This window comes from Lycorma delicatula, chromosome 5 (genome assembly GCF_047948215.1).
Source record: "Lycorma delicatula isolate Av1 chromosome 5, ASM4794821v1, whole genome shotgun sequence".
Classification (NCBI taxonomy): domain Eukaryota; kingdom Metazoa; phylum Arthropoda; class Insecta; order Hemiptera; family Fulgoridae; genus Lycorma; species Lycorma delicatula.
The window spans coordinates 64,157,480-64,401,272 of NC_134459.1; the positions used below are offsets into that span (position 1 = coordinate 64,157,480).

A 243,793-nucleotide genomic window follows, 5' to 3' on the forward strand; every position below is an offset into this window, starting at 1 on the left:
ACAAAATGAGAGCAGTAATTTTTTTTGAAAAAAATGAGAGCACTATCGATTCCATCGAAATTATGAAATTATTTCACAGCTTTTATGTACAAGGAAAGTAAAGCGATTACTTTATAATAATCGCGAAAAATTTCGGTTTTTAGATTTCAACGGAAATATCCATTTTGATATCCCTGAATTAATTTTGACTAGTTTCGGCGTGACGTCTGTATGTACGTACGTATGTCGTATAACTCAAAAATGATTAGCTGTAGAATGATGAAATTTTGGATTTAGGACTGTTGTAACATCTAGTTGTGTACCTTCCCTTTTGATTGCAATCGACAGGACCAAAAGTGACCAAAAAAGTCCAAAATCCAAAACATTTGGATTTTGGACTTTTTAACTGCAGTAATCAGCCCTCAACGATATATCGTAAGTGGTACTTATTTTCATTGGTTTCAGAGTTATAGCCCAATAAAATTTTAATTAATGAAATATTTGGATCTTACAAGGGGAAGGCACGTCGGTTCGAATCCGACTTCATTTCCTTTTTTTTTATTTTTTTTAATATAAATATATTGATTTATTAATAATTATTAATCTCTGATTGTAAAACATTTTTTACAATAAATAATAATTCAATAATAGCAAAAAAATTTTAAAAACTATGTAATATATATAACATATGTTATTATTTATATTATTGTAACAATAAATAAAAAAATACGATAGTTTTTATTTAATTTTATTATATACTAGCTGCATTGCGTACCTGCGGCACGCCTCCATAGCCAGGACCTCCGGGCGGGCGGTGTCTTGGAATTAGGAGTCCAGAATTGATACCTCTTACGAAACAGTTATCGTAATACGAGAATAACCTTCCGACAAAATATCAATGGATTCTAAATGGATAATCGATAATATTTTCAGTGTCGATTTATTTTTATCGAAAATAGTTGTGTTTTAAGATCTGCCACCATACTGAATGAATGAATTACAGTAGCAAAATTTATAAATTTATTTTATAATTATTATTACTGTTGTTATTTATTGTTTATAAACATTTAAGAAAAAATCTTATGATTTTTTGACGGGCAGTATGTTCAATCTTGTAAGCATGTTATTTTATTTTTACTCTTATTTGTTGGTGTTGCTTCTTCTTACTTATTGTTTATAAACATTTAAGAAAAAAAAAAAGATTTTTTGACGGACCGTATGTTCGATATGTAAGCATGTACTCAGCTAAGGCGGACGCACTTTTTTTGCATTTTTCACACGCTACAAAAATTATCCTATTTAACTCATCCTCTAAAGTAATATCTAACGGTTGTCCCGGAGGTTATAAAAAGGGGGAACGCACATACAGAAAAACACATACAAATGCCCTGTAGTAGGGTTAGGATGTGTACTATAATATAAATATATGTAAAATTATACAAATGTTATGTACAAGAAAGACATAATGAAAGAAAGTTAAATTTTTAAGATTCTGGAAAAGAGGATATATATTAGTTTTTTTTTAATCTTAAATATTTCGAATAATTTTTATGCAAAAATACTTTTAATATTAAAAGTATATGGAAGTATATGTCTCTATTTTACAAAAAAGTCAGTACTAAGCAAAAATGATCTAAATGGAATAAAGAATATTTTAAATCACTAATGTAGGCAATGTTACCTTCCCTTTAAACAATTTTGAAGGGACAACGCCTTCACCTGATACCCCAACAGCTGAGCTGATTCCCCCACGCAAAGTGCAAAGTGATTCAGATAAAATCACTTCAATACGTAACTCATACTGCCTGTATAGTTAAGAGTTTTTTTATTTTTATTTACTGATAAAGTTGTTGAATGTATTTAATGTTATTATTTCCAAGATTTGATGTAATAATATTTAATTAGGAAAATGATCGTGTTGCATAATTATTTCTTACTTCCAATTAAAAAATAAAAATTAAAAAATAATGAGGGAACTAATATTCGTGACAGTATTCCAAGCTGTTCTGTTAATAAAATCAATAAAAATGCGCATTTTAGCCTCCATCATTCCTTCGAGGTCAGACTTCATTAGTATGATCTGTATTTTAAATCTAATATTTTTACAATTTTTCACTGCTGTAAAAGCAATAAAAATTTCAAGTTCTCAAGACAAAATAAAAGAGTATCAGGTATGGAAATTTTTGCCAAAATAAAGTTATAGAAAAGGCTTATTTTTCCTTTGTTCTACCCTCATGTAAACAAACTGAACCCGTAGATGTTCAGCCTATATAATCTGACAAATGAAAAAAGGCGCCTGTAATAACTTCTCAGCTAACCAACATAAAAAATATACCAAATTTACGACTATGTAGCATACCAAATTCTGTTCTTTTCTACATGAGTTTATAAAGAACTTATTCAAATAAGAATCCTGTGCACGATTTTTACTGCGGATCTGCCAGCTTCGAACTGCCTTCGTCGCCTCGTTTGCTGACGATACAGCGATCCTGGCTGTTGAAGAGGACTCGAACTTGGGCTCAACGGTGTTAGATCTGATTAGTGAGTGGCTAAAAAAGATAAAAGTTAATCCGAATAAGTCAAGTCATATTACGTTTGCATTGAAGAGGAATGAATGACTGTACCGAAGTACACCTGAACGGGGTCACCATCCCGTATTCTGACAGGGTTCGGTACCTTGAGCTCCAACCTGATCGTCGTTTATCTTGGAAGTACCGCGTGAAAGAGAAAATAAAACAACTTAACACAAAGTATAAAAGGCTTTATTGGTTATTAGGTAGGAACTTACCTGTCGTTCTCCAATAAACTTTTGATATACAAAATGATTCTAAAACCTTTGGACATGACATACAGGAAACACGACTTGGAAAAGTAGCGTTTATTCTATAATGTTTTCAGAACAAGTTGGTGAGATCCATTGCAGAGGCACTGCAGTTGGTTTGGAATGAGGAAATTCATGACTTTCTTGGACTGCCTTATGTTCATGACGAGATGAAACGGTTCGGTTTAAGTTATAGGCAGCGATTAGACAGTCATGTGAACTTTCTAACGGTTAATTTCCTAGACAACAATGAAGATGTCCGGCGACTGAAACACCAATACGTGATGGATTTTTTTTTAATTTTTTTTAACCTCCGAGACCACCGTTGTTTCAGAGGATGAGGTGAATGACAATTTTTTTAGCGTGTGGAAATGCCATGTCTGACCGGGTGTGGCATTTTCACACGTGATGGACTTGTGATATCTGAGTGACAGGTTTGTAACTGGTTCGGTATCAGGCATGTGATAACGTCTTTACTAAGCCTTAGTGAGGAGCCTAGCGCCCTTCCATTTCTTTAACTGTTTATGCTAACTACAGTATCTTGTTTATCTCTATCTATTGTTTAATAATATTGTTGATTCTTTTATGGTTTACTTTTTCACTAGACTCTTGTGATCTCTTGAATCTTTGTGACTCCCAGTTAACGCAAGTGTGTTTATTTATATAATTTTTTTATGTATTTATAGTTTATTTATATATGTACGATTTATTGAGGGTTCGCTGGAAATCTCTTTTCACTTTCTTTCTGCAATGCAATTTACTTGTGGTTCCTTAATCGGAACCGATTATAAATACACGATTTGTGATACAATATAAAAAAAAGAACAGAATAAACGCATCATTCACATTTTCAAGGTAAACACGATGCAGTCTTTTCTTTGTATACGCTATTTCCGGCTTCTAAAGCATTGAAAAAAAAATTCTTGTAGAATCTAATGGCTTACGTATATTTAAATATGGACCACTATTTTGACCCTCATCAAGTTTTATACGGTTTCGTCCCATATTTTGCCAATGGCAGGCCTTACATTTACACACACGACGCACATCCACGTAAATATATACACACACACACACACACACAAAATACAAGAAAAAGACTAACTTACTGTAAAATTGTTATGCCTAATCGAATAGAGAAACAACTTTAATACAAGTACAAGTACAACACACGTACTGTAGTAACATTTTTATGCAGAAATTTGAACTTTGATTTGTTGAAAATCTTATCAAACATATACTATTACGTATTATTGTGACTGCCATATTCGTTTCTATTATAAGATGCACTATTTTGAAAAAAGTTTATTCTACTGTTGCTGCAACAGAATTATGAATGAGTCGTCGACCAGCTAATACAGTTAGTCGTGATGTAATGTAGTTGTAGTGTAACATATCCTTATATATATATATATATATATATATATATATATATTTCTTGTGTGCGTGTGTATTTCACTGAACTCCTCCTAACGGCTGGACCGATTTTGATGAAATTTTTTGTGTGTGTTCAAGGGGATTCGAGAATGATTTAGATTCACAATTTGGTCCACTGGAAAATGTTTTTTAATTTTTTATTTATATGTAGTTGTTGATTTTGGAATGTTTTACATTGGATCCGGCAGACTGCGCTACCATCGCAGTATCGAATATTCAATAATATTCTATTTTAATTTTAGTTTGTTCCGACAGTTGGTGCTGCGATCAAATTGAGAAAAATATTTCGTAATTTTGTGTTATTATTATGTTACAAAAAATCGCGAGAAAACAGTTTTTTAATAAATAAGGCTAATAAATCAGATAGAAATGTAAACAAAGGAAAACCAATCAGATCAATGCAAGATGACCGCTGTCAAACACAACGACCAGTCACAAAGAGCCTGTATGGCCGTTGCCAATGTAAACAAAATCACAACTGATTAAGTAACAAGTAGGCAGCACTGCGATCGCATTTAGAATTGTGCGCGTATTGAGAAATATATGATATTATTATTTATTGAAATAACGTTTTAAAGTGTAATTAAAAAATATACATTGTGCAAATTTGTAAGGTACAGTATTGAAGTGAAAATGTTTTTTTAATTTATTTATGTGTTGTTGATCTTTGGATGGTTAAGATTCACAATTGGGTCCGGTAGGCAGCGTGTGGGTCCGGTAGGCAGAGCTGCGATCGCGTTTTAGAAGTTTTTTTTTAATTTTTGGTTTATCAGTCAAACCCGATAGTTAGTGCTGCGATCGGATTCTAGGAAGTTTTTTTATTTTGTTGCTTTTTCGCATATCAGTTACTTGCGTCGTAGCTTAGTGTTGTTCTTACATTAAAATTCGTATTTTTAACGGACTACTGTGTTTAGAGAATAGTTTGAATTAAATCCGATAGGTAATGCTGTTCTGACAATTGGATTTATTTACATTCTGAATTTTATAAAGTGAAAGGTTAAGTTTTGTTAAATTGCTAATGTTCAGTTTTTTAAGGTTTTATGAAACTTTCAATTGTTGTCATTTAATCTGTATGTATACTCAGATCTAGCAATAGCGAAGCATTGCCGAGTCTGCTAGAATTGCGCGCTTATTGAGAATATTATATTATATTATTATTTATTGAAATAACGTTTTAAAGTTTAATTAAAAATTGTACATTGTGCAAATTTGTAAGATGCAGTATTGAAGTGAGTATTTCACATGATTTTTCATGAATTTTAATGATGTATACAGGTGCATTCAATAACAATCAACTTAACCTACAAATTTAAATTGTCAGTTCTCATTTGATTCTATGAAACTTATGAAGTATTGAACGGCTCTTTGAAAATAAAAATTTAAGTTTGTAAAATAAATTATAACATTTATAAAATTAAAATATAAGTTACTTATAATATAGTTTAAAGTATATTTAAAAAATTGAATTTTTAATGTTTTAGCTGATTAATTTTATAAAAAGTTTTCTAAAATTATTTTTAATTTGCAATTATCTAAAATTTGGTAAAATAGATGTTAAAATAAAGAATAATGATATAAATTTCTACTAAAATTTTAACTACGTTGCTTTTTTATAGTGCTTTAATTTTTTATTAATTGATTAATTAAGCTGTTACATGGTTATGAAACATCAAAATTATTAAATAAAAAATGTAGGAGGTACTTTTATAGAATGATGTTAAGTGAAAATTAGTAGTAATGTGGATGAAAATTTATTAATTACACTAATTATTAATTTTACGACGTTTCGATTTTTTAATTCAATTTTCATCGGACATCTCAGTATTTAGTGAAAATAAATATTAACCATACCACACATAATTAATCAATAAACCCATTACAATAATACAACAATCACAAACTGATAATAACATACTAATAGTCATTTTAATGAAATTTAGAACACATTCCTGCTAATTTTAACTTAATTAAGTTACTTATATTTATGTGTGTGCATTTATTACAGAATAATGCCGCGTCAGGACAACGTCTGTCGGGTCCGCTAGTATATATATATATATATATATATATAGTTATTTACTTATGCACTATATATAGAGTGCATAAGTTATTATAATTACATATTTCTTAAATAATTGTAATTCATAAAATTTAGTATGTACGAGTTCGTATATAAAATAGTAGTTTACAACCATTACACTATTTGAAATATTGTTATAAATAATACATACATTTTTCTTGCGTACGAATAAGCTTTTACATAACCTTAAATTAAATAATAAACATTTTATTTTCCTAATGTATACGTTGCAATCTGTTCGACTATACTATTTAGCATAGTTACTGAATTGCATTGCATAATAATTATTGCTATCTGAACAATGAATAACCTCCCCCACAACCCAATGAAATGAGAATGATGTGTATGACATGTAAATGAGGTGTAGTCTTGAACAGATTCAGGCCGCGATCATTCCTTAGACGTACACGGATATTATTCCAAAGTACACAGATATCCATTGCCTAGTATTCAAGTCCTTATAAAAGCAACTAACTTTTACTAGGATTTGCACCTCATAACCTACGACGTCGAAAATCAGCTGTTAAACAACTAACTTATGTCCCAATACTGTAAAAATATCCCAGTTTTATATCTTTAATGGTTAAGGAATTGTTTTTCTAGAAAAGCAGCACTAGAAAGTTGTGAAAAATATACTCCAGAAAAGGTTTCACATAACAAAAAAAATCATTAATACCAATCTGGTAAAACCCTATAAATTTCATTAAAAAATCTTAGCTTTTTTATATAATTAGCCTGATGTGAGTTATGATAAGGATCAATACTAAATATTGCCCAAGAACTAAAATAATCTCTCGACTGTTAAGTATTGTTTTGTTTCTATTAATATATGATGCTAATTGATGAAATGAATTTTTTATACAATTTAGATAATTTTAAATGGAAAAGATTTATGTTTCAATTAAACAGCATAATGAATTACTTCATAACACCCCATCATATACACATTGCAAATAGAAAACAGAAATAATAAACCTTGACTTACAAAATAATTTAGTTTTATAAGATATGAATTATTTAATAAAAATTAATTAAAATGATTTGTTTTAATACCTGTGCGCCCTAAAAAAGTTATTGTTCGTTTAAAATTCGGTAATAATATAGTGAAAGGTATTTACCTACGCGCAGTGACGGTACATTCACTAGAACAGGCCATTGAAGGAAAATTTTGAAGTGAATTTGGTTTTGAATTATCTTCACTCTTTATTTTTAATATGAAGTCTAGAAAGGAACGATTAATTTTTTTTCTATTGTAAAATGTGTAAAAAAAATCATTCTTTATTGTAATAGGGTACGTTAAAAAAAATTTTTTTTTTTTAACCCCCGTCTATCCAAAATATTGAACAAAACCAACTGAAATTTTACGAAACAAGGGATACATAAGGGATTACATTTTAACATAAGTAAACCGGATATTCTACCAAAATATTTTGTTAAAGTCTGAAATATCGTATACAAAAAGACCACAGATATCGTATTTTCCTGAAGAATCTAAACGTAGCGTTGTTGGAATAAATTCTTTATAAAGTGACGTAGAAAAGAAAGAACTTTTAATTTTCTACGTATTGAGTCTTTACTTCCTTGTACGAAGTGTAGGAAATATTGTTATCGCGAAGAATTTCGGTTTTCAGATTTCAACAGATATATCCATTTTGAACATACCTGAATCAATTTTGACTAGTCTCGGCGTGAAGTCTTACGTACGTATGTACACATTACTCACAAACTCACATAACTCAAAAACGATAAGCCATAGGATCTTGAAATTTTGGATTTAGCACTGTTGTAACATCTAGTTGTCCACACCTCCCCTTTTGATTGCAATCGACGGGACGAAAAGTGTCTAAAAAGCTCAAAATCAAAAAAAACTTGGATTTTGGACTTTTTCAACTGTAGTATTAAGCCCTAATCGAGAGCTTTTCAATGATATATCATAAGTAGTACTTATTTTCATTAGTTCCAGAGTTATCGCCAAATAAAGTTTTAATTAATGAAATATTTGGATCTTACAAGGAGAAGGCACATCGATTCGAATATGGCTTCATCTCTTTTTTTAACTTTTGTTTTTTTTTTTTTATTTTAAATATATTCATTTATTAATAATTATTAACATCTGATGGTAAAAAAGTTTTACAACAAATAATAATTCAACAATAACAATAAATTATATATGAAAAAAATATCAGAAGTTATTAATGAAATAAAATTTTATATACTTTTCAGTTTAAAAAAGTGTGTATATGTACATTAACAGGCGTACAAGGAAGTTATGTGGTGTCCACATCAGATTTTTTTATTACGGTTTATTGAGAAATTACTGCAGTCAAGTTAAAATGCATTCTTTCATTTGCCAGACTATAGTTGTATTAAAGTTAACTCTTCCCACTTGCATAAAATACACCAGTATACATTCGTTGTTCATGCTGCAGCCGTTTATGTAATTTGTTGGAAGTCCCAGAACGTGACTGTAGTGCACATACTGTTGTATATGCATATATGTTCTTGTCCATTAGCTAATGTTTAACGAACAAATTAAAAAACGTTTCATGATATTATTCTGTTTATATTAGAGTAATAAGTAATGTTATAATAAATAAATAATTTTTACAAATAAATCATTTTTTTTTTAATAAATTGAGCTTATTTAATATTTTTAGTGTATATAGTAAGTTTAATTTCACCAATTTTAAAAAAAGGCAATTTAAAATTTAAATGCCCATACATAAAATCTTGATATTTGGCGTGTAATCAGTATGAAGTGATAATTAATAAATATTAAAAACAGTAATACTCTTGTTTTTTACTGAATTTGATTATTTACATCTATATATCTCGTACATGTAATTTTTTAAAGCAGTTTTAAAAAACTTTTCCTACAATATTTATCGTATTCATTTCCGTTGAAAAAATAAAAATAAATCTTATAAGCTATGCCTTTTGCCACGTTAACTAAAAGCTATTAATTCGATTTCAATTCTAAATGAACTACAACTTATAAAAAATATTGCTATGATCAGTATAAATTATAAGTTACGCGCAGTTGTTTACACACATGTAAACAACTGTGACAGATATCAAAATAAATGGAAAGAGTCATAAAAACTAAGTTTATTATATTTTTTAAATTCTTAGATTAAGGATATAAGTTTTATTTATTAAATTTTTAGTGTATCACTGAAAAATAATTCGTAAAGGAACATGCTAAAATAAAAAATAAAGAAATTAGTTTCAAAATTATTTAATTACTTTAACAATAAATTTTGCGTCTTTTTTTGGAAATCTCGTATTTTTATATAAAAATTAAACGAGATAAAGAAAAATACTCATCAGTAACCTTAGATATAGAAAGGTTTCGCGAGTTCATGCTTTTCCCTGTTGTGTCTGAGATTCAGGAAAAAGGTTAGGAAAGGATTTTTGTTAGGAAAAGAGGGTGGATTTTTAAATGGAGCAGGAAGTTCTCTATGCTTCGCTGAGCTTAGATGTTGTACTATGCCGCAGCTACACCGTCTACGATTCAAATCATTCTAAGACAGTTTTACTATACTCTTTTATTACACTTTCCCCTTCACCATATATCTCTTTTTAATTTTTATCTTTCTCTCTCTTTTCAGTATCTACAGATCATTTATTACATTTGTATAAACAGTAATTATAGTTGCATCACGGACATGATTTAAGAATTACAATACTGTATAAGTTGTAGTAAAAATGTAGGATTATAAAAAGACTTAAAGTGATTATAAAATAAATCGTTTTAAAAATGTATTATCATATGCTATCTAAGTACACATTTCCTTGAACACGAACGAAATAGCAGTGACTATAATAAGTTGTAATAGAATCTTTAAATTTCACGCTAACTGCAACAACACCGTTTAAAAAGTATATCAGTTTCCATTTAAACATATTTTAGATATGGTAAAGAAATATAATTTAATTGAAATATTTTTTACTTAAAAATATAAATAAAAAATGAGTGTATGTAGATTGTTCACCTCTGCATGTTTAATAATCTTCACTATAAGTAATTTAATAATATTACGTTTTTAAGCCTACAATTATTAAACTTCTTGCGAATGGAATTTGAGTTATTTCACATCGATATAAAATTTATATAAGCAATCTTCAACTAAGTTGATTTAACCTATCTTAGCTGGAAGGTTCGACAGACTGCCTCCTCTCTTAATCTATATTATTTACGAATCACTACTTACTATTATTACAATACGAAAAAAAAAAAATATATATATATATATAAAATACTAGCCGGTCGGAGCTCCGCTTCCTGGACTCTGGGGCCAGGTCGGCCCAGGCGAATCCTGGAGCCGAGCCAGGGGTGAGCCTCCCAAGGCCACAGGGATACCCTATGGCCGCAGAGCTCGCCATTTCCGTCTGTCCAGGAGCTCCGCCCCCTGGACTTCCGCAGTGTTTGTTACCTTCATGGTTGTAAGGATAATACTTATAAATAACAATTAAAGTATTCAAGTTTTACAGAAATCTGAAAAAGAAATTAAATTTCAAAAAGCAGAATAGTAGAAACCTGGTAACTAAAGTACGTACACCTTGGACGACGAAAAATTCATAATTTATTTTTGTTGCCATGGTGACAGAAATATAATAATGAAATAAAAGGATTAATCTTTATTTTCTTTAATGAATATCTTTAATTCATAACTTCGCCCACAGCGGGGTTAGGGTCTCGGTTTATGGCTTAAATCTTCCCTGGTATAACACGAATCTATCCTGAAAATTTGAAAACCATTCGGTCCGTTTGTTCTTGCGTGATGCTGTTACAAACAAACAAACCCACAGCAAACAAACTTTCGGCTTTATGCATAAGATATATACCGATTCATGAATGAGTAGGTGGACTGCTACACGAACAAAAGGATAACCTTTGAGCTTTTATTTCATTTCCCGCTTCACTTAATCCATTCATTTGCCTAGATGAATCAAGGGAAACCCCTTGGAACAGAGAAAATTCCTTTGATAAATGTAAGAAAAACCCTTTTAAATCAGAGGAACTTTACAAAATGTACGAATAATTACAAAATATGAATATAATAACGTTTTATGAAGATAAAGAAAGTTCAGGGATTTTTTTATTTTTAAATATTTAAAAACTGATTGACAGAGTAATATCGTTTCTGTTAAAGAAATTTTTTTAATTTCATTTTAAATGAATTAATAGGAATACCTTTTTAATAAGACAGTAATTTATTAAAAATGGCAAAAGAGCCCTTTCTCATACGCTAAAGAATTTGTGTTGTTATATGAAAACATTCTGTTATCTGGTGTAGTAGAGGTAATATTTTTGTTTTTTAAGAATAAGAAAATATATTTTTCCAGCAAAGATTTCATATGAATAAGTTAACATTTTTAATTTATTCAATATCGATCTACATGACTTGTTTAAGGGCGATGCTAAATTTTAATCTAACAATCCAGTTTTGTATCTTGGAAACTCTTTCTGATTTTTGGACAGATTTCATAAGAAAGCTACCTATTGTAATGGGTATCATAATTCGACTTCCTGAAAATTTCGACATGTCTTCGCGTTTCACATCCCCCAGACCCCAAAACCACCGTCAGTTCAAAATTTTATATGTACATTTATATATATATATATATATATATTTCGCTTTCTTATGGACATGATAACTGCCGTAATTTTACGCCAATCACTTTCAAATTGAAACATAAAATATAGACCAAAAACCTCGGTAGAGTTCGTTAATGGGCAAAATCAGACCATGAGGGTGGAAATGCGGGGGCTTTTTCGAAAAAACAAGATATCGCTATAACTTTCTTATTAAGTAAAATACGTTTAAAATTCCTACTATTCTTTGGATAAGGGCCTAAAACGTATCTAAGTAAAGGTTTTTGACATCACCAAACATTGTTCCATAAAAAAAATGGGGTTTCGACAACAAAATAATCATACCTCCCTTAATAGGCACAGTATTGAATCGGTTTAAAGTGTTCGTTAGTCCACTAAACATTATCTATAACTTCTGCCTGAAACAATTTTTGATTTGAATAACCCTTACAGCAAGGGATGACCAAAATGTTGCTAGAATTGTAAAAAGATGGGGATTTTCGTATACTAAACATGTAAAACTTTTTTTCACATACAACCATTGTCGTATCGAGTAAATTTGAAGTTTTTCTTAACTTTAAGGTGGAAATCTTTTTTAATCCCTATTTAGCACCGGTGAAATCTACCTTCGTCTTCCGGCGTGTCGAAAGGGATCTTTTTTCTGGTTTTTGAAGGAATTACAATAATTTTAATAATATATAAAAGCTTAGTTTTCATTACGGTTAACACTATTATATTTCAAAATAAATATGTTTTTATACTTTACTAAGAGAATAAAAATTTAAAATTACGTCAATAACAAAAAAATTAATAAATTTAATACATTAAAATTAATTAAATTAAATACGTTAATGACAAAAAAGATTTAAAACTAACCCAGATTCTCAATTTTAATTACGAATAACAAGCTCCAGTTACATTTTTTTAATGATTAAATCTTTCTAGAACATGTCACTGATTATAAAAAAAATTAAAAGATTTAATAAGAACTTTATTTCATAAATTACTAGTAATATTATAGTGTAAAAATTAAATAATAAAATTGTTCTTAAATGAAAATACTATTCAAAGGCCATAAGAATAATTATTATAGTGTACTGTATCTCATTTCAAGAAGTATAAAAATGTTAACGTTAAAAATAAAATTGTTGTAAGTTTGCTTTAAAAAAAAAAAATAATCTATATTCTGTCATTAATTATTAAAACATATATGCATAATCTATTTAAAAGCTGTTGAAATTTTTCTGGAGTAATATTTGCTCAGTTTAGGAATTTTCAACACTTAAAACCAGCCTCAAAACAGATATTCAGAATTAAAATTGATTAATGTTTATATATCTGCTGAACCTGTATTGAGTGACAGAAGTTTGAAATTCAGCACAGAAGATAATTTCAGCATTTTATGGACAAAAAATCTGATGTGGACATCTCATGACTTCCTTGTACGCTTATTATATTACATATATACATTTTTTACTGCACTTTATTTAAACTTATTTTATTTGAATGTGAGATACGATCCTCTAATTCTTTAATAAAGTGGACTGTTACACAACTGCTGAAATACTAGTTTTTATTAACATCAATTATTTATACAATTATTAATTCAACAATCTTACATAAAATATTAGGATACAGTAAAAGTCCCTTTATTACTCGTATTACTAGATCAGTATTATTCGTATCTTCGTGAGTTGCTGATTAACGAAAGTTGCAGATTTCTGGTGTGTCGTATAAATTAAAGTTTATAATAATTAAACTATTCCGTTACACTGGTTACAAACATAATTTCAAACTTACAGTGTAAAATATTCAGTCTTCATTATTGGATTATTTGGCGAATAATCAAAAGTGAAAAAGAAACAATCATACAGGAAAAAAAGATAACATGATGAAATATATATCAAAGAAACGACAAGAAGATGAATATGAAAGGGAAGAAAATGATAAGAACAAAGAAGAATAAAAACGTTAAGAGAAGATGATAAATATAAAGAGAAAAAAATTTTTAAACTACACAAGGAATAAAAATATAAAGAGAAGATGATAAATGTAAAGAGTAAGAAAACGTTAAGACCAAGGAAAAAATAAAAAGATTAACAGAGGATGATGAATATAAAGAAAGAAAAAATGTGCAAACTAGAGAACGTGTACACAGATTAAGATCAGAAGAATTATATCAAACCAAAGAGCAATTCAGTGATTGGCAACAAAATACAAATAAACGAAGTGGTGATCAACTCCGACTTAGGGAGAATATTGTCCGACAGTAGAGGAGTAATGAACTAATAGATAAGAATTTTTTTTAAATTTATTAAAGATCGGACATGTATGCCTCAGTGTATATGTTGGTCTTCTGAAGTTCTATTTTTCAGTCACTGTATAGTGAACTTTAATATAGATAAAATTAAACAGAAATTCCAGTATAATTAAATAAAATTTAACATAAATTAAACTAGAAAATCAAAAATAATACGATTCTAAACTATAATTTTCAATTAATATTATTAAATAATCTGGTATTCACAAAATGTATTACACACAACATATGTAATAATGCCTATTAAATTACATATAAACATTTTTAAAAGTACATAAAATTTTATTTCACTAAAACTTCTGGTTATTTTTTTTTTTTTAAATTTTATTATTGAATTATTATTTATTGCAATTTTTTTACAATCACGGGTTAATAATTTATTAATAAATCAATATATTTAAATTAAAAAGTTTTTTAAATAAATTTAAAAAAATAAGTTGACGTCTGATTCGAACCGACGTGCCTTCCCTTGTAAGATCCAAATATTTAATTAATTAAAAATTCATTTGGCTACAACTCTGGAACCAATGAAAATAAGTACAACTTATGATATATCGTTGAAAAGCTCTCAATGAGGGCTTATTACTGCTGTTAAGAAAAAGTCCAAAATCCAAATTGTTTTGGATTTTGGGCTTTTTCGGACACTTTTGGTTTAGTTAATTGCAGTCAAAAAGGAAGGTGCATAACTAGATGTTACAACAGTTCTAAATCCAAAATTTGAATATCCTACGGCTAATCGTTTTTGAATTATGCGAGATACGTACATATATACGTACAGGCGTCACGCTGAAACTAGTCAAAATGGATTCAGGGATGGTCAAAATGGATATTTCTGTTGAAATCTGTAAACCAAAATTTTTTTCGATCACAATACTTCCTTTACTTCGTACAAGGAAGTAAAACATAATTCTAATTTCCCCTTTAAGCCGTACCAAAAAGAGTGATTAACTGATTGACTTCATTTTACGATTCAACTTGACTACGAAGTCACTTTAGCGATGTATAAAAACAAATTGGGCTTTCCGTTTCAATCTCCCCTTAGAGGTAAATAAGCATGGTATAAAGGTATAAGCTTGGAAAATCTTACTCCCATCGATATTTCTAACGTTTGAATGGAAAAACTTAGAATTCGGTTCAGAGGCTAATTACAAAATTCTGAGGAAACTTATTTTCGGATCTCCCTATAAATCTATAAACCAACTTTATAAAGGTGAATCAGATAACAGTTTCTTATGTAGAGTTTATATTCTGAAAGTCAAACTCCAAACTCCAAAATTTTGTATAGTTTGAATATTAGAGCTAATAATTTTATAAATGGGACTCCTCTCAGACTAATTCATGACGATATGTCTGTTAGTTATCATAATGATTGTAGGTGACCTGACATGATACATAATTCACACCCATAATCGGTACTCTATTATCGAAAATTACAAGCATTCTATGCCAGGTATTACAAAAAAAAAAAAAAACAGCAGTGAAGTAGGTTTAGTATATCAATATGAAAGGTAGATTATAATCGGCCCTAAAAGTGACACCTTCATTCTATTCATTATAGGAACTAATTGTAAACATAGTTACTCTCAAGAAACACAACTCTTTTTTTAACCCTAGGAAGGGTTTTTGTACCTCATTTACTTTAAAAAGCTCACGGCCATAATTAACACTGAGAAAGGTGATTTAAAGGAACAAATTAAGTCCTTTCTGTTGTGAAACATTGCGGTAGATATTCTATTTCAATTTACACAAGACTAATTTTAAAATAGTTATTCCTAAAGAATTCTTTAGCAATACCTGTTTGAAATAATAACTTGAAAATAGTATTCCAAAACATTAAAATACAATATTACCCTTGCAGATAAAGAATGCTTCAGATAATCTATTGTAAAATACTGTTTTGTTCAGATGATTTTAACTTAGATAATGAATTAACGATTTATATCATTATATTTTAAAGTTAATTTTCGGAACTTTTTTTGAAACCAATCGTAATACACATATTAAAAAAAAATCAAAATTATTAGTGCTGTTTAGTTAGTTTGTGTAAATACATAGTATTTACAATATAATGTAGGCAGTAATTATAGTTTAAATTTAATTAACTGTACGTTTACATAGGCAATAAATTGCATTTAAACAATAGCATATTGATTGATTAATTATTATTAATAATATTGTTCAGCTCTAATTTAATGATTTAATTTTTTTAATTTGAAATAAAAACATAAATAATTACATTTAAAGAAACAAATTTCTCAAAGAAATGATAAAGGTTATTTTTTTTTAATTAATGATAAAAATATAAAAATTATGCGCTCTTGGTATTAATAATACATTTTAAATAGTATTTATTATCAAGTACAAACAGGTACATTATTGTAAGAAAACCATTTAAATAACTTAAACTGTTAAACTACAACTTAGAAATAAACTATTTTCTAGACTAACTTATATGAATTTAACTCATATTTTTCTCTAACTCATATTTTTCTAGACTAACTCATATGATGTTATGTGTGAAGTATGCGGCGAGAGGTATGTTTTCTGAATGATGATTGGATGTTGTGGAATGTGTGGTGAGATTTAGTCAGATGTCTGGTATCTTGTGGGTGTGAGGTCCGTGTCTGTTGACTGTGGTGTCTGAATGTGTGTGAGGGCGTATTTCCCCTTACTGAAGTAACGCACACCTGGAAGGGTAGGTAGCCAGGAATGGAGGTTTAGTCAGTAGTGCGCAGGAACACACGCATTTAATAACATCTTGCGGAACCTGTTAGCGAGCCCGACACTGACAAGGCGCGTAAATGGGGTTCCTCCACCTCTTAAGAAGAAAAAAAAAAGACTGACTCATAGGGCAAACTGTCGGTTACATTGTTCAAATCATTCTATTGTGTTATTTTGAATAAGTTCAAAATGTTTGAAATAGATGTTTATCTCTTAGTATGTTTGAAATTGAGATTACTCTTATTTTCCACTTGAGAAAATTTTAAAATTTGAAGTTCTAATATCATTAGCGATAGAAATTTCAGTATTTTTTTGGCGTTTTTCAATAGAGTTCCTTTATATTAGACAATTCAACTAGATTATTTATTTATTACATTTTCCTAATTAATGAAAAATTAGACTTAATCAATCAGCTTACGACTAAGTATTCATAATAATATTTTCATTATGTTAATGAAAATATTATTATGAAAGTTTCCATTTTCTGTGTGGTTACCTTCTGCTATAGCTGCTTTTATCGACAATTCGGAACAAAAACATTAAGGATGTCTTAATTTCAAACATCCTATCCATTTTATACGTTTTAAATCAACGAGGACAGCGATGCATATTTGTATGGACTCCAGGGCATGCTGGTATTACAGGTAATGAGAGCGCAGACGAAGCAGCCAGAAAGGCAACTGTCTGCGATGATTTGGATGCATTTCCTGTAAGAGTGGCAGATGTTAAAAATTGTCTAACTAACGTAGTAAAAAACAAGTGGAATACTGAATGGAGGAGTTTAAATACAAAATTAAACTCAGTAAAAACTTCTCCATATAAATGGAAAAGCGACATGAAGTTGACTCGCCGAGAACAAGTAGCTGTGACCAGACTTAGAATTGGTCACATGCGATTAACAAATTCATATTTGTTAACCGGCGATGAGAGACCAATGTGCGGTGTTTGCAATAAAACACCTACAATTAAGCATCTAATAGAAGAGTGTACAATATATGAGGACCTCAGAAGGAGGTTCCGTCTAAGAAATGATATTACTGCTGATTTAGCTAATGGAAATGAAAGAAAAATAGTTGCATATTTACACGCTAGTGGACTTCTTAAAAGTCTATAAAACTGGAAATTTTAAAGCTGTGTTAAAGAGTCTCTAAGATGTAGTTTCATCCATATATGGGAGTCTCGAAGCGTGGCACGTATAGTGACGGGAGGTAGCCCTCTTGTTTAGGCCACCCTGGCTTGTCTGCATGCAAGAGCAGCGAGTCAGAGTGTGTCCAATGATGGCATGGGGGACCCTCAAGGGTGGACTGAAGGCGCGAGGCTATGGGTGGGCGCAATGCATGCCTGTAGCCTGTTTATATGGAGAGTCAACTGCCACGGCATCCTGGCGCGACTGATATTCTGCTTAACGGCGGTTCTGGTCGCCCCGAGGGTGCTAAAATAATCGAGACAGGTAGAAGAAGGTAATGGCACTGATAACTTGTATTTTTAATTTCATTGTTTTTTGAGAACCTTATCTCAAATTTTAATATCGGGGCCCTTTACACCCCGTAAGTGTTGTGCTTGTCTTTGTTATTTGTGTTTTAATGTTCTGTGTAGTAGCTTTTAAATAAAATGTAAGGGCCCTTTACATCCTTTCATATGACGATCCTGATGATACTAATTTCTTTCTAAGAACGTGACGAGAGCTAATGACCTTAGTAGTCGATGCCCGTAAAAATTTAAGAAAAAAAAAAGAAAGCCTTAAGAAATTGGTCGAAGAAAATGAAATTCGCCTATCGCCTAGCAGAATGCAACAACAACAAAATATATATATATATAAATATATATTTATAAATGCAAAATTAAGATATTTGAAAACATTAATTGGCACAAACGCGTTGTACCCTTCAGAATATTTGGCAATGATCAAAACGGGTCTTTTAACTGAAATCCAAAAGAAAAAATTTTAAGGAGAAGATTTGGAAAACATATAGGAAAAAATATATATGTAAACTTCGCCTGCACTAAATGCTTCACTAAAAATTTAAAGAAATAATGGAAATATGTATGAAAGGAGATTGGCTTTCCATAGATCATATCTTAAGGATGAGTGACAATAGAATTTCCAAGAAAATCTTCCACTTTTATCTAAGAAGAAAAACTAAATGCGCATATTGTTATAAAGTTAAGAAAGATTTTTAAAAACCAGGAGTATAAATTTCGGACTTGGAGAGTCGGGAATTAATGAAAAAAAAATTAAAATAATCTCAAGAAGATTTTTCTATAAAGAAGAAACTCCAAAAAAAAAGTAATAACAGAATAATTCAGGAAAAAAAGAACTTTAAAAAGGAAGCAAAGATAGAAGAGAAATAATAAGAAAGTATTAAACCTGATCCACAGTTGGCCGAAACGAAACAAAAAGAGAAATAAGTAATAATAACAAATAAAATGGAATTCCTGAAGAGGATATTGGCTCATGCTCGGTAATAGTATCTTTATATCATTTGTCTAGATTCCTTTTCTTATTTTTATCTATGCACAGGTTTCTCACCTTTAAAATTCTTGCAAACAGCTTTTTTCTATTAAGGAACTTCTTTTTAAGAACTAACCATATTTTAGATAAAATTAAAACTGGAGATTAAAATAAAATAAAACGATTTTAGATAAATGCTCTAAAATTTATAACAAATATTTTACTTTTTGAACTTTTTTGGCGCTATATTAAGCATTAATATATTGTTGGTGAAATCTGGTATCAAATTATATAACTTGAAATTTGAAGAATTGCAAACGTAAGATTTTTTTCAAGTCGGCTTTTATTATTTTATTTTTTGTTTTATTGTACATACGCACAATTTTTTTTACTTCCTTGTGCGAAGTAAAGGAAGTATTGTGATCGCGAAAAATGTCGGTTTTCACATTTCAATGGAAATATCCATTTTAAATATCCCTGAATCCATTTTGACTAGTTTCAGCGTGACGTTTGTACGTATCTATGTATGTCCGTTTCTCGTATAATTCAAAAACGATAAGCCGTAGTATGTTGAAATTTTGGATTTAGGAGTGTTGTAACATCTAGTTATGCACCTTCCTTTTTGACTTCCAATTAACTAAACCAAAAGTGTCCAAAAAAGCCCAAAATTGGATTTTGGACTTTTTCTTAACTGCAGTAATAAGCCCCATTGAGAGATTTTTAACGATATATCGAAAGTGGTAATTATTTTCATTGTTCCAGAGTTATAGCCAAATGAAATTTTAATTAATGAAGTATTTGGACCTATAAGAGAGGAAGGCATATCGTTTCGAATCAAGACTTCATCTCCTTTTTTTTAATTTTTTTTTAGATTAAATATATTGATTAATTAATAATTATTAACCCGTGATTGTAAAAAGGTTTTACCATAAATAATTATTCAATAATTACAATAAAAGAAATATGAAAAAAATCAGAAGTTATTGGTGAATAAAATTTTATGTTCTTTTAAAAATGTACATATTAAATTAATTTTTAACAAATTATCGTTAAACAAATTTTAAAATGTACATATTTAATTTAATGGGCATTATTACATATGTGTATAAGTAATAGATTTGGTGAAACATCTGATTATTTAATATTAATTGAAAATTATATTTTAGTATCGAATTATTTTTGGATTTTCTAATTTAATTTCTGTTTAATTTTGTTTAATTATTCTGGAATTTCTATTTATTTTTATGTAAATTAAAGTTAACTACAGAGTGACTGAAAAGTAACCCCTCTTTAAAACTTTTTACGGTAAATTAGAATTCAATAAGTAATTAATGAAATAAAATTTTATGTACTTTTCATTTTTTTAAATATGTATATGTAATTTAACAGTCGTACAAGGAAGTCATGTGGTGTCCACATAAGATTTTTTTAGATTATAAAACGTTAATTTTAAATTATAGAAATTTACAATTAATTAAAATAGACATTTTTCATTGTAAATTTTTTATATCGTCATTTGTACAGATAAACAGTTAAATCATACTAAATTTAACTAAATTTAATTTTTGAAAGTTTTGAACTTTACTAATAAGTGCAAAACTTTAATAAAAAATTTTTGTTTTCCAAAATTATACCCTTTTTCAAAACTTTAATACAATACCAGATAAAGGTGGCCTTTGTCAAGAGTACAAATGAAAATACTTTTAACGGGAGAACTCCCAATAAAAAGATATATATCTATATAAACTTGATATTTGTCGCAAGTTATATTTGTATGTTTCATATGATTTGTTTGATTTCCGAATTTTTTATCGGAATATTGTGTTTATTGAACGACATATTTTATAGATTGTATAAAATAAGAACCTTTTGCAATAAATTAACCAAACTTTACAAACTTCATATTTGCTGTTACACTTTTAGTTGTGATTTAAACTAATAAATTATTAATTCTGAAGCTTGATTTTCCCATAAAATATATATATATATATATATATGAATAACCAACACCTCTGCAATGACAAATTACAGACAAGCCTACATAAGAACGACCGTAAGCTCAAAATGGAATGGCTTTTGCAGACAATAATTGTGTCTAATCGTTGAAATATCTATTTTTTCTAGAAAATAAATAGCTTGTTGAAAATTAACAAACCTAATTATAAATACACCCAAGTTACTTTTTCAAGAAATTTGTCAACTTGAAGTCATTAGTCATTTGACTAGTTTAATGCTACTTTCCATTCTACTTTATTATTTAAATCTTTCAATCGTATCATATTTAATACATCTTACAACCTCAATTATCTCTAATATATTGGCCAATTTTTATCGTTTCTATAGCATTTACTCTCTTGTACTCCTGTAGGGAAACAAATAAATTTTTAAAAACTAGAGACACGTTAAACATTAATTAAAAAAAAAATTATTTTTATTATGATAGAAACAGAAGAAATTGTTTTGATCTTTTTACAGTAGAATCTCTACGCTGACGAAGACTATTGGGACTCCCAAAATAGTAAATAATATTTTTTAAATTTGAATAAAACATTTTTAATTGTAAAAGTCGCTGAAGGCTACGGATAGATCGGCTACAAAGAGTGCAAAATGGATGTTAAATGGAAATCAATATTCAAGTAACTTATAATTTAATTAAAAATATATGATCTTTCTTTTGATAATTTCCGTATAAATTTTGCGCGTTTTCTTTAAAAGATCTCCATTGACTTAATTTAAATTTTATAACATCATGTATTCACATAAATTTACGAATTTATTGCTTTTTCCTCTTATAGATTAGAATTAATGTACATATTATGTATTGATAAGTGCATTAATTTGTTGAATTACAATTTATAATAAAATCTTTGATATGGCTGTAACGTGTGTAAAATGTTCAAAAAAAAGAGTTGCTTTCTTTAAGAGTGATAATTTTCATTGTACAGTTCCTGTAATGAAAAAGATGAAAAGTGCCGTTTGTAGATGTAGATATCATCTGCATTTCTGACAGCTTGACATAGTGTTATATATCAATGTAGTCGGTTCTTAAAAGAAGATAATGAAAACCATTTAAATCGTCTTTATCTTAACAAGCGTGGTGTACCCTAATTATTCTCAAAAATAGCTATGTCAGTTTTGTCGATAACTAGTGTCTTAATTCACCTGTAGTGTTTAGATTATTCAATTTATTTTAATCATTCATGTTAATATGTTAAAGTTTTTTTACTATTTTCCATTCGCAAAATTGTTACAGGAAATTGGATTCTGTAACAATTTACATACACACACATGTATATATATCCTATATATCACCTATGTATCCTGAAAATTTGAAAGTAATCGGTCGGTTGGTTCTCGCGTGATGCTATAACAAAAAACAGACAAACTTTATAGAAACTCGTATATATACATATCCGAATAACCGTGATACGTAAGATCGAGAATGTACCTGATGCATTCAAACGTTAGCCTTCAACCTACTAACAAATACCCCGTTTGAATTTTGAAAATCGGACGATTTCTGCAGAGATATTATAAGAGCACCCCATTGAACCTCCCAAAACAGTGCCCCAGGGGCAACCCGTTTGTTTCCCGTTGATGGTGATTGGTCTAGCCTCTCACAAAGTGCTCGCATATCTCACCACTCTATCCTCACACGCAGTCCCCATGGGAAGCCCATTATTGTTGCATTTTTTTTTTTAAATTTGTTTAATATTATTTTATTTAAATTTAATTGTATTATTTTTTTAATACTATTCATTTGATTGATTGAAATCATTGAGTTCAAATCCAGCTCACAGTGATGCAGACTCACAGTTCACAGTTCATTAATTCAGTTCATTAAAGTTTGTACTTCAACCGGCAAATCTTCACTGCTGCTTATATACTACTAAATAAAGAGGAAGAAGGTTTATTTTTGTTCGGAATATATAAATAACTACTCTTATCAATCGTAACCAAATTTTTACCCATGTTTCTTGGTATATTATTTTTTTCGAGATTTGTAAGATGAAATATATCTAAAAACCTTTTCAGTTATGTATGTATAACTGAGAAGGTAATGTGTTACATTATATATTTATATGTATACAAATATATAAAATGTAACACATCCAACATTAATTTATTACTAATACAATTGTCTTAAATGACAAAGCATGGGTGTGTTTAAGGCACTGTTTTTAATTTTTTTATGTCTATTTTATATGTTTTAACTCGAAACAAATTCTCTGATGATGATGGCTAGCCATTGAAAACACTAACTATTTAAAAAAAAAAAAAAACGATCTGTTTAAACAACAATTTAATTTTTAATTTTACGATCCAGTATGTAATTATAAGCGATCAAATATTAAATTATAAAGAAATTGCAGGAATTGAAAAAAGACGAATCGGGTTTTTGAATATTGTGAAAACACAATATTCATTTTTTTTTAAAAAAAACTTGCTGGCCAAAAAAACACGCAGTAAAAAGAAATTACAGGTTGTAATCATTTACACAATGACGTTTACTTTAATTTTCAATTTTCGTGTGTTGAACCTCTGTAAAATAATTTTTATTCTTATATTTTTAATCTGTTTTTGATGAATTCAAGTGAATCAATTGATTTATCCTGAATAATACGTAGACACATATTTTTATGCATAATATTGTGGTACATTCTTAAGCAATATGGCTTTAGCGAACACTTGTTTGGAAAAACAGTAAAGGACAATTTTTGATGACTAGCTGTACTGAATTGTATTAAACATTATGCAAGAGTTGTAGACTTAGTTAATTTTTTAACTAGATTCTTGAAGTGTTTTAATAGTCAATCTCAAATCAAGAAATATAATTTTTTTTTATAAAGGATTTTAAAATTGCTTACGTTTAAAATGCTCTAAAATATACAAAAAGGATTTTTAGCCATTAAAGAAATGTTGGTCTTATACGATTAAAAATAAAAGAGAGGAACCCTCAGTTACTATTAGTAAGAGATGTTTAATTTTTCTTTTAATTGTAATTTTACCATTTTTGTTTTGTGATGATTCTTTTTATACACAAACATGGTCTAATTAAGGTCATTTTTAATGATATAATGATTAATACTCCACGCTTTTATTTTTAGTCACATGAGACCAACAATATCTTGATGGTTGAAAAAAGATTTTGTATTTACTTTTGAGTGCGTTTTAAGTAAGAGTCCTTTGAAACACGAAGGTTAATTAAGTTTTTTAAATTTTAAATTAAATGCGTTCTTTAAAAAAAAATTATACATTTTTTTTCTAAAATAGTAGCTATTATATTAGCACATTGTATCGTATTTTGTAAAAAGTACACGATCACGTGATATCACACATTTTTAGTGTTGCAAATATATTTGCAACACTAAAAATTTATTTAAAAAAGTTTATTGTTGCAAATATTTATATTTTATATTTGCAAATATTTTTTCAACTTCGAACATGCTACACATGTGTTTTTAAAGAGTAGGATGTAAAAATACGAAATCGTTGCTAGAAATTATCAAACCCGACACCAGCAGATCTGTAAACCAGCATGCTAACCATTACACCAATTGATTGGCCAGTTAAAATTTATTTCATTATTTATCACAACAATTAATTGATGTCACTAATGACTGATTACCATACTGTTACCGAAGTAAACCTACATTCAAAATTTCAAGTCAGTTGGATAATGAGTAGTAGATGAATAATTGATCTCTATGTCTGACCCAGAAGGACAGACGCTGAAAGCAAAACAAAAGCGTTTACTAAACTTTAAGGATCACTTTTTTGCGATAATAATTCTTTCTCTGTTTTAAGTACTTTTAATAGCGGGAAAAAAAATTAAAATATAAAATTAATAAAAAATAAATAAAAACATACAAGATTCCACATAATTAAAGACGGAACCATAAAAGGAAGGAAATAAGTTTTGAACAAAAAATAAGTAGATTTAAGCGATAAATAAATCAATACCTCTTACAAAAAAAAAATAATTAAATACAATCATCCATGTCGTTCTCTTAACCAATTAACTTTAATAGTATTGAAAACAAGATATTAGTTTTGTTATTTTTTTGTATAAAGAAACTTGTTAAATGCCTAACGCATAATAATATTTATGTTACCTTATTATTTAAATTAAATTCCTTATATGGAAAATTGATTTTACTTCCTTATTATTAAAGGAAGTATTGTGAAAAGTAAATTAAAAATATTTTAATTTTTCAAAGGTCTAAATTTACTGTACTAATAACAGCTATATTTTATTTTTACAAATTCTTTACATTTTTTGGTTAAAACACTTACAGCGCTAATCCCGTCATTTGACGGGACGGGTCAACTACCGAGAAATGCGGATCACGTCATTTGACGGACTTAATATTTTCACGTTATTAAATGTAATATCACGTCAAAAGACGGAATCGTTTTGTTGTAAAACATACTGTGTAGTTTTTAGTACCATAATTCGCCGTTAGATTGCATTTTTGTAATATCGATTTTCTTTTTATCGTTTCATTTTGAGTCGTAACCGAGATCGATATTTTCGTATTTGTTTACGTTTTATGATTCAGTGAATTACAGTGTTTGTTTACGTTTTGAAATAAAAGTTGAAATGGCTAATAGTGCTTATGATAATACCAATTGATGTTTTTTATGATCTTCAAAGTGATGATGAACATATTCCTTTTGATGATGATGATGATGATGTGGATTTTGTAAATGAAGACGGCAGAAATAGAACAGGTAAGAAAATTTTCGTAAGTAACCTAAATTAATTTTGTTTTTCTGGTTGTTACTAGATTTTTCTTTTACATATTATTTCTTTTTAACTTGAATTATTTTGTTTACATTCCATTTTTTGTAAATAACATGTAAAAGTCTTAGGCCCTCCTGTAGAAAAATAAGCAAATCTATGTACATATAAAAGAATAGTACATCTGTTTTATTTCTTTTTCTGCTTGTTTTTGTAATTTTTCTGTTTAGTAACATGTCAAACTGAGTATAGAGAATTAAATAGCCTACATTTATTAATGAATAAATTAACAATTAATATAATCCACCTTACCAGCACGTTGATACGTTCTCTAGATCTTTCGGCTTACTGGAAGCCTATATGATTTTTAAACTTTGATTTTAATGTATTAACTTTAACTCCTGATGATGGCTTCTAAGTAAGCCGAAATATCTAGAGAACGTATCAATGTGCTGGTAAGTTGGATTATATTAATTGTTAATTAATTTATTTAACATGGCTGCCATGTTTGAGAAATTAATTTATTAATGAATAGCCTGTATTTATTTGCACTTGTCTGAATTTATTTACTTATATTTTTTTAAGTTATGATTTTAGTAAGACAACTTGTTACAAACAAACAAATTATTAACCATTCATTTAAATTGTTTTGTTTTTATTCATAAAAAATATTATTGTCTTATTTTTACATATTATTGCCAGAAAAATACTATAGCCCTCATTCATAAAGTATTATTTATGGTTATTTTTCTTTTTTTCATAGATTCTGAAGAAAATGAAGTTGATCAGAACAGGATTCAAGTTGTTAGAAGTGATGTTGTTGGACAACTATAGATAAGATACCTGATATTGATATTTTTATGATAATTATGGAATGACGTGATGTGAGTTGGACAGTGACATTTCTGTTTTGGAATTTTTTCATTCTGATGTTGATAATGATTTTCTTCATCTTTTGAAGCAACAAACTAACTTCTATGCGCAGCAGAAATTAAGGCAGTTGACAGCTGCAGAAAAATTATTACTTGGTTGTAGGATGAATAGATGGAAGACAGTCACTGTAACTGAAATAAGTAAATTTTTATCTATAATATTACACATGTCAATCAGTAGAAAGCCACAGATATCTGACCACTAGTCCAAACATCCTGTGGTGTCGTGAAATTATTGCCTTATCTTTAGTAGGGACAGATTTTTATTGATTATGGTTAATTTTCACATAAATGGTAATAGTACTTTTGTGTCTTAAGGTGAGCCGGTCCATGATCCTTTACATAAAGTGTGTCCATTACTTGATGCCTTACAGAAAAAATTTCAAAAAGCTTACCTTCCCAGAAACAATTTAACCATAGATGAAGGGGTGTGTAAATTTCACGGTAGACTGTACTTTAAACAGTAGTGGCCCAAAAAGCTCAGAAAATATGGCATCAAACTGTTTATGTTATCATAGTCTACTAGTGGTTATATGTGGAATTTTGATGTGTACAGTGGATAAAGTAATTCCATAGTTGATTTGACTAAAAATCTGCTTGGCTTTTTGGTAAATAATGGAATCTATACACAGATAAATGTAACATTAGCTTCAGTGCTAGGAAAGCTAAAAACCGGTTTAGTAGGGACAACAATAAAAAACTGAAAAGGCATACCACTTGCTGTGAAACAAAACATTAGGCTGCAGCGTGAACAAGTGTTTCATAGAAAAGACAATATTCTTTCATTACGCTGAAAAGATAAGCGTGATTTGTTCTTGATTTCTACGAGACATAAGGCTGATATGCTTACATACAAAGACAGGTTTGGAATAGAGGTAACCAACTTGCTTATGTAATTAACTATAATAAACATAAGTTGGGATCGATTTATCAGACCAGAGGATGACATACGGGACTTATGAATACAGGCCCATCAAGTGGGGGTGGAAACTGACCTTCCGTATAATTCTCATGTCTTTAGTCAATTCTTGCATTTTGTATAACCATGTAACTAAGAAAAAACGTAGTACTTGCGTTCATAAAGAATTTGTGTTTGGGACTCGGTGTGTCCGAAGAAGAACCAAGTCGACCAAGCGCATCTGGAACTCAGTTGAGTAGACTTACTACAGGAAAACACTTTTTAGAAAAAATTCCTGTACCTCCAGGGAAAAAAAGGTCAAAGAATGTGCAAGGTCTGCTCTGAAAAGAATGTGGGAAGACAGTCTGAAAATAGAAATCATATCATTGCTGTGAATTTAAAGTGGCATTATGCAAAAAGCCTTGTTTCAAACTGTTTCATTTAAAAAAAATTATCTGTAAGTGCATTTTTGTTTTCAAAACCATGTTAGTATATTTTAGTGATAGTGTAGTTTTAAAATAAACGAATAAACATTAGTGACAGTGAAAGTGTAAAGAAAGTGAGCCGCATCCCTAAAACTTATTTTTTCATACTAAAAACATGCTTCGGAAAGTACATTATATTTTTTTTATTAATGGTATTACAACTGCATACTATACATACCATCTGAAACTAGAACTTGTAAGGATTCCAGTTATGTAACTACTAATTATATCTCTTTTTTAGATTTAATTTGACAAAATTTCAAATATTGACAAAAACAGGACATTATAAACGAGCTCTTTCTTATGCCCTAGCACCCTAAGTGAGTTTGTAATTAATAATAGTTGATTTTTTTTTTCATAGACTTTATTAAATCAATTTTCTCAAAATAAAATTTTCTACACGTTTTGATAATTAAATGTTAAGCATTTATTAGTCATTTAACTTAAAAAAATTCAACTCATTTAACTTCAAACTTAAAAAAAAATATTTTTATTCATCGAATTTTTCTTTTTTACGTTGGATATCATGAAAACTACGGGAAATACTGTTTTGGAGCCTGTTTTATTAGATTTTTCAGGTCGAAAAACATAAGAAAGCATTGAGTTTAACCCTTATACTGGAATTTCTTCGGGGGAACTGAAATTCGGATGAAATCTTTCGCTAGCTGTAACTCGATAACAAAGCGTTTAGGACATATGATTGTATGAACTTTTTTTCTTTACTTTTCTAAACTCTATAATCAGTTTTCAGATTATTTCCCCGTTCCTTTTTAATCACCTGCACACATATATGTATATATATAAACAGTATATATAGCCTGACACTCCCGGTAACGTAAGGATTCCAATGCGGAGTCATGTAAATCTATTCATCCATTGAGCTGCTACAGTGGAACAAACATACATACATACACCATCAATACATTACACTCCCTTTTGGTCAGTCGTGTAAAAATAAGGAAAGGGGATATAGAGAAACAACTAAGTGCTTCAACTAATACTTTCTCGAATGCAGGAATATGAACTATTTTTTGTCTTAGTTTTTCAAAATGCATATGTACATACATGTATATACAGAGTGATTAACTCAAAATGGCCACCAATGTGATCTCAGAAACTATATTTATGAGAAACTCTAAATGGGAATCCTTCTCTAGATTTTTCCCTACATTAAAGATACAGCATTACCATATTTTAAATATCTTCCCTCTTTCCTATATGGCGGTAAACTTCAGTTTGAATGGAATTCTCTTGTTTTTAATGCATTTTTGTAGAGGAAAAATTATGTTTATAAGACATTTTTATTTCTCAGTGTTTTTCTCTAAACGCAGTTACAGAGCTATGGGCTGACAATTGTAAATTTACAAAAATAATAAATACAGTTTTAATGTTAAAAATTATCAGCTGTTTTTTGCATTGCTGAAAAAAATTTTTTCTCAAGTTTCAACACAACACATTGTCAAAAGGTGTTGTTTTCAGGAGAGGGACTACCTGCACTTTTATTAATGGTGGCCATGTTGAAAATTTGTTATAATTAACACTGCAATTATGTTGTAATTCTTCCTTTCTAATAAATAAAAATAAAACCACACTGCACTGTTCAAGGTAAAGTTTTTTCATCTTACCTTTACTTTCTTTAGTTAATTTTCGAACTTTGAAAATATTATTTGGAAACAACGTAATTCCTTTTCATTTTAAAATAATACAGATGGTCACCGTATTTGATTTTACGATTGTTATACGCTGACAATGACAATCAAAAATGTAGGCATTCGCTTTCCTGAGAACATAATTAACAGCTTTCATCAATATGTTGTGATGCATGTTGTCAAAAATTTTCAGTAATACAAAAAACAGCTGGCATTTATTTAGCATTAAAATTTTATTTATTATTTTTGTAAGTTTAGAATTGTCAGCCCGTAGCACCGTAACGTCTGCGTTTACAGAAAAATAGATAAAAATGTCTCAAAATAATATTTTGTATCTAAAAATGCAATAAAAACATGAGATTTCCATTCAAAATAATGAAGTATACCACCATATGGGAAAAGGAAAGAATTTGAAAAATGATAATACTATATTTTTAATGTAGGGAAAAATCTAGGGAAGGTTCCCCATTTAAAATCTTTCCCATAAAAAAGGATGGTGCGTGGGTATGTTGTTGGTTTGATGTATATGGTACATTTTTATTTCAGCTACTATTAGCGCAGAGCAACCATGTGGTGCGCCGAACAGCTGCGCGCAGCGCACGAACGATTCATTCGTTCGATCGATTTATATTTCTCCAACGATTCATTCATTCGAAAGATTAATACTTCTTTATACAAACGATTTATCTTAAATTATATATATGTTTTGGGGATAAAAAAGGAAGATATCGGGGTTAGAGCTGTGTTAAAAAATCACAACTCGAGAAACAGCTAAAAATGTTGAGATTTTGAAGCTTTTCGTTGTAAAAATTTTTGTTATTGTTCATACCCTAAATTCATAAAAGTTATTTAGTTACAGTTGGCAAAAACGTTTAACATAATCATGTGTAATGAAACATAAACCATGTAACATTTTGGCGGCGAGCCCACATTTTTTCTAATTTCTCATAAAAGATGTAGTTTCTAAGATCCCAATCTTAGAATCTTGGTTTTTATATATATATACGCTGTAACAGTTCGACACTACTATTCATAATCGCTTAAAAAATGGCGTTTAAAGAAAAGTAAAAGTATCATAAAATTGTAATTTTAGTAAATAATTAAAGATATACTGTCTAATATTTTTCGATCTGTATCTCAGAGATAGAAGGAAGTTTAACAATTTAAAAATGCTTATTTAAAACAGATATTTATATTTAATAAAATTTACAATAATTATTTGTTATAGTAAATATTATAATTTTAATTTATCAAAACCTATTAATTAAATAAAATCTATTAAATTCTGTAATATATTAAGCAAAATAATAATAATAATCATAACGAAAGATAGAATTTTATTATATGTGATCAAAATAAAGGAAGGAAATGGGAATTCTCGTAAATGTCATTGAATGTAGTTTTTGTAAGAGGTACAGTATTATATAAGTGCTCTTATACCAGTCCCCTCACTTAATAAATCCCAAACCAACACTTCTATTCACTAACCTATTTCTCAAGAGTACCATATAATGATTGAAGACTATCATTAAATTGTCTAGTTTTGATTTAAAATTTTAGGTCTTACATTATTATTTCTTACACCATAAAATAAAATAAAATGAAATCTCTCAAACGAACTTCATTTCGTTATTCGCAAAGCCTATATATTATATTGACCTAAATGTAACATATTTATTTTACTGTAGGTATTCAGTATATAGGAGTATATATGCAGTATATAAAATTGTGCAACTTATATTATATATATATTGATTGATTTGTACTCTTTTTATTGGGTAATAAAGACTTAGTTCGCTATACGTCTAATCTACAAGGCCTTGTACATTTATTGAGAAAGGGTAAATAGAGTAGTAACAGAGATAACAATATCAAATTTTTCTACATCACACTCTCACTCCCCTCTGTGCAACACTCTATCTCTCTCTCTCTCTCGCACACACACGCGCGCGCGCGCGCGCACACACTTTCCGTAAAGTTTTTATCTACACTGAAAAGCAACTAACTACACTAAATATAAACCTATATTTTACAGTGAATCCATTGTTTCACGCCATAACCGAAATGGTTCTGTTAAAGCTGGCTTTGTAACATTCAGTTCTTTTAATGGTTGCCTATATACTCTATATTTGTTCAACTTTTCAAATAATTGGCTTAAAATTTACTCGATTTTTCCATTTTCTATTGCAACTAAAATAAACATTAATTGTTAATAATAAAATTCTAGTTTTTACAATAATTAGAATAATATTTTATATATCACTAGTATACCCATCACGGCATCGCCTGTGCTATGTGGTTATTTTCATTTCCCGACGCGGTGAATTTTTTTTTTATTTTACGTTTTTTAGTCAAGTAACCGGAGGCAGTTACAGCCAATCGTCTAGCTATTACAATAACGGTGGCAGTGGATGTGTTGGTTGACGCCGCGCAGTACGAAGTCGCATCCTTTAAAAAATCGAAATTCAAAAAATCTAAAAATGTTTTTTAGATATTTATCTGAAGAGTATTTGCAAGCCCAAATCTAGTGATTTTCTCGTTTTTTATAGTCTGAAACGAGTAAAATATGCAATCATTATTCAAAATATTTTTACCTTTCTTCCACCCCTTTCAAGGTCGTTATTGTTTAAATATTCACATGAAGATTACAAACACCAAAAATCAAGATTATATCTTCTTTTTTTTTTACCTAGAAATTAAGAAAAATAGGCAGTTTCACAAAAAAGTTCAAAAATTCATTTTAATCTTTTAAACTAGGATTTTCAAAAAATCTGCAAATTTTTTTAAAGCTTTTAGATATTCATTTGAAGATTACACACACCATAAATGAAATTGATATCTTCATTTGTTACCGAGAAATTCAAACAATAGTAAATTTCATTTTAACCCTTTAAACTTAGAATTTCAAAAAACCTTTCTTAGTGTACATATACTGAAAGAAGAGCATGTATACAAATTTTCATCAATTTATCTTCAGTAGTTTTTGCTGCGGGTTGATTATGAGTTGGCCACGACTTGTTTTATATATATATATATTATAGTTTGAAGATAATTTAATTACATACTCTGAAGTTTTTTTATATAAATTTATTCAAATGTGCATGGTGTAGCGAGGTGTCTTCGAAAAAGCATGAGATCTTACACGGCGCCCGTTTGGGCGCATAGGTAGGATATGAATAGAGCACTTGTTCAAAATTTAAGGAGTGCCCAGCGCAGAACCTTAATTGTATACACTGGTGTTTTTAAAACAACCTCCTACGAGGCTACCACCGTATTGGGAAAGGCTCTCCTAATCGATTTAGTGGTGAAAGTTTGGGCAGCCATGTGAAGACTGCGAAGAGGCTGGAAGGCCGATGTGTTTGTGATGCGGTTTCGGGCCGGGCCGGTATCGGAGCGGAACGGTGATTATAATGCATCGGATCTAAATTTCGTTGAGTTGCCCATCTCCCGCCTGCGAATGAGGCTGCAGACCCTCGCGATGGAAGCATGGCAGCTGGAATGGGACACCACGACTAAGGGAAGATCCTTGTATAAGTTTATACGGTATCTGAGGAGATGGTATGCCTCGAATTCGGTTTTAAGGGCAACGGGTGCCCATGTGCTCACCAACCACGTTAATTTGAACCAATATATGTTTCGGTTCCGCCTGGCAACTGATGAGCTGTGCGTCTGCGGGGAGGTCCAGTCAAATGAACACCTGATGTTTGACTGCCCTGTTCTTGAAGGGGCCAGAGACCGGGCCACCCTGGAACTTAGAGGTCAAGGGGAAAATTGGCCACTCACAAGCGGCGAGTCAATGTGGCGAGTGCCGCATTGTCGGACTGTGTGGGAGTTCCTTGAAGCAGTTGCTATGTTCAAACGACATCAGTAGTTTACTTAGGGAAAGACTCCTACCGCACTGCTGTCGGAAGCTAACCTAGAGATATATGGCTGACCACCAGCCAATTACGGCTCCAAGCGCTTTAATATGGTGGACAGGTACTTACTGGCATTCAGCGACCTTCGCGTGGCAGCGAATTTCTGTCTAGACGAAGTAAATTTTAATTTATGGATGTCATATATATTTTTAGTAGTTGACGGGGTGCGCCTACCCACTTTAGTAAATATATGACAAGTGAGCGGTTGGGACACGTAAGCCTGTGGTGTATGACACCGCGCTTAGTCTGTTCACGCTGTTAGGTAAGTTCTAGGAGCTATTTAGGACACTGGTCGCTAAACTGTTTCGTAGCTCAGTAGCTATTTGTGGCACAAACATTCGGTCTTATGCTTTAGGGCGACAGAATGGGGTGTTAGCGGGAGAAATGCCAAACAAACCAATTATATAAATTTATTAATAAAATAATATTTATTTTAATAAGTAAGGTAACTATAAAATTTGTTTTGTATAAAATGATTTATTGAAATAGCGGTTGAATGAAAGTATAAAAATATATACGAAGATATATTATCTTGTAACAGTTGTTTCGTATAGAAATTATTAGGACAAGGCATGTTTTTTAAGGAATATCGAAATATAGTCAGCTCGTTAACAGTAACGTAGAAGTACTGATACATTTTAAATTATCCTGAATTTCTTCCTTAATTTTATTCTTCCTTATTTTAAACAAATACATTTGAAAATTGTATTAAATAGTACAAGTTGCGGGCACGAAAATTTCCGTGTCCGAGCGCGCGCGGACGCGTGTGTCTGTGTGTAATACAAATGTGCTTTTGCGATTTTTATTGGTTGAAATTATTGGTTAAAAGAAAAAAGAAAATTAAATCTACCTAAAAAAAAGGTATTGCTTAATAATTTTCGAATTCAAATATATTTTGTAATATTTAAAACTCATTAAAAAAAAATAACACTATACCTTTTTCTTCAGAAAAGTAAATTATTTGCCAAAAATTTGACCCGAAACTATATGTGTTGAATCATTACGTTGTTTTCCGATTGGTCAAAAGTTTTCATACTTGTGATTAGATAAGATGTGGATATCTGTTTGGTTGGAAATCGACAATCTGAATTTCCTGGACGAATCAGAATTGGATTATTCGGAAGAGTTAAGTGAAATCTTTGATACAGTAAAATGAATGTAGATTGTCATCGATTGGTTTCGGTTTATCAGGATTAGGAACATTTGTTACGGTTGTATCACACTTCATTCTATTTACGCATAATTATCGAGTGTTATAAAGGAAAAAATATGATGTGGACACCACATGGCTTCCTTGTTCGCCTATTAAATTACATATACACATTTTTTTTAAATCAAAAGTACATAAAATTTTATTTCATTAATAACTTCTGATATTTCTTCATATAATTTTTTTTATTATTATTATTGAATTATTATTTACGTAATTTTTTTTACAGTCAGAGGTTAATAATTATTAACAAATCAATATATTTACATTAAAGAAAAAAGAGTTTAAAAAAAGGAGACGAACTCTGATTCGAACCGATGTGCCTTCTCCTTGTAAGATCCAGATACTTCATTAATTAATGTTTTATTTAGCTATAACTCTGAAACCAATGAAAGGAAGTACCACTTATGATATATCGTTGAAAACGTTTCAATGAGTGCTTATTACTGCAGTTAAGAAAAAGTCCAAAATCCAATTTTGAGCTTTTTTGAACACTTTTGGTCCAGTTGATTGCATTCAAAAGGGGAGTGTACAACTAGGTGTTACAACAGTCCTAAATCCAAAATTTCAACATCTTACGGCTAATTGTGTTTGAGTTATGCGACATACATACGTACAGACGTCACGCCGAAACTAGTCAAAAAGAATTCAGGATGATCAAAGTGGATATTTCCGTTGAAATCTGAAAACCAAAATTTTTCGCGATAACACTTCCTTTACTTCATACAAGGAAGTAAAAAGTTTCAATATATTTTCAATCAAATTTGCACGATTTTGAAAATAGTGACTTCCTATCTCAACTTTCTAATTAATTTATTCCCATATATTTATTATGTACGGCCAACGTAAATTTTCATCCATAGAGATTATTATGTTTTTACTTATGTATAATTTACATTTTTAGATGAAAATGTCCAAAAATAAAGTAACGTAAGTAAAATTAAAGTCACCTGTACGAATATTTAAGAAAGAATTAACGTTGATAATGAATTCTTATAGTCATTAAATCTGAATAACATTATTGTACTATATAAAAGAAAATTTGAAACTACAAACACCCTTGAATACAAACAACTTGTCTATGGCTTCAAAGCCAGCAGGAACATGTCTTTTTTTATAATAAATAATATTCTGCTAATGTGATTTATTGTTTCTAAATAGAAACTTTAGAAGATAGCTAGTTTTTTCTTATAGACTTATCCATATATGTTAATTTTTAAAAAATCAATATTATTCGTCCGAATTCATTATATAATTAAATCCAAACCTGAATGTGTATGTCTATTTTGTAAGTTTGCATACAATGCGGAGTTTGCTTAAAACTCAAGAACCAATCAATCAGGGTGGATCTGATTGGTTGCTTTACCAAAGTTCTAATTGAAATTTTATCCAGATATCTGCATTAATTACTGTGAATAAAGCTTAAGCTAAGAGCGACGTTATTTTACAGCATCAATTCTAATGTAGTAAATCTTTTAGTCGTTAAATAAATCTAATCGGTCAGAGATAATCAATTGTTCTTATCATTCCAGAGGTTTTAGGATAAATGTTGAATTTAGATATAAGTATTGATATATTTAGATCGGTTCTCTGCAGTCGAGGTATCAACTATTAAATTTAGAGTTTTTTATTATTTTTTTTTTTTTTTTTTTTATTAGAATGTTTTATTTTTTTTCATTTAGAATTATTTTGTACAACTCAGGCAAATGAAAAAAAAATAGAAAATAGAATTTGCAGTAGGCAAATGCGAATTAATTTTAGTGGCCGTTATCTATGAACTCTTTCAATTAATGTTACTTCTGTAAATAAATGCTAAATTGACTTTATTCACATTTTATTTGTTGGTTCAAAGCAAATACAATTCAAATACTTTATTTATTCAAACCTGTGCCGTCATCTCGAATTCTCCTTCATAGGTTTTTAGGTGTAATGAAAAAATTACGTGGTTTTTTCCTCGTACGAAGTAAAGTAAGTATTGTGATGGCGAAAAATTTCGGTTTTCAAATTTCAACGGAAATATTCATTTAAACCATCTCATCCATTTTGACTAGTTTCGGCGTGACGTTTTCTGTACGTACGTATGTATATACGAGGTGTGATCAAAAAATACGGTGAATGTAATTTTATAGCGGAAACTGCCGACGCTACATCCATATGCTGTAATTTGTCCAATAGCGTGATCAACTGAGACAGGCAGGGACAAGTTGTAACACGTTCGAACTTGCCAGTCAGCTGCCAGAGCCGCTAGAGTGAGGTTGTGTTTATCGTGTCTGTCGCGCAACATGGATTTTGAACAACGCATTAACATTAAGTTTTGTTTTAAGTTGCAAGAGAGTGCCAAAGAAGCTCACGAAATGTTAGAATCGGTGTACGGCGATAATGTGGTAACTTTTAAGACTGTGTACAAGTGGTATGACCGATTTAAAAACGGAAATGAGTCTGTTGAAGACGAGCAGCGTGCGAGACGTCCAGTAACCTCAAAAACAGTTGAAAATGTGCAAAAAGTGGAAACAATGGTTCGTTCAAACAGGCGAATGACTATTCGAGAGCTATCGGAAGACCTTAACATCTCGTACGGATCCGTTCAAAGCATTTTAACTAATGAATTGCAAATGAGACGAGTGAGTGCAAAATTTGTTCCCAGACTTTTGAGTGATGAACAGAAGGAAAATCGTGTGTCAATTTGCACGGAGTTGAAGGGTCGTCTTCATGCAGATCCGGACTTCATGGCCAAAATTGTAACTGGAGATGAAAGTTGGGTCTATGGCTATGACCCTGAGACCAAAATGCAGAGTTCCCAATGGAAAACCAGTTCATCTCCTCGCCCTAAAAAGGCACGTCAGTCAAAATCCAACATCAAGGTCATGCTCGTTTTTTCGATAGTGAGGGCATAGTGCGATCAGAGTTCGTTCCAAGGGGAACAACTGTAAACTCTGAATTTTATTAAGTGTACTGCAACGTTTGCGAAACGACGTACGAAGAAAGCGACCAGAAAAATGCACCAATGGCTTCCTTCTTCACCACGACAATGCGCCGTGTCACACCTCGCTTCTCATTCGCGAGTTTTTGGCCGAAAAAAGTGTTCCTGTCTATCCACATCCGCCATACTCACCGGATTTAGCACCATGCGACTTTTGGCTCTTCCCAAAAATTAAAACTGTGCTTAAAGGAAAACGTTTTGACACCATTGCTGATATTGAGAGGGCCACGACCGAGCAGCTGAAAGCCTTTCCGAAAGACGCCTTCCAGAAATGCCTCCAGTCATGGAGTCAACTTTGGGATAAGTGTATTGCTTACCAAGGACAGTACTTTGAAGGAGATTAAATCGAATTCTATGTAACCTTATTACTTTTTTTAATAAAAAATTATTCACCGTATTTTTTGATCACACCTCGTATGTACGTATGTATCTCGCATAACTCAAAAACTATTAGCCGTAGGATGTTGAAATTTTGGATTTAGGTCTGTTGTAACATCTAGTTGTGCATCTCCCGTTTTGATTGCAATCGACTGAACCAAAAGTGTTCAAAAAGCCCAAAATTTGGATTTCGGGTGTATTCTTAACTGCAGTAATAAGACCTCATTAAGGTTTTCAACGATATATCTATCATAAGTGGTACTTATTTTCACTGGTTCCAGAGTTAGAGTCAAATCAAATTTTAATTAATTAAATATTTGGATCTTATAAGGGGAAGGCTCGTCAGTTCGAATCATACTTCATATCCTTTTTTTAACTTTTTTTTTAAATATATTGATTTATTAATAATTATTAACCTCTGATTGTAAATAAAATTTTACGATAAATAATAATTCAATAATAATTTTTTTTAAAAAATGATTGAAGAAATATCAGAAGTTATTAGTGAAATAAAATTTTATGTACTTTTCATTTTAATAAAATGTGTATATGTAATTTAATAGGAGTACAAGGAAGTCATACGCTGTCCACATCAGATTTTTTAAATCATCTATAGACTTAACTTGAAAAAGTAATTGAAAATTTAACAATATCAGTTTTTTTTTTTACTTGAAATGTTTGCAATTACACTGCCCCTTTTTGATCGAAAATGTAATTAAATGTAAATCATGAAATATGTATTCTAATAAAGAAATTTTATTTACTTAAAACGAATAAAAACTAAGTATAAACAAATTGTTTAAACATTCAACATAAAATGAATAATATATTATCTTCTGTAGTCACTGTTAAAAACTAAGCTACTATTTTGATATAAATTGAAAACATAGAAATTCTGTTTATTCAAATTAATACATGAAATGTTTTACGTCCATCTGGATAAACCAATTTTTCAAAAACTACTCACCATTGTTGTTAGTAAAAAGGTTAACTAGTATTATTATCTCTAGACCATCTAGTAAGAATGTATACATCTTAATCCTTTTTGTTGTTGTTGATGAGTAGCGTAATCAGACAAGTGACCGTTCAATCGGATTGTGTTAGAGTCCGGTTCACAGTTTTTACACGTTCTAATTCCCACCTTTCTTGATTCATTAGTACTAACAAAAAAGAATTGAGACACAAGTATAAAATTACTTATGCCCCTTTTATCAAAAAGCAGTAAGATAAAGTTGTGCAATGACAACATTTTGAGATTGAGGCTAGTATGAATTTAAAAATTATTAAAATTCAACAAGGACCACTATTTTCCTTGTATATGTATCAAATGTGTAAAACTAAGTATGTAATTTCATTAATTTTTAAAGCTCACAAAAAATGCTGATAGTTTTTTTTTCATTAGTAACGTAAAACAGTAAAATAATTTAACCATTGTCATATTATATTTTTAGCATATGCATCTCTCTCTCTCTCTCTCTCTCTCTCTCTCTCTCTCTCTCTCTCTCTCTCTCTCTCTCTCTCTCTGTGTGTGTGTGTGTGTTTGTGTGTGTGTGTGTGTGTGTAATACAATATACATTGAAAATAAGATCATCTGATGAGTCCTTTCATTTGTCTTGTTGATCTAAAATATTTACCAAACGAGTAGATATTTTGAAAATCTGGGCCGGTTTTAATAAAATAAAGGTTGGTTTTCCACAGAATATTATGTAATAAAATATTTGTTCTAAAAATAAAATGACCATTGCTAATTATTTTATAATGGTTTTTATATATTACAGTAACAACTACATCCACAAACCGCCTTTTTAGATTTTTGAATTTTATACCTAGTACCAAGCTTCTTATTGCCGGCATATCTGTGGCGCAAGTGGTAGCGACTTGGTCTTTCATCCGGAGGTCCCAGGTTCGAATCCCATTCAGGCATGGCATTTTCACACATGCTACAAATCATTCATCTCATCCTCTGAAGCAATACCTAACGGTGGTCCCAGAGGTTAAACAAGGAAAAAAAAAGATGCATTGTTAAAACTCTGAAAGAAATACTATCCACAGAATTATCTTTATCAAACGATTTTTTTTTTTTTGTACCAACATACGCTCGGATTTATCAGATTTCAACTACTCTCTCACAAAAAGAAATGATAAAATAATTTTATTTACCGCAGGATAATATTGCCATCTTTCTTAGCAGTAGATTATGCTGTTACATATTATTTGAGGTTGGTTAAATGAAAGTTTTTAAGTGAATTTCAGTTTTAGTCTTCTTTTTCTTTTCAACAACACGTGAAATTTTTAAATTGTTATTTTTTTTAATTTCTTTTTGATAGTTTGTTATCATAAAAAAACTCATATGCTGATCCATTATCACTGAAAAAGTTTCAAATTGACAGTAAAAGTTTTTAAGTTTATATTTTAATGTATGTTAATTACATATTTTATAAAATTATTTTACTGAAGATACAGTGTTTGGGAAATTCAAATATCAATAAAGATCATACGAAGCACATATTTTATTCTGTTTCAATAAGGTTTTAAAAGAACAATGGAAAAATAAATTAAATTTGTTTTATATCATCTTTTTTTTTCTTTTTAATAAGGAAACAAAATGATAACTGCTCCAATTCAGGTATTTTCCTTCGTTAGCAATATTAAAGTAAACTAAATAAACGTAATGAAATAATGTAATAAATTAATAATTTAATGATTTAAGTTTATTATTATTACGCTACACTTATTAGTAGAACGATTACTGAATGTTTGAAGAGAAAAAATTCTTTTATACAAAGTGATTACAATGTAAAGAGCAACTAATATAGTTTTACAGAGAAATATTTGTTATTGTGTCACATATTCTGTGGCAAGATGACATCTACTCTTATGAAGAAAGCTTTTTTAAGCTCAAATTAATCAAACCAAATTCCGTCATTATGGTGCAACAATTTTGCTGAACAAAGTATGATAAACAACAAGGCAATCCACCTATAACTAGAAAAAGCAATTAGCAAACGCAAATTATGTGTTCAAAAAGAAAAGTTTAGAAGACTTCCTATGTCAGAACAAGTCAGTCGTGTTTGTGCCATAAACCTATCATTCACTCTGACCCCCGCATGGGAAGACACCCTCTGCCACCCCCTCCATTCCTAGCCCTTATGGGCTTTACCAGAGTTCATCTTTGAAACCTTGGCTTTTGACATATTCCAGTTTGCCTCAGCCAAGATGCCACCAATGCGAATGCCACGAGTAATATTCCCATCAGTGTTCTACTACATAATGAACTCAAAACAAACACATCTTACCGAGTCTTAAGTAAGACTGAAAGGACTTAACTAAACAAAGGAATTGAACTACCTACCCATAGAAGGTAAAAATGAGTTCAACACACAACACGAAACATAAAGATATTACATGGAACAATAACAACACAGTAACATTGAAACAAAACAAAGGACAAAAACATAATTTATAAAACAAAACATCAACAAAAACATAATACAAGATAAATCCAAGCAGGGCTTTTGATCCCCTCAACGATCCTTTCTTCTGCTAAGTACATTATAAAACTCTCTACTATTGCCCATTTGACCTGGCTCCTCCAGTTTACATGGAGATCCAATGCCGACCCGATAAGATCAAGGCTACAGATGCTCTCTGTGCACATTAAATAGTACTTTGAGCATTCGTAAAGAACATTGTAGGTGTCATCTATTTGTCTATACTGAGAACACATCCCAGAATCTAGCAGACTGAATTTCTACAGTCTGTCCCTGAAATCACTATGGCCGGAAAGAAATTGCATCTCATATTTATTAAGATGTACCCAAGAGCGTACCGCAAACCAACAATATTTGGAAAGCGATCATGTGTATGACGCCCACCCTCTGTCTCATTCCATCTGGCCTACCATAGGACATTGCCATGTTGTTCAATTTTTCTAACTTTATCCAGAGTCAACTCACCGGGCTTCTTAACAACATACCTCTGCTACTTCTCAGATGCAATCAAGCCTATCAATTTCACGCCTGCAAACACCAAGATTGCCTCCCGTGAAATAGTACGATAACCACTCATTACCATTAACAATATTAGGCGTTTAGCCCTAAATAAGTTCTAGACAGCTTTTATATTTTAGCCTAACCGCCCAAACAGCATGTTTATAGCATAATAGCCTCGCACATGACTTTATAAAGGATGCTCATGTGGTAAAATCTACTGGATCTGCAGAATTTGAACACAAATTCCGCAACCAATCTGTGAAACATTTTTCAAAAACGGTTGAATATGACGGCTTATAAATATCAGTTGACTACAAAGTTTAAATATCCTAAATTACAAACACCACCGCAAAGATATTTACAACATAAAAATCTTCCAAGGAGAAACCGGCTCAGATCACTATGTACCCAAAATTAAAATTAAATTCACTCCCCAAAGGAAACAACAAAACCAAGCCGCCAAAACTAAAAGAAAACCCTACCCAACTAATCAAAACTGAAAATTACTATAAATCAACCAAAAATATAACAGTCACCAATAAACTCAAAGACCTATTCAACAATCTTAAACAAATTGCAGAAGAATTAGCCCCAATAAAATCTCATAAAAAGCATCATCAATAGTGGTACAGCAAGTGCAACAAAACTGTGGAGAAGAGACATCAAAGCATGGCTATTACCAATCCAAAATATCAAAAAAATTCTTTCAAGATCTAGTAAAACAAATAAAAGAAACAGCCCAAACCCTAAGAAAAGTACAGACAACACCGTGAATATACACTAAAATCAATAGAAGAATTCAACAAAATGCAGTCAAGAGACAAAACCTTCAAAAAACAACTCCAAAAATAGGAACTCCCAACCCCACTAATGAAGGATGAAAACCATAATCTGGCCCATAACAAAGACGACGCAAAAATCTTAGCTGAATATTTCAAGAAACTACTAAATTGCAAAGAACTGACAGAACTCCTAAACTTCGACACCAGTACCTCCTAATAACAAAACCACCAAAAAGCATCAGCCACTCTTCAATAACACAACTTACCAAGCCCTGTATGAGATGATAAATTACAAAGCGGTGGGAGAAGATCAGATCTTTATAGAGATCTGGAAACATGCAGGAAGATCAGCAAAAATCACCCTTCATCAACATCTGGATCAAAGAAGATCAACCAGAACACTGGACAGCAGCCCTCATCTACCCACTACACGAAAAAGCAGACAAAACAGACCCTAAAAACTACAGAGGAATCTCACTTCTAGACGCAAAATACAAAATTCTTTCAAGAATCATCCTTAATAGAATCTGTTTACAACTCAAGAAAGACTAGGAGAATACCAGAGAGGTTTCAGTCCTTGGAGGAGCTGTCCAGACCAGATAATGAGTCTCAAGCTAATAATGGTTACAACAAAAAAAGAAGCAGAGACATGGTGATAATGATTGTAAACTTCAAGAAAACTTGCAGTTGTATCCACAGAGAATTCCTACTAAAAATTCTAAGATATCTCAGACTAAATCCCAAATTAATGAACATGATAAAACTGACCCTCACAAACACTAAGTCAAAAGTAAAATTCAGAGACAAACTCTTCGAACTGTTTGAGATCAAAGCAGGACTGCACCAGTGCAATGGACTCTCACAGCTAATATTTAACTAATGGTAATAAGAAAATGGCTCAAAAAGTGCCTTCTAAAAATAAAAATAGGCCAAAATATCAAAATAAACTGCCTTGGTTTTACTGACGACTTAGAACTGCTAGCAAATGATATCAATGAAGCTAAAACACAGATACTAGAAACATTGCAAATAAAATTGGCCTCAAAATATCATTTGAAAAGACAGAAATTATGCCCCAAAAACCAACACAATTAAAAGAAGTCAAAATAGTAACCCAATTTAAATACCTCAGAGATTAATAAAAAACAACCTAAACGAAAGAACCTCAATCCAAACAAGAACAAACAAACTAACTAAAGCACAAAAATTAACCTGGTACGCTTACAGTAAAAAAAAATCCATAAATGCAAAAATAAGACACCACAACACAGTTATAAAACTGGAAGCCATATATTCAGCAGAAACACTCCTCCACCTGATCGAACAATCAAAGACCAACAGACTCCAGAAAATCAGAAGAATTGGAAGAACCTGCATCAACAAAAAGTACCAGAAAGATAGACAACGGTGAATCATGCCCAACAAAGTCATGTACAAAGAGTTATAACCCATCACTGATATGCGTAAGAGGTGACTAGGATACTTTAGACCCATTATGAGGATGCAAGATTTGAGACTTCTGAAACAACTGGTACAGTACAATTTTGACTCAAAAAACACCTAGACAGGATGCAGATAGATCAGAGAAATGAGAGAGGATCTGAAGGAAATTGGCCTTACACCAGAAGGCACCCCAGACAAGGTAAAATTAAATGAAAAAATCAACAAATACACTTGTTTCACACTCTCAAGAAAAAACTCATAACATGAACACTTTCAACACCAGAAAGGGCATGGAAATCAGAATGTACAAAAAAGTAATGGGAGGACTCCAAGTCCCAAACATTCCCTTTGAAGAGACTTGGAGACTGACTAAAGTGATCCTATACAGTCATAAAAGATGAAAAAAAAATTTTAACGACAACAATAAAGTATGATGTAAAGATTTCTGTGCTGGATGTGCAGAACATATTAAAGAAGCATATGGTTTCTTTCTCCACCTAATTTTTAGTGATGAATGAACGTTGCACATTAGTGGAAAGATCAACAGATTCAATGTACAAAAATAGGGCACAGAAACCTGTATAGAAACCGTGCAACATATTCCCCTCCAAAGTGAACCTGTTTTATAATATTTCCTTCGAAAATGTATGCAGACCATTATTTTCTCACACTCGGTAACTAAAGATTTTATCTTTACTTGTTACAAGAACGGCTAGCATGTAAACTAGAGGAAGACACAGAGATTTCCTTTTTAATTCAATGTGGAGGTTCCACCTCGCTGCCACAGAGAGGTAAGAAATTATCCCGATGAACACTTTCGAAGATATTGGATTGACCATGCAACTTGCACAAACATGGTGTTGATATGTCGTGCATCAAGACCAGACTTGACACCTTGTGAAGACGTTCTGTGGGATTTTAAAATGGGCAAAGTTTTTATCCCTCTCTTTCCTGTTAATGTAGATGACCTAAAATGACATATCACAACTAACTGTTACTAGTATTGAATGGGATATGCACTCATGTGTATAGGATGAATTGGATTGCAGTACCAATATCAGTTTTATGATTTCTGGTACATACATGAACACTTACAGATTCAAATTTTAAGAATTTCCTGTAAAATTATCTAAGTAATAATTTCCATATTTGAAAAATAGATTTTTCAAACCATAAAGAGCGTTTATTTATTTGTAATTACCTTGTATTTTCTGAAAATTAAAAGACTCTTTGGTCATTAATCACCTAAGTATTTTTAACCAAACTATAATTCAAACACCATTTAGTAAAAAAAAATGATTAATTTATTTATAATCCTACTACAGTTGACTCTTGATTCATATTAAAACCTGATTCAAGATCTAAATTATTGTAGCATTAATTTGAGCTGCAGTATTAAAAATTACGGAATATTTACCTTTTTAGCTTATTTTCTTTTGTTATTATATCTATCTTGCATTAATTAAGGACAATATACATATCAAGAAAATAGTCATTAAATCTAATTATCGCTAATAAACATTTAATAGAAAATAATACAAATCAATTATTTAACAAATAATTGATCCCTTGGTTTCATAAAACAAGGGAAATTTTAACAGTAAAAGACATAAAATTTAATGCTTTTAAATTTAGTAAATGATGAGGAGTGTTTAGGGACCATTTGGCCCCATTTAAATTGTTACAAACATTAGGCATAGCCTATATATTAGATGTAATGTATTAATTCTTCTACTATATTGGCCTAATCACCAACCATTTAGTCTAGTATCATTGCTATTGTAAGTTTTAAAAGATAGATGTAATTTGTCGACATTTGTAGCAGTTGGCACAAAAGAAAATTATTATATACAATTAAATTTACAAGTAGTTTCTTTAGAGTACAAAAAGTTTTCAAACAAATATTATATTTTTTAAAAGTACTTTTAACTTTTACTTACTTTTATTTATTTATTTTTTGATTTCCAGGAATTTTAAAATGGGATAGAAAAGTTGTGCAGTTTAAATAATCTCAATAATAATAATAATAGTTCTATAATAATTATTATGAATAAAGAAAAGAAATTGAAGAGAGAAAGGTGGTATAATACACTACTTTTTCCTTTTTTATAACATAGACAACCAAGTCAGGTTATAATTTGCTTGAAATATCAAAAACAGAAATAACATGACAAAGATTCTCTCATAAAATCAGGTTATATTTTAGTAACAAAATCAAAAATATACAATAATTAAAAGTAAAACAAAAGCATAATCATATAAGAACAAAAAAGCACAATAAAGAAATTGAATTGTAAAGAGATCCTACAAAAAACTTACAATTCATGATTGGCATTAAATTTATTGAACCACAAAAAAAACTGAAAAAATCTACAAAATAACAATATTTATTCAAAATATGTGGAGAATCAAAAAATATAAGCAAGTAATATATATATATATATACATATATATATATATATATATATATATGTGTGTGTGTATATGTGTGTGTGTGTGTGTGTTTATACACATATATATATATATAAAGAGCAGTGCATGTATTTTTATCATGCAGAGGTTTTTTTATCTTTTTTCTCATAAATTATTAGATTAAAAATAAAAAAGTTATACAGATAAAAATTTTTATAGTATCATGTTGCTTTCAGGTCCATTGTAATATGTTAAGAGATGTATGTATTGTCTAATATCATTATTACATATAAGGTCGGTTAAGTTCACAATAACATCTAAACTTCACATAAAAAAAGTTATACTAATTGGTTTCATAATAAATTTGAAAAAAAATAAACTTTCAAAAGCTATTTGTGGAAAATTTTTAATTAAATGGCCATTTCAATTTTTTAAACAATTATTATCAGTAGATATTGTGGAAATAGTATATATATATAGTCTATTTATTTACATAGTAATAATAAGCTTATGCCCTCTATTAGTAACAATATGAGTGATAAATGAATTTTTAGTGTGTGAAAAATACCATATCTGACCGGGATTCAAACCCAGGACCTCTGGATGAAATACCAAAACTCTACCACTCTGCCACAGAGATCAACATAATAATAAACAAATAAAAAAATAATAAATATTAAATGAAAAATATACAATACTTACTAAACACTATAAAACAAGTATTTCTAACACTGTTTTTAGAATAAAGAGTAAAAAAAATATATACAAACAACTGTTGTTCAAGGCAGTCTCAATCAAAACTGAAATTTATCTTAAAAACATTTATATCAGTGAAACCTACAATTAAAAATGCCTGAATGCATTCATAAATATTGTTCAATTGTTCATTCTCAAATCTTATTACTGTTTCTTCATTATATTTATTTCTTTGTACAAAGTAAAGGAAATATTGCAATCGTAAAAAATGTTGGTATCCAGATTTCAACAGAAATATCCATTTTGACTAGTTTCAGCATGACATCTGTACATACATATGCATAACTCAAAAACGATTCGCCATAGGATGTTGAAATTTTGAATTTAGGACTGTTGTAACAGCTAGTTGTGCACTTCCCCTTTTGATTGCAATCGACTGAACCAAAAGTGTCCAAAAAATCAGAAAAATTTGGATTTTTGACTTTTTCTTAACTGCAGTAATAACCACTCATTGAGAGCTTTTCAACAATAAAGTGGTACTTAGTTTTATTGGTTCCAGAGTTATAGCCAAATAAAATTTTAATTAATGAAACATTTGAATCTTAGTTCAAATCAGTTCATCTCCTTTTTTTAATTTTTTTTTTTTTTTTTTTAAATGTATTGATTTATTAAAAATTATTAACCTCTCATTGTAAAAAGATCTTTACGATGAATAATAATTCAATAATAACAACAAAAAAAATATGAAAAATTATCAAAAGTTTTTAATGAAATAAAATTGTATGTATTTTTCATTTTAAATAAATATGAAAATGTAATTTAACAGGCGTACAAGGAATTCATGTATTGTGCACATCACATTTTTTGATTTAAAAAAAATATTTTTTAAATAGTAATGTAAAAATAATTAAATCAATAATGTTTAACTATTTTGATTGTGAAACATTCATGTTTAACTATGCCCATGTTCTAATTCGAGATTTTAAAATAAAAATAAGATAATAAAGCAAAAGTAAATTAAAAAATAACTAAATTAAGAAAAAATTAAAATTAGGTTTTAAACAGTAGAATATTTTTAAAAGGTCTCGGAGAGTTATTTGTTTTCAAATTGATCATCAAAAATAATTTTATTATAAAACCAATTTCTGTATTTACTAATTATATCATTTTTCTATATCTATTTTAATAAAGTGTCTTTGGAATTAGTTTTTTTTCTTTTTTAATTTCAGTTGGTTGCTCATGAAAGGCGTTTAAGTAGAAGTGCATCAAGAACAATGGCTGCAATGTCTCTTGGATTCATAGTAATGGTTACTCCATGGACAATTCAAGAAGTTGTAGTAGCTTGCACTGGGTCAAAGGTAAAGCATTATTTAGCAATTACAAAGAAAATCGTCCCAATCTATTTGATAAATGCTTTTAGGAAAGTAGAGAACTAACACAAACAATCAATAAAAAAGTCAGATTTTTAAGTTCTTTTTCAAGTTCATTTTAAGTTACCATAAAATGTACTTATTCCATATCAGAATATTATTATTAAAATCATCATAAGTTTTCTGCATTTCTGCAGATCCTTTTCCTGCCTCTTCCTTTTCCTTAACACAGTCCTACCTTGTGGTTTCTTATTTACCATTTCATATATGGCCTTAAAAATCATCTACCACCCAAAGTAATTTTTCTTCTTCTCTTTCTAGATATTTCTGCATTGCTGTTCAGAACTCCCTTCAATAAAAAGATTTAATCCTACCTAAACTTAGTTTAATTCTTCCAGTTTTATCATTAATTTTTTTTTTTCAATATTATCCTTTTATTATCTCTTTCTTATTTCTTTAATTTGTTTCTGTTTTCATTATAGTTTTCTTAGTTATTTTATTTTGTCAATCCTCAATTTTTTTCTTGAAATTTACAATTCAACAACTCACCCTATACCTGTTTAATGAGCAACCAAGTTTCAAATTTATACAGCTTTATTTTTAATATAACTTCCGTAGCTAGTATTTTTCCTGATCTCAACTTTCATGTTTCCATTCAGCAATTTCTTCCCTTTTTACTTAATTTTCTATCACAGTTTTTATCTATACCATTTTTCATTTTTAAACCTCATGTAGTATACAAGTAATTCTTACAATAAACATTTGTAATTTTATTTATTTTTTTTTTTTTTACTTTCAGTAGTCGGAATAAAAATTTATTAAATTCTGGGAATCATCAAATTGCATCCTTTATAAACTGATGATTACACGATATCTTAGGAAGTAGTATTACTGTAAAATCGAAGGATGCCAAATAAAAATTATATCTCAATGACCAAAACAAGTTTAACATGTTAGTTCACACACATCAAAAATTTTAACTTCTATAGAATTTTCCTTATATAAAACTAATTTTTATCATAAAAAATAATTCATTCTGTCATGTTAAAGTCTGATGAGTGGGTATGGATCTTATTAGTCAACTAATTTATAAATTTTAGATGTTGTATATATATTTATTTCTAATCATAAAGTTTGTCTGTATGAAAAATTGTTAATAATAATAAATACTCATGATTGTACTGAATTATAGTTCCTATAGCAAATAATTATAAGGTATATTTCATATTAAGGTGAATAAGTATATATAATAGTACTGCATTAATTTTCAGCCACCCTTCAAGTTAACCCAACAATAGGATGAGTAGATACAATTAAAACAAAATTGGTGGATTATATATTATGTTGCATCACCCTATTCATACCATTCAGTGTAACTGAGCACTACAAAATATTCTTATCTACCATAGGTACTGAAAAATATTACTGCACTTGTTAGCCTTCACTGAAAATATTAAAAAAATAAAACATCTAATATTAGAGTAAGTATAGAAATGAAAATCAAAATAGCTTGACATTAATCCCCTCTTGATGTATTAAAGTCAATAAGCTCAGTAAATCAAGTACATGAGACAATTAACTCGACAAGAAGAAAATCAAATAGCCCCAATGTTAGCATAGTAAGAGCTATAGGCTAGTAAAAGATTCCAAGAGCAAGTGCAGTTCATAAAAACATGTATTTAAGCCGATAGATAAGCAAGCCATGCTAGCTAATAAAAAAACATCTAAGTTTTTTACAAAAATTATTTCTATTTTTTTATGATAAATTTCTCTGATTTATCAAAATATAACAGCAATGAATATGAGTATAAATTTATTACATATTATATTGATATGTAAACTTAACTCTGCTGTGAAATGTTTTTGTAAATGAAAGACTTATATTCTTGTATTCTTTTGTAATCTTGTATTTATTGCACATACATTTATATAAAAAAAAGGAAAACTTTATCAAATGGGTTTTTAAATGCATTAGTATTAATTTATACTATGTAAGAATATTTATAAGAAATCAGACAATTGATTGATTCAATATTTATGTATTTTGTTTACAGATGCCTCCAGCACTAGATTTCATGATTACCTGGTTAGCTTTAAGCAATAGTTTTTGGAATCCGTTTCTATATTGGTTGTTAAACAATCATTTTAGAAGAATAAGTAGAGAACTTTTTGTATCTAAAGTAAGTAGTTTAGTTTAATAATAATAATAATTTATTCATAGACATTTTAATAAGGCAGATTTTTCAGCAGATCTGATACAACTTTTTCAGTTCACCTAGGTTAGTAGAATAGGAAATGTTGAAAAGAAATGAATAGATAATTATGTTTTCAAAACTATGTAGCAGCAGACTAGATATTTATGTCCGTTAGAAACAGTTATATGATCATTGTTTGAATAACTGGGCCTAAATGCAACTTCCATTATTCAGAATTTATGCCACTGGATCATTAATGTCTTTCAATAAATATCTTGTTAGTGTGATCAATTATATTTTTATTATATGTAATTTATAACAGATTTAGTTACATTTCGTTTACTTTAATATTGTATTATTAGTAACTTATTTCACATTGTTGAGGTTAATTATGATGTGCATGTACATTATTTATATTTTAGGAAGTATTGTATTGAAGTATTTTATTTAGATTCACATTTAAGTTACATCTTTAACAGAACTGAATTAACTTTAAATACATCTTTTATTGAACTGATGTAACTTTAAAGTCATCTTTAACTGAATTGAATTAACTATTAATACATCTTTAATTGAACTGAATTAATTAACAATAGTAATATAAAGACAAAATATATATTATAAAACAGCTGTTGAACTCAACTAGATTAATATATTTATATGCCTTACATTAGTAAGAAAAAAAGAGTTACATAGTTTGTTTATCATTAATAAGGAGCGCATGAAACTGAACAATCATAACTATTTATTTATTATTGTACTAGCATTTCCTATCATGACTTCACTTATAACCAGAGAAATCCCATTATGACTTCTCCGATTATGAATACATAAACAGAATTTGAACATGAATACAAAATGAATTTCTCAACACCAAGCTTATTTTATTTTTTAAATTACAAAAAATAAGTAATTATTCAAAAATATAAAGTATCTTAAAATGAAAGGAACATAAATAGTACAAAATGTGCATGAGTTAAAAAAAGATAGGAAGACACCCGGTCAGGGCTCTGCCCTCTACAGCCCCTGTGTTCATTAAGCTCTTGCTTGCAAGAATAATAATGATAAATAAAAATTAAAACCTGTTCAATTTATAAATACTATCAACGTACTGTTATTTCTTGAGAGTAACAGTTTGGTCAGTACAGAACCTGAAACTTTGAGTGATCTGGATAATGCAGGTTTCAAAATAGTTGATCTCCATCTTTTAAATAGTATTTATAAGTAGTAAAAATTTATAGTATAACAGTAATGTCCATATTTATACCAATACCAGTAAAAATTTATTTTGCCATATCTTAGCGTTACCCAACAAACAGCACTAGGGGTGAGGGACCGTACTTCATTTCTCTTTTTTTCTAATTCTATATTTTTTATTCAAGTAACCAACCAGTGGTAGGTGCATCCAATCACATACAGTAACAGTGGCAGTGGCTATGTTGGTTAAGGCACCATGCCGTAAACCGTCGCACTCCTTAAAAATCAAAATTCAAAATAACCCAAAATTGATTTTTAGATATTTATCTGAAGGGTATTTGCAAGCCCAAATCGAATGAATATCTCATTCAGTATTGTTGAAAATGGGGAAAATTTGCAATCATTGTTCAAAATGTTTTTAGTTTTATTCACCCCTTTCAAGTTCGAATTTTGAAAAATCTAGAAATTGGCTTTTAGATATTCACATAAAATTACACACACTAAAAAACAAATTGATATCTTCATTTGTTACCAAAAATTTAAAAATATATATATATTAAAATTCAATGTTACTCCATATTAACTCTTTAAACTCGGAATTTCAATAAATTCTTTCTCAGTCTGCTCTTATGCACACATAAACATATGAAGAACATGTATACAAATTTTCATCAACTTATCTTCAGTAGCTTTTGCTGGGTGTTAATTATGACTGAGTCAGGCAGGACATGTTGTTTTATATATGTATATTAGTGGGTTTGACTGAGAGTAGTGGGTGAGATTGAGATTAGTGGGTTTGATTTTATAATTTGAAAAGGGTTACACTATCATCAAATATTATTCAAAAAGTATTCAGTATTTATTAATAATAACCAGTAAATAAAAACCAACAAAGAATAACTCATTTTTTGTATTTGATGAAATTTGTTATTAATTTTTTTCTGCCAAAATGTAAGTAACTGAAACAATTTTCATAACATAAACAAATAGGCAATACATTATTCTGTAAGTAAACTGAGTACATGAAATCAAATGTTATTCATAATTAAATCCAATCATATGTTTATACCACATTCTGTAATATAAATATGGATGAGTCAGGACCAGGTCCTGATGAATGAAAACCCAAAATTGTCAAATGGATAATGTGAACTGTAAAATGCAAAATCTTATTTGAAAAAATGTTTGAGATAATACATTAGTAATAATAAATTCAAAATTTACTTACAATAAGAATAATTTTTGAAAAAAAGACCTACAGCACAATCCACTATTTACTCATTTAAGAATGAGTGAGTTTAATATGCTATTGTGTCTACAAAAATGTATGCTGTTATATATAAACTCTTGCATCTAACTAATAGGTCCAAATTTACATTCTTTAATTTACTTTCATATTTAATAAATACGAAAAATCTAAATTTTCTAATTTAAAAATAATAATAAATTAAATTCATTCTATTGTAAATATTTTATAACACTGTACCAACTTGAGATTAAAACAATAAAATCAGATCAAAAATCAAATTAATGAATTAATAGATCAAAGAATCATTGAACATCAAAATTATGAAAAAAAGCAATTTCAAAGAAAAGATTAATAACATATGTATTTAAAATGTTTTGATACCAAACTAGACTGGATAATCCAGATGTCCATATGAACAGAATCTGTTTTTTTCTTAAATAGGTTTATATTGTATTAATGTAAACAAACATAGTAAAGGTTCAGTTGAGCCCATCTATATAAAACATAGTTATAATGTTTATATATATATTTAATGTTTTTAACAAAAAATATTACATATACATATGTACACATACACCATGTGCATATATATATATATATATATATATATATATATTGTCAGTTAATATGAATTAATTTTAAATATTTAAAATAAAATATTCCATGTGGCCAGCTAGACATGGCTAGGTACAGTACCCTATGTGTGGCTGGCCACATGGAATATTTTATTTTTGACTACATAGTTTTATATTATGTTAACAATTTTATGTTTTGAGTTTGATGTGTAATCTTTAAGAAAATATTTTTTATTAACTGATGAAAAGGGAAACCCTCAAAAGCGCTATTAAATAATAAAACAATAAGCATAAGGTAAGAAGCATTATTGAATTCTATACTGTTGATGGAAAATTGTGTTGTGTGTTGTACTTTTGCCTTGGACATAATTAGTACAGAGATAAATATGGACTGATACAATAATAAAAAAAGAATTGATTTTGCCAAGTTAATATATACGAATATATATATATATATATATATTGGATTTATTAAATGAAGCAATAGAGCAAAGTATTCAAATCATATGTAGAAAAAAATTGTATTATTAAAACTCTTTTGAGAAATCTTTTATCACTAAAATGTATAGTTGTACCTTGCCTTAAAGATTTTTTTCATGGAAGGGACTATCTGTTTCTTCATTAATCTAAGGTTTATATTAATTTACTTTTCTTTAAATAAATTTTTATTTTCATCCAATCTTTAGAATTGCCTTCTTCTTATGGACAATGGAGATTCGTTCAAAACAAGTAAAAGGTTTAAGTTTTTTTAAGCTAAATATATATTTTCATTCCAAATTGTCTAAAACAAGAATTGTTGTTAATATTTTTTACACGATTGCTCAAAGTGGAGTGTAATGTTTTTAAGGTGTCTGTATGTATGTGTATTTGTTTCACCATAGAAGCTCAATGGCCGAACCAATTTTTTATAAATCGACCCCACATTGGAATCCTTATGTTACAGGGAGTGTGATAGGCTATATAAATATGTATATATGTATGTTTAATTTAACTAAAAGGCAAAAAAATAATAAATACGATTCTTAATCAATATTATTTTCAGGATCAATTTATTTGTATCAAGAATAGTTGTGTTTTAAAATCTGCTACATTATTGAATGAATGAATTACAGTAGTAAAATTTATTCATTTATTTTATAATTATTATATTTTTTTTATTTATTATATATATACATTTAAGAAAAGATCTTATGATTATTTGACAGGCAGTATGTTCGATCACACAAGCATATTCTTTTTACTGCTAAATATTAACTAATAATCCCTTTCTTTTATTAAATAATAATAAGTAAATTAAGATACAAATATAAATAAAAATAATCTACGCTTAGAAATTAAATTATATAATCTGTAAATTAATTGACAACCATCTGCTTCTAGTCGAGAGAGTCATGGAAGGAGCCATGTGCAACCACCCGGCACCCACCATTGATCTGCTTATTTTTCTGCATCAGAAAAAATTTTTTTTTAACCTTCGGGACCACCGTTATTACTTCAAGGATGAGATGAATGATAATTTTTGTAGCATGTGAAAATGCCATGCCTGACCGGGATTCGAATCCGAGACCTCTGGATAAAAGGCTGAGACACTACCAGTCACCCCACGGAGACCAGCATTGGTCTGCTTTGTGCCACAATTTTATTGCTAAATATTAACTAATAATCCCCTTCTTTTATTTACATGACACCCAAAAAGGAGTGTAATGTGTTTAGGTATGTATGTTCCACTGTAGCAGCTCAACAGCTGAACCAATTTAGATGTATGGCCACACAATGGAACCCTTACATTACTGGTAGTGTCACATAAGCTATAAAAATATGTATATATTGTTTAAATAGATTTAAAAAACTTTAAAAAAATATTTTAAAGTGCTTTAAAACATGTTTAAGCTTAATGGAAAAATTAATACGCATAACAATGTTTATTGGAGTATCACAAATCCACAAATAATTGAACACTATTCCTGCTTTGTACAACCTTTTTGTGGATGAAGAAGCATACTACTTTCAAAAAGATGAGGCTTCACCCCACTATCATCATGACATGATAAAATTTTTTGATAACACCTTTTCTGAGCAACAGACAGGACAAAGAGGAATTGCTTTGGATTTTCTGGCTCGATCTTCAGACTTAACACCCATTGGCATTTACAGGTGTTTTAAAAAAACTGTGTGTGCTACAAACTCAAGGACAGCGAATATTTCTGATTGAATACATCTTGATTGAAGTACATACAGAAGTGAAAGACCCACAAATTTTCTGTTAGATTTCCTGGTACAATGGTTCTTAATTGACATAGTGTAAGAGCATTAATTGAGAACTCTAGAGAGATGGAATCTGTATTGGATTATGACCAAAGTGGTAGACCAACAGTATTTGATAAAGAAAGACTGCAGGACATATCAGCTTCTATGCAATTAAATCCCATCAAGTCTTTGTGAAAGTTGGTCCAACAGAAAAATATTGTTGTTGAACTGACTGCACAAAAGGAACTCCGTAAGAAGCTCAGGCTCATATCTTACAAAGTGAAAGCAATTCAGAATTTATAGGCCACAAATGATGGAAAGCCAATTCAGTATTGAGAATGAATTCAACATTTTGTAGCACACAATCCTTGCAATATTTTAAACTATATGTTCTATACCAATGAGGGATGGTACCATTTAATTTTGTTGACACAAAATTTATGTTATGGTCTGCCAACAACCCACATGCTGTACATGAAATTCTCTCTTCAAGACCAGGAGATTGGAGCAAGGATTATCCAGAAGAAGAGTAGTCGGCCTGATATTCTTCACACAAACAATAAAATCAACTTCATGGCAGAGCTAACTAAGGACAAAATTAATATTAATGTTTGGATTCAACAAGATGGCACAACTGTGTATACAGCCTTACAGGCTGTATGCAGACCCTGCAAAACTTAACTTAACAACAGAAGGTTTTCAGAGGTTGAATCATTTTTAATGGGTTGTGGCCATCTTCTTCGCAGACTTAAGGCCACTAGGTTTTACTTCTGGGGTTAAGCAAAACGTAATGTCTCAGCCTCCAAGAACTTTAAACTACTATTCATGATTTCAGTACGAACACTCCACATGAACAGCTTGTCTTCAAGAACAAAAAGAAGCATGTACAGATATGTCTGGCTGTTCAAGGGGACCATTGCCAATAACACTGGTCAACATGATTTTTGTCTCACGAGTATGAATAGGTGTACTTAATGCAGTTTTTTATCCTATTTTCAAATATGTATTTGGAACTACTCCTTTCCCCACAGTTTTTTTGTTACTTTAATTTTTTAAATATTTTAAAACTTTTTTCATCCATTTGTCCAATGTCAAGAAAAAACTCCTACAGCATTGTAAATATGATGGAACCAAATGAACTAACTCAAAGGGTAGCGTTGCTACTGTTGTCCAGGTTCAGACATGTATAGACATGTGCAAACGTGATCTAGTGTAGCACACATTCATCAGAACAATGTAAGTTGTGAAATAGTAGTGAACCAGTAAACATGTTACTGTGAGCGCGTCTGTCTGAATTATTGTGTATGACATATTTATAACTTTACTTCTTTTAATTAGTCGTTAGTTAAAAAATGCCTAGAGTTTGTTTAAATCATCCTAACAATTTTTCTTATGTATGTGGTGAAGTGACACTCAAGTCCCAAAGGCAAAACCTTACTCCATTAGTAAAACATTATTATGTACTTTATGTTGGGTGTAAAGTCGGGTATCAATGGCCTAGGCCCCACATATCTGTTGTTTATTGTGTTCTAGGCTTCTCACTGCTTGGAAAAATGGCACACACCACATGCCATATGCTATCCCTATGATTTCTAGAGAACCCAAAGATCAATCTTCTACCGTTATTTCTGCTTAACAAACATCAAAGGGATTATATCAAATTCAAACCTTACAGTGGTGTACCCTTGCAATCTGCAATGAGACCATTTCCACACTGTGAAGAATTGCCCATACCAAAGCCTCCAGAACATTTGATATAAAATGAAGAGAGCTCAGAATCTGATGGAAGTAAAGAAAAAAAAGGAACTTTTAAACAAAATAGTTCATCTGAGCCTCATTTACTGACTCAAGAAAATCTTAACGATCTCATACGAGATTTAAAGTTATCCAAAAGACAGTCTGAAATGCTTGCTCCCTGACTAAAAGGATGGAATCTTCTTCAAAAGAATACAAAGATATATTCTTATCATAATTGTCATTTTGAATTTAAAGACTATTTTTCTGAAAAAAATGGCTTAGTGTTTTGTAATGACATTTCATTACAAAACATGCTTATGGAAAGCAGCTTTGCAAGCATTCAAAAGTGTTACTCAGAGTTTTTTGGGAAATCGAAAGGTGGAAAATTACCGTGATACTGTCAACAATCTTATAACATCTTATAAAAATTTGGTTGTAATATGTCCTTAAAAGTATAATTCCTGCACTCGCACCTAGATTTCGTCCTATAAAAACTTGATGCAGTGAGTGATGAGCACAAGGAACACTTTCATCAGGAGATTTCAGCTATGGAAAAGAGATATTAAAGCAAATGGAATCCTAATATGCTGGCCAATTATTGTTGGACCATCAAGAGGGATGCTCCACAGGCAAAATATAGCAGAAAATTGTCATTTCTTTCTTTCTAGGTGAGTCAAATGTTCGAATATTGTGTAGTTAAGAATGCAGAAAGTATTAAAAGTTTGAAATGATAAATTCCTGTCTCTTGGAAACCTTGCGTAATGGGGAAAAACCAATATCATATTTGAATTCAGGAGAAAAAATACTATCAGATTCACATATTTTTCTTCCTGAGACAAAAAAAAAAATTATTTATTGTTCCCCAGTGTAATTATTGGTAAGTTGATGTTATATACTGTTATACTAATAAATGACAGGTATACAATTACTTTTTGAATTTACTGTATATAAATAGGGTTAATAACTGGAAAGGAGCTCTTATTTACTATAACAATAATAAAAACATAGAATAAGTAAAAAGTAAGTAAAAGTAGAACAATAAGTAAAATAATTTAACATTTTCAGGTTTTTGCCTCAAAAAAACTTTTTAATTGTATCAAGATCATTTAAATAGTTTTTTTACAGAACTACTTTAGTTTTACAATATGTGTTAAATACAGAAATCTGAATTTTCAAATTTAATTTCCCAAATTAATAACATTATAACTATAACTTTACTATGATTTAATTTTACAAAGAATATTTTAAGTACCTCTGGACAATTTTCAGAAAATTGTTGCAAATAGTTACTTTTTTTGTTGTAATGTGCCATAGTGGTGATAGTGTCTCCACTTTTACCTGGAAGGTTTTGGATTCAAATCTTGATGAGGCTAGGAATCCTAATATTCTATAAATTCATTTATCATAAAGTGATTGTAATTTTCAAACAGAACATTCAAATAACAAAATATTTTGAAATATTTTCATCAAAATCAGTCTTTTTGTAGAATTACATTTAGTATTATTTTTTTTATATATATATATTTTTATTTATAGTTGCATCAACAATTAACTTATCAGTGTAATGTAACTGTACCAGTAAATATGCAGTCTTGAACAATGTGTAGTCTTGAGGCATGAGGTTAATTGAAACCCAACAACGGTATCCACAACCACATATTCAAAAATTTTTTTCTTAATTAAATTTAAAGCAATAATAACACTGAATTAAAAATTTTCAGTGAAATGTAAAAAGTTTTTCAATTCTTTAAATTTTGATTTTTAAAAGGCAGCATCCAAATACTATCAACTTACCAAGTTTTAATTTGGCATTGGTTTGAAAAAATCAGATTAAATAAAAGTTGTATACGTATTAATCTTTATCTTTTATTGCTTTTTTCTGTTTTATTTTTAAAATAGTTTATTTTATTTTAAGTTTTATAATTAAAACATTTTCCTCAATTTTTGTGATGAAAATAGTTTAAATACATTAAAGAATCATTACATAATGCAATCCAATAATAAGTAATGATGACAACAAAAAATTAAAAGTTTCTTTAAACTATTTGTGTAGATAAAACTTAACTTTTCATTTTAAAAATTCTTCCGTTTAGTTATCTGGAAAAACTTGTAAGAGGATCGACCACTAAAGAACTATATTATTAAAAATATGAACAGGATCATCAAAATAGGCTCAATTTTTCAAATTTAGAAGATACTTTAAAACAATATGAATAAGTCAAATGGAGAACATCCAACATCCTCTTCCTTTCAGAAATTTATTGAAAATCAAAATCATTCAAACAAAATTCCTGTAAAGATGTTTCTGATATATCGTAGTAGAATCATAGTGGATCCTTGGTATTATTAAACTTATAAATCATATTAGAATATTAGTTACTTAGAATATTATTTGTTACACCTGAAAGTTTCAGTTACTAAAAACATTAAAATATAGTGTATAGGTTAGTTAACAAAATTCTTTATTTCCTAGAAAAATAAGTCCTTGAAAGTTCTCACATTACATTAGAGAATATTTCCAACAAAATATCAGCTAAGACAGTTATTGAATTAATTTATATTAAATTTGTTCTTGTTTTATTTTTATCAACAGATCTTCTGTTGTCGCAAGAAGCCGACAAATCCACCATCAACATCAGTTAGTATGCATTGTTGTTCAACAGGTGCAAGTATACCATTACCAGTACCGGCTAACAGAGCCGACTTTGAAGGAATGAGTGAAAAACATTGGGGTGAAATATTAGAAAGAACTGTTTCATCAAACAGTTTACAAGCCATGCAACGCGTATATCCTCCTCCTCCACCACCTGCAACACTGCCAAGAAGAACACATCAATAAAAAAAACAGAATTTTATGGTTTCATTGTGATTTTTTTCTTAACATTACATCAAATTAAAAAAGAAAAATATGTTAAATTTTATGTTATGTATATAAAAAACTTAACAATTAAGTTTAACTTAAGTTTTAACTTAAGTATTAACAATGTTTTACTTAAGTATTAACAATCAATCTGACATCTGCCTGAAGTAATAAAATAATAACTATAAGTCACTGTCGATTGACATCACATAATAGCATTTTAGTTAAGTGATTTTATAAATAGTGCGTAATTTGTATAAAAATGGATCATTTGTCTGAAACACTAATTGTTAATTAAATTTAACGTAATATTTTTTAGTTAACCCTTTGACTAGCAAAACATTTATAAAATATCCAGCATTACTGTTTGTAACAATTATCATACGTTTAAGTACATTCAGTCACCTAAGTTAACTTTCTGTTTGCATTTAATAATATTTGCTTTTTCATTATTAATATATATTTTGTACATTCTTGTCAATATTTTAATCTATTTCTATTTTTCAATTAGATTAAGTTTCGCTACCTTTTCTGTAATACTATTAAACTGTGGTGTTAGAATTTCATTTAATATATAACAAACAAAGAAGTGAATAGTGTACACAAGAATTCTATTTCACACTACTACTAGAATATAGCTAAAATTTTTGAAGCAAATTCAAAGAAAAAAAAAACTGGATGTATAAAACTTTCTTAAAACCCCTTACAATTAGTAATATTATTATTACTAATTATTATTATTAATATAATAGTAATATTGTTATTTTCTTATTATAGTAATATTGTTATTTTGTAATACCTAGGATATCTCACATCAAGTTATATGTGTAATATCTTGGACAAAAAGATGAGAGGTTAACTAGTTTCAGTCACGCAAAGGTATGTTTAATAATCTATCTGATTTCTGCATATTACCAAAGTTAACCAACACTGAATCCATTACCCATTGGGAATGGTCATTTTCATGCTGCTAGCATACACTACAACAGATTATCCCAATAAGAAGATATATTTCACTATTTTCATAAATGCAAGCAGTTTTAAATTAATGAAATGACAACTGTTAGAACTGGAGTGTAGGTAACAGGAGTTTGAATTATTATTAAAATAAATTAAAATATATATATAAATACATGAATAGTAAATTTAAATTAGTTACCTTAAAATAATAATGTCTATTATTATATCTATTACATCCACACTAGTGCTTTCACCATGGCACAGCCTCTTTAGGTGTTTGTTAAATAAATACTGAAGTTAATATTAACAAGTTTTAAACAGCTGCTATTCTCTCAGTCGTTTATCTGAGAATTAAAATAAATTTTAACTAAAACTCATTTTAAAAAACTTATAATATAAACAGGTGTATTCATATTAAAATGAGCTTAAGTTAAAACACATCTTAACTCTTTAAAAAAAGATTTTTAACTAAATGACTGAGAGAATAACAACTCTCTAAACATTGTTAATATTAACTTAAGATGTTTTTTAATACGTAAAGAAGCCATGGGCCAAGGTGAAAACGCTTGTGTTAATTTAACAGATATAATAAATAAGCAGTATTTTAAGGTAAATAGTTTAAATTTATTATTCATAGATTTATTTTAAAATTTCAATTCTATATTGCTAGGATTGCTTATAAATAAAAAATATATATATATATATATTTATATATAAAATTCATATGCAAAGTGATAACAAAAATACTAACCAGAAATTAGCACTAGTAAAAGGGTTAATAGATTAAGTTGAATAGTAAACTGTGTGAGTGTTAAACATCTTAAAAATTATTTGTAACATTCTGAGAAATAAATAACACTAAAAAATAAAAGAAACGTTATGCATATATTTTAAGTAGTAAAACATTTATGAAATAATTTTCAAGAAATTCAATATATTTATTTATTATATCTTGATGTGATTTCAGTTATTATATCTCTCCGTATGCTACTATACAAGTTGTGACATCAACATTTGTCACAGAGCAGACAAGAGAAACTAGCTCCAGATAAAATATCAACTCATTTTTACAACCTGTTGGTTTCATATTTGAAATATCTAAAAATTGAAGGATGCGAAGTAAGAACAAAATGACAGCTAGACAAAATGACAAAAGAACAAAATGGCAAAAATAGCTAAAGCCACATTTCATAAATCTGTTTGAATACATATTACTGAAATTAAACAATATTTAGTATAATATTGGTAAAATTTTTGGTCAGGCTCTTCAAAGATATGAACCACCCACCCTTATGCTGAGAGGAAAAAAAGGAAATATGGCCCACACCAATAAAGAAAATGCTGAAATTTTGGCAGAAACCTTCAATAGACTCCTCAACTGTGACGACCCCCCAGAGCTTTTTGAGATTGACACTCTAACTCCAGTTAAAACTTCACCAGTAAATATCAACCCGCCAACAATTCAAGAAGTTCTCGCAGCCTTAAATGAAATAAAAAACTACAAAGCAAGCGGAGAAGACCAGCTTTTCGCAGAACTCTGGAAACACTCATCAGTTTATTCAGTCAAAACTTCCCTACATCTATGCCTCGTGAAAATATGGAACGAAGAAAAACTTCCAGAACACTGGACCACAGCCCTCATCCATCCATTACATAAAAAAGGGGATAAAACTAATCCGGAAAACTACAGAGGCATATCTCTCCTGGATTGCACATATAAAATCCTGTCGAGAATCATATACAACCGATGCAAAGACCAACTTGAACTGGAACTTGGGGAATACCAAGGGGGATTTAGGCCATGGAGAGGTTGCCCGGAGCAAATAATATCCCTAAAACTTATGATGGACTTATATAAAAGACGGAAAAAACAACTAATAATCACCTTCGTCGACTTTAAAAGGGCCTATGATTGTATACACCGACCATCCATGCTGAATATTCTGAGAAACCTGGGCCTTCACCCTAAACTCGTAAACATGATAAAATTAACTTTAACCAATACCCAGAAATTCAGAGGTGAACTCTCTCAACCCTTCTACATAAAAACTGGATTGAGGCAAGGAGACGGCCTCTCACCACTCCTTTTTAACTGTGCCCTCGAATTTGTCATGAGAAAATGGTATGAAATAAATCCCAAAAATATAAAAATGGGTACTAAGAAAAACTCCATCACACTAAATTGCCTAGGATTTGCAGATGACCTCGCTCTTTTAGCAAATAATATTCAAGAAGCCAAAACACAAATCATGAGCCTTCAAAACCTAGCACAAAAGATAGGGCTTCATATCTCTTTCGAAAAAACTGAACTAATGGCCATAGATCCTCTGGTAATAGAGCACATTACGGTAAACAATCAGAAAATTAAAATAGTAAAACATTTTAAATATCTAGGGGAAATAATAATTTATAATTTAAATGAAAAAGTGACATGGCAAAACAGGACAAATAAAATGATTAAATCCCAAAAATTAACTTGGTCAACATATAACAAAAAATGCCTTTCTGCTAAAACAAAACTTAAACATTATAAAACTGTAGTACAGCCAGAAGTCACATATGGAAGCGAGACCCTTTTCAAAATCACTCAGAAAAACCGAACTGAAAAAATTCTGAAAATAGAGAGGAGAATTGTCAGAACGTGTATCAATAAAAAACACCAAAAAGAAGGCCAATGGTGGATTGTGCCAAATGAGGTGGTGTATCGAGAAATAGAGCCTGTTACTGATACTATGCGGAAAAAAAGAATCTCTTTCTTCGGTCATCTCATAAGGACACCGGAAACAAGACTGTCAAGAAATATCATTGAAAAGCTCTGGTTCCAAAAGCTAGAAGTAGGATGGATCAAAGAAATTAGAGAAGATATGAAAGAATTGGGAATTTCCCTGACTGACCTACAGAATAAAACTGGAAAAATTACAAAGCTAAAAGATAAAAGCATTAGATTTAAACAAAAGACAGACAAACGACAAAATACAACGAAGAGGGTGTTTACGGATGAAGAAAAGAAAGCAAGATCTGAACGGATGAAGAAATACTGGGCAGCTCGAAAGAGTAAAATAACACGCTTTTCTCAGAAAAGATCCAACTAAAATTGACTTAAGTGGTCCCATGTTGGCCGTAAAAGCATAATAATAATAATTGGTTATCTTATTGGTATCTCGCCATGGCCTTATTGGCTATATGCCCGCCACCTATTTTTCCAACGGGTTTAAACCGTAATTAGTAATCAATTTACATGTTAGCTATGTATTATTTACTTAAATGCCATTACATTTTAAAATTAGTGAAACAATTATTACGATTTGAAAATTGTTATCCCTATTGACAGCAGCACTTATCATTCAACTGATATCTTTTGAATACTTCTTGTTTTTATTCTAGTTAATACTTCAATTCAATTAGATCGGTTCGGAGTTTTGTGCTTCTAATTTACATTATATGAAATGAGCATTTGGCAATTACCAAATACGGAACAGAATGCCATGCAGTTATTTATTGAGGCCGGGGTATTACTGAAACATCACCTATGTCCAAAAGATCATAACATGACGTTGTCTTTAAGCACTACAGCAAGATAAAGACAACAAAATTAAGTTGCAATGGATAAGTTAGTTCCAAGTTAAGTTGCAATGATTTATAGTAGTAGTAGACTAGCAGACGGTTTGATTAAAACATTGATTTAAACGATTGTACGTGGCAGGCAGCTAACCAATAAGTACCATAATTTTTCACACATAATGTTAGCATTTGTTACTGGCTACTTACCTTAGTAGTGAATGCCAGTTAGAGTTTAATTTTTTTTTATTTAATTCTGTCGCATTGCAAATATGTGACTATGTACAATAACTGCAGAAGTATATTCTCAAAAAAAAGTAACTAATACTGTTTACTAAGAAAAGTTAAGCTAATTATTAGATATCAAATAAACATTGGCTTTTTTATCACATTTTTACTGAATCAACTTGATAGATTTTTTTCACCAGAAACATTCAGTTCAATGAAAGGGCCCTATATTGACTTGTTAATCAGTTAAGAGTGAGAGATCAGTTCCCTGGTTTCTCACTTAGCTGGTCCTGTGATTTCCAGCAAGGATGTGGCAACATCATTAAAAAATTATTTAATTTTATTATCACCTAAACAAATTAAGATGATGGTTATCAGTTATTTAATTTTCAGTTTCTAATTACTGTACATGAAAAATTGATATTCTTTTTGTCATTGCTTGAACCAAAACAATTATTTTTTGAGAGTAGACATTTGTAACTAAAAATCATTGAGCTACTTTATTATAGTTATTTCCTTTATCAAAGATATTTCTTCTTGTGCATCTTACCAGTTTTCCTACCTGATTTACATTTCTCACGGCTGCACTGCATATCAATCATCTGAGGTCGAAGACAGACAGAAGCCACTTATTAACGATTATCATTATACAACAATTAATCTCTAGTGATAATCAAAGTGAAAATACCAATTGCATTTTGGTAGACGTGTGATAATATGCCATGATTGACATGCAATGGTATTTAAGTGAAGAAGGACAGAAGGAAACCACATCATTTATCATTTTTATGGTAAGTCTTCTTATTCCACTTCTTATTCATTAGAAAGATTTAGCTATTTTTTTATATAACTATGCCACATTATCTTTTCACTGAAAAGATTTAAAGAAACTAAAAATTTGAATAAGCATTGATTTCATGTACAATTTGATTTAAATAATCAATGTTTATTTCAATTGCTGTATGGAGAATAACCTTTTTTTACTCAAAAAAAATTTCAAGAAATACTCTAAAAACCATTTATTAAATATAAAAAAATTTGACGCAAACTTGTAGAACAAAATTGATTGACATTGTATGATTAATAAAAATACTATCCAGTAAATATATCTAAAACTAATATTCAATAAATTTTCACTGAAATATTATCTAAAATAGTATAAATTATTACCTTTTATAAAGTAATTATTGCTCCAATTTAAATTGTTTATTATGAAAATTATGTTACAAGAATAACATTCAATTTATTTTAAAGAAATCAATTTTAAAGCATCAAAAGTATTTCATTTAACAAATATGTTAAACTATTTTAGTGTTACTAATGAAAAAAATATGATTCAAAGGAAAAAAAGCTGAAATTTAAAAATTATTGGATTTTAAGCAACCAACCTAACCAAATATATTAAATGCAGAATTTGTGTAACTCACAACAGTTACTCTTTCAACATTCTTCAGTACTGGTGCAGCTGTTCGTAATAAACATAATGTTTGTTTATTCCGACTGTGTGGTTTTTTGTTCTTAAGACTGATTTTATCCAGATATTTTAAATGTATGAGGGTTTTCTCTAAGTATTTCTTTACATATGTTAGTGTTAAATATATTTTGTTTTCATTTATCAATGTTTTTATTATTTGTATTTGAAAAAAATTAAATACCAGAAAAACATATCGTGAGTTTCAGATTTTTACAGATTTTAGTCAGTAATTTATACTGAAAAATTTATCTAGTAATGATCATTTATTGGTTATAAGTGCATAAAAAATGATACAGCTGATAAAATTACACAAAAAAGGAGAGAAACACAGCAACTAGATGCTAAAAGCCATTGACTAACTTTATCACACAAGTTTGTTAGCATATAAAATAACAATCACAATACTAGAGGAATTGATTATTTGGAATCGACTAATGCACTTTGTTGCTAACACCTGGACTCGGCTATTAGAAGAATGAAACACAATGTACTCATATATCAATACTAACACTGGCATTATAATTTCATTACAATACAATAAAAAAAGACAATTTTTTTTTTTTTTATCTTATGTAATTGAATTTAATTAGTATCATTACAAGTGCAATCACATTGACATCCATAGTAACAATCACATTCACATTTATTGTCACTATCAAATTCAACATTTTGATCCCTTTCATTTTTATGAAATACAGAAGTAACACAATCAAGAAATGACATTGTTTCATCTTCATCTTGAAAACAATCACCATGTACACAAAACACATCTCCACCAGGATCTATACGTACACATTCAGTTTCTGTATTTTTACATTTATTAAAAAGTTCTGTTTTAGGTGGTTTAATATATAAAATACAAGGATTGCTTTTGCTTCTTTCAATTACATACTTATCACAACAACTTAAATCAGGGTTAGTATCTGGTGGTTCATACTGTTCTAAGCATTTCAATAGTTTCATTAGGCAATCAATTTTTTCATAGATATCTTCAATTTCTTGATTAAGTCTTTCATTTCTTTTAATTTTTGATTTTTCTATCCTTTCTTGTTCTGCTGCTGCTGCCGCTGCTGCTGCAGCTGCTGCTGCTGCTGCTTCCTCTATCTGTTGTTGTTTTTTTATTGTTTCAGGGTGATATTGATAATCTTCATAATCTGTAGGTGAGCCCACTAGTGAATCCATGCTTGCTGCATCTGAGGGTAGGGTACTTGAAGGTCTAAATTTCCTTCTAAGTTTTTCTTTGTTTTCAATACAATGACATCTATGTCTTTTTAAGCAATTTGGACATTTTAATGTCCATAAAAAATTTAATTTCAGGCCAATTTCTTTTCTATCCCCTTTTGATGCTTTACAAGATTTATTTTCATTAGTTTTATTTTTATCATCCAATTGTGAATTAATAACTGCATCAAGTTGTTTTTTATTACATCTTAATTCATCGTCAGTGTCAAATCCAAACGGATTACGTAATAGATCTAAGATATTTCTACGCTCCTCTACCTTCTTTGGGATTTCAATGTGTTTTTCTTTGTCACAAACACATTTTGATTTTTTTTTAGTGCAAAATAAAGATTCAAATATAGATGTATTATCATGAGGTTTTTGTGTGCATGGTCTTGACCAAAACTTTTTAGCTAAAATAAAAGAAAATAAAAAATTAAATAAACCAACATAGCATTACTTTTATAAATTGATTATATTTAATTTATTGTAAATAATATTTGTAAGTTTATAGAATAATTCAGAATCATTTTTCAATCAATGTAGATTGCTAATTATACAAACTGTAAAATACAGTATCAAGGCTTGTGTCTGTAAATTTTCCCGCACATATGAAAAGTTGTCTCATCATTAAATAACAACGTATCGAGGTAATTAGTATTGTTTTGAAAGTGGTGCATTCCTCTGCTTATCATAGGCAGCAATCATTTGATTTAAAGCGATGTAGTTGTAACTTGTACGCTCGCAAACAGAGCTGCCTATGAACAGTGGAAAGAGGAATTTGCAGTTCATAACTAGCCCGCCTATTTGAATTTCCAGGATTGGCAGTGAATGCATCACAAACACAATCTACAGTCTCGTCACCACCTGAAACTGTTGGATAATTTCCAGTTTATTTAGTTTGTGAAACCGAGTTTCCAGTCTCTTTTAAAGTCGTATCCCACTGACGAATAGACTTGGAGTTCATACACACCATTGATCACACACAAGAGATTGAAACTTTGCTAATTAAACCATGCACTGAACCTTCTGTTGTGGGGGTCCAATCTCAACTGACTACAATGGTATTGTGAGCAGGAGCGCAGATAGCAACTGATGTTAGGGGAGCCGTTGGTGGCAAGGGATCACATTTTCCTAGTACCTTCTAATTGGGTTGGGTATATAACATTTCATACACTTTTATTGGATACATACTATATTCTGAACTATTTTTAAACACAAAAAATCATTAAACCAGTCATTAGTATTGCTGCAAAAGGGACAAAAAGGGACGGTTTCAGAAAACCAAAATAGTGCTTAAGTTTCTTCAGTTTTATTTCAATTTAAAAAAATTAAGCTGCAAGTTGTTCAAAGTGATCCTCATGGGAACTCCAAAAGCTAAATTACTTTTAACTTGAACTGTATACTTCTAACAACTTTAATCAAAACTGTCATGCCAACAATCAAAATTATATAATAATAATAATAATAATTATATCAAAATTATAATAATATAAGATGGGATAAAAAATAATAAGATGAAGATTTATATTAAGTTTATTTTTATATGTTCATTCATTTCAATATTTTTAATTAATGCATCACAATCCAAAATTGTACACAGTTTATTTCACACAATAATAATAATACAATAATTTATTTACAAAATAAATTTATCTTGATTATGCATCTTAGCATACCAATCGATAATGCGATCTACATCAATTTGCATGTCATTATGAATATGCATTAGAGCAAGTGACGTCAGTCTCTATTAATCGCTTATTAAGAAAAAAGATATATTCATATTAATTAGAGTTGCAACTGGTTATTTTGACAAAACAGTACTGGTAAAGTGTTTCAATTCTTTTCAACTGGGTTTTCAAAATGCAAGGCCTTCAGGCCTTTGGGGTGGAGCCATGACTCCCCCCTGGATCTACCACTGATCATGAGTCAGCTTGCCTGAGCATGCGCATACCACTAATCTTGAGAGTATACAGAACAAATCTTGGGGATATTTCCTGTCAATTGAGCCTACATTTAAGAAATTACAACTGATTTTCTAAATATAGGCCATTACTATTAAATACCATAGCCCAGACACCACACAGATAGCAAGTTGAATTACTAAATATGGATAAGTAGTCATTTTAAAATTTTTTTTGGAATATCAACATACTCATACCTTTATTTTTTTAGAAAATTAAACCTCGCAGATTTTTTGCCAGTTTTTCCTTCTCAGTAATCAGCAAATCTTATCAATAGATTAAAAATAAGTTATTAATTTTATGATGTAATTAAAACAAACCATATTTGAAAAAAGTCATGTCCAGTGAAAAATACAACTGAATAAATAAAGTTTAATGTTTCAGTAAACTGTTAAGACTTGTAATTTCAAAAATATGACCTGGGTTGGACCCCAAAAAAATATGGTAAGCCTAATCAGTTATGAAATCTTCTCATAAATCCTTCTGGAGACTAAGCTGGAAAAAGAACATTTCACTAAATTCAGCCTACACTGCAGTGAGAAGAATGCTGAAATGTTATATATATTGAATTCAGGTTTTCCATGAGCTGATACTGATTATGCTGTCAATGGTTCAAAAACATCATTAGAGGCAACTTAGATCAAGTGGCATTTAGATCAAGTGTTTTTCACAGATGAAGGGTGGTTTCACATTAATGGGTTGTTAATAATCAGAATTTCCAGATCTGGGATACTGAAAACTTGTATATATTCTTGGAATCACCCCTATACCCACAAAAAATATGCATATGGTGTGTGGTTTCAAGGCAACAAATAATAGGACCCTAATTTTTGGAAAAAAACTGGGGATGCTGCCATCTAGAACTGCTGTGGAAGCAGTTCATAGCCTTACTGCAAGAGGATGACGTGATATATATATATATATATATATATATATACAGTCATATATATATACAAAGTAGATGTACTGGAAAGTGTATCTAGAATCGGACTTCGGTTTATTCTTATTTACAATAAGATTTGTTACTGTTCAATTCAGTTTTTTTTTTTTTTTTTTTTTTTTAAATTTTTTTTGTGTCTTTCTTTTTTTTATTTGATTTTCTTTAATTTAGTTAATTGTACAGTATTGGATAAATAAATTTTATTTTAGAATAATAATTTTTTTTAGTACCTTTTGTATCAGGGTTAATTAATTTTTTTAATTTATTTTTTTTTCCCGAATAGTGAAGATCTATCTTAATCTGTATTTTATTGTGGAATAATTATTTATAAGTTTGGGATTGTTTCGATATGAAATTCATTTCTTTTTATATCTGGTTATCTGGTAGATTGATTTAATCGAGAATTTCTTTTTGTTAATTTTATTTTTTTTTTTTCATTTTGAAATTTTATATTAAGGTGGATAAGCTCTTTTTTTATATATAATTTATTTTTTTTTATTTTTCTTTTTGGACTAGAATCTTTCATCATTTAAAGTTCGTTGTAGATTAAATTAGGTTTTTTTTTATATTTATTTTTTTACTGGATTTTAATTATTTTTTTTATTTTTAATTATGATTAAATTAGTAGATTTAAAAATTTTATTTATGAATTAGGCAAGAATTTTATAAGTGCAGATTTATCAGTTGAAATACAAACTTTAATGAACTGTGAGGCTCTATCACTTTGTGAGCTGAGTTTGAACTGAATAATTAAAATCAAATAAAAATATTATTCAAATATTTGAATAATTCAAATCGAATGAATATTACAAAAATAATAAAATTAAATTTACATTAAATAAAATAATATTAAATAAATCTAAAAGATTTCTGTTTAACAATAATGGGCTTCCTGTGGGGACTGCATGTGAGGCTACAGTGCTGAGATATGCAAGCACCTCATGGGAGGCTAGACCAATTATCCCCTTTTCGACAAAGGGGGTCTTAAAATTCATACAGAATATTTGTTAACAGGTTGAAGGCTAATTTTTGCATGCATGAGGTACAGTCAATCTAACAAATCATGGTTATTCAGAAATGTATATACATATAGACAAACTGTATATGTATATATATATATATACACACACACACACATACAGTTTGTCTTTGTTATCACGTCATGTGAGAATTAACCAATTACTTTCAAATTTGCAGGATACATTCATATTATCCTAGGGAGTTTTAAAGCCATCGATCCTAGCTCTCTTGAAGGTTAACTTATTAAAAATATTCATTATTTCTTTGCCCCCAAGGAGGATGAAATTTGAAATAAAAATATTCAAAATGAAAAAATAGATTAATCCTTTTATTTCATTATTATATTTCTACCACCATGGCAAAGAAATAAGTTATGAATTTTTCATCATCATCAAAGGTCTGTACTTCAGTTACTACTATTCTATCTTTTGTAATTTAGTTTCTTTTTCAGGTTTCTATAAAGCCTGAATACTATAATTATTATTTATCAGTATTATTCTCACAACCGTGAGGCTAATGTACAGTGCAGGGGTCCAGTGAGTGGAGCCCTTTGGGTCAATGGTTATGGCGAGTGAAGCGAACTCTGCGGTCATGGGGTAGGCCTTTGATCCTAAGGAGTCCCTGAGTTGGTTCCAAGATTCACCTGGGCTGACCTGAGCCCTGAGATCCAGGTTCTGGTTAGACAAACCAGCTAGTATATATATATATTTTTTTTTTTTTTCTAAAGTCAATACGACCCATATTCCTCTGTACCAATATATTGAATTTTTTATAATCAAAAACAAACTCGAACAACCCAAGTACAGAATTACAAAGTAAATGAAAGGACAACACTTACCTTATTTTTCTTCTCTTCATTCCAATAGCACTTTGGTGGGATCCCGCACATCAGTTGTATAGTATAAATTATATAAAATTATATATCAACTAAAAAAACTAAAAGATTTAATATTAAAATTACTATCATATATAGAAAATATGAAGTCAATTAAATAAAATAAATACATATATTTAAATATGACATCAATTAAGAACTAAAAATTAAAATTAACTTTAACTAATAACTTTATTTTTAAAGTTAATCTTAATTTTTAATTGACATCATATTTAAAAATTATTTTATTTAATTGACTTCATGTTTTTTATATATGATAGTAATTTTCATTTTATATCTTTTAATTTTTTCTAAAAAAAAAAAATTGTTTCGATATGTAATTTTATATAATTTACATACAACTGATGTTGCTGGATCCCACGAAAGTGCTATTGGAATAAAGAAAAGAAAAATGAGATGTCATTTCATTTACTTTGTAACTCTGTACTTGGGTTGTTCAAGTTGTAATTGGGTTGGGTAATTGTAGTTGGGTTGTTCCATTAATAGTAATTCAATAAAGAAAAGAAGTAAAATTACAAGAGATTTCCATTATATTTTACAAACGCCTTCAGAAAGGATCTGGCTAAATGTTTTATACAGTGGATGAAAAGACATCCTAATTAAGTTACATTTGTGTCCTCTACCACTTTCCACACATTTTCTTCTGTGACAAGTACATTTTTTCTAATTTTCCATATGAACTGAACAAGAACATCCAACATGTCTATGGATTGTGCTACCAGGTTCGTCAAGTGTCTGAGTTTTTGCTTGGACACAATTCTTCCTCCCTACCATAAAAGTAATTACAGAGGGTCAAGTATGGACTGCATGTAATTTATTCTGTAGCCCTTAACGACATGTCCAATTTTCTGAAAAGTATTTATTGAGCCGATCTAATAACAGTTGAGGCAAAAAGGAAAGTACCATCTTGCATAGAATTATCAGCTTATGCATCTGTACCCATGCAGAATTGACTAAATTTGCTTACAGCATTTGTATGCAAAATGCAGCGTTTAAAGATGTCACATCAGATAAAGTCCAAAAATATGAGAACAGGTTTCACCACACCACAATGTCTCTTACAGGTTGTTCTGCACTCTTTCAACATGTTTTAAAAATCAGGGTTAGACCAATAATCTTATGATGATTAGTGAATCCTCCCCAAAAAATATTACCACTCCAAAGAATATTTTTAAATACCTCTAGGTAATCATCATCCCATTTGAACATTTCACACCCTTGGTCTCCCATAATATGAGATTACAATTCGAAGTGATATATAACAGGGAAGCTACTAGGGTCTTAATCCATGGACTCGCATTTCCTACCTGATGCCTATACAGCAGGCATAACAGCTGATGTAATTACTGAATAAAGCTGGATTATCAAATTTCTCTTAAAATGCAATATAATATACTAAACCTTAATGGTGTCAATAAAGTTTCACAATCATGAATTTACAAGTTATTGACACATTCACAAAAAAGCAAATTCTTCAAGAATATAAAAAGAAAAATTTACAAAAATATAAGAGATATTAAATGAAATATCCATAGCTGATAATATAGTTTCTCAAATTTTAACAATTTTTCTCTTTCAAACTGAACCAATTAAACTGTTAAAATCAACCACACCCCACTCATTTTTATTAAGATCTTTGTTTTGCCATTGTAGTTAGTCCAACAGTATTGGAAGTACAACATTTAAGAACATATCAAAAAGGTTTCTTTAGAAATTGTCAGCCATGTGTAACCACTGCTGCTTTCATGTATTTACATAAAATTAATGTTTGAATATGGTTTTACATGCATTATTACAGAAAATAAAGTTATAACAAAAGTCTCTTATAAAAAAAAATAACTATTTGATGGCAGACATGTATGTGTATGAGATCTCCTTTTTACAAGATTTTATTGTTTATTTTTAAAACCATTGCAGTTAACACCACTTTCCCCTACAAAGTGTCAATTTATAATTCACTCTTTCTACAAGTAATGTATGGTACAAAGCACTAGTCAAAATTAGTTTTTCCAAAGGTAATGATGTTTATCATAACAGTCCTTGTGATTAACAATATGAAAGTGTTACTTTTATGGTTGAATTTATCTCTATTTGTACCACCTGCATTTCTATCGACTTTGCATGCTGATGTACATCAGTGTATAACAACAGGAGACCCTTTCTTTTACATGTTTAGTCTCCGGTAATTACCATTCAGATAATACTTAAGAGGATGGCATGTATGAGTGTAAATGATGTGTAATCTTGTACAGTCTCAGTTCAACCATAACTGAGATGTGTGCTTAACTGAAACCCAACCACTAAAAAACACCGGTATCCACATACCGTATTACTCAAAAGGTAACAGGAGACCATTTCCCTCCTTACTTTCCCTTGTCTCAGTCAGATTACCCATCATCACTCTATTAAGCTACCTAGCATATACAATACTTGGATCAACAATAAGCCTGATATGTCTAAATATAGCTTATTTTCTTAACCTTTAGACACATTTTACCGTACTATTACAGCAGTGAAAATTCAGTCCCACGGCGTTTGCCGTAATAGTACGCTTCATGTATTGTTATCAGCCGCTACTGTGTAACATGACAGACTCAATTTACTTAGTAATAATTGGGAACAGTAACATTAGGCTATAAAATGTTACTAAGCCTAATTCTGTAACAATTGTCAAGAGAAACCGCTGATTTGAATGTTCCTTTACAGTATGTATGTACTGAATGTTACTTTCACCACGCTGTCATTCTGATTTCCGCCGCATCTTTCAATGTTGTTGTTCAGTTTACACTTGCATTTTCGCAATTTTTGTTATAAAAACATCGTGTTTACAGTAAGTTTTCTTTCCGTAATGTAATTTATCATGTTTTCAGTACTGTTGTGTTAACGTAAAGTTTTATTTTTCCAAATGTGGTTATAAAAACATGGTGTTTATACATAGAGATTTTTTATTACTGCTACCCAATTGTTAATGTCGGGTAATTTTTTTCTAAGAAAGGAAAATTTTGTTTTGTTTCACGTTTTAGAGAATGTGAAAACAAGATTGCTCAATTCTCCACGTAAAAGTTTACGAAAACTTTCCACGCAAGTCGGTTTGTCATATTCGAGTGTTCAGAAAGCTGCTAAAAAATTGAAATTGTATCCGTATCGCGTACGATTAGTCCCAAGAGCTTCAGCATCCAGATTTAAACAAGCGATAGCAATATTGCCGCTGGTTTAGGTCTCTCATAAATTATAACGGAATCGAATTTTTAAACACAGTGTTCGTTAGTGATGAAGCTTGGATCCAACTCTATGATTATGTGAACGGTCAAAACTGTCAAATTTGGGCGGTTGAAAATCCTAACGCTTTACAGGACAAATCTTTGCATCCTGAAAAAATTGGTGTGCGATATCTCGTCATCGTATAGTCTGACCCATATTTTTCGAACAGACAGTAAATGGTGCAAGTATACAGGAATATTGTGCGCCAATGTGTCCTTCCTGGAACCTCAAGAACGGTATTGCTGGTTTCAGCAAGACGGCGCTACATGCCATACGTCTCGAGAAACGATGGATTTTCTGCAAGAGTTCTTTGATGATCGAATAATAAGCAAGGGATTATGGCCTCCAAGGTCCCCAGACCTCACATCTCCTGACTACTTTTTGTGGGCCTATATTAAGTCCGAGGCCTTCAAAAACAATCTTCACACTATTGATGAACTTACAATATTACAGATTTAATCACGAATATTTCCAATGCAACTCTTAAAAAAAGGTTTCTGCTAATATGCTGAAAAGAGTCCGTGTGTGTATAATCGCAAGGGGTGGGCATTTTGACCATATTCTTTAACAATTATGTAAGTAATAGCTTTTTATTAAATCTCTTTTGTAAGTAACAAATACATTTTTTTATTCCACCTAAATTTTCCTTTCCTAAATTACATTTAAAATTACAAATACCTCTTTGGTATCACAGAATTTTAAAAATTTAGAAGATAATTCATGTAATTAATTTACTGGTAATTGATTTAGAAAATGGATTGTGAAAAATTTCTACTTTCAATTAACATTTTGTGCTATATTTCTATCAAAAAAAATTTTTTTCAAAGGTCACAAAATTTTTATTTAAGTCAAAAATTTCTTGATAGAAATATAGCACAAAATGTTAATTTAAAGTAGAAATTTTTCACAATCTATATTCTAAATTAATTACCAATAGATCTACACTTTTTCCATGAATTATCTACTAAATTTTTAAAATTCTCTGATACTAGAGCCCAGTCTTCCAGTATTCTAGCAGCCATACAGTCCCATTTAATTTGGCGATTAAATAATAGTTTTCAAAGCTAAAATGTTGTACTTTCATCTAGTTCATCAAAGCAATTTTTAGACTGCTTTCAATCAAGAAAAAAAATCATATACCCATAAACAGGCCCTGGGTTTGTAACTGTTGCTTAAAATTAAGGCACAAAAATAATCTTACTTCTATCTCAGTTGTTTCATATTTGTCTTCCAGTGAAAAATAATGTAGCCTCACATTTTCTATTTTTGAAGCCCAATTTTCATCAATAATATGAAGATCATTCTATTTTTTATCTGATATGCAAATTTCATTCAATCATTCCATATAATAATAAAACGTTTGTACTTTGCACTGTATCCTTTTCATCACTGCATTCATCCAGAATCTCTTTTTTTACTGATCTGTGTCAATAGTGAGGATATTTTTTATGTAGGTTTATGTCTATGTTTATAAGTACATCTATAACTCTAGAACACCCGCATTGAGCTCCACAAAATAGGTATAAAACAATGTCTTAATCACACAAGAAATAATAGGAACATACAATTTTAAGAAAGTAAAATGATAAACAGAAGATGTTACTTCTGCGGTCTAGAAAACAAAATTGTTTTACTTATTAGCAGTGTATCAAATTAAAGATTAGACATTAATACTGGTTTCCAGTACAAGTATCAAAAATATTTATAAATTTTAAATGAAATTTATCATTTTTGTTAGGAATAATTATTAAAATACTACTAAAATTAATTCAAATAAATACTCTTAAATAAATCAAAAATAGGTAATTATTAATATAAAATCAACTGTTAGAACTCTAGATAAATAACTCAAAACCAATATTAAAAATAAAACAGAAGAAATCCAATGTTATAAATTCAATCTGAATATTGGTTTTTAATGTTTAATATTATTTTTAATTTCATTAAGTAAGAAATCAAACTTTTATCAGTCAATTTAAAAAAAGCTATTTTTCAGTCTATGAAAGAGAGCAAAGATAATAATTTAAAACAAATCAAACAAACAATATGGAATAACAATTTCAACTGAATTTTTTTTACTCTTAATCATATTTATTAAATTTATATTTCATATTCAATTGGCTTTTTATAAGCTTTATAGTTAAAAAGTGCTTTAAAAATATCATTTGTGAGGCCTCTTCAGTCATTTACAGACTAGAGAATCCCTCAATCATTAATTACACTTTAATTTTTCCTTTATTTCATATTTATAACACCTCAGTCAAAATTCACATTTTTTATTATACTACAAAAATCAATTTCATATTCCCACCCATAAGCTACAAGCGTGTATGGTAAATTAAAGATTAAACAAAATTAATCATCTGAAACAACTACAGCAACTAAATTATTAATACAAAAAATTAATAATTCCAATTTAATTTTACTATTCAGATTACAGAATTTGTTTACTTCATCAATAATTATATAACATAATAATCTTAAAAATTAATTATAGAATGTAAAAAATTTTTTTTACTTAATATATTCATTTTCTTGAGATGCTGAAAGATCACACAGAAATTTAGTAATTTTATAGTTACTTTCTGAAAAATTTGTCTGTCCTCTGATAATTTTTAGTTTTATTTAATTTAACTGTGGTTCCATGGTAACTTTTAATTTACTGATTTCAAAAACTATTATTTGTTCAATGACTTAACTATTTGTTCATAGAAATTACTTAACTAACCAAAGCTAAGGAATACAATTTCCAAAACATATTACCTGAACCATTTAAATAATGAATTAAATATGTATAAGCTACTCTTTATTAGTTTAAGTTTTCATTCCATAATTTTTCTTTGTTCTCAAAACACAACTCTGTAATTTATGTTTATATTGAAAAATCTTTCTAAAATATGCTTAATTTACTTTACTTTTCATATTCTGTTAATAAGTTATGATCAGTATTTATGAGAGCATCAAAAATTACTAACAAATAATGTTTGTTGAACAACGTGATAAATGTGACAGCATTTTTTAAAATTATTAATATTAATCAATCTACTAATTATTAAATATTAACTGGCACAAATATTATTTTACATAATTTTCTTATGTATTTTTTATTTATCTAACGCTAGTTGTTAATGAACAAGTACTTTCTTGTGTATGTCATTGTGAACACAAAAATAATTTAACATACTTGAACAATGAGAATTTAGAAATAAAAATGTTATTGGTAGAATACTATTACTTAATTATATGATCTCCCAACCTTTTTGAACATGGGCAAAACAGGTTTCTAAATATTCTACTGGGAGGCAATAAATTAATTTCAAAAACCTCTTTTGAGAGAATTAAAATAATAATTTGAATGAGTAATTTAATATTTTTTAAAACCACGCATATAATAAAAATCTTCACTGTCTTTCCTCATTAGGTTTATTGAGTAATAAAAAGAAAAAACCATATGCTGAAATACACAAAAATAGTAATTCTGAAGTGCTTGTCCAGAGAAAACCAGCTTGAGCAAAAGCTTAAAATAATTCTTGTTCACAAAAAAATTGTAAATTACCAATTATTATTATAAGTGCCAATTTTAGTATACAGGTATATAGTTTCAGCTTTTTTCAATTCAACAAACCATCTATATATAAAGATAAAATAAATTTTTTACTACTTTTTTAGTTATACAGAAGAAACTTAATGGACCACCAAAAAAACATCCTTTACACAGAGAAAGGAATCATCAAAATCTGTGCTACAAGTAAAGTTGGAAAATAAACATGCATAAAAGTGAATTTGAGAACTTCTTGCTCTTACCTATTAAAAAGTGATTTTTTTTTAATTTTTTGCAAAGTGTAAAAATTTGGTATTTGAGGCAATCTCTTTATCAAAACAATGAAATTTGGGAATTTCAATTTTTGAAATACAAAATAAGTAAAAATTAATAACTTTGTGGATTGCCTTTTATGCTAAAAATACATGCAATAATAAAATATCAACAATAAAACTGTACGTACATTTTTTTTTAACTCTACTTTAAAATAAAACGCAAGATGAAGAAATTTTTATCTATGAAGTAGCAAAAATTCTGAGACAGAATCCCTCTTTTATGAGTCATGTATATACACAATCCATAACTTCTTGACTGAAAGGTTAAATTAATTTATAGGTTTGTACAAAATGCCTCTGTCTTTCTTCAATTATTTTTTTCGGCTACGATGATGTTTATAAAGCACCTTAAGTAAGTATAACAGGCACTAGTCATAATTGTTTATTAGAAAGCAGCTATGTTAACAGTCAAACCCAGTGGTGAAGGTTGTCACTTTTTGGGGTGAGCATTCATTATTTCAGTAGGCTTGGAATGTAACATGTTTAGTGGAGAAGAAAGTAGTTAGTTGCTCATCATTTTCCCTAATGTCTGGCAATAATTATCTTGAATGAATTGCCAATTTCAAGAGTGAACTAACTGCGTCTCATATAAGGTGGCCTATTATCTTTTTGATATTTACACAATACACAAGTCATCATTAAAATCTTAATATTAACAAATATAGACTTTGTAAAAATTAAATTTGAAAAAAATATACTTTTAGTAAAATCTAAAATCTCTGGGCACTTTACGCAAATTCATACTTGAATGCATATGTATGTGTTACCAGTTTTAAAATTAAATTGCTGAAGCATTAATAATACTTTTTTTTGTAACTTATTGAACAAGTCACGTAACTCTGGAAAAGAGATGTTACGTCACTGCATGTTTCAGTGTGAGTAAATGCTATTGCTATTTTAATTGTAGCAATCAATCTTTGATTGACATTAGAAAAAAACATCAACAGTCTGTTCTGCCACTAATGCACTGCCCTTCAATTTTTCTTCCTGCACTTGAAATACTTGCATCATGGCTGTCCCCATGCTTCTGTATATCTAACTAAACTTTTCAGAAATTAATATCACACACTTCTTTCTAGACCATTTATAAGGATTTTACAACAATCCTTCGTTTGAACCTTCTAGTTTTAACCAATCCTTTTTTGATATGTCACAGTCAGTTTGGTTTACTTTCTGAAACAGTTCTAATTAGCTTTCAATCTAATCTCAACCTTCATTTTTCATTCTGTCTGTTTATTTAATCTTCTGCAATCCTCCATTCCCACACTAATAAGACAGTCATTGTTTTGACTTTTTTAAATGTATCTTTAACAGAAGTGAAAACCCAATGATTTTGTAATTTTGGTCATCATAATTTTATTTTGCAGTACTTTGGGTGTACCATAAAATTAATAAATACATTAATAGTGGATTGGTCATACTTACCTTACTGATTAACCACACTTCAGAATAAATGTTTTAAAAAAATGCTTCAAAATTAATCGTCGTAATTTAACTGCAGATAAGAGGAAAAAGGAAACAAAAATGAAAACAATTCGTACTAAAACATCAAGATGCATGATTAAAAAGAAAAGCATGGGATACGCGCTCTCATATAAATCAACTTTTATAATTAGAGTATGCCACAAGCTTTTCTTTTTTTAATTTTCTACATTATCACAAATTAAATTTTTATCAAATTTTACCTACATTTAGAAAAAAATTACTTTTATTTTACAAATATGTAATTTACTATACATTTTACATGTATATGTATTTGTTATAGTAATACACAACAATGTTCTGTTTTTAAAAAATGAACTTTATACAATTAACATGCATTCAACTGTTAGTTAACAGTTGAATGCATATACTATTTTAATATTCATTTAAATAGTTTTACATCATTATGCGTACATTCAGATTTATAAAATAGGGCGATGTGAATCAAGTTGAGTTCTATGTAGAGATTAAATAAATAATTGTTACAAAGAAACACAGGCTGCAGTTGCATTGCATTCCAAAACGTAGTGGTTTCCTGGAAATTAGTGATAGGGGAATGATCACCCCAAATGGAATGTAACGTATCAACTTATTGTACCATAACTGCATATAACATTTATTTTCTCTGCAGAAAGGTTATAAAATTTTTTCATAGTGATAATTTTATAATTTTTTTTCTTGTATAAGTATTCTAACTTTCAAGTAAGCTTTTACTTTTGTTAAAAAAAAATATTTATATGCAGTTATATTCTAAATTATAACTGGAGAATTAGTCTGCATTATTGTAAATGATACCCGTTTTTATAACTAAATCAGATGATCAGTGCACATAAATTTTAGAAGGTAAATTTGCACTAGCTATATTAAAATCTGTTTCAACAGCCATACTGATGTACTCTTACTGGAATCTACTATCAAAATTAATCAAATGATAGCTAAATCTTAACTCCTTTCATCGAACATAAATTTTTATATATAAAATATAGAGATGAATGAATTTACCCTCCATACAGTCCGGGACTTTCACCCTGCAATTATTTGTTTGAGTCACTAAAAGAAGCACTTTGAGGACAAAAATTTGAAGACAACACTGCTATTGAAGCTTTCATGCACAATTGGTTGATGTCATGCCCACCTTCAATTCATGACAGTGGGATCAAAAAGCTACCTATTGCTGGGCAAAGTGTTCCAAAAGAGGAAATTTATGTAGAAAAATAATATTGTATGTATTTTTATTATACTTCAATAAAAAAAAAAATAATTTGATTTACCCTCATTTAACTTAAAATTTGTAATCTTAAATTTCCCATTTTTTTTACTTCCTGTTTATAATCAAACACACATTTAACAAAACAAAACATGTAATGAATCTGTTAAAAGTTCAATAGTGAAGCAAATGCAATAATTACTGCTGAACATCCCCCCACAATCAGAAGCAAACAAGGTGTAACAAGTTATTTGGTTAAAACTTAAAAATGTTGAAATAAAAGAATACCTTTAAAGTTTAACTAACCATAATCTTGTTTCCTATACATAATTTAAATAAGCAGGTAAGTTATTCATTTATAAAATTACATAATTATGATCTTTAAACGAGTAGCAAGACTACATAACTCTTGGGGGAAAACTTCCCTTCATTAAAACAATATATGTTCTTTCAATTTTAATATTCTAATTTGACATAATACATGGCTATTGATGGGACCAATAATAACAAACACTATAAATAAACAGCCAAAGAGGTTTACATCTTTGACTAGCAATTTAATATACACCAGTTTAATTTCCAGTGATGTAATAAATGAATACTGCTCAAATACAGCAAACAAATAAAGTGTGAGATTGCATATATATTGTTATTTTTAAAATGGCTATATATTTTTTGTGAAAACGTTTTTCTTTGTCCATATAGTGTTAACTTAAAAAGGCCCACCGCTTAGTTTAATCTGTAAATAACAGTTTATTAGCAAACTTCCATAATTTACAATGTGTTGAAAATGATATCCATCCAACTTATAGAAGTTGGATGGATATCACTTGTTCCTGGTTAACTCTTGTTGCAAGCTGTATGGAAAGTCCTGTTGCAGTCAGTCACTCTGATTATCTTGCAGTAAGCTAACAGTAAACTGTTGGACAATTTCTTGGTTCAGGGTCCTACTATCTCATTGCCTTGAACTGCACACCATAGATGTATATTTTTGTGGGTGTAAAGGAGATTCAAAGATAATCTGCAGGCTTTCGTTACCCCAGGTCCAGTAGTTCTGATTATTAACATACCCACTAAGATGAAATCGCACTTCATCTGTGAAAAACACGATCTAAAGTGTTGTCTCTAATGAAGTTCTTGAACCATTGAATGAGTGAACACCCTTTAGCATAATCATTATTAGTTAGCTCATGGAAAACCTACTTATGATTTTGTTCACTTTGTAACATTAAGTTATCAAATACAATTGCACAAAATTCAATTTTTGTAAACTGTTTAACAGTTTCAAAATGAATAGTAAATAAAATGAAAATGCAAGTTTTACTTAAATGAAAAGATTAACAAACAGTTTTTCCTACAAGTGTTCAATGTGAGCACCATTCATCACAGAGCCCATATCCAGCTAAAAGTTGACTTAATCCGCAGTCTGGAGTAAGTTGGGTAGGTTAGCTGGGAACAGTAGCACATACACTTGATCCTTTATAAACCCCCAAAGGAAAAAAATTGCAAGAGGTCAGATAGGGCGGATGTGGAGGCCATGGCAAACAGCCCTGTCATCTGGTCCCCAGCAACCAATCCAGTGGTTGGAGAGAATTTCATTCAAATTATCAAATACAATATTATGCCAGTGAGGAGGAACACAATTATAAATAGTTTACTACCACAAAGTAAAAGTATTACTTTATTAAATACTTATTGCCAAATAAATTTCTCTGGTTGTATTGCAGCTGAGAGTAGAGCCACAGTTGTAGCAGATTCCAGACATTCATTAATAGTCCATTAAACTTGCTGTTGGGATACAGCATAAATAACTTTCAGTTTTGGGGAGTCTCAATCACACTGCAATATTTCATGAGGATTTCTGATCCTCAGATATACACATTATGAGTGTTTACTTCCATTAACGTGAAATGTTGATTTGTTACTGATCAAGGTGTAAGGTACAAATCTGAGGTATAAAGTAACAGTACTTATCGTTTACACAGGACCCTCCATCTGATTAATGTAAGTTATGGCATGTTAACAAAACCTTTGTACACAACTTGACATGATAAAACTTATTGTATATTTTAACATTATTTAGTCAAGGTTAGCAAATAAGTTTGAATACATTGATTCCATACAATGACAAATCGCACATATTTATCAACATAACATATGCTCGCTAACCTTGTTTAATTAACGTTAAATATACAAATTATATATTTTACCTATTTAGGTGGCCAATTGACACAAATTTCATGTAAGAATGCCTCAAAAATATCAGCACGTTATATCAGTATGTTACACTACATAACCTATGTTAATCAGACAAGGGGTCTCATGTAACAGATAAATGCCAAAGTAATTACGCTCATAAATGTACAGAAAAATTAGGACTGAGAAACTGTTCCTTCTTTGAGATATTAGCCAAACAAACTTGAATTTTGTTCATTCACATTGGTTAACTTTGGGCTATAAGCTTACATGAACAGAATCATATTAGGTAGGTAAGTACAGCTTATTTGAAAAGCCTAGAACAACCTACCCTAGTGCTGAATAATTTGGAAAATTGTAGATGCCAGTGAACACAAAAATCAGGGCGAGGCTTAAAATAAAAATGGTTGCCATTCTTGAACCAGATACAATAAGAATTTTAAAAGATTAGTTTTGATCAACTAGAGTTTCAGGTTTCAATTTTATAACTCTTACAAGTTCCATTCAATTTTCAAAAAATTACATAATACTTTTCAAGATGCCCGCAGCTGATCTGTAGTTAGTTATTAGACGGCACCACTGAAAGGAGAAAATAAATAGTTTTTTTTTCTTTTTAAATACATACACTGTACTGCAATATCATTAAAATACAATAAAACTGTAATAAAATAGTAATAAAGTACAGTACTTTACATACTTTAAATGTAAGTATAAATACAATCTCATCAAACCTAACCTATGGTCACTAGTCAAGGTTAGCGAGCATAGGTTAAGTTTGGTTAAGACTTTATTATAAAAAGTTAGATTATAATTTTAATTTATTTTCTCCTTTCCATGGCGCCATCTTCTTTAAAAGTACCAATTACATACATTTCATATATATATTTTATATAAATTAAACAATCATTTACTTTTAATAATAAAAAATTTTTAAATATAAAACTAACAATTATCAATTCAGAATTTAAATAATCTGGTATCAACATTTTATTATTGGTAATGTGTAATACAATAACTTAATGATATTAAGATGATAACTTAATGATATTATTAATCAGATTTTTTTTAAATTAGCTACATTTAAGATTTGCGAACAGGCGCATACTTCAAAAAGTTAAAATTTGAGGATGAATGTGTAGCATTATTGTTTATGTTCTTGTGTTTTTTCATACTTAAAAATTTTTTACACCATTTATAAAGCCCCAATTGTGTTTACAATGGCAAGAAAAGTTCACTTTTATAAAAATAAATTAACTAGCTACAAAGGTGAGCAAGCATTTATTTATCTTTCTTTATAAATATATTTATTTTTATTCATAATATTTTATCAAAATATTTTATATAAATAATTTCAATAAATATCAGCCAGATACAAAATGTTGATTAGTACAAATATTTCTTTATATGTGGAGCATGACATTTTTCAACTAAGTTACCTGAATGACAGTACCATCAAAATCTGCTTTACAACCATATAGGTTGAATTGAAAATCCCTCTTGTTTTAAGTTTTTAAAACTTCAAAAACAATATGGAAAATATGAAAGAAGAGTACTCTATAAATGACAAGAGCATGGGAACTTGAGGTGTAGTCTTGAAACTACATTTACACCTAAATATAAATTTAGCCAAGTATCCTATGAGATTGTGCTGTACCTCGGTACTTTATCCCTAACACCCCTCCCCACAGAATCTATTAACATCTTAACATATCATCATAACTCACAAAACCAATTACAAATTGGAAATAATGATAATGGAGCGCAAACTTCAGCCATAGCAAAAAGTAACCTACTAACTGCTTTCAGACACTCAGATTTTGTTTTCCTGATCCTAGGCATGCATATCTACTGTATTATATTAGTAATAAAAAAATTGAAACTGATTATGTAACTGTTCAAACTACCTCCAAATTTTTAAGTTATCAATTTTTAAAACATGATACATATCACAGCTAAACCTATCAAAATCTAAACAATTTTATTCTTTAAACAAATTAACAAAATAGAAGATTTCAGGAACAATTTTATCATTTACAAATGAAGTTTTTCCCCAAAACAGTCCTTTAATATCCACACCTTTCAAATATGTGAAGTTACAACAATAGATTGAAGTAGTAGGAAAGTACAATTTAAAATTGTAGGTGTTTATTCATTTTGGGTAATGTAAGCCCAAATTGTATTGTACTATAAACTATTAACATAAACATTTTTTTTTTTTTAGCCTCTGGGAATCAGCCTGTTATTACTTCAGAGGATGAATGAGAATATGTATGGGTGTAAGTGAAGTGTAGTACAGGCTCAGGTTGACCATTTGAGATAGCTGGTTAATTTAAACCCAACCACCAAACTATACCAGTATCCACAATCTAGAATTCAAATCCATATAAAAGTAATTGTCTTTACTCGGATTTGAACATTGGAACTTGTTACTTTGAAATCAGCTGATTTCTGAAGACACGTTCACCACTAGAACAACCCCATGGGTTAACAGAAATATAACATATCAATAACAGCACTTCATGAAAAAAACTGTTCTAAACCATGCAACATATAATACTTAATCTTTAAAGTCAAATTTTTATAATACAATAGGTAACAACATTACTCAAATTCCTTGCCAATATAACAACTGATAAAAATATTACATTACTACTTATCATAGTAGAGAAATTTCTTTACACTCTGAGCAAGGATCTCAATCTGAGGTTTCTTGCTACCTATAATACATCCTATTGTAGTACACTATCCCCTCCCCACTTGGATTACCAGTGCAAGATAGTAGTACCTAAGGTGTTTGAGCTAATGTTGGCACTAGTGGAATAGTTCAAAACCTTCTTGTACTAGTCTCCTACATGCTTCTATGTTTACACTTTCTAAACCTTGACAGTATTACCTGCATATTTTGTATGCCCAATTAGTAATTAAAATACTCTGTTAAAGGCTTGAATACAAAGAAAATTTACTACACTGAAAACAAGTAGTAATAAGGATCCAACTGATACACAAGCAATTAGTAAAGCAAAGTAACAAAATACAAAGAAAAAATATTATAACACTTCTATTCGAAGTAATACTATCCACCTTACAAACTAAGAAATATGGACGAAATAAAAAATATTGTGGGCAATGGACCTTAGCAACTGTAATATAATGTAGATGGGTAACTTACATTTCAATGAACATTTGTCATAAAACTGTAAATTAATATGAAACAAATGTGATCCTAAAATAAAAATTAAGGCGTTTTAATAAGAATAGGCGTTATATTAATAATTTACACGTAAATGTGTTATAACTTGATTTTAATGCAAAAAAAACAAATCCTGGTATATAACAAAATGTGAGTAAATATTAAAAACATTACATTTAGAACTGAATACAAAATCAAAAAGTAAAGTTTCTATCCAATTTTATCGCCACTTTGTTGTAACACAAAAAAAAAAATTGTTTTACCTCGCTTTTAAAAATGAATATTTCATAAACTAGGCAATGCTGCTTGCATTAGACGCTATCCTGGGCCAAAGATCAGCACATTCCTTCGCTACAGGACCAGTTATAGCACTGCCTTTCATTTCGCCTTTATTATTGACGATTACCCCAGCATTGTCCTCAAAATAAATAAACACTCCATCCTTCCTCCTAAACGGCTTTCGCTGCCTAATAACAACTGCAGGCATTACCTTTTTCCGAAGTTCAGGTTTTCCTTTCTTGACTGTAGCCACGATCATATCCCCAGAGCCAGCAGCAGGCAGACGGTTAAGTCTTCCTTTAACTCCTTGTACAGCAATCACATACAGATTTTTTGCACCAGTATTATCTGCGCAATTAATAACTGCTCCAACAGGTAAACCAAGAGATATTCTAAATTTGGCTCCCGCAGAACCACCACGTCCTCTTTTAGACATTTTGATCACACAGATTTACCATGTGCCGACACTGAGAAAAGTAAGACTTGGTTTTCTTTTACTTCTTACTTCCTCTACGTTGTATCCAATACCAACATATAAAAAATTTAAATTATGTAAAACCATTATTTTCAACAACGTGCAAACGCAAAAATAGTTAGCTGTTCAGTAGTAAATATCCAGATAATAGAATTTTTCGTAAGAATTAATAAACATATGAACATTAATAAATTTTACTCATTTTTGAATTATTTTCCTTTAATTAGATAATAATGAAGTTTATTATGAGAGTTACATACATGGCTTTCTACAAGTAATTATTAGTAACTATCCAGTCAATTTTGTAATAGTAGTTTTATGTAATACAACAACAAAAATTATCAAAGTAAAATGTTGGTATTACCACAGTCGTCAAATCTAAACGTCGGCCATATTGATCCTGAGTTCGTTTCTTGTTTAGGCGTGAAATCAATACATATCAGCTTATTTAATTCTTCAAAAATCAGTATTTTGTCATTAAAATTATTAATTCAACGTATAAAATGGCTGCTACTCAGAATTACAACATGGTAAACGGTGGTGTTGGTGTTGTGAGTACATAGTTATTTACTGAATTAGTTTAGCTTGCTATAGTAATTGATTTTCTTCGGAACCAAGATGGTGTTGCATAGTTTTGTGTTTTTCTACCAATTTTATTGTTTTATTTTTTTTGGTCTTGTTTCACTTAATCCGTTGTGTAGTGAAATTGTTTATCCAATTCTTTTTGTGATATCATCTAACCATATCTGCTGCAGTTAATTTTAAGAAACGCTGTGCAGTTACGTAGATGAAGGTTTGTAGTCTTGGAATTAAATTAAAAATAGAGAAAACTACATTAAGCCGGTATGTTAATGTAGCAGTAACCATTCAGTTGTATTTAGAATTCGTCAGAGAGATCATTTTGATTAAATCTTGACAAAGTATTATGTGTTTGTTATTTCCCATTGTTACTATTTTGATTTTGATATTCTCTTAACCCTACAAGTGATATGTATACATACATACATATATATATATATATATATATTTCTCTAAATGAGTTGTTTTTCGAACAGGAAATTATAAATAACATGGTTACATATTTGTGAAAATTATTTACCTTTATTCTGAAGAGTTCTCCACTAAGAAATTAAAAAAAATACCCTTTTTTTATTAGATTTTCACTAATTCTAAATGTCACAATAATTGTACAGAAAATCCAACATATACAAAAGTACTGCAATTTTATACAACTAATAAATTCTGAGTAATAAGTATTCAACTCGATTGCTATTCCTAGGAAGGCAATTTTGAATGCCGGCATTTCTTACTTTTAATTCCTTAGTAATGTTTATACTAGGCTCAGGAGGATAAACTCTTACCCGTGGAATTATATCGTTATCAGTTTTTTTCATTTTCAGAAGAAACATCATCATTGCCAATTTTGAGGATAGAAGTTACATCATGGTCAGAAACTATAACATTACTCTCACCATCATTGGTTGAAATGTCACCAAAATCTGATAATACACTTGTATTTAATAATACTTCAGTTTTACTACACAGACACGAGTCACTAAAAATCATGTAAATTAAAACTAAACTTAAAATAAAGAAAACGTTAAAAAGTAAACTGTTTCAAGGCACAACAATCGATGAATAGGTAAACAAAACACTGTATGGTTATGAAAGCATTACGGATAAAGTAGACAACCTAACCAAATAAAATAATAACAGAATTATAGGTTGAAACATTCTTTATCAATTGGTTATACACATCGTTAGGATAGATTGCTATATAAATTGTTATATCTAATTTTATATATGTTGACAATTTGGCGTTATCACTTAAGGATGAGATTTTATCGTTGAAATATCAACTTTTATAATTTGCAGGGTTAATTTATATTTTTTGGTTACATCAACGTGTAGTTTATGAAAGCATATTTTATTATTGAAATTACTCTTATTGAGTATTTGTTATATTTAAGGGTGAATTTTTATTTTTTATAACCGTTACTATTCATTTATTTATATATCAACAGGCTTATGTAATAACTGTTATTTAGGGTTGATAAGAATTTTCACAGAGATTTGACCCCAGGAACGCCAGATGAAAGGCTGAGACACTACCTCTAGCGCCATGGAGGCCAGCTACAGAAGTTGGCATATCAGTAGTCTAATTGAAAAATCCCTGTAAATAAAGATAATAGGGATATTATTTATAAATGACAGTCTTAAGTTTTAATACTACATGTGCTGTTTAAAAGTTTCTAAAGCATGAAACAACATAATCCTGCAAAGCTACAAACTTAAAAAAAAATATTTGGCTCCATGGGTAAAAATATAACAAGAAAAATTAATTTTCCAATAAAGGAGAACATTATTAAAACTTTACACACTTAGGTATGTTAATTGTAAATAGCTTAAAGTTATGATATTAATGAAATGAAGCAATATCTAATATTAATAAGTATGATGGTTTATATAATAATAAATGCTTGTTAAATAAAGCACAGTATAAGTTCAATAATTTCTTTTTATTAGTAAATATTACTTTAAACATACTTATTAAAAAAAAGTAGAATGCGAGATGACACCAGTGCAATTGCCAAAGGCGTGTTTAGTGTCGTGCCATAGTTTCAAAAATGTTGCCCTTGATAGAAAAGATTTTTTGGATGTACTGCACAAACAATGGCATCAAAGTTGTTTTTTGTAGAGTATTTTAATCAGGTAATAGGCCATACTTATACTGTGCAAAGTTAGGTATCATAAGTTTAATGGATTGTTACTTTTTTGTGGTAAATATTTTTTCATTTATTCAATGCTGGAAAATTTGTCTAATTTATAAATATCTGACAAAGTTATTAATTTATATTGTGCACTTTATTTTTACAGGTAATTTAAATTGAATTGTTAGATTTTTTTATACATAAATAAATTAAATTCAATTTTACCAACAATTAGTCTGCGTTCTCTTTTCTAGGCACTTTCGATGATAAGACCGACCATCCTCAGGAAAAGTTATTCTTTAATTTCAGATCATTATAATTAAATTATGTAGAATGTAAATTTACAAAATGTTAAAATCACAACTGATGATCATAGTAAATTAGTCATGTCTGTTATGTAAGAAGGTTGCAGTTGTTATCTTAACATTGAATTGTTAGAGCTAAATCAATAAGACTGCGTGTTTTTCATTCATTAATACAGGGTAATCATAAAAGAATATGACTAAAAGAAAACAAAAATATTTTGTTTTTATTTTTCAAATAGCCTAGTTACATAAAACATTTTAGTAGGCATACCTTAATTGCTTGGCAAATGTTGAATTTATGTCAAATTTCTCTCCGTGATGTTACATATCTTATTTTATGGTTGCAGCTGCTTACTACTATTCTTTCCTTTCTGTGATAAAGATAGTGTAATTTTTGCAAGTAAATTATGTTTTAATATATTACTACAAGAAATAAATTAGATCTAGATTTGGAGGCAATTTGTTAAACTTTCTAACCTTAACAATTTATTTTCAAAGTTTTCATTCAAAGCTTGGCCAGTGTGAGGATGCACCTAAGGAAGGCCATTGAGTCTCCATTTCATATAGTCTGCACAGGCACCCAACTACAACATAAAATGTAGAATAATATTAAATTTCACATCACTTACTAACTTATTGTATCCTGAAAAACTGCGTATATGAAAATAAAGAAAAATTTCTTACTTTAGTTCATTTTTCATAATTATTCTAGGTATATATATACAATTAGTTGTAACATTTTTTTGTTTTTTATAATTTTATTTATAGCTTTTTTATTGTTTCTGTAACTTTATCATTTAATATACTAATCGTCTAGCTACAACACTAGTATATATTTTTGGTTTTTTAGAAATGTTTTGCTACTTAAATAGAAATTTGAATGTTAATGAATGATAGTGTACAAGCATGTAACACATGTACTTGCTAGCTGTGATGCACTCCTGCTTCCTTTTGCTGAGCACATTTTTCACTTATATCTCAAGAATGATGAATTTTATTTTTTTAAAATCAAGAGAGATAAAAGGAAGCTTCTTTTTTATAGTTTTATGGAATACCAGCTAACATTTAAAAATAGTGTAATTTTATAATTTTTCTCCTGGTGTAGTTTCCTCCTTCTAACTAAGACAATTTAATATAACCTATGTTACTTCCAGATTGATGACCTGTTACTACCCAAAAGTTGGTTATAATTGGTTGGATCTGTAAAGCTATAGAAGGGAACAAACATGCGTAACAGTTAAATACATTGCCACTCCCTGATGTAATCTGGAAGTGTGATAAAGATCATATAATTTTTGTGAGTAACTGTTTAATATATTCCTGTAAGAAAAAAAGCAGAAGGGGTTAGATGCAGATTGGAGGCCATGGTGTACACTTTCTCAGCTTAACCATTAACTTGCAAATTTTTCATTTTTTCTTGTGGGAATGCACCATCTTGTAAGAAGTAAACTTAATGTTAGTTTTCAAGTTCTTATGGTTGAGTAAAGCAGTAGTCATTGAACATATCAAGATGAAACATTTACATAAACATTTTTTCAGCAAAAAAAAATCCCAATTGCTTGGAAAAAAAAACATACAAACATAAACTGGAGGTATTCATGCTTTCTCAAAAATTACATGTCTGTTCTCAGATCCCCATATTCTTGAATTGTGTCTTAACATATCCATTAAGGCAGCAGTTTTCAACCCTTATACTACTATGCCTCCCCAAAAACAAATTTGTTTTCTGTGCTTTCCCATCTTTTAATAAATATAATATAGACAAGTTTTAAATAATAATAATTTTATTACAAAAAAATACTGAAAACTACAATTAACAGAATAATAACAAGATTTTGCTATAACAATACGAACATGCATATTTATTTTTATATTAAATTACCAATTAAACTATATATCTTAACGCGTCAAAATTTAATGCGAGGTGACTTAACCTAATTCAGTATTTGGTTTTCATTGCAGCCAATGCTGAAAAGCACATTTCGCATAAATAAGATTACAAACAGTAGAAGCACTTGCAAAGCACATTGCTTTGCAATATAAAGATTCATCCAAAATTGATTATGGTTTCATTTTGAAACTTGTTTCAATGAGTTATCGCATGATAATTCTAGCATTTTTTCCTTTTTTGATGGTTGTCAACACAAATTCATCTTCATTGTCAATAAATGGATTCTGTATCCAAAAACCTTTGAGAAATCAAGGTCTTTGAAATAATTTGAAAACTGCAGCACTAAACCATTCAAATGTTCAATAAGAAGATTTTTGCTTGCTTCAATATTGACTGTGGCCCAGAAATCATTTGAAAGTGAAAACATATCCAACTCATTCTTCTTTAAATTTGATTTCCATAACTTCAGCTTTTTAATGAAAGTTTTTACTTTGTCTTTTTTAAAAACTGGTACATTTGTGATCCCTGCATTGATTTATTTAAACCGCTCAATTTTCCAAAAATTTCAACGAATAGGCAAGTTTAACAATAAAATTATTGTTCATCCACAAATGTGCCTCTTCATGGTGGTTTTCTTCAAGAAAGGTTTCTATTTCTTCTTTGAGCTCAAACACCCTTTGAATCACTTTTGCACGAGATAGCCAACGAACTTCACACTAATACAGAAGTGAGGTAGCTTTCGTATCAACACACAGCTTTGCAAACAGCCTAGCTCTCAAAGGACTGTTCTTAATGTAGTTTATAATTTTTATAATTTTCATAAAAATGTTGTTCAGTTCCTAACTCTTATTTTTTGACACAAACTGCTCTGTGAAGTAAACAGTGCGCCCAGATGGCATGTGATGCTTTCTTTTTGACCAGTGCTTGAAGACCTGCTTTGTGTTCGGACATTGAGTGAGTTCAATCAGTACACAGTCAAATGCAATTATTCCATGTTATGTCGTTTTCTTCTTATTTCTATCGAATATATGCAATTAAATGGGCGTGTGTAGCTATATCAGTTGCCTCATCTATTTTAATGGAAAATTTTGACGTACGCAACCAAGAAACTAACTGATCACAAATATCTTCTGATATATTATTGATTCTCTTTCCGATTGTATTATCAGAAAGCAGAATTTGTCACAATTGTTTTTGCATACTATTCACTGAACATTATTCGAGCCATGTCAAAATAGAGTTTCTCCTATTGTATGTGGTGTTTTACATTTTGCAATTCGGTAAGAGACATGGTATGAAGCCAATAATGTGTTTGGTATAACTGAAAGTATTTTTTTAAATGTTTGCTTCTAAATATTTATTTCATCAAATTTCGTTTGAAAAAATTCTATGGGCTTTCCAACATATTCAGAATGTAGAGTTTCATGATGCTATTTTCATTTGACTGGGCTCATACTATTTGAAGCTAAAACTTTCGGATACAACAAACACATTGTTTTTTCCAAGTCATCTATAATAACACTTATGATTCCTAACTATAAATACAATGAACTGTATTGTCTTTTCTTGGGAGCTTTACCTCCTTTTTGTATTTATTCCCACTTGTATTAGCATCAGTATCTTCATTATTGTCTCTTGTAACCAATCAAAAATTTATCCATTTGTCTAAAAAAAATGTTATTAATATAATTTAAAATAAATAATAATTAAATATAATTATAAAGATATACTAACGATTATTTTTAGAAAGAAATCACAATAAAAACTATATCACACCCCGCCAATGCGCTTCAGTTGACATTTTAGCTACAAGTATTGTTTAAATTTGAGGTTATTGTTTCATGCAACTAGCAATTGTTTTTTGTTACAGAAACAGAGCATTTGCAAAGGCACCATTTTTAAAATCTTCCTAAAATTTTTTTATAAGAATTAAATGAATGTATAAAAATGTAAGACAAATAAAAATAAATATTATTTCACTGAATTTGTACTGTTAGTACAGGCAATTTGTCATCAAAGTAGACTGTATTTGAAAACCCTTACCTACTGATTGATCTTTTGTCCATGCGTTAGTGGTGATGAGGGAAGCTTTACTCCAGATTTTTAACATCCCCCTCCCATAGATTTTTGAAAAACTCAAAAAGTTTTTGAAATGCGTTTTTCTCTGAATCTATGCATTTTAGAGAAACGTTTTTCAAACAAAAAATGTAGAGGACATTCTCCTCTACAATTAATGTCTTTCAAGTTATGCTCTATAATTTGAAATTGAAATACTAGGTGGCGCTGAAGTTGTAAAAAACGTGTTTTTTTTTTTCGGTTTTATCGCCGGAAAAAATTGTTTTTCGTCTGTATTGCATTTGGAAAAGTTGTTAATCTCAAAAAAAAATGACTTCTTTTATTCAAACAATTTTCTTGTACAACTTAGCATTCCAGAGTTATAGCGGTACAACGGCAATGCAGCGGGCCTATTGTTACTGTAGCCGGGGAGATCGGCATTGTTCAGCAACTAGACCAGTTTCGAACACGTGCCCAATTCACAACATTTTCACACTTTCACAAACTACAGCTCCAAAACGATAGTCGTACAAGAAAATTGTTTAAATAATAGTTGTGTTTTTTTGAGATTAACAACTTTTCCAAATGCAATACAGACGAAAAACAATTTTTTCCAGTGAAAAAACTGAAATACACGCTTTTTACAACTTCAGCGCCATCTAGTATTTCAATTTCAAATTATACAGCATAACTTCAAAGACATTAATTGTAGAGGAGAATGTCCTCTACATTTTTTGTTTGAAAATTTTTTCTCTAAAATGCATAGATTAGAGAAAAATGAATTTCAAAAACTTTTTGAGTTTTTCAAAAATCTATGGGACAATCGGTAGGTAAGGATTTTCAAATAAAAATACAAATTGACTATAATATTACATTACGATATGAAGTTTATTTATTTATAGATATTATGGTATGAACATTAATTTTTTATTAAAAGCTTTTGGCACTTCCCCTGGGAGTCATGCCTCCCAGATTGGAAACTGCGGCATTAAGGTGAAAAGTAACTTCATAATAGAAATTACTTAATTTAAAAATTAGTTGTTACACTAATTTTGGCAAAATAAAAGAATTGTTTTGTTCAACAATTATCCATCAACAATATTGTATGTTACTGATTATTTTTCCCAAATATCCACATAGCCACTTCTTGGGGTTCTTTTTATCAAGTCGTCAAAAATGTCTTCTGTGGGTGGCCACAGATACAATTTTTCAATTTATTATTTTCTGTGAGGTTAAGGCTGTAGGATTTTGATGAAATGTCTCGATCACTTACTATAGATTGCGATACTGAATTTACAGTGTTGGAAAAGTATTTGCCCCATTGGACAGCATCTCATGACTTTTGTTGTGAATAGCACTTTCCTTTTGACTTCTCAATCTGTATTTACGTTGACTGATACACAGTAAAAAATTTTACAAACTAAATCCTTTTAGAGTCCTTGGAAATAGTTACCAAAATTTTTGACAGTTCTAGTTTAAACTTATTCAGATAAAGGAGTCTGAACACCACCATTGACTGCTGCTGTTTTGTTTCTGTGCTTGAATATGATTCAGATCATATTATAACAATGTGGTGAACTGAAACTTTGAAAAGTTTAATGTGGTGAAAATATTAAATTTTCTCAGAAAAATTTAATATTTTGGTCACAATTTTCTGTATTTATTAAATAATATAAATATATATTATTTTTACAGCATGCTGGCAGTACTCTTTTGCCTCCCCCACCACCACCACCACAACCACAAATTCAGCCTCCAATGCCAGGTGGACCTCTTCCACCACCACCCCCTCCTCCAGGTTCCAATGGGACAACAGAAGAACCACCAGCAAAGAAGCAGAAACCGGATGGTATGTATTACCTAGTTAGAAATGTGTTTGTATTGAAAAAATAACACCAGTTATGAATGAATATTGTAAACTTTTAAATGAATTTTTCATAGTTTTTATTATAAGATAAGTAAGTCAAATTATTTGAATTACTGGGTTTTTTTGAGGAAATTGATCATTTATCAGCCAAGTTAAGTTTGTACAGCGATTATATAGTATTCTTGAGACTATTTTTAAGAAATTTCCTGAAAAAGTTTTTTATATTGTAAGGATTTTATTAAAATAGTTGTACTAAAATCTGTTTTTAAAAAATCAGGTATAATTTTTAATAAAATTATTTAAAATCATCCAAACTGTAAGAATTTGTTAGTATTCTTTTTTTTCTAGATTTATTAATCTTAATTTTCCATCAGAACTCCTTATAAGTGATTTTATTAGCTAATGAAATTGTGTGTTAAAATAGCTTTTAAACCAAACTTCTTAAGTTTTTAGTTCTAATTTTTTTTTTTAAGGATATTTATTTTTATATGCTTTAGTGTTTTTTAATTTCTAAATTTTTTTACATTTTTATTCAGTATTAGTAAAACTTCATATGAACCGATGAAATTTCTGATTTAAGATGAGTTGCATTAAAGTAAGATAAGAAGTCAAATCTGTTAACTTTTGAAAGCGTTAACCTCTGAAATTGGATAAAATTTTTCATGATGCTAAAGTATTTTGTGTTCGGTTTGCAGTTTTTGGATATTTCTAAAAATGCAAAAAAAATTTTATTCATTAATATCACTTCCAGTTAGTTCATTTACAATATTATTTAACTTAGAAAGACTTGTTCAGGATTAAGGAATTATAGAACGGTTTGTCAGTAACATTATCATAAGTATATTATTTTTCTAATTTATCTCATGATTTCAGTTTACAATTGTGACAGATTTGATTTAATTTCTTAACCATTAATATATTTCCTAGATACTTTTTTTCCTTTTTTTGTTACTAATGAGCAAATAAGTTAAAGAGTAATTACTTTATTTTCTTTCTAAACGTTTCTTTAAAAAAAGACAAGCATCTGGTTGTATAGTATTATAATAATAAAACGTTTTACCCTTTTTATTTTCCCATGAAATATCAAATTGTTGATTCAGTAATAGGTAAATTGTATAAATGTTAATGGGTTGCATAATGATGTCATGGTGTTAAGTATAAAATACTTAAAAGGGAACTGGAAAATATATTTGTTTTACAAATTAAAACAAAAAAAAAAATGTAACTTGATTACTAAAATAGGATTAATTGAGGAGGATTTTTTCTTCTTATAAAAGAAATACACTAATATAGCATTTTCCTCTGTTTCTGAGATGTTACAGGATTTCTATGAAACTGATTGATGCACTTCTGCCTAAGATACCATTCCACAATTGCTTTGTGCAGACAACCAAATGGGAAATTTTGGTTACAGCTAACTGAAATAAATTAAAATATATATGATAATTTTTAATTTCCCATAAAGTACAAGACTTATTGAATTTTCTTATCCACAAGAATTACATCACTTTTACATTATGTTTGTATTACTGGTCATTAATTTATGACAATGTATTTGAGTCATTTCAGTTAACTGTTAAAATGGGGTTTACAGTCAATCAATTGTTTTTTTGTTTTTTTTTTTTAACTGAGTGTTTTATCATTTTACTAAAAAATTTAATCAAATCATTAATGTTATTCTTTTGTCGATATGTTTATATGTTAATAGAAATAGAATTATTTTCTTTATAAGAAATATCTTAAAATTAAAACAAAACAGAAGATAATTATTATTGATTATGGGGTTTGTAAAAGATTGGAAGTATTTTTTAATTAATTTTATATAGCCTAATTAAATGTCGTGTTATGATATAAATTGAGGCGTATTGATTAATTAAAAAAATAATGATAATTAAAGAAAGAATGAAATTGAGAATTTTATTGATCCGGTTTTTTGTCTGGTTTGTGTTTACAGATTGTTCCATTTCCATATTTCTCGTAACAGAAGATACGTGAATGCGCTCTCAAATACTTATCTCTATTTCCCATGTCATTGATGAAAAAATATATAGATTTTTATGCTTTATTTATTATATGTATTATTGTATAATGTATATTAATTAATATTTTGTAACTTTCTTTAATCATTATATTGTTTTTAACTATAATAATCTTTTTAAAATTATTTTTCTTTTTGTTTGTGTTTTTGTCTCTTTTTTTTAGATTATACATCTAGAATAATTTCTGCTATGATTTAAAGATTACTTTTCTCTTTATGAGTAAAGTTTGTAGAATTTTTCCTTTTTCAACAACTCATTTCTACTTCCATTTAAGAAATGTTATTGGTAATGTATAATATAAATATTGTCTAGTTTGATTTTCCCCGAAATGTGATTATGGATTTGTAATACAAGTACAGTCATAATTAGGCGACTGACTAAAAAGTATTACACTGTTACTACTACATTCAAAATTTCATTGCATCATAACTTCATATATTTTTTAAGTTTTCATTTGCAGTCATAATTTATCCTATTTTGATGTTAAAAGAAGATAGATGCTTTTTTTATTTTTATGGTCACCATTCATTGTACTGCAGACTGCAGATTTCCTTTGCTACTTCAAATTAAGTACATGTATATTACATCAACCAAAAAAAAAAAACACGTTAAATTATTATTTTAAAGTTTTTTCCCTCTGTTCATTTCTGTTAGGTTTTTTACTCCAATCATATAGTATGTTAATGTTTCTTTTTTTCTGTTAATTACTTTTTATTTGTATATATATATATTTTTTTTTGTTTTAATTACTCATTAAGCACTAATAAGTAAAGTTTAATAATTAAGGAAGTAGGGTTTTTTCTTGTAAGTCATTTACTTTTGTACAGGATAGAAAACTGTGAAGTTAGTTTATGTTAGGAATCTGTAGTTGTCCCTTTCTTTATTTTACTGATCTTTTTAATTATATTTGTAAATCCTTGTGTTTCTGTTACTGTTGCTGTGGGAAATAAGGTTTTCTCTGTTTAAAATTCATTTGATAAAAATACATAAGTGCTTAAATGAGTAATTTTGTCTTCTTATTTTAGTTTATTTTATTATTTTACTCATACAGATAATTTTTTTTTTTTTTTTTTTAATTAATGGTGTGTGTTTTTGCTGTGGACATTTTTGTTGCATATATGGAGAAGGCTGCCAATGAGCGAATTGTGTTAATATTGATTTTTCTTTGTTTGGGCACTTTATTTTTTGTTTCAGGGAGAGATGTTGGATTTATTCAGTTATGTTTTTCTGGGAAAAAAATAGATAATATATATACATATATATATTGATCATTAATGGATTCAGAATTTTTGTAAAGAAATTTTTTTTCACAGTTGAAGTTCAGTTTGATTTTTAAATTAAAATGAGTTATACTTAGATAATTTGCTGTCAGTATATCAATTAAAAAATAATTATTCTCTAGTATGTGCATGTGACACAGATATTTTAAGAAATAAGAACCTTAAATATCAGAATAGAGGTTGTGACTTATAAAAATTAATAGCTTAAATTTTAAAATATTAAGTTTTTGGTTCTGAATCCATTAATTCTTAGTTTGTAATAAATTTAGTGGTTTAAAATTACATTTACTGGAATTAGATGTCAGTTGGACATATTTTTATTGTTTTCTTTTCTGCTCTTTCTGTGTTGTTCCATGGCTTAGAGTGTCGCGATCAACAGGTGTTTACAACGCTGCAAAACGATTCAAGGACCGACCTTAAGGCATTCAGGCCGCTACCCATTGCGGTAAAGGTCTAAAATTAAAAAAATGAAACGACGGTTTTCTAAGAACAGATTACTTTCCTTATTCCATCAGCTTTTTTATTTTCCATTAGTAATGAATTAATTTGTTTGCAGTCTTTAAATTCTGTTGCCTATCTGACAATAATTAACATTTTTTACTTAAGTATTTATTATTATTTTATTATGTTAAAATGAGGAAAGTAATCTGAATTATATGTATTTATTTCTAAAAATATATAACTATATATTTATTTATACATATTTAGTAAGAAATCAGTCGTAAAATAACTTCCTTATAACTATATAAAATTCTTTTTTGTACCACTGCAGCAGTTGTACTTGGCATAGTTATTAATTAACAAGCTTACTCCAAAGTTTTCATTAAGAAATAAATAATGAAAAAGTTTCATGCATGTTAAAATTTGTTTATTGTAGGTTTTTTAAGTTCAAAGGACATTCATTTCAGCCAGTTTTCAGAATTTTAAATCTATTTCTTCATACATAAATGATTAAAATGGAGTTTATGAATTGAAGCAGATAAATTATTTGCTTTCATACTATACTGTAGGGAGACTTCAAATAAGCAGTAAATTTTCAAATGCAAAATAATAATGTTCATAAATTTTAAAAAGTGATAATTTTTTTTATGGTCACCACTATTAAATCATTTTCTTTTATTCATTATGTTAATTTTAATCTCTTTCAAAGTTGAATTAACATATTTTTTTCTTGAATAGAAGTTTCATTTTCCCATTCTCCCATTTAAAATGTTTAAATTTCAGTTGCCAATTAATTGTCGTGATGGGTCTTTAAAATTTAATTTTTAACCATTAAATTGAAAGAAGAAACTTTTCTTAAATTTATGGCACTATTTCCTTTTGTTCCCTTAAAATTCAAAATCAACTGTTAAACTGTAATTGGGCTTCACAGCCTGCTATGGCAGTACGATCTCAAGATAAGAGATTTGTTTTGAAACACTAGTATGGACTGAAATTTGTTTTAAGATATAGTAAGGCACAAAAATTATAATTTTTAATGTATGTTGTTTGTCTGTATGATGCTGCAAACCTGTTTTAGTTTGTAATTTTCAATCTGTTCAAATACATAAAAAGTGTAACTTGTAATATTAAGTTGCACAAATGTTTTAATGAGTGTTTTGAATATTTAATATAGATGAAATTCATGAATTACATTATTTTTGGCTAATAACAAATAAGAATGAATGAATCATAAAGTAAATTTTAAATTGATATGCTAATTAAACAAAAATGACCCAAGACTTAGACAATTACAAGATCAAAAAATAAAATTTTTATGAATTTTTAATTTCTTACTCCAGCAGCTGCTTCAAAGATATAATAACCAAATACTTTACTTCTTGATTTAAAGAAATTGTCCTCTTTTAAACAAAACATTGTTAACTTTAAAAAGCCCATCAACCGAATAAGACATCAGTTTTTTGTTTGATTTTTTAAAAAAATTGTAGCAACATATATATTTATATATAAACTTTTTTATGTGTATATGTATGAATATACACTTAATCCTCTATTTTATGAACCATTTTTATAATATTAAAAAAAAACAGCAGTTTTTTTTTTAAAGAAAAGAATATCTATAGAAAGTCACTAAACAGTTTGTATTTTGCAATTTATTTTTATCATTTAAATTATTTCTTTGCTTGTTTTATAAACATACTGCTTATTTTTTATTTATTAATCTAATAACTACAGGCTAGTGCTCAATTACAGTTAGCTTTTTACTTTCTTTTTTTTTTTTACAAAGAATGAAGTATGGACTTCATGGCACCCTTCAAAGTGCTAAGCCTGCCCAGTATTTGAATTCAAAACCTTTTGGATGAAAGGGGAAGAAACATAACATTACCATGGAAGTTTGTGGTGGCAGTCGTCATGCTTATTGTTATTCAGATTTATGTTCATTTTTATTAGTCACCAGTATAGAAAAATATTTTATGCTAAGCAGGTATATAATTTGTTTTTTCTAATAAAATTGACTAAACGTTTTGCCATTATAATTTTGTTTTACTTTTTATATCAAGTTAAATTGATTATTTAACATTTATTTCATGAAATTCATCCATAAGAATGTCATTTGAATATATTAATTAAATGTATTATGTGTTGATATATTTATGGAATAGGCTGCTGTAGAACAAAACATTGATGTTTTGATTATTTGGTATTAGGTATAATTTTACTCATAGACTTAACCATTTATTTTTTATTCTTCAATGTTCATATCATTTTTAAAGCAATTTACTGGAGATCTTGTTAATTGCTGTGTTACTTGAAGTACATACTGCAGTGGTTTCAGGATACGCTTGTTTATTGTATTTTGGTTGTTACAGGTCCCTCTTTCCCTTTTCTATCTGCCCCAATATATGATTTTAATCAGACCGGACAGCTTGTTCCTGGTAAGTAATTTTTTTTTTTTTTGCAAGTAAGATCCATTATTCTTTTAACAAAATATGAATTACATTTTAAAATTTATATTCTAATTCTTCTAACTTGAAACTATTTCTTAATTTTTTTTTGTACCATTTTTGATGAACTGAAAGGACAAGGTTTTTGTATACAGATGTAAAGACCGCCTGTACCAATTAACTACTTTATAACTTTGTTTCACAATTCATTTTTGTCATCAAAATATTGATTACTGACAAAACTAGGAAGAGATTAAATTTATTAAATGCAGAGTTGTTAGGGGAACAACTCTATTCTTTCTAAACAAACACAATGGGAGCTATATGACAAACACTGTCAAAGCAAAACCACACTAGAAGTCAAAACATTCTTTTATGATTGGCTTTTACGATAGATGGCAGAATTTATTGTTGAGCCTTAGAACATGAATTCCTTTAAAGAATACCATGTCTATCCTGTAATACAGTATGTATGAGGTTCTTAAGATCATTTGCTTGAACTTTTATTGAAAAGCTGATATTGCTGTACTTTATTCCATGTAAGGACAGTTATTTTATTGTTGGCAATATGTGACATCCAAGTAATTTTCTGTCATCTGATTCTGAATTGCATCTCCTTTATAGTAATGTATCAAAAATGGTAACCAGTACCAAATAACAAGTTAACAAATGTTTGTTGTGCTCTTCTGTAAGCATCCTGGGCATGCAAGCCTTCTATTCAAATGATTAATGGTCAATCTGTGTAGCATAAGTTCTGATGAACTTAATCATTGGTTTTTTATTAAGTAGATTATTAAAAATGATGCGTAGAATTAAATCATATTCTCTACTGTAAAATCACAAAACCTCATTAGTAGATTTTCATATTCAACTGTCCATTATATTGTTCTTCTGTGACAAATTTTTTGAGAGCAAAACTGCTCAATTTTTTGTACTTTACTACCAATTTTCTATTGTAATTTGTATCCCATGCCATTCTTGGCAACTATTGTTTATTATATTTCCTTTTCCTAAGTTTTTTATTGCCTTCAATTACATAAGAATGTATTTTTGGTTTCTTACAGCTCATTTTCAGTTCGAAACAATACATTCTAATTACATCCAACTCAGAAAACTAAATAACAAGGCAAAAGTGAACAGTACAGTACTCAATTAATGAAAATTGCTCTTTCTAATAAAAATTTTAATGTAGTCTTATCATAAACTCCTCCTGGTTTAGAGAAAATACTAATTAAAAAATAACAGTAACACAATTACCTGTGCACAAAGAATTTACTATAAATATTTAAATTAGTAGATAAGGGCAAAGTTTTTTATAGTAGATAAAGCCTAACATGGATTTTGAGGAATGCATTTGCCAGCCATAAATTTTAAATATCTAGAGATGACTGATAAGTTCATATTAGTTCAAACTGGCATTTGTGGCTAAGCACATGGGAGACCTATTTGTAGTTTTTAGGCACACTGAATAAGCATTTTTCAGAGTTGCAAACATAGTTATAATTATGGTTTTTGTTTTTTGATGGCTGTATAAAATTGCTAAAATTTGAAACTAATAATGCCTTAATGTGTTTTAGTGAATCCACCACCATTAGAGGCAGTTTTCAAAATAAATAAAATGTAAAGAAAAAACCAAATAAAAAACATTTTAATGATGAAAAAGAGGATAAAATGATATTATTTCACCTTAAACCACATTCCAATTAATGACATATTTAATATAGACCACACAGAAATATTTAAATTTAATAATAAAACAAAAAATTAAAGTTCCTTTTAAGCTTTTTATTTGAAATAAAAATACAGAATATTGAAAAAACAGAATGGAAGAGACTGCACTGGATACATTATACATTTAATATTACAAAAACTGTATAGATTTGTTGTCAACATATTGATCTTGAAATAATACAATAATGATTAGCTTTATTACATGAAATTAAATTTATTTAATAAAAAATTAAAAATAGACTTTTGAAATGGATGTAATTAAAAATTTTATAGGTAGAAAAATTATTTTACCAACAAAATATTCCATCCATATCAGTACTGCAACATATTTTAATATAATATGCAAACCATGGTAATTATTTAAATGATAGAAATTTACTCCAAAGTGAATTGATTGTAGTAGTTGAAAAAAGTGATTATGATGGCAAGATTAATAGAATCTTAAACAGTTGATTTTTACTGAAGTAACATGACCTTGACAATTATAAGATTTTTTAAAATTATTTAGTTATTAAAAATATATATAATAATTAATAATCTTTATGTATAAAAATTAATATTTATCAAGTAGCTTCCCATCACAGTTTGGCCTGTGCTATATGGTTACTTGCATTTCCCATAGCAGTCAATCTTTTTAGTTTGTTTATTAGTCAAGTAACCAGAGGCAGATGCAGCCAGTCACACTTACATTAATGATGGGTGGCAGTGGCTGTGTTGGTTGAGTCACAGCACTGGTATACCTTTACACCCTTTAAAAAAATTTAAATTAAAAAACCCCGAAAATGGTTTTTAAATATTTATATGAAGAGCATTTGCAAGCCCAAATCTACTGAATGTCTTGTTTGCTATAGTCGAGATTAGAAAAGTTTGCAATCATTGTTCAAAAATGTTTTTACCTTTCTTCATCCCCTCTGAAGATTGAATTTCAAAAATCTAAATATTGGTTTATTGACATGAAGATTACACTCACCAAAAATTGATTTCTTCATTTGTTACAGAGAAATTAAAAAAAAAATAGGGTTTCAAAATAAAAAATTCAGAAATCAATTTTAACCCTTGAAATTCTGAATGAAACCCAAAAAATCTAGAAATTAGTTTATTAGATGTTCATAATCAATCAGTTCAAACCCAGCTCACACAGTGATATACAGTTACAGGTAATTCAGTAAAGTTTTTGCTTAACCAGGAAACATATATATATATATATATATATATATAAATAATTTTTTTTTTTTTTAAGTAATTTAGTAACCATTCTTCTGTACCAATACAAATTAATTTATATTTAATAGATCAACCCTAAGTTCAGAACAATTGAAATAGAAATACTTACCTTATTTCATTACATAACAGAAGCTTTTGCGAATTTGATTAGCAACATCAGCCTGCATGCATTATACGTATATATTACAAAACTATCAAAAAATTGTTTAAAATTACAAAGATCAATTAAAATTAGTAAAATAAAAATTAGATTAAAGATAAAAATTAAATAATTAAAATTTAAAACTTTTAATTTCTTTTATTTCAAAAATGTTAATTTTTAATTATATAATTTTTATCTTTGTTTTAATTACATTTTAATATTGACTTTGTTAATTTTAATTAATTGATCTTTGTAATTTTAAACAATTTTTGCAAGTTTTTAATAGTATATATATGTATAATGCATGTAGCTGATGATGCAGATCAAATTCATGAAAGCGCTTTTATGTAATGAAATAAGGTAAGTAATCCTATTTTAATTGTTTTCTACTTAGGGTTGATCTGTTAAATATAAATTTATATATATATGTATTACTTTTTTCTCAAAATGAAATATATCCAAAAACTTCAGTTATTCCAAGAAACATGGGTAAAAGTTTTTTAGTAGCGATAGATTGGGAATTTTTTTTGTTTATCCTGAACAAAAAAACTTTTTACTCTTTATATAATAGTATAGGTTACTTTATTTAATGTAAATGTAATTCTATTATTAAGTAATATTATTCGTTCAAACCCTGTTCACAGGGTCATTCACTTCAAACCCTGTTCACAGTTAAAGATTTTACTTCAGCTGGCAAACCTCCATTGCTTTATATAGATTTTTTTTTTTATTAAATGAAATATCCATAAACCTCAGTTATGCTGAGAAACATGGATCAAAATTAAGTAGCCATTAATACTATATCAATTGTTATATATGGATATATTTCCAAAATTATATTCTGGAATATAATATATGTCTTGTCAAATATGCCAAGAGACATTGATAAAAATTTATTAGCGATCGATTAATTTTTTTTTCTGTTTATCCCGAACAAAAAAAAAATCCTCTTCCTCTATATAATATAGATTTATAAATTTCTCTCCTCCTTGTTTGTGACTTAAAGAATTTTAATTAAATTTCTTTTTATAATAAAATATTAGTTTGCATTCATAAAATTTGCTACTCTTAGATTACATATAAAATTATGTAAACATAATTAGGGTCTAATAACATGGAATTTTTTTTACAGGGCCAGGTTCTCGATTGGGCATAATAGGTATTCTTGGTTCTCCTCTACCTAAATTAACGTCAGAGCAGCAAGATGCAGTAACACGTGCTAAGAAATATGCAATGGAACAGAGTATCAAGATGGTATTAATGAAACAGACCTTAGCACATCAGCAACAGGTAGTTAATTAATTATAAACAAAATTGCAAAAAAATTGTTTTAGCTTTTAGAAAAATGGAAAAAATACAAGAATTTTTTTAACTTTTTCTTTTAGGAGTAGTAAAGTTTCCACATAACTTAAGTGCATACTATTAGGTTCCAAGAACAATAAACCTATCAAGCCATCAAATTTGAATAAATTCTTGTTAATAATAGCTTATGTGCTTCTAAATTATGCTTGATCTGTTTCAAACAGTGTACAAATTTTGATTAAAAAATTTGACCAAATTTCAAAATAAATGGGTTTTGTAACAGTTTGTTTGTTGGTGAAAAATAAAAACATATTTAAAATTCTTGATGCTGGGTTAGCTGATTTTTAATCAAAATTTATACATTTTTTGGAATAAATGCAATAAAATTAATTTATATTATTTTTTTCTACTCTGAAAATTTTCATTTGTATGTATTTACATGTATGTCCATTTATTTTCATATTTACTCAGAATTAAATTAGACTACAGATAATTATAGACACATCAACTTTGATGCATATGTTGATAGTTTTTCAAATTAGCTATTGGCTTACGCCCAGCTATACGAAACTGTGCAGCAGAAGTAAACATGAATTCAGCTTGTATGAGAAATATCTCAGTAGTTTAGGCTGAGTCATCTGTCACTCTCACATGTAAGTGCATTTATTGTTTTATGCATATAATAATGTATTGTAAGCTACCACTTGCCTCGCGCCATGATAGTATGCTGAAGAAAAGCAATTAAAAATTTTGTTCAATCTTTGTTGTTGCTGTTTAATAACTGTAACAATTTGTAATGATTAACACTACTATTCAATTTAGTGAAAGTATTTCAGTCTATGTTATCATGTTACTCTGTACAGTACAATAGTTTTGTAGTTAATTTTTATAACAGTTTTATTCAGTGTATTAGTTTCATTAATTTTATATTTTAATATATTTATTTTTGTGCCATTTGGGTTTTAACAATGAATGATTGTGTTGTGAAACATAATCCAGAAAAACCCTTCAGTAGCTACAGAAAAAGATAATCAGGAACATATAAATACCTTAATACAAGATAATACAAGAAACTGCAGTCATTTTGCTTGGAAAGCAAGTATTGCAACAGGTGTTAACAAAAGAACAAATTTTAATATAATAAAGAAACAGAAAATTGATTCTAAACAGTTAGCCATAAAAAGACTTGAAAGCATGTGAAAAATATTGAAAAATTTACTAAATCCACTATCAGAAAAAAAATTCATTATTTTATTTCAATAATGAGCTTCCTACTTGAACAAAATATTAAATGCCATGAATACCAGTTATGAACTACTGAATTTTTCTAGAAGTACATTGCACAATGTTTTAAAATCAACTTTGTTTTATGTCCAGAAAAATAAGGCTGAAGATATTATTTCATGGCATAGGGAATATTTAAGAGAAATTAAGCAATTTCATGAAGAGGGTTTTAAGGAAGGTTTATCAACTGGGATGAAAGCCCCCAACTAAAAAAAATAAATAAGTAGTAATGTAAGTGATAATGGGTTTTTGGACAGTGGTTTTTGGGTGTTTGATTGTAGATCTTCCCAAGGGTATCACAATAAGATGAATGGTGACAGTTTTATGCAGTGGTTTAAAAAAATTGTGAAAGTTGTTACTGAAGGATTCATCGTAGTAATAGATAATGCACCATACCATTGCCTGAAAACTGAAAAAAATACCAAACGCTTCAACCTGAGAATCAGAAATTGCCGAATGGCTAAAATTGAAGAAAATTGTATGCACCAAAGACATTAAAAGTATAACATTTAAAAATACTAAAATCAATTAAACAAAATTACATTCATTATAAAGTAGATAAATCAGAAAATCAAAAATTGTCATGCTGCATCTTCATGCCATAGCAATTTTTAAATATATTTTTAATTTTTAAGAAATATAGTTTTAAATGAACTTTTATTTTTCCTGCATAAATACAATCACAATTTATTACATTTAATTTTATTGTGTGGTTATTAGATTTGTATGCTGGTTTAAATATTTCTTTATTGCAAATTTTAGTCGTTTTTCAATTATATTATTAGTGAATAAATAAATACATTATGTATTGTTTTCACCTTTTTGTCTTATTATGTTTTTGTTTTTTAGAGTTATTTAGTTTTAGAGTTTTACTTAGTTTTAGAGTTATTTTGATACTTAGTTTTTATAAATATTATTAATTAGAATAATATATACATTCTCAACTACTTTATGTTTATTTCATTATATAATTTTTGTTACTATGTGTGTACTGGATTGCACTATTAACCATATTTATAAAAGTGTTAATTTTATGAGATCAAATTTTTTATGAATTGTTATTATTAGATGTAGGTGTAATTTTTTTATATACCGATGTTTCAGTTGGGTTTTCCTTTTATTTTGATATTAAATAATTTGTTACAAGATGTTCATTGTTTATTATCGGGTTTTGTGTAATGAAAATATCAACATGTAGTCTCCATATTAAAATATTGTATATGAGTGATGCTATATAGTAATTTATTCTCGTAATCCTGTAAATATATTTCTGACAAAATTGCTGATGGTGGATATCCCATAAGTAAGGTTTTTTTTTTGTATAATATTGGTTACTAAATTTGAAATAGTTTTGTTGATATATACGAGGTCTGTAAATAAAGTAATAAGACTGGTTCAGGAAAACTTTTATTTACAATCCAATTATATGTGGACTCTTATCACCTAGTTTTCTTGGGTAGCCACGCAACACTTCAAATGGTTTTCCCACGCTTTATAGCAGTGTTAGAACTCAGAAACCAGAATATCCTTCAGATGGTCGGTTACATTTTTTAATCTTTTTTTAATGTTTTCTACTGTTCCAAAATTGTGTCCTTTGAGGTGTTTTTTTAAAGTCGGGATCAGGAGAAAGTCACAGGGACTTAAATCAGGTAAATAAGGTGGTGAGGAACTACAGGAATGTTTTTCTTTGCCAAAAACTCATTAATTGAGATTGCAGTGTGACAAGGTGCACTGGTCATGATGCAGTATCCAGTGTTTTTGATGGTTGGTCTCATGCGGGTAACGTTTTTCTTGCAGAAAAACGTTAGAATTTAAAAACGTTAAAAACTTTCAAGAATTTCCCTGTAAACATATTGATTTACAGTCTCTCCTGTAGGCAAAACTCCTTGTGGACAACGCCATTACTATCAAAGAAACAAATTAACAGTTTTGATTTGCTCTTTTTGGGGGGGGGGGGGTAATGAGTTTGAAGTGTGCCACTCCTTGCTCTGATATCCAAGATTCATCACCAGTAATAACATTTTTTAGAAAATCAGGATCATTTCAGATTCGTCCTACAAGAGTTTGGTACACTTCCACCCTGGTGTTTTTCTGTTCAACAGTGATTTTTTTTTTTTTTGAGTAGATTTTGCACAAACATTTTTCATGTCCAATTCGTTTGTCAAAATTTGGTGGACTGTGGTATGGTTTCAAATTCAAATGATCTGCAACCATTCTGACAGTTAATCACTGGTCGTACCATATCAAGTCTGATTCGCTCAACATTATCATCACTTTTTGACGTTAATGGTCTTCCAGAGCGTGGATCGTCCACAACTGATTTCCAATCATCTGAAATGCTTTAAACCACCTAAAAACTTGTGGTCGTGACAGAGCATTATCTTCATATGCCCTTTTCAATTTTGAAAAAGTTTCAGTAGCATTCTCACTGAGTTTGACACAAAACTTGATTGCACAACGTTGCTCATAATTAGTATCTGTCACTTTTGTAATGCACAACAAATCTCGTTTCACGAAAAGTTTGTCTCTAGTGGCAACAATAGACTAAAAATATAATATAATAATACCTAATATAAATCAGCTGTTCACATAACCATAAGTTTAATAGTAATTATACAGTGTTGTCACTTTGGCTGCCAAAAAAACTAGTCTCATTACTTTATTTACAGATCATATAGTAGGGATGATAACATTTAACAAACTTTAAACATTGAATTATATAATATGCATTTAAAATTACAAAAAAAAAAACTTAGGACCACTCATTTTTTTATCATTTAAGGAATTTAATTGAAATTAACATACAGACATAAATGTAAACTAAAAATAAAAATACAAGTAATTATGGTGCATAATTTATTAATCAGAAACAGTATTTTTAATTGAACTTAATTTTATTAAGTTTCAAGAAAATTCAGTTAATAACGTAAATAATTTTTTAAATGTAACAAATATCAGTTTTAATATGAAAAATTACTGATTTATTTAAATTCAACTTAAATGATAATTATAAAATTAACCTTACTTACAAATATTGTTATAGATTCTGAAACAAATTCCAGCAGAATTCTGAAGATAAGGAACAATATCATAATGTTATCAGCTACAATATCAAAAAATAAATAAAAATGCATAATTCACTAGTAAAACAATTATGAAATAAAGTTTTCTAAATAAACTAACAATTTACAAATTAAGAGAAAAACAATATTTTAATAGTAAAAACAGTTAAAGCAAAAAAATACATTGGTTATCATGTCAGTAGAAAAATGTCATAATTTAATGAAACAATGTATTGTTGATAATAAATTTGAGGAATTGGATACCCAACTAACAAATTTCCAGTTGTAACAAAAAGTTTACTAAAACCATTTGACCACATTTTTAAAAATAAGAATAGTTTAAAATACCATTCTAGATTTTGTCTTTTTAAACCAATTGCCTGCCCCTAAGTTAATTGGACCACCAAAATTAATAAATTAAACATCCCTACATCCAATAATATAATAATTCATAAAAAATCAAATCACCATTGGTCTCATAAAATTAATAATTATATAAATATAATTAAAAGATATAATATATATAAACAGTAAACACATAATGATGACGAAAAGTTAAATAATATATACATAAAATATATATCACTTGAAAATGGATATGATGGTACTTGAACTAACAGTATTTATAAAAAACAAATATCAAAACATGATAACAAAATATAATTGTTTCTTACAACCAATTACATAATAATAGGACTTAAAAAGTTAAAACATTACTTTGCTTAAATAATATACTTGTATAATATTTACATTAATACATCATTGAAAACATACTAAAACTTAACAATAAAGAAGAATATAAACCTAATAACCATATAATAAAATATTTGAAAAACAAAAATAATGAAATAAATAACTTGTATGGAATTTAAACTTAAATGTAACTGTCATTGTATTTGTGTAGGAAACAGCAAATAGATCTTTTAAAACTAATTTCTTGAACATTAAATTATAAAAATAATAAATTAAGTTTATCTAATACGCAGAGTATCTAATAGACAATAAACATTTTATTTCTGGTATTGACAGAAAATTAAACATATTACAAAAATATTATATAAACGCAAACAGAAATTCAATTTGATAAACCAACACTGTGTTTAGGGAGATATTCTTATAAAAACAGCAACAGATAGCAGCACTTGTTTAAATTATGCATGAATTTCATTATAATATTGCCATACTGTAAAGGACATTACACCATGTGCATGGTTTTATTTTATTTATTAAGTATACGTTAATATTTAATATTCTTTAATTTTTTATTTTAATGTGCATTTTAATTAAATGAATTCAATCATGACTTTAGGATAAGAAATGTATTAACTCAAAAGCCTGTACTAGGTGGTTTATGATGATAGAATTTAAAATATGTATATAGAGGGGATGAAAAAGTTATAATTTTTTTAAAAGTGAAAAATGCCAAATCATCAGATAAAAGGTAAGACACTATCATTCCACTACAGAATTTGTATGAATGTAAGCCATAATAACCATAATATCATATTGACTCGGCCATCTCTTGTTCAAAAAATATGTGATGTATTGGCTATATTAGGTTTTTATTTTAAATGGATATGTTTATTTAATAAAGTTTTTATTTATTAATAGGTTAAAAATTATTTCAGATATATTTCTGTATTTTATACACTTCGTATTTATTGTGATCTCAATAGATTACATGGCATTTTCAGGTAATCCACATCCCATCCCCAAATCCAGAAAAACCGTACAGTAAAATTAATTTTTGTTCAAAACTGTTCTCTTTAGTAAACTGGCATTTGCACTCATATTTCAGCATAGCTGTTTATTTGCAAAATAAATGCATTTTTCAAATTGTAAATCATTACATTCATTATTTTTAGTAGGGATATAGTTGTTAGCTAGTAGTTTGTCCCTTCTATTAGTGGGCTAGATGATCAAGTTTTATCATGTTTTCTGTAATTCTAGTGAAGACTTTTACCCACCTTAATCACTTCTGGACAGTTTTTTAACTATTAAAGCATGAAAAATGTATATATCATATTAATTTTGTGTTTTTCAATGCTTTAATTATATTTTTATTTACTTTTTGTTTCAGCAAGCAAAGTCTTTTCATCGTCATCAGGCACTCATTCTAATGTGCAGGTAAGAATTTGTTTTTAAAGTTTACTTTTTGAGACATTTTATTTGCAAAAAAAATTAATTCAGTTTTAATATTTTTTGCATTGTGAGGGATTATAATTTAAAGTTATAATTGCAGAATGATTAGAAGATTACTGTTGACTATAGATGGTTGAGCACCGATTATTTTTATTGGTTAGACTCCCATTTATAGCTAATGATTTTTCTTGTTGCTGATAAGAGATGACTGCTTATTAAAAAATTATTAATGAATTTAATGTAAATTAATTAAAAATTCCTAAGTTATAGCTAGCTATTTATAGCTAGAATTTATATAGTTTAATGAATGGACTGTCCTTCATTTAAAAAATGTTGCTGAATGATTCTCAAAATTTAACATTGGAAAGGTTTTAACTCTGTAAAATATTATACTAAAGATTTTTAATTTTATATTGTGCTCATAAGTGTTAATTTTCTATTTGCCTTATTATTTGCATAATATAAGGCAAAGTTTATCCACTAAATGAACTAAATATCTTTGTTTTCCATATGAATTATTTAGAACATTTGACCCAGTTTACAAAGTTTATAGACTTAAAACATAAATTTGCCTTAAATTGATTTTTAAATCTTTGTTTGAACTTAAACTGTACTATATATATATATACAAAAGCTTCTTGAAGAAAATAGGCAATGTTTTATTCATTTTTCCAGTGTAGCTCTATAGAAAACAAAACTCTAAAACTTGCATAAGACCAATTTTATAAAATATGGAATAAAGGTTTCAGAGTTCAGAATCCCTGGCACAAAAGCATGCATTGTAACTTCTGTATGATGCATTTATTAAAAAAAAACTTGCAAGAATAAATTATTTTTATAAAAAAATTTCAGCAGGGATTCTTATTCTTCCAGAAATTGATTTTTGTCAACTACTTGTTGAGCTGTATTTCAGAAAGAAAAGAAAATTGTTTTTAGAACTAGTCTGTCATTCTTCATTCTCATAATTAACGCTTTATAAATAAAGAACTTATGAACTCACGACCTGAAATACCAAGTAATTTGGCTTATTGTACTTTCAGTTCACAATATATTTAGAAATAATATTTATTTATATAATTTAATGAAAATTAATAATGTTTTTATTTCATATATTTTTTTACTTGTTATAGGGTATATGTAGGTTCTATCAGTTTTGAGTTGAAAGAAGATACCATAAGACAAGCATTCCTACCATTTGGTCCAATCAAATCGATTAATATGTCATGGGACCCCGTAACACAAAAACACAAAGGTTTTGCATTTGTTGAATACGACATACCAGAAGCAGCACAATTATCATTAGAACAGATGAATGGAGTTATGTTGGGTGGTAGGAATATTAAAGTGGTTGGACGACCAAGTAATATGCCTCAAGCACAATCTGTTATTGATGAAATAACAGAAGAAGCAAAACAGTACAATAGAATTTATGTTGCTTCAATACATCCTGACCTTACTGAAGAGGATATTAAGAGGTATGAATTAATTAATCTTTTTTCGCTTAATTATAGTGTCTTTTTATATAGGAAGTGGATCAGGGATGTAAAGAACATTTTTAAAGGATATTGTTATTTTCCTGCTTTGATTACAGTTTTTCTTTCACAACCTTGGAGATTTGTACCTTCACTTAAGTTGAAGAAATAATAAATCTTTCCAAGAAATTCATATCAGAACTTTTTTTCTAGTATTTAGACAGCAATTAAGAAAGGAATTAGATATTTATATAATTTAATGAAAATTAATAATGTTTTTATGTTTGCTGGGCTATTTGGTATAAAAAATCATGTTGATCCAAGTTTTGAATCTGTAAAACACTATATATTAAAACAAGATATTAAACTTAAAAAAGATTTATAATAGCTGTTACTTTTATACTAATTTTAACAATATTCAAAAGGAATAGAATCAGTCAATTATTACAGAATTAAAATGACTGTTCGCACAGAAATGATATGCATGTGAGTTTGAATCCATATAAAAAACAAACTATCCACTCAATTTAAAAATAAGTCATATCAAAATAGACATTTTCCATCTTTTTTTTAGTTTTCTTGTTAGTAACTTCAGTTTGATCCCAAGGTATTCCATTCAATTAACTATTAAATTTCATATCCTTACCAATATATGACCTTTAAATATTGGCTATTATTAATAACCAATGACCTATTATTAATTTTGTAAGACAATGTGACATAGAAACTCAGGTCCAGGTTCTGTGTCTGACTTTAATCATATTTGATACACTGGTGGCTAACCTGAATCTTTTTTAGAGGTTTTTATTTATTTGCCTTTAATCCACAAAACTACAGGAAATTCTGAAAAACATTTGATTTCAATTTTAAAAACTCAATAGGAACAATTTGTTTTGTAGCAAATTATCATAATTTTATCAGAGAAGGATATGTGAAGTGTAGAAATTACTTTGATTTCCAATTATAAAATGTTTTACAATGAAGTCATATGATGTATTATGTTCAGCACAAGGACATTGGAAATGTTTTTGAAGACAATTTCAGCAATTAAAATTTATACTCTGAAAGGAAGTATATGTATTGAGAGGAAGATTTCAGGCATAGTCAGATGCATGGAAACAAGATATTTAATTTTACATATTAGAAATGAAGATTGATTTATAGAAGAGGTAGAATGTTGTTTTGTCTGGGAAAATGGCAGAGGTGATTACCTCATTAGGAGGAACACTACACACTTGGAAGAGTGGTTCAGGAATGTGTTATTCTTGCACAGAAATAAGCTATTATTTTGAACCAGACCATATACCGCAAAAAAAATTGAATTTCTTATTGGTGTTCCAAATTTTTTTAAATCTTTATTATCTCTGTAGGGTCAATCTATTTGAAGTGACCAGAGGGTGGTTGCTTGACCAATTCAAAAAAACTGAAATTACTTGTTTCCTACATGTTCAGAACCTTTTTTTTGCAGTTTACCTGTGACGGCCATTTTCATTATGGTGCGCACACCTATTTTTGTGATTGTAAGGGTTTACGGGAAAAATCATAACTAAACACTATTGGTCCTGGAAGGATGAAATAAAAAGCGATTTATTGATATTTTCTCAAGACTAAAGATTGGTCCAGTGGTTAATTTACCTATCTCTCTTCTTTCTACGATAAAGTTGAACGTGAAAATCTGTAAAATTTCATTTTGGTAATTTTTTTCAAGAGATGGATGGCATACACAGTTTGAATTATTTTTTTATATGTAGGTATATGTTAGTAGTTTCACCTAAATAATATTAATGGTGATATACTTACCCCTAAAGTTTTATAAATTTTTTAAATTCAAATTTTGACTGAAGTAGTCTTTATCTGCGACATTGTATTTATCATAAATGAGTTTCACTTTCTTGACAACAATTTACCTAAGTGATTTTATACGCAACAAAACTTACTTACCTTATTATAACATGATTGTGTGATAAACTTGTACAGTTGACTGGCTATGATCCTATTCTACTCCTTTTCTATTTATTGCACAAAGTATTATGATGTCTCCAAATGATTGTTTTTGTGGTAGACTGCATAGTAAAGTGTAAATTGATAGTGGCTGCATACTAAAGTGTAAACTTGACAGTAGACCGCGTACTGAAGTAGCACCAAAAATACAAAAGAAAATCTATAAAAAAATTATAACCCCAAAATTAAAAAAAAAAAACTTAATGTAATATAAAATTAAAAATAAACACTTAAATTATTTAAGAATAAGTATAATAAATCAGTACTGTAATTAACGACCATCTAGAAAAATTAGAATATATATAAATAAATTGGCAAAAGTAAAGGAGAGATAATATAAAATAAGAGTCCAAGCAGTGGTTTGAGTAGTAGATACTGAACTACTACTATATACTACATGAAACTTATAATAGAATTAGTTTGGCAACCAAGCAGTTAAGAGAGGGAATTGGCTTAGTCTGCTACAAGAGAATTTTTCTCTTGTTTAGCACCACAATTAAAGAATTATTTTATCATATATAAAAATAAAAAAGTGCTGGTCTGAAATTAATGGAATGAAGTTAATATAATGGGTTCTTGTGTAAAAATTTGAGCAGTAGTTCTCAAGCGTCAAAGTTAAGATATGCAAAAGAAGATTAAAAAATGGTGTCTTTTTCATTCTCATAGTAAAAACAAACTTAAAAAATTAGTATAAAATACAAGATCAACATCACCAAATGCAGAATAAAATTATGTCAATTTTGATGCGATATATTTAAAGCCGAATGGATAGTTTGTTTTTTTTATAAGGATTCAAACTAATATATGTAATTTAGCATACAAATGGTACAGTCATCACTCATTGTCTGGCTTTGATCAGATATTTATTTTCACAACTCATATATAATTATATCAATATACAAAATTTAAAAAAATATAAATAAATACATGTACATAATTTACTTCATTTATCACAATCGCTTGCTAAACGTAGTTAATGTTTATTTTTACACTCATTGATTCAGTGAGTTAGATTTGATGATCTTTTTATAAATTTGATTTAATATTGCTTTAGAAAGCTCTTACTTCAGTGCTTATCAAATACTATGTGGTTTGCTGATTAATTGAGGTAATTGTGTAAAGAAATTTGGAAAATTGCAAACAAAAAGTTACTAAAGAGAACAGAGATGCCTCCCTTAAAAGGTTTATTCAGTAATGTATCCATCTACACCCGGGAATATGTTAACAGTTCATGTATATCAATTAAAAAGTTATTTTTTTCACATAAGTTCTGGTGTTGTTTATTTACTGGTTTTCTTTTCTCTTTTTTTCAGTGTGTTTGAAGCTTTTGGACCCATAAAGTATTGTAAATTGCAACAAGGCAGTTCACCTCATCGACACAAAGGCTACGGGTTTATTGAATATGAAACAAAACAGGCAGCACAAGAAGCAATTGCTTCTATGAATCTATTTGATTTGGGAGGACAGTATCTTAGAGTTGGCAGAGCAATAACTCCACCCAATGCTCTACATGTGGTAATACATTTTTCTACTTATATTTTGGTTAATTTTAATATTAAATAAGCCAAAATATTTAAAAAATTATCATACCAAAAATGTTATTTTGTTTTTTGTATAATTTTAAATCATACAAATCATGCTGTTAAATGAATTTTGAAAAAAAAATACAATAAAAAGTTAACAGCAATAAAGATTGCTATTCAGATGGAGGAAACTGTTAATGTAATTTTTTTTCTTTATTAAGTATAAAAAATCTGATGTAAAAGTTATGCATAACTGCTCACATTTACTAATGTAGTGGTCTTTCATACTATTGATTAAAAAGAGTCAACTCACACTATAATTGAAACAAAGCCATTTACCCTTTATCTCATTGTTCTGGACATTCAGCATTTTTTGATAACTCCATATTCTGGGTCCGAAGTTTTAAAACATATTTAGGTAGACCATGATATTTACTCATAGTCTTGTTTTTATTTCCTAAGTTCCAAGAAAAAAATATTCAAACTTAGTAATTTCTATCTTTATAGATATTCTTAAATTTAAGAAAATGAGTTTTTCAATTCTCAATAATGAATGTTACAACACTTTTGTAGTTGATTAAATCCACAGAAAATAAATAATGGGATAAATGTAAATAATAAAAAAAGATTTTAACAGAATTGTACAAATTCACATTTATTATTGAAAATATAGTTAAAGGTCACTATTATTAATCCTTTCATAAAATGATTGATGTAAGTAATAATTAGAAGCATTTTCAAAACATGAAATATAAAAAAGCAAGTGCATATCCATATAAAGTATATCGACATCAATGTTAATATCAGGCATAACGTTTTTTCTTACTATTGTTTTACACTATTTCTTTTTCTTACACTATTGTTTTATTCTTTATTAAGTTCAGACAATAAGAACTTACCAAGCAGCAAGTATTTTTGTTTTTTCTTACTTTCTTATAGTTCACTGAAAATCTAGTCATCATCACTTCCTCCTTATCTTTAATTTTTCTTGCTATCATAGTTTGAACAGCAACAATTTAACACTTAATTCAAAGATTTGAGCACTTAACTGATAAGAGATAGTACTCAGCTAAAATTGCTCGTCCGTGGTCCATATATTGTATTCTCCCCACCAGAAATTGCTCAAACTATTATAGTTAGTTAGGAGGATGAAACTTCATTGTTATTAACTCTTGTGTTATACAAAGATTAATATTAATATTCTATACAAAAAACTTTTAAATTATCTCATTTTTAGTGTCATTTTAAGTGTGGTGTCTGTAATTAGTTAGTTGCAGCTGTTTCCTTGGTCCATCCTAAACCAAATTTAAGGTTTTATCTTGTTTATACTAGTCGTAGTACTCATTTAGTACTATGAAAAGAACTTTGACTTATTATTTTGATAGTGAAAAAGTATTACAATTTTTTTTTTATATACCTTTGTATATATTGTACTTAAACAAATTTTTTTCAGGTCACAGATAACCCACCCAAAAATTATAAGGTTTAATAGTCAGGTTTGTAAAGTTTGAGATTTAAGAAATTAAAATTAAAGTGCTTGTTGGAGAAGATACTTAAGACTTGACATTCACTGTGAGTCTGATATTATAAAAAAGGATTGTTGTGCAATAAAATAATTCAATTTCTATAAAAAAATTTTTATTTACAGATGAGTGCCAGAGTTAAGCAAGGGCCATCATCAACAACCAGTCAGATGCCTACGGCTGCTGCTGTTGCTGCTGCAGCTGCCACTGCAAAAATACAAGCTATGGATGCCGTTGCTTCAAATGCTGTCCTTGGTAGTTGTTTGTGTTGGATTACGTATTTTAATTTTTCTTCTATTCTTAAGATTAAAATTTTTGTAGTTTTTTAAATTAATTTAAAATGAGGAGTAAACAGTTCAGTTTATCCATTCCACATTAAATTCATGAATAGCCAGCTGAATTCAAGTTAGCCAACCGCTGGTATTAATTTTCTGATGCAGTATATGTTTCACAAATTTAGGCAAAATTATTGTCATGTTGCTTTTCCGTATTCTTAAAATCAATTAACATTTGGTCAATCGTTCAGATAATTGCTCTCTGCTCTCATAAATTTCATCTACATGTCTTGGGAGAGTGAAGCTAAATGAAAGTTAAAAAGTAATAGACCAAAAACTTATCCTGTTAATAGAATTATAAGGCTAATATTTAAGAAGACTGTTGATGTAATACTTTGGTTGGTTAATGAAATCTTCGACCTGTAAAACATATATGGATCACTTCTTTCGTTTCTACTTAATCACCCCAACATTTTCATTTTTGTGACTTTTTTCAAGAGTACAAATGAATTTTATTAAACTTTCAGGTCAGTTTTTAATTTCTTATGAATTTCTGAAACTTTCAAAATCTTGTTTAAATAAAATGTTGGATAATTCTTAAATTATTCATTCACATTATAAAATTTCAGTTTTAATTTCATGAGGTGGACATTGATATGACTTGTAAATTGATTTTAATTTCTAACCACTTACAGAAATCAAAATTAACAATTTAAATTGATTTTTTACAGCATGTTTTTAATTTCTTTAAAAATCACCATTCTTTCATAGTTTATTATTTGTCAATCAGATATTATGAATTTTATTATAAATTTAGCTATACATAATATCAAGGTTTGTAATTTTGTTTGCTATCAGATTAAAGTTATTTTAATTGTAAGTTATTTAACAAAATAAATAAACTGTTAATAGTAAATGTACTCATACAAAAATTTAACAGGCAGAAAAAATACACATAAAAATCTATTATACACATAAAAGTCTAACCTCACCTTATATTAACAATACTTTGTAACTGAAACTGTATACTTTGACATGCTTAAATTCATTTGAAAAGTAATAGTCTGTAAATATTGTACTATTTTCATTAAAAAGTTTACCATTATTGAATTGTTTGCACCATAAACTTCAACAGGGTAAGGATCCATCATTTGTTAGCATGGGTGCTCCACTGTGTTCTGTAATGATTTCATTTGCATTGTGTAGATTTTATTTTTTTTAAATGAGACTGAAAAGTAAAAGAAATTTACAGTAATAAGAGTAGAAGTGTTCACAGTTAATCAGCCTTTTTTTATGTGATTTTAATTGTAGAAATGTTGTCTGTTAATGGAAAATATCTCAAAATTAAATAATTAGAAGTAAAATATTTCACTTGGCAGCATGTAAAATTATTTTACATACTTATCTTTCTCAGGCCTAGTTTTTTTTAATAATTATTTGTTGGACAGTATATTAGTGTAACTGTGTAATTACTGATAACTGATCAATAATAAAAACAAACTAGTGTTTGTGTAATAAAAAGTATATGTATGTAATGTGTGTTGTAGTAACTTTTTGAAATACTGTTTCAGGTCTTTCAAAGTTAACATCATCATTAGGAACACCAGCTGTAATACCAACTTTACCTCCAGCATTGCAGACACTAGCACCAGTTATGCAAAACTTGAGCCCTCTTGGAATACAAACACCACAACTTGGTTTAGTTCCACCTCCAGGCATTGCTATACCTCAACAATTCAGAGCACCTGCACCAATTATTCCAAGTAATTAAGTACATTATTATTATTTTCATTTCATTTTAAAATTGACTATACTAAGAAACTGGTTGGATCAATCAATTGCAGATTGGTAGTTGCTGATAAAATATATTTACTTTATTTATTTTTTATCACTAAGTCTTTATCACATGTAGAAACTTGAAGGAGTGTTTCAAGTAAGTGATTTAAATGAATCCAGGCAATTATTGTTGGAACTCAGGGAATTTATAAAAAAAATTTAAGCTAGTCAGTATAGAAGAATAAATATTGCACAAAATATGATAATAAATTTGAAAGAAACTGTAATAAACCATTACACTAATATATATTTTAAAAACCTGTTTGATTTAGTTTTAAGAAAAGGTCATTCCGTGTTACATCAACAAGGCCCACAACCTAACCAACTGGGATTTTCATGAAATTTGATGTGAATTAACTGTTGATAGAGTTATGAGAAAATACTAAATTTCAGATCTCTATCATTAAGGGTTTTGTTTGTACAGCTTCAAGTTTGCTGGAAAATGGCAAATTTTGGCTTGCAGAAGTAGTCCCTCTTGGTAGGAGGAAGGAAAAACCGCAGCCAGATATCCAGCATATCCTCATATCCTTTCTTCCTGTATTTTCTTTCTTAGGATACTCTACAACTAAGTGGCTATTGCTTTGCAGGCAGCTTCACTGGACAACATTTCCATTAGGTTGGCTGGGTTTAGCTGACCTACAGCCTCATGACAAGGCCACCTTTCTTTCAACCACCTTCTGCCTATGAAGAATGTGTGCTCAACTGTGTCTTCATCACAATAGGCATACTTAGGTGCATCCACTTCTCTTTTGTTGGTGTAGGAAACTGTTGAATGCACCATGGCCCATCAGGAGCTGGGTAAGCCAAAAGTTTGTCTCCCCAAACTCCCAACAAGTCCATCCTCTTATGTTTGGAATGATATAGAAAATCTACCTGCCTAGCCTTGATTTTCCCACCTTTCCTGCCACTTTGTTATTAAATTGAGGTGAGCGTCATGCTTCGAGACTCCCATTTGTTCTGTTCACCTGTTCCTCTACCCTGAATTTCACAGGCGGTAAACCTGCTATGGCAAAGGTAGCCTGTGCGGACCCTGTCCTGTAGGCGATGGACTTCTAATAGGGCCTTCACTGCTTCTACCAGAATCCTGTCTGGCCCAGAGCATTTAGGCATTTACCAGGCCTTGTGGCTAGCTTCATGAAGCTCTCCAATTGTGAATAGAGGGATTTCCATCGCCACCATTCCATTCCAAAGTTGTACCTCACCCTTGGGAGGAACAGCGTCGTAATTATCTTTTGAAGTAACTCCCTGGGCAAAACAGGTAACTTCCTGCCAAATCGTCCCATAACGATTTTATAACCGTTTCCCCAGTGATCCTAATTGACCTCCTTGTAGCGTTCTGCCCACTTCCTTTTGGACTGTTCAATCGCCAATCTCTATCGGCTCTACATTTGGAGAGCCAGCACCTAGCCTGAGTGGTGTCGCCAGCCCTTTTCTTCCTCTGGAGGGACCTTCTGGCCTTTCCACATTCCTTCCAGAGACTGGTTATTTTCTGCATTCCAACAACATAAATGAACTTTATGGAGTATCCACTTGATGTGCGAACATCATCAAGCGCCTCTTTTAGGATCTCTGCGAGTGTCTGCATCCACAGAACCCTCAGAGAGCTTCTCTTGCAATATTTCCTTGTACAGTACTATGTTCTTGTGTTTCAGCTTCCAAAACCTGGGGGACGCCTCCATTCCACACCTGATCTGTGTTAACTCAAACTTCATACAGAGGTGGTCACTCAAGAGTCTCCTCCTCCAGTGCTGTCCACCCTCAAAGTCTGTTGTACACTTTCTTGTGGAGAAAGATGTAATCAAGGATATTCAATATATCCCCTCTACTGAAATTTGTTACCCCTTCTTCATTGGCACATATTAGACCAGCCAGAGCCATCATTTCTGATAGGATGGCTCCTCTACAGTTGCAACCCCATTCTAATTCTAATTCTCAAATTCATTGGTATCTAGATTTGGCAGCTTCGACCCATGCAAACCTATGACCCTAGACTGTATTCAAGATCGCTACACTCTGCCCCATGTGGAGAATGACGGCATCTCGGCAATCATCCTTGACCCATTTCTAATTATTGATGACAGCAAGATTAGGTTCGCTGATGACACCCAGGTCAGCAGCCTCTTTTCTTTTGGTAGTAGCATACAAGCTGTGAGCATCTCTGCTTTTGTTAAGAGTATCTTCATTTTGGGGTTTTGTTGCACTTCTTTGCTACCAAAGTTGTGTTCCTCCATTAAGTTGTGGTATCCTTCTGCACTGCAATTGAAGCACAATTTGGACTAGTCTGGCCCCTTGCAGTTGGTCACCCAATGTCCTGTTGACAAACACCTGCAGCATTTCTCTTCAGTGGACTGGAGAGATACTCTGCAGGAGACTCAACCAATGCAGACTCGTCCTTTCTTAAGAATGGCTACCACAGTCGGTTGCAACTTTGGTAAAACCAAAGCCTCCTTTTTTCCTGTTTAGCCTTCAGGTATTACCTCAGAGAGTGAATGAGGATGATATATATGAGTGTAAGTGAGTTGTAGTCTTGTACAGTCTCAACTTGACCATTTCTGAGATGAGATGTATGCTTAATTGGAACCCATCCACCAAAGAACACCGGTCTCCACGATGTAGTATTCAAATCCGTATAAAAGTAACTGCCTTTACTAGGACTTGAATGCTGGAACTCTTGACTTCCAAATCAGCTGATTTGCGAAGATGCATTTACCACTAGACCAACCCGCTGGGTTTGGTAGAACCAAAGGCTGGCCTGGTTGAAATGACCTTAGCAGGTCCACTAGTTCATAGAGCCGCCTTGCATACCTTCTTCGATTTCACTGGTAGAGGTAACCTCATCTATATCTTTGATGAGTAGGGGACAAGCCTCCCTTACCTGTCACCCATTGACATGTTCATGCCCTCCACTTATGCATAGATGGCCTTTTTGAGTCTCTCTGCGGCATCACCCTTGGAATTAATCCTTATTTGAAGGTCTTTGGGGCCCTTTATCACCAAGAGGATCCCTTCTGCATCCTCTGCCACACAGGTCTGCATAAGATCTTCCTTCTGCTTTCACTACAGTCGTGGTTGGGACTTCATTGTCTTTTCGTCTATCTTAGCCCCAGGCATCTTTGTCTGGTCTGGGATTCTCTCAAGGTATACCATGAATTTTGTTTTAGACCTCCAGCCATGATATTTCACGACTTCTCATGATTTGCCCTATTTTGTCAGCGACTCTGCTGAAGCTGACCTTCTTGCCTTTTTCAGAGCCATGCTTACCGCTCTAGAGAGGTCACTGCTGGTCTTATCTTCACCCTCGTCCCTGTTGACTATGACCACATAATTCGTCTTACTGTTGCAGTCAATTTCCTCTCCAGTCAGGACCCCAGTGCTCTATTTTCCAACCAAGACCTGACCCAGTTTTAGTTTGTTCTTTTGGATTAAACTTTTAATCCAAGGAACACCTACTACTGTATTCTTCTGCAGGCCTTGGTCTATCTTTGTGGCCAGATCGATAACCATCACTGTTCCCACTCCATCATCTAGAACAGGTTCAGCGACCAGCTCAGTATATCAAGAAAGCCTTTTAGGCCAGCGCTTGAGCACAAGTTTAGCTAAAATCCTTGTTAGTCCTCTCCTTGAGCGTCGTCCTTATCTCTTTGACTGGAGTTGGTGGAAGGAGTCAAGGTAACAGACTACCGTCTTTCTTGAGCCACCAGCCTCTGGAGAAATACAGCAGGAGCAATAAAGGTCATCAACCTTACTGATTAGGTCACCCTCTAAGTAATCTTGGGAGGCTCTTTCTTGGCCTGACGTGTGTCTTTTCCTCTTGCAGTTTGCCAAAGAAATATGTCAAAGGTGTACAAAAAGTCTTAAGACTAAGAAAAAACTGTAACCAAGATGGTTGCCACCTGTATTAGCCAAAATACGTTTGTGAAACCAAGAGTGGTTTGGATCACCAAAAGTAGGTTGAACCAAAACTTGCGTGAAAACAGTTTTGCCAAGTACTTACATGTTTATAGGTGAACCTTGCAATAAATGTAACTATAATAACTCTTAAATTATGTAATTTATAACTAAATATTGTATGGTACAGAATTTAGTTTAGAACACAGTTAATTAATATCACTAAATATGAGTATAAGTAACAGTATTACCTTGAAATTTCGCTAACCTACTTGATACCATGTGGTCGTTACAAGGCACATGAAAAATACAAAAAAGGTCACACACATTAAAAGTATACTTGGATACCATTCACGCAATTCCAGTTCAAGCTATCACGCACCACTAGAACAATAAAACTACCCAAAAAGCTAAAAAAAGAGCACTAACAACACCAAAAAATCAGGAGCAAAAAACAACACATTATGCACTCCGGATCATCAACATAACCTTACGGCAATAGTGTTAGGTCAACATAACTGTTATTTATGGTGTTAATGTAGAATGATAAACTATCCATTCAGTTTTTTTATGAAAAATATATTTTATTCATCATTATATTATAAAATAGCTATGCAAATCATTATGAATGTAAAACTAACAGTAAACTAAAGTATAGAATAATTCACCCTTCAATTTATCTCTTAAAGATATGTTTTGAAGTTAATTTTTTATACATTATAGTTATACATAAATATGATAATTTTCTTTATACTAGAATATTATGAAAGTTCTACATCTGACCTTATAAAGTGGATCTACATTATTTAGAATAATATGGAAATTTTTTCTGTTTTCACAACCTCCAGTGCTATCAATTGTTATATGAATAAAAAAGATTCATATGAGAAAAAATCATATTTTTAGGTCAGAAGGATGAATAGAAGAACAAATTAGATCTAATTTAGATAGTTAGTTAGATCTAGTGTAGGTCAATTTACAATTAAAATATTTTTATTTTAATTTTAATAATTACTTTATCATACTTCATTTTTTTTATTTATAATTAGAGTAAAAAATTATAGACACTTTTTGTTCCGTTTATTTACTCAAAGGTAAGGGGGAGTTCAGCATGTACATCATTTTTAACCAATGGTCCACAAGTTTGCGAATTCCTTCAAAAAATAAAGTTTTTGGTTGGTCACGAAGCCACTTTGACCCATTTCCTGTCTTAAATCTTCTGAAAATCGACGACCTTACAAAGCATTCTTGAACAGCCCAGACAGATGGAAGTCAGAGGTAGCAAGATCGTGGGCTGTAGCTAGGGGGAGGGTTTTCCAATACCTCAAAATTAACTTGATGATATGAACAATGTGTCAACACGTTCGATTTTGTGTACTGCAGTAAGTTGTCTTGGTACCCATCATCGATTGTAACTCGCCCATTAACCAGAATCATCTCTCAAGCTTGTTGAATCTTGTCTTCAGTGGTGGAGATTAATAAATGCCCTACTCCCTTCCTCTCATACATCACATTTGTCCAGCCACTTTTAAACTTGTTGATCCATGAAAAAAACTGTGATAAAATACTGTTAATATATTGTGATAAAAATCTATGATGAATTTCAGCCCCTTTCACAACACTCCCAACCAGAGAAATTGGATCATTGCTTGTTGTTCCTCCTTTGTGCAAACTGCTAGTGGAATGGACATGTTTTTACATTTTAATAGCTGGAAGGCAAATGACATGATCAGGATCAAAATTCACACATGTTATCACAGTCATACAAACTCTATCATGTTTATACAAACACACAATGTAGAAGGCAGTGTGACAACCTTGAAGTTGTTATGGCAAAAGTATAGATCATTTTTGACTCTCTCTCATAGATTTGAATATATATATATATATTACACACTAGAGTCATTTCAGTGACTGGCATTTTTACTTGTGATCTTTAACTTTGCTGGTTTTATAAAGAAGCTTAAAAATATTTTCCTCATTCAGGCTATTTTCTTGTAAAGCATATTTAAAAGAAACAAATGAAGTTCGCACTTGCTATATATAGATTAATTGCTCAGGTTGTTTACAAGAAAATGATCATTATTATGGAAAGATATTGATTATTCATTTCCACTTCCAAACATACTGGATTGATATTGTCTATTCATGAGATTCAAGTGTTTGTTCTAGTGAGAGCTATTCACGCAACTTAAATGTCATCAATATAATTGTGTTACCTGTAAGGAACCAATTAGCCCTAAACTCATGAATTTCCAAATTCAGTGACCTAACCTCAATCTTGAATGAAAATATTCCAATATAAAAATTGGTAAACTAATAATAATTGATGGTTTGTTAAAAATAAATATAGTTTTCTATAATTTAACTTGTGCGGTACCCTGTTAATTTATAAATATCCCAAGTTTAAGATTAAGATATTAATCATAAGTTTGTTTATAATAATATTAAATGATTAAGAATATTGTCAAGTTTGTGATTAGTTGTAATAGATGTAACAAGAACTACTAACTAGTAAAAGTATGGTCCAGTTATAATTAATATTCTACCATTTAAAAGAAAGAAAATCTAAAATAACATAATCCTGTTGTTTATGAAATAAAAAGAAACATTCTACATTTTATTCCCACTAATTTTTTTTTCCATGTAAAACAGATTTTTTTATACATTGTTGATGGTGGTGGTACCTTATCAGTGATCTATTAACCTGGATATAGGTTTGACTAGATAGAAAAATTAATGTGGATTGTATTTCAAATCTTATGAAAATAAAGTGAAAACATTTTTAATAATACTATGCTTCTAATAGAGACTAGAATTTGGCAATATTTGGTGTAATGACATGATGAATGAACCAATAGTGCTAGTATCAGAAAATTAATATCAAGGTATACAGTTATTTTCAATAGTTTTCAACCAGTAGGTTATGTTCTTGTAGAATATGTGTCTACACCACCGTACCTTATTACCTCTAATCTAATCAGTTATAAGCATGACTCTAGTTTTGCTTTCAGAGTTACGTGGTGGAGCATTTTATCCCATATATATTTGTATAAAATCATATAACCAATACCTATATTTTATTTAATACTTTAATCATGTATTCATAAATTTAATACTGGAATTAAATAAAGTATGTATTACACAACCTATTTTTGGAATTCCAATATTCTCCTGAAAATACATAAGCCATATTGATTGTGTCTGTATAATGTACTACACTACAGTATGTAGGTTGATTAAAAAGTTTAAATAGTTTTTTGAAATAATTTCACTGAAGTTTCAAAAGTTATATAAATTTTATATTAAACTCCCTCTAGCATTACAGGTCGTATTTTTCATCAGATGAAATTTTTTAAAGCTATAGTGGCTGACAGTTGTCAGAATTATTGTTAATTTTGTTTGTTACACCAGTGTGATTGCCATTAAATTAACCACATTCCTGCTGGTTATTTATTCTTTTTTTGTTTCTGTTTTCATTTTAGAATTTAGATTTTTTTTATATTTAGACCTTTGATGTAATTAAGATAAATATTAATCCAATCATACATTCAGATAAAAATATTTTTACAGCTACAAATTTGGCTGGTGTTTTGCCAGCACCATCTTTAGTAACACCTACATTGATGTCTGCTCCAGCAGGTGTAGTCAATAACCAAGGATCAACGCAAGAAGCATTGAGAAGGGCCCAAGAGCAAGCCCAGGTAGGTGTAAGTATACTCCTTTCCTTTTTTCATCACCATTTGACAATTGACTTGTAATCTTTTAAATAAATTATTAAAATATATTTGTTTATTCAATTGTAATATTTTATTTTTATATAAAAAAATTATATTATGAACTTATAGATGGGTGTAATCGCATGAAAGTATTAAAATTCCTATTAAACTTCCAGATAAATTTCTTCTCTGGTATTCCTAATTATTCGATCACTTATAAATTAAGTAGATATTGCCATTTGACTTCAAAGATAAGACAAAATTAGTAGTATACTAGACAAAAATATTTAAAAAATGCTATTAATACTGGAATGAATGGTTAATTCAGTGCATTCAATTGTTTTGGACTGAATAAATGCTTTGTTATGAATAAATGTTAAAACTGTATGGTTTAAACAAGATCAGGTAGCAGAGTCCTCATTAACCTGTAAAGAGATGAAAAATGAATGACCATAGTTATAAAACTGTAATATTTAAATTTTATTTCTTAGTTTAAATTAAATCTTAATTTGAATCAAAAAATTAATAATGTCAACACCACTTTGAAACATGGTTTGAGTTCTTATGATAGTTCAAAGTACTAATTCCAAACAGTATTTTTTTATCACATTAGTAAGTAGTAAAGCAATATTTTATCAACATGTTGCTATGTTTATTTTCTGTTTTATTATTTTTCAGCTATTAATTTTTGTGTCCTGATATGAGTGCTGTTAGTATTTATCTTTTATTGTTTTTAATTTTCTTTTTCAATTGCAAAAAATGGCTACATTACACAGTTAAAATAAAATAGCAAAGCAAAAATTTACAACTGCAAATCTTAATACTTAATAATTAAGTTATCGCATTTATAAAGGAATTAGTAAAGTTAACAAAAAAAAATACATTGTTTTTTTGACAAGTGGCATGATAGACTAAGGCCATCAATTATTGATAAATGCCAGTATCATGCACAGAATTGCGCTTTTTTTTTATCCTCCGGGACCACCATTATGTATTGCCTCAGAGGATGAGATGAATGACAAATGTAGCGTGTGAAATTGCCATGCCTGACCAGGATTCAAACCTGAGACCTCCAGATGAAAGGCCAAGCCAAGATGCTACCACTCAAGCCACGAAGGCAGGTACAATTGCACTTATTAATTTTATTTAAGTGCTCTGTGAAAACCAGTTCATTAAATAAGATTTTAGCTGTTGGAATTTTACTTTAACACCCTTTGATTTTTGGGTTGCTTCTCTCTGAAATTTTTACGTTGGACCATGTGGTTTTAAGGGATGCTGTTAGTTATTTTTCCCAAGGTAGGTCAAAATACAGCTTTAAGATGTTAACATTAATAATGAATTTTTTTTTAGTGATAAAAAATTAGATTAATAAAATGTCCCCCAGACTGTATAAAAAATGTACTTGAGAAGAGAGTTCAGACTGAACAATAATATAAAGTGAAAATTTTTTGTTGAGGTACGAGTAACATTCCAGCTTGGGGGATAGAAGAAAAATTTTGTTTCATAGTTTTAAGATAATTATCTCAATGTAACAGAAAGTTTCTCTAAAAAATATTTTCTTTAAGCTGTTAGTACTTTTGTTAATTACTGTCATGCTCTTTAAATCCATCTATAAGATTTTATTTTAACTATTATACACATTAGTTTTTCTTTTATTAGTAAGTAGATTGTTTTTAAAAGACTGTTGTTTTGTATACATATTTATTTGTTTGCTAAAATATACCGTACAATCCTGATAGGCAGTTTAGTAGTTCAAAAAATGTCTTATTAATTTACATTAAATCTGTTTTTAGTCAGAATTATCATTGACCAAGGATAATAAATTATGCCACAAGAGATTGTAAAGTGCATATGTAATTTCTATTTATTGCTTAGAATTAAATTTTTTTTAAGTTATATTCAATATATTTACAAAACTACAGTGGAACCTGCCTTAATATTCACTTCATATTAACTGTGATTTTTGTTTTTTTCTAATGGAATTTATTTTTTATAAATGCATTTTAAGTTACCTGCTTATTTGAAATCCCAGTTCTCGCCACTTTTATGTTATGATTTAATTAGTGTATTATTTATTGTATTGTTCAATGAGAAATAATTCAGAAATGTTTTAAAATTAAGTAGCAGTAAATTAAAGGTAGTTGTAAAAAGTTTATAATGATTGTTTATGGTTGGAACTGCATTAAAACTGTTGAAAGTGCTGTAGTGAATGCAGAAATATTTTTTTGTGAAAATTAATTGACAAAGTATGTATAAAAAATACTGTTTGTAAACAAAGAAAGTTTTAGGAAGAAAATGAAAAAGTCAGATTGCAAGGATTGTTTTAAATAAGATTGAAGAATTAAAGTATGAAATCATAAAAACAAATGAGACTGAAATACCAGTTACTGTTTACATTTACATTTGAGTTAAAGTTAGGGTTTTATATATAAAATATATATGAATGCATATTGTTTATTGTACTGCAGTAGTGGAAAATTGTGTGTAGTTTCTTTTGCTCTTCATTATATAACAACATTTCAAGAAAAGAATACAAAATTTTAGTTTTTAATTTGTTACTCTCCTGTTTTCAAACTTGCATTATGCTTTATCAGTATGGATGTATTCCATTTACAGACTTTTAAATCAGTTACTACCATACATATTTAATAAAAATGGCATTCACTCAGATTCTAAGAATGTTTTACACTCTTTTTTGTATATTAATAAGCTGTTCTGACATTGAAGGAACAATTATAAATGTATAAAACAAAAGCAGAATGTGGTATGATAAGTGGTAATGAAGGTGTGATTGATAGTTTTTCTTATAGTCTTGTGCCAACTGTTAACAACCACAAAAATATTATAGTGTTTTTAAATAATGTTCATTTTGAAATAAAGCAATAATCTGAAAGTTAAAATAACGATTTACAGCCAAATCAAAATCAATATGTAGATATTTTTCTTCTTATTCACTTTCTACTTAATTCTTTTTTATTACTTTTAAACAAAAATTGTACGCTCCTGTTGATTTTATTAATTGGATGGCAGAAAATTTAATACAGACTTTACTTGTTCTAAGCACTATTCTTGTTTTATAGTTGACATGTTAAAATAAGGTCTATGAACAGTTATTTCTTTAAAAAGATGAAAATTCCTTTATTAAAAATTTTGCTTATCCAGACAATGCTTATTATAGAAACGATCACAAGTGAGAGTTAAGACAGGTTCTACTGTATAGTGACACATTGGTACTTTAAATTTTTTTTCTTCTGTGTTCCAATTGTTTCAACACATGTTTCAGGTTACTAACAAGTTTTAAGCCAATTTTGCATCTCTAAAATTGATCACTGGACATCATTTAAAGTGTTCATTAAAAAAAAAAATATGTACTTTACAGCAAGTATGATAAGGTTCTTCGGGCTAATTAAAGTGTTAATTAATTGTGATGTATAGAAATGAAGTTGTATTAATACTAGCGGTAATATAAATAATTTTCTACAAGTTAGATTTTTAAAAATAGTAAAATAAAATTATTGCTGCTAAAATGGCTTTCATGTTTTGTTTTTTAAGTATAAAGTTTTCTTTATTAATAGTATTAACATTAAATCATTTATTATGATTATCACCTTTTGTATTTAAATCTTAATCGCTCATTGTAACCCGCCAACTATCATGCAATTTAAATTACAAGTTCTCTTTCTTTTTAGTAAAGAAAGTAAAAGAACTAATGCTAATAAAATTATTTTTTTGGAGTCTTAGTATTTGTCCCACCTGGAAGATATTTGTTGAATGTTTACTTCTCTTGTAATAAAAGTGGAAAAAAAGAAGTTTGTAAAAAGTGGACAAGTTACTAGTGTTGTTTCATTATATTTTTGCAATATTATTGTGTCTCAGAATGTGATCGTGCAAAGTTAACCTGATTGACACAACAATATACTAATAAAAATTTTTACTTTATTTAGGAAAAAATAATCTTAGATGTCTCCAAAATTAGACAGCTAAGCGTCATCAGTAATGACTTCATATTGAATTGCTATTTGATTTTTCATATCATTTATTTATATAAGATATTGTTACAAGTTATTCAGAAAGAGTACTGAAAACATCTTTCATAGTGTTCATATTTCTGTAGTTTTGACTATTTCAATTTAAGTTTTAAGTATATATGGCATTCATCGCATCAAAATAAATATAATCAATTTTAATTAGATACACATTACTTGTATAAATATATTTTTTATTAAATTAGTTAAGTAATTGTTATAGTGGCTTTCTAAATAGAGAAATAATTGTTCCAGGATTTTCATTTGTGGTTTAAAAAACTTAAAGTAAATTTTTAAAATGTTTTTTATATTTTTTTCTGGAATAAAGTTGGAAATCTTTCAGACCTTGAAGCATACATAATACATTTTGCTTCGTATGAAAACTTAATATTAATTTTATACATTGTTATATATTTTTGGATTAAATGTGTGCTAATATTTTACAGCAAAAACAGCAAGAAGAACTACAGAAAAAATTGTTAGAAGAAACAGAACCACAAACATTACAGCAACAAGAAAATATGAGCATTAAGGGGCAGAGTGCAAGGCATCTTGTTATGCAAAAACTTATGAGAAAAGTTGAGGTACAATAAAATAGTAAAACTTAACATGTATAATAAAACTTGAATTGATTTATTACACACTACTATTTATTGATTTGTATATTGTATACAGTTTTTTAAGCATATATCTTAACTAGGGTACAAATCACATTGCATAAAATATATAGTATAAATACAAAATTATACAATTCTCTTTAAGTAGAATGTATCTTATTTTCATACATTTGAATATAGCAAATATGAAATTTACAGGTCACCACATGATAATATTTTTTGAGAAAAAATTGACCAGTAGAAAATATTTAGAAAAATATTTCTTAAAAGGAATTAATCACATTTGTAAGATTTCACTCAATTCCCACTTTGATTTGCCTGTTGCTTTTCAAACTTTCATCTCATTTATTCAATAATCAATACATCCCACAATCGCAATGATTATAAGTAACTTGACTTGACACATAAAACTGAAGGAACTAGCTTTTCATGTAATATATACTATGAAAAGTGATCTTCTATTACCTCCTATGTTGACTGAATACACTATTCGACTTTGCCTTCAAGCCAAACATGTCTAATCTTCCCACAGTGTTTTACTGTGTGGTGATCATAATTTTTTTCTCACAAAGCAACCCTTAATTGCCTTTTGTATTGCATATACTTTGCGAGTCGTATCTGTTAAAAAATAGAAATAATGTTAAACTAAAATATTAAATGTAAAGCAAATTCTAAGGGGACCTTCTATAAATAAAAATTTTAATTGTTAAAATTTCTATTTTTTTATCTGTAGAGCCGAGTTGTCATTCTTCGTAATATGGTTGCACCTGAAGATGTAGATGAGTCTTTACAGGAAGAGATCCAAGATGAATGTAGCAAGTGAGTATTAGTTTATATTATTTAACTGAGATTGTGCATTAATATTTACTTAATCATTAATTAAAACTTTTTTTTAATATGTCCTATAACATTATGAACTGATAATTTTGATACAGGATGAAGGCTCTTATTTGCTAATCTAGTCTGCATTCTTCTACCTTGTTTTTGTACGTATCCATTACAAATTGTTCACCGACACAGAAATGTTTATCCTGTCTTCTCTATGTAGAATTATCAAGTAATCTTATGTTGAAATGTGCCTTCAAGTTCCTTGGCCAAGAAACCTCTTTGTAGGTCTTCTCATGCTTTATAGCGCTCTGAAGTATAATTTTTTATTTTTTTGTATTTATCTGGAATTTTGTATTTAGTCTCAATTGACGAAAGAAAATCAAATGACAGCCCTAAAAAAGTAATAATTTTGTTAATCATTGATATTTGCTGCACAAACATTAAAATTTTCAAATTCTTTAAAAAGCAGTTTTCGTAACTGAAATTTTATGTTCGGATAGAAAAAGCTCCTATACTATAATGCCATAAATGGCAAGTCACATGCTTTACAGCATATATTAATACTCCTTCTACCAGTTGCTAAATATTAAATCTAGTTTAAAAGAAATTGGCAAATGATTTTCGTACAATTTGTCTAGATTTAATGTTAAGAATTGATGAAAAGGCTGTTAATAGCACTTTATTGATGATGGATTGATTATACGATATAATTTGCAAGCAAGTACAACAAAATTTTGCAAGTGTATTTTAAGGTAGCCACCATAATCTTATATAAAACTGGCATTAGATACACAAGTCACATTCAAAAATGCTGTACATAAAATTATCACCCCAAACCTACTGTAATAAAGATAATATTAATCTCAAGTTGTTATACCCTAACTCTATTTACCATTAGGACTAGCTGCAAATCTACATTAATTGTCAGGGGAAACTCTTGACTAGTTCTATATTTCAAGTGCATCTCGGTTCCAAGAAAGGTTAGGACAGATAGTGTACAGCAACAAATTAATGAAACCCTTCTGATGACAATCTGTTAATTATATATACATAAAAGTTATTTGTTAAAAACTAATTTACAAAAAAAAAAAAAAAAAATATTTTTATTATACTTAAAATAAAATTAACATGTATAAAAAATATTCTTTCTATAATATTATAGTGGATGTATCTTCTAAATACAAGATTTATATGTGTACATGCTGACAGAGTGAGTTTGAGAACAAAACTTAAATGTTTCTTCTAACATAGTGAGTCTAAGACTTGAAAAGACAAAGGTTTCGACATAATATTTCTTAAATACAAGAATATAATATAATTTCTTAAATACATTTCTGGAATGTATTAACAGAAATACTACATTCTAACTTGAATATATATATACTGCTTCTAGTTGGTTTAGAGGAACTGTTATAAGTATGAACATTTTTCAGAAGTTTTATTACTTATAGACTCATAAAAAAATCAAACCATCTTTGAATTTAATTATGTAGATAAATGTAAAATTATTACAGTGCATAATGAAACATAATTTAGATTAGGTCATACAAAACCTGGCTTCTGCTGAAGATAGAGCTATTTGACTATTAGAAGAACCTTGGTAATAAACAATTACCACCACAACAAAGAAACTGCCCCATACCTACCAGATAGTGCAAGCATTGTATCATAGACAAAGGTAGTGTGGTGACTGATGCAGTTCTTATATTATTATTCTAGAAATGATCCAAGGTAATGATAAAGTGGGGGAGTTATGATGAAAGAAAATTTTGTAATTATTTCCATATGGTATAAAAAAAAATCGCTGTATATAAAACAATTTTAACAGATTAAAACAGTTTGTGTTTTTAATGTATATTGTTCTCACTAAAAAAAAATACATTTATCATTTTCTAAGACTTTTTATTTATTACTTTTACTTTGTTTCACTGATTTCTGAACTTATTAAATTTGTATACTAATTTGTTTTCTAGATTTGGTGCAGTCGACAGAGTGATAATATATAATGAGAAACAGTCTGATGAAGTAGATGATGATGCTGAAGTTATTGTTAAAATATTTGTTGAGTTTTCACAAATGAAAGGTAATGAGTTATTATTGTTTCCTTTCTTTACATCTGTTGTAGTTGTAGCTGAACATTAATCAAGACTAAACAGACTTTAGAACTGTTAAATCATTGAATAATATCAGAAATGGTTGATCTGAATCTAGAAAAGCTCAACCCTTACTTGGGACGTAAGCAAGACCATAAAAGACTTTTGCAATCTTTGTCTTCACGGTCTTATGTCCTAGTGGAATCTCCCTTCTTTTTAATTACTAACTCTTCCAAGATTTCCTGAAAATAAGTCTGTATACAGATGTATTTTTAGTGACATTTGACATCCCATGGCTTATAGGACTTTGGAAATTTCTCTACTAGGGTTTGTAATTTTCTTCTTTTTTTTGTACCTTTGTCCTTTTACAATTCACAAATGATTCTCATGCTATTAATTCCTTTTCATTGAGTTTTCCTTTAAAAACAAAGTCACAATTATTTTCTATTATCAAGCCCTATAAAATATATTCTAAGTTTGGCTACACTTACTTATGGAAAAATTTTTAAATGTTAGAGCTTTTGATCTCCTTTACAACATTTTTCATCAATTTAATTTGATGAGAAGGAGATAAAGAAGTGTTCCCAGGTTCAACAAAAAAGGTATATCAGACATTTTGATTACCTAATACTGAAAGCAATGGAGAACTACAACTGTTTTTTTTTTTCAAGAAAATGTAGCTCTCTTCATTTTCATGTAATAAAGATGGAAGCGCCTATCTTGGTAAAATATTTTAGAGGTAAACTAGTCCCCCGTCATATCTCCGGATAAAGACTACTAAGAAAGGGGTCACCAGAAAATTAAAAAATAACATTTACAAGTCAGAGTGTGGAATTTTAGAAATCTAAAAAAGTTTGGTATGTTAGAAAATTTAAAGAGGGAAATGATTGGTTTAATGTAGATGTAGTGTAGGAATTAGAGAGTTTCGGTGAGAATAGGAAAACGACTTTTGGTCAGCTGATTTTAGAATAATCAATGTAAAATAGAAGGTAGGCAGAAGTAGGTTTTGTAATGAACAAGAAGTTAAGGAAGAGAGTAGAGTATTTCAAAAAGCTTAGTGATAGAATCATTGTAATAAGGATAAAATCAAAACCTAAGCAGACAACAATTGTAAACGTCTATATGCCTACAAGTGCCCATGATGATGAGTTAGAGTGTGTGTACAAAGAAATTAAAACACATAAAAGAGGATGAAATTTAATAATAGTTTGAAATTGCAAGCATCGGAAAAAGCAAGAAAGGAAATATTGTGGGTGAATACGGGTTGGGCAAAAGGAATGAAAGAGGAGACCTCTTTCCAATTCCTTTCTTAAAAGGAATTATACTTGCACAAAGTATAATTTAGTAATTTCCAACAACCAGTTTAAAAATTGCAATAGGAGAATATAAACATAAAAAATCCTGATGATACTGCAGCCAATCTGATACATTGGCTGCAAAACATATCCTGGAGCAGACATTGATAGTGACCATAATTTAGTGATAATGAAATGTAGATTAGGGTTTAAAAACTTGAAGCAAAGGTCTCAGATGAATCTGTGGAATTGAGAGAAGCTGAGGAACAGCAGGTAAAGAAAATTTTTGAGAAGGACATCACAAGAGGTGTAAGTAAAGAAGATAAGATAGAAAATATAGAAGAAGAATGGGAGAATGTTAAAAAGGAAATTCTTAAATCAGCAGATGCGAACTTAGGTGGAACAAAGAGAACTGGTAAGAAATCTTGGATATCGCAAGATTGCAGCTGATGGATGAATGTAGAAAATACAAGAATGCTAGTGATGAAGGTAAAAAAAAGGTATTATCAACAGTTAATAAATACTTTAAACAGGAAGTGCAAATTAGCAAAAGAAGAGTAAATTAAAGAAAAGTGTTCAAAAGTGGAAAGAGAAATGATCATTGGTAAAATAGACAGCATACAGGAAAGTTAGGAGAATTTTGTGGTTCATAAATTAAAATCTAATGTGTTAAATTAAAGATTGTAAACCGATTTGTAATATGAAAATAAAGGTCAATAGTTGGGTGGAATATATTGAAGAGAGTACAGAAGAAATAAATAAACTGGTGTTATAGAGGAAGAGGATGAATTGAGAGATAGAATACTGAGATCCGAATATAATAGAGCATTAAAAGATTTGAATGGCAGAAAGGCTCCTGGGATAGACGGGATACTTACAGAATTACTGTGCAGTGCAGGTGAGGAAGTGATAGATAATTATACAAACTGATGTGGAATATTTATGAAAAGGGGGAACTTAATCAGATTTTAAAAAGTGTTGATACCAAAGAAAGCAGGAGCAGATAAATGTGAAGAATACAGAACAACTAGCTTAACTACTAACACATCTAAAATCTGAACTAGAATTCTGTACAGAATTGAGAGGAGAGTGGAAGAATTGTTAAGACCAATTTGGTTTCAGGAAAAGTATAGGGACAAGGGAAGCAATTTTAGCACTTGCACAGTAAGTATACAAATAAATACACAGTATTTATAGACTTAGAAAAGACATTTGATGACGTTGACTGGAATAAAATGTTCAGCACTTTAAAAAATGTAGGGTTCATGTATAGAAATAGAAGAAAAATTGCTAGCATTTACAGGAACGAAATAGCAATAGTAATAATCGAAGAACATAAGAAAAAAGCTGTAATAAAAAACAGAATTCAACAATGATGTTCCCTATCCCTGTTAATTTTTAATCTTAACATGGAACTAGCAGTTAATAATGTTAAAGAACAATTTAGATCCAGAGTAACAGTGCAAGGTGAAAAGATAAAGGTGCTACGATTTGCTGATGATGGCATAGAAATCCTATGCATAAACTAACGCATGAAAATAAAGAAGAACAAAATGAAAGTAATGAAATGTAATAGAAATAATGTAGATTGACCACTGAATATAAAAATAGGAAAAGAAAAGATTATGGAGGTAGAAGAATTCTGTTATTTGGGAAGTAGAATTGCTGAAGAAAGACGAAACAGGAGCAATATAATTTTTTTTTTAACCTTCAGAACCACCGAAGGTGGATAGGGGAATGTTAAAAATCAGATGGGTGGATTAAAGTGTCAAATGAATAGGTATTGCAGCAAATTGATGAAGAAGCATTTGGAAAAATATAATTAAAAGAAGAGACAGACTTATAGGCCATATATTAAGGCATCCTGGAATAGTCGCTTTGATATTGGCAGGAAAAATTGTGCAGGCAGGTAACGTTTTGAATATGTAAAACAAATTGTTAGGGATGTAGGGGATATACTGAAATGAAACAACTGGCACTAGATAGGAAACCTGCATCAAACCAGTCAAATGACTGGTTCCAAAATACAGAAGTTCTGTTTTACCAGTTGCTCTTCTATTCTATTAACATAAAAAACTGTGACCTTCTGATGACTCATCATCCTCAATCATGACTCAATCCTCATAAATTTGTAGGCAAACTGTTTGTACTTAATTGACTTTTTTTAAATTGATATTTAAATTACAAGCAAAGTGAATAATACAAATGATAATTTGATCAGTGTGATTAGCTTGAGAATTTTTAACACACAAAAAAGAAAGAATTATTTAAAAACTTGTAAAAAAATATAATAAAATAACAGGAAATTATAAATTATGTGTATTCAATGTGTTCAGTTTTTTTTCTAAGTTTGAAACAACACTTTATATAAAAATTGAAAATTGAACTTTTTAAGAACCATATATTTTACAAAATAGTCACTATGTGAATTAATAACGTTAAAAAGAGGAATAGTATTTAATAATTGGAAATTGCCTTACTAATACTCATTGCAGTTAATGTATGTTACTGCAATAGCAAATTTAAATAAGATTGTAAACCAATTACTTTGGAATTAATTTTAATTTTTACTTGAAAAAGGATAAATATATTATGCTACTATTACAATAAATATAGTATAATTCATTGCTTCATATTTTTAACAAACATTTAGTATTCTGATTAAAAGATTTTCATGCTGATTTCAAGAAGGAAAAACTAATTTTTTGCAATAAACCTAAATAATTTTTTTTTTATTGCAGAAGCAGAAGCTGCAAGAGATGCTTTAAATGGAAGGTTTTTTGGTGGTAGACTAGTAAAAGCAGAACTTTATGACCAAGCATTATTTGATCACAGTGATTTTTCAGGTTGAAATATGAATTTGATTATAATTTAACCAAAAAGAGTGAGTTTTTCATTGGTGCATTTGTGTAGAAATCTTTATCCCTGTACTTTGGTATATTTGGCATTTTTTTACTTCTTTTTAGGAAATGAAAAGTATTGTAAAAATTATTTTAGGTTTGTGTATAGAAACAGATCGTGTAAGTATGTATTTATGAAGTTTGGGTATTGACTGCTCTTTCATTGGACTGGAGAGGCATAATGAAATTATGAACTTTTAACACATGTATTATGTGTATGTATTATATATTAATTATATATGATTTATTAATTATAAATTAAAGTCAGATTGTTAAAATTCAGTTTTAATGAATTTTATGAATCTTAATATTATATGTATGTTTTTACACAGTTTAGAAATATGTTCTGTATTTTATCTTATAGTTTAAGTATTCTTTAAAAAAAATCAAGGTAAATATAACAAATAAAAATATTCTATTTATATTGGTCATAAAAATACTGTTTATAACAAAATAGTTTTATTTTTTAATACAATGGTATGATGTATTTGCTTCAATAGAATGCTAAATTATAGATAATAAATGTATAATTTTATTGTTTTAAATAAACTGAAAAAATTAAATCAGGAAAATTCTGTACATCATATTTGAATCAAAAAATAATATACAAATAATATTATATAGTGAATTATACATAATTCATATTAATTATTTTGCTATTATTTTTTTTCACAATGTTGTAAGTTTTTGTTATAGTACACATCATGTTAATTTCTGAAATAGTAATAAATATTTGTTTATTCAGTAACTGACTAATATTGGTAATGTTAACTATTTATTTATTTTTTTATAATATTATTTTATGATACTTAAACATAATTTGATTTGTAATGCTTTTATTTCTTAATAATTAGTTATGTAATATTATGAATCATTAAAAGATAAGAAATGTGTACAGAAAATCATATTTTAAAGTAATTCTTTTTTTAATAAATTCTGTTTAGATCATCTTTCATTGTAATATTTATATAGTTCATGTACTTGTTTTATTCTGAAGCTTGTTTCACTCTCCACTTGATTAATTATTGTTCACCAGTGCCAGTTTGAATCAACACTTCATTCTTTTCATTATAAAAGTAAAGGCAGATGTTATTAAAAAAACTATAAAATTAGCAGTCTTTTTCCTCCCCTCATATTCGTCCAAAACATTGCTACATTTCTCAACCAAATTTTGTGTGTAAAAGTTTTAGATTAAAAACAGTGTGTTTGTCTCAAGAAGGTAGAACAAATGTTTGTGACAATGCAGCAGCAGTTATATGTTTAGGAAGACTAATAATCTTTAAGTAAATGAGAAAAGTCATAAAAAATAAGTAAAATAAAAATAATTATCAAATAAATCAAACATTTCATTTTCAGTCATTTATGGTATTTTAATGTAAAAGTTATCAGATGGATGCCAAAAATTTATATTCACTGAAGGACACAAGAACATCATGCTCTCTCAAGATTTTTGAGCCCTACAAAATGGAGATGATCTCCTGCTACATGTAAAAACTATAACAAGTAATAGTTAGAGCCAAACAGATTTTTCTTGTTGAGTTCCTTATCTTGGAAATACTATATAATGTCAATATGTATTGTAAAACTTAAGAGAGGCTATTCAGAATAAAAGACGTGCGAAACTATCAGTGGGATTCTTCTTCCGCACAACAAAGTATAACAAACATGATCTGAGAATTAAAGCAACTTTGCCAAAAAAATTTACTGTGCAATTCCAACCTTGCAAGTAGCAGTTTATTTACTTTTCTCCATTTAAAACTATGGCTTACATCATAGAGATTTAAAAATTAATGAACTAGATGAAATAAGTAATCAGTTTCAATCATTAGCAGAAAAATTGTTAGAATAACAATAACAAAACTAATTGAACAGTAACAGCATGTTTCAGTAAGTGGTGGTTTGTGGGGAAATTACATATATATAAAGGAGTTGATTTCTTTGAAATGCTGGATTAAGGACCCCCACAGGTATACAAAAAAAATCTAATTCAGCAGAAGGTTTCTATTGCAAGGGTGGTTTTTATATTTTTATTTTATATTCTCGATTGGTTAATCTGGTCATTCCGAAATTCAGTTATATCTATGAGATGCTATGGTCAATTTTAAAAATTCAAACTGCTTATCTTTTACCATGTTGAATGCTTACATTTGCATAAAAAAGATGTATGCTTGATCATTCAGTTATATTTTTTTGAAATTTACTTATACCTTCAGAACGATATGACCAATTTTAAAAATTCAAAAAGTGTATTTGCTAGCAGTACAAGAGGCTAATGTTTGCATACAAAAGATTTACTATCGATCATCTGGTCCCATTATGTATATTCACATCTTTATATAAGTTGATTTCTTTGAAATGCAAGATTTAGGACCTCAGGTATATAAAAAAATGAATTTGGCAAAAAGTTCCTATTTATTGCAAGGGTGGTTTTTATGTTATAATTTTTTCTATGCTTATATGCCAGTAAACCGCACATTTCTATTGTACAAATCCAGCTAGACAATTTTTTTTTCTGAAATAGCTAAAAGATTCATTTTTTAATTATTTATCAACATGCCAAATAAAAAACGATCGTTATTTAAAGTTATCTGTTGTCAAAAGATTTAAAATTTTTTTTAATAACGTAAATGAAACAACCTTTCTACATCCATAACCTGGTTGTGCAGTAGTCATAAACCGCACAAATTTACTACACATTATTGAGTACAGATTGTTTAAAAAATTGAATGTTCTTGAAAATGTCTATTGAGGTGCATATTTGGTTCCATAAGTTGCAGTTCGATAAATGAAGCTGTAGCTAAAAAATCACTACAATAATTTCATCACGGCTAAAAATGTTAATATTTATAAATATTATCACAAACATGAAGATATGAACATGTCAAGGCAGGCCACTGACTAGATAGTCGGGGAAGCGAAGCAAGCCCTAACCAACTAGTAAAGTATATATTTTATGTTAGGTTTTTTCTGCCACCTTTAATTTTATATCAAAGCCAGTGTTTTAGTTAAAACATCCCTTGTATAATACACAACTAAAATTATTTCTTTCAAAAATTGAACCTCTCGTATGAATGATAAATTTCGTAATTTTTATTAAAAATTTTAGATTTGTTACTTATTTCTGGATCAATTTAACATGTAATCATGATTGATTAATTTGGTAACTTTTGTCTAATTTTCAAAAAGTCAACTTTGCAGAATTTCCTTTTATTTGGTGTACAACTTAAAATTTAACAACCCTTCGCTGTAAAATTTAACATAATAGGAAATAGAAAATCACATTTACCATGTGATGTCTTATTCAGGTGTTGATCAATGAGGATTGAAAAATTAAGTTATTGGTTTAAAGCAAAAATGTATTAAAATCAAATTTTTGTGACAAATTTTAATTTGTCCCCTCTAAAAATTTTGGTAAGCTGAAAATAATACAGCAGAAAAACTTTCATAAAGCCTAACCCTCAGTACTTACCTTTCTTAATAATTGGCTTCTTCAAAAAAAAATTAATAGTATCAAAGTTAAGTACCTACTACAACAAAATATGTGTGCAAGTTAAAATATTATTGAATATTAACATGCATAATCTTATCTTTACAAAATTTTTTATCAAATATTTTTGAACTGTAGACTGAAAACATTGAGAAATATCAAAATACTGGAGGATCTTTTTTTTTACAAATTGCTGCAAGTTTTCTTGCAATAGTTCTAGTAGTAAAAATAGTCAAATTGAAGAAATTTGGAAAAGCAGTTTCTTATAAATATTAAAAAATAAATAAGTTATCACAATGGAAATGGTTAGAAACTTAGGATAAATATAAATAAAAAAACTTTTTTCACAATTTAAAAATATTGTGATTTAAGACTTTATACATTGAAGCTATTAAGTAATATTCTTTGTCGTTGATTGAAGTACTATTTTCTTCTCTATTTTTAACCTTATATATTTTTTTCTGTTTAACCTCCAGAACCATCGTAAGGTATTACTTCAGAGGATGATATATAGGTATGTATTTAAATGAAGTGTAGTCTCGTACAGTCTCAGGTCGACTGTGGTTAATTGAAACCCAACCACCAAAGAACACTGGTATCCACATCCACAATCTAGTATTCAAATCCACATAAAAGTAACTGCCTTTATTATGATTTGAACCTTAGAGCTCTTTGGTTTCAAAATCAGCTGATTTGCGATTGTGATTTAACCAAAACTCAATACTAGACCAGCCTGATGGGATATTTTTAACCTTGTAAACAGTTTTTACATGTATCTGATAAAACTAAACTCCCAATTATGATTATTGATTTTAACATCAGATATTTCCTTTTTTGCAGTTATTGTGTATTTATATTCCATGTTTCATTTTACTGTTTATTTTTTCTTATTGTATTTTTTTTTCTATAAATAATTTTGATCATTAAAATTGAGCATTAGGTGTGCTAAGTAATTTGTTTTACAATTAAAAATATTCATTTATACTGATATTTCACTTTCTTGAGTTTAGACCAATTGTTTGTGGTTTTATTTAAACAATTTACTTAAGCTTATACTGTTCTATTTTAACTTTTTATCCTACACAGTCAAATCGCATATAATTTAAAAGCTTAACACATTTGTAATAAGCTGAACCAGTGTTTTTATTTCCTGAATCAATAGATCTTGACAGAGATAATGTTGAATTAATATTGTAAAATTTAACTCAGTTTTTCATTAGAAAAAATAGCAAACCATATAAGCTGTAGTGATTTTTCCCGCATTTAAATTAAAATTTTCTGATGTATATTATTATTTTAATTCTAGAAATCTTTGTGGCATGGCTCTTTATGAATAATTTAAGTTGCTTGATTTTCAAAATAAAAACAACCCACCCTGATACTAGTCAACTTAAAAAGTTGCAGAACTAAGAACTGTAGTACCAAAAACTAGCAGATTCTTGGTTCATGCTGTCTAGTATGCAAATCTGATTTTAAGTATCCATGAAGAGAATCATTGAAGGATTTAATAAATAAATTGTCTGAAGTTCTTCAGAAATTTCATTTTTTGTTATTTACCAGGTTATTTGACCAGAGAGAACCAGACAGTTCTCTTTGTTATGAATATGAGCCAGTGAAAAGAAAAGTGAAAGTCATGCTTACATAGTTATTAGAGATATATAGTTATTATAGAAATATAGAGTACTTTATTAGAAACGATGCTGTAAATCAGAAATTTATTTTGGAATATTGTTATTTATTTCAAATATATCCAAAAAGTTTATAAAATGAATTTTCTTTAACATAAAACACTGCAGGAAAAATTATTTCAGAATAATGTACCATAATCAAAGATAACATCAATTAAAACACTCTTCAGTAATAATCAATGTTCATCTACCATAAAGAGACCTTCTACTGTATCCCTGTCTTCATCTGTTAATTTTGTAAAAGATACATGATGAACTGGTGGTATGAATGGTAAAACATCAATCATATCTTCTTTTTTTGCTTGCATATAGAGTTGTGAAGTTAAAATTATATCCAGAGTATGAGTGTTTTCTTCCTCTCCTTCCTAGTGTAATGTCTAGAACATAAAATCCAGTTCATCACCCAGTGATTCTTTGTAAAATATTTTAAATGGGTCATCTTTTACATATCTCTACCACTGGACTTTTAACCAAGATAAAGGATGTCCCATCTCATTAGTTTTTCTTCTTATCGTAGATTTTTCAAGATCTGTAAACAAGTCTTCCTGAGTCATGACTTCTACATGAAATTGTTTCTTTCGCTTTGACTGAGCAATAGCTGAATACCAGTCATTAGGAACATACATGTTTTTCTGTTAAAAAACTGCTCCACTTAGGGAAGTAAGAATGGTCATTTACCATGAACTTATGGTAAAGTATCTTAACATTATTGTTGTCTCTTGCTGTACATAATACATGGAAGTTAGCACCATCTTAATGTTTAGTTTTGAGCTCTGCAACAATCACTAATAAGCATGACAACATGTTCTATACTGTTGGAGGCTCTTTGTTGTAAATGTTGAACTATGCAGGAACCTATTTCTTGAGGCTATTCGTTCATCCCAGACAAACATGAAACCATTGCATGTTGAAAGTTTATGGCACCCAAGATTATAAACTTGCATATTACGTTTGTAATATGCCACAGAGCACTGAAGTGTGGGAAATTCTGTAAGTCTTCTGCGAATCAAGTGTAAAGGTGTATAAATTTGGGACTGATTTAGACATTTCCATTCCCTGATCCAATATTTGCCAAGCAAGTCTGTTCTGCAAAGGTGCAAATCTCTGTTGATTTTAAAAGTAATTTTTTTTTAAACAATCGATTTTCATTTTGAAAATATCACATTTGACACATGTATCTTTAATAGGCCTGTGAAAATGTAAATTAAAAGTTTGGTGATAACTTCAGACACAGGTTTTACATTAATACTAACACAGTGTTCTTTGTATAGGTTATGCATAAACTGAATGTTCAGATTTTCTGCCAGGCATTGCCTATGTGGATTATGAGCTCTGTATAATGACTGATAAGGAAAAGAAGCAATGTGATCACATACAATTTTCATTTAGCTTGAAAATTTCTCATTTTATAAAACGCATGAAACAAATAATTTCCTCACAAACTGTTTTTCCTTTGTCTTAACCAGAATTAGGTTTTCACTTACACCATTCTTTGACATTAATATTTCATTGCTGCTTTCAGAGTCTCCTACATTATAAGAAAAATTGTTACAGATTTCTCTGAAGTAATACTTTACAGTGGTTCTGGAGGCTAAAGAGAGATTTCAATAAACACTGTTAGGAATTTTTATTTAAATAACATTTAGTAAAATTAAAATACAGTATTGTGGGCATAAGATTAATTTATAAGATTGACACTTGATTGATAAAGTAATAAAGACAGTACACAGATGCTCAAAATATTTTAAAAGCTGTTGCTGACTCAAAATACTGGTGTAATAAAAAACTTTAAAATTAGTAGTTTTAGCATGTGAAACATTTTTTTTTTAAACTCATCCTACCTTCATTGTCATGTGGGTGAGTGTTAGAATCAGCTAAGGGCCAACAATTTGACCTAGTCAATAGAAATGTAGCCTACTTTTACACTTATAATAACAAAGAATAATAATATTACTGTAAATAAAACTGTTAGCTTTATTAATATACTGCTCATAATGAGAACCTGTTTTGGAGTTTATTTTGCATCTGAAGTACAGTTGCATAGTAATGTGTAAACTGTTTTGTTTGAGATTAGCCAGGAAAACCTTTGAAGTCAGCTGTATTAACACTTTTTTTAAGTTAGTTATTTTAGAGCTACAAACGTTTTACTTGCATTGTAAAACAAAACAGATTGTATTCTAAAGCACAATGCTTACTCTTTAAGTGAATAAATTATGTCAAAACTTACCTGAATTTTCATTTTCTGATTGTTTATTCTGAGCTAGAATCTTGAAGAATAGAAAGTTCATACTGTCTATAAGATCTTATAAAATATGTTTAATGCCCATTATAGTTATCAGTTTAATTCAATATAATATTTAAATCTAAATTGACACCCAGTTGACTCCTGTAAACACTAACCAACAAATATACGTTAAGGAAGTCATACTTGCTCCATTATTCCTTAAAAAAAACTGGGTCTACTCTTTAAAAAATCCACAACTCTACAGGAATCAAAAAAGTGTTGATTCACACTTCCTCAACCAGGCATCCTGAGTCAGTCGTTTGAATCCTAGAAAGCAAGCAAATAGCATTAAATTGTTTTCCTCAACAAGTCACTACTCCGAAAGGAAAAAATATTCGCAGCTTCATATTTTAATTACCTAGATTAGCATGTCTGTTGTCATGAACCAATTTTAGACTTGGTGATAAAGAATTCTTTGTTTAATGTAAAGGAGCATATGTTGTATTCTCTACCAAAGGTTGGTATTTCATGCATATATTTTTTTTATTAATAAAAAACTGCATAGGTAATTTGTAAATAAAAAAAACATTGTACCTTAATTATCACTATTTCAATAGATAAATTTTAATGGTAAATAGTGGTGTCAGATAAGAACAAATGAATTAAACTTTCTTGGAATAAATGAGTACAGTTTTTTATTAAGCACGATTATAGTCTCTGTTGACTAATCTATTTATAGGAATGACATTAAATGATACTTAATGTTTTTCTTCTATTTAACTTTTAATATAAACAAATTTATATTATCTTTACACATTTATTGTATAAACAAAACAATTGTTTTTCTGAGAATCAATTTGAAATTATTTTTACTTATTTAGTATATAGTTTGTTTTTTTTACTTATTTATTTAAAGTAAAGTACAAGTTTGCTTTAAATAATTACATTTAATGAAATTTCTCATATTTACAATCTTTAATTGGAATCATTCACTTGACTGGTTCAATTAACTTTTCTATGCCTTTCTCTTTTGCTTTAAATTTTTAATCTCACTACTGCTCTTTTACTAATTATGAAATAATAAATATCCTTGTTTAATATTGTATGTTTTACTTATAATAATCTTATTGTTAACTCCTCCCTGTACTTTTTGCATCATGAAATTTCATTCTGTTTCTCACTACAACCCACCAGAATTGATGGTGCTAATTGATTTTTTTTAGTATTCTTTTTTGTGAGTATTTCTTAAAATTAATGTTTGACTATTTGCACCTAATCTTCCAACGTTATTTTGTTATCACCACATTCTATCAGTCATAGTCATTCAATATTCCTAATTGCATTTTTTCGTTATCTACATAGATGTGGAGAAAGAATTCATATGTTAGGTAGCAAAACCACAGTATACATAACATTTTCTTTTAAGTGTATGGATTTTATTAATGGGAAAACCTTGAGAGTTATCTATGTCATTTTGAAAATCCAGACTCTGGATGGTCAGGTGTTGCTATTGAGGCAGTCAAGTAACTATTGGAAAGCAATAAAGGAAATGAAGTCCTTTTCAAAGAAATGCACAAGAATATTAAAATTACTGCTTAAAATAAATAAAGCAGATGGACCGTTATTAAATGTGTCTACGTACACTTCTATAAACTAATTAGTTTGGCATAAAATTAAAAAAAAAAAAAAAAAACAGCGAACAATTATTCATAAACAAGACAACTTATAAAATTAAAGATATTATACACAAGCTTGATATGTAATTGCTTGTGATGCTATTTATAATATTTGATTGTAATCAGCTAACATAATGTGCAAGTCTAGATGATAATGCAATCATTGATTCAAGAAATGCAGAATTGAATTAACCTTTGTAAAAAAAAACCCTTATAAACTAAAACAAGGACATGGAAACTTTTTCTCATCCTATGAAGTTAAACGATTTGAGAATAATGTTTACTTTTTTATTCCCTGTTAGTGGCTGCTCTATGATATCCAAATGTGTTAATGTTGTAGGTGATTCTTACTAATATATTTCAAAGGTTTACAAAATGACTGAAACTTAATCTTTATGTTGGGTAGGTACTTTTGGATTGATCATATTTTTTGGTCTGTAACCTAGTAATGTAAACAAACTACTTTTTAATATGGTGAGATGAATGAAATTAATAAATACTGAATACTTTTAAAATTGACAGAAAACCTACTATAAATGGCACAACATATGTATAACTTACAAATACATGTTTAATAGCTAAACTCAAAAATACATTAACAGCATTTACATACACTTTCAGCTAACATACTACATAAAATAAATATAATGATATAAATCTACACCCCTATAAAAATTGTAAACATTTTTGGAAAATAATGTTTTGTGGTGCTTTTGAAACTTGAAGATGGTTATGCAGCAAATTTACAAAGCAACAACCCATAAGTTAAATTGCTACAAATATATTAATAGATTGGATGTACATTGAAGTATCCATTTTGTATTTACTACAATGAAAACAATTTTTTGCTAATTGCTACATAAAAACAGGATACATAGCATCCCTGAATGTATTAATCATAACGTGAAAATTTTATATATAGCACAACTACTAACTACTGAATTTTACAAAATCATTGTAATCAATAAATTATCATGGATTGAATATATTTGTCTTCTCACTTATGTATCTCCTGGCTTTTACTTGCTATCACTACTGCAAACTCCAGAGAAATGATAATTGGTTGAAGTCCTTTGGAGATAATACTATTAATTTGAAAGCAAGTTGTTTGTATTAAAAAAAAAGTAGTTTTACTGTTGTAATGTTTTGTCATACTGTTCGATAAATAAAATAAATCTTGAAACTAAAAACTTTTGTCAATGGGGTGTTTTTATTATTATAAAAACTGTACACATAATTTTTGTATTACATTAAACTTTTATTAGATAGCAGCCTGTCTTGGAGAAGTAGAATCCCAAAATGGTGAAAACCACAAAGTAAATTTGACAATGAATTATACTGTTTACTTTCAAGACATTGGGTTCAATTAACAGCATTGTTCATGTAAAGTCGGCTGTTGCTGGTGAGAGGGTCAACTTCCCAATTGGGCGTATACCCGCTAATAAAGTAGTATAACTGCTGCATTGAAAAAATAAAAATTAATCATTAAGTGCAAAGTTTACAGAAAAATGCTGGCGGCTATAGAAATAAAACTACAGTACTTAAATGATGCAAATTTAATTTCAATATAACGCTTCTCAGCCATTTAATATAAATGTAGTGTGAAAATAAGGCGGCATAATAAGTGTGTAAATGGCTATTTTTAGTATATTGATAAAACTGCTTGTTATACATAATTTTAAATTAGAATAAAAATATCAAATCTGCGATTATTAGATATTATGGCATAGCTTTAGTAACTGTGATCAAATTATTTTTGATGCAAAATTTAACTGAAAAATTAATTAAATACCCAGTTCTTATTGGTAAAACGGGAATTTATGCATTCTGTGTTCAGCATATTTTTTACGAATAGAAGTTTAAACTGGTAATTCATTCATTTACATCTAGAATATTACAAGCAAGATGTTCTATGTTTCTTTTTTTTAGTTACCTCTTGATTGTCGATATTACTGCGTTGTAGTTTTTCAAAATATAGAATTCTAATGTGATTAATATTCTTTTAAATAATTAAGCAAGAACATAGCAATTTTGTCAGGAATATTGAATGAATGAATGTCAAATCTGGAGAGCAGTGACATCTTTTCGGTTGACGTCATTTCCAGGCGTGGTGAATGAAAATGGATACCACTAGTTCAATGTCTGGTGTTGTCAAATATGATGCGACTGAAACAGGTGTGTTTTTTTGAGTCTCAGTTTTAAATTAATTTTATTTTTATTTAATTTTAGTGTTGTGTGCATGAAAGGATGTGCAATGTTGTGTAGGAGCTGAGAACCCTAAATCATTCAATTTATAAGAACATCGTCGAGACGTAAGTAGCATTCCTTCGAAGAAAATGAACCCTGAGGCCATTAGGCGTAGAAGTTTTTAAAGTTGCTCGGCCAGATGTATTCGAAAAATAATCTGGTTTTTTTATGTTTTCTTTATTAAAAATTATCCTTGTAATAACATTGTTATTATTGGATTATCGTGTTCGTCAATTGTCATCGATCGAGAAAGTGTCTAACGATATTTCGAAGTGAAGTTGTAGGCCAAAGATAAAATTCACTGAAGAGGTGAATTTTTATTACGTACTACTTTAAATTGTGTTATTATGTTATGCAAATAAAGGCATGTTCCGTTTTCGAAATAGGAGTGCTGGCGTAAATTTATGTGTTTTAATGTCTTAATAATGCTGTAAATAGTTCTGTAGAATATTTTGACGTATTTAAGTGATCGTTGTTTGTAATTTAATGTAATGAGTTAATTTTAAAGGTTCGTAAAGTTATGGATTAATAATATTAATGCTTATTTGTATTTATATTTTGGATACTAACCTCGGAGATAAGTTTGATTTCATTTGTTTTCATTTGACATTAATAACAATTTGTAAACTTTAACTGTCGATATTGATTTTATTTGTTATTCTTCCCTGGAATTGCTTGAGTTTAAAGATTGAGTTATTTAGTTTTAAGAGAAAAATCGTAATATTATTAAATAACAAACATAATTTAGTTAAAGAGTACCTTAACGTTTTGACATTTCATGTATTTATTAACTCTAGTTTAACTTTTAAATTGGATACATTTTTTTATTTTTTAAATTATAGTGAAGTATTATGATGTTATTACTTGTATAATCCACAGTTATTTTAATTCTAGTAATGTTTTCTAATATTTCTTTCCTTAGAGATTATATGACAGCCTGAGTTAAGATTATGACTGTTGAAGCTGTTCTTTAATTAATTTTATTTGTTGAATTTTTAAGCGTTTTAATATCATTTATTTTTTGATAGCGTGGTTTTATGTAACGCATTTAGCGATACTCTTTTGAAGCATTTGAAAATCAGTAATAAAATGTAACTGGCTTTCAGTACCACAACTACTACTATTATAGGAATAATATATGTTTTTGTCATAATTGATGATTTATGTGTCTGAATGAGTTAGAAATTAAGTATCAATAATGTGCCTTTATTATGAATGATACTATACAAATAAAACAGATCTTCTTCAGCAGATGTACCTCTAATAAACATCTAATGAGAAAGTAGCGTGGTAGGTTATGCAAATCCATAGAACTGTATTAAGTACCTGCATGTTGATGCAGGATAATTGATTATCAAAACATTACAAGCTACTGAAGGTCACAGTTATTATGGCTGAACTTAAAAAGGTTTTGGATTTTTCACAAAATTTAAGATATAAAGAATTGTGTTACTGAAGTTTAAATAAGTTAATTTTAATTTTTTAAAGAATTTCATTAGTTTTTTATTATTAATTAATAATATTTAACTTGTTTCTCATAATTTGCACTATGAGAGTGTTCATTTTTTATAATTACTTTATTTTTGTTTTGGTTTTCAGCTTGTATAACTACTTTAGACATCTTGTATCATTAAGTTTTGTTTTGATTCCCTCTGCATGTATAGTTTATATTCTATTATGGATTCGCCTCAAATTTTGATGAAATTTGATATATTTAGGATCTAAGTTATATTTGTTATAATTAAAATTTTTTGTTGGGAATGCCTTTAACTGAGTTACATCCCTGGTAAGTTACATAGTACTATCACAAAATTTTTGTAATTTAGCACTGTACAAGCGTCATAACATTCTATTTGGACTAATAATTGGTTATTGCATCAGGTTAGGGACTCAATCCAAAAATCGACCAATTTAATGTTTAAGGTTAATTGGATGATGAGGCTGTTAATATCGTACAAACTTCAGTACATGAAATGGTGAGTTACCTAATCTAACTTTAGCCTTGACCTAAAACTAACTAAACTCAATTAAATTTCACCTAAACCTAGTTATTTACTCCATAAATAATGTATATTGCCGATTTATGAGATCCCACACCTTAAGCTTAACATAACTTACTGTAGTCATAAGTGAATTTTATCTCGTTCTTAACTTAATTTCTCTAAAACCAAATTATTTAGTCTGAAAATAATGTGTATACATATACATTGCTGAATTCGGAAATGTTTGGTGAGGGTACTATGTAATTATGACAGACGTAAATTTGGTGAAAGGCATTACCAACGAATAATTTTAATTTGTAACAGATTACTTGGGTACTAAGTAAGGTATATTTCAAATTTCATGAAGATCGGAGGTGAGTCCATAATTGTATATAATACCTAGTTCTCTCACCATAGCTATACTATACTTCTGTTGATAGTTGAGTGTAACATTACGTTATTTTTTACTTTTACCTATGGGAATGTGGCTAAATGCTTATCCCTATGCACAATTTAATAGAAATTGATGAATTTGTATATATGTTACTTGCTAATTTTATGTGTCTGCATAACCTATTACATTATAACATTAAATACATTTGCATTCAAGTTATTTGTAACTGATGAGATTTTATTATTTATGTATTATGTACATATAATAATAATAATTCAGATCTTTTGGTGTAACTATCAGAGTATGAATTAAAAACAATTAAATTTAATGTTGTTTTAAACTCCTAATTTTGTGGTGCTGTGATTCCCAAAAATGTTTATTATTTTTATAAATAAAAATTAAATTTTGGTTTGTTCAAAAACTTAAATCTCTGAAAGTTCTTCACAGATTGCTTTGAAATTTTGACACATTGTTGCATTCGAGTACCCACATGTTTTTATATACCTACTATATATGTCTTAAGATGTCACACCTGTGACAGGTAAGAACATGCTTTTTTTTTTAAAAACAGCGCTATCTGTTGGATGTAAAAGCAACCCTTTTGAGGAAAAGGGAGAAAGGGAAAATCGAAAAAGGTAAAAGGGGAAAATGGAAAAAAGGAAACGTAAAGGTGGAAGGATAAAAAAGAAAGGGGGGAAAGTAAACGAGGGGAAGGAAAAAGGAAAGGAAATATGGGTAAAAGGGAAAAGGTTAAATTTTGTGAAGTTCCATAATGTTAATTTTGTTAATGTTTTGTCAAAACTTTCAATTGTTTTCATTTAATCTATATATACACAAGTCTAGCAATAGCGAAGCATTGCCAGGTCTGCTAGTTATTCATATAGCTGTATAAAATAAAGTTTTTTCTGGAGGTGGAAGAGAAAAATTTAAAAATCACTATTCAGAGTAAAGTGTTAAGTATTTTTTATGTAAGGTGCTTTCTTGGAGCTTTCGTTTTCTTTATATAAAAACATAAAAGAAGCTTTAGGGTTAGAATAAAATAGCTAGTATACAGGGATATGTCTACAATCTGTCTGATTTTATATCATGGTATTTGTCATTAAATATGCACTTGTACTTGAAAATATAATGCTTTCAGCTTTTTTTTTTTATATATATTTTATATAAAAACTTTCCTTTACTGGATTAGAAGGAAAGTTTTAAAAATGAATAGATTAATTTTTATTTTGTAAAGTTGAATATATTCATTCTTATCTATTGATTTTGTGTTTTTCAGGATGAAGAAGGTACATGAATACAATTAGTGATTAGAAAGGCGGCACACCTAAATTTGTGATTTTTTTAAGACTTTTGAAGTGTGTTAACTATGGTTCCTTGTTAATTTGTTAGTTTTAGATATTAAAGAGTTCTATTTATTGCTGTTTTAAAAGTTTTAGATTAGAAGTTAGAAATGAAGGACATTATAAATTTATGTTTGAACAATGTGAATATTTGTGTTTCCAGTTCAATAGTGATTGCTTTTTTAGATAAGTGTAATGTTTCTGGTACTGGTACATAATTAAATATTTAAAAAAATGTTCTGATAATAGTGAGTTGTGATTTATTGTTACATTTTTTAAGATGAATAACATTTTCCTCTAGTAATGTAACGTTATTAAATATTCATTTATAATTTTTTTTTTTTAAATATATATATATATATATACATATATTGCTAAATTTGAACTGAAACAAAAAAATTGTGCAAAATGTCATTCTTAAGTAATTTAAAAAAGGTTTTACATCTTGGTAACAATGAATCTAAAAAGAAAAAAGTGTTCAATAACATCAAAATGGATTGTGATCCTGAAGAATTCTGGGAGATGATTGGAGAACTTGGTGATGGTGCTTTTGGTAAAGTTTACAAGGTAAGTTTTTTCAGTTTTGCTATTTAGTAATACTGTTTTATTTATTTATTTTTCTAAATTTTAAATTATTCTGCAATCTATTCTTTTATAATGGTTACCATTTTTATTTAGAAAATTTTAAAGGAAATAAATTTATAATTGTTCAAGATTTTTGTTTTAATAATCATCCTTATAACCTGAATAATATTAGTAATGTTTAATATTGTATTGATTCCTGAAAACAATTTGTTAACCAATCAAGTTTGAATAGAGTTCAAAGAATTTATTTAATGTTTATTAATTTTATTAGTATAACTGTTGTAAAGTTGTTCTATTAGCCTACTATTGATTTCAGATTAATGTTTAGTTTTGTTTTTTTTTTAGCTCAGATATTTTGCTGAGCCAAAATATGCCCACTTAGATCTCGGTCTCTTTAGTAGCTGTTATAGGAACATGGTTCTTTCAGACGAAAGATAGTTCACCATTCTCTCATAGACTAGATCTAGATCTGGTCTGGTGGGGAACTTGTCATTGTAAATCAGCTGATTTCAAAGTAGATAGTTCTACTTCAAATGTTAGTAAAGGCAGTTATTTTTATATGGATTTGAATGCTAGATCGTGGATACTGATGTTCTTTGGTGGTTGAGTTTCAATTAACCATACAACTCAGGAATGGTCGACCTGAGACTGTGCAAGACTTCATTTACATTCATACATGTCATCCTCAGAAGTAATACCTTATGTTGATTCTGGATGCTAACTAGTAAAAGAGACCAAAGTTGGAGGGAAACTAAAAAACTTTTAACAACTAGGCACTTTAGTATATTTAGTTGACAATGGTTTGAACTTTAAGAAAAATATCTTAATAATTTTCAAACTAAACTTTACTCTTTAGAAAGTAGGGCAGTAAAATCATTTTTTGTCATTTGATATTATTTAAGAAATGTAGCTGTTTTTAATCCATTAAAAGTATTTAATGAAAATTTTTATTTCAGTAAGTAAGTTCTCTTATACAAGAGTAATATTTTATTTAGCTTGCTTTTTTAATTTCCTTTTTCTTTAATATTTTAGATGCATTCAAGTTGCCTAATTGATTAAATCTGATTGGTCACTTTGTTAAAATTAAAGGTACAATTTTTTATTATCAGAAACAGTCTGGATTGCACTTGCACGGAAAACTTTGCAAACAATTCCCCCACCATGATACTATGTAGGCTTCAAGGACAGTGTTATGATAAGTTGTATTTACATACAACTGACTCATTTCAATAACATGGAAATTGCAACATTAATATATAGGCCCTGAAATTAAATTAACTAAAAATTACTTTTCTTTAGTTTGTGTTGAGTTAAAATTATTTATGATATCATTTTTTTCCATTATAATTATCAGGTGATAATCTTATTTTTTTCATTCTTTCAATATGACTTAACACTTTTAATTTGTAACAATTACCTAATGTTAGAAAACTACATCGCACATAGGATCATGTTTGATTCAAGGTGTGCATATGTCATCATCTAAAAGACACACAGCATTTTTATGTAATATTTCAAACATTTGTAGTTTATTTTAGTTTTTCAAGTATTATGCCAAGTATTTTGATTGAAACATAGAATTTTTAAAACAGATTTTCTACTCTCCTTGTACCTCCTTACTAATGTCCGATTGCGCTCTGTTGTACTTTCCCAATTTATTTAGTCCGCATTTCTGCCAGAAAATTGCACTAGCATTTTGAGAAAAATATTTTAAAAATTTCTGGATTGTTAATTTACAAAAAAATTAATAACAAATGTACAAAAAAATATTTAAAGGAAAAATTGAATGAGTGGAATATAAATTAATGAAAGCTGAAATAGATAATATTTGAAATGTTAAATATTTACATATGAACGCAACTATTTATTGCATATAACACGTTACAATCATCCATGTTCACTTTATTTTAATGATAAGAATCCTAAGTAGCTGTCCAGAAATTCTCTTGCTATGCCTAATTTATGGTGCATTTTATTTTTGGCGGCCCCCCCATTGTCATCAATTTTTTGAGTATGTGCCCCCATAAGTAAATCAATGAAATTTTGCAAGTGGTTCTTAGTATTATGTATAAAATTCCTATTTAAATTGTATACCATTGTATGTTGCCCATTGATCGGAAAATAATTATTGAACCTGGTGCAATGTGTTCTACTATAATCTGCAATAACATAACTGCAGAATGATTTCTGCTGCAAACATGAAACATTTCCAGTTCCATGGCATAGACCTCTGATCACCTTTGCTCCTGCCAATGTTGTTGTTCTTCCTGCTTATTAATGGAGATTTGTCGACCCCTACTGTGCCAGACCCAAACTTACCGGGTTGGTATAGTGGTGAACTCGTCATTGCAAATCAGCTGATTTTGAAGTCAAGAGTTCTATGGTCCAAATCCTATTAAAGGCAGTTACTTTTATATGGAATTGAATACTAGATCATGGATACTGATGTTCTTTGGTGGTTGGGTTTCAATTAACCACACATCTCAGGAATGTTCGACCTGAGACTACAAGACTGAACTTCATTTATATTCATTCATATCATGCTCATTCATCCTCTGAAGTAATACCTTACGATGGTTCCAGAGGCTAAACAGAAAAAAGATGCAGTGTGTCAGATTTAGGCCACCAATTACACAATTTGATTTTAAAAGCTTCTCAGCATATGCTTTCTTCAGGTAATTTATCCAGTCTGACAATTGTGTTGTGGTTGATATTTAATTTGCATTCACAGAAGGCCTTAGTTGTCATTTCATAGCTGCATGAATAAATTAACAATAAAACTTTGTCAAGGCTTAGTTTAGAATACTGCAACTAAGTACTGGGCTGCATTTGTATATCAATTGGCACATCCTTTTTTGCGCTGCCATCATTCTCAGTCATTTGAAATATTTAACACTACATCATGCCCCTGATTACACAGTTTATGTTCTGGTAAAATACGAAAATATTGAGACAAATGAACACAATTCATTTTATCTCTAAAAAAAAAAAAAAAAAACATTTCAAACACATTTGTAGGAAGATCTCTAACAATGTTGAATTGTAATTACTACAACAGTATCTGCAATATGATGGCATAATCTGATATGTATGAACAATTTTTGAGAACTATTTTAAACTTAGGCATGAACATGAGCTTAAGTAAATTTCTTTAATGCAGTCTTTTATATGTGCAGCAATAAATGTAATATAGATTTTGGGGTAATGATGTTCGACAGACTGGGGGCAGGATAGTGAAGGACAACCGTCATTTGTAACATACAAAACATATACGTTTAATTAAAATTTTTATTCCTTAAAAATGATGGTGCCTGATGCTTCAGGCATCATAAGGACGTCTTGGTATGGATAGTTCAATAGAAGCACGAAGTGTAAATTTCTTTAGACTGTTGATATTGGAGCAAATTTCTTCTGATTTACTTCTGTCATAGAAGTCCGAGGACAACCAGATTTCAGTAAATTAGTCACCGAACCTGTGCTTTTGAATTCATTTCTTATGTGATAAATTGCTGGTGTGAAGGTGGGGAAGTATTAAAAGCTCCTTGCTGTGCTGTGCGCACCTGCTTCGCATTTTCATAATCCCAGTACTGATTTAGTATCCACTTTCTTTGCTCTTGAGTTAAATTGTTTGGAATTGCTGATAACTATATGTAAAAAATAAAAAAGACAAAAATCAAAATCGATATTTCAGGAGCTGTAAGCAAATAACAGGTTAATTTTGGTTTACCCATAAAATCTCATTTATTGATTTTCTCAGATGATCATGGAAGATCTTCATTGCAAAAATGGTTATTGCCAGTTCAAAAAATTAAAGTTAATTGCCTTTGTAATTATATAAAGAAAAATGTAAATTCTCATTACCTAAAACTTTGGAATTATTTTTTGCCGTTAAGATTGTTTAGTCATAGAAAAAAGCAAAATTTTTGAAGGGTTTTTAAATGTAATTGAAATATTTATTCTGTTGTTAAAATTGTTCGTGTAAAATTACAGGTAGATTTATCATGTAGTTAGTTGGTGTTAAGTGATATTTTAAAAGCAGGTATTGATAAATTGAATTATAAATAAACTATTCATAATTTTTCCTTTCTCTTATCAACTGCTAAAAGGAACTAAAAATGCATATATACATCATCATTTAATGTTAGTAGTTTCTTAGTTATTGCTTTTGTATTATGTACAGTACATGTAATAGAATTGTATGTCGCCTAAATTTTAAATTTCTAAAATTAGTAGTACATTTAAAAAATAAACAGTGATTGATGAAATTAATGTTCTGTATTAAAGTTCATTTCAATTCATTGCTGGATTAATCTTCATTCATAAATACTTTTTAAGTTTATTTATTTTATAGCATCTTTCTGCTTTCCTTTTGTCATTTAGTTATAAAATTTTTATGTCTTGCCTTTTGCAGATCCATTTTAGTTAATGATGTCTTGTAACAGTGATAATCAACCTTTTTATACCTACTACCGAAAAAAAAAGTTTTTTTTTTCAGAGTTCATAAAAGGAGAAGTTGTCATATAGGCCCTTATATATTTTTTATTTATATTCAAGTCTTATCTTCTAATGTTCAGTTATTCTTTTTGTAAAAGTTCTCTGATTGTAATTTCTTTTTGTATCAAAAATCAAATATAAACTGTGTGCAAACACAATTTGAAGATACTTTTTAATGTCTTCATTCCTTTCTATTGGATTAGACCGCGATGTTACTTCCCTAATTTTTTAAATTATATGAAGTGTTTTTGTAAGTATCTGTTAAATTAGAAAATGTAGGGTAAAAAATAATACATGTTCCAGAAAGCTTTTTTTTTTATCTCTGCTGCAGTCTGTATGTTTTTCCTCTGTATTCATTTTCTTATTTTTATCAGTATGCTGATTATCACTTTTTGTGAAAGATTTTTTCTGTATAGAAACAGTTTTTATGCAGTAGTTACCCATGTTTTAAATAAAATTTAAAAAAATAATGAAACTGGCAAAAAAAGATTAAAGATAATACTTATTCAAGAATTGTTTTTGAATCTTACATCAAATCAGGACTTAGATAAATTTTTTTAAGGAGAATTGTTTTTTTATTTTGCTCTAATTTATATAAGTTGAAATTAAGTGGAACAATGAAATTGCAAGTAATTCGGCTTCCAGATTTGTTCATTAAGGTTTTCATTATTATACATTTGATTTTTTTTTTTATGATCTTGAAATCATTTGTTTTTTTTTTGGTCCTTGTGTTGAAAATTTTTGTAACCAGTAAGCCATTTCTGATCCTGTAGAGCAGCAATCTTTTGTTAATTGCATCAAACTTTATTCTTTCTTGGTTGTTTATGCCTGTTAAAAAACTTCCTTTTTTGTAATATTAAATATTTTAATTATTTCAACCTAATGTGCATTTACTAAAAATTGATTGCACTTTAGTCCTATCAGGTTTTTCATTAATCTTAGCATACTATTAGCAAAAATTGATGATATTGTTTCAGAAATTCATTCTGAATGAAATTTTATTGCTCTATTTTAGTGATTAACTTGATTTTTTGTTATCTTGAACAGGCTCAAAACAAAAGTACGAAACAACTTGCTGCTGCAAAAATGTGTGCATTGGAAGGAGAAGATGACTTACCTGATTTTATGATAGAGATTGACATATTATCTGAATGTAAACATGAAAATATTGTACAACTTCATGAAGCTTTCTTTACTAATGGAAAATTATGGGTAATTATATGTTAATTTTTTATTGTTTAGTAACAGTTTCATTTTCTGGTTTTAATCCGTTTTATTAGTGTGAATAATTAATTAAAATTAAATTTGAAAATTATTTATTTTATTGATAGTTTTTTTATTTTTATTATAGTTATTGTTCAGCTCACCAGTGGACGGCTATTTATGGAGAGATTGTTGTAATATGATTTACAGCTCATTATTTTATAGTAGAATCTTAGGAGTTAATTTCAGTAAATAGATATCTTATTTTTTAAGTTTTACAAAAACTGTAATATTTTTGTGTATTAAATTTGATTTGTTTAGATTTCATAATATTTATTAATTTTTAAAAAGGGGACCAATTTTTTATAAGAAGCTAAATTCAGCTTATTCTTCTCTTAAATAAATTAATAGATTAAAATCTTTCTGATAGTTTTAAATGACAAAACAAAACAATAATTAATCATGAAGTAAACAATAAATTCTTTTCCATTCATTATTTATTAGAAAAAAATTATTTACAACTTTAGAATATTAATAATTTTTATTGTTAGAAGCATAATAATTTGAGTTTTTAATGATATTCTAACCTAAAAACAATTAAATTAGTGGCTTTTTCTGTAAGCTATTATTTTTGTATTTGTAAATTTTAATTTATGCCTAAGTATTTACATTTAATGGCAGAGTATAGTAGTTGATTTATGTATTTGTTTTTAATTGTTCAGATGCTTATAGAATACTGTGATGGTGGTGCACTTGATTCAATTATGGTAGAATTAGAGAAACCATTGACTGAGCCACAAATAGCATACGTTTGCTACTATATGTGTGAAGGATTATGTTTCTTACATAAAAATAAGGTTATACATCGTGATCTGAAAGCTGGGAATGTGTTGCTTACTATGGCTGGTGGAGTTAAAATTGGTAATTATTAATTTCTCCCATTTTCTATATCTGCTGAAATAAAAATATTGATGAGAATGAATTAATTTAAAATCATTAATATTTGATTAACTCGTTAGCATTAGATGTTCTGCATGTTACAGCATATTTTTACATATTGTGGGTGACTGGTACAACATAATATACTTTTTTCATTCGTACGTAAAGGATTTTTACTGTTCTTGTTGTAGAGATATAAGTGGTGCTAGAGCTATAACCGGAAAGTATATAAATTTGCCCAAAAACCTTTTTAATTGGTTTTTTTCAATTTTGTACCTTAAAGAGACATTACAAAAAATTTAACAAAAAATATATTTAAATAAATTTTAAATAATCTGCAGAAAAAATGTATTCCATTGCTCACAAGTCCAAAAAATCTATTTTTGTTGGACAGGAGTTTGAGCGCATGTATGTTGATTGTATTTGGTCTTATAACTTCGGACTTGTTAATTAATTTTCTTCAAACTTTGTAAACAGATTACCTTCAGGGAAAAGAATGTATTAAATTTTTGCAAGAATTTTTAAAAAGTGGTTTTGTGGGGGTGTTTTAGCCAAAATAAAATTTCAAATTTTCTACTAGAGCACTTAACAAAAAAAATTTCTTACCAAAGTTGAAGCTTTTTTATCAATATAAAATTACAAAAAAATGTTATTTAATATTCACTCTCCTCCCTGTAAAATGAAAGTGATATTGTATATTTTTATTTTTTTTTAGCTATATCTAGCTTCAGAAAAGAAGTTAATGGCAGGTTTTTGTATCTTTAATTTATACAACAGGCCTTCAAACCTCTAAACATATTTTTTGCTCATCCTACTTCATTTCTTGGTAACAAAAAATGATTAAATCCATCTTGCCAGTTACCCATTGTATTTAAAATCTAAAAAATTTAGTTTTTTAATAGCCCTTACTCTTTACTTGAAAAAAAAAATAGCCAACAATTTTCATCTCCTTCCTAGAAAATTACAACTTTGTTTATTTAGAATTATGACTGCATCTTTGTATTTTTTAAAACGGTTTTAAAAAGTTATTTTTTTTCTCAATTTATTATCACCACTTGGGTTTATTTTCTTAACTTTATCAAATTGCTTTTCCTTATTTATGGGAGCTCCCAAAATTAAAGAAAAGTTTTTTTTAGCAGTTTAACATTTTTAACGCTCAGAAGGTATTTTGTTTAACAGTAAAGTCACAAAAATAACTTTATACACTTCTCTGCACAAAGATACTAAGATAATATTAGTTTCTTTCTATAAGAGCAGCATAAAACCACTCTTATATAAGCAGCTTTCTTATTGAAGTAAGATTATTTTGACTAGATCACATCTAAGAATTAATAAATCGTGATCTTATAATAAAATTTATAAATGAGTTTATGCAAGATTTTGGTTTCAACGCAATTTTTTCATCCTTAGCCAAATTCTTCAATTCAGGTTGTATATGAATGAATTTAATCTATTATATTTAATGAATTTAATCTATTGTATTTTGTGTAACAACAGATGCTAAAAAGAGTTGAGGAAAAAGTTTTTCACTAACTTGGTAGTTGTGAATGTAACCAACAGAGACCATAAGCATACTGAAAATTCATTTGTTTGCTTGTTTTAAATATTTAAAAAATGGATTGTAAATTTTTTTGAGTATAAACAGGGGGTATTTTTTGGGTAAAACAATGAAGGGTATCTATAGAATTAATATATGAATGACTACCTAATGGACTAATTGAATAAACTAATTTTTTGAGAGACAGTTTTCATCCTATCATCTTCAGTCCGTATCATTATAATTTATATTTATTTATTTATTATGGTAATAATAAATAAGAAAGGAGTGGCTGAAAAGTAATACACAATAACTCACAGACAGACAATTTTTTTTTAAATAAAGGATATCGTGAAAGTATGTTTTGTTTATAAAAACATCCTGTACTTTTTAATGTAGTCAAACTTTACTGTTATGTACTCATATTTCTCTAAGTAGTGAACCAGTTTTCTCATTCCTTCAAGAATTCTTTTGACAGTCTTTACTTGATTTATGATCTCTGTATCATTTACTTCATTATTCGAAGAAATGAATGCTCTTAGGGCCCCTCTAAATTAGATAAGTGAAAATTGCAGAGCACCAAATCCAGCGAGTTTGGAGGACGTGTTCAAATTTCAACTTTTCAAGAGCTTTGGCATCCTCTCTTGTTTATTTATCAAAATCCTTTTTAAGTTCAGCAATAAAAAAAAATTTGAAATTTCTATTTCTCCTTTACTATTATTTAATTATAGGATTTCTATCTTATGTTCTAAATTAATATTTATTTTATATTATTTGTTGATGTTTCACATAAATATACATAATATAATAAAATTTTAATATGTAACATTTAATATAAAATTTTGTCATTATAGTGCTTTCTATACTCAATTGATAATTTTTTAGTGTATATTTATTGAGTTTTTTAGGTTTGTATACTATGATACATGTATTTCTATTACAAAATAAAATATTATTAATTGGATTATTTTATATTGTAGGTAAGTATTTTGCATGTTTATGTTCTGATTTATTAATTAGTGTTTCTAAAATTGTGAGCTGGCTATACTTTTTTGGATTCTACTTCTAAAACTAAATAAAACATATCCTTAGAAAAAATGGTGATTTCTCCTTCATTCTCCTCCTGTTCACCATTTTGTTAGTTTATATAAAAATTTATATCTCAAGTTTGGATAGATGAATCACATTGATATTTGGTAAGCGTCTTGGTAATGAAGTTTTAAAATTAGAAAAAATCAAGAATTAAATACCTTTGCAAATTACAAAATGGCAGCCATGTTTATTTTTCAGTCTGTTATATCTCCGTAAATATTAGTTTTATCAGAATTTATGTTTTTGCTAAAATATTAAGCCTTTTATTTTGAACAAAAAAAAGACATTTTATCTTTTAAAATCGGTTAACGAATAGCCGAATTGTGGTAGAAAATTGATGTAATTTTGTCTGCTTTCATGTCCGCCACTTGAGATATACATTTTTATGTAAAAATAACAAAATGGCAGACAGGGGAAGAATAAAGAAAAATTCACCATTTTTCCTAAGGATATTTTTTATTTAGTTTTACAAGTAGAATCTAAAAAGTATAGCCAGCTCACCATTTTAGAAACACTCTGTATATATTTTCATATAAAAAAAACATCTTTTTCATTTATATACATTCTTTGTTGTCATTATTAAGTCACTGTTGTAATTACTGTTGATTTTTGCATTTTAAGTTGTAATAATTTGCCGCTTACAACATTTTTTTCATAAGTACATAAAAATGTTTTAACAATAGTTCTGTTATTAAAATTTTTATAATGCTTTTGTATTTATTTCTAATCATAAGAAATTGATTTCATAACATGAAAATTCTAAATTAAAAGTAAAATTGCTGCAATATTAATATGTAAAAATATAAAACAAATGAAAGATTTGAAGATCATAATTCTTGTACTTGTTTTAAAGATATTAAGATTAAACTTGCTATTTTCAAATTATAGTAGAGAACATTTGTTAAACTGTGAAATTCATTTTTATATAAATCTTCCTGATAAAAAATACGAGAGCTTTTTATATTAACACTTTTACTGTTAGTTTTTTTTACAGCAAATCCTATATACAAAATGTAAAATAATGATTGTGTTTTTGTAAAATGGTTGTTTTTTCCCTTGTAGCTGATTTTGGTGTTTCTGCAAAAAACAAATCAACTCTTCAAAAACATGACACTTTCATTGGTACCCCGTATTGGATGGCACCTGAAGTAGTATTATGTGAAACATTTCGTGATAATCCATATGACTTTAAGGTAAATTTCTGCAATAAAATTTTTCTTTTGTTTGGTGTAAAATATTTTCTTCTATTTCTTTTACTGATTAGATATAGATTACATGCAATTTGTTTTTGTGAATTTAATCAAACACCTTCTAGGTAATAATATTATTTTTGTAGTAAAAAGCAAGAACCTTTTTAATTGCTTTAAAATCTTGTTGTTTATGCTTAGATATAAAATTATTACTTACAGGTCATTTTTTATAAAAATAAGTTTTGTAGTTGTTGAACTTTGTTACTTTACAATGTTACTTTATACATTGAATAATTAAGACCATCAAACCAATAAATTATGATTAATCCTGTTTATTGGAATGATAATTTTTTGAACCCTCTTTTCTATGTCTGATTTGTGGCATTTATTCGTATATTCACTAATATAGAGATTTCAATTTTTATGACTATTTATTAATGTTATGGAGAAAGCCCTGCTTTCATTTTTGGATATTACAGTATTATTAATATTGATAGTGTAAACTGCTCGAATGAAAGGCCAATGAAATTAGAAAACTTTCAGGCAGTTCTTTGTTACACAAATGTACATTTTATTTTTGGGTGGTTAGTTTCAGGGCGAATTGATCCCTTGACCAAAGATAGTTCAAAAGTTCCAGATTGTGAAGGATTCGTGTAACAACCTCACCAGAAGTGGAAGGCAGTATAATCCACCTTGCATAGGACATTATGTGGGATGGGATTTATGGAAATAATGATCAAATGTAATTATTGTGTGGTTTGTGGTTTTTGCAATGATTATAAATAACATTTTGTCTCCAAAATGACTGTAAAAAATTCTACAATCCAAAATAATTACAGATCAGTTACCATCTTATGACGAGTTAGTGAAAATAGTTATTGTGGAAATGTTGTTTATGAATTTTATAGTTGAACATAACCTGTTCATCATGTTACTTCCCAGATGCATTGCTTGATGGGATTGTCTGAAAAATTGGAATCTCTGTTACTATTGTACAGATATTTTTTCTTTAAAATATACTTTATTGGGTTATACATTTCTCAGTACAATATATTAAAAGTGAAAGTATTAAAGAGTGATGACTGCAAAATCATTCATTCGGAAGGAAGGAGTGAGCAAGTTTTAATCAAGGAAGGTAAAAAAAAAGTTGCAATATGACTGCAGGAACTTGTAAGTAAACAGTAATAAATATCCTTTTCCCTTGTACAACCCATGATTTATTTTAAGTTCAAAAAGGTGGTTGTTGCATTGAAAGTTTGTTAATCAAGGGCCTACTCTATTGGAGATAATTTTTATCTTTCGGGTTCTACAGTGCAAGTGTTGGTAAAGATTAGTTTAATTAAATTTTATTCTGTGCAATAATGATTCTACATTTATACTGTATATTAAAGCTTAAAATGAAGTTATCTTTTTGTTATCACAAGTTGTAATTTTTAGAGAATGTACACAGATGCTATTTTTTCATTACTGTTCGTTATCAGAGTTTTATGGTATAATTTGTTTTATAACAATAATTTGTTTATGAATATAATACTTAATTTGGATCATTTTGCAAATAGGTGGATATTTGGTCTCTTGGTATTACACTGATAGAATTTGCTCAGATGGAACCACCAAACCATGAAATGTCTCCAATGCGTGTTTTACTTAAAATACAGAAATCTGATCCTCCTAAATTAGATCAACCCTCTAAATGGTCAAAAGAATTTAATGAGTTTATTGCACGAGCTCTCATTAAAGATCCTGCTCAGAGACCCACTGCTGAAGATTTGCTCAAGGTATGTAGATGAAGATTGTACATTATACAAAATTAATTTTAAAATATCTTATTGCCAATAAGTTGTTTTTTTCCATGCAAACCTATAGATCCTGTTACATCATATTCTATTATTGCAGGATATCATAGTTGAACCCACCGGGTTGGTCTAGTGGTGAACGCGTCTTCCCAAATCAGCTGATTTGGAAGTCGAGAGTTCCAGCGTTCAAGTCCTAGTAAAGCCAGTTATTTTTACATGAATTTGAATACTAGATCGTGGATACCAGTGTTCTTTGGTGGTTGGGTTTCAATTAACCACACATCTCAGGAATGGTCGAACTGAGAATGTACAAGACTACACTTCATTTACACTCATACATATCATCCTCATTCATCCTCTGAAGTATTATCTAAACGGTAGTTACCGGAGGCTAAACAGGGAAACAAAAGAAAAAGGATATCATAGTTGTCCAATGCACATACCTAAAGCAGGAAATTTTAAAACAAATATTTAAATTCATTCATTTAAAGTCATTCAGTTGCTTCATCATGCAAGTTTTTTTGTACATAATTTCTGACTAAATACGGTATAAAATTTCTAGTCTGTTGATAAATATTACACTTTAGTGATTGCATCTTCAGACTCATCAGTTAAACCTTTTCATTTTAAACAGGAAAAAAATTAATTTTATTCAGTATTTTTTTTTTTTGCTGTTCATGTTATAACTATTTATTGTTCAGTATAGTGAATGAAAGTTTATTATTTTTATGAAACTTACACTTTTTGCATGTTAACAATTTTCTATATGTAGTAATTAGGTTTGGTGGGAGAGTGTCCAAATTTGATTGTATGTTTGATTTGATTGTATGAGTTTGTGTTATATTTGATGTATAAGAAATCCTATTCCATATTAAAAGTTACTTCTGTATTACAGTTGAAAATAATGTTTAGGTTTTAAGAATTCCAAGAAATGGAATAATCTTAATTTTGTAAGTTTTAATTCATACTAATTGATTTGAACATATATGTTTTTAACTCTAGAAGAACAAACTGTTAAGTGGACAGCATTTTGTATTTATGGGCTATTTTCTTGTAGTTAAATTGATGAAAGTATTAAAACAGAAATAAACTTACCATTATAGTTTGAAAAAAAAATTGATTGGGCAGTATATCTTTCCCTAACCAAAATTTTTATACATAAATTAAAAAAAAATATTAAGGCTTGAAATCTATTGTATTAATTATTAAAAATAAAAGTTAACAAAACATTTCCTGTATGAAGTATCATTGTATAAATTTTTAATTTTTTTCTGCATAAAATGATATAATTTCTATAAATACAGAATAAAAATATCCTAAAAATATCTTATCTGAGAATATTAGTCATAATTTTCACTGTATTACTGATGATTCACTATAGACATCATCATGTCGATATTGTTATTATTAAAACTTTCACTATTCTTAGAGTAATTAGAGTAAATATATATTAAATGTAGAATTTAAATTCTCACAAAGTAACTAATTAAAAAAATAAATAAATTATATCAATTTCAAACTTGAGAATTATTACACATAAAATTACAGTTTTTTAATAATATTTTCTGCCACTGCTCCTTGAGACCTATTTAAATTAAAAAATCAAATTTAATCTAATTCTGTGGTTAAATGGTAAAAGTTTATTTACTATTTAATCATTAATTAAAAGAAAAAAAAACAATTATAAATAAAATATGCTGGCAGATCATAAGTGCTGCAGGTATTAATTGTAGCTGTAAACAAAGTCAGTGTGGTGGATTGTGATTGTTGTCAGTGTTGAATGGCCTAGAAGTAATTACTGTATTGTTATTTCTTATTAATTGTAAATTATTTTAATTTAAGTAGAATTTTAAAGTGCAGTTTGATGTTTCTTTTGTATTTTTTGTAAATGTTATTCTGATATTTCAATTAGAATAATTGATTTATAGCTGTTTAAAAAAAATTTCAAATTACAGTAAAACACTTGTTATTGCAAGTAAGGCTTAAAGTTTTAAAATTTCCTTCACTGCTGTCATTTTTTGTCTAGTTGATAAAACTTGTTGGTATTGATTAGAGTAGGACTTATATATTATGTAACTGCATCTAATACTGTAGCAGATATGAAATACTTGGCTGAGTGCCTAATTGGTTGGATTTGATAATGAATTTGTTTGTATTGTCACACAATTGTTTGATGACTCATCTATGAAAAAGTTATTCAATACTTTTTACAATATAGGAGAGATGTAGTATGTGAAGTAAATGAAGAAAATGTGTAGTTTGACTTTATAATTATAGACTTTATAATTATAGACTTTGTTACTTGAACCATATTAGTATTTGTTGTTCCTTCCCTTCTGGAGTAGAAACATATAAAAAGGCTGATGACATTTGATTGTTTATTCTCTTGTCATTTACTTTTATATCTGGTAATTTTTAATTATTTGTTAGGTTAATTGGTTCAGGGTGTCACACTGAGTGACATAAAGTACTATTTTTTAATTGTTTAAATTATATTCAAAATTAACAAAATGTGTTGATTTTACTATGTGATTTGACAACTGGAATTACACTTGCCTCTTGTTTGTAATTTTGGTATGCATTTATCAAAATAAAATAAACTCTATATGTGTATTGCAAATTTTAAAGGTTTAGCTTTACAATATTCAATGTGTATTTTAAGTACCACCATATTAGTGGTGATGATCTAACGTAAAACCAGTTGCTGATGAATAACAAATACCACACTAGGCTTTCTGGAGTGAAAGAGTTCTCCATTGCTTTCTTTACTGAGCTGAATATAATGTTGCATATTAACCTGCCAAATCCACCTAAACGTTTCTAGCCCCCACAAATAGCATCCTGTCACTGTTAGGCAAATAATGAATATCATTACTCATAGTGAAAGCAACTATGGCTTTTGTTCATGATCCTTACATTCTTTACAACCATAAGAAAACAGCAAATCAATATTCTCTATAGAATAAAGTGCAATATTTTCACATATCTTCACTCTGTAAGGAAAGCTATGTAAATGTGTATTATGTATGTATATTTCATGTGATTCCATATTTTCATTTGTAAATAATAAGGTTATCGAACATTTGCATTTGAGGGTAAATTAAAATTAGATTAGTTCATTATTGTTTATATTTTTATAATAATTTTCTGCCAAGCATTACACTAATATGATTAATTTATATAAATTAACTTAAAAAATAGCTAAAGTAAACTACTTTCATGATTTCAAAATTTACAGCAATGATTACAACTTTAATTTAAAAAGAAGCTTTACTTGGACGTAACTTTTTTTGTGTTAAAATTAATTTGTTTTGCTTTAACATTTTCAGCATCCCTTTGTGAACAGACCTCTTGATTCAAAACCCATTAGAGATCTTCTGTTAGAGTATAAGGCTGAAGTTGTTGAAGAAGAATTAGTAGATGATGAAACTGATGTGAGTATAAAAATATATGTTTGGTTTCTATTCCTACTGGTGGTTAAATTTTGTTTATAAAAGTTAATAGTCATTTAGGAAAAGTAAATTTTAAAAGATACGATGTTACATATTGTAAATATTGTACATGGATTTATTGTTAATTTACATTGTTGTGTTATTTTATTAAGTTTATGTAAATAATTTTAATGTATTGTTTGTTTAAATTCATATAGGTTGTTAATTAGTTGTAAAAATGAAATTGATGTTTCACATCAAGTAGCTTATAACTGATATATGTACAAAGTTTATATTGCATGATAAATTTTCAACTGAAAGCATAAAAGAAACAAATATACTCTTTTTTTCTTCTTTTTTAATTGATTCTTGTATTGATCCGCAAAAATAAAACATATAAAACCACTCCCTTTGTGTATGTCTTTACTATTAACTTAACAAAAAATAATACCTAATTCATAACTGTTTTTTATATATCTTTTTGTGAAAATTTAAAAACTATTAATATATATATATTTTATTACTAACATCAAGCACTTTATTACTCTTTCTTTATTTTTCCTCGTAAAGATGAACATATTTTGGGGCTTGCATTTTCCATGAAAGGGTATTATTTAACACGACTTGTTCAAATAGTAACAAGCTAATTGTATTTTGAAACAATATCAGTGTTGTATCTGATAAAATGAAGGTTCTGTGCAAGATTTAATGTACAATTAATTAAATCCTGTCATTGAAAGACTGGTACAAGACTATGGTTTACTAGTTCATTAGAGGTAGCTTTTTATGGACGAAGTTTTTTCTACTTTAAAAATGATTATGTGATTAAGGTGATATAGTAATGGTTGGTTTAGATTGTTCGAAATAGATATCTATTAAACAAATTGAGATCAGCAGTTTTTTTTAGATTTGGGTTTGATGCATTAAACATATTTCAGTGAACGTGCATAAATTTACAAATACTGATTATTTTTGCTTAAAGATAATGATTGTTCAAAATACTTCAAGGTCATCTCATAACTATTCCATTTCTTCTGGTGTAATCAGTCCACCTAGTGTGATATATATTGTGTTCTCTCCATTACTTTTCATGAAAACATCAAATAAATATTGATTGGCAAAATTCTTTTTACCACATTCTGTGTGATAGTATTTAATGCTGGCTTAGCATTACAAGACACTTTTCATTAAATAAAACTATCCATCTAAACAATAAAAGAAAACCTTATAAATTAACTTATCAGTAAAATTTACTATTAATTTTTTTATGTTGTCAGGCTTGAAAAATTAATAAAAGAAGTTAAAAAAATGCTTGTAATTATTAAAAAATCTGACTATAAATGTTTCACTTTGCTTTATTATGGAAACACAATACATTGATATTTATGCTGTTTGTTTTAAGATGTCCTTTGATCTCAATTAATTTTTTTTTAGATAATTTTGTATGGAATATACATTGTAAAATTTATATTTCATTCTAAGTAAATATTTCTAAAGATATTGAGATTATTCTTAATTATAAACATTTAATAATGGAGCAGTTAACGTGGGAATATATTTTTAATCACAAATTATACAGATTATGAAAATTAATTTTGCCTTGTGATTTAATTCCGAATTCATTATTGTCATTTCATAGAAAATAATACTAGTGGGTTATCCTAGTTGGAGTGCAGCAACAGCATTTTATTTCTATTGCATACATTAATTTGGAACTCGTTTTGTATTATATACCATGTTTGTGAAAAATTCTTCAATTATTGCATGTAGGATAATGTGACTTAATATCTAGTTTGATCATTTGTGCAGACGATTTGTCTGCTGCATGTATGAGGAGAATGATGTATGGTTGGGTAGTTTCATATACTATATTACTATTTACATCGGCTTGTGTAATAAAAATTTTACTTAAGTATATTTAGTTAAGAGTTTATGCAATAATTTTTCATCATTCATTGGTTTTTTATAATTATAATTTCTGCCTATCTCTCCATGACAGCAGTGGATACAGAAAATGAGAGAAATCTGTGCTTGAAGTTATTAAAAATAGTGAAGGAAGTAAACAAATAGATGATAGGAACAAAAATTTACTTAACTGTAGGTTGTACTCAGAGTTAGAAAGAAATATTTTGTTACTTTCTTGAGATGAAAGTTAGTTAATTGTATATTCTCATCTGAGTAAATGAATAGCACTTTTATATAATACAGGGTTATCATAAAAGAATGGGTGCGGTTTTGAACATGGTTTAAATTAAAACAGAATTACTTACCGTTTATGTTTTTTATTTTTCAAATTTGTTGTCTCTAACATTCTTTTACATAATTAATAAATTTCAATATGTGCACCCTTAGTCGCTCGACAAATGTCCAAACGATACTCAACTTCTCTCCAAACATTAGTTAACATTTCTTCGTTAATGGTTGTCATTGCTTCATTAATCCTGTTTTTTTAAGTGGTTTAGGTCCCGAATTTTTTGTGTATAAACAATACTTTTTACGGTCTGGACTCCTTGGTGCCAAAGTATGTGGATCCTTGCCGGCCTATCCATCGATCTCCAAATTTTTCGTTCAAAGCGTCCGTGACCAATGCATTGAAGTGCGGTGGAGCACCATCTTGTTGGAAATGAAGTTGATGAATGTTTTCGAGTTCATCCAGCTGAGGAAAGCAATAATTGGTTAACATGTCAAGATACACAACTCCATTAATTGTTTTTTTAGCAAAGAAGAACAGCCTTATTACACGATTTTTCATCACACCATACCAAACATTAACTTTAGGCAAATCGCCTAAAGAACAACTATTGTTTCTCAATAGTTGAGTGTGGATTTTCAGAGCCCCATAGTGAATTGTGTCTGTTAACACATCCATTCACATGGAATGTAGTTTCATCTGTAAAAATGATATCATCTAAAAATGATTCGTTTTCACTTATTCTGTCCAACATTTCAACAGCGAAATTGTAACATTTTACACCATCGGGTTTCAATTCCTGTAGTATCTGGATTTTATAAGCGTGTAATTTCAGTTTTTTATGTAAAACTTTGTGAACTGTTGATTTTGGAATACCTAATACGACGCATCGACAGGGGATGGACTTCCCAGGACTTCTAATTGCCGATTGTCTAATTAGTTCAACTGTTTTGTCTGGTACACTTGGTCTGCCGGTTGATTTCTGTTTCTTAACTGATCCAGTTTCTTCTAATTGTTTGAACCAACGTGTTATGTTATTTTTGTGTGGTGGATCTCTTCCAAATTCACGTCGAAACGCATGCACTAAAATTACGGATTTTAATTCAGCCATCAATAAAACACACTTTGCTTTGTCTTTATCCGAGAACATAGTAACTCACTAAACTCACCGCAACAACAATACAAGAACTGACGTTGTGGTTACAACTGCTGATAAACAAACTTTTGGGTTGGAGGTTTCCAGGGATACCAATATAACATCTAGAAATTTCCCTACAATCTTCGTATGAATTACTGAAACCGCACCATTCTTTTATGATAACCCTGTATATTCCTTCTTTCGTTATGGCTGCCTAAGGAGCAAATTAACAATTTCATTTCTTTGTCCTTTGCTGTTTCCTTATCTTTCATCTTTTTGTTAGGTGTTTTTTTCCTTTCCTCAGACCACTTTGAACCATTTCTCTTATTCAACTACCTTGGAATACTTTTATTTTTCACAATTTTCTCTGAAACACCTCTTTTCTCTGTAATTTCATCCTCTTTTATGTTTTCTTTCTAGATCTTTTTTGATTTCTTGGATCCAGCTTGTTAATTTCTTTTGCCAAAGGTAATTGAAAATCTGTTGAATCTGTTTTAATTCATTCTATATAAGTGCTGAAAGAAAATCAATCTTCTTTTTCTGATTATTTGTATATTTATTTTGTTTGTCTTTTTTTATATGTTTATTATTCCTTTTTCTTCTGTAATATTTACCATGCATAGTATGATTACTGTAATGAATGATTAGGACCTTGTTCATTATCTTTTCTTATGAGAAAATTATGTTTAAATATATACTTCATATCTTTTAATAATTGTTTATAAAATTAGAAAAATCTAATTTTATAAACAATTATTAAAATTGTTTATAAAATTAGATTTTTAATAAAATTCTAAGTTATATAGATTTAAATTGTGATACCATTATTAACATTATGTTGTAGCTTTCAGTTAAATTTTATTATTCATGAACATTTTTATTAACATCAAGAAGGCTGATTTTATTTAGTTTGAATCAATATGTTCAAGTTATATATTGCTCCTTGACAAATATATTAAACTAGTCTTAATTTAAAGTACAGCGGATAATTTGAATGTGCTTAATCCTTTTTTGATGATTAGGAAGCTACTTGTATAAAATTAAATTTAAAAAAAATTAAATGTTACAAATTTTTATCTTATTGTATAAACTTAAAAAAAATGTTGCATTATGAGATTTAAGTATGTGAGGTTTATGAAGTTGGGCAAGGTTGGTATGAATGTCTGTTCTCTTGTATGGAAAGTAATAAATTCTGAACAATCACCTAATTTAATAATACCGATTTGACACCTACTCAAAACCTCGACTCCATTCCCAGCTACTTTTGAGATCTGGTTTTGGTAACTACACAAATCCTTGTACCCAAATTGCATCAATCCAAAATTCAGATAATCTGAAGACATTATTATTATTAAGTGAAAGCTTTATTTTTTTTTTATATTGTGACAGAAATTGATTATATCTCATCGACTTAATTGCATACACCAATTCATTAATGTAATTAAACCAAGTAAGGTGCTGACACAACATTTTTCAGCCATATTATATTAGTCTATTTAAATATTTTAAATGTTTCTGTATTCAGTCATTTGAAGTAATTTATTTTAAATGACAAAAGAGATGCAAAGGAGTTTTTTAAGTTACACTACATGTGCATTCAAATCAACAGATTTGTCTACAAAAGAAACTTGCCAAATTCTTCTCTTAAAGATCAGACATATGGGATGTTGCTTCAATGTCTTTCAGGTATTTCATAAATATATAATGTTGGTCATACCCTTTGTATGAAGTTAAACATAACTCTGAGTTACTTCTAATGGTGCTAGCTTTGACTGTGTGAAATCATTGGTACTGTGTTTCAAGTGTCACTTTGATCAGTTGTACTTTTAGTTTGCATGTCATCATACATAATTTCATTTAATGTCATGAATTTACTTTGATGACCTCAGATCATTGTTTTGTTAAGATTTCATTCATCAGTCATATTTTCACCATGTGACTGATTAATTTGCTTAATCTGAACAAACATTAACCCATTTCTTTGAATTATTGGGGTTTTACTGTATCAATTTTTTTTAAATGACAGTTCACTGTGCCATTTTTGTATTTTCATCACTGTTCCTACTGATGTAAATTTTTTTTTTAGCGAACCAAAAAATATTTATATAAATATATTTTGATTATGAAATCATTTAGGTTTTTTTTAAAAGAATGGTTTTGTATTCTTAATGGTTTGTATTATATAAAATATTTTATTTTATTTATGTTATTATTAATTTATAAAATGGTGGTGGATACTTACTTTATTTTTACTATTTTCTTGTTTCTTGATTTCTTCTATAGAATCCTTTCTTTTATTTCACTTACAAAATTATATTGACAGTTTTTCTAGTTTTATTTTGCCATTTTTTGTTTTGTTTATAATAGTGTTTAATTAAAAAAAATAAGTTTTTTATATTGTCTGCTTTTGGTACTATTCTTGAATATTATTTCAAAATACCTTTTTAAACTCATTAACTTTGATTTAACTATGTCCAATTTGGTTTGGAATATGATAAAGAATAGATTTGGTTGTTTTTAGGGTGTTAAACAATTCATAATCGTAATGAATGGTTTGGTTGGCTATTTGAATTTAGGATATATTTTTTATTTATAAAAGTAATTATTAAATAATGAAGATTATACAATGCATATGATCTTTTTGCTTCAAAGTTTGTGATTGCTTTTCTGAAATGATAATGTAATATATTTATCTATCATTCTGTCTATCTCTATTGTTTGCGTGTGTGTGCTTTGATTACATGCTTTCAATTTATAATTAACAGCTGCGTGGTAGTAGGAAACAGAAAAAGCATAGGGAACAGTATCAGCGTGTAGGTAAGTATAAATCAGGTTCTTACTGTAATTGTCATTAAAAAATGCTCTCTTCATCCATGATGAACTTTGAAATATTCTCTTAAGCTTTTTTATATTTTGTTGTACTGTAATATATGTTTTAAAATCTTTTTACATGCTTGCATGCTCTTGGATTGAGAATTTATTTAATTTCTTAATCATAAATATATGATGAGAAGCATGATATAAATTTTGTTATTGCCTTTAACAACATCCCTAGCATCATTTTAAAAATTAAACTTCATTGTATTTTACTTTTATGAAAGTTTAATGTGAAAGTTTATCATAATTATTTCATTTTATCTCTGTTTGTTATTCTGTGATTAAATTCACAAAATAAATCTGTGTAATAATTATTGATTTCCATTTTATGTAGCTTAATGCGATTACTTCCATGACAACTATTAAAACTTTCTATCTGTGTTAAAAAAAAGAGAAAGATTAAGAACTGATACCTAGTAAGTGCTGGAGAGTTAGTTATTTATAGAGAAAAAAATTAATATCATGCTATTGATTTAGCATTGTCAGTTGTTACATTAAATTATCAAAAATGTGTATATTTTTTACATTTGCCAAGTTTAAAATATAAAGTTTATACTTCTTTTAATCAATGTAATTTATACATATATTTTTACTTCTTAATTTTAATTAGCCTCAGCAGTTTTATCTAGAAATACTAAGTTGCAGACAGTGGTCAATGCAACCTTGGTATATTTTTATCTATTATATTTGCTTTTCATTATAAGTCCTTCGAAATCATGAGGATGTGAAAACCTTCAAAGGATTCTGTCCCCACACAACTAAATAAATAAATTACATAGAAAACATTTTACCTTTTTTTTTAAGTGTTTACTACTAATAATGTATCAGAATTGTTAATAATTAAAATATTACTGTATCAGTTCTTAAATTTTGCTTGCACAATAAAAGTGAAATAGTATTTTTCTGTAATTTGATTATGTCTAAAACATATGTATGCATATTTTATACATTTGCTATTGTCAGTTACTTTATAATAGGTGAATTTTTCTTTAGTAATGCATGTAAGTTTCAGTTATATATGTTCAGAATTTGTTATGGATTGAACTGTAAATTCTATGTAACGTGTGTTTATTTGGTTTTGGAAAAGTTGACACACACTAGTATGTGTATGTGTGTGCGCGCGCATTTTTTTTTAGAAAGTATCAGGTTCCTTTTGATATGCAATTCAAACTAGTACCTTTCTGTAAGAATGTGATTTGGATTTTATTTATCTACTTGATATAATGTGCTTGCAGGTTTGTAAGAGAAAAAGTAATTATTGTTTAAATTTAGATAAGGTTATCCAAAATGCATATGTACAAATTAAAAAAAATAAATAAATAACCACCCTGTGACAAAGAATTTCGTATTACGTACTAATTAGTATTTAGATAGTAATGTTAAACTAATGGAAATGTTCTTTTCTTTTTTATTGTTAAGCTTAGACTAGACTTATTATTAATAATGTTGTAAGTTGGTATTATTGATTTTTTTTGGTATGAGTGATAATAAATTGTGAATAATACCATAAAGTACCTTGTTCGCTTGATCTCATTTCAGCACGTTTTATTGAACTATTTTCTTCATTGTTCTGGACATTTTTTCTCTTTTTAGGCAAGCCCTATAATTTAAGTCACACATATTCCATGATTATGTTTTCTTTTAATTGGTAGTGTTTTACTTACTGGAAATTAATTTTATTGGTAGGAATGTTTTTTTTTTTTTTTTTTTTTTTTTTAATAAGTTTCTGCTAGTAGTTGATTGTGTGGTATTTAATTTTGTAATTCTGATATTGTATGTAGAAACAGTTAAACATTTTGTTAATTTGTTTTGATGAATTTAAATTTGAGATACATTATACATGATTTATTTTAGTCAGAAATGGGTCTGTACTGTATTAACGGCTTTTATTGACATCTAAATTGAATATTCTATGTTATGATCTTCGTCTTTCATTTTCTTTTGTGTTCTTATACTTCCTCAGTTCTCAAACAGGAAATAAACTTGGTCATTATTGTTTATCATTCCTTATCCTGTCTATTTTTTTAATGAAAAAATTGTTTTACACTTCATTTCAACAGCAAACTTAACCTATTCTTGATTGTTTTCCTCATCTTTCCATTGTTCTGTTAGTCTTGTTTCAAGACTATTAAACAGGTTAAGTTTTGACCATTAACAAGCCACTTGCTTTCTAAAATCTTAGATTTTAGGACTGCTTTCTCTCCTCTGAGAAAGCAGTCCTTTAATATGTAAACTCTCATCTCTTCTAGAGTTTTTCCATAAAAGCTTTTTTTGCCTTGTTTGGTTTCCGTGAATTGCTTTTCCACATCACTTTATTTTTCCTTTCACTAAATTTCATCACAGACATTATAATTTTAAGGTTTGAGTGCACCATTAACCATCGGAATCTGATTTATTAAACAAACAGTTAAAATGATCACATTTATTCATGTAGTATATGAATTTGTGTAACATTATTTTATGCTATTATTCACCCGACTCATTAGGTTGTTTTTTCTGAGAAATTACTGTTGCAGTTCATAGTGCTATAGTTAATGCATTATTTACACTGTTCAAAATGAGAATTATTTAGTCATGAGTTTTGAAAGGTATACTTGGCAAAAACTATATCCAGACTTTTTATATTTAAATTTTGAAGAATAATGTTTTATTTATTTATCTTTTTTACAAAAAAAATTAAACAAATTTATTTTGTAAAATTTATGAATTTCATTTACATATTTAATATTGTAATGATAATGCTTTTGTCTTGAATTAGTTATATTAAGAAAATAATTTAGTATGTAATTAAATAATGAATAGAAGTTATGAAAATAATAAAATACATAAATTTAAAATAAAATAATAAAAAATTCTCCATCAGAGCAGGAATCATAAATTTGTAATAAATCAAGAAATCTTAATTCAGTTTGCATTTATTTTACTAAGTTCTTTAATACATGTTACTTCTGCAAAGTAATTCTGCAACTAATACACTAGATGGATAACTACTAGTTAACAAAGTATCTTCATAGTTATGCGCTAAATTAGTTTAATTTGGCAGAACTTGCTAATTTTACATTCAAGGGAATATTAAAAGAAATTTGATTTAATAAAATTAAATTTCATAGAAAGTGTTGAACCTATAAATACTAATGAAGTGCTTACATGTTTTGGTTCTATATTGAATACTAATTTTAAAAATATTAATTTCCTAGCTTAGATTACAGAGATTACATTATTTACCGTAAATTACCATATTTATTCGAGTACACCCCACCCCCAAATAAGTCCTGCACCTCGATTACTATATACTGGTATTTTAAAGTGCAACAGATATGATAAAAAAATGCGTAAATACGAAAATACCCAGAAAGTAAAGCATTTAATTCGTTCATTTAAATTACAATATTAATATTACATTAATAATTAATTACCTTAAGTTCAAGTTTGGTTCAGAATTAGTAGGCCAGTAAAGTGAAAAGAAAGTATCATGTTGAAAAGGATCATTTCAATGCACTTTTTAATATTGGATTTTATTTTTAATTAATCACTGTCACTGTTAATGTCTGTAGAAGAGTTACCGGTAGTCTGCCAAAGGTGATTGTCTTCACCACAAATATTAGATATTCATTAGATGTTCATTAGATATTCTGAATTTTTTAAAACTTTTCCTTACTAGTTTTGTGGAAGAAATACCTTCCCAAGCATCTTTTATCCAAACACAAATCTGGTTAAAATCTGGGCGTTTGATTCTTTCTGTAGGCGTGAGAAAGAAATTTTCATCAGCCATCCATTTATTGTACAGTTGTTTTAACGCAGACATCTAGTGATTGCAATAGAGATGTCAATCCGCCTGGAATTATTACTTGGTCTGTCATACCCTTTTTTTAAATGTCTCTCACTTTATCAGTCGTATGCCCCCGATAACTATCCATTACTAGCATACCGGTATTTTTTTTTTATTAAGTAAATCTTCTGAACGCTTTTGCCACACACACCTGATCCAGTCTAAAATTAAGGTTTTGTCCATCCAACCTCATTCTGGTGCACTGATAATAACTCCATTTACCTGTACGGTAGGAAGAGTTTTTCTTTTAAAAATAATGTATGGAGGTAATTTTGATCCATCAAAAGTAATGCAAAGCATTAGACTACACCTTTGTTTTTCATTACCACCAGTGTGAATCGGACACAGTGCGAATCGGAATTGTTAACATTTGACACAGTTGTGTCAAATGGCATTTCAAAATATACGGGGGTTTGATCAGCGTTTTCTATTTGAGAAGGCAAATAGCCTTTACCTTTTCTAAGATTTATTATGTATTTGTGAAAATGTAATATTTTTTTGTTCATAAGCATCTGGAAGTCGTTCAGAAATGGAAATGGTCGTCTTTCGTCTTATTGACAAATCATTTCGTGCAAAAAATCGTGTTAGCCATCCATGGCTTGCTTTAAAATCAACATTATTCAATGATTTAGCGATTTCACGAGCATATGATTGACACATTTCTGTCATGACAGCATAACTGAATTTCCTTTTTTCCATAACTAAGTCATACAATTCTTTTTCTATGTCTGTATATTTTGGTTTTAAACCATGAAAAGCCCTTTTATTACCAGTGCCTTTTACCAGAAGTTGTTTCTTCCTACGCCAGTCTTGAATGCAGCTTTCATCTATGTCAAATTTTCTTCCTGCCGCCCGATTTCCAATTTTTTCAGCTGCTTCTATAACGTGCAGTTTTTCATTTACTGTAAAAGATCGTAGATGCTGTACTTTTGAACTAATTTTAATGCCGTAATTAAAATAAATCACCATATTAAACTTTACAAGATAAACAGATAAAATGCACACAACCGTCCACATATACAAACAGTACAATGACTATGGGGAATAGACAAGATGACGATGGATAACTGTTACTGTAGCTGTAGTGTCATTGAAACCAGATGCTCAGTTTTATAAAACTGAGCATCAGAATGAATCAGTTTTATAAAGATACCGTAACTTCGTTCCTATCGATAATATGAACAGGATGTTAATAATAAAGGATGTATTCTGTATAAGCGGCATCCGGTATTGATAAACAAAAGCCTAATGTAACTATATTGATGTGATTGAATTTAGGTACTTCTAAGAAAACGTTTACATAAATTATCCTGGCTAAAGGCTGTGTTTCACCCTTATTTTTTCTCTCAAATTCCAAGAAAAAAAGTGTGGGGGTACTCGAATAAATATGGTATTTTATGTGTAACAATTAAATAAGATGTTGATGAAGGTACTACATACAGAGTAATAAAAATATTAATTCACTTAAGGAAAACGTTTTCATCTGATTTGTGTTTGCTTCATCTCCATTCTTCACTAGTTATATACCCGTTAGCATTTTCACATATTCATTGGTTGTACATAACTTTGCGTGAGCTTTGGTTGTTGCAGACTGGTGTTTAACATCTTTATGTTTACCCCACTTCTCTTTCACTGTATTTCACAATGATTTCTATACTTGATTTACTAGGAACGATTATATTATCAACAAAAGTAAACTATTTGGAACAGGTTCATACCAGTTACTGATTTTTTTTTTTATTACATTTAAAAAATAAAAGTTAGTAACCATCTTATTCATTTATTATGTTTTTTTTTTGTATATTCTTCTATACTTTAAAATCAAATTATAGGGATTTCACAATTAACTGGCTTCTGTAAGCATTCCTTTTTTATTACATTTGGAATTCTACCCAAGTAGTATTTGATTTAATTAAAAATTGCAGTGTTTTATCATATATAAAGCTTAAATAAATAAATAATCTTGTCTTTTATGGCAATATTAGTTAACAAATTTAAAAATAAAATAATTTTAATGAACCAAACATTTGTAGATTTCAAATTAGAAAGTTTGCTTCAACGCTGTGTGGTACAAGAAATAATTTACTAATAATATCTTGAATTGACTGAAATTTGTTATGTTTGAATTACAATTATATCACCAAAAAAAAAATTGCGAGTATAATTTTTATTCATTATGTATACTAATTATATGCAATGAAAAGAGTTACCGAGGAACTGTTAATAACTAGGAAATGTGACATTTATTTAATTAATTCAACTATTTTGCTCAGTCAATGCAAACTACATGTGCTTACCTTTGTGCGGGTTTAGTCATCCAAGTATTAACAGATTTTCTTTTCTGCTGTATTCTTTTATTTTTGTTCATAATTACTGTATTTTGACATATTTACTAGTTAATAAGTTTTTTGTTGTATTATTGTTAAACATAGAATTTGTGTGACGGAGTATGTGTAGTAATAGTATGTAGACGGTTTTTTTGTTTTTTTTTTTTTTTTTAAGTAAAAAAACCTTTAAACGTTGTTGAGAAGTATATTGACTTTTTAATGTATAATATTTTTTATTAGTAGTAATTTCAGATTGTGACAATGAGTTTTTACTGATTGGTGCATGACATAACTAACTAAAAAACTAATTTATTTTATTTACATTTTGTAGATTAGTTAGTTCTGTGTCTCATAAATTTCTGTTTTTATATTATGAATTTTAGGTGCTAAAAAATATATATGTATTTATTTATAAGAAATTGTAATTGTTAGATTGTTTAATAATTTTATCAGGTTAAATTACAATGATCTTGACATATATATATATATAATTGGGTAAAATAAATAATATATAAAAAAACTATTTTAAAATTATTTCTTTCCCATCATTCATTGACTTAAAAAAAAAAAGTCATATGTTTATGTTTAGTTATTGAAATTATTTAAATCAACATAAGTTACATAAAATTGTTTATTATGTTACATATAAATTTCTTTTTTTTACATATACCAGTATATAAATTAAAAATGTATATAAATAATATTCAACATTTTAACTACAAATTTAATACTTAGTTTGTGAAGATCATTTAAAAACATTACTAAACATTTTTATTGAGTATATTATTAATTATATTCTGGATATCATTGAATATATAAATCAATTCCTTGGCTGCATACAAATTGCATCATTTGTATACATATGATGATATATCTGTTATTTCTTATTTTCGTCTTCAGACTCTGTATTGTTTGTTGAAACCAATATGAGAGAATGTTTTAGTATTGAACTTAATAATTTTGTTGTTATAATGATTCTTAATTTTACTGTATTCAGCTTATAGAGTGAAGAACAAACAAGCATTGCCTTTATGTGAGTGAGTTTGTCATAATTCTGCTGAGTCACGTCCCTTGCATTAGTGCCGATTCACAATGTGGCCATATCTACACACAACACTATAATCATTTTGTATACTATATTGCTATATAATCACCATATAATTAATTTGTCATATATTAGTCATTGTAATCAAACAGTTATATCTTATCAGCTCTATTAAAATCTTTGATCTTTTCATATGATCACTCTTTTGTTCTCGTGTTCAATTTTTGTGTTTGTGTTACTTACATATTTATTCTAATGTTATTTAAAGTTTTTAAATAACATTAATTTTTTTTTAATTTACTGGAATGCGAATGTAGTGTAATCCTAGATTTGTGTCTGTACAGCTTAAGTTATACCATTATTTTGACACCATGTTTGATACAGATTCAACATGGTGTTGAATCTATTACAATAATAGTGTGTGATTACTGGTATTCCCTTAGAAAGAAAGGCCATGATAAAAGCCCTTGTCTCATGGGGAAAAATCATTTTAAATGGTTACAAAAGCAAAATGGTTTTAAAAAGATTACAGAATAATCCAATGGTGTTGATTTCAGATATTGTTAATAAACTGCTAACGTAAGTGGAAGTTGTGCTGCTTCAGTGTACAATGCGATTCACGAGTTTGAATCTACTAATGAATTATGGTTTCCTAAAACAAATAAAACCCCACAAATCAATTGAAGAAAAAGTTGATGATTTCAACTTAAAAAAAAAGTACATGAATTTTATTTATTGAGAAATGGTTTATTGATATATTACCTCCTCTGGAAGATAATTTGATTATTGTCTTAGACACAACGCCCCTTATCATTCATGTAAAAAGAAAATAATTTCAGGCATGTTGTGTAAAAAGAATGATATCAAAATGTCTCTTAATTCAAAAGTAGTGATTTTTAAAGAGGATGAACTTAAGGTCCAATTATTGCAAAGGGTTTTGTGTATTAAACATAATTTTAATTTACATAAAATTGATGAGTTAACAATATCCAGTGACAAAACCATACTTCTATTATCTCCCTATCATTTTGTACTAAACCCAGTTAGTTAATTTGGGGTCAAATCAAAAGTTATATGGTGTCAGAAAATACTGCTTTTATAATATCTGATGTTAAAAAATTATGCTTAAAAGCCATCGATAAAAACAAGCCAACAGGAATTGAAAAACTGTGTAAAACATGTAACGGATACTATTGAACCAAATTATTGTGAATTGGATAATATAATAGAAATCCAAATTGAGCCTTCAGTTGTATCTTTTTATTACTGACAAAACTACAGATTTCTCACAAAAAAAGATGACAAAAAGTGAATTGAATTTATTATTTGTTTATTATCATAGAAATTTAATCTAAGATATTAGTGAAATTTTACTGTTAGTGGACAATTGGCAATTTCATAACTTAAAAAACTCAAATAAAATGTCTTAATCTATTTAAATTAAAAATATAATAGCATGTGGTTACTGAATATTAACGTCATGCAGTTTATTTTATATGCATCAGGATTTACAGTAGATGCTTGTGAATTGGCCACCTGAACACTTGTATGTACAGTTTGTTTACTTGAACTATGCTAACTGAATAAGCTATAATAAATATTACATTAATTGTTATTCTTGTAATTATATAGTATAGATGTTAAAAGATATGTTATTACGTAAGAAATTACATTTTAAAAATCAACCTATTCAATGGAGTATCCATATATCCCTTCCATTTAGTATTATTTATTCTTTATGCAATGTTCTTTTCATTCTCAGTTTTGCAGTGTTAATTAAAATAAATTGTAATCATCATTATTGATAAAATTGAGTAATTTAAAGTTACATTTTTTCATAAAATATGAATAATGTAATAGTGCTGATGTCTAATTTCTTTGATTGTTACTCATATTAGCAGATATATTAAAAAATAATCCAACATTTTATATATCTTAGTTGTAATGTATATTTTAAAGTAATGTAGGTTACATTTAAGAAAAAATAAAGAAAAAAATTTATCACAGTGTAACTTAACTTTATAAAATGAAAACATCTAAACATTAACATTGATTTAAAAAAAATCATATTATTTTATAGATAATACAACATTTTAAATTCATTAATATTTTAACGACTTATATTCATGTATCAAAACAATAAGTATAATTCTTAAAGATGAAAAAAAATTACATTAACAAATTATTATAATAAACAAAAAAAAATTCTCCAAAGGAGAAACCTGTATGAGAATGGAGCAAATGCAGGATTGGTTACAGTCAGTATATATTCAATATTATACTTCAGTTGCTTATAGTGACAGATAAACTCATATGAGACATTAAATATCATATTTAAAATTGAATAAGAATTCAACAGTTTCATTTCTAAAAAGCAAATTTCTTAAAGCACTTAATTTTTTCCAATGGTATATATTTATAAATTGTAGGAAATAAATATTCAGTACGATTAAATATTTTACATTGAGTTTTTGAAAAAAACTTATTCTTCTTATAACTCAAAATCCTTGCTTTTTTATAAATTATATTAAAATTGCCACTTTTTTGAAAACACGTCTTCAATACTGTAAAAATATATAAGTGCCTCAAGGGAAGAATCTGTAAAACACAAAATAATGGAAAACTATGCTCATCTTTTCTTTTCCTTATATTATTATCTTTATAATATTGTTTGAACTAATTTTTTCTGAGTATTACTATAGGGAAAAGTATGTTATTTTACTTATATTTACTGTACACATTTGGTGAATAAAATATAAAATTCTAAATTTGTAATAATTTTTTACTTACCAACGAAACGTGTTGAGAATATTTTTAATTTCTGCTTGACATTAAACCTAAATATTTATAAACATTTACAACATAACATTTAGAACTAACAAACATTTTTACAATTATTTACAGAAAAATTCATTAAGTTTGTTTTGTTATGATTTGTACCCACTCCGTTTTTATTACATCAAAACCTATTTGCTGCCAGATTCTCCACAATTGTATTTCTATTAATGTCTAAACTACCACTGGTATAAACCAAACCAATATCATCTGGAAAGGCCACCAATTCACTATAAACTATCCCATCACAAAAACTGTTCAAATGTATTAGAAACAAAATTGGCTCAAGGGCTGAGCCTGTGGAACCACCAGATTTAATAGTTTTAATACATTTTTAATAGTTACTGTATGGTTTTTAATATTGTTTATCTTTACATGCTGTTTTCTACTGCTCCTGTAACTCTTAAACCAACTATTAGCAATTCTTCTTAATTTCTATTTTAATGTTTCAGTCAAAATTTCATGCTCAACTGAGTCAAATGCGTTAGAAACATTTATAAAAAGGCTATTTACAAAGTTTTTATCATTTAAATCACTATAAATATAATTTACATAACAATAAAGCAGATTCACTACTAATTTTATCCAAGTAACTATCGATTTTTGCTAAAAACACTAATATAAATAATTCAGAAATCCATGCTTACCAACGTTGTTAGTATTTTAGAGAAAAAAAAATAGAAAGCAAAGTTATAGGCCTAGGGTTTTTCTAATACTTCCCTTTGGGATTGGTACAACAATTCCTGTTTTTAATATTTATGGGAAAATTCCTGTAGAGACCAAATAAATAAAAATGAAAGAACATCAACTACGCTCAGGATTACAGATTTAATGATATTAGAGATGTTATCAAAACCACAATAATTGTTTGCTTTTAAACTATTAAAAATGTTAAGAATTTCAGTATTTTCACCTGGATGTAAAAAAGGAATTATTTGTAGCATTTTCAGAATTTTTTTTAACTTAGCAACATAGCCAAAAGAATCATCAATAGACTTTTTCACCTTTACAACACTATCCAAAAAATACTCTTTCAAAGGATTAGCAATGTCAATAGAAGATTTGAATATTTTACCACCACTTTGAATTCTTGTACGTTCCCTACCATTTGACTGTTGATCACTAATTTAATTTATCAATCTCCACTGTTTTTAGAATAAACCGTAAAAAATAAATATAATAATCATTCTTCTATTTTTAATATTATTAATTAAATTATTTTTATAAACTCTTTTCGTGGCCTACTATATTATTTTTGTCTTTACGTAATAGTTTGTGTAAAACACTTTTGTATTCCATTGTAATGTGTTCTAATAATTGACTCATTAACCGTGGTTTTTTAACCTTTTTGTTACAAAAATTTGCTGTTCACATTTATCAAGTTCATTAGATTAAATATCCAAAAACAATCAAAAGGAAGTTAATTATAACCATAAACATTTAACCAATCACAAATTTTAAAATTATTATTTAACATGTCAAAATTAATTTTATCAGTACAAGTAGGCTTCATCTGTTCTTGTTACATATTTTGAAACTAGTCCAAATATAATTAAGCAATGAACTGTTCACCTACTCCATAATTGAATTGAAAATATTGATGAATGCTGATTATTTTTTCTAAAACAATGACAAGATAAACTAGTAAATAATTAAAGCATTGAATAATTAATTCATATGTTGTGTTGTGTGTTAAATAAATATGTAAATTTGTATCAGTTACGTTATTTTTAGTTAAAAACTTTTTTTAATTGTTTTATTTGAGTTTCTGAGATAAATAATTTGTATTATAAGAATGGTAAAAATTAGAGCCAACATCTACTATATTATGGAACTACATTAGTGGAATGTGTGATGTTATGTTAATGTTAATGTTTGCTTGTGCATGCGTCGACTCTGACGAGTTTCCTGATAATGTCAGCTTGACTACACTACAGGTAACATAACTAACTCATGACCAACATGTATTAAATCCTCACAACTTCTTTACCTCCTTTTTTCCTTAGTTATAAACTTATTTTTGCCATTTCTGTCTAATACTTTCACTGCAGATCTTTTTTTTCCTATGAATCCGCACATAATTTCCATTAATTGTGCTCAGTGTTTTTATTTTTGTACTATCCTTAGATTTTAAATTTTATGTTGGACTGAACAGTTTTTGTTTCATTTATTATTTATGTGTATCTGTTTGTGTGTTTAGATAGCAATAATAGTCACCCTTTTTTTTAATATTTGTGAAGCTGTAACGCAACACATCTTTATATTTCAGTTATTTATTAAATTGAGTAATGTTACAATTGCTTTGTAAATTGTTATTTGCGTACTGAATGTGTTTATTCTTTTTTCCATAGTTATAACTAAATGTATACCTAAAAGAAATGTAAACAGTCTCTCGCCATGGAATGATATGTTCTTTATATCATAGTCTATATGTTATATTTTAGGATTATGTTGATGAAGCTTATTATGCATGTTTTTGTGTAGCCTTAACTGTTTTATTTTTACATCGTAGTGGTCATCTTTATAACATTCTAGCTGTGAAAAAGAATAAATATAAATTATTTTTTCACAGAAAAAAAATATATATGTTGTATTTTTATAACTGTATAGTTTATGTGTAAAATCGGTTAAAGTTTTTAGAAAATCTTATTAAATCCATCATTTAAAGATTCTTTTTTAAAGTATTAGTTAAAAAGATGCACATTATGCAGTTTTCATTTAAATAATGAATTTTAGAAGATTGATTTAATAATGTAGTCTTGTTAGGTATAAAAATGGAAATGAAGTATAATTTTAGGACTTAAAATAATATTCTATCAAATCCACAGTTAAAAATGTTTTTATTTGATAATTATTTAAGGTTAACTTGCTGTACATGAGAATGCCGTTAATGGATTTTTGTAAACTTTGAATGTAGTTTATCTAAGATCCCAGAACCAACCGTATGTTAAATTATAATATTCAGAGATTTAGAATAGATTTTGTATATTCATTAAAATAGTAGTGAAACATGATTGAAAATAATGTATAAATTTTATTATATGTATTGTCTAGATAAATTGCTTATTGGATTCAAGAAAAGTGAATTTTGATATGTTCTTACCTTGAAGAGTTTAGGAATTATAATTTAGGAATTTATATATATATATATATATATAGTATATATATATATATACTATATATATATATATTTAGGAATTAAAGTTTAGGAATTGTAAATGAGTCAAGCTTAGAAACCTTTTAATTTGTTTTTATGTATATATTTTTGATTAGAAATAATTCATATAGATATAGGTTTTCATGCCAACTTAATCTTCTAATTATTTACATAAAATTTTAAATAATAAAAAAAATTTAGGGCTAAATTAATTTGATGCAAATATGTATGTGGTATTTGTGTAAAATTAATTAAGCTTTATATATATTCAAAAATAACAACTTAACCACCAAAACACAGTGTCCAAGAAAAAAAAAAATACCAATAGTCGACTTTTGTTGGATCTCGCATCATCAGTCTGTACACAATTCTATAATTATATCAAATTCTATATTTAAGTTTAACAAATAATATTAAACTTAAAAATTTGGGAAAAACCACATTATTAACCAAAAAATGTATAATTATGTGTAATTTATAAAATTTGATTGCTGCTTATGGAGTAAAAACTCTGAAAGCACACTATAGGTAGGTGAATCTTCTTACCTTTTATTTGAACTGTTTCTGGTGATGTTGAATTATTTTTAAAGTAATTTATTTTATACAGTGGTCATAACGTATAAAGAAAAAATAAATTGTTCTTCATTCTTTTTTTTAATTTAGCTGTATTTCTTAAAGTACTACCATTTAATAAATTTATTCACCACATCACCGTTTTAATTGGTAATTGGAAATTTATTTAAAAATTATAAAATTAAAGACTGAGAGATATAGCATTTGAATTCTGTGAAGGTTAATTTATTTTTTATTATAATATTAAATTTTTTAAATTTATGTCTAATATCTGTTTTAATATGTTGTGCAGGAGCATCGCACGTCGCAGTTGCCTCTGGATCTAGACAATGGCGAAGATGACTCATCTTCACTAAAAAGTGACACTGACCTTAAACGTAAGTTGCCATTTGTTACTTATTTTTCTTTCTGCTCTGAATTTTCAAACATTCAGTATATTTCTTAACCAAGATTCTTGGTGTTCTTGTTTTTATATTCTTATTTTGATTTTTCTTGCAGTTTGTACCTTGTTCATTTATCATACAAAATGAATTAATCCAAAATACCATAATATGTAGATCACTATTTACAAGAGATTTTCGTGAACTTTATCATTCTTTTAGTTTGTTTAAAAATTTCTTTACTTTAATTTTTGTATGTAAAGTGTTTATTAATTAAATATGTTAGTTAATATTAGTTAATTAATTTAAGATATACATTTTTTTACACTACTAGCTGTATTTCTTTTGTTTTTGTGATAGTTACTGACGAAGTGGAAGGTGTCAAAAGAGAGGCTGAGGAGGAGAATGTAGAGTGTAAGAAACAAAAGACCAGTGAAGATTTAATACCAACACCAACCACTCCAACACTGGAAGATGAAAACGAAAAGAAAGCTGTAAGTTGTCTTAAATTGTTATTGAATGATCATGGTTTTTCCTTTATACTAATAATATATTATTATTAATAATATTGTTAGCAATACTAGTAAACTTATTATTAATATCTAGAAATTAGATTAAATATTTTGTCAATGAGAGATAGGGGGAACAGTCCAGTAAAAAACAAGGAGTTAAGCCAAAATATGGGGTTTAAACTATGTTCATAAATACAAAAAGATTGATTGATATCATTGAAAAGTTTCCACTGAAAAAAGCATTAGAAACCTATTTCTTTATTTTTGATTTATCTGTCTTTACCCTTGTGCTTTTAAAGGGAGTTTTTTTGTACAGTGGGGTTTTATTTCCGAATATTTTGCATTTGTGGTTTTTTTAAGAATAAACTATTTTAAGTGGAATTTATATTCAAAAAATAAAAATAAAATTTATATGAGTCACTGAATTTATCATTACCATCATGTACATAATGATTTTTTTTTATTCCACTCTATTAACTACTGAGTATAGAATGTTTTAAGAGTTCATCTTCATCATTAATCATAAACTAAATAAACTATTTTTAATTTATGGTAGAAAGAATGTTATGTGTTAAAAATATTTTTCCGTCAAGTGTAACTGGTTAACCTTTTCAAAACATTCCTTTGCTGCCACTTGCTCTAATGGTATGAGCAGATTTTTTCATAAATACTCATATAATCTGATAACATTGTCTTGTGGAAAACTTGTTCTCTTTGTAGAGTTTTAATTATAAAACTTACGGTACCTGCGGAATAAGTGAAATTTATGAAAATTTGAGTAATCATTTCGGTACTAACGCCACCGCAGCTACAGCTTTATTTAAAAACAAAGAAGTCAATCTGATTTCGGTGGAAAATGAACAGTCTCTTTATTAATTTTAATAAATGGTTATTTATATTTATTTATTTTATAAATATAATTTAACCAAACTTAATTTACGCTCGCTAACCTTGACTAATTAACACCGTAATTTTTTGAGTATTTTTTTAATAAATTCAGTAATTATTGCAATTATTTTTAAATAATCAAAACACTCCTGTTAATTAGTCAAGGTTAGCAAGCGAAGGTTAAGTTTGGTAAATTATATTTATAAAGTAAATAAATATAAATAATCATTTATTAAAATTAATAAAGAGACTGTTTTGAATCTATGTTAAACTCTATATTGGCCCATTTTCCACCTAAATCTGATTGACTACTTTGTTTTTAAAGTAGCTGTAGCTGCGATGGCGTTAATACGTAAGTACCATCATTTCTATTAGGTGTATTAAATATAGTGAAGAAAAGATATTTACAGTAAGAACAGTTAAGAAAGAAATACACAAATTCAAACTGTGTGGTAAAAACAGGGTTAGAATAAACAAGGTCATATTCATAATGCTCATTATTACATATATCAATAATTTCCAAAGAAATTGCTTTGTTTAATTTTAATGCTAAAATAGTTTGTGTAATACAATAAGTTTATGTAGATTTAGATTAAAAAATACTGCTTGTTAAAATTTGTTTTGCCAGAGTGCCATTTATATATTCGTTGGAATATTTAAATAGATTAATCAGATTGCCACCATACAGCAATCGTAATGAATCAAAACTATAATTAATGTTTCCTCTACTTTCTGTCATGCAAGACACTTGCTCATGGACTGAATTATTTTAGGCAGCAATGGTGGCAGTTGAACTAAAATACAAAATCATGGAATGTGGTTAAAAATAAATATTGTGAAAATAGATTAATACAGTTTCTGTGATTTATTAAATGTAATTATTTTTCAAGTGGTTGGGCCACTGCAGATGGTCAGTATGATGTAATTTTTATTTTTGTTGCTCCTGAAAAGATGTGTCCATTAAGTAAAATTAAGCTATTTAGAGCTGTTGAGTAAAAGTAATTTTTTTTCTAATGTATTATTTTTCTTTTTTGTTTCAGCAGGTAGTAAGGAAACCTGATGTTCTAGAAAGAAGATTTTCCCATGATAAAGGACCAGCTCCTCCTCCACCTGCTCCAGTTCTGCCTGTACCACAGTCTCAGCCACAAAACATACAAGCTACAACTACACCCACAACTGTTAACACAACAGTGCAACCGCCTCCACCACCATCTGTTATTAAAAAAGAACCTGAACCTCCTGTAAGTGTTGTACAAACTCAGGCACCTGTCATTCCAACAAGTACAACAGCTACAGTAGTGAAGACAAAAGATAGCGGAAGCAGTTCTGCTACTAGTAGTAACACTACTTCTCCAACTTCTTCACCATCAAAAACTCCAAAGTCACTAGATGAGACTACAACACATCACAGTGATAATGATGAGGTATTATAGAAAATTGGTAATCAACTATTATAGTTTTTTGTACACACACACACACACACAACGTTTTCATCCACCTTGGCTGGAGACATATGGGTGTTACTTTTGGTGTGATGTCATAACAGCTCTCACTGCCATGAGCACCATAAAATCTTTAAGAACATCTTTTTATAATAGTTTGATCAGTTATAGATTATGGCCCCCCTCATAGCCTTGACTTGATACCGGCAAACGTTTTTGTGTAGGATTTTATGAAAGATTCATTTTTTGCTTTGATCATGTTTTATATGACAGATATTTGAGTGTGTTCTACTTTAAAATCAATCGTAGTTAATAAGAAACGACAGATTAAATTGTTTTATTTTACTGTAGGAAAAAAGTGAATACTAACAAAGAAAACTCTCTTAGTAACTTTTATTTTTTTCAGTTTTAGAGATTATTTGATATTGTGTATATGAGCACAGTCATACAGTAATAGTGTAATTTAATCATAATTTGAGTACAACATATAGTTAATAAATAAATCATTAATAACAATTATACCATTTAAATATCTTTTTTATTGTATTTATGTGAACAGTTTTGAAATTAGCGATTTAATAAGGTAGTGATTTTGAAATTCATTTTGTATCACAATGTAAAAAAACAGGATCAGCTTAGCTAATAAAAGTACTATATAACATACTAAACATACATGCAATGTAATATTGCATTGTATTTATTTATAAGCATTGTTTCAGTCATTTAGAGAGAAATTTTCTGTTAAACCAGCCTTTTTTATGAACGTAAAAATCCAAGTCAGTCTTTCTGATGGTTCTTACAAGCCATAAGACATATTTTATATTTGTGAATGTATTATTATTTCACATCAAAATTTATAAATAAAAATGTTTGTGTAACATTTAACTTGTTTCCAAAGTACACAGCAGAAAAATATTTAAAATATATTTACTTTAATTAATTTTAATTAAGTTTAAAAATCTATCCACGGCTGAAAAACTTTTATTATGGGTGTTGTGAACAGTGAATAAAAATCCTCTTGAAGAAAACAAATTCATTTCATTAAAACAAAAATTTTTTTGCACTTAGGTTAAAAGGCGAGAGAGTAGAGGTAAAATGATGCGACCTATGTCGATGATGACTAGCAGCAGTACAGTTAATGGTGAACAAGATCAAGAGTATGAGCCCTCAAGTCGTACACCCCAAAGAGCAAGAAGTTCTTCTGCTTCTAACAGGAACCGACGTAGGCCTGCTCCTCCACCATTATCAGATGAAGCTATAAATGCTCTTGCTACAAATAAGTGCCTTGTAACGCCGTCTTTACCACCACCACCTGTATTGCCTGCTGGTACGCAGTTAATTACAACTACACCAACAACTAGTACCACTCAGAGTGCTTCTGAAATTGTAATTCTTTCTGGTTAGTAGAAATTATCTTTTTATATAATTAGGATATTCAGTAAATTATATAATGCTTGGTTGTTGATTGTAACTTCAGACCACTCAATTTGATTTCTAATTTTTTTCGTCATTAGTAAACAGGATGGTTTCATTTTTCAAAGCAGAAACTCTACCTGTACATTATTAACTTGAGCATTTGAAGTATGAACTATTGAAGGTGACTTTGAGTACCTTTAAGTTATAATGCAGTTTAAAATATATATATTTATTTCCATCAATAAGGGTTATTTGAAAAGTTTGATAGAATCTGGATTATTAATTTTATCATGTTACATTTCGTAAATTTACAAAGAGCAATTCATACAAGTTATTTGCTTATTTACACCTCATTAGTACTACTTAAGTTATTCAAAACTTTTTCAGCATCATCACTGTTAGAAGCATACCCAGCATCAGCTGGAATAAAGTGTATGACAAAATTAATATTTCTCTATTTACAGACTAACTAACTCAGCTTCCAGATTATTTATTTTATATTCTTGTCATAATTAAAGCTATGGGTTGAATCAGTTTTAATTTTACCTACAAAGCACTAATAGAAAATCTTTTAATAAAGTTCATGAAATAGAATTTAAATGGAAAGGTTAATTCTCATACTTACATACCATTTTTTTCCACTTAAAAGTATTGCATTTAATGTCACAAAGAATAAATAAAACTGTCTTATAACTGGAAAAAATATCATATCACATTATTTAAAAGATATTTGTTTCTATTAGTAATACTATCTAATAATGAAGAAAAAATCATTACAGATAAGTATTATTTTTAATACCGTGTTCCTTTTTAAACTATCGCTTATACTTTTCCTCTGTTACAGGTACACCAGAGTCATCACAGTTAAACACAACTGGTACCACAGTCAGAATATTAAATGATGAAATTAGTAATCTGCCGTCCACCAGTGGTAGAGATATGCTTGAATCAAATGTTACTGTTGTAACAACTACACATCCACCTGTGCTACAGCATCATCCTCCACCTCCTCCTCCATCACTAGCTCCTCTTGATTCTTCTACTCCTGTTAAAACTGGTAGTACTTCAAGTCAAGTCATCATTGTTTCTAATGAAAATACAAAAACTCAGGTAATACATGAAGTGAACAGAGATATAAATCTATGTTAAATAATTTATTAATTTTTAGTAGATAAGTTTTTTTATTGATATTTATGATTAAATGTATAATGTCATTTATGAACGTTTACAGTGGAGATTACAAGAAATTATGAAAATGTTAAAATTTTCTAGATAATTGTCTGACATGAAAGAGAATATACATTGATTTATCCATAGGAATGAGGTTTATTATCTGCAGATCATTTTAATACAATAGAGCTTTTTTTATTTTGTATGATTATTATATTTCTGTTTTATTTTTGCCATGGATTGGAACATACTGCACCCCATAGCTTTATATCTGACCTTTGAAAATTGTTGTTACATTCTAGTTTAGGAAATGCACATTTACCTTGAAGCAGAAACTAAAAAATCTGTAATTCTAGTTTTATTTGGAAAAATTCCTTCATTTTCATAGTATACAATAAAATATTCAACTATTGTCGTATCAGATAGGCCAACCTAATATGTTAACAGGCTGTTGTTATAGTCATATAACCACCATATGTGTTAAAAATTGTGATTGCTACTCATGGACATTTATAATACATTAACATAGATTAATGTGTTGACTGGTGATATGAACAAAAAATTTTGTTCAGTTTTTTGAAACAGTTCTTTCTGGGAAGTAGTTTATTGAAAAAAATTAAAATAATATGTTTTGTTTGTCTGTATTGTTTTATTCACATGCATTATTATCATTGATATTTTCTTACATTTCAGGGATTACTGTTGGTTGTAAATATTTATTGTTTGTTGAATAAAAATTAAATATTTTTGTAGTTTAATTATTTAAAATAATTTTACTTATTTTTTTTTTTTAGGTTAATGAAACTGTAGATGATGAAGTAATTGTTGTTAACTCGAGCATTTCTAGTGATTATGAAGATTCAAGTAGTCATAATATGACTCACATATCGGTAGTCACTGTTGGTGAAGAATCTGAACAAGTTAAGGACTCGAGAGCAAGAATAGACAGTCACTGGAATCCTGTTGATGGTATGTTATTACTTTGCATTATAAAACTTACAGATTTCTTTTTCTCGGTGGTTATCATTGTGTAAGGAAATACGTGTATATTAGAATTTGATGTGCTAAGTGGGAATACTTGCTTTTGCTGCAGAGTACATTGCTTTTTTGGGGGAGTTTGTTTATTTACTTTGAAAAATTTGTTTTAGAATATTCATTTTACATTACAATTTTCGTGTATGCGTACCTTTGGTGTATTGTTTTTTTTTTCATTCTTGCTTCTTTACATTACTTATATTCTTTCTCTTACCGGGGAAGGGGAGATTTTAAGTCTTACACATTATAACTGTAATAAGGTAGATTTTTTCTATTTGCAAAACCATTTGCAAGTTATGTAGCCATTAGTAAATATCACCATTATGCATGCAGTTGAACTGCATTCAGTGTTGTTTTAATTTTTGTAAATTGTAAGAATTGGTTCATTTAATTTTTGTTACAATAGGCATTTTACCTACACACTTTCAGTTTCTAGGATTGTACTCCCCAAGACATGTTTCTAAACCATCTGTTTACAATTTTAATTTTATTTTGTTCCTTTTATATTATTTTTTTCCATGTTGAAGGCAGGTTTGAACTATTAAAAACAAAAAAACCATTCTTGTCAGCCATAATACCTTTGTGTGGAAATAGATTATTTTTAGAATGTATTATTTATTATTATTTTTTTAATTGCTATTTACTAAATCAAATGTTGCTGTTATTTTGCAAGTTATTTTCATTTATTTTTAGGAATAGAAGAAGATTCATTAATGGTGCTCAATAGCACTAGCAGTGGAAATGGAACAACTACTTCAATAGTTGTTGAAGGCACAATGTCTCCACGAACGCAAACACCTACACGTATACCAACACCAGTGCTTCCACCTTCTATTGCATCTCAACAGAGTCAAAATCAACCTCATGCTGGTGGTGGTATGATTCATACTAGTCGTACTACAAGCCCAACTCTTCATCATAGTCATAACCATTCTAAATTAAATGGACAACCTCCTCTACTGAATACTGGTACAGATGGTACAACAGATTCAGAAGAAGTGTATATTATAGTCAACAAAACAACCAATGTTCAAAGAAAGGTATTTTTTTTTTATAATTGTTGTGTATTTTGAATTGTTAATAAGTAATCCTTGAAAATGTTATCATCTTGGGATGTACAGATTACTATATTAAATGCTGGGTTTTAAGAGGTATTTGTTTTTAAGAATAGTTTTCTATCAAATTAGTAATCCAATAAAAATTTTTTGAAGATCCTGCTTTACCACAGTCTTTTGTAGAATAATGCTAGTTGAGACCTGTCTGATCTCAGAAGACAAGTCATCACAACTTAAAAAAGTACTGGCACACGATAAAATATAATTTCATATAAAAAATTGTGACTTAATTTAGCAATTATTTTTAAATATTGCATATTATTAAAAAACTAGGAAATAAAAAAAATAATTTTCCACGAGAGATTGTTTTAAACTGCTAGGTGAACTATAGAACAGACACAATAGTTTTTTTAGTAAAGTAGTTTAATAATAATAGTAGTAGTTTTTTAGTAAAACATTAAAAGATGAGTGGGACTTGTCATGTATAGGTAGAACATTTCAAATAATTTCTTTCAGTAAATTTTTAATTTAATTCTTGTTTCCTTACTGAATCAGAATAATATGAGCAATTGCAATTTCTCATTTGATTGATACAAATTAAATAAGGTTTAATGTTGAGTTAAATTATCTTTTCTTTTAACTTTCTTAGATAATACTTATTTTTAATTATGGTTAATAGATCAAATTTAATGCCAGTAGAAACAAAATAGTAGAATTAATTATTAGATGTAGATTGTGTGAAAATATTTGGTTATAGAAGGCAAAATGAATGCTCTATTATGTTATATAGGAAGTGTAAAGACCTCTTTGTGATCACCATTCAATTTCAGTGATATCTTGTATTAAAAAAAGACTAACATCATTGTTTTTATGTTATGTTTTGTAAAAAGACTTTTGTGCACTTCACAATTTTTTTATTCACTTAGTATATCAGTAAATTACATTTAATGTAAAGTCAACTAATTTTGTGAGTTTGGTTTGAATGCATGCTCTCTTGTCTTTTCTCTTAGGGCTCATCAACAGAGCCTGTAAATGTGCCACTGCATGAAAAACGTGATTCACCTGAACAATATACAAGGTCTAGTTCTCACTCTGATACCGGATCTACAAGTGGACAGCACACACCACCCTCTGCTGCTAGTATTCGCACGTATGATAGGTAACACAGATTGTATTTTGTTTTGCATATTTTTTAATATCTTACTACTTATTGATGCACATTTTTTGTGTTAATTTTCTAAGTGTTGATGAAAGTTGCAAATTCACACCTGAAAATTCACTTTGAAAAATATAATTTGTACCTGATGTCTTTTTCTAATTCCAAATTATATTAAATATTATATTTCAAATTATATTAAACATTCTAATCGTGTTTTACGTAAATGGAAATATATTTATCTTCTTTTCTATATCATTTTCAATCATATTGAAATTTTGTGTAGTTTATATTTTTAATGGTTTTATGATTTTTTTAACAGGTCAGATGCAGAAAGTGTCTCGACAACAATAAGTCAAGACAGCCGTGGAAGTAATAAAGAAAACCGTCCTTCACGAGACTTTGAACAGGAAGTCGTTTTGAGGAGAAAGACTGAATATAATAGGGTAATGTTGTTTATTTCAATTTAATTTTTGAATTAAAGAAAATTCACTGTCTCTGTCTTTACATCTTAGTTTATTAAATATTCATTACTTTTAAAATATATATATATATATATGTGTGTGTGTGTGTGTGTATGTAAAATTAAAAGCAGGAACTTAGAAAAATAAAATTTTATATATATGGTTGATTTAATTTATAATCTCTTTTCTTTTTGTTATAAAATGAAAAAAAATTTATCGCCTAAACAATTTCATAAAACATTTAACTTATTAGATTTTCTGTGGAAAGAAAGAAGAATGGTTTAGTAATTGTATACTGCAGACATTTCATTTATTTCTGTTTCTTTTGTTTAGTTGAAATTTGTTTTATCCACTCTCAAACTAATCATTCTTGAGAAGTGCAATTAATTTCCTGTATTATACAGTAGTTATGTAAACTTGTTAAATCTGAAGTATTATGGTTGAATAGCCAAATATAATAATGTATTAGTACAGAAGATAATTCTTTAGTGAAACTAAGGTTTGTTTTTATTTAATTAAATTTATTTAAGCTATTAGTATTAAAAAAACATTACTGTTAATAGGACACAAATCGTAGCAGCCGATCAAAAGAAGAATTAGAATTACGGAATTTAAAAAAGAAAACTAGAAAAAGAACACGTAAATTTGAAATCGATGGTGTTGTGGTGACAACTACAACTAGTAAAGTAATCTACGGTGATGAAGAGAATGGACAGACTTATGATGATCATATTTTCAGGTTTGAATTAATTTTTAAAATGAAAATTTACATGTTACATTAGATATGTTCCATCTTGAAATTGGTATTCCCAAGAGATTTTTGGAGTTGTTTTGCTATCTTTTTGAAAAGAAGTTACAATGTAAACCATAAGTTTTATCTAGGCTGTTACATTTAAAAAAAAAATTTTTAATTTGGAGAAAGTAGCAGTTTATTACTCTTACAGAAATTGTATTGGTTTTTCTTTAGATTTTAATTTTGTGTAAGACATGTATTTGAGAAGAATTTGTTGGAAATGCTCTTACCCTAGTAAACAGTGTTTGGGATGTTGCCCCCCCCCCCTCTCTCTCTCTCTCTACAATTAAACATCATGGCAGTATAATAACAAACTATTATAACTAATAAACTAATAAAAATTATAATACTTACAACTTGTAATTTTTGGTCTTTTACAAAATTACCAGCAGTAAATGTTATAATTTTTATTATTGTTAATTATATATTTTACTGAAATTCTTTTTAAGATTCATATTATTCCTTTGTACTGATGAATTACATTTTAAATTCTGTTAATATAAATCACCAAGTACAGAATATTGCGAGATAAGATGTATAAGGGTTATTAAAATATAAACCAGAATTTGTTTACATAACTATAGAGATATTAGAGAAAAATACAAATAAATTACCTTATTTTTCTACTTGGTTTCTTTCAACAGAAATAAATTTTCTCCTCCGGATATGACGCTGTCTGTCCCCAATAATCAATTGCACACATTGCTAAACTGTGATAACATCTTCACATCTTTTTCCTCTTAAAGCTTCTTTCAACAAATCAAACATGTGGAAATCACACAGTGACACGTCTGGACTATACAGTGGGTGTTTACAAGCAGTGTCCACTGAGTTTTAGAGAGTTTATCGCAAGCCTGAGCTGCTGCATGCAGCCATTTGTTGTGAAGGAGCATCTTGTGAGTTGGTTGCTGGCATCGTTTATTGTGATAAGCAGCTTTGATGTCATCCAACAACTGGCAGTAGGATGGCGCATTTACCATCATTTGTTGTTGCAGAAATTAATCAGCAGCACACCTTTTTAGTCCCAAAACCTTTTTAGCTGACAGTTGTTTCTTGAACGGTGCCCCTCCTCACTTTCCTTCACAACCTAGTTGTTCTCTTGCTTTCCGGAGTGTAGTGGGGACCCATGTTTCATCACAGGTTCAAAAATTGGTCAAAACATGCCGTTCCTTCTTCAAAGCGATTCACAAGCTGCTGATAAATTTCTTTCTGGACATTTCTGAGTGCCTCAGTGAGAAGACATGGAACCTTCCTCACTGACACTTTTTTGTATCGAAGTGTCTGACAACATTGTATGCACACTCCCAACACTTATGCTCACCTCTGATGAAATTTCAGCAACTGTTATGCAGCAGTCACCTTTCACAAGGTCATAAACGGCCTGAATGTTAGCATCATTGACATTGGTCCAGAGACAACATCTGTGCCTCATTCTCCACTGCACCATGGACTCATCAAAATATTTTGGCCCAATCAAACACTTGAATTTTTTACAGGGTAGCAATCTCCAAACTGTGTCTGGAACCGAGTTAAAATTTCAGAAATTTGACGTCTTTGTTTGTGAGAAGTTGGGGATTATAATTCATTGTGCAACTGATGATTGTGCCTCCTGCTCAGACATTCTGCTACTGATGTAGATACGTTATCTGTGGGTGTGGTTAGCCGGTTGCTTGCTCTCCTCCACACATAGCCACTTAACTACCCACAGTACTTCATTTCACATTTGTTGCACTTCCTCAGTCCGCAGAGAAAAATTCCAGGTTATATTGGAATGAATGACCCTTAATTTTATCATAAAAGTACTTTTGTGGGATCCCGCATCTTTGGTAGTGATTGAAGTATTAAAATAAACCATGTATCTGGTGTAATGTTTGATGTATTACTAAATGTTGTAATGAAAATTCTATATTAATTTATTCTATGAGTGCTACTAACTATGTCTCTCAAACACTATCTAATTATCAAATTGAAATTTTGTTTGTATTTATATATGTAATATTTTTCTAATATATTTTTTGTCATTATTAATTTCTGATATTTTTAAATTTGTTTTAATATCAGAAATAGAATACTTATTGTTTATTAGATGGTCTACCACATCAGATAAATCTAATTTATTATTTTTGTAATTTCTATGTTTAAGAAATATAGTTTTAAAGGATTATTTGTTTTTCTTATATCAATACTACCACAAACATTACATTTAATTTTATAAATCCCACACAAATTGTTTATTTATTTTTATTTTTTTAATTTTTATTATGTGGTTATTAGGTTTATATGCTGGTTTAAGTATTTCTTTATTGTAAATTTTAGTAATGCTTTTATTAATATGATTAATGTGTAAAATACTTTGTTTTCACTTTTTGTGTCTTATTATGTATTGGTTGTAAAGTAGTTATTAAAAAAAACAAAGGCAAAAGTCTTTGTTTTTTTTTTATAAATATTGTTAACTAATATAGTATCATGTCCATTTTCAACTGCTATTTGTTTTATGTTTATTTCATTATTTAATTTTCTTTTTTATTATGTGTATTGGATTGCTATATTAATTATATATATGTAATTGTTAATTTTATGAGACCAAGGGTGATTTGATTTTTTATGAATTGTTATATTATTAGATGTAGGCTTTCTTTATATTGATGTTTCAAATTGGTTAACTTTTTTTATTTTGATATTTAGATATAGGTATATAGGTTGATCGGATTAATATAATTAGTTATAAATAATTTAACATTTGAAAAAAAATGTTAATTTTTTATTTTCATTATAGAAATTTAATTTGTTTAATATTATTAGACATTTATTTTTTATTATCAGGTTATATATAATGAAAAAGTTATGGTATAACTAACATGTATTCTAGCATACCTATAGACCATACCATACAAATAATAAAAAATAAATTAAAAAGTAACCAAAAAGATTCAAAATTAATGTATCACTATTATAAAAAATATATGTCAACAAAACTATTTTGAATTTGATAACAAATATTACCTATAAAAAATACATTACATGAGATTTCTACTATCAGCAATTATGTTAAGATAAATTTACAGGATTTTGAAAGTAAATTGGTACATGGTATCACTCATACGTATGAAGCTTTAATGTGGACATGGTAAAGAAGGGTGTGGAAGTAGATTCTCCTACCATCTAGAAAATAATGGCAACAGTACTTTGAGATGTGGTTGGTGTTAAGGAATTTCTTGGATACTGTTTGCGGAGGCAACAATGAGTGATCATATTCCTGTATTAGGAATCTAAGAAAAAGAGAAGAGGAAAACTGGCCAAAGTTCTTTCTTGAAAATGGCGCAACAAGCCAAACTTGCAAGTTTCTGTGGCCATTATAATTATATTAGACTTTAAAAATCCTTTGACCAGATACATTGGCACATCTGAAATTAAAAGAGTATTTTTAACTAACTTCATGATAAAATCTGAGTCTGATTATGATGGCTGTAATTAGTGAAGGATCAATCACCATGTTAAAAGCTTTCCTAAAAGATTGGCTGTCATTAAAATCTGATAGAACCATATCAAAAAGTGTTGACAAGAAGATCCCATTCTTGATTCTCAAATATAGGTCAGAATATAAACAATTTAACTGCCCCTGATGTGTTTTAAGAAATGTTTTATTATGTTAACCATGTAAATGCAGCTTGTTTGGAGGAGAGGTTGCCCTAGACGACAACTAAAAACAATAAATTGGTTATTGATAATTCATTGTTCCTACCTACCATCCATGTGCTGTCATTACTAAAATTATGAAAACTTTTTTTACTACATGTATAAAAATTTCAAGTATACTTTTGAATATATTATCTGTCCTAAACATTTTTTAAATATTTCAATTATTGTGCTCCAGAAACAAACTTGAGTTACATAAAGTGTTACCTTTATGTAACTTTTATTATAAAATGCTAAAGATTAATAATACATGTTTATTTAAATTTCAGAAAACAAGAGTTAAGGGAGCTCAAAATGTTACAAAAACAAGAACAAAAACAATTTCAAGATTTATCATCAAAAACACAGTTAGCAAAAGAGCAACAGGTTTGTTATATTCCATACTCTTAACATTTATTATTAATATAGTTATTCTGTTGTAATTTATTAATTTATTTGGTTTAAGTTACCACACAGAAAGTATGACTTTGGTCATTAGTCCCTACAATATACAAAGAAGTAGTTGCATATTTAAAGAAATCTGCATAACAAAGTGGTATTACTGGTTGTCATGTTAGTGTGCATTTTTTTTTGTGAACAAAAAGTTGTGATCTTTGTAAGAAGCTTATTTATCCATTACTGTAAATAACTCCTGTTAGTCATTTTCTTGTGTTTTTTTTTTCACTGTTGTGTTTTGAGTTTTTGGCAGAGATTCACTCAACTCCAAAACAGGGAGCCTTAATATAATAGGGGCCTGATATAGAACCTGGAGGAATTTGCAATTCTAAAATGTTTTGAATAGACACAATTTTTTGATAATTACTTAATTAGCTAAATTCTTTCTCTTGAAAATGACATTGATGTGAGAGGGTTGTTTTCTTTTTCTTTTTTCTTTTTTAGGCACACAATGAAGTGTCGGAATTCCATAGTTACTGCAGTTATAAAGTTTCTGCTCATAAATATTCATGAAGTATTGAAGTTCCTCCAAAAAACAATACTGATTAACAAGAAGAACAGAAAATTTATCCTAAAACCTTGTCATCCTTTTGTGAATTAAATTTTTAAGCAGTTTTAACATGTTAGCAGCCTCCTGTAACTTAAATAAATTTATCTCTCTTATTTTTAAAAATAGGCCAAACTACTTTTTTTGTGCCCAATATTCAAAGAATAAATGTAAAACCTTCTATCATCTTTTTTCTGAGTTTTGGGATTTTGAATTATATCCCAAACAGTAAAGTTTTTAGGTTTATTTTGAAGTTAATTCTTAAAGGGCCAGTTTCATAGGGAAAAGACATCCAGAAGTGTTCCAATATTTTAATGCAGCACAAACTTTTGTGGATTTGCTGTGGGCTGCATCCAGCACAAAGAGCTCTTAATATTTTCTTAAATTTTTATTTTCTCTCAGGTTATTTCAAGTTATTTCTTAACAAAAGAAATATTTCACTTAGAAGTAAGTGCAATGCCCATGATTTCACCTCGTCTTACTCTCATAGTTATCTTACCTTTTTCAATTTACAGTGAAATTCGTACTTTAGGATTTTATAACATGTCTTTTATGTGTCATATTTAAATCTTTTATAAAGTAAATAAGCATCTGTTAATTTTAATTTTAGTGTGTTTAATTCAAGCTCACAAAAAAAGTTCTCTCATTATCTTAAAAATTGTTCTCTTTACATACTGTGACCAAGTAATTATGCTATAAAATATTTCATAAAACTTCTTATAATCATCATCTAGATCAAACCGCTTACTTGTATTATACTCTTGATCGATCCATTACAATTGCTGTATTATACTCTTGATCGATCCATTACAAAAGCATTCTTCAAATCTTTTAGCATGCAACTGTTTCTTGCCAGTGGAACCAGCTCCTTACGTTTATAGTCATTAAAAAGTTTATGAGCTTTATAATCTGAAGGGCCAGTTTTGATGTTATAAATGCATCCAAATTTGTTAAAATGATCAGAACATGAAGAAAATCATAATGTTTCCCTTTTTTATGAATATTCTCCCTCATTCCCTAGGATGAAAAACGTATCTTTCAATTGTTTGAAATTGTGGACCCATTCCCAAAAGCATCTACATTAAAATTTTCTCTAACGTTTGTATTGTACACTGACTACAGAACAGCTTAAAATCTGTTATGAATCAGTGTGAGGCCTGGATGTACCAAGAGTATTTATTAATCTTAAATCAAGTTTAAACATTATCTCTGCTATTTTTACAGATCTTTCTGTAGGGAGACTTTTAAGGGAGAGGAAGTAGACACCCACAACTCCAGAACTCAGATCCTAATTTCTTATTTTTAAAATACTCAAGTCCATGCTCAGATGGAATCAATAATTCTGCACATTTTCCTCCTTTTGCATTACAGTGAATCCATCCATAGTGAATACACACTGGCATAATCATTGGTAATGTATGAATGTTAATATGATTCTAAAAATTATTATATTTATAAAAAGAGCAATTGTCTACATTGATTCTTATGATTAATTTATTTTTCTTCATTGATTCTTTTAAAATGTACCGATTTGGCACAGTAAAAAATACACACAGTAAAAAAATGTTTATAAAATGACAGAGTTAAAATGGATAAAAAAAGATCGTAACATCTACTCAAAGTGATAGGATCTTCATGCCTTCTGTTTCATACAAAACAGAAGTGGTATCTAAAAACAGCTGACTGTTAAACCTTTGGTTATAAATTAGGAAAACGTATCATAGAACAGTAAAAAAATCTCCAAAAGTTGTCAAGGATAAGTAACTTTCCTCTTATCTGTGATTTCTAAACATTTGATTGTGATAAAGCATGTCTTGAATTCAAAGGAAGTTTTACGATTTTGTTAGAAAAAGTTTTGAAGAACCAGTAATGGAACTAGCATGTTTCTGCCTTATTGTAATATTATTAGAATTAACATGCTACAGTAAAATGTCAGTTTACAGTATGAAGTTTCATTAAAATTATTTAATATTTTTTATTTTTCTAATTAAGTTAATTAGAAAAGGTATAGAAAACTTTAATAAATTTTATGTTTTATTTAGGACAAGAGGTTTGAGCAGGAGAAAGTCAATTTGTTTAGAGGTTTTGAAGCTGATTTAGATGCTCTTGCCAGACAACAACGTCAGCAGGTTGAAAAAATAGAAATGCAGCAAGAGGCAGAGCTTCGTATAAATTCAAAGAAAATACGTGCTGAACAGGTAATAATTTTTTATTTTCATATTGGTTTTTTAATAACATTAATTTCATAATTTCCGGTTTTATATCTATTTATATATTTTTTTAATTACAGACAGGCTTAAAATAAATTTGATTAGATGTAATTTTTACATTACTATTCAGTTAAAACATATGTTTTCTTTCCTTTTTTTTTAATTTACAATATCACTTTTTGATTGCAGTATTATCCAAATATATTACATTTTGAATTAATGAAATTAAATATAAAATCAATTCAAAAGTAATTTTTGTTACACCATTTTTATGAAATAAACATTTTTATTAATCCTTAATGATCTGTCATTTTTGTCTTAAAATGTGTTAAAATATAAGAAGTTTTTATTTTATTAAATGTTTTGTGCAGGAACGAGAATTAAAAGAGTTTAGGGAAAGCCAGAAACAAGAATTAAGGCTTTTAAAACAGGAAGTTGATTTAATGCCAAAAGATCAGAGGAAAAGTATATTTAAAACACGAAAAGAAAAACTGGAAGAAGATCATGAGGAAAAGGTAAATGTGTTTGGATTAATTTAATTTAGCCTATGCAAAAATATCAAAATATTTAACCCAAAAGAAGTAATTAGTTATAAATTCTTGTAATTGCAGGCTGATGCCTAATTACAATTGACAATTGCCCATACCTTTTTTGAGTTAAAAATGAACTTTCTAATATATGAAAAATGCAGAGCCTGACCTGGATTTAAACCTAGAAACTTCTGCACTGAAAGTAAGATGGATGAATAAACTGAGAAATGCGGAAGTAATGAACAGGATTAAAGAAAAAAGAGCACTTGTGCAGAAAGTATAAAAGAGAACAGGTTGGAAGATGTGGTTAGACAAAGTGGAATCTTGACAATTTTGCATTGGAAGGATTAGTAGACGCAAAAAGGAATTGAGGTAGAAGAAGAATGAAGTTAAGAGAGAGGTGAAGATTGGAAACTATAGGGGACAAAAGAAAAGGCTTGGGATAGAAATTAATAAAGACAGCAGTAATGAAAGGGACTTGCTGGGAGGCAGAATACCAAAGGATACTGATCTCTTATCCATTAAGTTAAGCAGAGGAATTTCTTCAAAAATCTAAAAAGATGTACCATATCTATAGTTACAGCCTCCTTATTTTTGCTAGTGGTATAAAATCCACAGGTAACATCTGGCCAAAAGAATGTTGGACATGACGACTGCACAAAAATGGGTGTAATGTATTTAAGGGATTGTATGTAGGTATTTGTTCCACCATAGCAACTGAACGAATGAACCGATTTAGATGTATGCTGCATTAGAATGAATCCTTATGTTACCATGAGTGTCATAGGCTATATAAATATGTGTATTATTATTATTTTTTATGACTGCATAGGATCACTTTAGTCAGACCATTATGCAAGTCTCTTTGATGGTACTGTTTAGGCCTTGTGGTCCTCCCATTACTTTTTCATACGTTTCAATCTGTGTCCTTTTTGGTGTTGAAAATGTTTGTGTTGTGAGTTTTTTCTTGTGAGTGTGAAGTTAAGTTTGATCTTGTTGTTTAATTTTATCACATCTTTTGTGTCTTCTAGTATAAGGCCAATTTCCTTCAGATCCTCTCTTACTTCTCTGATCCATCTGCATCCTGTCTTGGTGTTTTTTAAGTTGAGATTATACTGCACTTGCTGTTTCAGAAGTCTTGAATCTTGCATCCTCATGATTTGTCCAAAGAATCCTAGTTTCCTCTTACACATGGTATCAGTTGTAACTCTTTGTACATGACTTTGTTGTGCCCAATCCATCACTGTCTGTCTCTCTGTTTTTTATTGATGCAGATTCTTCCAGTTTTTCTTTGGATTTTCTGGAGTCTGTTTATCTTTGTTCATTCAGTTGGAAGAGTGTTTTTGCTGCATAAGTGGCTTCTGGCTTTATAACTGTGTTGTGTCGTGTCGTGTCTTAGTTTTGTATTTATTGATAGGGATTTTTTTAGTGTAAGTGTATTTGATTAATTTTTGAGCTTCAGCTAGTTTGTTTCTTCTTATTTGGAGGTTTTTTCATTTTGGTTGTTTGTTATTATTTCTATGAGGTATTTAAATTTGGTTACTATTTGTGTGTGTGTGTGTGTGTGTGTGTGCGCGCGCGCGCGTAAAATAGTAGAGATTTGCAGATAGAAGCACAAACTTTAATGAATTGAATTAATGAACTGTGAACCTCTATCACTGCATTAACTGGGTTTGAACTGAATGATTCAAATTAATCAAATGAATAATATTACAAAAATAACAGAATTAAATTTATGTTAAATAAAATTAAATTAAATTAAATAAATTTCTGTGTAATAATAATGGTCTTCCTGTGGGGACTGCATGTGAGGCTAGAATGGTGAGGTGATGCGAGCACCGTGTGCTAGGCTAGATGAATCATCGTCATCAACTGGTAACAAATAGGGTGCCCCTGGGTGGCTGTTTTGGGAGGGAGAATGGGTTGCATTTATAATATCTCCAAACAATCCTCCGATTTTCAAAATTCAAATTGGGTATTTGGTAGTAGGTTGAAGGCTAACTTTTGCATGCACCAAATACATTTCTTGATCTAACAGATAACGATAATTCGGAAATGTTATATCTTCGCAATCGATCTTCTGATTTTCAAAATTCAAATGGGATATTTGCTAGTATAATACAAGATCACAATTGAACCAAACCAGAAGAAAAATTAACTAATAAAGTCAAGACCAGCTTGAACCCGGCGAGCACCCACTAACAATCTTTGTAGAGTTTGATGACAGTAAGATTAGAGGTAATGCTGTTGGCATCGGATTGAGGATCGAACCCACTATTGTCAAATTCGATGCTTTAGTGGGACAGGGCAAAGTGGAACTGCAGGAACTGCATATGCTGCCACTAATATTGTGCTGGGCTGTGACTGCAAAATCTACAAGGAACTACTCTAGATAGAGCTGTCGTAGATCTGAACACTTGCATCTTTGCCAAGGGCTAGGCCTACATAGCATTGAGTTGCTTGAGACTGTTGGAGAGTGAACAATTAGTTGTTTGGATCCCAGAAAATTGTTGTATGATTTGTGTGATAAAATGTCTCTCAAGGAACTCAATCGCTTGAGAAATCGATAAGTTTAGAATGGTATACACCGATTAAATGCATAAATTGAAATGTTCACTTTTCTCATTTGGCTCAGTGTATTAAATACGTTATAACTTGCTGAAAATTCAAATATTTCATCAGCATAATGACCACTGTGCCAAATAACCTCAAATAACAAAAGCAACTACCAAACACAGTAACAGAACTTAAAAAACTAATACCAGAAGTCAACTCTTATGGTATCCCACATCATCAGTCAGTACAAAATTCTAAAAATACATCACAAAAAACAAAAAATAAATGAATAGAAAACTAAAAACCTAGAAACGTAAACTTCAGTATCCACAAAACTTGAAAACATAACTCATTGCCGACTGGAATGATAAATCAATTATATTCTTTAATATAATGTATCGCACTTATTCTATATTATTCTTTAATGTAGAATAGTTGCTATTCAGAGCCATCCAAGTGCATTTAAATATTTTCATTGAAGGTCAAAATTGTCTTATCGATGTAAGACATGGTAAGAGCTTAATCATTGGACAATCTTAAATGTCTGCTATTTCTACAACATGAAAAATATATTTAATTAAATACTGCATTACAATGTTTAGTTCTTTATTTATCCGTATCTTGTTTTCTTTTTTTTAGTTTGAATTATTATTGTTTTTTAGTTCTGTTTATTTATTATTTTTGGCAGTCTTGTTGTTTTAACGTTTATAATTTATTTTATTATTCATGCCTGTTTTTGAACATGTGATTGCAAGTAATTGATAGCAGCTTATGAAAATTAAAATGTTATTCATAAATTTGTTATGAGAATGTTTTTACACAGTCTTGTCAATAGATTATTTTTTAATTAACAAGTAAAAGTTCTCATGATCAGGATTTATTTACTTTATATCATATTAGAAATTAAAATAAATTTTAAGGAGAGTTTGTGAGTTAATGGAAAATGTTATTATTGGAACTGGAATGTGTTAATTTGCTATTGTACCTGTTACTTATTTGTAATTTTTAATATTAATATTTTGTTAATTTAATCTAAATTTATGTTGCAGGAAAAGATATTCTTAGAGAAATTGAATGAAAATCATGAAAGTTCGTTGCGGCGTTTGAGTGATTCACATCGTGAAAATATTGCTCTTATGGAACAACAATTCTTGCAACAAAAACAGCAGGCATGTATCAGAATTTATAAATTATTTCTTATGATATTTGGTTGAAATTTGTATTTAAAATCAAGGGTTTTTGGTTGTTAAAATACCAATACTAGAGAGTTTTTTTTTGATTGACACAATCTGGAGGAGTTATGAGAATCCTTATATTTAGTTCTGAACTAGCACAACTGACTTGACAAGTGTGTGTATTTTTGTTTGCTCAGTTATCTTTCAAAATGATATAAGTATCATGTGAAAAGTAAAGATATGCATGCACACTCATTGAGATTATTTTTCTAAAATAATTTAACCATTTAAAATTCTTAATTAAGAGATTTCACTACTTATTCTCAACTTTCTTTGCATACAGTTTTTATTTTTTACTTTAGCCATGCAGTTTGTTTTCACTTTCCTACCCACTTATAACTCATTTATCATATGTTATTAAACATATTTTATATTATATTACTATGATTTTGATTCGCTCTAAGAATTGGCAGGATGAATTGGTGGTCTAAGAATTGGTGGTCCCTGGAAGCAGTCCTCTAGAAGCTTTCCTCTAGATAAAGTTGGTAGTTTTATGATACAGTTCCTCTTGGATAGATTGTCTTCTTTCACTGCATTGCTTCTATTTTCTTGATTCCTTTTCCATATTTTCACCCATGGTTATAGGTCTGATCTTGCAAGATCATTTCTTCTCATTTACTTCCTGTTTTTGAAGACTGCAGCTCTGTGACATCCACTTAGTTTTTTCCCTGCTACCTTTCTTTCAAACACATTTACTATAAAACTTGATTGTGCTGCCAACGCATGCCCAATCAATTTTGCCTTTTTTGTTTGATCAAGTTTAAAAGTGATAGTTTTCATTTACTTCTAGAACTTATTTACCTTTTTTATCCATGTAGCTTGTTCTCATCTGTTTCCTTCACATCCACACATTTCTGTCGTCTCAAGCCTCTAAGCCTCTTCCTTTCTGCTTTCTCAAAGATCTTGTCTGAAATAGAGTTTTCCAGTCAAATTTAATTAACATGTTTACCAAGTTGATGAAGCTCACTTACATCTTTGTATTAACCTTGCTCCTCCTCCTCTTAATATCTGCCTCAATGGAAAAATCACCTCTTTTTCCCCTTTAGTCTGTTTTTCACTATATTCAATAGAATTTTTGAAGCATGACAGTTTAAAAATTGTTCTATAATTAGTGCAGTTATTGCATTGCCTTTCTTTGGGTTGGAGGTTTGTAGTTTGTGATTGTTTTGTTGTCTTTCAAAGTTTTTGGTGCACTGTCAAATTCTTCCTGGGATATTGAAGGACCTACCATGTCTTTGTCCATTTCATTCTTATTTCTTATGTAACCATGAATATTTTTATGTCCCACTGTATAGTTGGTTCAATGAATTCCTTCCATCTTTCATCTACTTTATCATTTTCAGAAAGTATTTTTCTGTTTCTCTTATCACATTTGCTTTAGTTTTTTTTTAATTGCAGTGATTTAATTTTCATATATCCTGTGTCTTCCCCCTCATTAAATCTTTTTTAATCGTCTCTAACATTCTTTCATCCATTTTTATTTTTCTATACAGCATTTGTAATTAAGATCTTTTTATCTTTTAGTATTTCTGAAGTCCCGCTCATCTTTATCATATTTCTTTCTTCAATGAGATCTAATAATTTCTTAAGTCATCTGTGACCTTTGTAACTACTTTTCTTTTTGTTAGGATTTCTTGAGTCATTGTTGTTTTTTCTCATCTTCTTTTTCACTCATTTTATCTATTGCTTCTTTCAATCCATTAAAACTACTTCTTTATCTTTAGCTTTTCTAAGTCCATTATTTAGAGTAATGTAATGGTATTTCCTCAACCTAATATCCACATTGCCATCACAAGAACACGATTGCTGTCTACAACAATTATTTACTGTCTCAAGTGTAGAATGACTACACTACATTGGTTCCTGTGTATGTTCTTGATTAGAATATAAACTGTTGAGGGTCTTCCAGTATCCGCTGGTGCTCTGCATGTGTATCATCTGACAGAATCTAAAAGCATGTATGTTACCAGTATCTGCTGCTGCTTTGCATGTGTATCATCTAAGGTCACTTTATATTGTTCATAAATTTAAACAGTCTTTTTTTGTAGTTTTTCTTTCCCAGACCTTATTTGCCTGTCATTTTTTATTGTTATTATCACCAACTGATGTGCTGAAATCACAGAGTATGATTAATGTAGTATGCTAATATTATAAGTGATATGATGAGAAATTAGCTGTATTGGATATTTTAAACTTAAAGCTTTAAATAACCATAGGCACTTATACAAGTAGTGTGGTTTCCTCTGTTAAGTGATTTTTCAGATAACTGTTAAAAACCTTCATTTAAGTTCCCTACCTCCACTTGACCATTTTAAATTTAATTATTTGAAATTTATTTCAGTTAATGAGAGCAAGAGAGTCAGCTTTATGGGAACTAGAAGAGAAACAAATACATGAAAAACAACAGCTGGCCAAGAGACAGTTAAAAGATGGATTTTTTCTTCAAAGGCATCAGGTATTACTACTATTGTTTTGATTCATTCCATTAGTAAAATATTATAATACTGACAATTAAGGTTAAAGTATTTTGAATGAGTTTTTTTTTTTTTTTACTTGTGCCTGAAAATTATCTTATCTGACTGGACTGTGGGTAATGTTATTTATATGCTCTAGTTCCAGAACAGCTGTGCTGATTTTCATGAAGCAAGTTTCAGAATATTCACAAGTGACATGAGATTTATGGAAATTAAAAAAAAAACCATTAGTATATATCATTTTTTCCTAAAACAAAATTGTTTGAAACTCTAAGGTACTGGATAAAAGTACTTCAAAGATTTTCAAGTGCTCCAAGATTCTATATAATAATAATGTTTGCTTAACATTAATGAAATTTAAGGAATATCCTTTTTTTAATTATTAAAAATTCTTTATAAAATTTATGAAATTTTGAAATTTATCATCGAAAAGACACAAGAAAATAAACATTGATTTTTAATTATTTATATTTAAAAAAATTAGATATTAATATAATTATGTTGATTTTTTCTGTAATCGATTATTTTTCCTTTAAAAGTTTTTTTTAGTCTTATAATTTAAAACTAATTGATTTTTAAAATTTATTTTTCCCTGATTCAGTTGAGTTTTTTTTTTTTTGTCTTCAGTCATTTGACTGGTTTGATGCAGCTCTCCAAGATTCCCTATCTAGTGCTAGTCGTTTCATTTCAGTATACCCTCTACATCCTACATCCCCAACAATTTGTTTTACATACTCCAAACGTGGCCTGCCTACACAATTTTTTCCTTCTACCTGTCCTTCTAATATTAAAGCGACTATTCCAGGATGCCTTAGTATGTGGCCTATAAGTCTGTCTCTTCTTTTAACTATATTTTTCCAAATGCTACTTTCTTCATCTATTTGCCGCAATACCTCTTCATTTGTCACTTTATCCACCCATCTGATTTTTAACATTCTCCTATAGCACCACATTTCAAAAGCTTCTAATCTTTTCTTCTCAGATACTCCGATTGTCCAAGTTTCACTTCCATATAAAGCGACACTCCAAACATACACTTTCAGTTGAGTATAACTGTTAAATTGAATGTTTTACAGCACATTGGGGTACATCAGTTTATCTTAAACTGTCCTTATTTTTCTTATAGTTGTGATTCATGTTCAAGATGCACTATTCAGAATTATTTTTTTAAGAATAATGATGTTTAGTGAATTGCCTGTCTGTATGGCATACAGTGAGTGAATGCGTCATATCACCTAAATTTTTTTGTGGGTTGGCATACTAATGTGTATGCAGTTTATATATTTAACTCTATAAAGAAGCCAATGGGAACATGCTTAGGCTTCATAGAGAATTAAGCAATTCTCTGTTTTTCTTAGTAAATCTGGCAAAGGATTGCTTGTTATTAAGATTAAATTTGTAATTTTTGGAACAGCTTAGAATTTATTATTCACATAGCCCCATTACAATTTATTGCATTTAACAAAAACATATAACAAATTATTATGGATAATTTTTTTTTTGGTGCACCAATTGTTGCTCTCGTAATTAACATTTGTTAAAATTACTTTTTCTATTTTATTTATTCTTATTTTTATTATTGTCATTTTAAATTATTTTTATCAGATGTTAATAAGGCATGATAAAGAGTTGGAACAAATGAAGAGAATGAACCAGCGTAAAGAAGAAGAATTAATAAAGAGACAAGCTATTGAGAAACGAGCTTTACCTAAACGAATACGATCTGAAATGAAGGCCCGTGAGATGATGTTTAGAGAATCGTTAAGAATTAGTATGAGTAACAGTGGTGATCCTGAAGTGGAAAGAAATAAACTTAAGAGGGTAAGTAAAATTTTATATTTTGGAAGGAGGTATTCTTAGTTAATTAAAAATAAAGTATACTCTATATTCCTGATCATTATTAGGTTTTTTGCGTAAATTTTATTATTTTTCTTTAAGAATGTAAACCTATTCTCATTCTAAAGTGTAATTAAAGCAAGGTATTGGTTACTCCCCATAGTATCAGTATATTGATTTGAAATTTAATTATATAACAACATAGATTGCACAGTGAATCTGTAAATTCTATTTCAGTTTATAGGAGTGAATTAAAATAATTTGTTTTGTCATTTAGTTTCAAGAAAATGAAAAGAGGAGGTATCGTGCAGAAACACTCAGATTTGAATCAAAACACCAGAAGCAATTAGAAGAATTAAGAGCAACAGCTGAGACAACAATTAAAGAGTTGGAGCAACTTCAAAATGAAAAACGTAGGTTATTCAACTTAATTTATGGAATTATTACTAAAAAAATGTTTGTTTTTAGTCGTGCATTATGTTTCACAAGGTAGTTTTTAGTTTCATCTCCGAAGTTGTGTAATATTAAATATAAGAAAGGTTTATATTTATTTGGCGTTCATGTGTTAGGATTTGTTAATCTCAGTTTTTTTAATTATAAGTTATTACTAAATAAACCTATTATTTTAAAAACTTAAAATTTAACTTACACTGAGTAAAATTATTATTTCCCGTCAACCTGTGTGGTGGAGTGGTGGTATCTCTCTCTTTGATAAGAAGGTTCTGGGTTTGAATCAGTCAATCTTGGCATTTTTATTTGCTAAAAAAGTTCATCTCTTATCATGAAACTGTAATTAAGCATCAAGATGTTATTTCTAAATAATCAAATAAATAGTAAAGTTGTTCATAAGAATCTATAGAAATATATTTTTAACTTAACCCTTCATCTGTAATAATTGAATAAAAGTAAATTAAATTGTATATTAGTCAGTAAAGAAGGGTATCCTGTATACATGTATGATAGTAACAGGTGCAGTTAGAGAAATGTATTATGTTGGAGAGAGACGTGTATAGAAATTGTGTAGAAATTCATGAAAATTAATAACTGATCATTGAGGTTTTTTCTATTATTAGAGGTTAATATAGAGATTATATTATCTATTATAGAGAAGGTTAATATTATTAATTTGATTTAATTCTCCATAAGATTTCCCCTCAGGGTCTTGCATTGATTGCATGGGGACTTGCAGCCTGAGGTCTACACTGGTTGCAGCATACAATTTCGAATTGTGCTGTATAATTTGGAAGATGGAAGAAGTTTTTCTTAGAGCTTCTGAAGTAGCTTTTTAGTGACTGAAGGAAAAACAATTTTTTATAGGATATGTACAATTGCGTGCAAATTAATTTGAATCCAGATGTTATTTAATAAAAGTAACTTTATTTAGAAAAAAGATCATACTTGTACAGTTTGTGAATATGTGGTAATTAATATGCCCTCCTTTATTCTTAATCACTTGACGTATGTGATTTGGCATCAATTTAACAAGTACTACATATTCTTTTGATCTCTTCCTGAATCCATACTGATATTATTACTTTAATGAAGTTAATTTTTGAGGTACAATTCGTCTTTTTGAATTGTTCCTTTGATTATTGCCTAAAGATTTTCAATTGTGTTTTAAGTCTGCGGAGTTGCCTGGCCATAGGAGCACTTGAATGTTTCGTTCTTCAAAAAGACCTCTCTTCAGAGAGGGGTTCTTAGCAAGGAAGACAGCCTTAACAAGGGCTAAGGATACGAAAACATGTAAAATTAATGCATCCTTGTATTTGTGAGCTGTCTATGGACAAAAATAATGATAATGGTGCTGTGCAAAAAATTCCAATGCAGGAAGTATTTAATGGCTAAATCCTAATCCCACCTAACACATTTTACCTACAACTAGCATTCTACTGTATACAATCTATATAACATATCCTATGTTCGCCTGACTACATATAGAACCATTACTATCTTTTCATTTTAATTTTAAATTTCACCATACTTCACTTAAAATTTACTTTAACATGAACAATGCATAATATTTTCCTTTAGAACCATGGCACTAAGAATTAATTAGAACCCTAAAAATTAATTTATTTAAATATATAACTATGCTTAGTAACGTGGAAATATTCTGAACTTGTGAAAAACTCTTTTATATGAACCACCTATTATATGATGTCTTTTTCATTCGGTCCAATTTTCTCAAACACTTTTTGATTATTTATGACTAGCATTCATTATCATCTCATCTGTTTATTTTTTTTTAATAGAATCTTAGTGTAGACACTTAATTTACATTATGAATGTATTTATTACAGGTAAAATGTTGATGGAACACGAAACGACCAAGTTAAAGGAGCAGGAAGAAATGGCCAGCAAGGAATTGAGGGAGTGGAAGGCCAAGTTGAAACCAAGGAAGCAGGTAATATAATAATTTTATGTTATTTACATTTATATCTGTTATGTAAATTTATTTACAGATGTCTTGTACATTTAGTTGATATTTCATTTTCAGTTTTTTGTGTATAATTTTGTAATAATACCTTACCATCGGAATAAATTTATTTGAATGTTGTGTGCTCACTGTATGATACAAACATATGAATTCATAAATATACAAAGGATTAAACTGTTTAATTTATAAATTAAGAATTTGACAAATTAATATATTCTAAATTAAGAATGTTCATTGCATAGTGTAGTTATTATTATTGTTGGTCACATTATTTTATTGTAGATGAGTTTGGAGATATCAATCATTTTCTTTATAACAGAGAAAATTATATTTTACCACCCTATCATTTTGTCTTAAAGTTACATAATTTGTTTAATTTTTAAAATCATTCTACGAGTAACTCAGAAAGTACAACATTAATCATTGAAGTTTAGAAAGTATGCAGTTGTATTGATTCTACCTGGGTTGTTTGAAATCGAGTTGGTGCTGATAAAAGTACAATGGAGGGGAGGATTGTGTACTGCGGCAGGACCTAGCAGGTAGCAAGAAACCTGTTGCCAGTCTGTCAATTCATCCCTCCTTGCACATCAACTTCCTAAACTTTGAAGAGTATTATCCTTTTTGATTATTCTTGTATATAGCTTGATTTATGCTCATGTGAAACGTAAAAAAAGACATCAAAAATATGTCAAAATAAGTAATTTTTCCTCAGTGTATATATTCAGTCTGGGCCTTGGCTCAACAATCTTCTTTTAATGTCCATTTTTAATTAATTGATTTTTCAGTCATGAATGGTTATTCTTTTTAAAGTTACATATCTGGTATATTCGTTTTAAAAGCTTGATTAGAAAATGTAAATGCTAATGAAAATCACCCGTTATTGCTTAAAATTATGGTTAAATATTAAACAATTTTTCTATATATTAGTGAAACCTTTACTTTCAAAGCCCTTTCTGAAATAATTACTGGCGCCTTTGTTTATCAGTGGAGTATGTGATATACGGGATAAGTTCCATTAGTTAGAATATGAATGGTATAATATTTTATAATTTTCAAGTATAATCGCAGTTAATCATGTTTCTCAATAAACTATTATTACTTCAGAGATGAAGTGAAATTTATAAGTAAACTGATTAAATATTTAATCTCATTTTAACTTTTGCTAGAAAATTGTTGTTAGTTGATACCTTTTTTTTATAGCAGCAGTTCACAATAGCATCTTCATAGTTTTATTATTCATAATCAGACATTACTTTCCCTAGCAGCAGTAATTAATATTTCGATAACCTAAATCTTATCAGTACTAAAATTAGTAAATTAAGCAAGCACTATGAAAATGAAAGTTTAGTAGGACTTGTGTTAAGAATATATTTGCACTTACATTATATACAAGCAAAATGTTAAGTTGATTATAATAAGTAATCTTGTCAAAATACTGTATTGATTATTGTTCTGATGAAATTTTAAAGAAATTTTATGAAAGTGACTAATAAAAGTAAGACCTCATTGTAAACATGTTTTATGTTTTAATTATTGTAATTTACTTTAACAGATCTTTCCTAAATATGGAGATCTTTTATTTTTATTTTAATGTTTAAACATGAAATAATTTTTTTATACTGTTAATATTATTTATAAAAATATTTACTAAACTGAAATTGTGTGTATTATTATTTATATAGTAGAGATAGAAGTAAGTTAACACTGAGAAAGATTATCTTCCTTAACTTAGATAAATTAATTTTGTATCATTAAGGTTATTTATTGAAAGAAGTATAATTTAAGTTTTGAATTGTTTAAAATTGCCCATAGTCAATTAAAATTGACTTTATGATGTCATGAACTATAAACATCAATAAAAATAGTGTATCAATTTTATAAAGATATTAATTACTTCTTTATATTAAATTGTTGTATCATACTGATGAGATAATAATACTGGTTATGCAGTTGTTAATAAAGTAATTTTTAAATTAATGGATCATTGAATTTATTCCTTTTGGTAGTTTCTCTTAAAACTTTTTTTTTAATTTTTTATTTTTATAAAATTAATAATTACGGATTCAATTTTTTTAATTTATCATTTCTAATTTACATATTTATTTGTTTATTAATAAATTTAACTCGTTAACTTCATATGATTCTAGCTGTTAGAAGAGAAGATAACACGTGAATTCAAGGAGTTGGAGGCACGTCGTGACTACAAATTTAACAGACACTCCATGTTTCTTACTCCTGATTTTAACCTAACTGTTCCTCTCAGTAAATCTGTTCCAAGTTCTCCAAAATATTTCCGTAATAGAACCAAATCTGTTCCTAATTCACCGCGTTTTACAATTCCAAGAGCTCAACTCAAATTAGATGTTACCGATAATGATGTTTTTTAATCAATTATGATGTTTTTGAATTATGATGTTTGTGATGAGTACTGAATGACTGATTTTTCTCTTATTATTAGTTGATTTGTAACGTATAATTAGCAAAATGTATTGAAATACATTTACTGTTATAAAAATAGATTGTAGTTTGTTTAGGTGATCTATTATTTTATTGTAACATATCTTTTCATTTAATTCCTGTAAAGTTTTTTCTCGTTTTTAAATATATTTTGATTTAATTATAAGATTTATATATTTCTAAATGTTATAAAATTTAAACATTTCTAGAAGTAAATTTGTTTTTATATTATGTATTATGTACGGTCTACAGGTATTTTTTTTAAATCAGTATTTTAATTCATTTTTGAAAGTTGTATTTATAATTGATTAATCTGTTATGGATATTACATGACCAATAAGCATGTGTGCGGATATTAATAATAAATGCTTTATTTTCAGTAAAAAGAAAAGATTTTTATTTTATTCATTTATTTTGTTACTTTTGTTTAATAAAATTTTATTAATGTTTTGTTGTTGTTAGTATAATATTAGTTTTCTATTCATTTATAATCACATTTTTGTGTTTTTCTTTAAGTCTTTTTAATGTTATAATTATAGGCACATTAGTAATTTAGGAATAATTTATTCTATCGGTTCATATATATTTTAGATTTTAATATTTACAAGTAGGTCAAAATAAAACCATAGTACAAAATATAACCAAATTTTATGTAGTTCATTTATATTAATTTATTATTTGAGTTGGGTTCAGCAGTAAAAATTTCCTTTCCTACTATATTATCTTTCCTGTGGATATGCAAATTGCAGCAAGCATTCTTTCATGTTGAATGTGTATTGTTTTGGGAACAGTTGTCGTGCTAATTGGGCTATGTATTTGTGCAGTTAGACATTGATTATCCATCAGAAGGATGTAGGCTTGAATTAACATACGTAGATCTTGATTTTTCAGAATATTAAATTAAATACCTTTATAATCATTAGTTTTAAATAAATTATTTGAACGTTAAATAACTTTTTTTTTTTTGCTTTTTAATTTCCAAAATTATGAATTCTACATTAAGATTTAACTGATAGTTTTTTATATACCAAACATCCACTGTTCATATCCATTCGTTCTATAATTACAGATACACTAAAGCCTGTTGCATCATGTCATTGTCAGTGGCAGCTTATTTCTTATTTATATACATTTAACAATTCAGCTAATATTAAGTAGAATATTCTCCTTACAACCAGGGTTTTTTAAGTGTAATTGGTTAATTTTATATGATTTATAAATGTGCTTCATTATTGAGTTTAAAGCTAGTTCCAGAATGTAGTCTTGTTTTTTGTTGAAATAGTACTTAAACTTAACGCAATATAAAAAATGCATTTTAGTATAATTTTTCAAAAATTGTTTTACGTTTTTCCTTATAGTGTATCTTGACAACCCTCTTCATCACGTCTGGGTTCCAAAATATAATTTTAAATTACTTGGTCTTACTGAAAAATGTACATTTTCTTTAATTTTTCTTTCATAGAAACTGGTCATTCATAAAGGATGGATAATCAAGGTTCTATTGTTTGTTAATTATGTTATCTATGTATGTATACATTGCATTGCACAAATTCTAGCTGGCGCCATGGGAATCATTGTGTTTTTATCTTTGTCTTTGCTTAACTGCATCTGCTAATTTATTATATACCATTAAATTATTGTGCGCTTTTTATCTTGATAGCAAGTGCCAATTTCTGATTTTTCTTTCACACTGCTTTCAGTCATTATCATTTTCTATTGTTTATATTTGAAATTAAAAAAGAAACTATTATTGAAATGCTGTTAATTTAATAATGGTAAATGATAAATTAGTTATTTACATTTAATTTATGTGATTATTGTTAATAATAAAACCATCTTATTTCAGGTTATGTTATTCACTGTTCATGTCTTATCTAAGCATTCATCATTTATAACTTCATATGCAGCATTTGTGAATCACTTACGAACTGTGCTTTATATTATGTAAAGCACTGTGAAGAATGCTTTTTATATTATTTATTAATATTCACTGCTGTTCTGTGTCTTATGTGTGTAGCCTGCTGCTACAGTTATATGTTATGTATTATTGCTAAAGGAAAAAAGTAGAATTTAATACGAATGCCAGTTTGATTTAACCAAGTTATGTTATTCTTTTTTGTTGTACATGTTTCTATCACAGACAGAATTGTACATAGAAAGTGTTTCTAATTTTATTATTTGTTAAATGGTTACAGCTAGATATATTGTTTTATAAAAATAAAAAGAAACTTTAATAAATTAAGAATTAGAATAAACAAATTCAGTCCTGTATCCAAAATTTTAGTAAGCAGTATATTCATTTTTATTTAGATTTTATTATTCAGTCTCTATTTATTTAATTTAATTATATATTAATCTATATGTATGTTTGATAAAATATGGAGATCTCTGATTTCACTTGAGCGTTTGTAAATTCTCATCAATTAATAATACATTTTCATATTTATTATAAAACAAAATAACTGATTCTTCAACGTGTTCACTATTATGTATAATTTTTTGTCTTCCTGTAGCAGTTTTCCTAAACTAAAATTATTTCTTTTTAGTATATTGTGAGGAAAGTTGTACTACAATTAGGGAATAAGTTGCTAACAAGGTGGAATAATAGCTAAGGTGTTAAAACTCTTAGAATTACATTTTACTAGAACTATAATGTTTTTAAAACAATTACATTATGTTATAGAAAATTTGATGAAAACTTCTTTCATGCATTAAGTTGCCCATGTAATAGAACTTATTCTTAGTAGCCGATTTAAAATAATATATATTGATTGCATGTTTGAAATTTTTTTACTTACTTGTAACGTAGATATAATATGCATTCTACTGATTAACATATTTTTTTTTTTTGTTTTTCATCCGTTAGATTGATTTTATTAGAGTGGTGTTAAGTGCAGCATAAAATAACATTATTTCTCTTAACTTTAATCCCTTAAAGAAAAAAAATTTATTTAATTATTTAATACTGATTAACAACACTAGCTAAGCAGTAATAAAAAATTCTCAAAAATAAAATGATTTAGAAGTTAAATAATTCTATGGAGTGGTCCATAAATCATGACAAGATTGTAAAAGTTAATTTCTTTTCCTAATATTTCTTTATTTATCTATGATTATAGTAAAGAAACACATCATGGAAATTGCTTAACACTGAACAGAAAATTAAATATATTCCATTTTTGACTTCACACTGATGAGTTCTTTCTGTGGCGTGTTCTATAGCAGAAGTTAGTGTCTGGCTGTAGTGTCCTAATTTTTGCAAGAATGTTTTCCTGTAGATGTGAAATTGTCAGGAATGATCAGATCTGAAGACAAATCCACATGCAGATCTGGAAATTATTCGTTGCCAAAAGTATTCCACAAAATTTGCATTGTGGCTTCAGCTGTATGGCAAGTTGTTCAATCTTGCTTATACCACATTTCAGGTGTTTTATTTAGTGCAGGTCTTAAAAAACTTTTAAAGCACTTCCCAATATTGTTCTTTCATCTTCGTAGAATCGCCATTCGTTTTCAGTCCGATGATGCTCAGTGATGTTACTCCAATTCATACTGCTATATAACTCTATTTTGGTGCTCCAAATTCTACAGTTTTTGCCTATTTACAAAATCATTGAGGTAGAAGTGAGCCTCATAGTTATAATCAGATTGTAAATAAACCTGTCTTCTTCCCTTACCAGTTTTTGAAATTCTGCTGTAAAATTCAGCTATCAAGGATAATCTGCAGGTTTTATTTTCTGTATCAGTTGAATTTTGTTTAGGAAAAGGTATAAATCATAAAAAATACACTGCAACAACATATGAGAGATTTGAAGTTGAGTAGCTCATCTGCGAGTTAATATCTCTTGTTTCTTTTTTAACACTTTTTTGCACATTTTCCATATTCACTTCTGTCCTAGCTGATCATGATCTGATATATGGAAGGTCAGTTACTGAACCCTGTTGCTGGAAACAATCCATTAAGTGAGATTGATTTCGAGAGCATAACTAATGTTAAAATGTTGGCAACTTGCTTGCTGCATCTTAACAATTGAATGTTTATTTTCAAAGTAAAACTGAACAATTTTGATGCATTGTAGGGCTGTGAATTTTCAGACTTCTGACCACAATGTTTAAAACAAACAAAAAATTGTTATATACTGATCCTTACACTTTCATTTGTTGTGGACCACCCATTTTATTATTGTGCAGGGTATTACCTATAAATTATTCTGAATTTTCTTTTAAAATTAATAGAATTAAAACATTTAATAATCTGTACATTCTTTTAATTGATATATAACTCATTTTTGATACGTGCATCTCAAGAAACATTTTTATTGGATATATATTGTTTATATTGCTGTAGATTGTACTAGCCTGTTTAAATTGTTATATTATAGTGCTGTTAGTTGTAAAATTAGACTGTTGACTTTACATACTGAAACTGTCTGTGTAAAAATTGAAAAAATAAAAAAGTTGAAAATTAAAGAGAAATTCTAAACATCAAATTTTTATATGCCTTGAGTTTTTCATAAGAGTACATACTTTATCTTTTTTTATATTCTTCCAGATTTCAAATTGTAATATTGTAACATTGTTTTCCTAAGAGTTTTAAAATTTTTATTTTATTCTATACTTCTTAAAATTTAATTGAGAAATTTACACTTTCAATCCTGTACAGTGTTGCTCTAAAATATTTAATATTGTATAAATGTTAAACTTAATACTTGCTTTTTAAAAAAAAATTTCACTGAAAATATTTAATATTTTTTCCTTTTTGATGCCTCAATGTCCTTCAGTTATTTGTTATTTCTAAGTTTTTTGTATTTGTCTTATTTTTTGTTAAAAAACAAGCAAAGTTAATTAAAAATTTCTCTGCACATTTCCTTAAAATTGAGGTCACATTCTTTTATGAGATCAAGGCTATTATAGTTTTAACTTAATTTTGTGAGGAAAAGGGCCTTATGTAGTTGACATTGTTACAGAATATCACTGTTTGATTTTTTGTGGTATTTATTGACAAAATACTGCACTATTATCAGTTGTAAGTTATTATAAAAGAATACAGATAACAGAAGAGGAAATTGAATGACAATATTTTACCTAATATGAGAAATTTAGTTCTTTAGAATCTTCCCTCACCTTTCCAACATTCACATATATTTACTTTTTTTTAAAACCTAAATATGATGAAGTTAATCGTAAAACTATCACAAGACTCCTATCAGTTAAAAATAAACTAATAACAAAATACTTGATTCTCATTAATTCGCAAATTGATTTTTTTTTAATGTACTAGATAATAATAAGTACATACAAATTGCATTACATTCATTAACTTATCAAAAAGATTTTAGTGGAAAATTTAAAAAAATGAATTTTTTAATAATTAACACAATATTTTTTAAACTACAATTAAGTATTAAATAAACAATATTTACTTACAAAATTTTCAACGTACTAGAAGTTTAAGTTTATGGTGATGTAACTGGCTATATTAAAAATGGAAACTTGCAAAAATGATTGCATCAGCGTTATACATACAGATGTCATTGGCAGTACCAGTTATCAAATTGTCATCAATTTTTTCTTAGCCTTGAGCTTAAAATTGTAAATTTATAATAATTTAATATTTAGCAATATTAATAACACAGCAAATTACAATAAATTATTTAATTATAAGTTTTCAAAAGTTGGCTTAATGTTAAAAAAAAATTGAATTTATACATTTTTGAGAGTTTTTTTTTATTTAGAATTTTTGTGTTCTGCTATTAATTAAAAGGTCCCTCTGGGATTACCCCAATATTTTATGAATGTAGCACCAATTATTAATGCATGTTGTATGTATGTTTCTTTTACTAACCAAACAGTAAGCAGTGTATGAACCTTAATATATGAAATTTATATAACTTTATATATATCTAATAATTTACTTTATGTGTATTGATTTGTTTTCTTGTTTTTGTCTTTTTTACTGCTATTGCCACACAAAATTTGGTTGTTTAAAATAATTTTAATGAAATGGAGGATGATGACAACAATCTGTAATATTGAATGTCAGGTTGGGTTATCATTAATTAGATTTTAAAAAAAGTTGTTTTATTTTGACATTCAGTGCAGAGTTTAAATATTATGTATTGTTTTGTTTTTAAAATTAGAATTGCCCCCTAATATTCCCCACATGTATTGATATATAAAGAGTAACTTTAATATTTAATATAAAAATGATTAACATTTTTATAGTCCAATTCTCAATTTTGAAAGAAAAGTTATCTATAAATTTAATTTATGTACAAGTAATTTTTTTTCATCTTGTAGTTAATAAATTTTTATTTATCCTTTATGATGTTGAATTAATAGTATGTTTGCTTTGTAATATATTGTTTTTTTTAATGTTTATCTTGAATTATGTAATTATTACTTCTAATTGTTATTCCACATTCATTTTAGAAAGAAATTTTTAATGTTAACTTTCTGATTATTAATTTTCTCTATTAATATAGTTGTATTTCTGTTAGAACTTGTGTTGTGATACTTCAGAACTTTTCTTTTATAATTTTGGACCTTTATTTTAATTTAAATATTCTTTGTAATTTTTTCTTCTTAGATGATGAAATATTTAGTAATTATTTTGCAAATTTAAAAAAGGATATCACACAATTCTTGATTAATTTTTATAATTAAAAAAATTATTCTTATACTTAAATTATAATATCAATATATCTCTACTTTTATATGGTGCGCCATCATTTTTGCTATTCCTGATTAGATAGCATGTTTAAAAAAAAAGAAAAAATTAAATTAAAATAAAATTATTTTTCTGCTCCCTTGTACTTATTATGATTTTTATTTAGAAAGTTAAATTAGAAAATATAATTCGCTAATTTTTCCATATTTTCCCTGTAAATGATAAAATTTATTATAAATATTGTGTTAAAATTTGTAATTTTAAAAAGAAAAGTTACCATTTTTATAGTCACATTCAATTGTATAAGTCATATTTTTGCTTTATGTGCTATGCTTAGCTTAAAAATTATAAGTTTTATAACTGAAATTTATTGTTAAAAGACCTTGTTTCTGATTTATATATTACGCTTTGAATAATTTGTTAACAGGGTTGCATGATTTTTTTTGTCCTACCTTTTTAAAATTGCTTTAAATAGCAAACTTATTTACTTCATGTTTTTATTCTTGCATGTTTTATGTTTGTTTGCCATATGTACCTCTTGTTAATATTTTATCAATCAGTTTTATATCTTAAACCAATAACCTTATTTCCTTTTAATCCAAAAAAGATTCATTAATGTAATTTAAAAAAAGAACTGGATAACTTTTGTCAGCTTTACATATGCTTCTAATGTGAGTTTCTTTTTTAACAGTTTAATAGTTATAGTCCATTTTCTTCCCTTTTTGTACAATGCGTTATTGTATATGTTGATTTTTTTAAATATTTAGTGATTCTTTACTCTAAAGCAAAAAATAATTAATTATTCTTTTTGATTATTTATGTATTTATAATTGAAAATGTGTTTAATATTAAATTCTTAATTCTTTTTTCTTATTTTTTTTTTATGTTGCAAATGAAACTTTAAATTAATTATTTATTTAATAGGTACAAAGTATATTAGTTTCTGGTAGCTTAATTTTTTTTATGTCGCATGTTGCTGCCTTTAATCTTAAAATGTTTACAACCTACTCTTTTTATCGTTTGCTCTCGGAAAGCGTTTAAACAATAACTGACATACATAAACACGTATATCAAGGTTTTCTCAACTTGGGTGGATGAAAACATTTAACGTTCAAGTACTTCTTCATATGGTCTCGCAAAGTCGATATTGGAATGCCTAACTCGGCAAAACATTTGCACGTTGATTTCATCGCTGATCGTTTTTATTTACAACCTACTCAGCAAAGGTTAATCTCACTCTGCAGTTTTAAAATTTGTGTTTCATTGTAATTATTTTGGTAAATTGATTCAACTTTACTCTTAAGAACCTGGTGCTAGAAAGTCTTTTTGATGCTACAAATTTTCTGCCATGTATTTTGTTTTTATTCCATTTTTTATTTTTATGTCTTCCTGACTGTATTTTAATTTAACTTCATGCAGAAAACTTCCTTATCTCTTAAACAACAACCAATTCCATCCTTATGAACGTATTAACAAGTATATGTAATGCTTATTTTCTGAAGTAATAAAAACTAATGTTTGAAGTTCATTAAGCATACCTATTAGATGTTTCATGGAATGTGAAAGAAGATTCTGTTACCGTATATATTTTCTCCACCTTTTTGGTAGTAAAGATATTATTTTACTCCTAAGTTTATATCCTGTATGGAAACAGTCCTTGTGCATATATTTTCAAATGCACATCAGATAGAATCTGTTGTATAGGTTATGACTTGCTGTTAAAAAAATAAAATAGTAGTAATTCTTTTTACCCAGAATTTGATGTAGTAACCAGTGATGTTACCAATAACTGAAGAACATTAGCAGTACCGTGCTGTTATTATGTCAATTAAGTAGAGTTGATTGTGTTTTTTTATTTATTTTATTTTGTAATTAATAGTTTCACTTAACAGGTCTTACATCATTTTACTAATCTGTTTTAATAAAGTAATGAATTTGACTAAACTTCATTTCTTATTGAAATACTTTTAATGGTTATTGTTAAAATAAAATTAATTATAGTATCAGAAGCAAGTCACATTGTTTTATTGTAGTTTTTTTAAACATTTTATTAAAGATTTCTTTTTTTAATATTTATTCTCTCAAAAATTGTTACATTCTGTTTATTTCAGTCTCCTTAAGTATCTGCTATATTCCTTTTGGATCAAATTTGGCTCGAGTTTTTTTTTTTAATTTTTCCAAAATCTGTTTGTTTTTTAATATTATTATTATTAACTTTAGTTCACCATTTATATTATGCTGATTTTCTTTGTTTGGTTCAAAAAGATTAAAAAACGAACTTTCAAAAAGAACTTTCAGTCTTATTTAGATTTTATGAATAGGAGTACCAGCTTTTATAAGTTCAAATACTGCTTGGCCATATTTTTGGCAATTCCTTCTGGACAGAGGAAACAGATTTCATATAAGTTTCATGGCAAATTTACTTTAGTAAAAAAAGCACCTAATACAGTTTTAAGATAGCTGTCAAAGGAGGGAAAAGGATAAGGTTTGAAAATGGCTCAGTTTCTGCGCAACTGAGATTCTGAAGGGTAGATTGGTGGAATACTTCACCAACTTGCTCATAGATTACAATTTAAAATTTTTGCCATTTATTATAAATTGGTTTATATTATTTTTTAAATGTAATAAACAAGCTGTGGAAATTTAGTTAGTAAATAATAGAGGAATGTAGATTGGTAATATATTTTATATTGTTATTAGAATTATTATAACGAAGTGATTTTATTTTTTCAGAATTTCTTTTTATATATACTGTTAATTTATATGAATTTCTATGTATGTGTGTATTATGTAGTACATAGAGTATTGTTTAATTTTAGTGAATTACATAACTGTTAACATTTGATAAGACTTTTGTTAAAAAAAATTATACACTGAGTTGAAGTTTAATTTTTTCTGACCATGATAACACATGGTTGCCGGTAAAAAAAATTGCTGCAAGAAGTGGTTGTGAGTGTGAATGAGAGAGAAGGAATGCACACGCTACTTCATGTTGCAAACAAGAACGCAGTGCGACTGTCTTATACAGAAGAAATTAAATTTCAATTTAGTATATAATTTTTTTGAAAAACACGATGGGTGTAAATAATTAACAATAACATACCTGTTTACACCTGGCAACCTGTAGATTGCGGCTGACTAAGAGCCGCCAACCATTTTTTTTTTTTACATTTTTCACATCATTTTCTTTCAAATGACGTTTAATTCACTTAAAAACAATTTAGTTGCAATTTGTTAAAATAAATTAATTACAATACTTAATAATTCTTAACTAGTTACACATTGACACAAAAAAAACTTACAGATTGCTTTCCTTTTACAGTTCTATATATATCTTTTGAAAATTCAAATAATTCATCAACATATTGACCAGTGTACTAATTAAATTCAATATTAGCATCTTATCCACCAAAACATAATAACTGATAAAACCTAAAAAAACCAAAATCAATAATTGACTTTCACGGGATCCTGCATAGTCAGTTGGCACAAATTCTATAATTACATAAAACACCTTAAAATTTAGAAAACATAAAACATACGTTTTTTAAATATTTTTTTTAATATAATTATACAATTTTTTACCAACTGATATCGGATCCCACAAAAGTCAGCTACTGGTATTAGCTATATGTGAATAGATAAATCAAGTATATTTTTTCTTTAAGAGATCTTCAGAACTTTTACAAGATTGTTATAAAAAATCATAATTTTAGCTCTCATTGAGCTTAACAAATAAATATTTTATTGAAATAATGAAATCCTTTAAAAATCATTGTATTTACATAAATGTCCAGTGATACACCATTTATGTGGTGGTGGATTTACCTTTATTAATACTTAAAATTTTTGTTATAAATGTAATTTAATCTACTTAATTTTTTCCATTTTCCTTGGGAACTGCAAGTATTCTAACAATGATATTTGATATCTGCAACATTTATGTAAGAGTAAGACCCTTAAATGCCGATCTCTGTGGTAACATCTCAGCCTTTCATCTGGAGAGGTCTCTGGTTCGAACTACGGTCAGGCATGCATTTTTTGTATGTACAGAATTCCATTTTGCACACACAAGCTTCAAGCTTATGTGCAAAAAAAATTTTTTTACTGTCATGAACAAGGATTAATGCATTAACTGGGTATAATTAATTGTTCATATCACAATGTACGAATTATGTAAAGTAGAGAAGATATATTATAAAAATAATTACTTCTAGTTCAATTTTTATACCTTACTACTTCATTTTACCTTGACAGTCACATTGTTCCCTGAGTTTATTCCACATTAAGAACTTTTTTTTTAAGTCTTCCTGAAATTTGATGCAGTTTAGAATTTCAGTTTTCATATCTTGACCATTGAAAACTAAACCTTTTTTTTGTGATAGGCATGGACTACATATACAGTCTAAAAGTATAAATTATTGAGCAGACATTTTTCATAAAAATTGTTCTAAATAGTGAAGACAGCTTTGTATATAGTCAAGGATGAGAGCAATTCTGATCTCAACATTCCATTTTTTTTTTTTTGGTGCCGATTGATATAACCCAGTCTTGAAAGTATTTTATATAATGCATCTGCTGTGATAGTTGTTACTTTTTTGATGAAATGTAATGGCAAGACATCTTATTTCTAAGGGAAAAAAATGTTTAAAGTGATCATAGTCATCCGTGCTTATTTTGTGTTTCTTATAGCATATGAAGAAAATAAATAGCATGCATTGGCATAATTTGACTTCAAAGATAAAAATTTCATTTGTAATAAGAAAATATTTGTCTTCTTTTTCTTCATAGTAATCCAAAACACAACACTAGCTGATGTTTTTTTAATTCTTTTGTGTTTTTTAGTCAATATTTTTGGTAAGACCTTTCATTCTGTTGATATTCTACTGGAAATAATTCCATGCACTGAACTCTCGGGTGATAATAGCTATTATTATACATATGCTACAGTATATTACTGTGATAATAGTTATTGTGAAACAACCATTTTTTTTAATTCCTCATTGACTTTTTCGTCTATATCACTCCTTATTCACTAGATCTTCTATTCCTCTCTTTATCATAAATATTCATTTGTTAATCTTTATTTGATAACGGCACTGTTTATTTATCGCTCATCACTGTGTAAACCCTCGAATCATAAAACTTGCCCTGAATTTCAGTTGTTTTGATACTTTCTGTACTGAGAAATTAAATTACAGACTGGACTAAAGGTTACAGGTTTATTTATTCTTACAAATACCATTACATCATGGCAAGCCAAACAGCAGAAGGCTGATAAAATGGCCAGCACTTGCCTAATTAAAACAAGATGTTATTATGAAGCTCATTTCATCTATCTTATTTTATTACTAATCAGCTCTTTATTTTGACAAACTCTTTGCATTATCTTACATCCTATGGCATTAGATCAGAAAACCTGTATTATCATTCTTAATATCATAAGATAGATAGATAGTTCCCTCTTTTTTGTTTAATAAGAAAATTCAATAATTTGTACAAGTACATGTATTTTAAATTTTAATTTTATATCTTAAGGCTTGTTTTTTTATCATTAATATAATATATATATATATATGTTTTCCCCCATAAGATTTGTCTATCTGTTTTTCTGTTTTATTATTTTAGAAATTGGAAGAACAGTTTATTCAGCAGCTTGAAGAACAAGAAGCTATCTTTGGACCAACACAAACAATCCCTACTGATCTATCTGATTTACCACATCAGCATCATCACCATTCCCATCATCATTCACACCATAATCAGCTTCATGGTTCTACCCGTAGTTCTTTATCTTCGGTGTCAGCTGACTAGTCTTTCAGTGATTATTATGTATTTATTATTATAATATTATTAAAACTAATTTTAACTTTACTCAGTGCGTTATTTTTTAATAAAACTATTTATGTATATATTATATGTATATTAACATTATAATCGTAATATATATGTGATATCGGTACAAACACAAAAAAAACTATTTGTGAGAAATATAGTGATGTGCTGTTATTACTTCTTAACTTTTACAAACTTATTAACTAATTAATTAAATTGTTATTAATAGGTAGATAATATATGTTCATATTACAAAAGCTTTAAAATTTAAGATATATTTTAAATCATAATTAAATTTAATAATTTTAAAGAAATATTAGAATTTTATGATAAATTTATTAATTATGTAATAAAACATGATAAGTTAGCTTTGTTAAAAATAATAAAATTGCCTTAATAAAGTATTATAATCAATTGTGATAATTCAGTAAATATTGATTGAATGTCATTATAATAAAAAGAGATCTTTAAATTCATCTGCAAAAGATTAGAAGAATTACAATATATAAATATATAGTTGAAATTTTTAAGTATTTATGCTCATATTATTATGCATACAATTTATAATGTATTAAGTATATATTATTTATGTTTTATGAATGTTTCATTTTATACTCTTATTGTAATTTACTGATGTAGTAAAACCATTTTGCTGCTGGTTGTGCTATTCTAATTATTTAACTTTATAACAGGATGTATTTTATTTGAGAATCATTTTTAAAAACGAACAAGGAAAAAGTAATTTAAGCTGTGTATATAAATCACAGTTGATTTAGATGAAAAATTGAGATATATTTTTTGTGAAAATTAAAAAATTATTTTTCTTTTATTGTGTGTGTGCACACACATGCACACATGTGCGTGAGTGAGTGAGTGAATTATCCTTGTTATGATTGTTATAATATTTATATATAAAACAATAAACTTATATTACTACACTTACAAAACGGAATTAATAAATTTACGGATAGTAAAAAGTTATAAATGAATTTTTTTTTCAAATTATGCAACTTAGAAAATAAACACCTCTTGAAATTAAGCTGAAATTTTTCCAATTATTAAGAAATGAAAATGTATAGTATAACCCTTGCTCCTAAAACTAAGTTAGTGTATCACTTTTTATTAGTTTTTTTTTTTTAAATTATGTCGAGCCTTTGTAGTAATGGAAATTGTAATAAGAAAGTTATGAGATTTCGTAATTAATTTAATAATAATAGATTTCTATAATTTGCCCAAAAGTTTTGGTCACTCGATGTCAGAATTTTCTTTTTTACATTAATGAATATTAAATTATACGTGTAACCCAGTAAGGGTTCATTCTGGTTGTTCATGTTGTATTTTAAAAATTAGCTTTTAATGTTTTTATTTATTTGCCGGTTATTTAATAAAGGAATTTGCAGAAAAGTAGATGAATCATACAATATTCTTTTAAAAAATATTTTAAATAGTCAGATTTTGGACATTTCATATTAGATATATATTAGAATCTAATATGAAATAAGACATAAAGTTAGGGGATAAAAAATTTGAGCATATGTTTTAATATTTGCTTGAGTTGATAATTATTAACTAAATACAATTACCATGAACTCATAACACGAGTCAAGAACTTCACATTATGTCTTAAAAGCTCACTATTACTGTTACTGTAAAAAAAGAATTTTGATGAAGACTGATGTTTAATATAAATATAAGAGATTGATTAAGTAAAATATCAATTGAAAGTGAAATAAGTTAGTGATCTATACTAACATCTTGAAGCGACATAATTGAAACTACATTAAACACAAATCTATTAAGCTTTAACTTATGATGTAAATACATTGGATGATTATGTTTGTATATTACTTATTAAAAATATTTCTGCCAGGAAGGTAGTCTCTGTCCAGACTATATAATCTTTAATCTAACTTGTAAGGTTTATATATTAATTATTATATGGATAAGTTGTACATTGATCTTCATTTGTATGAGGTATATTATTGCTATATTAGCAAGCAGTTGATTAAGTTTATTTTTTAATCTAAATAATACATTTTATTATATCACATTGTATTTGTTTGTCTACCATTTTCATTCCTCTGTACTAAATAAATAAATTAATTAAATGAAATTATATTCTGTTTTAGTCTACAAGTATTTTTTATTTTTGTCGTTAGCTAAACTGTCAAGGTATATTACTTTAATTTGCTAACCTTTTTTTATCGCCTTGAAAAAAGTATAATAGTTTAAAGTCCAGTGAAATAGTATGCGTTATAAAAATGTATTTTTTACTATTTTAAGTAAAATAGTATAAAACATTGCTTATTAAGATAATTTCCTGCATATAATAATTACATGATAACTATACAACTTAGTCCATCTCAAAAATAATCCTTACATCTTCTAATTTTCTGCCTATGTTTTTGTTAATGAATCATACAGGATTCAAGGTTAAATCTGTTCACTTACCGTTCATCGTATTTTCTGCCCTTGAAATAAAATCTGCCTTCCATAGATTAAAAATTGTCTTGTATATACATAAAAAAGAAATTTATTGTATATATTTATCAAATAAAATCTCTATTAGAAAAATAATAAAGCATGGATAGCTAAAAACATGAGACAGTATATTATGTATATCTACATTCACAAAAAAGAATGTCAAACTATGTATCAAATTTATTAATAATTATAATGTCTAAATTACTATTACTTGCTTATTACATGACATTTATAACATAAAAATAAGAATTAATAATAAAAAAATAAAAATAGATTGGTACCCTGACAGTTTATCAGGCAAAATGGTTGATTGATCACTACATGCAGTTTTAAGCTACAAGAATACTTATCAGTATTAAGTAGTGCTTTCACTGGTTATTCAAATGATAATTTAACATAATTGATGTATGCGCATTAAAAATACAATATTTAATATATTATAATTAACATAATTTTTGTCTTTGCAGTAGTTCATCGTAATTTCACTCCAAATTATAATTCTCTCTCTTTTTATGTGTTTGGTATTAGATGTTTCATTAGTGACATATTTTTAATCTACAGTTTGAAACTTGATTTGCAAGTAATTCATAGTGTTACCATAGGCTCATTATTACTTTTTTCTCTTTAATTTAAATGAAAAAATGATAATGAATCAATTTTGTATTAGCTTTAATTTTATTTTGTTACATGTTTGTTCATTACATAATTAATATTACATCTGTAGTACATATGTTTTTCACTTAACAAGTATAATAATAATGTCATATAATATGAGCTGAAATTTTATTTTTATTATAGATTTAAATCTGCAGCGGTTATTGTTAATTACATCATTCATTGACTGTTGTTGTTACTAGTTTGTCCAGTTTTTTAAATGGTGCTGAATGTTTGTGTTTGAAAAATAATAAATTATTGTGTGAACTATATGATATACATTTCGTCTCCTTCTTCGATTGTGTAGTTTGGTCTCTGATATACTCTATAAAAATATTTATTATTATTATGTATTTTTTTTAATGTGAGAAGGAAAGTAATGAATAATAGATTTAACATTTTTTTTACTAATAGAATGAACATTTTTGTAAATTAAGTTCTGTAAAAAAAAAACTGGATGGATAGAAAATTATAACAAAAAAAAAACCCGGATTGTGTGTATTGCATTTTCATTGTTAACACAAGATAGTTCAAGGTATGCTGACATTTCATGAATTTTATTTAACTGTATATTTTTCACAATTCTGAACACTATATTTAGCTGTAAGATAAGTGTATAAAAAAATATTGTTATTAAAATATGTTATTATTTATGAAAATGTTGTTACCTAACTCATTGAGAACAGATCAAGTAATAAACATTGCATGGTATGTATGTATGTATGTATGTATTGACCAAAGATGCCAGTTTTTCCAAATTACATATTTTCATATGCAATATCACAAAATGACTGTCTTACTTATGCCCTTACAATAATTTTGTGAGATTAGAGGTTATACTATTTTCCATTTTTGTTTTTCTCAGTTATTAATAAACAGTTAAAGGTTCTGCATGATTTAATTTTGTTAAATGAATTAGAAGGCTTATTCAATTGGTAGAGCTTAACAATAGAACAAGAACGGTGAATTAAAGAAAGTTAATTTTTCTACCTAATAGGTGTTCTAGAAATTTCTAATCAAAAGAAGTGGCCCCTTACATTACATATGCTGTTCTCGTAATGTTTATTTGTATTAACCTAAAGTAAACATTTGATCAGGTACTTAAGTAACATGAAGTTTAATGCTGCTCTGCAAGTATAGTTTTATTGATGACAAATATACCTACATAACATATCTTGTTGATCAGAGAAAAATAATTAGCTACTGAAGCGCAATCATTTAAAAGGAAATGAAATGTTCAAGAGGTTAGGTCGGTTATTACTCACTTGCAGAATTGTTTAATGTATTATTCTCTTGTTATTTGTTAACATATTAATATAATACCCATTAAACAAATTTTTAATATTATTAAAAACATAGCATATAAACAATACTTTGAAGTTAAATATATAAATTAATGAATGCTGAAATACCATCCTTTCTTGAAATTTTTTTAAATTATACGGTTTCTTTTTTTATATATACGCATATGCTTAATGCAACAGAGATGTGTTAATTAATATAAGAGTTTCTTTTCTGGAGCAAGAAAAGATGCGTCTAAGACTATAAATTATAAGACAATTTACAATTGAAATCAGTTAATATTGAATTTACTGAATAATTAGTCTTTTGTAAATTTATTCAGTAAGAATTGATTTTGAAGATAATTTGATAGTTCAGAATTATAATATATTTTATTCTGTAATACTGATATTTATTATTCTACTCAAGAAGACTTTTTAATTTTGTAATTGATTTAATAATATTGTCACACTATAATATGAAATTATTTAACTGCTTGTTACTATTTTGATGGTGCCATAAGGCACACTAAATTTTAGGTAGGTGCAAGACATCATGTCTGTGTTAATGTGTTAACCATCCACATGGTCGTTTAGTGCATTACCAAATACATCTAAGCTAGTTTAAAATTCTTAAGAACTGTTTTAAAAAATATCAAAGTCAAACAGACTTTGATATTTTTGGCATTGTAACAGATTTATTTGGTAATGTAACTGATTATTATCAGACTAATGTGAGAATTGGCCCCATTTTTGTGTAACTTTTTGAAATTAACGCTTGTTACTTTGTAATTAACTCTTATACTTTTACTGGTTCTTACTAAATTAAAAGTAAGTTCTGTTTTTTTAAAAAAAAGAATAAGTATAATTTAACTTTTTAGAAGATAATTAGAACTAATGTATTCTATACCTACATACTTGAACACACATACACACACATATATATATATATATATATATATATATATATATTTGCATGTATTATGTAATTAAAGTAATTTACCATTGGATAACAATAATAAAAAAAGTATGTGTTTATTAAAAACAGTTTATTTTATAATTACAAAAAAAATCGTTCTATTTAATATAATATTACCCCAGAATTATTTCAAAATGTCAATTGAGGAATTTTTAATTATAAGATCAAAATTCTCATCAAGATATATTTGTACTCATCTGTTGATATTTTTTTTCCATTTCACCATCACTTTATACTTTTCATATATTTACATAAGGAAAACAATTTTCTCATAAGATTGCATGTTTTGGTGTGTTAAATTTAGCAGTTTAAAGTTAATTTAGTCAGATTTATAATTTCTATTTTATAATTATAACCTAGTATTTTATCTTCAACTCAAATGTTAAAATTA

At 28.5% G+C, this 243,793-nt stretch overlaps 4 protein-coding genes across 13 annotated transcripts in view; 3 read left to right on the forward strand and 1 right to left on the reverse strand.

The window, feature by feature from the left end:
• Positions 1 to 62,912, forward strand: part of LOC142325029 (trace amine-associated receptor 8c) — a 587,837-nt gene extending 524,925 nt beyond the window's left edge. For both annotated transcript variants that reach the window (XM_075366282.1, XM_075366283.1), the window contains exons 6-8: positions 49,158 to 49,286; positions 51,353 to 51,478; positions 61,092 to 62,912. In XM_075366282.1, coding sequence (XP_075222397.1) covers positions 49,158 to 49,286; positions 51,353 to 51,478; positions 61,092 to 61,337 — 501 coding nt within the window. In that variant the 3' untranslated portion in view covers positions 61,338 to 62,912. The remainder of the gene's footprint in view (positions 1 to 49,157; positions 49,287 to 51,352; positions 51,479 to 61,091) is intronic.
• A 26,016-nt stretch (positions 62,913 to 88,928) lies between these two features.
• Positions 88,929 to 89,600, reverse strand: RpL23 (ribosomal protein L23). The gene has a single exon (XM_075366284.1). The coding sequence runs from the start codon at positions 89,546 to 89,548 to the stop codon at positions 89,126 to 89,128; it is 423 nt and encodes a 140-aa protein (XP_075222399.1). The 5' UTR covers positions 89,549 to 89,600; the 3' UTR covers positions 88,929 to 89,125.
• Positions 89,601 to 89,969: 369 nt separating this feature from the next.
• hfp (Poly(U)-binding-splicing factor hfp) lies at positions 89,970 to 144,541 on the forward strand. Of its 5 annotated transcripts, none has more exons than XM_075366287.1 (14): positions 89,970 to 90,138; positions 98,245 to 98,398; positions 104,546 to 104,611; positions 108,850 to 109,007; positions 115,446 to 115,492; positions 116,638 to 116,982; positions 120,294 to 120,495; positions 122,152 to 122,281; positions 123,873 to 124,064; positions 131,599 to 131,735; positions 136,225 to 136,353; positions 137,120 to 137,205; positions 139,188 to 139,297; positions 143,344 to 144,541. In XM_075366287.1, the coding sequence occupies exons 1-14, from the start codon at positions 90,091 to 90,093 to the stop codon at positions 143,451 to 143,453; spliced, it is 1,914 nt and encodes a 637-aa protein (XP_075222402.1). In that variant the 5' UTR covers positions 89,970 to 90,090; the 3' UTR covers positions 143,454 to 144,541. The 5 variants fall into 5 exon arrangements, with proteins under 5 accessions (XP_075222402.1, XP_075222403.1, XP_075222400.1 ...); XM_075366288.1 differs by having other exon boundaries at positions 131,599 to 131,729; positions 143,344 to 144,540; XM_075366285.1 differs by having other exon boundaries at positions 136,216 to 136,353; positions 143,344 to 144,537.
• A 10,034-nt stretch (positions 144,542 to 154,575) lies between these two features.
• On the forward strand, positions 154,576 to 243,360 carry Slik (Sterile20-like kinase). Of its 5 annotated transcripts, none has more exons than XM_075366293.1 (26): positions 154,576 to 154,752; positions 158,477 to 159,107; positions 164,667 to 164,831; positions 165,545 to 165,743; positions 169,453 to 169,583; positions 171,140 to 171,358; positions 174,706 to 174,810; positions 195,072 to 195,156; positions 195,520 to 195,653; positions 197,603 to 197,983; positions 199,070 to 199,400; positions 200,262 to 200,527; positions 201,382 to 201,556; positions 202,316 to 202,662; positions 203,688 to 203,836; positions 204,156 to 204,279; positions 204,861 to 205,036; positions 209,056 to 209,152; positions 211,811 to 211,966; positions 212,350 to 212,493; positions 216,114 to 216,233; positions 218,641 to 218,754; positions 220,379 to 220,594; positions 220,887 to 221,022; positions 222,910 to 223,013; positions 225,194 to 225,787. In XM_075366293.1, the coding sequence occupies exons 2-26, from the start codon at positions 158,949 to 158,951 to the stop codon at positions 225,431 to 225,433; spliced, it is 4,473 nt and encodes a 1,490-aa protein (XP_075222408.1). In that variant the 5' UTR covers positions 154,576 to 154,752; positions 158,477 to 158,948; the 3' UTR covers positions 225,434 to 225,787. The 5 variants fall into 5 exon arrangements, with proteins under 5 accessions (XP_075222408.1, XP_075222405.1, XP_075222409.1 ...); XM_075366290.1 differs by having other exon boundaries at positions 197,600 to 197,983; positions 225,194 to 225,784; XM_075366294.1 differs by lacking the exon at positions 225,194 to 225,787 and adding an exon at positions 237,799 to 243,360 and having other exon boundaries at positions 154,579 to 154,752; positions 197,600 to 197,983.
• The last annotated feature ends 433 nt before the right edge of the window (positions 243,361 to 243,793 follow it).

Coding starts and splice junctions, on each gene's coding strand:
- RpL23 (XM_075366284.1), bottom strand. CDS start 89,548: ATGTCTAAAAGAGGACGTGGTGGTTCTGCGGGAGCCAAATTTAGAATA.
- hfp (XM_075366285.1), top strand. CDS start 90,091: ATGGCTGCTACTCAGAATTACAACATGGTAAACGGTGGTGTTGGTGTT. Junction 90,139..98,244: donor TAAACGGTGGTGTTGGTGTT/GTGAGTACATAG, acceptor TTATTTTTACAG/CATGCTGGCAGTACTCTTTT. Junction 137,206..139,187: donor ATCCAAGATGAATGTAGCAA/GTGAGTATTAGT, acceptor TTTGTTTTCTAG/ATTTGGTGCAGTCGACAGAG.
- Slik (XM_075366290.1), top strand. CDS start 158,949: ATGTCATTCTTAAGTAATTTAAAAAAGGTTTTACATCTTGGTAACAAT. Junction 159,108..164,666: donor CTTTTGGTAAAGTTTACAAG/GTAAGTTTTTTC, acceptor TATCTTGAACAG/GCTCAAAACAAAAGTACGAA. Junction 203,837..204,155: donor AGTATTCGCACGTATGATAG/GTAACACAGATT, acceptor TTTTTTTAACAG/GTCAGATGCAGAAAGTGTCT.